This window comes from Cydia splendana, chromosome 2 (genome assembly GCF_910591565.1).
Source record: "Cydia splendana chromosome 2, ilCydSple1.2, whole genome shotgun sequence".
NCBI classification, from domain to species: Eukaryota; Metazoa; Arthropoda; class Insecta; order Lepidoptera; family Tortricidae; genus Cydia; species Cydia splendana.
In genome coordinates, this window is record NC_085961.1 from 10282806 (window position 1) to 10508396 (window position 225591).

The following is a 225591-nucleotide window of genomic DNA, read 5'->3' on the forward strand; positions in this document are numbered from 1 at the left end:
CCTCTGCCGAGGTACAAGATTAGCGCGTCAATCTAATCTAGCGCGGGTAATAAAACTAGTTGCACTTGGATTTTTCACTAGATCGAGTCCAGACGCGCGCGTGAACACTGCTGCACAAAAATGCCTGTTTGCTCGGTTTTTTGTTATAAAAAGAGGTCGGGGACATCAAATTTACAAAAAGAAAGTGTTACATTTCACATGTAATATTTTTTTTTACATATCATACGTTTAATTACATTCAAACACAATTATTATATTTTAGTCTCATGTAATTGTTGGATTTATCGATTTTGCTCGCTCAGTACAAATTGCGGATCGGTCGAGCGACAAATCCGACTTCTCATCTCTCAGAATACAATAACATACTTCAACGAAAATGTGTTAGTGTGCGTGTTGTGACACTTGTCACTCGTCCGTACACAAAAAGAGATCGAGGTTTGCAAGATTTGTCTTTGACGTGTGTCATTTTCTATGTATTTGTGTCGTGATTACAGATTGGATTTTGTATGTAAGTGTGTGAGAAGTGCGACTGTGTGCACCTTTCCCCCCGCGAAAAATGGCAGAAAGATTTGTACGGTGAGGTATCGCTTGGGCCCCTCCCTTCCGATGTGTCGGAAGCCGGTGTTGCTCGAAGCCTAGCTATCACGGTTCATGAGATACAGCCTGGTCACAGACGGACGGACGGACTACGGGGTCTTAGTAATAGGGTCCCGTTTTTACCCTTTGGGTACGGAACCCTAAAAACATGTTCTTATAAATGTTGATAGACGGCCTCACCGGACTGCAACCTTGGTGCGGTCCGGCGCACGTTCGATTGTGTGTATGGCAGCTTGCCGTACATAATTTATAGTCTGTCAAACTCAAGGTCAAACTGTTCAAAAACTTTGTTCGTAGAAGGCGCGAAATTCAAATTTTCTATGGGACGCTAAACCCAAAGAGTAAGGCCTCATTCGCACGACAGCTTAAAAAGCGTTGCGTTAAAACCCGACGTTGGCGCTTTTTTACCGTTTCCAATATTTGTGTTCATATGAACGCTTAAAAATCACTTGTGAGTCGTACTGCCACGTACGCATCTCAGCAAAGCCATACTTTATTTGCTATTACGACGTATTATTTGAATATAGCTTGAATATTTCAGGAATTTGTAAGCATAAGTTGATATTTTTAAGGTGAAACTAATAATAATCTTGACGATTGACACCAAAAATTTACACTTGACAGCCAACTGACAGCAGCGCCGGCGCTTTTTTAACGCTTGTGAGAACAGATACACGGAGTTCCGTATGCTCTATTCAATTTGACGCCAACGCTCAACGCCGAAAATCGAACAGTGCTCGATAAAAAAGCGCCGCGCTTAAAAACCGCCTTCGTGTGAATACATACATGGTTATCCATTTGCGTCATTCAAACGCTTTTTTAACGCGCGTTGAAAAAGCTGCCGTGCGAACGGGGCCTTAAGGTGTTTATAACCCTTCGCGCCAACTTCGTGCCTATTTTCTATAAAAAACCGGGCAAGTGCGAGTCGGACTCGCGCACGAAGGTGGTCCGTACCATAATGCAAAAAAAAAAAACAAAAAAAAAAACGGTCACCCATCCAAATACTGACCACTCCCGACGTTGCTTAACTTTGGTCAAAAATCACGTTTGTTGTATGGGAGCCCCATTTAAATCTTTATTTTATTCTGTTTTTAGTATTTGTTGTTATAGCGGCAACAGAAATATATCATCTGTGAAAATTTCAACTGTCTAGCTATCACGGTTCGTGAGATACAGCCTGGTGACAGACGGACGGACGGACGGACGGACGGACGGACGGACGGACGGACGGACAGCGAAGTCTTAGTAATAGGGTCCCGTTTTACCCTTTGGGTACGGAACCCTAAAAAAACAACAACGGGTTGCACTCCGGGAGTGCCGGCAGAAGTGAAAACTCAACGACATTTTAACTCAAAATATTAATAACATATAGTGCAAAATGTCTGCAGCACTATGTGTAATTGATGTTAACGCCATCTAGCGTTGTATCGTCGCATTACTTGAAACCCCTAAGCACATCACTGTAAGTACTACTGGTACTACAGTTAGGTATATTAATACCAGTTTGAGGGAATCTCACTAGATGGCATTTAAATAAAAAAACAATGACATTGTCCGTCACACATCACGCAAGCGCACTGCGCCGCCTAAATGAAACAGCAGGCTCAGGCATACATTTTCGCCGCGCGGTAGAAAGAGAGGAGAGACGCCTTACGCGTTACGCCTTACGCTGTCTCGAGTTTATCATTTTTTCCCCACTTCAAAAAGTGCACAGCGCCGCTAAAGAAGTTTTCACTTCAAAAAAGTGAGACTGTGACAAGGGGTCATCCATTAATTACGTCACACGAATTTCTAGGTTTTTTGACCCCTCCCCCCCTCCTTGTCACACTTGGTCACTTTTGGCAAACCCCTCCCCCCTAGTGTGACGTCACATTTCTTCAACGAAATCGGCAATTACTTATTTAATATTTTATCAAAATATTTTTGACAAAAGAAATATTAGTAATTTTATAACCCAACACTGATTAAGAAATAAAATTAAACTAATTAAAACGATTATCGTTTCAAAAACTTGTTATTTAACTGTATAGCGAATAAAATAATTTAAATAAATTTTCGGTTACTAATTAAAACGATTATCGTTTCAAAAACTTGTTATTTAACTGTATAGCGAATAAAATAATTTAAATAAATTTTCGGTTACTGATGTTAAAAGTGACGTCACAAAGTTTGTGACTCCCCCCTACCCCTTGTCACAATATGTCACATTTTCTTGACCCCTTCCCCCCCCCCCCCCTAAACGTGTGATGTAATTAATGGATGACCCCCAAGGACAAACAATAATAACGCTTACGTTAAATAGTTTTTTCATTTCTCATGCTCTGAAAGAGGATCATTATTGTTCTAAAAGGTGTGCAGAAAATGACACGTTTCTGCACTAGAGCATTTTAGGTTCCAATCCAAGTAAGATTTTATATTTTTTTTACGATAAGCAATTGAAATTTGGGTATTAAATTTGGGATTTGTTATACAATTTCCATTCTGATATTTGACTCCCCATTCCATAAATAACGATACTTTTGCCTAAATAATTAATTGAAAGTACCCTCAAAAAATACTATAAAACTGTATACTTAGTCATGTTTTTAAAAAAACACATGCATTTTACTTTCCTCGTATTCGAAATGAAAAGTAGAGTGTTTAACTCGGGTGAAAGGCATCATTTCAGCCTCGGCCAAACTACCTCGGCAGAAATGAGTGCTTTTATCCCTTGGTTAACAATCTACTATTAACTATAACATTTTATTTGTTGGAGTAAATGTCACGCAAGATTACACGAATTACACGACACTTTTGGAGGAGCCCAACACCTAGATCAAACTTATAGCCGTAATAGACTACCGCACGTATAGAAGTACCCTGTCTCTCCCTGCTCCGCCGTACTTGTTTGCTTTTAATTATTGCTTATACAATAAAGATTATGATTATGATACATACGGAGTTTCCATTGGTCTTCCGTATGAAATGACATGTGCAAACGAGACAGCTCCACGAATGTGTATAGCGACGTCCCACGTCCCGTTCACACAGGTCATTTCGTAAAGCCCCCTCCAGACTATGTGACGCGAGTGTGGATCCGATTTCGCTGTTTGCGAAAACCGATACCACACTCGCGTTCGCGGCTTCGCGCCGCGATTCGCGCACGAGTGTGGAGGGGGCTTAAGGAAACCGGGTAAAAATTCCGTATTGTGGCCGGCCTAACACCTCCCGACCCGACAAGGGGGCCCGACCAAAAGTATGGTCTAAATTCTAAACCGCCTTTAAAGCGACGAAAGATCATACAACCACGTTACAAATCACTGTGTAGCGTAAATCCGAACGTTCAGCCGTGTATTTCCTTCTCAGTCGAACTTGCGAATTCAAGCAACACAGAGTGGTATACACTATGCCCTATGGTATCGATAACGTTCCTTTCCCAGTATAGTATGTAGCTTCTCACATCGTGAACACTTTTTCCATATCACAAACATGGTATAGAAAAATCCCTAAAAAAACCACTAAAAATCTTTAGCCCCTAAAAAAACCCCTAGCTGGTTTATTTCCCCCTAGTAAAACCACTAAGTTGGCATCCCTGCGTTGCGTTAAAACCCGACGTTGGCGCTTTTTTACCGTTTCCAATATTTGTGTTCATACGTATTATTTGAATATAGCTTGAATATTTCAGGAATTTGTAAGCATAAGTTGACATTTTTAAGGTGAAACTAATAATAATCTTGACGATTGACACCAAAAATTGACACTTGACAGCCAACTGACAGCAGCGCCGGCGCTTTTTTAACGCTTGTGAGAACAGATACACGGAGATCCGTATGCTCTATTCAATTTGACGCCAACGCTCAACGCCGAAAATCGAACAGTGCTCGATAAAAAAGCGCCGCGCTTAAAAACCGCCTTCGTGTGAATACATACATGGTTATCCATTTGCGTCATTCAAACGCTTTTTTAACGCGCGTTAAAAAAGCTGCCGTGCGTACGGGGCCTTAGGCCAAGCGCGCACCACGATTTTAATTTTTGCGACACGATTTTAGAATCGCGCTGTAATATATCGCAGAAAATTCACTGCGCGCACTGCGATGAAAAAGTCGCCGATTTGTTCACTCTCAACATGGATTTCGTACCAGTCGCTTGTCGTGAAACGTGTCTTTTTATAGACACAAAGGTGATCTCCTTCTATTTCCATAATTAAGGCCCCGTTCGCACGGCAGCTTTTTCAACGCGCGTTGAAAAAGCGTTTGAATGACGCAAATGGATAACCATGTATGTATTCACACGAAGGCGGTTTTTAAGCGCGGCGCTTTTTTATCGAGCACTGTTCGATTTTCGGCGTTGAGCGTTGGCGTCAAATTGAATAGAGCATACGGAACTCCGTGTATCTGTTCTCACAAGCGTTAAAAAAGCGCCGGCGCTGCTGTCAGTTGGCTGTCAAGTGTCAATTTGTGGTGTCAATCGTCAAGATTATTATTAGTTTCACCTTGAAAATGTCAACTTATGCTTACAAATTCCTGAAATATTCAAGCTATATTCAAATAATACGTCGTAATAGCAAATAAAGTATGGCTTTGCTGAGATGCGTACGTGGCAGTACGACTCACAAGTGATTTTTAAGCGTTCATATGAACACAAATATTGGAAACGGTAAAAAAGCGCCAACGTCGGGTTTTAACGCAACGCTTTTTAAGCTTTTTAAACGGTTAACATCAAGCGTCTCATCTTGTGGTTCCATTGGAGAAGCAGGTTCCGATATGTTGACGCTTGGAGAGCCAAATGCCGACTGAGGTCCGGGGTGCGATTTTATAATCGCAGTGCGCGCGGGGCCATACAGCTCCGTATGCTGCAATTCACTTTGCGACAATCGCGTCGCGAGCAGTCGCGGAAAAATGTGACAAATCACAATTTTAAAATCGCTGCGATTTTTTTGTCGCATATGCGCGCACTGCCATATAAACACATACGTTACATTTCTGCGACTAAATTATCGCGCGACAAAAAGTCGTGGTGCGAGCTTGGCCTTACTGAAAGATAAATAAAGACGCCATTTCCCCTACCGCTCTACTTTTTGAACCGTTCTATTCCAAGGTCGTGGTCTGGTGCGCCCGTCTGTTATTTGAGTAAATCGTTACGTTTGAGGGGGGCTTAAAGCCAGTCCGATTTGACCAAAGAATATAATACTCACTAGGAGAAGAACGGTAACTCCATACAAAAAAATGTCCCCAACCGTTTATACGTTTATACTAGTGGCGCCGTCTTTGTGTACCAATGGAACTAAAGTTGACAACCTGGCGGGTATTGGTAGGTAGTAATTCTGTTGATAAACATATTTGTTATCTTCATATCACGAAATATATGCAAGATGCAAATATTACCCCTTGTTTGTGGTATTATCAATTGATTTAAATAAAAGGCATGTTTATGTTTATAACATTATATATATTATTTATTAAAAAATGTTTTACACATAAAAATATACACTGAAAACTGGCAACTGGCAACTTAATAAAAAAATAGACATTAATAAAGCGCATTCACAAAGTTTTCAGTACCTTTTATACAAATAACATTAGGCATGCCTACCTATTACACTTTACACACAGATACACTACACTTTACATACGGCATTTTACACAGATTTCCAACTTGTATTCATACATTTCTTCACGGTTAATTAATACGCTTTCCAGATGCGTTATGACTCGGTTCCTTCTGAACCCACTAAAGTTGTAAATTTCACTCTGGCTGCTTCCACAGCCGTTGCTCCGCATTTAGCACATTTTCTATGTGCATTGCTGTAATCCATGTAGGTACAGACTTACAGTCTTAAGTGGTACGTAGCGGTACACGTTGTATGTATTATTTAAAGAGTTAATAAATAAAATTTTCGTTATGAACTTTAACCACAGCAGTTGCACAGAGTCATTGACAAATATATTTTTTATTATGGTGGGTAGACGTACCTACCCTCCATATATTTTATGAACATTGATAAAGACAGTTGGAAGCAAATATTCATTATAAAACTTAATCGCATGTAATTAAGTTTTAAGCGTTTTAAGTCCCGTTTTATGATTAATATTGTATAAAATTCGTGATAATTTAAATCAGAGTTGGGAGCAATGTTGCTGTAGAAAAATGTTTTTATTTTTATTACTCGCAACTTTTTCCCGGAGGCCAACGCACACATAGAAGATTAAGGCGCACACATGCGCAATTATTTGGGGACATAACTTTCTTAGGAAGTGAACAGGCCTTGGATTTGACGCCAATTTATTGTCCGATCAAATCGGTGGATTCGATCATCCCGTCTGGATTGGCCTTTAAAAATTAAGGTGTTGCTATGCTTTTTCAAAACGAGGTTTAGTTTTCAAATCAATTAATCACTCTTTCCTACTACAATACCTATTATTTATTAAGCAAAATTTTATCGGTCTTTTATTAGTTTTTAATTTATTTATTATTTTAATTCTTATTTCCTTTTTTTTACATAGTAACTCAAATTATTATGTGACAGCTGGTCTGATCGTTGCTCATCGTATCAGGTCGCATTCACATTCACAGTTGACTTTATTGTATTTTATTTTAAGGATATACTGTAAACCTTCTCATTTGTCGTTGTCATATTGATAACGCTGATCTGATGATACGGTTTTTAGTTGTTGGTGGTGCTTTATATGTGTATAGAGAGAGAGCAATCATCAGCACAATGGGAATGGGACCTTAGTGCAGCTTCGGGAGTGCATCTGCGTGGAGCACGGTCGCGGCACGTACGATCCGTTTGACCGCCGGTACTTTCTCTCGCTGATGTTTTGCGAGTCGATTACTCAACAAGCAGTCGCGCTGTCTAATCGTCGATGTTCGCTAGCGGATGCCTATGAGAGCGGTCGTGTAAACGGGATCGAAGGACTAGTGTCAAAACATTGTCCTGTTTGTGTAATGAGTGTTGGTGTGTTGTGACGCGGTGGTGGCGGGCCCAGGCGAGATGCGGCGCGGCAGCGGCGGCGGCGGCTGCGGCTGGGGCGGCGGTGGCGGCGTGTTTGGGCGCTGGTCGCTGCGCCGCCTGCTGCTGGACAGCCCACTTGTGGGCAGGCGACTGGCTCATACAGGTATATTCCATCACTCTTAAATCTTAACATGATTGAAACGAAGTAACTTATAAACCAGTATGTAATTTTATTGTCAACATATGATTGAGGTACAGTATGAGCCATTTCAGGCAGGCTTTAGGTGTTGAAAATGTATTATAATTTTACTCAGAATTGTATAATTCAAAAGTTGACCAAAGTTGAGTTTTATTGTATACGAAAGAAAAAAGACAGAAATCCTACAATGGAACGGCATTCTATTGTTGTAATAATTATTTTTACCTATCTTACCTTATCTCCAGTATACAACTTAGATTGAAATATTGTTGATAAAACATGAAGCAAACAATGTATCAAAATAAAATAAGAAGTTTCATGGCATTACCTAAGCTCTGTTTGATAACATGGTACCTACTACCATGGTACCATGGCACTTTGTTGGTAAACAAGCATAAGGACCATCTAATGGTAGAGGTGTCCTTTACAAACCTGTATACTGCCCAATTTATTACTCCACTAACAGTTGAATTGGGAAGGTTGGGTGGTTACCCCTTGGCAAATCAAACCATTATTTTAGTAGTTGGAATATAGGGTCATTGGATCAGTTCACCATCCAGTGCCTGCTTCCATCCACTGGGCGTAGTTACCACAAAGAATTGTGTATAATTTGAATATATGCCTATATAATTTGAATATAATGACATTAATGACTTAATGTTAAATATTAACATGTTGCAATATGTGAGATCCTATAATTGGCTCTGTGTCACTATTGATGGTGTTATTAGCATAGTTATAGCTGTTGGTTCTCCATGCAAATAAATAAAGAAATATTCAAGAATTACATATAATTTGAATATATACATATAATATATTTATTACAGCTTCGTGTGGACTCTGTTAAATAGTATGTATAAGATTTCATAAGATGCCGTATCTTATGGTATCTGCCGATATATTCTTGCTCTGTCTGTGACGGGCTTAAGCAAGAGGTTTGGTTGAAATATTTGCATATTCTTTCGTAGGTTGCATTACAGCTTGTGTTATATACCTACATACTAATGTTTCACCAAATCAACTATGTAACAATATCAAAACACGCAAAAGGCATTTTTTTTTCAAAAATTAGGAACATATCAACAATATGACTAAATTTAAAATTACACTTACCTTACTTAATTCAACATTTCCAAGTACTAAAATATAACCTTAAAATTCTAATATTTCTAATTACCAACAGCAAAATTCTTAAGCTGCAGGCACAAATGGGATGGGAATGGGAATAGATGTATATGGAATTTAAATCTTTCCCATTTGTCCCTGCTTCATGTATGGCTTATTTTTTTTTTTTTTTTTTTTTTTATGAAATAGGAGGCAAACGAGCAGACGGATCACCTGATGGTAAGCGATTACCGCCGCCCATGGACACCCGCAACACCAGACGGGTTGCAAGCGCGTTGCCGGCCTTTAAGATGGGAGTACGCTCTTTTCTTGAAGGTTTGTAGGTCGTATCGGTCCGGAAATACTGCTGGCGACTATTGTGCCTCCCTTATTGTGAGAGTGAATAAACGTGTTTATCACACATTTCAATTTAGGCTTTTTAGACATACTTATTTTACTTACCAAATAACAAAAGCTTTACGAAATATTCTATGTAATTAATATAATTACACCCTACAGTAAGCAATAAAAACAACAAAAAAATACTAAATTTTTAGAAAATTTTATTCATTATGTGCATTTTAGTTTATTGGGGACTCAAGGTTGTTTCTAATAAAACTTCAAACTTTTGAGCAATCAATTAGTCATTGGCATCATTAATTTTTTATGACCACAACCAATTGTCAGACATTGAAGCAATAATGCCGGCGATCAAAGGGGTCAATGTTACAACTATCTGTAAATCAAGCAAATATGACCTTTCACTACTTACCTTTAAGATTTGTTTGTCTCTGTTAAGGCTATAAATACAAGAGCAAGATTAACCTACACGTAGGCACAAATGTGTAGGTGTAAATGATAATCTTTAATGCACATTTCCTCTTTTCATAGGGCAGTATCTAATCTTTTCCATGCGTAATAATGCTCTCCATACCTATCGTTATATTATTGTGTGATATTCTTACAATCGCAAAAATGCGTAATGGGTTGCCTGTTCAAAGATTATGTGCATAATAATAAACAAATGGAGTACTTACAGTCAAAATGTCTGTCTGAAAATCCGATTACGTGAAGTAATTACGTCGCTCTTGTGTACTCGCATACCAGTGAGATGTACATCGATACTTTGACCGTGTGCCTTCGCAAAATAGCGCGTGAGTTGGTTCAAGATCAGCTACTATTTTATTCTGAGAGAATACGTACATTACAATACTATGCTGCGTGTGAGTACCTACAGTCAGTGGGGAGACACTCCTGACTTCGGTCGAACTCGGCTCCGTTCGGCTCAGCATTGCTCCGAGCAATTATTAGGGTTGGCACCACTTGACTTCCTTGTGCGTGTACGACCACAGATAAGATAATCACTTGAATTTTGACAACCGTAAATAGCCGAAAGGGATAGTGCTATATATTAGAAAGGAATAGCATGATTCGACCCTGAATCGCTGTCAAACTTCGGGTTTGTAGGAAGTGTCCTTTCTGTACGGTAGTACTATTATTTCTTCTGTGCTACAGTGTACATTTACCGCGTAGCCACTGAACACAACAGACAGTTTTTACCATTCTGGGTTTTAGAAATAAAAAAATGACCTAGGTACGTCCGATTTATTTATCCTTACCCATTACTGAATTGACCTCTTGCAGCTTACAGCCGTATTCGAACAATGAGATACGTCAAATACTAGATATTGAAACGATATGGATTGGATATTTCAGTGTCGAACAAGTGTCAAAATTGACGTTTCTTCAAACAAAAACGTCACTTTTGACACTTGTTTGACACTGACATATCCAATCCATATCGTTTCAATATCTAGTATTTGACGTATCTCATTGTTCGAATACGGCTGTTAGATACTGAAATAATAGAACAATATTAAGATAAGATAAAGTTTATTAAGCTCAAAAGGTTACATTCATACGTAATTTCATAAGTTATGTTACATAGGTATATCTGTCTAAGATCTTTCGTTGGTACTTAAATTAGGTATAAACCTGTGCTATAAGTACCAGCTACCTTCCATTTGTCTCTATGTACTTTACATGTATATTGTACAGGCGAGTATTATTTATAATTAGCTACATACTGTTAAGAAAGTTATGCAAAATCTATAACAAAATCTATAACAATGAGGAAATATTAGAAGTTATCTATAAAGATAGCAAAAAGAATTATTAAAAAAAAAAAGTTTTTTCAAGAGCTCCAAAATGTGTGTGTGTGTATGTGTGTGTGTATGCGTGTGTGTGTGTGTGTATGTGTGCGTGCGTGCGTGTATGTGTGTGCGCGTCTTTTTTAAAGTACACTAAATTGAAACAGTAATAGTTATGTCATAGGATGCAAAAGAATTTCAGTGTCTATGTATGATTTGTTCAATAAATATTCTGTCAATGTCTGTTTGCAGGTGTATTTATTAAGGCCATAAATGTTTAGGAACGAATTAAACTTATTATACAAGAAGCTACCTAGAAAATAATAAAATCTCTTACTAAATGCTGTTCTACAAATAGCATGTCGTGGAATCATTTTTTTTCGCCTACCTCGATGTGTTCTGTGGATATTAGTAACTGTGGAAGAAAAGGATTCGGAGTGTTTCTTCAATACTATTTGGAGTACAAATAGTTGCCGGACTGTGAGTACCTCACATGTTTTATACAGTTCCACGGTGGAATAACGAAAAGGTTTACAATAAGCTACCTTTAACAAGGCTCTTTGAGCACGCTCCAGTTTGATAAGGTGGCTCTTGGCAGCACCTCCCCACGTGAGTATGCAGTATCCTATCAATGATTGTGCTAAGGCAAAATAGAGCATTTTTATAATTTTGGGGCCAGCAACATGTCGTAGGTGTTTAAAAATGAAAATTAATTTTCGTACTCTGCCAGATAGGACGTCTATGTGCGGTTTAAAGTTTAATCTATCATCTAATATTATGCCTAAGTACTTCACAGTATCAGTTCGGCTGAGCGTAGGACAGTTGCATTTCTGTTCAATGTCCGTTTGGTGATTATGTGCGGTAATAGTATGGTCATTAAGGCATTTGACACCACTTGCCGTTATAGAAAAAGCCAGGTATTTTGTTTTGTCAATATTGAGAGATAACGAATTATTTAAGAGCCAAGAGTTCACTCTATCAAAGCCTGACTGTGCTTTGCGGAATGTATCTTCCCATGAATGACTTGAAAAAACAAGTGCCGTGTCATCTGCAAAAGCCACTATTTTTCCGTTAGGTAGATCGATATTACACATATCATTAACATACAACAAAAAGAGAGTCGGTCCAAGAATACTCCCTTGAGGTACCCCGTATTCGATTACCAGCTCACTACTTGTGCGATCACCTATCTTAACACATTGTTTCCGGTTTGTCAAGTAGCTCTGGAATAGCTGAAGTTGGGGACCTCGTACTCCTATTGATTCAAGCTTGTACAGTAGTCTAGGAATCGACACCGTGTCGAAAGCCTTAGCTAGGTCGATAAAAATGGCTACACACTTTTTACTAGCGTCCAATTCTTCCACTATGTGGTTAGTGAGGTCTTGAACGGCGTCGTTTGTGGATCTCGAATTCCGAAAGCCATATTGTCTGTCGGACAATAATTGATTGTGTTCTAGGAAGTTTTTAAGACGCTTATTCATGATTTTTTCCAGTATCTTAGACAGTGAAGAAAGTATTGAGATTGGACGGTAGTTATTCACAAGTTTTCGGCTCTATTTTACGTTCGGATTTGTTATAGCCGAGTGCACTGTCTGTTGACAGTTAGCATTGTGGCTAGGGTTTGCAATCCGGATCCGAAATGTATGAAATTATCCGGATCTGGATCCGGATCCGCGGATATTCCCATACATTTCGGATCCGTCGTGCAAACCCTAATTGTGGCTAATAAACGTAAACTATCCGACTGACTTGTAACATGCAGACTGTCTGTAAGCCAGGAGTAGCCAGTGAAGGTTAGTCCAGTGACTCCATGCAATCGGTTGGATACACACTGCTGAGCACAGACTCCAGAAAACTCCATTCGGCCGAGTAAGGCGAGAGGCCAAAGTTATTTATTAGTTTAATTACCTTATGAATACACATAAGATACAAGTAACTTCGAACACTTGATAACTCCATTTGATTGGCAGACATCACAGGAGCGCAATAATACGATACGCAGCATCTTCCATTAAGAGCGCTCTTACAAGAAAAGTCGAAATAATGCAAAATTGATGATACTAGTCGACGAAATTCAGGACTTTGCGCTCATTATTAGAAACAATGAGTACGTGTTCCAGTAAAAGCGTCTTCTTATCTTTATAAATATCGTTGTAAATATTAGAAAAAGGACTTATTAAATTAGTAATGATTTTTTTTCTGATGGTCGTTTCCGAAAAACCCCGTGAAGCACTGAATGGCGAGCTCTTATTTGGAAATGTTGAGAATTTTACTCTGCTAAACCTGGCTATTTTGTATTACTAATACCCTGTACTTTAGGCATATCAAACTATATTTTTCCTACGTACCTTTGAGAAAGAGAAAATCAAAGTAAAACGAACTCGATTTTCTCTCCGAAACAAGTGTCAATTCCTACGAAAATCTACTTAATATCGAAGTCATTTTCATACTCAAGCAATCTGCAACGTTTGCTTATACTGTTGGTATACATTAGTGTTTATGAAATTGTACTATAATTTTTTGGCAATTTTTTGAAAACTACTCTATATTACCGATGACGCGCGCTGCGCCAGCTCAGTGCCGCGGCAGAGCTTGTAGAGGCAGGAGGGCAGGACGTGTGTCGGTCGGCTCCGCACATTTTCAACGGCAACGACGAGGTTTTTTATCATTGTGTGCGGCGGGCGCCGTGTAAAACGCTATACTGTGTGCGTGTAAACCGCAACGAGAGACTTTGATCCTAGCACCGTTTTTATAGTATTATAATTTATAATGGTACAGTTTAATAAACTACCCGACAGGATTAAAAATATTTGAAACGACCTGACATTCTATATGTATTTATTTGACTCAAGATAGTTTGACTCAGGGTCTGATGATGGAGCCGGAAGGTGGTCACCGGTATCAATCAACCATGCAACTAAACCACTTCGTGTTTAGGCTCGTTTTATTCATCTCAACAAGATCTTTGACACAAGATAGTACTCAGGGTCTGATGATGGAGCCGGAAGGTGGTCACCGGTACCAATCAACCATGCAACTAAACCACTTCGTGTTTGGGCTCGTTTGATTCGGCTCAACAAGATCTTTGACTTAAGATAGTACTCAGGGCCTGATGATGGAGCCGGAAGGTGGTCACCAGTACCAATCAACAATGCAACTAAACCACTTCGTGTTTAGGCTCGTTTTATTCGTCTCAACAAGATCTTTGACTTAAGATAGTACTCAGGGTCTGATGATGGAGCCGGAAGGTGGTCACCGGTACCAATCAACCATACAACTAAACCACTTCGTGTTTGGACTCGTTTGATTCGTCTCAACAAGATCTTTGGCACAAGATAATACTCAGGGTCTGATGATGGAGCCGGAAGGTGGTCACCGGTACCAATCAACCATGCAACTAAACCACTTCGTGTTTAGGCTCGTTTGATTCGTCTCAACAAGATCTTTGACACAAGATAGTACTCAGGGTCTGATGATGGAGCCGGCAGGTGGTCACCGGTACCAATCAACCATGCCACTAAACCACTTCGTGTTTAGGCTCGTTTTATTCGTTTCTATAAGATCTTTGACACAAGATAGTACTCAGGGTCTGATGTTGGAGCCGGAAGGTGGTCACGGGTACCAATCAACCATGCAACTAAACCACTTCGTGTTTAGGCTCGTTTGATTCGTCTCAACAAGATCTTTGACACAAGTTAGTACTCAGGGTCTGATGATGGAGCTCGACTGTGGCCACGGGTACCAGTCTACCATGTAACTGAACCACTTCGTGTTTGGGCTCGTTTGATTTGTCGCAACAAGATCTTTGACACAAGGTAGTACTGAGGGTCTGATGATGGATCCGGAAGGTGGTCACCGGTACCAATCAACCATGCAACTAAACCACTTCGTGTTTGGCTTCGTTCGATTCGTCGCAACAAGATCTTTGACACAAGTTAGTACTCAGGGTCTGATGATGGAGCTGGACTGTGGCCACGGGTACCAGTCTACCATGTAACTGAACCACTTCGTGTTTGGGCTCGTTTGATTCGTCGCAATAAGATGTTTGACACAAGATACTACTCAGGGTCTGATGATGGAGCTGATGATGATAGACAGGTACCCGTCGCCACCTTCGCGCTCCATCATCAGACCCTGAGTACTACCTTGTGTCAAAGATCTTGTTGAGATGAATAAAACGTGCCTAAACACGAAATGGTTTAGTTGCATGGTTGATTGGTACCGGTGACCACCTTCCGGCTCCAACATCAGACCTTGAGTACTATCTTGTGTCAAAGATCTTGTTGAAACGAATAAAACGAGCCTAAACACGAAGTGGTTTAGTTGCATGGTTGATTGGTAATGGTACCTTCCAGCTCCATCATCAGACCCTGAGTACTGTCTTGTGTCAAAGATCTTGTTGAGACGAATCAAACGAGCCCAAACACGAAGTTGTTTAGTTACATGATAGACTGGTACCCGTGGCCACCTTCCAGCTCCATCATCAGACCCTGTGTATCTTCGTCAAAGATCTTGTTGAGACGAATCAAACGAGCCTAATCATGTTACTACTATTGGAGGTTGCATATGTACTGGACTGGCACAATATACTGTAAACATATTACGTCTAAAGTAATGTCAATGTTTGAATATGTTTGAATAGAAATTATATTGATTCTACCCAAAACTAGCGTTTACTATCAGCTCCACTTATTCTGCTGGAGACCAGGACCCTGGTTCTTTAAATAGGTCATGTGCCTCACGCACTGATAGTGCTAGTTTAGTAAAAGAGTGGTAGAAATATTTGAGTAGTAGTGAAACTTGCGTAAATGTAAATAATGTCTGAAGACAAAGAAAACGGCATATGTGGTATAAAAAAGCTGAAGGGATCGTCGGACTACCCTAACTGGAAGTTCCTGGTACGTAATTACCTTGAAAATAAAAACTGGTGGGAGGTAATATCGAAAGATGTAGTAAATGCTGACATAGACCGGAAAGCACGAACAACTATTTGCCTGTTGTTAGAGCCAGAGTGCTTTACCCACGTCTACAATGCGAAGACTGCCAAAGAAGCCTGGAACAACCTGAAGAACGCCTATGAAGATAAAGGTTGGGGCAGACGTATCCACATACAGCGAGAGCTCTTTAACTGTAAGTTGGAGAATTTCAATTCTATGGAGAGCTACATATCCAAAGTGACGTACCTTGCACAGCAATTGGATGATATTGACGCAAAAATCCAAGAAAATTGGTTGATATCGATTTTGCTCGGTGGTTTGACGGCGGAGTACAGCCCCCTCATAATGGCTGTAGATAATAGTGGCCAACCAATCACGTTAGAGCAAATTAAGACGAAATTGTTGCAAGAAGGAGGTCGTCAAAGCAAGTTGAACACGGACTACGAGCAAGCGTTAGTGACACGTAAAGCACGAAACGATGCCAGATCTACACCTAAACCTAACGATCGTAAGCAGAAGTTTGTTTATAAGTGCTACAGGTGTCACCAGGAAGGACATAAGGCGTCCGAATGCAAGGAGCGTACCAAGACCGCGAATGTCTGCCTGAACACTAAGGAGGCGATTGACAAAGATAAGTGGTATCTTGACAGTGGATGCTCTAACCACCTTACCCACGACAAGAGTAAGTTGTTGTCTTATAAACCTGAAAGAGACAGCATGAAAATATCGGTAGCAAACGGTGAGAAATTACCAGTAAAAGGACGGGGGAACGCTGAGCCCCAAGTAAGCGAGAACGAAAAATTAAACTTAGAAAACGTTATGCATGTTCCCGATTTGTCCATGAATTTAATTTCGGTAAGCGACTTAACCAAGAAGAAATGTAAAGTTATATTCGACGAAAAAGGTTGCGTAATTCAAAAGAAGAACCGAACTATTGCAAGTTGTAAAGAGGTCGATGGCATTTACGAGTTGACAGAAAAGAAAAACAACGTCGTGTATTTGACACTGTCAAAACAAAATGAAAACATTTCTAACGTTTGGCATAAGCGCTTGGCCCATTTATCCCGAAATTATATGTTGAAAATGAAAAACATCAGAAATCAGAAATCAGAAATCAGAAATTTATTTGCTAAAAACATGGTCATTACAAAGGTATTTACAACAGAGGTATTGAGTCTCACATGCTTTGTCAGTAAAGACATGCAAATATAAACACTTATTCTAATCGTGACTGGTATGCAATTTAAGAGCACAGATTTGTGCGAACCATGTATTCCCTGCATTGAAGGAAAGACGTGCAAGAGTCCCTTTAAAAACAAAGATACGAGAGCCACGGATGTTCTGCAAATCGTTCATACTGATTTATGCGGACCCATGGAAGAGCCGTCGTTCGGAGGTTCGAGGTATGTTCTGCTTTTTATCGACGATTATACTCGAAAGACTCATGTTTATTTTTTGAAAAATAAAAGTCAAACTTTCGATAAGTTCCGTGAATATAAGGCGGAAGTAGAGAATGAGACGAGTAAATCGATTAAAATCTTAAGATCGGATGGAGGTGGAGAGTACTGTAATGCAATATTTAATGCTTTTTTGAAGTCTGCAGGAATAAAACACCAGACGACTGTACCCTACACGCCTGAGCAGAATTCTGTTGTTGAGAGAGCCAATCGTACGATCATCGAAAAAGCAAGAACACTACTGTCAGAATCGAACTTGAGCAAAAAATATTGGGCGGAGGCTGTAAATACTGTTGTTTATTTGAAGAACAGGAGCCCCACGAAAGCTTTGAATAATGCAGTGCCTGAAAAGCTTTGGACTGGAAAAGACGTGGATGTCAGTCATCTGAGAATATTTGGTTGTTTGGCTTATAGACTTATACCAAAACAAAAGAGACGTAAATTGGATATGAAGACAGAACCAATGATTTTCGTAGGATATCCAGACAATCAGAAAGGTTATCGTCTGATGAATCCAAAGACGGGTGAAGTGACAACTGCGAGAGACGTCAAATTTTTAGAAAATGTGTTTCTTCAAAAAGAGAACGTCAAGAAGTCGTCAGAAGTTGTCATTAACCTGGATACGGACTCTGATAGTCAGCCCTATTTATTAAATGGATCCACGAGTGTTCCTGAAGTATCGGAAGTGCACGAGAATGAGTTTCTTGACGCTGTAGACGAGAACATAGAAGGACCTGAACCTGAAATACCTGAGCATGAGCACGTACCTGATGAGGTGGTCACCAATGGCGAAGTGATAATACCTGGCCTATCAGACAGGAGGTATCCTCAGAGAGAACGCAGACAAGTTGATCGGTACGGTTGCAATGTTATGTATGCCAAAGAGAGCAATCTTGATGGAGATCCTGTCACCATAGAGGAAGCATTGGCGAGACCGGACAGCGAATTATGGCAGAAAGCTATAGATGATGAACTTACGTCACTGAAGGAGAACCAGACCTGGACGTTAGTGGATCTACCAGCTGATAAGAAGCCAATCCAATGCAAATGGGTGTTCAAGATCAAGAAAGATAGCGACGGCAAGGTAACGAAGTACAAGGCTAGACTCGTAGCGAAAGGGTTCACACAGGTATGTGGTGTAGATTATACGGAGACCTACTCTCCGGTAGTTAGAAGCTCTACTCTACGATTATTGTTCTCGCTAGCTGCTGAATACGATTGGTTTATTGACCAATGGGATGTCACGACTGCATTTTTATACGGGAAGATAAAAGAGGATATTTACATGCTTCAGCCGAAAGGAGCAGTCGCCAAAGGTCAAGAAACCAAGGTATGTAAGCTGCAGCGATCTCTGTATGGTTTGAAACAAGCGTCTAATGCTTGGTTCAAAGAGTTGGACAGTGAAATGTTAAATTTAGGCTTTGTACAATCAAAAATAGAACCGTGTTTGTATCAAAAACAGCTTAAAGGTAACAAGGAGTTAATTGTCGTGATCTATGTTGATGATCTTTTTATATTTGGCGATTGTGAACAGGAAAAGCAAAGATTAAAATCAGGTTTGCTTGACAAGTTTAAAGTGAAGGACTTAGGCGCGGCTAGACATGTTTTAGGCATGAGACTGAGACGAGAGAAGGGACTTATCCATCTCGATCAGGAACAGTTTATTTTGGACTGCTTGAGGGACTTTAACATGACAGAAGCTAAGCCGGTAACTACTCCAATGGAAGTAGGAATGAAATTAGAGAGATCGACTGATTCCCAATGCCACCTACCATACCAAAATTTGATAGGATGCCTAAATTATTTAGCCTGTAATACGCGACCAGACATTGCACACGCCGTAAGTGTACTTTCTCAATTTAATTCATGTTATGATGAAATACACTTTAAGTGCGCGAAACGGGTCCTAAGGTATTTAAAAGGTACGTCTAACGTGTGTCTCACTTTTCGAAAAACAGGTGATTTAGACTTACGTGGCTATGTAGACGCAGATTGGGGTAGCGCGCTCGATCGCAAATCCTTCACGGGGTTAATTTTCAAGTTAGGCTACAATATTGTTTCTTGGGAAAGCAAAAAAACAGGCGACAGTATCATTGAGCTCTACAGAGGCAGAGTACGTAGGGCTGAGCCAAGCTTCAAAGGAAGCATTATATTTGCGTAGTTTACTGAACAGTTTGACTACTGGAGGGAGTAAACCTGTAGTCATTTTTAACGACAATCAGTCGGCACATAAAATTGCAGCCAACAAAATGATGCATAATAGGACAAAACACATTGACATTAAGTATCATTTTATCCGTGAGTGTGTACTAGCTAATAAGGTTGAAATAAGGTATATGTCAACAGATAAAATGATAGCGGACATTTTAACTAAAAGTGTTTCTGGCCCGAAGTTAAAAGGTTTTTTGAAGGATTTATCCCTGTCAAATTATCCTATTAAGAGGGCGGATTAGAGTAGTTAGGTGTTTGATATTATTATGTGTTATATGTTTTTTAAATGTTTTGTGTCAAGTAATAGAATAATTTTCTAGTTTTTGCTTTTTATGCGATTTAATTTGTTGGCGGATTTCTATGTTTGTGTAAAGTCAGTCACGATAGTTTAGCATATAAATTTTATTTTATGTACCGAGTACAGACGAGTACAAAAGTAAATTATGTATGTCCGTAATAGTTTAAGAGGGCGTATTGGAGGTTGCATATGTACTGGACTGGCACAATATACTGTAAACATATTACGTCTAAAGTAATGTCAATGTTTGAATATGTTTGAATAGAAATTATATTGATTCTACCCAAAACTAGCGTTTACTATCAGCTCCACTTATTCTGCTGGAGACCAGGACCCTGGTTCTTCTAATAACTACATGGTTGATTGGTATCCGTGACCACCTTAATCATCATCAGATCCTCAGTACCAGTTCGTTTTTAAACCCTCGTTGATACAAACTTTACAACCTATAGGTACCAAATGCAATGACGAAACATGTAAATAAGCGAGTAGGTACCTATAATTTCTTTCGAGTAATATACCTTCATAAGTACAAGTATGGGGCTATTCATAAATTACGTCGTTTCAAATGGGAGGAGTGGGGGGGGGGGGGGGTCTGGACATCGGATGGTGGTAACATGACGTAGGAGGAAACAGATTCATCCGAAGCTTGATTTTTGGATGATTTGAGGGGTGGGGGGGGGGGGGGGGGGTCAAAAATCGTCAAAAATAGATGACGTAATTTATGAACAGCCCCTATGTACATTTGCACTGCATTTAGTATTTTCGTACTTACCAAATAACAGTTTTAGAACTTTAAAAGTTAAGTACAGTTAGTGTTGTTATGGTTGATTTCAATATGCTTCGCGAAGGATCAAGAATGTTTAATCCATCATTGTAGTGCGAGTGTGGTAGAAGGGATCGGCGTACTGAGCTCGCACGGCCTGCCGCAGCGCGTAAAATACCTAAACTCGCTCAACGCCGAAATGTAATAGCGCTCTTAAGTTGTTTCTTTACTCAAGAGTTGGCAATCAGATGTTCAAATATTTTTATGGATGGGTCTTTCTCTGAATGCATTTGTCTTTGTGCTATCTTTGTAACCTTTTTTAAAAGTACCTAGATGATTTAACTATATCGCCTAGCGTGGTACGGGCATGTGATGCGGAGGGATGAAAGTCATGTGACGAAAAAGGTATTACGAATGAATGTGGAGGGAAGTACGAGAAGAGGAAAACCGAGGAAAAGGTGGATGGACTGTGTGAGAGATGATATGAAACGAACGCAAGTGAATGATGAAATGACGGGCGACAGAGAGGTGTGGAAGAGAAAGACATGCTGCGCCGACCCCAAGTGAATGGGACAAGGGCATGAGAATGATGATGATGATTTAACTATAAAGTCCGAGGAAGTGAAATAGTGCCTAGTGTCTCTAAAATAGTGTCGTATGCATAATTATTAGAATTATTACAGACTTCTGATTATTATAATTAGAAATATCAGCCTTCAAGAAACCTGATATTTCTAACTGTGGTCTAATAATTATGCATACGACACTGTTCCAGGCGTGGCTCACTCCGCGATTTCGTCGCTTTGCAACAGGTAGCTAAAAGTACATCCGTTCCACACCAATTTTGGTGGCTAGCCATAAGCCGCGCGTGGCGCTGTCGCCACCTAGCGGCCATATCTGTCCTGATCGTAACAGACGCGTTATCTTAGAGAGTGAGTCTTCTGTACCTAGTACTATTATTTATTCTGTGACTGTTCTAGAGAACCTGCACTAAAATGTCACCCACCCTGCTTTCCCCCACGCCCACGCGCGAGATAGCCAAGCGCAGCGCACACGCTCCCGAAGCCAGTTTCGTGCTGTAACTTTATTACCACTCGATAGCATACCATTTGATTTATCATGTTCCCTATAAAGGTGCATTAATCTGTATTATATACCATTCGTGCCGGTAAATTCGGGGAAACTGGTAATTGTAATAGGGACTCGTACTGCCTACCTACCTACACTGTAGAGTAGGGGAGCAAACATCAATATCGCATTGATGGATTGCGGTATGCAGCAATCTAAGCCAGGCTAGACTACCCGTTAAAACGACGAGGACGACGACGTCACAATTAAAACTCTTGATAAATTGATAGGGTTTGATAACAGAAAGAGGAAAAACCGCATATACATTATCAATTGTGCAAGCACTGATTAGCTCTGTGTTGGTAATTTCTTATGTTGTGTTGTGTATAGGGTTTGCACGACGGATCCGAAATGTATGGGAATATCCGCGGATCCGGATCCAGATCCGGATAATTTCATACATTTCGGATCCGGATTGCAAACCCTAGTTGTGTAACAACCTGATTTCAAATATTACGAAGGACCTCAATTCTTCCACACCCACCCGTAAGACCGCTGTGCATAGAGATGGGTAACTACCCGGGTAAATACCCGAGAGCGGGTATTTACCCGGTAAATACCCGATATTTACCTACCCGCGGGTAAATACGCGGGTATTTTCGTTTTTCTTCTAAATTTGATGTGTTTAATGGTATGTGAGTATAAATAAGATTAATTTAAGTATTTTTTTATAATGTTACATAAAATGTATGTTCAAACTAATTACGAAAAGGTTGCTATGAGGTGAAGTTCGATTTTAACATATCAGTCCAATTAGAAAAATCGTGTAAAATCATTCCCGGAAGCCAGGGAAATGTTTTAAAATGCTTTTAATATACATTAGAAAGATGAAAATAAAGAATACTTATGAATGATAATAAAAAAAAATTGTGCAGTATCCCAACTTGGGAAGCTTATAAGTCAAACACATTTAGTTTTAGGACAAAAATGTATATAACCTTTTTTGTAGAAAATTATGTCTACTTTAGTTTGTACATACAACACTTTTCGATATTAATGACAGATTCCAAGAAATATGAAAAAGTTCACTTTTGCCCCCCTCCCCCCAACCACACCCCCCGCCGACCGAAGTTGGAATGTGTATTATCAACGTATAAGTACGATAATTTACTCAAGTCTAAAAAAAATACTCTTATGACGGCGTTTTTTTAATATTTATCAAAATTGTACTAAAAATTCCTTAGTTACAACTGCAACTGCAACTAAACCATTTCATTTTAAATGACACACAATAATTACAGCCATTAACTCGGTTTATATCTCCACTTTAACACAAATCGACATGTGCAACAAGAAATGAATCTACCCGTCCATTTGGGTAGATACGGGTAAATACCGGGTAGATGGGTATTTACCGGGTATTTACCTGGGTGGGTAAATTGGGTAAATACCCGCGACCCATCTCTAGCTGTGCATGTGCATTCTTTCTCCTCAACTGTTACTTTTTACGCTCTTGTATTGTAACGAGTATATTCTACTATTTTATTGCAATGCATTAGAACAGAATAAACATTAGTAGGTACAGGCAATACCTCGGTCATTCTCAGAATGGCCCTGCCTTAAGGAAAATGACGTTCTATGTCTTTGACATCAGCAACTAGGGTTTGCAATATCCGCCCAGTTTTCGTATCCGGATATTTCGGATATTAATTATTTTATCATCCGGATATCCGGATAAAACGGATAATTCGAATACTTACTTTTTATTTAAGAAATCTCTCATGAACTCAATAAAAAGTGTAATATAATACAATTTTACGTTTACAAGGCTATGTAACAGCAAGTATTTAAGCTATTTTTGGAGTTCTACCTTTTCGCCGATGCTTTTAAGTTGATGTGCAAATGCAAACATACAGCTGGTGTAACCGTGAGGTTAGGTTAGTTGTTACGAGTAATTTGTGTTAAGTTGCCACGTGACGTGATAATGGCAAAATGCCATTAGGCAAAAAAATATACTCACCAAGAACTAAAATAATTTTCGGCAAAGATTTCTTACAAAAGCTTTGATTGCTTGATTAGATATGGTCGAACGGGCACAAACTATATTTGCAATAATTTACTATGTTATGGCGATACTTCAACCCTCCATTAAATATTGGCAGTCTGCGCTGCGAAATTCATTTCTTGGTAGAGTGTTTGATAATATTTAGAGAATCGAATATTTTCTAACTGTTAGAACAGTCTCTTATTGTTGAGATTTTACATTGCATTTAAAGTCAATCAAGGTTTCCATTACAGATTTATTCAAATCATCATCATTCAATTTAAGAGCTGGGCTCTTGTCGGTGCAGCGTGATGAAGTTGTCTCCACCTTAGTCAATCCGAAGCCAGCCCCTTAGTGTCCTGGTATGACACGGCCCCTACATGCTCCTTTACTTGGCTCATATAACTCTTTCTTGGTCTTCCCCTCCCACTCCTTCCATTTATTTTCCCTTCTATTATGTTTCTGACGAAGTGGTCGTGTCGTAGCAGGTGGCCGATCATTTTTCCTCTTCTATTTATTCAAAAACATAATGCTAAAACATTCTTCATCATTCTGCTAAACCCTACTGCATTTCGATCGGCAGTTCAATATCAACCGAAGTCTTCCTCCGTGACTCATTTTAGTTCTGTTCGCACTTTGTTAATAATGTATTCGGACGCTAACGATAATGACAGCGCATCACGTCACGTAATGTTTGACAGGAACACGGTACTCGTACACTCAAAGTTACTTTTACGGAGCTAGGTCGATCTGCATACGATTGTGGAAATAAGGGAGTAGACGGCAATCAAGGACAAATAAATAAACGTTTTATAACGTAAAAAATGTATAAATAAAATCAACCGACAACGTGATTTACATTATAACACGCAACGTTTTTAAAATAGTGTTCTTAAAAATTGTATTATTCTAATTATTCGTTTTATCCGGATATCAACTTAATATAAATCCGGATTAGACGTGCGCGCCGGTCGAAAAAAATCACGCGGCGGCACGCCACGAAAAAATCCACGGCGGCGGCGTAACGCCGGCGGCGTGGGATTTTTCAACTTTTCAACATTAAGACGTATAATGAAAAGTTATGCTTAACCCTTAAGGGGCTACCCCACGCCAATGACCTTCGATCTGTATCCCTTAGTTTTCTAATGTTTTTTGTACCTTATTATATTAACAGCAAGGCTTTAAGCAATATAGTATCCCATATTTACTTCAAAGTTCATTGTCTTCGAGATATTTGGCATCTAAGTTGAACAATTTTAGGCTAAAAAACTGGTTTGCTGGCCATAACTTTTGTGTTAATTAGTTTAAAATTAAAACCTGGGGCATCTTTTTCGAGACGTCAAAGACGAACCCAAATATGTGACGTTCCACGGGAAAAGGTACCTTATGAGGGTTTCTAGTTTCGGAGATATGAAATGTTTTGTAAAGAGGTGAAAAAATGCTCAATTTTTTTTTATTGTGTGATCTGAAACCTTAATGCGTAACGTTTGTTTACCTGTTTTTATTTTTGTTATAAGTTAGTTATAAGCCTAGTAATGTCGTCTCAGAGTTTAGTAGAAAAGGTACCTTATGGAAAAAAGATTGAAAATTCCCAAAAAAACTAGTCAATACGGGAAAAGAAGTTTGGTAGATTGGTAACTGTATTAGCATTCTGCAAAACTAATTTGATAATTTCAGTTCTGGTTGGGGCGCCTCGCAAATATTATAACCGTACATAGACCGACATCACAAATCCAAGTAGATTGCTATTAATACCAAAGTTACTCTCGTCAAGTCTTTCTTAACTAGAATAATCTTCATTTGGTTTGGTCGCATGCAGTAAATCAGCCTTTGGTTTGCTGAAAAATGCCAATACCCGACGCATTACCTTATGGAATATCTGAGGTCATTGAACCTCAATGCCGCTTATCTTCAATAGCAACCGAAATATATTATTGATAAGAAATAGACGATTTATACCATCTTAACCCCAAAATATTATTAGTTTATCCTAACTGTTCCATCATCATCATGCCTCATCATGTAACTTGACCACAAGGTACCTTTTCATTACATACAAATTATTGGTCTTTTTTAAGATTATTATGACGAAGAACTAATTAAATTTGGGGCAGTTTAATGTAAATTAATATTTTCTATTCATAAAAGATAAACTGTAATATGATTGATATTTTGTAGTGATGTATTATTAGATTTATTTCCATAAGGTACCTTTTCGTAAATGTATGGAGCAAATACTGTTATTGTTATGTAAGTTTAAAGTGGCATAAGGGGTTAAATATAGTATTTAGTTGGGGTTTTAGGATTTATTTCATTTGAATGACAGAATTTCTTTCATATGTGCTCAGAAAAATTGATTGTGTGTCACATTAAAAGTAAAAATATTCAATTTTGTGATTTTATATGAAAAAGTCAGAAAATACATTTTCACCTCTAAATCGGTATTGTTTTTTGCTTAAACTGTCTGTCAGTGTCGTTTTCTAATAGATAAAATTTAAATCTTGAGAGCTCATTGCAATCAATCGTAAAAATGAAATAAAACTTTATTTTCAAGAGATTGGTTAGTATACACATAAATCAGTCGATATCAAAAGTTTCTATTTGCATTACAGAACAAGTCGCAATATTTTTTTAATCTCAGATATATAAGGTATTATTATTTGTAGTCAACTATGTAACTTACTTCAGGAACATAGTTTTTTAGGCGGCTAAACTTAAAACTTCTCTATCGTAAAGTTGCTCATTTCACAACATTATTTTCAAAAAATCATATCTCTGTAACTACGCAACCTAGAAGGTTGATCTTTTGTGTTATCGATAGCTTATTTATTGTAGATTACTGGGGTATGCATAACTCCATACCCGCCATAAGGTACCTTTGACCGTGGGACGTCACATATGTAGATTTCGTACATGTAAGATCACCGCAAACTAGATACGAAAAAAGTGTTTTTTAGACAATGTTTAAAAAATTCATAAAAAAATAAGTACTTATTCATTTTTTTTCATAATCCGGTGGACAAAACTGGAGATAAAAGATTGAAAAACCGATAACCGTTTGTCTTATAATTCTATCTGTAGTGCAAAAAAAGGAGATACGATTCAAAACTTGTCAAAAATCGATGAAAACCTCGGGTAGCCCCTCGACAAGGGAAAAAATCTCAAAAAACTGTGTTAGTATAATTTTTTTGGTGTTATTATCTTATTATGTGGTTGTTTATTGTAGAAAAATCATGAAAAAAATATATTTATAATAGTTCCGAAAAAAACATATGTATGTTAAATATGTTGGATGTTGCCAGGTTCGGTGTAAATAAAAAGATACGCCGCATAATGAAAAGACGTCCAGTATTTTGGATACATACAGTACTTTATGTGCATAAGGTTTTTTTTTGTCAAATTCATGTTTTTAATAAATATAGAATAATTGCATTTTTTAATTACAAATACACTTACTGATAATGTCAACTTATGTTATGAATTAAAGTCAAACCTATTATTTTTATATTTTTCCAAAAACTTTATAGCTTGTAGGTGGTAAAATTTTACTGTCATTTATCAAACTTAGCGGGGTATCGTAGGAGGACTAGGAGGCAGTCTGAGCAATGGTTTTTACAATAATGCATGCAATTTTATCAATATTTTCGTAAGAAATTCCTCAAATGAAATCGGGTCTGTCTTTTGATGTCTTGATGAACGCACAGGAAAAAAAATCTGTAAAAATATTTTTTTATCTATTTGGTTCATTCGTTCATTACGTTGTAAACCGACAAGTAATGAATTTTTAAAACATTTTGAAACACCTAACATACCTCTGTTTAATTTATTTACCATAAAAACTACCAGAAAATTTGATAATTTTACTCTTCGCATACTTGGCAATGTCCAACATACTGGACTTAGCAAAAGTGCCGTGTTATCGAGAACGGTTAAAACACTGGACATTATACTTTGTAAATGTGTTTTACCCATACATACAACACATTTTTATGTAAATCATACTGACACATAAGAAATAGTTAGTATTGTGTTGGTGCGACATAAAATTGTAGAAAATAAATTATACAATAATCAAAAAAATTCCGTACTAAATTATTGCCAAGTAAGTAAGTATTTTCATCAAAAATGTGAGAGTTACGTAGGAAGTGGCGCCCGCAATAATTTTCAACTATTTCTTATCGGTCTATAACCTATTACATATTTTAACGCTGCATAATACTGTCTTATAAAAAAATATTCGGCGCGAATTTTAGACTACCGGCGGCGGCGGCGGCGCGCTGACTCTCTATGGCGGCGGCGCGCCGCGGCGGCGCGCACGTCTAATCCGGATACTACATTTTACGGATATCCGGATAAAATGGATATCCGGATATCCGGATTGCAAGCCCTATCAGCAACTATAACTCTCGAATCTCGACTTCCTCATTGAATTTAAAGAGTCGAAGTCATTTAAAAAATATATAATCACGTGTATCTCAATCATGTAGTTTTACAGTTGCATGCGATTATATCACTGCGACTGCCTAATCGCAGTGCGCGCGCGCGCCGCCGCCGCTAACGCAACGAACGAGCGTGCGTTTATGTAATGCCTTAACCCAATTATTAAGGCTGCGCGGACTACTACCATCACAATTACTGATTTGTGATGATTACAATCGTAACGCAATTGCTATCACGCTTTAATGAAGGGTAGGAAGCGGCTTTATTGACCCAGTTTTTTTAATGTATACATTTATTTTTAATTTAATATGTTAATGACAAATTGTTTTTACAAATTTGTAATTTAAATCGATTTGTGTTTAAGTAAAATTAATTTGCCATAATTGCAATCTGCATGACCTGATTTTTGCTGTAGGTGAAATAAAATTGTTCTGACGTTTTGTTCTGGTTAGCGCTAAAATGCTCGCTTGCATTCTACTTGTCACAGCTTCAAATTACCGATTCTGCTAATGTATCTGATACTAGATGTAATATGTTATTAATGTTGATGACATAAGGCGTAAATACCGATTGATTTCGTTCTGTATTCATTTGCAAAATCAAGATGTTAAGTAATAGCTGTATTTGAATATTATTAATTTAATTTGTGGGTTAATTTTCAATTTGTGTATTATGCTGACTTAATTCAGGATTTCGCTTATTTTAAATTTAATCCGTAATTCGTATAATTTGAAATCAGCGGAGGCAGAACACGAGATCCTTGATATCTCTTGAATGTGTGTATCCGTTAACAGGAAGCGTCTAATTCAGATTTTCTCTAATGTAGGCACAGCACACTCTAGTCACATCCATAAATACGTATACACATTCTCATATTATGTCGTTGGAATAGGCTGAGAATGATGAGATTGTGCTTGACTATTTATGACCGTGAATATAATAATATATACATATTTACAGTCTCTATAGTCTGAGAACTTTCCAGACTGTTCTTCATTTGTTGTTTACGTTATTACGATATCGACCTCACAAGATTAATATTGAATAGGCGAATAATCTTATTCAGCTACTAATGATGCCTAAATGTAGTTTTATCTTTTCACACGTCGAAAACTCGAGAAATCAGATTACCTATAACTAGAGATGGGTAACTACCCGGGTAAATACCCGAGAGCGGGTATTTACCCGGTAAATACCCGATATTTACCTACCCGCGGGTAAATACGCGGGTATTTTCGTTTTTCTTCTAAATTTGATGTGTTTAATGGTATGTGAGTATAAATAAGATTAATTTAAGTATTTTTTTTATAATGTTACATAAAATGTATGTTCAAACTAATTACGAAAAGGTTGCTATGAGGTGAAGTTCGATTTTAACATATCAGTCCAATTAGAAAAATCGTGTAAAATCATTCCCTGGCTTCCGGAAATGTTTTAAAATGCTTTTAATATACATTAGAAAGATGAAAATAAAGAATACTTATGAATGATAATAAAAAAAAATTGTGCAGTATCCCAACTTGGGAAGCTTATAAGTCAAACACATTTAGTTTTAGGACAAAAATGTATATAACCTTTTTTGTGGAAAATTATGTCTACTTTAGTTTGTACATACAACACTTTTCGATATTAATGACAGATTCCAAGAAATATGAAAAAGTTCACTTTTGCCCCCCTCCCCCCAACCACACCCCCCGCCGACCGAAGTTGGAATGTGTATTATCAACGTATAAGTACGATAATTTACTCAAGTCTAAAAAAAATACTCTTATGACGGCGTTTTTTTAATATTTATCAAAATTGTACTAAAAATTCCTTAGTTACAACTGCAACTGCAACTAAACCATTTCATTTTAAATGACACACAATAATTACAGCCATTAACTCGGTTTATATCTCCACTTTAACACAAATCGACATGTGCAACAAGAAATGAATCTACCCGTCCATTTGGGTAGATACGGGTAAATACCGGGTAGATGGGTATTTACCGGGTATTTACCTGGGTGGGTAAATTGGGTAAATACCCGCGACCCATCTCTACCTATAACCACCAGATGTACAGACAGTTATGTATATGTATGAGTAACAAGTAGTTGTTACTGGAATAAAGTATAATTCGACAACTTACATAGACGTTTGCTGTGCTATGTTGTGATAAAAGTGTTGCATGTAAACTTCCGGTGGTCTTTATCGGCTGCAGCAGTTGTTACAACATAATTCCGTATCCGTTCTAACTAACGACATTAGGTTTCCGGGGTTTACGTTACAGAAATTGACTGAAGGTATGTACGCAGCTTAAAGTTATCGGTCCCAACTAAGACAGCAACAACTTTGTATGATGAGCGACAGTAAAAAGTGGTCGAATCGAGGAGGGCCCCTTACAAAGTCGCCCCGGCCCGCAAGTTAAGAATCACGTTGCATAAGCAGCGACCTTAAAATAGCTGCAACCTTGCCTGAAAACTCCGTTAACCCTCTACGAAATCTGATAATGAAAGTCGGTTTCTATTCCACTCAACGCCTCGCTTAGTGAGTCTTGACTTGAATAAACTAGAATGTTTATTTGAAAATTAGCACCACGTCATGGCTTTTACAGTAAACTGTTATTCGTACACGTTTGTCACAAAATTTAGGATGCTGGTGAAAGTGTAGGATCATCGGTTTGCATCTCGACTGGGTAGGTAACCTTAATTTCGTTTGTGACTAAGTAGAGTTCCGTGTCGTGACTTGTCATAAATAACTGCATCAGTGCCACGGCCTTAGTCATCTTGAAGACGATATTATCAAGAGGCACTTAGACGAAGGCGCGTCAGCAGGGGTGTTATTTCGATCGGTTACAGAGTGCAGGCGAGTCAAACGCTCAAATCCTTCGAATATACAAACTAATGTAATATTGATTCAACAATCTGCATGGCTGTACGATTTGGAGCACTATTTTCGGCACTAGTTTATCACCTGACTAGGACATTATTATCGTAATCCGAGAAAAAAAAATGTGAGCGTTGAGTGAACTCCATGTAAACCTGTGTAAACAAAGGAGATCGTCGATTTTGGGCCCAGAGTAAACCATCACGTATATGGTACAGACTATTACAGTAATTATATACGCATTTTATTACTGAAAAGATATAATATTGGGTAAAAATGAAACGGGAATTAGAAATATATAATTAAAAGACATTATATTATTCATTTCCTTAAATCAATGTATTATTAACAAAAGCCTTGCCGTCGTCAACATCTTTATTTGCATTGACATAACGCTCAAATTCACACAAACCGTGAGGTTTTTTCACTAAGGAGTTATAAAATCTCATTGCATTAAACTATAAGGTAGCCATAACTCATAGTTGACATAAGTGCGTTTCGATACTATTCAACATATCAGTAGTGTCATTCATTATTTATTTAATACATACCTACTTTTAAATTCTAAATCGACTGTAAAATGCCTAAAATATGTAAGTAGTTAAGAAATATAGTAATTTGACTTTTTATTTGGAGATTTAAACGAGTTCAGAATACGACGATATCATGCTACTTTTATTTAACTAAACGCAACCATTTTTATCAACATGACAAATATTTTCAAGTAACGCCAACCTTAAATAAACCTTACTTCATTGAAAGAAGATTTAAAATGAATCTGTTCACTCTCCGTAGAAGTAACAATGAACTTCCGAATAAGATCAAAATATAACTTTTTATTGAACGCGGATACGATTTCAGTTTCATTTACATGTCAGACTTTGTCTATTTTCTTTTTAAAAGTCAAAACACTTTTACAGAATAGTGTGAGTAGAGTTACAGAATAGTATACGCTTTTGTATATAAAAGTTTTTCTTGTCATGTTCAAGTTTTTATTGCAGTATTTCTCAAATTTCCCGTTATATTTTTTTATTCTGTTTTTATCATCATGATCTAGCAATTATAACGATTTATTTCCTATATATATTACATGTATACGTTCAATTTGCGAGTGGGCCCAAACGCCTAAGAAAATTGACGATCTCCTTTAAATGTGAGAATCGTATATAACACTCCTAAGAGTGTTTGTGTGTTGAACTTTAGTCACTAGTAAACTTTTTTGCATTAGTGTAAGCAAGTGTAAGTAAACAAAACACTGTTGAGTGTAATCGTCCCATGTTTTACACTGGTTAGTGGTTAGCTTGAACTTCCAACTCGCCTACGGTGGGCGAACGGTGGGAACAGCAGCCTGGAGCTAGTTAATTGTGTCTGGTCTAGCTGTGTGTGACGGTAGTTGTTACAAACGGAGAGATTATCCAAATGATCCATTATGCAATTGAGTTGCCATTGATTATGGTTTAGCTTACAATGTATAATACTGGTTGTACTTGATATCTCTATGTACTATTTTACTTAACCCGCTTCATTAAGAGCAGGAAGTTGTCGATTCGTATACATAGGTACATTTTGTTTTTTTGGGTTCCTTTTTACTTACATGGTTCTAATTCTTAGAGTAAAGCTCTTCAAACGATTTCGATTTTGAACTCTGTTCTGTCACATCTGTCACCAGGGTAAAGCTGTCTCACAAATCAGACAATTGAGATACCTAAGTCTTCACAGACAGTGGAGGTTAAAAAACGCTAAAGGTTGATGTCGGTGAATAAACTAAGTATTTGATATAATAATAGAAACAGAACTGGAAGCAGACAAACTAATAACAAATTTAAAAGTGGAAAAATTACTGTCTTGTTTGAGACTTGAACTCACGGCCTCTGGACAGAACAGACAGACAGTAATTTTTCCACTTTTAAATTTAGTCTAAGCTTAATGGCATCGTTCGCAGACGTTCCTGCTTGTTAAAAATTAAAACTAATAACAAGTTTAAAAATGGCAACGGGTAAAGTAAAGTAGTCGAGCAAGCTAACATAACAATTCGAACAGTTCCTCCTACGTGTTTGTTCACGGCGTGGTTATTCAGGTTGGCCGACTTTTGGTGACTCGTTGTTTTTAAATACCTACTCGAATGTTTGCGATTTCGCTTACCGGTCGTGTTTCGACTGTTTCGGTATTAAAAGTATGTATTTGTTTAATGCGAAATTAACAAAACGGATATTCAGCCCCGCATTCTCTTGTGCTTGGTCACCTGCGTTGCGGTTACAGTTTAATTTGTATGTACTGTTATTATGTGAATATGTTCACAATCACATAATTAGGTACTTATGTGGTTATATCCATACCTGTCCTATCGGTCAAGTTTCTCGGAAATTACGGAATATTATTAGTTATTTACGACTATAGTTTATTGTTTGAGGAAAACAACGAAAGGAAACCAACCTAATCTTAAGAGAACATCTAGTTTGGTCTCCGAGTTGTAATATCAGAATTAGTCCCTTTCGTAAAATAAGGTATAGCTGGATATAGTAAGTGCCTCAACTTGAGTACAGAAAAGCTGTATCTTATAGAGAAGTGGATATTTATGTTAGGGCACCGTCTGCACACCAAATCCTGGTAAAAAGATTAAGCTTACCGCGTGTATACAGTGCTTCTTTATGATGCAAAATGAAGAGAACATGGATCATCAGACATATCAGAAATCGTTTGGAATGCAACGCGGAAAACGCTAAGAAGAGGAGGAAGAAGGCATGCAGATATATTTATGTTATGATAGGTACAATAATAATCCGTTTAGCGCGATGTCATCCGCCTATGCCATTGATGAACATAAGTTAGCATCTTGTTAACGCTATTGTGTTCTAGGTCTGTCGAAGGTTGCATGTGCAATTGTGATGAATTGTGCGTACATGCGACATTAATTATTGTATTTAATTAAATGGTATGTTCCTTTGTTCAACTGTAATTTAAATATAGGTGATAATCAACCATTTTCATGACATGACGCAACCACCTTAGTAGGAAAAAACTCGCGTCTGTTCCCTTCATTATTTGTGACGGCTTCAGAACCTCTTGCGATCCCTGTATAGAAGCTTCCATCCATACATTGAATAATATTGAGACAAGCGTTAAGTTAGTGAAAATTATGGCAAATAAGCAAATAGGGCATGCTCCCGGCGTAAAATTTACGAAATTTTCTATCTGAGTTCTGTCTAAGTTACAAATGGCTTGAAAGGTTCCGGTGCTCCCAACGTCCAGGGCCACAGAGCCAATGCCAATAAGCAACCCGAACGAAGTGTTGAACATGATTTATATACCTATACCTACACAAGCACTTAATCCTGAACAGCTATAGCTACTAGAGACCTTATTTATTTAATCGTATGGCATGCTTTTACAAAATAGGCATAGATACAATTTTACAGTTTTATCGCGAAATAATAAAACGGGTCCAGAGGAATACTATTCTAAAAGTTTATAAGTCAACATTTAAACAGTTGAGCCACGCTGTTGCATCGGGTGTGAGTTGCAGCAGGTCTTCTCTAGCTCCAGTGTATGAGTGCAGAGGGCAGCGTTCGATGATGTGTTCTATTGTTTGGATGTCCTCGCCGCATTCACACAAGGCTGAATCTTTCCATCCCCACTTGTTTAGGAAATAATTACAGCGCCCATGCCCCGTTCTGAGTCTGTTAAGGCGACACCATAGTTTTCGGGGAAGATCGAACCCTGGAAGCTGGCGTGACTAGAGACCTTATAATAAATCTACTATAAAAAGATAGTCAGAATACTTTGCCTAAGCAGATTTTGATTGTTAGTGTCACCTGCGTCGGCGATATGCCGTCACCGGGACCAATTTCCGACCGAACTGATTTTAATCGGAATGAAACCATTAACACCGGTGTGAACTGTATCGGTAATAAAACTCCATTAGGGCAATGTGACCGCGCCAATAATGTGCCGCTGAAGTGGCACTCAATAAAATGTGGACAAGGACGTTTCAGGCGGTGTGAAACCAATTCTTGCCTATAGGCTATACTGTACAGGGTGCGTACTTGCGTAGCCAATATGCCAATCGTTTACGCTCCGTAGCGAATATTTAATTATGTAACTGTCGCACTAATATGGAAGAGTGATAGAGAGGCACAAAGCGTCACATAGAAAACCGTTTGATGTGAGATGTGAGAGTGCATCGTGTCAAAATAATTTCATATCAATTATGCCAGCATCCCAAAACAAGAAACTAAAGTAATATTTTTGACGAAGGGTAATTTTACAAGCTTATGTGTAACACATTTGGCATAATTTTCCTGTTGACAAATGATATTATGTTTGAATTAAATTCATCGCGTCATTTGTTTCCTGTAGTTTTGTTGACTTGGATAATCCCCATCCTATGCATAAGTGTATAAAGTCAGAAGAGCACGTTAAAAATCTGTATTCTGGGCATAGTTGGGTCAAACAGAAAACTGTGTTCGCGTCTTTCCTGTAGACATACACAAGAGTTAAGGGCTATAAAGGTTAATTTTCTTATTTAACCCTTATCCACGTGAAAAGGTCCTCCTTTTATTTAGAGAACTATGATAAAATCATTACTTACATGCCCACAAGCTGTTAACTATTGCCCACAGGAGAGAAAAATGTACAGTTCGCGCACGCTAGTTTTCTCTCCTGTGGGTAATAGTTAACAGCTTGTGGGCATGTAAGTAATGATTTTATCATAGTTCTCTAAATAAAAGGAGGACCTTTTCACGTGGATAAGGGTTAAATAAGAAAATTAACCTTTATAGCCCTTAACTCTTGTGTATGTCTACAGGAAAGACGCGAACACAGTTTTCTGCTTGACCCAGTTAAGCCAGTATTTATGATAAAGCTCAAACATGTGAGCGTTTAAATTTGAAGGCGCACTCGCGGCCTATTATATGAAGGGCCCTCCAAGGAACGACCTCGCCGTTCTGTATGCAGCGGCGGAAGTATGTTTACCGTGTACTTCGTTCTTGATTAATATTTGCTGCTCAATAGAGATTTTAAAATGTTACGTAGGTAGGCCTTGTGTATTCTCCGGTTACCTGTCTCGTTCTCGTCATAAATTGACTCCCACGGCTTTTTTCTCGTAATTAGTTACGTGAATTATTGTTATCGAACGTTCCTGTCGTGGGCCTACGCGATGTATGTTAAAGTTGTATAATTTTGTACGTACCTATAATGTGGTGACGGAAATACTCAAGCTCTTTGTTACTTGTCAACCTACCAAGTAAATACAAGTAATTTCTCATACATAGTCGAATGCATGTTGCATTACCGAATAAACCTGACACTCTTATAAATGAACTGATGTTGTAGGTAAGTATGTGTATTGATAAGGTACCTACGCCTCTCTCAGATATTGTTCTGAGGCCTTATTCTGTATCCGTGGAAGGATGCCCGCATGCAGGAGCATGCTTGGTGAAATGTGCAATGTGCATGGTTGCACTGCAAGGTCTACTTGGCCTTGGCACGTAAATATATCGATCTATTTAACTATGTTCTTGTACAATATACATACTACATTGCAACTTCATACATTTAATTGTGTAGGTATGTTATGTAGGTATATTGTTAACGCATCACCTTTTTTCTAAATTTCAGTTTCATAACTGCGTTGTCTCGTAGATAGTGGGTGCCTAACCGGAAAACCGTGAGAATCCACAGTCAGACGAACTCGCTTTTATACGTTTATTATTCATCGCGTAATGCTTCCTAGGTAATCAAGCCTTGACTATCTCTAATACCGATTCCATAAATGTATTTTCGTTTCTTCAAGTCACATCAGCTTTAATGTTAAGTAAACGACATTGGATGCCGGTTGAGGGACGTGGACGGGGCAGGCCCAAACAAAGATGGCGGGATGACCTGGACAGCTTCCTGAACAACTGGCCGGAGGAAACACCAAACCGGGAGTCGTGGAAATCAAGGGGAGAGGCGTTTGCCCAGCAATGAGACACTCAGGCCAGAAACATGCTGAGCTGGCGTTGCGTTCAATCCGCTCGTAGTCATACAAATACTAATCTTTTCCCTTACACTTTTTGCTTTTATTGATAATTTATTGAAAAATAAATATACATAATAAGTATATGATTAACTTTGCATTTTATATTCAGAAAGCAAACATATATTACCTATACCTGTGAAAATTACAATTTTTTTTCGTACTGTATAAAAAGGCGTGTTAGAGAGTTGTAGCCTTTATCACAGAATAAATAATAGTACTAGGTACAGAAGACTCACTCTCTAACAAAACGCGTCTGTTACGATCAGGACAGATATGGCCGCTCCTAGTAGTCCGGTGGCCGGCTGCATGAAACAAACCTCATCAAAAAATAGAATATACCTACCCTGTAGAGGTACCTGACATTTAGTAGCTTCCAACGCACTTGGTCGGCCTAGGCTTAACCTGGCAGATTTTGTACAAATGGCAAAAACGTTGGACAAAAATTCATCAAAAAAAACCTCATCGAAAAATAGAATGAAACTTGTATGGTAGGATACCTGACCTTGAGGACAGTAAAAAAAAAGTGGTCGGCCTCACCTTAGCCTGGCAGTTTTTGCAGTCCGACCAGATTTATTGGGTCACGTGAGAGCTACAATTTACCTCATCGAAAAATAGAATGAAACAAACGGATTATAATAGCTAAAATAAGCCTGTTGACGTATGTCTTGGTCGGCCTCACCTTAACCTGGCAGTTTTTGCAGTCCGACCAAATTTATAAAAAAATCATCAAAATTTTTTTATCGAAAAATCGTAAGAAACTTGTATGGTACGATAGCTGCCTTTGAGGACAGTAAAAAAAAAGTGATCGGCCAAATCCTGTATTGGCAGGTTCCTGTGTCCGACCAAATTTGTGGTACCACGTGAGAGCTACAATTTACCTCATCGAAAAATAGAATGAAACAAACGGATTATAATAGCTAAAATAAGCCTGTTGACGTATGTCTTGGTCGGCCTCACCTTAACCTGGCAGTTTTTGCAGTCCGACCAAATTTATAAAAAAATCATCAAACATTTTTTTATCGAAAAATCGTATGAAACTTGTATGGTACGATAGCTGCCTTTGAGGACAGTAAAAAAAAAAGTGGTCGGCCAAATCCTGTGTTGGCAGGTTCCTGTGTCCGACCAATTTTGTGGTACCACGTGAGAGCTACAATTTACCTCATCGAAAAATAGAATGAAACAAACGGATTATAATACCTAAAATAAACCTGTTGACGTATGGCTTGGTCGGCCTCACCGTAGCCTGGCAGTTTTTGCAGTCCGACCAAATTTGTGGTACCACGTGACAGCTACAATTTACCTCATCGAAAATAGGATGAAAAAAAAACGGATTATAATAGCTAAAATAAACCTGTTGACGTATGGCTTGTTACGGACGGCTTTCATAAATTCAATGTCGCAGTGTGCGGCAGAATCCACTTGCATCAAATTTGATGCAACACATTGTGGCTGGACATTAAGAGATGAAATGTATAAGATCAAATGGTTTGAAGGACACATAACGCCTTTGCGAGTCGAAGAAATAACAATAGATAAGTCGGAGTCTGGGGAAAGTTCGTCAGACTTCGACTCCGAAGATGATTATGATTAACAGTAATTATTAACAATAAAAGGGTTATTCCCACTAGTTGCCACCAAGTTCTTATCAGTGGTAACTACTGGGAATTATTTTCCCACCTTTTACCACTGGTAACTACTGGGAAAAAAATCCTAGTAGTTACCACCAACTCGGTTTGGTGGTACCAACTGGGAATTTTTATTTCCAGTAGTTACCACTGGTAAACGGTGGGAATTTCTTTTCTACAAACCGAGCTTCGAAGGAGAAATACAGTTGATGGAAAAAGGGCTGATTTGATGCATAGGCAATCACTTAATATATGTGAGGTTATCTTGTGTATTTTACCGTTTATTAAAATTTTGGAAGGCTCACGTGCAGTTTTTCCTCTTATATTACAAGTGTTCGATTGAAAACTAAGCTTTGGTGTATACCTGGATCACCTGCATGTACAAGAAGGCGTTTCATATACGCCCGCCCATCAGATAGATACACAAAGTCATGATGCGTATGGAATACAGCATGTGTGGCCAAGCCATTATGCCCTAAATTATGTACTACTTCGTTAAAACTTAGCTTACCTCTGTATTTACTGTTTCCAAAATATTTATCTTCCTTAAAATGCAGCCTACACAAACGGTCTTTGTCATTTGCCTTAGTTTTTGGTACTCAAAGCTTTTTCTCACCGATTTATGCATATCGGGTCCTTGGGAAAAAAGAGAGATCCTATAGGTATATTTCCACAATTTGTCGCACACTATTGCAGTATTGTGGAGAACCTCCTCCTTTGGGATTTGGAAGTCGGTTAAAAAAGGAGAATGTTTACAATTTATTGGAAACAATGTATGTGATTTGACAGTGACAGCAACTCCACTATGGAGGCGCCACCTGGCGTGATAAAATGTCAGTTATGCCTCCTCATTCTATCTGTAGTGGAAAAGTAGGATATACGATTCAAAACTTGTCAAAAATCGATGAAATCCTTTTTATTTTTGACATCTGTGAGACATCATCTCAACGTAAGTGTTACTCTGAAACCACGTCGGTAGTTAGAAAACGTTATTTAGATATTAGATAGATTTATGAATAAAATTTGAACTGAAAGTTTTCTTTTTTTTAAAACCCTCTAAGACCTCCATGGACTCATTTACTTATGACTTTTTTCAGTTAGCATTATTAAGTTCAAGCTGCGAAGAAACCATATTTTCAATATATAAATTATTATTCTTTATAAATGTGGTCGGACTGCAAAAACTGCCTGGCTAAGGTGAGGCCGACCAAGCCATACGTCAACAGGTTTATTTTGCAATTATAATCCGTTTTTTATTAATCCTATTTTTCGATGAGGCAAATTGTAGCTGTCACGTGGTACCACAAATTTTTTTTTCGTCCTATTTTTCGATGAGGTAAATTGTAGCTGTCACGTGGTACCACAAATTTGGTCGGACTGCAAAAACTGCCAGGCTACGGTGAGGCCGACCAAGCCATACGTCAACAGGTTTATTTTAGCTATTATAATCTATTTGTTTCATTCTATTTTTCGATGAGGTAAATTGTAGCTGTCACGTGGTACCACAAATTTGGTCGGACTGCAAAAACTGCCAGGCTAAGGGGAGGCCGACCAAGCCATACATGAACAGGTTTATCTTAGCTATTATAATCTGTTTGTTTCATTCTATTTTTCCATGAGGTAAATTGTAGCTGTCACGTGGTAACACAAATTTGGTCGGACTGCAAAAACTGCCAGGCTAAGGTAAGGCCGACCAAGCCATACGTCAACAGGTTTATCTTAGCTATTATAATCCGTTTTTTTTTCATCCTATTTTTCGATGAGGTAAATTGTAGCTATCACGTGGTACCACAAATTTGGTCGGACTGCAAAAACTGCCAGGCTACGGTGAGCTCGACTAAGCCATACGTCAACAGGGTTATTTTAGCTATTATAATCCGTTTGTTTCATTCTATTTTTCGATGAGGTAAATTGTAGCTCTCACGTGGTACCACAAAATTGGTCATACACAGGAACCTGCCAACACAGGATTTGGCCGACCACTTTTTTTTTTACTGTCCTCAAAGGCAGCTATCGTACCATACAAGTTTCATTCGATTATTCGATAAACATTTTTTTGATGTTTTTTTTATAAATTTGGTCGGACTGCAAAAACTGCGAGGTTAAGGTGAGGCCGACCAAGACATACGTCAACAGGCTTATTTTAGCTATTATAATCCGTTTGTTTCATTCTATTTTTCGATGAGGTAAATTGTAGCTCTCACGTGGTACCACAAAATTGGTCGGACACAGGAACCTGCCAACACAGGATTTGACTGACCGCTTTTTTTTTACTGTCCTCAAAGGCAGCTATCGTACCATACAAGTTTCTTACGATTTTTCGATAAAAAAATTTTGATGATTATTTTATAAATTTGGTCGGACTGCAAAAACTGCCAGGTTAAGGTGAGGCCGACCAAGACATACGTCAACAGGCTTATTTTAGCTATTATAATCCGTTTGTTTCATTCTATTTTTCGATGAGGTAAATTGTAGCTCTCACGTGACCCAATAAATCTGGTCGGACTGCAAAAACTGCCAGGCTAAGGTGAGGCCGACCACTTTTTTTTTACTGTCCTCAAGGTCAGGTATCCTACCATACAAGTTTCATTCTATTTTTCGATGAGGTTTTTTTTGATGAATTTTTGTCCAACGTTTTTGCCATTTGTACAAAATCTGCCAGGTTAAGCCTAGGCCGACCAAGTGCGTTGGAAGCTACTAAATGTCAGGTACCTCTACAGGGTAGGTATATTCTATTTTTTGATGAGGTTTGTTTCATGCAGCCGGCCACCGGACTATAGCGACAGCGCCACGCGCGGCTTATGGCTAGCCACCAAAATTGGTGTGGAACGGATGTACTTTTAACTACCTGTAGCAAAGCGACGAAATCGCGGAGTGAGCCACGCCTGCCTTTATCCCGCCATTACCATTATCGGTGCTTAATCTACCGAATGAAGATGAGGATAGACGACGGGCCAGCTCCCATTCAAATACCTACTTCTAATTCTAAAAAGTTAATTCACGCTGCATTATTTCCTCGTTTGACGTCGACTTGCGTGCGTTATGATTCAGAAAACGACGGTTTTACGAGTCGCGACTCAAGGCAGAACTGGTAGGAGTCACTTGCAAATGAGTTTTATTACTAGTCTAGACGTTTATACATTCAAAATTTCGTCAAAATTATATGAAGTGAACAAGAAGCAGAATTGCGAAGAATGGAGCTGATATTTATGGCTATGTATATCGTGTTTCAGTCAGATTGATTAAATGTCACACTCACACTTGGCTCCTAAATATTATAATAGCGAGTAACTTTATAACATATTTAATGAGCTATGGTTTATGAAAACTACAGAGGAAAGTGGCCGACAGCGCGCAAATAGCTAAATACATTAAAAATTGGAAAAAAAGTTGAACGAAATGGCATAGCTATGGTTAACATACATTTAATTATGTAATAGTAGTACTCTTTATTATATTGTGGTAATAGTAATTATTTTCACCACACCAGCTCGGAAAGGCTTACTTTGCACTTCAAAAGCTCGCTCGAAAAATGGAAGCTTGAGCGTTGCAAGGGTTTCAAAGCACGAGGCTTAAACAAAATTTGCCCCCGAGTGAAACACAAAATTTTTCACCACACCAACCCGAAGCAAATATTAAATGTAAAATATCAAACAAGATCAAACCAAATCAAATTCAAATGAATGTTATTAAATATTTATCATCCAAAATCATCATTTAAAAGTCAATTCTACCAGCAAACATAAGAAAACAACTCAAAATTTGCATTTGATTACTTTGCCTCACATGTGAATTACTGATAGCAAAGTGCAACTTTGCTATCCGTTTTTGAAGTGCAAAGTAAGCCTTTCCGAGCTGGTGTGGTGAAAATAACTATTTCCATAGTGTGAATAAGCAGACGGAAATTGAGACAACATTTATATAGAGAAGCGGTCGTCCACCATCCTCAAGATAAATTATTAATTACAAACCGAAATAAATGTTATTATTAATGTACTGCATATTTGTTGTTATCAAGTTTAATACTTAGTTAATAATAACAATAGTTAATGTGATAATTGCTCATCTTAAAGCTTTTGTGTACTTACACTATATAAAGCGGCACCCTTTATCTTCATGAGCGAGCGGTCCACAAAACGGGATGAAGAGCCGTTATCATTATCACTAGTTTTGGCTTTGTTTATCGACATTAAGAGAAGTCAATAAAGATTTGGCGGCGTTTTTTGTTAAGTAGGTATTTGTTCAGTGGACGGTTGTTAATTATACGTAGTTTTGGTACGCTTTTAATGTAATAATCTGGTAAAAATAAAACCGTTTCGGAACATGTATTGTATTATCTTATACCTTTAAACGAGCAATTCTTGTTTGTTTATTTATTTATATATTTCGGGGATCTCGGAAACGGCTCTAACGATTTCGATGAAATTTGCGATATGGGGGTTTTCGGGGGCAATAAATCGATCTAGCTAGGTGTTATCCCTGGGAAAACGAGCATTTTTGAGTTTTTATATGTTTTCCGAGCAAAGCTCGGTCTCCCAGATATAAGTAGTTTATGTGACTGCTACATAATCAAAGGCATTAAAACTCGAGTGTGGGTTTATGAAACGAACGCAGTAAGTTTCATAATAGAATCACACGAATGTTTTAATGCCTAATTATGCACAGTTACATACACTACTTTATCTACACACATATTATAAAGCCTCCATGATATATTCACTAACCTCATATAACTCATATTACAGCCGACATTGGGGCACTTTGCACTCTGGCGGAACTCGCGGATACGAGGTGGCGTCTCCGAAATATCTTTATCGCACATTTTACACGAAACTCTTGCTATAGTTACTTTAAAAACTATAAAACAAATTATTTTTTTACTTATATGTATATATGTATAGTCCTCCATGTCGTGTCCGACAACGGCGACCTTCACAATTTCCTCTGATGAGCACGTATATGGCTCGCAAAACCGACCTTAGTTTTAAATGTCCGATCGCACTGTGCATAGTAAAGCTGCCCTAATTAAAAGATAAACTGTGCGTCAAATGGCGGTAAACCAAATTTCTTTGTTTTTCAAAGATGTTCGTAATTTGAATGAAATAATATTATCGAAATTATTATTTAGCAATAATAACATTTTTACAGATAAGGAATTTGTTCCAACAAAACAGTCTTTTTTATGGTGGTCATAATGTGCGGTTCTTGAACGCATCATGGAGGATTTATGATATCTGGGTAGATAAAATACATAATATATGGGGCTTTCCATCAGGGAAGCGTCCTTATGATCATGTCATGTAGTTAAGGATTAAGGAGGACCATTCTCTGATGGATAGCCCCATATATTAGATTGCATTTAATGGCTGTATTGTATCGCATAATAATTCGTTATACCGTAAGAAATTAGGTTGCATATACTTAAAATGTGCACTTGGAATAAATCAGATTAATGATTATTTATTTGACTTGGGTGTTAATTATTTTTGTAAACAAACTAAACAATCTGATTTAATAAACACCTATGAGGGATGAATGCCATATAGGCAAAAGAATATTAGGGATGAATGTTGATGGACGGAGAGCGTATGGTAGACCCAAAAAACGATGGATGGATTGTGTGAAAGAGGATATGAGAAAGAAAGGAGTGAGTGCTGAGGAGACGAAAGACAGAGGAGAATGGAAGAGAAAAACATGTTGTGCCGACCCCACATAACGTGGGATAAGGGCAGGGGAAAGAAAAAGAAGAGAAAATTAACACCTATTCAATGCATAAGTATTTACGTAAAAATGGTTGAATTACATTTTGCTATTCTGACTTCTTAATTCATCTCATCACAAGCAAGCATTATTCTGCGTTTTATTTTTTTACCTATGCGGATTGCATATCATTGTATTTGATGGTTTTGCTATCCTTCACTTCCCGGAATCTTCCTGTCGTGACGGTGCAAATTGTAACTGGAGGCTGCCAAACGGGATTCCCATGTTGTTAGAAGTGCTGCGTAACGCGCAAAAAATCTCCACGGGGGAAACCCAACCCAAACAGAATATATAAGCACCTACCTACAATACAAAACTATCATGTGCATAGCGAGAAAATTTAGCAGTGTTTTTTAAATTTTCCGTTGCCATTATAATATCATTTGGTTGCGGTTACGATTTATATATTACTAGACGGGCCCGCAGCTCCGCTCGCGTAAATGAAATAAAGAGTGTGTCAACCCTGCCAGGGTTCATAACGGTGATAGGGATTTCTTATTTGTACCCGTTATTTGGATAAAAAAATTATGTGATTTGATAAAAGACAAAATTATACTTTTTCATCTACGTAGTTATTTATTTAAAACTCGTTTCAACATAAAATTATTATTTATTGTTATAAGCCTAATTGCAAAAACGTTCATTAGATTAATTTCCGCCTTAAGACGAATATGGACGACCACCGCCCATAAATCGCCTTTTGGTACAAACGTACGTACTCCCCATTTCCCTTTCTGAATACTAACATTACTTACTACGGTTATGTGAATCCTGGCCTCCGAGAAAAGACAAAACAAAACACACCATGTTTCTCGGTCTTGCGATAGCTCTCGCCAGTCCCCATGGCCGAGGATAAGCAGATCTCGAGCAACTACGTCGTTCCAGCGGTAGGTACCTATGACGTCCAATTGGGCGTCTCCCATTTCGTTGTCCCAAGTACGCTCTCGTCACGGCACGATCCTCTCCCATTCTCTCTAAATGTCCGAGCCAATGTAAGCTTAGCCACTTTTGTCTCTCAGTATTCCGCCAGTATATCGCAACACATCCTTATTTCTATAGCAACAGAGTTATATTACGATATTTGGCCGACTGCTGACTGTACATTTGCTTATTTTCACCAGGTCGTTTCGCTCAAAAATATCTGAACATGCACTTAAATTTTATCTACCTACATTATAACTTGCTATCAACTTTGTATTTTTGGCCCATCTCGGCAGCCCGGTCCCCGGACGAATTTGTTTGCCGAAGCTGTGAAAGTAAATCTGAATAACATAACTCAAAAAGAAATTTAAAACAACAAAATACAAATTACTATTGATATTGATAAGTCATTATCAGTCATTATATGGCATGTCACTCGTATGGGCATAAACTAAGGTAAAAGGTTGAGGTTGACAGCACTTTTTATTTTACTTCGAGTAAAAAAGGCCGAAATCACTACATACCACCATAACAAACATAATTTTGGTTATTTGAAGTTCGAAACGAAACCAACCGAGAGTTTCCGAAGATAGCCGATAGTCGTAAAATGAAGAATGTTATGAAAATTTCTTTTGCTTATTGTAAATTAAGTACGCATCGAAAGCGATAGTTTTTATGCTCTAGTTATATTCTCATACTTAGATAATAGATTAGAACAGTTTTTTCTTATCATACGTGCGTCGTATTTGAGAAACGTGTCAAAAACTTTTTTAGAAATTTGTAAGGCACCATCTCGCTTCTTCCCTCGTTTTTTATCCCGTTCTGGTTTTTCAATTTTATATATATGATACTACTCTGGTGAATAGGGATGGCGGGGTGAATAGGGATAAACAGAAACGAGAGCATTTACCTTTCTTCTAAATTCTAACGAGATGGTATGGAAATTTTAACGAACTTCAATTATACAGTTCAAAACTTTTAATGAGAGTTCAGAATTGCTAATAGTTAGTAGGTATGTTGCAGATGATTAAAAATAGAAATATGATCGTGATGGATTTGAATGTATGTCCCTTTAATATTATTTTTAACACCCGACGCAATAAGAGGGGTGTTATATGTTGGACGCCAATGTCTTGTCTGTAGCATCGTAGCTCTCCAACGGATCCGATTTCGATGCGGTTTTTTTTTACGTGAAAGCGACTTTTCTTGTGAAAGCGAGTAGTTCTTAGCTATGTTTCATTAGATGTCGGTCCAGCAGTTTAAAGAGTACAACTTATCAGTTGTTTTCCAAAATGATGTACTGTAAGGCATTTTTGGCATAAAATAGATTTTCTTGGCATATAGCGTAGGCTTTTTTTTAAATTTTTAGTTTAATAGTTATATCTCATGCAGTGAGTATTAACATCGAATATTTCTTACTGTTTTTGAACAGCGAAGCACCCTCCTTCGAGCGGCTGAGGCTGAGGGGAAAATAATATAGAGTAGGTACCTCATGTAGCATGTTCGCCACGACCAATTATTTAAAATTATAAAAATAGAAATAAACGATGAGTGATCATGATAAGATCATGCTTAGTGTAATAATGTAGCCATGGGCATACTAACTCACCGCCGGTTAAACTACGGTTTTCCTCAAAGGATAGCTAATATGCTTCGGGTCACGTTGTTATTTCCTAGAAATGTTGTTTTCAAATGCGCATTGTTTATTTAAAAATGAGGATGTTCTAAGTCAATTTAAGACGAAACAGGAGCCGAGTTTTAAATATTTTAGGTAAATATACCTGTCTGGCTAACGGAAGCGGCACCTAAAAGTAGTGCGATAAGGACAAGGCGAAAAATCCTGCGTAAAAATCTCAAAAATCGAGGTTTCGTACTCCTCTGTTTCCTCCTCCAAAACTTAACCAATCGTAACCAAATTTGGAAATCTAAATGATTATGAAATTATCTGTGTCGGACCGTTTTGCTTTTTTGGCTAATTGATATCAGTTTTGAATGCCACGCCTCTCATTGCGGCATAGTCAATTAGGCCATTTTGGCCATTTTTGAAGGGCTCTAGCGCCTTAAAAAACAAAAATATAAAAAAAGCAAAACGGTCCGACACAGATATTGACAATATTAATCTGTGTTGAAAAAATCATTGCTCTAGCTTCAAAAACCACGGAGGAAAACGAGGAGTACGTTTGTATGGAGAAATGACCACTCCCGTTGGCTCTTAAGGAGTGGTCCGGAAAAAAAGTAGCAGCACATTATGGGGATTTTTCATTTTATTTTGTAATAATTTGTAAGCAGTTCATTTCTATAGTGATCTGTAGATACTATTCTTTACAATTAAATACACTCGTATTTAATATAAAAGGGTGAATATAGAGTTTTCGCGTTTTATATTACATCTCTCATGACACTTTTTGAACAGTGTCTTTTGAAGGAAATTATAAGGTATTTCTCATACACTACGTTTTTTCTATAAGTTTGATAAGCGAATTAATACATTATTAAATAATTTTTCGTTCTATATAAAACTTTTTTGATTTGACTTCACTTTGAGGTAGTTTCATGGAATTTCTACTTTTGTATATTTGCCATTTTTAGGGTTCCGTACCCAAAGGGTAAAACGGGACCCTATTACTAAGACTTCGTCCGTCCGTCCGTCCGTCCGTCCGTCCGTCCGTCCGTCCGTCCGTCCGTCCGTCCGTCCGTCTGTCACCAGGCTGTATCTCACGAACCGTGATAGCTAGACAGTTGAAATTTTCACAGATGATGTATTTCTGTTGCCGCTATAACAACAAATACTAAAAACAGAATAAAATAAAGATTTAAATGGGGCTCCCATACAACAAACGTGATTTTTGACCAAAGTTAAGCAACGTCGGGAGTGGTCAGTACTTGGATGGGTGACCGTTTTTTTTTGCTTTTTTTTTTTCGTTTTTTTTTTTGCATTATGGTACGGAACCCTTCGTGCGCGAGTCCGACTCGCACTTGCCCGGTTTTTACAGAGATTTGTCTTCCATAGAAAAACCACTGTCATAGGTTAGATTGGAGAGACTTCCTAACTACCCAAGATAAATTCCAGTTTATTGGAATAGTTTATTCGTTAGAGTTAGATGATGTTCTTAAAAGCATAAAAAAAGTTATGAAACTGGAACTTCATTTGTGGCGTTGTAGAAAACGGCCAACAAATATGTATTATCAAATTGTACTGTTCAAAAAGTTACAAAGTACATTGCAATAAAAATGAAAAAACTCAAACAATCTCATATTTATCGATATTATTTTATTTTATATTTTTATTTTATAGTACTTATATTAACTAAATTACAAAAAAAATAAACTGCTTCATAATTAGCAAAAAAATATACCATATACTCACACCTACTTTATTACTGGACCACTTCTTAGTCGATGAATGTACTTAGTCATATATGTACCTATATTATATTTGTCTTTCCTGTTTTTTTAACCCGTCCCGATGTCCTTATAAAAGGACAAATTGAAATCGAAATTTGTTTCTAAATACGATAAAATTACAAAAATGACTGACAAAATAAATAATGACTGTACTGTGCGATGAACCGGCAATTTGTTGCTAAAAACAAACGATGATTATCAAACGGGTCGAATGTTTGAACATCGTTCACAGATCACTTAACCGTTACAATTGGTATTAACTGTAGTAGTTTTTGCCAACCGTACACGGATCAATGACTTGTCTGTCAAGTGTTCTACTATGTGCATACTCGTGTCATGATTTGAGCCGATGTACTTACATATTGGCAAGGATTGACCAGTGGCCTATTCAACACGGTTGCATCAACACAATTTAGCGGACATAATAACGTGAATTATAGCGTTCGTGGGCTTAATTGTAATCATTACCTTCTTTTAATTGTGTACGATGTACGATCGTTTGGTAATTTACTGATAGGTTTTTGGTGAAGATAAACATCGTGGTGAACCGCTATCACCCCAAAAACATCTCGCTTTTTGTTTTAACCCTTTGAGCCAGAGTGTTTATCTCAATTTTACTGTTTATTGGAGAGCTAAGAGCAAATGTATGTACTTACGTTTTTCCTACTCCGCAGTTGATGTTCTTGAATAACTCGTACCTACTTTAATTTAATTCATAAAGTTAAACGCTTTGACTTTCTTTCCTCTCAACGAAACTCTCAAGGAAACTTTGAATGCACTTACGGCTACTGCATTCGCCTTGGGCACTGCAATTAAAAATATTAAAATTTAAAAATAAATTTGTAAAAGTCTCGCTTCTGCCAAGGTTACTCGGAGCCCCTTTGCCCGCTTACATTCGTGCTCTAGCTGTAGCTCAGGAACATATGCGCAGGATTCGCTTATTTATTACTTTTATTTGGATGTCTACAAAAATTGCCTAAAATATAATAACATGCAATATCTAAATCGAAACATGAGCAAAAAACATTTAAAATACGAAGCGTTGCACTAGCGTAGTATTGCTAAAGTGTAAAGTGCTTCTGGTTTTATAAATATTTGCCATTTTCAAAATTATCCCGCTTTGGAAGTTATCCCGATGCACCTTACTAATAACATAAATAAAACACCACACGTGCTGACCGAATCAGATCTATTACTAGTGTTCTACTGAAGTCTTACAAGGATTAGTGATATCAGTTTCACTAGTTTTTTGTTACATGATAGTGTTAACACAGGACCATGTAATTTGTGGTGCTTAGATTGTTGTTGACGTTTGATAACACAACTCAATACCTATTTAACTGTAAAAGGCCTATTTCCCTTGTCACTGTATGTAGGTACATATAACGAGGTTAACACTTAGCAACCGTCCAAATTAATGATGAAGTGTTATCGAGTGGTGTTCGCCGGTTGATATTTTTCGCTCCACCGGACATGGGCGTATTATTCACAACGATTTACGGGCTCATCGCCATTGTTTAACCAGAATAATTGTGGTTGTCGATTACTGGCCGTCCAGGGAGCAGGGACGTCATTTATGCATGCCCCTTGCTGAGGTTCCCGCCAGAAACGGTTTCAGGGCGGCATCGGCAAAGGTCAGAGAGCGTCAGAACCAGCGGCACGAGCGTTTAACATTCCGTAACACACGGAGAAAAAAATCTAGTGTTCTTTACCAGAATATTGTAAATTTAACTTGATTTTATTGTATTATATGTGACAACTAGACTTTTTTTACACATTAACAGAAAATTCTAGTTCTTTACAACATCATTTCTAGTTCCTATTACCCACATACCTAGTATCGTAGAAAATAAATTTTGTGTAGTATACAAAACCTATCTGTAGCCATCATTATAGGACAGGGTAGAGTTTATCAGATATTTCATTAGTGTTCACCAGATTTTTTATTAGTTTTAAGTATAATTTTAGCTGACTGAAATAATCAACAATTTCTGTTTACTATATGCAGTATTGGAGAATACCAGATTTATGTTTGTGTTAAATATAATTGTTGTGGCATGAAATAAACAGTATGTTCTGTTTACTATATATATTGTAGAGTTTAACGGGTTTTATATTTGTGTTCAGTAAATCATTATTGCGGACTGAAATTGTAATATACTGTCGAGTGAAACAGAGTTAGGTTAAATATCTTAGGTGAGTCTTCGCTTTAACATGCTTTTGTTGCGACGAAGACTTACCTTAGGTGTTTAACATTATTCTGTTTAACTCGGCAGTAAGTACCTACATTGGCTTAGTCCGCAATAATGATGTTTGTGGTATAGGTGTGGTGGCCTGAAACATAAACAGAAAAATCTCAATCCTAAATAATTACTATGAGTAAAGTAAAAACAAACATTTTTTTTTTAATTCGTTTTAATTTTAGTAGTACATAACATAAATTATCGGCCGCAATTTTAGTGAGCGTATGGCAAATATAACACAGAGATAATTTTGGTAGCAAACACAACACACAAACAGAACACTCCAATATAACCTTATCACTATTAGCAACATATGTATAAATTTTCAATTAAACTGCTATCCGCTTCGTCCGCCTTTGTTCACTACACACAGACACTTTTATTTGCTAAAACCGGTGATCTAAACAGGAATGCAACCTGATTCATTTATTATTGGCGACACTTGAAATGAACTCTGTCCGGACTTCGGTGAAAATGACAGAATGTTCTGGGCGCTGCGGGCGGCGGCGCAGGGGTGCGGGGGGCCGCAGTTAGCTCATATCGTGGACTGAACAGTTTTTCGTTACAGGCAAATAATATTTTGTTTAGTGTGCAATAATATTGTAATGCCAACAATTTTTATTGTTGCTGGAACCACTCTTTATTGTTATCATTAAAAAGAGTATGTTAGACAACAGAGAACGTATCTAGTTATGTGTAAAAATATTCATAGTAATCAAGAAATTTCGAGTAAGTAATAGGTATTAAAAATCCGCTAACAGGTACGAGAAAATCTAGTACCTATAAATGAATTACATAAGGTGGACCCTAAACAAAGATTTTGTAATACACACTTTTATTATTGGTGTGTTAAACTAGATGATGGTGAACCGAATTAATAAATATTGTAAACATCGCAATTATTGTAAAGTGTTGTATGCTAAATGCATATTTTACTCTGTTGCTATTAGATTGTTACCAAAACGATATCAGAGTTTTAGTGTACTAGAATATTTTAACTAGAATATTCTAATATTGTCCAAAATACGAGTCTATTAAACATGGCTGAAGTCTGTTCTCCTACACTAGAATCATAACTACTATACAATCTGGTAATATTGTAAAATATTTTTTTCTCCGTGCAGCATGTTTGTTCTCAGATCATTCTGTGGTAATATGCGGTAGTATGCGGCAGGGACAGTAGCATGTCGACAGCGGCATATGTTGCTGGGATTGTTGCCGATGTGCCATGTGCATGCTGAACCTAAACAAGATGAGCAAAGATTAAGTGGCAAGCAAAATGTTTAGATCTCGAGAGCATGTTCCCTGCCATTACTACTAGTTTTGGTACCTACCAATTCAGGTATTCGAAACAACACTTTTAGTGAATTACTGGGTACCTATTATCGGTAGCAATCTGTGAACACGAATTGTTCCGAAATTCGAGCTCCTGTCTTCCCGGAACAATCCAGTGTAACGTCCCGTCCACTGTCCATTCATAATTACCCATAAAGTATTCGACATTCGTAGATTGCTCTTAAACTGGTTCGCCGGTGGGGTTCAGTGCCAGCGACTCGCCGACTCGATTGAAATGTTGCCTCAGTTTGTTGCTGTATACGGTATTGTGATTTGTGATCATCACCGTGCCAGCAACGGACCGCTTCCGCGGGCGCCGGATACGGGAGGATTCGCCACACCTGTCCGAGTGTCCGCGGCACGACTAATCGATGTTCACACCTATTTCCTCAGACCGCAATATTATCTGGACCATTGGGGCTAATATTCATTTTTACCAACACACATCCCATGCAATGCAACAAGTTTTCTCAGAAAACATAAAGATATGTTATGTAGGTACTATAAAATTCATCACATGTTGGAATGGGAATGAAATGGCAGATTGAGAATAACTCGCTTTCAAGTTTCAACTCGCTTTGGATGTCTTATGAAAGTATTGAATACAAACATCGTGCCAGCTGTGGTAAATTAACCCAAATATTGTCCGAAAAGTGTCGCATTTGACTGTTTCTATTTTAACTTCCTAAACTACGAACTTCATGAAACTCTTGGGCGATACAGTCAATATTTGTGTATAAATAGTCAAGGTTGTGTAATGTTTGCATTTCCAAACACGTTTGTAGATCGGGCATTATGAGCCCCGGGTGTGGCGGTTCCCTTTTACTAAACGCGCGAAGGCTGCAACAGTCCCGCTCCCGACTCGACTGTCTACATCTAAGTCGCCTACTCGTTTTAAACAAGCTAATAATAATCAATCTATAAAAAAAAGTTATTAAATCGTGGTATTTTAGTTATGTATAATAATAATATACGATTACTTATCTCATTTAAATAAAGATTTCTAAGCAGATTATATCGCGTATATATTGTGTAAATTACTATAATGCATTTCCTGCAATGTCGACGTCTGAAGACTTATCTAGAAATCGTAGTCACGGGATAGGGTAATAGTAATTTTTAGACATTATCGATTACTTACTATAATACGTATATTAACCTACGCGATTTATTGTTTTTTAATTGTTTCATTTATGAGTGCTAATCGCGGCAATCACGAAGCCAATCTAATACATCTTATGATCAAAGTATTTACATGTACTATAAAAACATGTATCTAACAGTTGTGAGTGATCTCTGCTACATAAATATATTTTTCCCTTATTTATATATTCGTAAGTTATGATGTGAATATTAAACATTACGATCTCTTGTTACAGTATTGGATCAAGCAGACACTCGGCCGGTGAAGCTGAGCGCCGTAGAGCAGTCGCAGAACAGGCAGCAGACCACCATAGAGTTCATCGCTGAGGACGAAGAGGTAAACTGAACCCACCAATCAAAACATTCGGATCACGTGTCTAAAACAAAGTGTGCGTCGAAACCACAAATACCACTTTTTTTCTCAATCACGTACCGCTTGAAGGATTTTGATTAGGTAAAAGCGCGCCTCTAATCCTCCGCGGCGACCTTTGATTTGCGTCTCGCTCGCGCTGAACAAATGTAATTGTGCATACCTGCGAGCACGTCGGCCCTGGGCTTGCACCAACTGTTGAAGTCGAATCACTTGTGCTGTCCCCTTCACTACATATCGCCTTATCTCAAAACAAAGAAGGATAGTAGAGCAAAAACTTGCGGACTCCTGACCGCTAATATTCCTATGTATTTCGATTTGCTCGCGAGTCTATCGCTCAGGCGAAACAGAACTGTTGAGTAAACTGGTAATCGGATAGTGCATTTATTTATTAGTTGTGTGTATGACAGTGGCTCCGTCCTGGCGGCTATAGGATATATTTGCTACTTGACAGTGACATCGAATAGAATGAAAATATAGTTTCACAAAGGTTCACATTACTCCCTCGTTGTCTAGAGTTGTCACCGCTTTTAGCATGTCACACAAAGACAATCCTGGTTTTCCTGAGCGTACGACTTGCCGGTTGCTAAGTGATTGAAATGACACCCCTGCATCAGCATGCCAGCCTCGCATAGTTTAAAAAGACGTCACTTTCTACCAAGTGTCGGCGCATGCTGAGCGAAATGAAATTGCTTAAGTTACGACACAGCAGTGCCGATTATCGAGTCGATTTCGTTTTCGAATTGCCGATTCCCTCTCGATATGTGCGGACTCGCATGGACAAAATCAATTTAGTGATTAGAGACAGTGCTTTCGCCGCACAGCGTCACGTAGAGTAAAATGGCACTACAAAGTTACTATTAGTTTTACTACTAATAATCTGTTGACAAAAACAATTGTATTTGTTTTGTTTAGATCTAATGGCTTTGTTTAGTAAATAATCCTATGTTTATTCTATTTTACTCATTCCTTTTCTTCGCGGACTCTGCGATTATTTATACAATATGTCTACTTGTCTAGTAAAATAATAACAACATACAGTTTAGGCTCATTAGAAAGGTCACGAGAAGTACTTGCTAGACATGCATATGAGAAGAAGCAAAAGAAATTGTCACAACACACACAATTTCTTTATCCTGTTCGAATACATCTTTAAATAGCATGAAATATTTATTATGTTGCTGTTTCACAAGAACATATATAATACGACCGACCTGTGACTCAAATTGACGGAAACAGTTAAAGTACATAAAGTGTAAGTATATAAACTTGTCTAAAAATAAACTTGTCTGAGATCCCTGAAACCAAATAATTCAAATTGATGGAACCTAGTTACGTTGCGTATTTAATCTGTGAAACTTCTATAATATTTTAAAGCCACGATCGCTATTGAACGACCAGACAAGCGCGTCGAAACGGCTGCAAGGCTTGCTAGTGATTTCATTAGCCGACTAGCAGCTGTAAATCAACCAGAACGAACTAGAGATGCCAAGGACTCAATTTTATTTGTCTAAAACGGAAGATCTCGGCTTAACTAGTTTTAAGAGACTGCGCTTACTAAATACAAAATTAAATACTCTTAATTGCACACCCACCTCAAAAGAAAAATAATAGGTATACAGAAAAAAACACCACCCACCTTTTTACCGAAATACCTTTTTGACCTACTCCTGAAATGTTGAAATCTTGACAAAAAATTAATAACAGGTACCTCACCAAAAAAAATGAAAATCTTTGCTATTGTAGTAATTCTTGTACCTATGTCATGAAATGTACGTGAAATCAACACTTTTTTTTATTTTTGATAAGTATTTATTAGTTTGATAGTCAAGGTCTCGAATTATACGTAAGAAGTATTTATTAAGTACTTGACCTTAGACTAAATGACTGGGATTTAGAAATCCGAGTAATATCAAAAGCTGCGGAGTCTAGAAAGTTAAGACTGTATTTATCAACACTAACAAAACGGAGATGCATGACGTCACGTATGTTACCGCATCGTAAACTTGGGTCTGATGACACTCACGACTATGGGTACACCCACATTAAGAATTCGGCACACAAACAACAAGACAAGGTCTTCAAAGATCAAATACGAATCGTCAATTCGTCATTGCTAAGTCCTTGCTTTTGTTTCATGCTAAATTGCTATTCTGCCAAAAAGTGAAATATAGTTGGCACCCATAGAAGGTATAGGATCCTATAGAAGTGGTATACGCGTGCCTCCGTGAGGGACAAAACATACGCAATGCGACACTATGACTGGTCGAATTTATTTGTTGCCCACCATAATACATACTAAATTTACGGTGGGGAATACAAAAATGTGAGACTGTGACAAGGACAAACAATAATAGCGCTTTCGCTGCTACTCCTACTGAAAGATACATAAGACTAGAGTCGTGAAATGTATTATGGCTCCTCTACACGATGGGCCAACGCCGGCCACTCCAAGGGACGCATTTATGCGTTAGAGGGAGCAAGTGATAATGCTATCTCATTCTACCGCATGGCTGCGTCCCTTGGAGTGGCCGGCGTTGGCCCATCGTGTAGAGGAGCCATTAGGCCCCATACATTCCACGTCTCTTCTTTTTTCCGCACAGACTATCCCGTTCGGTCATTTCCCCCCACCCCTCATGCCAGATCCAGTTATATACTAGATTCATGTCGGCAGCGTAAATAATGGGGTTGGCCGGTGGAAGTTTTTAGCAGATGGCGCCATCATAGCTTGCCCCGTCAATCCCTAGAATTGTGTCAAATTTTTGTTTTTTTAATACCCTGGATGCCAGCTCTTTAAGCCAAATCTCATAGAAAAAGGGGCAAGCTATGATGGCGCCATCTAGGCAAACCTTTGACAGTTGCCAACCCCATTAGCAATGGTAAAAATGGCATTACAATCACTGTCACAATTAGGGTTACCAGATCCAAATTTGGGATTTCCTGACAAAATTCCTGATTTGCGAATATTTTTCCCGACTTTCATATCGGTGACGGGGGGTGCTAACAGTAAGCGATAAAGTTAGACCAAGAAAGGTCTACATTTAGCCCACGCAGTGCAAGTGTTATTTTAAACGTCAAAATTCTATGAAATTATGACGTACAAATAACACTCTGTTCATTCATTAAAATTCCTGACATTTTCTTATTCCGGTCGCATTCCTGACAAACGGCCAAAATTCCTGACATGTCAGGAAAATTCCTGTCATCTGGTAACCCTAGTCACAATCCATAGAATTGTTATACTTTAGTAACGATGGTATCAGATAGCCTTTTGAGCTGCAGAGCAAGGCATAGAAATAGACATAATGCCATGGTGTTGGTGGACACAGTAATATACTGACAATTCGTAAAGCTTATTGATACTCGTATTGCTAGTTACGAGATACGTTCAAGCAATGGTAAGTTAGCAGTAGCACATTACGTAACTACCTACGTCGAAAATGTAAAGGGTCATATGTACTGTAAAACGTATACGATACACGTGCGAATAGGTAATTCGCAACTCGTGTCGATCTGTCGATTTAAAACACTCGTTGCGAATTTCGTACTTGTATCGTAAATAACTACATTATAGTTATAAATCAATTTGTATTCCTTTAATTCCAGTTCTATTTATTACACCTACTACTAAGTTCTAAGTCGACTTGTAAAACATGTAAGCCTACACAAATCTGGTGCTTAGAAGTAAGTTATATTTTAAGAAGAGAATTTTTCATGTTGACAATGATAAGCCAAGAAAAGCCCCGTTAATCAGACCGTGCACTCACGCGAGCATGTAAGAATCGCATTCTTGTACTGATGTAACATGACCTCCAGATCTGAAACTACTATGCATAATGAGAAAGAGTTCTTATACTGGTTCGAATAAGTCAACTCGTTTGCTAGGTGGACAATTGGAGTAACAACCCAGAGGCTAAAGGCAGCCTGTGTTCCGCGTCGCTCGCGCTCGTGCCGCTTATTGCACTCGTAATGCTCGGTGAACTAAATCAGGGGCGTAATTTCTTAGATTTTTGATTATCATGACATGGCTAGTCAACATTGTAAGATTTAGACTCGATTTGATAAAACTAGAATTGACGTGACAATACATTTTTTTTTTCACAAAAGGTCTTGCTATATTAATATCATATATATCATTTGATATTTGCCAGTCGCTTTTCGGTGAAGGAAAACATCGTGAGGAAACCGGACTAATCCCAATAAGGCCTAGTTTCCCCTCTGGGTTGAAAGGTCAGATGGCAGTCGCTTTCGTAAAAACGAGTGCCTACGTCAAATCATGGGATTAGTTGTCAAGCGGACTGCGGACCCCAGGCTCTCAAGAGCCGTGACAAAATGCACCGGGATAACGCGAGGAAGAAGAAGAGTCTACTCGTATGTTCAGTAATGCTTTTTTCATTTAAAATGTATCCAAGAGGCTAAAATTAACAAAACGGACGGGACATCATTAATAGTTTTGTTAATGTAATTCCGTTGATAAACATATTGAAATTACCTATGTTATGTAAAGGAATGTTTAAATTGGTATCACAGAAAAAAAAATAGTAAAAGTAAGAGTAATTTAGGGATCAATTTATTTATGGTGACCTGTAAAGAGGTTTTGTTTCGTTAGGTAACTGTTTGACCTGTATTTTTGTAAGAGCACCTTCAGATAGGCTAAAGGTCAAAAACTAGTGGGACGTTACTAAAATATTAAGGGCAGCATTACGACTATCCGTGTGGCATGACAGAGTTCAACCAGAAAAGAGAGAAATGGTCGTTGTTTGCGTACAATTCGAACTTTAATTCAGTTTCTATAAATGTACCTACGTAAAGTATTCATACGATAAAGGTTATTTTAAACAACGTCGTCCCATGTGTCTGGTTAGTTTCACAACCCGACTGGGTTGCCAGCGTGTTGTAACTGTCGTTACTGGCAACCAGTTGCCTTTCCCCATATTCGGCATTGGAAGGTGGTGTAGAAGGTGTAAATTAATATTTTGTATTAATTATAGCATATCGTTTTGGCTTTTGTTTGTGAGAATCCGCTACGACAATTTTTTCTCTATTTATTTTGTATTAAATGGTGCATTAAAATGTTAAAAAAGCGTCATGTAGGCTACCGGTTTGGACGTTCAACTTTAAACCCGGAGGTCCCTGGACTCGCTGGTTCAAACCCCGGCTCGTACCAATGAGTTTTTCGGAAGTTTATAGCAGCCTCGACCGTTAGCGGACGATTTTCAAATTTTCTTTAAGTTTGTCGATGCATTCTTTAATCATGTGATTTGTAGTTACTAAAAGAGCCCTAATGCCTCTATAGCGATAAGTATAAGAAGAAGTATGTAATTAAAAATCTCTGGGTAGATATATTTCAAGGCAGGAAACTCATATCCGGGCCGGCAATGGCGTCGTGACCGGGTTTTCTTTACCTCTCTGTTTTCAGTCTGCGAGTCTCGCGACACCGTTACCCCCGCGCGTGCTCGTTGCCCTTTGAACTTTATTGTTCTCAGCACATGGCAAAAACTCTAGGTACCTATCTGTTTATCATGTGTCACTTTTGAATTTAGCCATTTTCCATATTTTTACTAGCTGACCCATTTGTTTATAAACTTGTTACCACACTATTAATAACTTATGAAAACTTGTTTTGAACACAACATATTTTATATTATTAAGGTATACTCTTTGTCCCGTTACTTAAATACTAACAGAGAACGCACATCCCGAAGGGATGAAAGTAAATCCTTGACACTTGAAACATATATTCTTCAAAAGTTGAATTTCTCTAGAGCTCCTCTCCACTAAAACATTATTTTTTTATTATTAGGGTTGAGAGTTGCTATAAGTAAAAACAAAGTTTGCTGACACGGAAGTGGCAAGATCTTTTGAAGTTTCAATTAAGAATTAAGTAAACACCCGGGCTCGATTAATTATCTATCATGCATATCGGTATCGCTGGATTTCATGCAAGAAATAGATATGGATGCATATTTCCAATCTCCAACACTGTCTCCAAGGAAAACTGGGTTTGCATATTGATGTTTTCTTAACGGTTGTTGAACTCAGTCGGAAACGTGTCAGCGGCGTGTCAGCTGGCCGCGGTCAGGGCACTCGCTCCCACTGCGCGCCCAGCGCATCGTCTATCATACCAACCACCGATAAACCGTGCTTGTTACGAATATACATATCATGGGTCTCTATTGTTTCCCAAATAGTTTTAAGTCATAATGTATGGTTTGTCCGAATTTTCGTTAGTCATAATTGGTTTTTCTCAGAAACGCGTAACTTTTCAGGACTGCCATAAAACAAACCTAACCTAACCTTACCTATTTATAAAATATCCTTACGAAAATCCTGAAAAGTTAACGGTTTCAGTTTTATGACTAACGAGTAACGATAATATGACAAACAATACATTATGACTTAAAACTTTATGGGAAACAAAGGGACCCCACATATCATACTTACAATGTCACAGGCTATTTGCTCGGCAAGCGGTGAGAATGAAACTGCAGGTGCTAATGCAATTTGCGCTCTTAATCCAGACCCGGCTGCGAATGCGAGCAAACAATACAATTATGTATCTTTCATAATCTGTACTAAGTGAATGGGCGAGGATAGAATCACGGGATTCTCGGCATAAAGCGATCTCGTGCAATACATTGTTAGGTATAGTACGTTACAAAACCGTACAAATCTATACTCGGACCAGGACGTTTTTTACAGGTTTGAAAGTTAGCGTCGAGCAAAGTAAGACAAAAGATTGAATAGATGTTTAGCAAAATGAAACGCTTCGACTGTCGAGACGAATTTCAAAGATTGACAAATTGCATATTTTAAATTTGTTCAAAGCATCAACAAAATACGGGCGACTGAGCAAATAATAATTTTAAGCTACGATGTTTCTGTAAAATCAGTCACCCACGATATCACAGAAAGACTTTGACTTTGATTCGACGACATCGACTGTTGATGAAAGCGAAAGTTATATAGGCTATTTAGAATTCAAATCATACGTCATAGCACGTAGTACTCAATGTTTAAGTCTTAAGAAGTTAAGACTTACATATTGTTTTTGAAGTTTTGCCTAGACCGAAAAGTCGTCGTGTACTTATATAATAGTAACGGAGTGATTGAGACACTGTCTCGCCACTAGTCTAGCCACTTCTATGTTTATTCCGTTAGGTGACTGGCCTTATTTTATCTACTTTTTGGCTACCAGATTCGAGCCTTGATAAATACCTCAAATATGTGGATTTGACGTCCCGACTTTTTTCGATAAAAGAACTGATAATAGAAATAGAATGACGTTTTTAGCATTGGTATTTCTTTAAATAATTATAGGGCTTTAATTGCGTTAAGTCAAAGGTTAAATTTTGAACACTACATATACTTTAACTACCTACCTATTAATGAACATACTATGTATACGTATACCCATTTAGTCATCTCATGTTCTATAGGGTGATACATTACTGTCATACGTGTTCGTTCATTGTCACAATAGGTGAGGCTCCTAGCCTAGCCTATACGCCAGTGATCAATAAATAAGTCCAATTGTGGCTCCGTACGCAGGAGTTCCATATTTATCTCGTTATCTATTCTTAATGAACAAATATATGGGATAATGGAATTAGTGTACTTCACTGGCTTTTCGAATAACGCTACATTATAAGATCCTAACTCATCATTTTGAGCCTTTTGCAGTCCAGTGAGTTGAATGGGCGCGATCCAGGCGTCAGTGGTAACGTTATCGAAACACTACTATTAGGAGTTCTAAGGGTTCTGTGAACTCCCGCAAACCCCCATAGCTCCGCTATTTTGTATAAATCCAAAAGTGAGTCGACAAAAAATTATCAATAGACAGAGCGAGTAGAAGTTATGTATGTAAAAAGCGATAAAAACTTGTACCAAAAATTTTTTTTTTTGCCTATAACTTTTTGTTTAAGAGTTAGTTTAAGTAAAAATCTTAGCTGTTATCTGATAAATCACAATGTCATCATCATCTCCAGCCTTTTATCTGATCGCCCGCATATAGCGAATGTTACTTTATATGTAGGAATCTACTTTGCAAATATTTTGACATTTAATACTTAAGTACAAATACAACAATGCGGTAGATCGCCATATTTAATTTGTAACTTGCTAATTAGGCAGGGAATTGTTTTGGTACCAACGATTTGTATTAAATTAAACTGAAGCCGCGGACAGGTGTCGACAGCGGCAGCCGCCCATAATTACGGAGTGAAAGGTCGCCAACCGAACAAACGTGCACCATCCTTTTAACAAGTTAAGACGACCGCTTCTCCCTACATACGTCGTCCCCATTTTCCTCTGACGTAATATCGTCTGAGGAAAATATTTATTTTATGCAAATTGGTGTAAAGTATCCACATCAGCTAAATATGCTCCTTCGTTTGACTTTTTAGATTTTTTTTACTAAAGATAAAGATTTATATTTCAAATAGACATTACAATGCGCTTATGAACGTCAAATAAAGCTGCGCGGGCCCTACACCTCTGATCCGAGAAAGTTTAAATCCCTCCTTAATTGTAGGGGTGTATCCCAGAATATGTGACCGGCAAGAAACTCGGCAGACATTATAACATTTTTAAAAGGTCCTAGTTATTATACCTAATAATTAAAAAAATCGAAAAAAGAAAACAAACAGAAGCATAAGTATACTTGTGGTTAATACATATACATCAAATTGCATTTTTTCTATAATGTTAATATCCAGAGAGGAAAATAGGGACTACTTTTGTATGGAAAGGCGGTTTCGCGCGGTCGTCCACTTTCGTCTTAATGTCACTGGATTTGACGGAGTCCATTACTCTTCATTTAGTCACTTAATTACGAGGGCGGAGGACGGAGCGACAGGGCGCGACTACGAAATTATACATCGAAGGGGTCGCGCAGGACCCGAACTCAATTTATATACGTACTCGATATAGACATGGCTTTCTGCTTTCAAACATAATTCGTTTCACCTATTACATCGTACTAATTGAAATAGCAAATCATGTGATACTTATATCAGCCATAGTAATATCAATATCACGAATTAAGCCGTAATAAGTATATTCACTTTATATGTACATATAAGTTAATTAATTTTGTAATGAAAGCTTGAGAGTTGATTGGGTGGGGTTACATAAATAACTTGTTAATATAATAAAGCACCAAGCAAGGTCATGTCGGGAGTTATTAAAGAAATGTCGACTATCTAGGTACTGTTGATATTTTACTTCAATTTATTTCAATGTTAATATACAACAACAGAAATGAGGGAAGATCAGTATATGATCGCTAGCGGCATTTTCATTACGTCTGAAACTTCTTAAGTCGGCTCCTTTTCAATCAAAGTTCTTGACTTAATTTAGTCAATTCTTAGAAGTGTAGTCCTTAATTTTGTTTTGTAAAGTAGATCGAGGACAAAGCCGTTCAGGGCGCGGGTAACGAACTTGCTTAGAACAAGTCTTGCCACTTGCTTTTATTGCAGCAATTGTTTTGAGTTACGAACCGCAATAATTGATTCGATCCAATTCGTACAGCTCGAATCGTTGGCAACGCGCGATTTTTTGTCATTAGATAAATAGATCGGCTCGGCGTACAGATCGGCGTATACATCAGGTCATCTTCATTCTTCACCTTAAACATAGCACTCTATTAGTAACTCGGTAGATTAGTGTTAATTCCATCCACTTTTTAAAGTACATCGCCATTCTTTAGTCCCAATTTGTAACCGGTAAAAAAAAATCCTAATTCGTATAACCACTAATTACCTGATGATTCACATTTACCAGATGAAGATGAGTTATTTAAGTAACAAGTTCTCATTGGGTGACGATAATCACTCCACAATGATAAATAGGTCTATGTTGTAAAATTTGCCTGTAACCTGTATATTGTTTCAGGGCGATGTATTGGAATGTCCGCTATGCCTGCTGGTGTTCAGCGCCAACAACATGGTACGGCTGGCGTGGTGCGCGCACCGCTGCTGCGAGCCCTGCATGCGGCAGTACCTCGCCATCGAGATCTTCGAGGCGCGCGTGCCCGTCAGCTGCCCCGCCTGCCAGGAGAACATCCACCCGCTAGGTGAGCTCACACTAGCTAATAGTGTCCACGCATTACTGACGCAAGCCTTGCATGCGGCAGTACCTCGCCATTGAGATCTTCCAAACGCGTGTGCCTGTGTCAGCTTCCACGTCTGCCAGGAGAAAATCCATCTGCTAAGTGCTCAGTCGCACGGTGTGTGCACACTTGCTAATGTCCACACTGTAATACTCGTGCCTCGTCATCGATACCTACTACATACCTCGCTTGCCACTCTTGCCAGCTCCTGGATGCCATGAGTTGTTGATGTGTCCTTCGGGCGTTAGGAACCTTCGGCTAACGGTTGCATCCTAAATATTAATTAGAGAAAAGGACGGTATTAGCATAACATGAATAAGTACTCCTGCTGTCGTGCTATTTTATTAAACCTTTTAGGTTTCATCACACAGGCGCGTTTTCCGGGCAGGGCGTGAGCGTTTTATATGTAAAACGATCACGCTTGTTACGGGTTGACAAGGGGAACAGAAAAATAAGGTCACAATAATAACTAACTGTGTTTATTACAAAAACTAATCCTACTTAATAAACTAACTAATCTAAGTTTGGACGCCAGGTGAGTTTCCGTCTGGTGTAAAAGCTAGCTCAATCAGATTTACTTTATTATACGATATTACATTAGCCGTACACCAAAAGGGCATGACGATAAGCTAAAACAAGACATAAATCTACTTTATTTCCCGCTACTAGATAGTCTAAGTAACGTCAACGACTAATTATACAAAGCTAGGATTTCCTTAATACTAAGACTTACCCCTTTGGTGTAGATGATTTAACACTCACACAACAACAAAATTAATGTCACATCCACTGGTAGGATTGCCCAGATTTAAATTCCAAATTATTTCCATAAATTCCTTTATACAATATACAATCTTAAATCACAGCACCAGTGGAGAATATATGTCTATTACATGACTTGCTATTCCAAGTTCAAGTGTCGGTTACAGAGCGCGGCGCGCTCATTCTTTCTTCCGTGGTTACAATTTTTCTCGACATGACCGCAAATACTATCGCAATTTATTCAAATACACAAATTAAACATACAAAATGTTAACCCGTTTCGGGGATCGATCCTCGGTCCTCCAACTTACAAGTCTAGCCCGCACGCCACTGGGCCACAGCCTGAGTCATGGCTAGCGATATGTGCGTAGATAAAACATATTTTTCATCACACTTGCTCGGAAAAGATGTATTTACACGTAGGGCTTGCGGGCGGGAAATTGAACTTTTCGCCCTAGGGCGGAAAAAATCTTTTCCGAGCAAGTGTGATGAAAAACACTTATTTACACGTAGGGCTTGCGGGCGGGAAATTGAAATTTTCGCCCTAGGGCGGAAAAGTGTTTTATACAGAAGTTTGTTTTTATTAATTCTCCTTTTTTTCCTTACAAGTGTGATGAAAAACATTGTGTGTGCCACGGGCGGTAAAGAAATTCCGAACTCGTGAACATTTTAAGCCCTCGCTTCGCGTCGGGCTTAAAATTGACACTCGTTCGTAATTTCTTATTTCCCGCCCTTAATACACAATGTACTATTCATATCTCATGCTCTGAAAGTGGGTCGTTGTTGTTCTAAAAAGTGCGCAGAAAGTGATACGTTTCTGCTCTAGCGCAGAAAAGCGGTGTACTCCTCTGCGTCCCCGTCCCACGAGCAACTGGGTGGAAACAAAATGGAAAAGTAGTGTCTTTATTTCCCCGCTTGAAATAATTGGTAATTATAAAATTTTACTTATCCCGTATTTATTTTTTTTCCTCGAAACGATGTAAGTAAAATATTAAAATAAATTATTCTTGATTTCTTATGTTGAATTGTATTTACTCGATTACAAAGGCGGGAACCAAAAGGAATACACCAAAAATATTTTTTTAACCTTACACTTGCGTAAATGAGCAAACGCAGAATCTTATACAGCCACAGTTAAATGTTAATTGTACGTTATTAAATGGGTTTTTAATGTTATTTAGCACTATATTCATGAAAATAAAATAAAATACAAGATAAAAATTGCTTATTTCATTCATCAATTGTTATTTAAAAAATATTTAAATTCTTAAAATATTTTAGTGCGGTAGTCTGTTATGGCTTTTAGAACGAAAAAGTAAAAAATTAAAAAGTAAGAGGCAATCCCGCCGATTTTCATACTACATTATTAATAATGAACAAAGCATTTTAAAATACTGCAGTTTGTTAAAATATGTGTTTTTTCGTAAATATTGCAATCTAAATGTTTTTCGCTAGGGGTTATTTATCTTCACACATGTAAAGTCTCCGATTGCAAGTAAGTCCTAAAGAAAAAAATCATGGCCGTAAGTCTATTAGGTAAGTAGTTGAATTAGTTACTGATTTTGCAAAATTGTCCTGTCTTGTTTGGTTTCCTCGCATTCGATATGAAAAGTAGAGTGTTTAACTCGGGTGAAAGGCACCATTTCCGTCTCGGACTATTGGCGCTCTCACTGCGTTCGAGCGCCAAACTACCTCGACAGAAATGGGTGCCTTTCAACCCTTGGTTAACAATCTACTATTCTTCTATTATTTTTTTCATTAAGCTCGTGTTAGGCTCAACCAAAAGATACTTGAAGGATGTTCATATAGGAACCATTATTCGACGCGAGATGTGCCTATAGGTAAGTAGTTAATAAATAATGATTTATATATGCTCATCATAAAAAAACTGTTGATTTTACAAGGAAATTTACCTTTGCTTGCCATTGTGAGTAGGGCGGGTTGCGCGCGCACTCTGTACGAATATGAGGGTCGGACTTCCCAAGTAGCATGGAAGTGTCGGCAACATCAATATAGCAGCCAATTAAGAACTTAGAGTGATTTAAGGGACGTATAAGAGTGTCAGAAAAGATTTAAGCTGTATAAAAGGTACTTTACAGACATTATACAGCTCTAGCTGTATAAAATCATTATAAAGGATTCTGCGGAAGCATGGGGTGCTTTATCAGAATATAAAAAATCTACTATAAAACTAAAAGTGTTGTGAGAGACTACAAGCTAATTCTATCGTAAAAGCTGTATACAGGCTGTTGGGGGCCTAGCCAAAAAACAACACTTACAATGTTAAAAATCAACAAAAATTAAACCTTAACTAACTTCAGCATTATCGCTAAATTATAAACAAATGAATAAAACAGTTTACCTAACTGTAATCTATTGGTAAGGGACACACCTTGGTAACACTCGTTTTAACAATGAAACCTTTTGCTGTTTTTACATGCAAGGCTCGAACCTTACCATCTTTACCAGGTTTAACATCAACAATTCGACCTACTGGCCAACACAACGGAGAGATGTTATCTTCCCTCAACAAAACTAAAGTGCCTATTTCTAGGTTGGGAGACTCATTTCTCCACTTTGGCCTACTCTGCAGCATAACCAAGTATTGCTTATGCCATTGCCGCCAAAAATGTTGCTGCAATTGAACACATTGTTTCCAAAAACTTAATCTACCTATATTTACATCTGTAATATCCGTTTCTGGATAAGAAGTCAGTGAACTACCAGTGAGAAAATGTCCAGGAGTTAAATAGGTCATATCGCTAGGATCCCTAGACATAGGGGTCAACGGCCTAGAATTCAAAATGGCTTCGAATTGAACCAAAATCGTGTACATTTGCTCATAGGTAAACACCGTGTTACCAATTACACGTTTCATGTGATATTTAACACTTTTAATACAAGCTTCCCACAAACCACCAAACATTGGGGAATAAGAAGGAATGAAATGAAAGGATATTCTTTCAGAACTAGAAAAGTCAACCACAGCTGATTGGTGATTAGCGGAATTTTGAAGGTCATACAATTCCTTAAGAACATTTTCCGCGCCCTTATAATAGGCTGCATTGTCACAATATATTTTAGTAGGTTTGTTTCTACGAGATATAAATCTTTAAAGACACCCTAAAAAAGTATCAGTTGTCATATCAGATGCCAATTCAATATGAATGGCTTTTGTAACAAAGCATACAAAAATCACAACATAAGCCTTTGTGATCACAGGTTTCCTAATTCTAGTCTGCTTTACATAAAAAGGACCGGCATAGTCCGTGCCCACTATTTGAAATGGACGAGTCATATTTACACGATCAAGTGGTAGAGAACCCATTAATTGAGTAGCATTTTTTGCCTTAAGTCGAAAACATTTTATACATTTATACAAAACGGACTTTAGTTCTCTGTTGGCATTCAAAATCCAATATTTTTCATTTAGGGTACTCAATAACAAAGTGGCACCAGCATGTTTTAACCTCAAGTGTTCATTATGAATTATTATTTTTGTGACATGAGAACCTTTGGGCAATATAATCGGGTGCTTTTGGTCATAGGACAATCCTGCATTTTGCAATCAACCACCTACACGTAACAATCCCTCAGAATCAAGAAAAGGATGCAAACTGTTTAAGCCAGACTTTAATGGCAACTTATTATTTAAGTCTTCAATATCATTACAAAAGAACTTTCATTGCTCACATTTAATTATCATGCGCAACGCAGAGTCTAATTCTTGGGGAGATAAATATCCCTGACGTTTGTTAATATTTACATTTTTGCAGTGAAATACAAATCTAAGGAGATAACCTACAATCCTTGTCAATTTGTTTATATTTGAATATTTATGTATCAAAGCATCAATCGAGCTAGAACTTACATCTACACAAGTATGACAGGTTTCAGTTGTAGGTTTTAGCTCTGGTACATCAGATTTTAAAATGTCATGTTCTACAGGTTTATGATGGTAAGTAGGGTCAGACAAAAACTTTGGCCCATGCCACAAAATGTCACATTTTTCCAATAATTGGGGCTCTACACCACGAGATAATATATCTGCGGCATTATCATGCGTATTTACATAATGCCATTCAAAGTCGGAGGATAGCTTATTAATCTTATCAACTCTGTTACCTACATACACGTTAAGCTTTACTGGTAATGTTTTTAACCAAGCTAGTAAAATCATGGAGTCACTATAAAGGTGAGCACTCACTGAGTATTTTAAGGACAGAGCATTGTACACCTTCCGAACTAGAATAGCAAGTAACAGGGCAACATTCAGTTCCAATTTTGGGATGGTTTGGGAAGGATTTAGCCTTAGGATTGATGCGCGTCTTCGAGCACAAAAGATTCACCGAAACCTTGTCAGCATCAATGACACGTAAGTACAAACAACATCCATGAGCAGCATTAGAAGCATCAGAAAATCCCACTAATTCTAACGATTGCGCTCCTTGAACATTGATATTCCTAGCGATCGAGATGCTGGACATTTGAACTAAGCTATTGGCAAAGTCAACCCATTTTTTGTTAAGACCTTGAGGTAAAACCTCATCCCATTTCAACGATTCAAACCAAACCTGTTGCATCAATATCTTTGCCTGCACTGACACAGGGCCACATAATCCTAAAGGATCAAAAAATTTACTTATGAAGCTAAGCATCTGACGCTTCGTGTACTTTTCTTGAACCTCTTTAACAGGACACTTCATGTCGAGAGTATCAGTAATGACGTCATATGTCAATCCAAGAGTTTTAACATATTCATTATTTTTATCAAAGCTCCTACTATCGAGTTGATGCAATTCAACCGGTATGTCGCTTAAAATTTCTTGGTTATTAGAACACCATTTGTGTAGAGACAGACTAGCGAACTTCATTAGCCCTATCAACTCCTTTTTTATCTGCGCAAGTTCATTCAAATCATTAGAACCACACTGAATATCATCTACATAACACGTGTGCTTCAACACGAACGAAGCCAAGGGATATTGACTTTCATACCTTCGGGCTAATTCTAACAAACACCTACATGCTAAGAACGCAGAATTCTTTAAACCATATGTAACTGTCTGCAACTGTACACATTTGACTGACTCGTCAGGAGAATCGCGCCACAAGATATTTTGCAAACAACGATACTTATCCTCAATCAAAATTTGGCGATACATAGCCTTTATATCACACAATAATACATACTTGAAAGTTCTGAACAAAATCAGAATTTCAAAGAGATCCTTTTGAACCACCGGACCATTTAGCAAAATGTCATTTAAACATATACCATTTTTTGTGACAGCACCAGCGTCAAACACAGCCCTAACTGGTGTCGTTTTACTGGAACTAATCACAGGGTGGTGGGACAGAAACATGACATTACCCAAGTCATAATTAGACATGTCAAAATATTTAGCATGACCTTGGTCAATGTAATCCTGTATGAATTTTTTATACTTTTTACCCAACTCCAGATCGCGTGAAAACCGCTTTTCTAAATTGAAAAGTCGTTGCAAGGCGCTACTAAAAGAATCACCTAAGTCAAAGTTGTCCAACTCAACCTTCACCGGCATGGCTACAGTAAACTTGTCGTTTTCTAATTTAACTGACTCCTGAAAAATCTGTTCCGCCTGCTCAACCTCTGTACCGGTTTCCCTAATGATGTCAGGTACTTTTTCACAATCCCAAAATTTGGACATTATATCAACAATGTCTTCAGAAGGTTGACAATCGTTTGACAGCAAGCAAACCTCACTTTGTTTAACACATGGGAAAGGTGGTTGCAAATCATCCCTAGCTACATTAAAATCAACAGGATTACCTTTAGATGTAACACAATAGTTACTTATAGACTTCTTGCCAGCAGGGAAGGGCAGCGCCCCGCCTACAATATGACCGAACCCCGTCTTCACCAAATATGGACCCACAGGTGTCAGCTGCCGGCACACATACTGGAACGCCTGAAAAAAGACGTCGGCACCTAATAATAGTGAATTCTCATTTGATTCATTGAACTTCTCATCAGCCAACTGGGCATAGGATGGAATATCAAACTGAGACGTGTCAAATGTTTGCTGCGGAAGGGTACAAGTAATCTTCCTTGTCACACAGCATGACACATCAACTTTAAAATCACCCACGGTAGAGTAAATAACTAAATCAGCCTTTTGCGCAATATTATTGTCTCTTTCACACACACCAGTCACTACCTCATCAGTATCATATGTAGAAATACCTACTTCCTCAATCAGTTTTTCAGTGGCAAAATGTATCTGCGAGCAAGAGTCTAGAAGTGCTCTAGCATGAGTAAAGGTACCATCCTTTTTCTTCAACTTCACAATTATAGACGGAAGCAATACACTTGCATTCCGAGGTCTAGCAGACAAACTCACATTTATGGATGAGTCGGTAGGCAAGCAACCATCATTTGATTTGCTTTTATTATTTACATTCTGAGAGGGTTCATCAGCCAAGGAAACATTAGCTACCTTACCTTTGTTTGGCGAATGCAACAGAGTGTTGTGTAATTCATGACAAGTTGCACATTTCAATCTCATTAAACATCTACCTCGATGACCATTGAGACACAATTTACACAAATTGTTTGCATCAACAAACTCACATCGCTCCTTATAAGGGAGCAACTTAAACTTGGCGCATTCATATATTTTATGAGAATCTTGGCAATACTTACATGAGACTCCAGTGCCAGCCGCTGCACTCACAACAGATTTCACCGGTTTCTTCGGCTCTTCCGTCATTGTGGCTTCCAACGCAATTGCTCTTTTTTCTAAGAAAGTAAGCAATTCACACAAGTTAGGAACCTCTTTTATATCACGCTCAAGATGAAATCCACGATAAGTGTAGGAATCAATCTTCCTAGACAAAATATTGACCAATATAGTATCCCAGAACTCAACTTTTTCATTCAAGTTTTTTAATGCTGCAAGATGCATATTTACAGTTGACACTATGGAACGCAGCCCAGAAGCTGTACATTTTGTCAAAACTGGCATGTCAATGATACTATTGACATGAAAATTTATAATTGTTGTACCTATCGTCAATGAGTTTTAAGGCTACCTCATAGTTTCCATTTGTAAGCATTAAATGCTTTATCAAATCTAAAGCTCCTCCTGCCAAAAACGACCGTAAATAGTACAGTTTTTCGCAGGAGCTCAATTTTGCATCCATATCAATGACAGCTTTGAACATACGAGGGGCGTTCAAAATATTCTCGGTATTGATATCTTACAACCTCTTCTAAAATTTCTTTCGTTACTGGCCGCTAAGGTTTATTCGTTGACATTAAAAAAAAGTATAATTCGAACCGAGATGTTCTTTTGTTTTTCTGCAATTGCTGAACAAACACGGACATCATGTGCGAATTGACAATGTTAACAAAATTAGAACATCGATGCGTCATAAAATTCTTGACAAAACAGGGTAAAAATCAAAAAACCATAAAAGAGGAAATGGATTGTGTTTACCGCGAGTCTGCTCCTTCTTTATCTACCATTCAAAAGTGGTCAAGCGAGTTTAAACGTGGAAGGGAGAGTATTGAAGATGACCCTAGACCTGGCCGGCCTGTAGTAGCTACTTCACAAGAAAATATAGATAAAGTGGAAAAACTTATATTAGAAGATGGTCGAGTGAAAGTAAAATCTATAGCTCAAGTAACCAATCTCTCTATTGGTACCGTACATGATATTATCCATGACCATCTTAATATGTCAAAAGTAAGTGCAAGATGGGTTCCGCGAATGCTGACTCGGCTTCAAAAAGACATGCGTGTTGCTTGTTGTTCCGATTTTATTGACCTGTGCGGTGAAAATCCTGATGAGGTGCTGCAAAGAATAGTTACTGGAGATGAAACCTGGGTTCATCATTATGACCCAGAGAGTAAACAAGAGTCCATGCAGTGGCACATTAAGGGTTCAGCTCATCCCAAGAAATTCAAGGTCATGCCTTCAGCTGGCAAGGTCATGGCCACGATATTTTGGGATTGTGAAGGAGTATTACTAATCGACTATAAAGAAAAAGGTGTCAGTATCACAGGACAGTACTACGCTAATATTCTACGTCAGTTAAAGGATGCAATCAAAGAAAAGAGGCGAGGAAAGTTAACCAAAGGTGTTCTGCTTCTGCATGATAACGCCCCCGTCCATACTGCTCATATTGCCAAGGCAGCTATTGTTGAATGTGGGTTTGAAACTGTTACTCACCCACCGTATAGCCCGGACTTAGCCCCCAGCGACTTCTTTTTGTTCCCCAATCTTAAAAAGGATCTGCGTGGAAATAAATTTTCTGACGATGAAGCATTGAAGGCGGCAGTGGAGGAGCATTTTTACACCAAAGATAAAAAATATTTTTATGAGGGATTAAAAAAAATAATTGATCGATCTCTTAAGTGTATGAACATAGGGGGGGAGTATATTGAAAAATAAAAATATCAAACTTTTCGTACTTGTTTGTTTTCATTCTCATACCGAGAATATTTTGAACACCCCTCGTATTTATAAATGGGTGATAGTCCATCACACTCTGGCCATCAAAAGTTTTAATATTAATACAAGGAAGTTTTTTAAATTTACCTACTTCTAGTCCGGAAGATGTCGATGCAGTAGTCTGTGCCGCAGGTGATACTGCAGGATGTAATCGCGTATTTAACGTGGCGATACACAAATCGCATTTAGATTCGTACAATTCATACGACTCACCATCCTCAGGCTCAATCGCAAGGATTGCTCTATTGTACGCTTCGTAATCATTAAATGCTTTAATCACCCTTTCTTTTTTTTGAGCAAGCACTTCAAGTGTCGCTGTCGCGAATTCGCTTGAGGTACAAAATGTTTCTAACCTACTAATCGCCCCTTTTACATATCCCCGACCTTTAATTCCTTTAACTGAGCCATTTTGAACCTAAATAAGTTTGCGAACTTGTGCAGAACACTTGTATGACAATCTTCCAGCTTTCTATTGTTATACTAACTATTAACTATATTAAATAAACAAGATTTACGTCCACCACAACACAACAAACAACACAAGGCGCCGGCACAGATTAATAAATAGTTACTACGTAACAGATACTTCATTCCCAAACAAAAGCAAAAATACCTACGCTATAATAGCCTACAAAACCTTAATAATAATACCTGCTGCTCAGGACAAGAAGAAATGTACCATAAGTACGCGCACAAAGAGTCGAGACTGTGTTGCCCGCCGTGTGAGTCACGTGCCAACGCGTCATCGTAAGAATGCGCTAGGGTTGTAGCTACCCTACCTATGATGATTATTGTAATAAAACGAATGTTGCGAATCAAATATGTTTTAGTTTTAATATAATGATTTATAATTTTTTCACTTCTCGGAATTCTCTGTTATTAAAATTTAATAAGTAGTTGAAAATATCCTAAATCGTGTAAATAATTTTAATAAATATTCAGGAGCAAAGCAACGGACAATCAACGGTTTTTAAAAGTTGTAATACGGTGCTACCAGGCCGATTAATTATTACGTCGTCAAAGTTATTTAAAAATACTTTTTCTAACCCTTCAATATAATTATTAAACTTTCAGGTGGGACCTTTAGCCCGCCATAAAAAGACGAATTTTTATTATAGGCTTTTTCCTTTGTTTTTTTGACTTTTTCACCCATCTACTGCACAATAATTACGTGGTTTCGGCATTTCGAAGCATAAGCGCGGGAAACGCGCGGTGCAATGCGGTGCGAGCGCTGAGGCGGGCGTTCGGCGGCCCTCTGTCGGTTGTATCGTCGACGATACGCCGAGCGGTAGGCATATAGCGCGTGGCCTTGAGCGTGTGACGGAGGCCTGGCGCCGGTGACCGGTGACAGTTCTGCGGTCGTTGACCCGTCGCGTTCAGATACTAGCAGGTGCTAGCAGCTCGTCCGAAGACTGTTCGCCGCAGGTCGCCTCACCACGACGGAAACTATTAGAAACTATACACCAACACAGAAACCGCCTGATGTCGCCGCACGAACTGGCTCTGTTGAAAATCACGACGTTCCGAACAGACGAAATGCTCGTTCTTGTCTTGTTTAAGAATGAAGTCGTTCTCTTGAGAAGAAGAACAGCTACTAAAAATTCATCATCGTTGATGTAGCTCTTGACTTCAAACTTTCCATCTTTATTTGCAAAATGCAATCTTCTTAAAACAGCTCGAAGGACCAATTTTATGTGCGAGACAATTTAAAAGGGCCCTGGTTCTGACGGTGTCTCCACATTAAAACAACTTACTGCAACTTGTATTAAAATAAATTTATTTCAGCTCCACCAAAACATACATTTTTATATCATGACAACTCAATCTCTTCTACTGTTTCTATTCCATTGTTTCCTATCATAGACAAGAGTACAGTAAAAAAACCAAAAGAGTTTTAATATAAATATAACTTGTGTTCGGTTATGAACACAGGCTGTATTGTAGTAACACTTGGCACTTTTAGCTGTACAAAAGTATCTGTCAACTCCGTTTTAAAACATTAAGTGTTGTGAAACACTACAAGCTAATTTTATCGTAAAAGCTGTATAAAGGCTGTATTGTAGTATCACTTGGCACTTGTAGCTGTACAAATGTATCTGTCAACCCCGTTTTAAAGCTATTTCTTATGGCGTAATCTTACTCTCCTATAAGAATAGTAGTTGTATAACTTCTGTCTGTAAGGGTATTATAAAACCAAATGAATAAATGGCAGCTATAGTACAGCTTTTTTCTGTATTACTGATAGAGTCGCTTATAACAATCTTTTGGCGTAATTTTACACTCGTATAAGTATAGTAGTGTAATGATTTCTGAAAATAAGTGTATTATAAAACTAAAGGAATATATGACAGTTACAGTACAGGTTTTTTATTTGTTATACGGATCTCTAAAGAGAATTATAACTTATGTACGGAGAACCGAAATACAGCCAAACGAATACAAATATTCTATTACATATAAAGCTGTTTTAATTACAAACGCTGTAAAAGACACTCCATTTATTACACAGCACAGCTACTAAGATTATAATGCTCTTCAACTATCCTGTAGGCTGTTTAAAAATTGTCGCCATTTTACAATAAAAAAAAAGTATTTGTAAATATAATTAAAGAAATACTTGCAAATATTTAGCAGACTAACGCCGTGTTAGGATTACCAGCTAAAATAAATTGTTTAACCTTAGAATTAATATTTATAAATATTTTTGATACTCTAACCTTAAAAACAAACAGTAACTTTACCGATTTTTGATATTTTCCTTAGGGTTTCTCTTTGTTACTTTGCAGGCGCGTAAATATTTTGCCAGAAAAGATACACAGGTTCACAATAAATAATAATCCGCACTTACCAATAATGTAATATTCCATTCAAGTCCTGTTAATATTATACATAATATTTACTTTTACCATCCACTATAACACTTTATTGTCGCCATTACTATATTACGAATGAACAAGATTAAGACATTTTAGTTTCTTAAATGATTATTATTCTCTTGTAATTCTTTCTTATAACTCATTTAAAACTTATATTCTTATATCGTACTTATAAGAGATTATCTGTAGTGTTAAGGTTTCCTGTTACACCGAAATATAGCTGTAATGCAGCTATTATGCAGCTTATGTATTGCTTATACAGCTACTCTACAGCTCTAATAACGCCAAAGGCTGTATAATTTGGGGCCCTTTTTTTACTTATAAGGGCTGTATAAGCGCTTATACAGCCTTTGTACAGCTTATAGTATACAAATAAACTTTAATACAGCTTATATAGAGCTTGCAATGCTACTTGGGTTGTTAACGTGACACCATGATAAGGATAATGTCTGTCTCTTTCTAATGCGCCATGTTAAAAAGTGACGGTTATGCATACTTACTCAATAACAAATCGGTGTTACCTGTCATGAAAAGTGATTTTGGTTTTAAACAAGCAACAAGTGGTTGCGCAAATTTGCTCTTGCCCACTTTGGAATTTGTCCAAAGGTAAATATAATACGAATTGGGATTGGCGGTAGAGTGTCGATAGCGGGCGGTCGTTTTTAAAATTTATTTTCGTTTTTGTGAGATTTTGTAAGAAATATAGGTTGAATCTTAGTAATTATAGTTGCTAATCCATTTTAAAGTGTGAGGCGTAGTGGTAAGTAGTTTTGTGGTTGTGAATAGAAGTAGTTTAGATATATTTGTGTAAGAGGGTAGTTTAAGGTTCCCAAATCAGCATCCTCATGAGTGAGGATGCTGGTTTGGATGATACCGGAGATGATAACTGCAGCTTTTTAAAGTTTAGTTTGGCTCAACACGAGGATTTTGAGAGATCGCAGTCACAAGCTGGAGTTTTCACCTCAGTCATGGGGCGGAATAAGAAACGAGACTTAGAAAAACGTAAAGAACGGGAACGGGGGGTAAATCGTAATGAAAAGCAAGCATCTCGCTCACGGTCGATCAGTCCCTCTGGTTGTCGGTCAGATTTATCTAGCCGCCATGAGAATCCAGATACCCAGATCCCTCCAGGACAACAATCGCAGGCCCAGTTTTTGGCTGAGTCTCCGCCGGCACACCTCATAATTGGCTCGCAGGAAAATACGACAGAGACACCGACTCAGACTCCTAGTACTCCATTTACGCAAATAGGGCGCGATAAATATACAAATAAGGATCAGGGTCCATACGTAGTTCACGTTCAAAAAATAGAACAGGCCCCAGACTCGGGAATCACTTTACACCCTGTGGCTTTCGGACGTTTCGTGCAAGATAGGAAAAGAGAGTTCCCGAACATAGTAGAGGGTTCTATAAAGAAAATTGGTCGTAACAGGGCAGCTCTTAGTTTTCACTCAGCAGAAGATGCTAACCTGTTCTTAGAGTCTCCCACATTGACCCAAAACAAATACAAAGCGTTTGTACCAACCTTTAATGTAACGAGAATGGGGTTAGTACGGGGAGTCCCGGCCGACTGGACACCTGAAGAGGTTTTGGAGAACATTCAGGTTCCAGTCAATTCGGGGGGTGCTACCCCCATAAAAATTAGACGATTAAATTTCAAAAAAACTAAGCCAGATGGCACATATATGTGGTTGCCGTCGGAAACAGTCATTATAACCTTCGATGGGCAAACTTTACCAAAAAGGGTCTACCTCTGTTTAAATTCCTTGGTGGTAGAGCAGTATTTGTATCCAACAATACAATGTTTCAGGTGCTGTCGCTTTGGACACACTAAAGAAAAATGTAGGTCTCTCCCCCGTTGTTTTCGTTGCGCAGGCGCCCATACGGGTGATACATGTAATGTTGATGAAGAATCTGGGGCTTTTTGCGTTAATTGTCCGCAGGGATTAGGAGCAGGACACAGGGCAAACAGCAAGTCGTGTCCCGAATACATCAGACAGCTAAACATAAAGAAGACTATGGCTGATGAAAATATTTCGTATAGTGAGGCATCCAATCATCATTCCAAAGTCAGCCATAAGTCTTACGCGAATATAACGGCTTCCTCCCCCCAAACTCACCAAACCCATTCGTATGTAAAAACTGTATTTCGGCAACCTCGCTCACCCCCCCAACTGGCTAAAGGTTACGACAGAAAGGCCCACGAGGCTTTAACAAGGGACCCAGTGATTGAGTCCAGGCCAGTTTATCCCGATCAACATCAACCCAATGAATATAATAAAATTTCAGAAATAATTAATTTGATCACTGCTTTTGTAAAAGTATTTTCCCCGGCCACCCCTTTAAGCCCATCTCTGATATCCCACGTTGCGCCATTTATTTCATCCTTGCTCACATCATATAATGGATCAAGTAGTTCTACAGTGGAATTGCCGCAGCATTTCCAATAAAAAACCTGAGTTACTCTTCCTGGTCAATAAATTCAATCCCGTGATTTTAGCCATATCGGAGATATGGTTAAAAGACAACACTAATTTTAAAATTCCAAGCTTCTGTTCTCTAATGGACTGCCGGGCAGATGGTCGAGCTGGATGTGCCCTGTTCATTAGAGACCACATCCCTTTCCAGCAAATACCTTTACCTAATAACAGTCCTAACTTCCATGCAACTTGTGCTCGCGTGGAAGGTATTACCTTTTTATCTCTCTATATTCCCGATCCTTCCTCTCATATTTTAAAGTTAATCAGGAAGCTAATAGAATCTCTTCCACAGCCTCTTATGGTTCTTGGGGATCTTAATATTCATCATACATTGTGGGGTTGTGATAAGAAAGATGACGGTCTAGGTGATCAATTTTTATGGGAAATCATGGACGAATGCAACCTATGTCTACTGAATACAGGAGCACCTACTCTGCGCTCGCTCCCTAACCAAGCAACTAGTGCCGTAGATTTATATTTTTCATCTCCAATCCTCGCTACTCGAATAACCTGGTCAGTTTTAGATAGTACACATGGAAGCGATCATTTCCCAATTTTATTAAGTATCCCTCTCGCATCCGCAAAAAGACCGGCAGAAAATAGACCATTATTAAGGTACAATATTAACGGGGCAGATTGGGATACTTATAAAAACATTCTAGATTCTGAAACTAGTCTTTTACCTCCTATAACTCTAGATTCCATTGATATCTGTTCCGATGCTTTGGTTCAAGCTATAAAGGCATCCGCTGATAAAGTTTTCCCTCTAAAAAATACAGTCGTGGGTAAATTAGCTTCCCCTCCATGGTGGGACAAGGATTGTACTAGAGCCATTAAGAGTAGAAAGGAAGCAGAACGGTCATATGCTTTGAATATGTCGACCGAGAATTTTGAGGCTTTGACTAAGTCTATGGCAGATACGAGAAAATTACTTAATAATAAGAAGGCGGAAGGATGGAAATCATTTTGTTCGACATTAAGCCCCTCTACTCCTGATAGAATAGTTTGGAACAACATTCGGAAATTTAGAAGGTCGTATAACCCTAATAACTGTCCTTTCCCTAATTCGTTACAATGGGCTGAATCTTTCATAGATAGAATTGCACCTCCTTATGTCCCAGGGGTCCTTGATTCTTCCATTGGACTGCTAAACAACCATTCTACTGACGCTCTGGATCAACTTTTTACCATGTTGGAGCTCAGAAATGTTCTCAAAGCGGTTAAAGACTCCGCCCCTGGACATGACGGAATCCCATATTCTTTTATAGTTAAAGCCGGGGATAAATTCCTTAAATATTTTCTAGACTTGATTAACTGCATCTTGCTTTCGGGCCATCCACCCTCATGCTGGAAATCGCAACTGATTATGCCTATACTAAAGCCAGGTAAGGACCCTAAGGACCCTCGATCGTACCGCCCCATTGCTTTATCCTCAGTCTTAACGAAGATTCTTGAACACTTGATAAAGAATAGACTTGAGTGGTATGTGGAAAGCCATAATTTGTTAGGAAGATCTCAATTTGGGTTCAGAAAGGGAAAAAGTACCATGGATAGTTTAGCCATTTTTACCTCTGATATCCGGCTTGCTTTCACTAAACGGGCTTCGGTGGTTGCCGTTTTCCTAGATGTCGAGGCTGCCTACGATAATGTCCAGCTCCCTATTCTCAGGGAAAAATTCCGCAAGCTGAGAATACCGGTGAGGCTGGCCTGCCTTGTGGGTAACCTCCTTTCTGAAAGGCAAATCTCTTTCCGGGGTAAAGATCCCCAAATTAGCCCTACAAGATTGATCTGGCATGGACTACCCCAGGGCTCCGTGTTGAGCCCCCTGCTCTATAATATATACACGCATGATTTAGAAGAGTCTGTTTCTGATTGCCAGGTGCTTCAATACGCTGATGACTTATTAGTTTACTCCTCAAATAAGGATATCATTTCGGCCTGTGCGTCTGTCAATAGCTCCCTTCAATCTTTAAATATTTGGCTTACTACTAATGGTTTGTCTCTTTCTCCATCGAAAAGCTGTGCCGTGATTTATAGTCGTAAATTAGTCTTGCCTAATATTAACATAGCAATCAGGGAAGCTAGAATTCTTGTCCGTCTCTCATTTAAATTTTTAGGGGTCATTCTTGATTCAAAATTAAATGGGTCTTTGCACTTTGAATACGTTATAAAAAAATGTGAACGTGGGCTCAATACTCTAAGGTGCCTTTCAGGAGTTTGGTGGGGTGCTCACCCTATTTCCCTGAGATTAGTTTACAACGCCACAGTTCGTAGTATTTTGGATTACGGTACTCACTTGTTGGTACCGGGCAACAAAGCCGGATTAACTCAGTTAGATCGAATACAATCTAGAGCTTTAAGAATTATCCTAGGTGCAATGAGAACTAGCCCTATAAAAGCCATGCAGGTTGAATGCGCCGAACCACCTCTTAATTTGCGCCGCCAATTTTTAGCCGACAGTTACCTTTTTAGATCGCTGCAATTTTCATATCATCCCATCATCCACCGGTTATATGACCTAAAATCAAATTCTGCCTTAAGCTATAATGAACAGCCATGTCTCGTGAACAGTCTAAGAAAATTCCAATCTTTAAAAGACCCAGTATTTCATTCCCCTCGGCTTCCTCTTTTTGAATTTGATTATGAGATTATCATACATCAACCTCGTGTTATCTTAAATTTCGATATAAGTCACAACGATCCGCATGCTAACGAATACATGCGTCAGATCCTTTCCCGTGAATGGCATGGTTGGAACACAATATATTGCGATGCGTCCAAATTGACCCCGACAGGATGTGTGGGAGTAGGTATTTACCACTCTCAGTATGAGATTGTTCAAAAAGTTAAATGCCCTCCTGAATCATCAGTTTTCACTGGCGAATGTATTGGTGTATTGGAGAGCGTTAAATATATTTTAATCTTCAAGTTAAGAAAAAGTATAATTTTTTCGGATTCCCGTAGTTGCTTACAGGCGTTATTATCAAATCCATTCGCGGTTCGGTGCCATAACCCTATCGTGTACGAAATAAAGAAGAATCTTTTATGCTGCAGGGAAAGAGGACTTGAGGTTGTCTTGGCTTGGGTTCCTGGCCACTCGGGGGTCTCAGGAAATGAGCGGGCCGACCGAGTCGCCAAGGACGCCGTTGTATGTGGTGACAAGGTCCCGTTTAGAAACTACTGTCATGATTTAGTCCCTCTTGCGGCCAGGATGCTGACCCGGACTTGGGCTGCCGATTGGTCTACCTCCAACCGTGGCAAGTCTAAACCTTATTACCTTGTACAACCTTCTGTGTCGCGAAAACCATGGTTCTCAAAAATATTTATTGAAAAACAGTTTTGTTCTGTTATCATCAGAATGAGGTTGGGACATTGCAGTACCCCTGCCCACTTAAAGAAAATTCATATTCGGGACTCTTCTTTATGTGAGTGCGGACTGGACGAAGGAGACCTAAATCATATTTTCTTTGTGTGTCCGTTATATAATCACGATGGCCTATACGCAGATCTCGTAAGTCTTAAAGTCCCTTTCCCCACTCACATTTTAGAGTTGTTACAAGTTAAAGATAGGGACATCTTAGTGGCCCTGATCTCTTTTTGCAAGCTTAATAATTTAAAGTCTTAATGATTTGATTGTTTATCAATTTAATAATAATATTGTCTCTCATTTTTCTTCATGTCTAATATTACTAACCTAGTAGTTGTGAATCGTTTTCTCAAACCCATACTAACCCTTTTGATTTTTTAGAAGTATTCATAATATGGATTAGCAACTGTGGCTTCGGTAAGATTTCGCGTTCCGAATTATTTGATTATTGTTAACGCAAATCGACATGACACTGGCAAATTAATAGAAGGCCACAAAAAAAAAAAAAAAACGAATTGCTTGATAATATCATTGCCTCGGCGCCAGGAAGTGATGGGCGGCCGTGTTAGAATTTCAATACAACTTTATGGATGCACTTATAGTCTGTACGAGGGTTCTTCAATATACAATTCTTAGTACGAAGTCACGAACCTATTCTAACTTCGCGAATAATGTAAATCGCAAACATACCATTCTACTTATGTGTGATTAGATACTGGATACAGTTTGTGACAATCGAGTGTTTCCCGGCATGTGTCCGAGGCAACATTGGTGTATGTACACAGACCATCTGCCTAAACTTTTCTACGTCTTAGGGTTTTAAAAAAGAAGACACAGGACATTTATTCCTATCAGGATCCAAAGAGCTCGTGATTCTCAGTAAAACATAAAATTTACAGAAATGCTAAGTGGCTTCTCGCGCGTCGCACTCACGCTGGTTTTGTGACTGTGTGCGGCTTTTTGGACCAAATCGCACTGCGCTGCGTGCAATCTGATCTTGTTTGAATCTTAGTAAAGAAGATGTGCTATAATTACAGACGTCCGGCGCATCGTGGACAACCCGGTGTTATACGACAAGTACGAGGAGTTCTCGGTGCGGCGCGCGCTGGCGGCCGATCCCGACACGCGGTGGTGCCCCGCGCCCGACTGCAGGTGGGTGGCTCAACTGGTTTCTACCAGGAAATGTAAATTGTTAACCAAGGGATGAAAGGCCACCCATTTCGGCCGAGATATTTAGCGACAATAGTTTGAGTGAGAATACCATGTCATGTATACACATGACTTGTAGCATTTCTTGAGGTAACTTTTATGTACAATTGAGGTTCCTAAAAGGATAGTTACTTATTTATGGAATCGGAAGTTCAATGTCAGAATGGAAATTATACGACAAAACCATTTTGAACTAAATTTTAATTTCTAATAATAAAAAAAATATTGGAAAGTATAACTCCCTTGGGCCGAAACTTACCTATAATTTTCAATCCCCTTCATAAAATAATGAAATGAAAAGGAACAATCTTACACGAACCGAACCGAAGTCCTACAATAAGCGAGGCTTGTTGAATCGCTACAGACTCTTAATGTTGTTATCGTTTAGTTTCGCGGTGGTGGCGACGGGGTGCGCGTCGTGCCCGAAGCTGACGTGCCTGGCGCCGGGCTGCGGCGCGTCCTTCTGCTACCACTGCAAGGCGGCGTGGCACCCCACGCAGACCTGCGACGCCGCGCGCCGCTCGCGCGCGCCGCCGCCGAGGACGCCGCAGCCGCAGCACCAAGACTCGGACACGGGTAACTGAACACGACTTTCTTCAGAATATGTCTGATTCCTGCGACCCCTCCGGATGCTGACTTGCATGAGTCATTTTCCTCTTATTATTCGTCGTTATTCTTAACAGAATTGTTTTCCTACCGCTACCTCTTTCGCTCGTTTTGTAATAATGAGAAAGAGGAAGAAATATTTACTTATAGGTATTTATAGGTAGTGATCGTCTGACAGGGGCATGCAGTAAGATAAGGATGCCATCAATTGTAGGTATAACGACGATGTTTGCAGGTGAAGTGAAGCCGTGCCCGCGCTGCGCCGTGCTGATCGTGAAGGTGGAAGATGGCTCCTGCAACCACATGGTGTGCTGCGTGTGCGGCGCTGAGTTCTGTTGGCTGTGCATGAAGGAAGTCTCCGACCTACATTACCTCAGGTTTGCTTTACTGTTTTACTTACCGCTAGACTTATGTTGGTTATGACGACGATAATATGGTTATTAATTTATTGACATACAACACCCTTTCATTTATGCATATTAGGTACAAAAATAACCTTTTCACTTCTCATGCTCAAAAAGTGCACCTTTATGTCGTGCGTAGACGACAAAAAATCACATTTTATGCTCTAGAGCATAAAGTAAAATCATCTATTACGACCCTTATTGACTTAGCAATAAAGTCCAAATTCTGCCATACAAACTGCCAGCCCTGCCGGCGCGCCCCCGACCGGCGCTCTCCCGATCGGCGTGCCCCGCGCCTCCGACCGGCCCAAGAACAATTTTCTTTAGTCTTGAATAAATACGTTAAAATAACCTAAAATATTTGATTTTTTGTATATTTTCCTCGCAATCGAAGTGAAAAGCAGAGTGTACAACAAGCTTCGCTCAGACCAAAAAATTGCCTCGGGTAAAACTCTTCAACTGATCTGAATCTGACCCACCACGCGAATCGCCGCAACAGTCGACTGAAATGAATCCCAAATACAAACTGGCTTTCCAATTTCTGTCTGGGGCAGACTGTGTGGGGCAGAGTTGTGATTTGTCACTGATTTCCTCTAGAGCTGGTAGATAAAATACCGAATTTGCTCAAATACTTGTTCGTCAATATTTTAGTCGATGTATAACTAGATCGGGTCGCCACTTTCCCGAATGAAGGTTGAGCGATGGGGCTGAGATACGCGTCATACTCGTGAACGGGTGCTGTTTGTGGAGACTGGTCTGTTTAAGCTTACACGAGTTATTATACTTAGTAACTTTATTTTTATTAATTAATTACAGTGAGACGCCTCATTCTGCTCTCGTATGTTTCTTTTCTCTTAATGAATGTGTTAATTATACAGGATATTGACTCTTGGAGACCCTATACATCTCTAAGGATTGATAAACTATATAATCTTATAGTTCTGACATTTACAGAGACATTTACACCTCTAAATATTATAGATTTTTTTGTGTTTTGTTTCTGTATTTTTTATGTAATTCGACATTAAGAGACCGTATACATTTCTAAGTAATTCAAGGGATGTTTACAAAAACAACATAACTGACTACACTGGTTGACACTTGAAACGATTAACAATGTTCTTAAAAAAGTGTCAACCGCTCTAAGCAGTTATGTTGTTTTTGAAAACATCCCTTCAATTGTAATACGTTAGTTTGAATCGTTAGTTGTATTTTATAAAATTGTTGATGTATTGTTATTATTTTTGCTTGTATGTAAATTCAATGTTGACGTGTAAAAGTGCCCTTGTGGCCCATTTGCTGAATAAATGTTGATGTTTGATGTTCGATATTGTATGGTGCAGTCCGAGCGGCTGTACATTCTGGGGCAAGAAGCCTTGGTCGCGCAAGAAGAAGCTGCTGTGGCAGCTGGGCACGCTGGCGGGCGCGCCGCTGGGCATCGCCGTGGTGGCGGGCGTGGCGCTGCCCGCGCTGCTGGTGGGGCTGCCGCTGTGGGCCGGCCGCCGGGCGCACCGCCGCCTGCGCCGCGCCACCGTCGCGCGCCGCACCGCCGCCGTCGCCGCCGCCGTCGCCGCTGCGGTACCTCATCTATACCAATATACCGAGTTCTTTATAGGGACTGGCCTGTGTTCCCTGGCCTGCAACCTTGTGGTAAAATGGGAATTAATAACTTAACACTGACGCTTACTATAGCTGGCCCGATCACGTGATAATCTGTCAGTATTTTCATAAACGTACTTCCAGCTAGTTTGTGCATTAAATCATGGGCTAAATCTTAATTTTTACGGGTGCGCGCACAATTTTAGGAATAAATTATGTTCAGAGCAAAACTTTCTCAAGTCCTTAATGTTTTTGGGGACTGTAAAGTTCTTAATTACTTCCAACTTCAGTAACGTTTGTTAATTAACGGAAATCTACTTGACCCGTCGCCAAATGAAAGTAATTTGTGGAGTAACGAATTATTCCATATATCCATTATTATTATGCCGCATTTTCATTGACTATCAATTTCAATTCATTTATTTAAAAGACAACAATGGCCCGTAATAATACGAGACTGTTTGTTTCTAAATTCTAAATAAATATAATAATAATAATGGTTAGTAACAATACACACACGACGACACAGGATTATGACAGAATTTCCGATTTCTTCGAATGCGGCTTCTTTTTAAAGAAAGGAAGCTTAATAGGGGCTGGAAATGTTACGTTATTCTATCTTCACATTGTCTGGATTTTGCGACTGATCTTAGCATAGGAACTGTTAACCGATTATGCGCCTTGCGCGCGTGCAGACCTAGGGTTGGTGTCGGAGATGGTCACCGCACTAAGGCGTCGCCCTGACTATTAGATGAGCGTCGCCCGCTATTACGGGCGTCGTAGTATAATTCACCCAAGCTATGTCTGTTTTTCGTGTTACAATGAATTACATCCATTGTTTTCTCCTTTAACAGTAATTAAATGTATTGAAGGATGCGGTATTAAAACATAATATTTCAGCTGCTTGTGTCGCCGATCGTGGCGGGGCTGGCGGTGGGCATCGGCGTGCCCATCCTGCTGTTCTACGTGTACGGCGTCGTGCCCGTGTCGCTGTGCCGCGCCGGCGGCTGCGCGCGCCGCCCCGAGCCCGACGCCGTGTCGCGCCACATCGACCCCAGCATCGGTCAGTACACTTACACTTTGTTACTGGCTTTACTACACATTCGAGTACTTTGTGTTGACGAAAAAAGACTTGCTTGTTTACTACAATTTGACATTCGGTTCGTTACAGGCGACGCATCGCTGTCGGCCGGGTCGGCGGCGGTCGAGCTGCGCGCGCCGTCGCTGGCCGCGCTCGCGGGCTCGCTGGCGCACGAGCCCCACGAGCCGGAGCCGGAGCCCGAGCCGCAGAGGCTCGAGGTGACGGCCGACGTGACGGCCGACGTCGCCAGCGCTAGCTGGCCCGACGACCTGCCCTCCACGTCGTCGCGCTCGGCGCGCCTCAAGAGCCTGTTCCTGTACGGGTCGGCGGCGCCGCCCGACCCCGAGGCGCCGCCGCCGCCGCCGCCGGGCGCCGCCGCGCCGGCCGAGCTGAGCGCCGCCTGCGAGACGCGGCTGGTGCGCGCGGCTGGCGTGCCGGCGCAGCACTCGTAACGAACGCGCGCCACGCACTGATCCTCACGCGACCGACCCCTGCGGCGCATCCGTGCTAGTGCGCCCCGAGAGACCCGTGCTCCTCGCGACCGAATATCTCATTTGATTTAATACAGCATACCCTATCGCGTTACTGTGTAGAGGAATTGGCGCTCGGATAAAGGGACTCGTACGTAAAGTAGACTTAAGTGAAATGAAGTGTAAGTGGTAACGAGACAGACTCGTAGTGTGAGTGGAGCGAAGTGCGTGGAGTTGCCGAGTCCGGGATTGTTGTGATTCGCTACAATTGCTATTTTTATCGACGCGTATTAAATACGTTTTGTCCTGACAACGAATAGCAGAGGAATATGTTATGGTGCTTTACACGCCACTCTGTTATACAACTGGAATGACTAGATAATACTTAGATCCGCCGGAAAGCATCCCATTTTGATGTGGAAACCCTATTGGAGCTTTGTTTCACGTCCCGTCTTAGATATCGCGTTGGTAAAAATTGGCATTTCACGGGTCATCAATGGTTCAGCGAAAGATACTTTTGAGGTACATGGCACAACTGATTTATCAATGTACCTCGTCAGATATTGTGCTCGTGAGCCTAAAGGCGGCTCGACCGAGCCGGTCCAGCAATCATCCTATCGGCTGTATTGTCTGTCTATTCTACCTTAAGCTTCCGGTTTGCAGTAGTTGCATTGTTTGAAAATATCAAATATCTAGACGCGAGTCAGATTGTTAAATTTCTTTGTAAAATAAGTGCGTGTTGTCTTCGAAAACAACGTCTCCTCTGTAATCACAAAGTCTGTGGCACAGCTCACGTAAACTGTACTTTTCTTTTTTCAAAATCTGGGTAATCTACCTCCGCCAGACAATAAGACGACTTGTATTTGTGGTTTTTGTAGAACAAAAATCGTTAATTCCCGTCCCGCGCATGCGATTAATAGTTATATGTAGGTCAGTAGAATGTTTCATGTGTGCCAGTTATGACTTTATGAGCTTGTGTGTGTGTTTCGAAGACAACTTACATTTTTTTTTTACTAATTCGCATTGCATCTGGTATTTGTTGATTGTTCTCTCTCGTGTAAACAGTGATAATTAGGAATTATTTAATTGCCTACCCCTGTTGCATGTTATGTTGTGTTTATTTTATGAATGTAATGAGTCATGGCTGAGAGCAGTCGCTATTTTAAGAGCAAACGCATTTCAGGCTGTCCAGTAGGTATTAATAATTTAAAACGGAGACGTTGCAAATGTAAATTCGCAGCGACTGCCCTGCCGTGGGAACATCATTACATTATTAAAATAAACAATGTTTAGGCAGGGCCTCGGGCGCCGGTCCCGGGAGTCCCGGCGGCGTAGGTTAAGTGAGCTATTCCCGGAAGCTCCCACCGCCAGCCGACTGTGAACCTTATGCTAATGGCATAGAGTTCACCGTCGACTGTATGGAATCGCGGTGGTAAAGGTATTAAATACCGACACGGACAAAGTGCCAAAAATATGTAGGTACACGCTACCTTAATGTATGTACAATATGTAGGTACACGCTACCTTAAGCTTGTACAATAAGGGCGAGTATACATAATTTAGCACTTTGTCCGTGTTGATATTGAATATATATGTACCTTGAGTGTAAACACCCGGAGCAGCCGGCACAGTCAGACAGAGAAGGGAAGGGAGGAGCTGCGGGCGCGCCCGCTCTGATAGATGCTTGCGCTTCTAAAGCAGTGTTACTCTATCCGATATTTGTGATACTTTGAATAATTACTATTAACGATCTAAATTATTTAATTTTTCACGTTTGTAGGCGAAAAGTAATTCTAAGCTATAATTATTATGTTATGTGAATCATATACCTACAGTAAACGATTAAAATGTGATTAAACTTACTACTTGTTTTATTACAATGAAACACAGTTGATATTTCAATTTGGTAATCTTTTAATTCATATATTTTATCTACAGGGGTTCATTAATTCACAATACAGAGGTACAGTTTAAGTCACTCGTTGCTTCGTTATTACGGATCCTCAAAAGGAGTTTTCGAGCACCATGTGCATTATTCCTTAGTAACACAGAGTCCGTTTCGAGTAACATAACAATCTACTGCTGAGGACTGCGTTCGTGACACTTCGTTACTAAACCACAATGTTGTATTATTGCGACATTCGGATTGTTTTTATCCGGCATTCAATATTAGAAGGGGTTTGAATACTATTGCCGACCCCGATTGACCCGACTGTCGCCTAGATATCATGAGGACATACGGACGGATCAGAGTACGGATAGGAAGATGAATCTTTGTAAACATTGGATTTTATTGTCGTAGCCTCCTTCCGCCGCGTGTAGTGTGTCTTGCCTTCGAACGTAATCATCTACATAGTAGTCTGTTCGGAAAGAGAAGAGTCGTGTAATGTATTGGGCCCCATACATTCCATGACTCTTCTCTTTCCGCACAGACTCTATTCATATTTACAATACGGCACTCCTCTACTTTAAACTGTGCTTTGGATCATTCCGAAAATAGTAAAAATCCTGAATAAAAACTGATGATGATGATCCAATGTACTTACGGCGTGCTGCAAATTTACATGGACACATTATGAATGGAATTCAATCATAAAGTGGGTGTGTACTTTTGCAGCTCGCTGGACATTACTTTTCCTTTCATACTTTATTTCGAAGAACAGTTTCGGAATTAACCCTTTATTCGGAAATATCTCTAAGCACCGTACTTAAATTCCTGGAAACAACAAATTTGTATACGCACATAAAGTTAGATTATATAACATTAGAACACCTTGTAGGTAATTAACTTATAGATAAATGGAATGTTCATGACATGTCGTAAATAAGTACACCTTGGTTACCCCTAGTTTCTGATAGCAAATTGTTTTTATACATTTCATTTTCTACCTTATTCTCATAATCATAAAGTCTATAGTACACGCATAATATAATTAGGCGAAGTGATTTAAATATTGTTGTTTTTCTGTATACGTTAACACTTTTCCAGGCCGCACCAATCTACAAGGTTTTCCCACAAAATCCAAATATATATTCCAATTAATCCAGCTTTAATGATTCATTTGAAGACAAGTCACATTTCCCGAAAGTGCAATCTAATTTGAACCTTAAATCCGAATGCTAAAGTTGAAATTCTATTGCGCGTCGCGTATGTGGTCGATAAATGATTCTATGCCTGGAAAAGGATTAAAGTATAAAAACAATGTCAATCACAAACTAGTGGTAAATGCGAAACAATATTCAAATGCCGCCTTACAATATCTGAGAGTAGAGGAAAATTAGGTTTATTTCTGAATGATTACTGTTTATGCAAACTGATTCCATTTCCATCGCTTTTGTAATGTCTGTTTATCTCAAATATGGATAGTACCTACATACGTAATAGAAGCAAAGGTAAAGTTTGGCAATCTGACTAGGCAAATGGTTATAAACTCAAAACACGAGATGATGACGCGACGTGTACTTCGTATGGAGAATCAACATAAATATGTACATCTTGATTTGTGCAAGTGTGCTTATAATAATTACTAATAGAGCAATGATTCATAATTAAATATAAAATAAATAACACGATTCATGATTTTTATCACAATGTCCTTATATATAAGTATTTAAATAATTTACATGTTGTTTTAAGTTGTGGCAAACACCGCAACGCGAAACTTTTCAGGGTTCCTAGTTGACTACGGAAGTACGGAACCCTAATAACGGGCGTTAATTAGTGAATTTGTATACTTAATGAAACTGCAATACAGCTATAGTCTGTGCGGAGAGAAGAATCGTGAAATGTATGGGCTCCCTTACATTCCACGACTCTTCTCTTTCCGCACAAACTCTTAAGTATTCGTAAGCTCTATGGTAGGTACAAAATTATGAAGATCGTTTTAGGTTTAAGCGAGAACATTAAAACTTTAATGATGTTTTGTAAATTACGTTTGTCAAACCCATGAACCCATATTAATAACAGGTACACCCACTGTGTACCTGTTATTAATATATGTATTCAAAATGTAATGAAAGGTCTAGCGAAACACTATTCCATGTTACTAGAAATCTTAAAAATAATAAAATCATTTATCCATATATTTAAATTTTTTCGATAGTTTTATACGTTTTCATTTTGAGTTTTAGTCGTGTGTCGATAGATGGCAGTAAATTTACTGTGACTACAAAATTTACTATGACAGGACCCCTCTACACTATCTATTCTCTTTGGTTCCAACAAGTATGTCACCAACGCAAGCGATTTTCAGATCTATGACATTGTTCACTTTTGAATGGGCAAGTTACTATTGTTGTGGCGCGGAATTTATGGAAATTAGGAAATTTAATTATTCTATAATGTAATCATTAATACATATATTTGTTTTGGCATTTTTTGGATCATCAACCTAAAAACTAATCTATATTACTAAAATTGAGCCGAAAACTATAACTTAAATGCGATTAAAATCATATTTTTGTCTTCAAAATCAGTTCTTTTCATAGGAATTAAATCAGGAGTCGTTACTTTATGTTTTGTGAAATCTTCAATAATATTTCATATTAAAGTGTAACTACATTTCATGATACCACATTTAACAGTCAGAGGTATGTGAATTATTCAAATAAATTAAGAATAGACGGGGATTATAATGAAAATTATCAAAATAAAATAGATAAAAAGCATTGCTTAACATCACTACGATTTACACAAGACAGAGAGATAATGGATGGTTAATAACCAAAATTGATATATGTATTTAAAAAATAAAATAAAATAGGGTAAAAAATAAAAGAGTATGGTTTCTCATCCATACTACATAATCTAGTAATCTTATTGTCAATTTAACTTGGGTCCTTGGCTGTACAGGATTTTATGAATTTGAGGGTGTAAAGAATCAACAGTCTACGCGGATTTAGGCCGTAGGAACCTAGAAACACTGTACTGCACAGTGAACTGATCATTTTTAAATCTTATCAGAAAGGCATTAAGGCTACCATATCATTATCACTAGTAGTATGCGGAGGCGCAAATTGGGCGCCAAGCTATTGGCTATGTGCGAAATTGGTGGTGGAGGAAATACAAGCGACGCCAACGCACGATGTGGAGAATAATATGAAGTTTCCTAGGGCGACATGTTCATGCTATTTGTCAGCTGCCAACTGTCAAATGAACAATATATATGTCCCACGCCCACTAGGGCGGCGCCACAGCCATGCACGGAGTGAATAACCTCCAATATTAACTTGCATCGCAGTCGCACAGGCCACTGAACATCGCCATTCTATAAGCGTATTTTAGTCAACCTTATTCCTCAGTGATAAGGTCTAATTCTATTTGAATGCTAATATGTAAATACCTCGCATATATTGAATTTTAATCTTAATAAATTATAAGAATTATTGAAAAAAAAAAAACGTTTATCACTGCCGCACAAAGTGGGAAATTCTTCAGAAACCAATCATTTTAGAGTAGCTATGTGGCAAGCAAGAATCTCCAAAAACCGCCTTGTAATTTCAGAATGCTGTTTTAATAATTCAAGTATCTAGCAGTGATGTACACTGTATCATACAGTACTAAAACTGTACTAGTTACAACCAAGTAGGTGAAAAAAAAACCCAGTTGTTACCACTGGTGACAACTCGCTGGTAAGTAGTAAGAATAACCCTAATTTTTTTTGAACATTTTTATCGACCTACCTTAATGGTTTATAGGGAACAATAATTTGGACACATTCGTGGTTCAAATCTATCCTACTTTGCTGTCTGTGCCCATAGATTACGTAATACCAGAGAAGACACTCCACGAATTATTACTGCTCTCGGTAGTTATCATTATTATGATCAGTTCAGTTTATTCCTCGTCATTAAAAAGGAACGGTAATCCCACCGCGTGACAAATATAAAATGTTTTTAAAGACTAACGTTTCTTCTGTAATATCACGTAATCTGTGTTATAGACACGACGCCGCTACTGTATGTACAACAAGGATAGTAAGAAAATATAGCTTTAAACACTATCTACACTGACCAATATAATATCACGGTTGCGGTAAGGTTGCCGGCCGGGACACTGACGGACCTAGCGCTTGCATTCAGCCACAAACATATCTAACATAATATACAGGTAAATATACCTCAATATATATCAGTAAACAAGGAGAGAAGGCCTATAGACGTAAAATTATCACAAAAATAGGTTATTGAAGCCGAATACATAGATTAAATAACGAACTGACACAAAAAGCCTTCTACAAGACAATATTTAAATAATATTTTCGCTAATGGACGCCCGCTTGAACTCAGAGATAGTTAACTTGTAGGCCAATCTTCGCCGGCGTGACGAACTTAGATCCGTGTAAGTAGGCTTTGAATTCTAATATTAATCAAAACTCCACGGATCTATCCACGGTCTGGTGTAGGTGCGAAAGGATAAAGAGCATTTTATATAACTTGTAATATTAAACCTTTTTGGGATGCATGAAAGTTATTTCGCCTATCCAATTTCTTTGTCCAATGTGTATTTTGTCTCACATTTTGCTTAATGAGAGAGTGAGACGCAATGACATTGGACCAAGATATTGGACAGATGGAATACCACCCTGAGCTACGCGACCGCCTCCACGCAAGAGGCAAACGTAAGACATGAATTCTCTCGCTCCCGACTGTCACACCGGCTTGGCATTCCGCTTAATTAACCAAAGCTTAACCTAAACAAGAATCACGCTAAAGCTCATTTAGAACACCAAAGTGCTTTTACCGTCCATACCATGCAGTCCACTGCATTCGATTAGATGGCTTGTCGAGCCTTCACGTCAAGACTTAACTTGAACTTAAAGGTTCGACCGAGCCCTAACTCGCCACACTATTCCGCTGAGCGTTCACACTAGTACAGCTGGAAGTCGAAGGTCGTGGAACCGTTCCGCCACGCATGGCCGTCCTCGACGGAGGCGCGACAGAGCGGACACGTGTGCTCTCTGTCGAACCACTCGGAGATGCAGGGCTCGCAGAAGATGTGAGAGCAGGACAGCCGCACGGGCGTCTTGAAGTCGTCGTGGCAGATAGAGCACGCATCACCCGCGGCGAGGACTTGCTCGCTCGTTGGCTTCGTGCCGAAATTCTGGGGGTTAAATGTATAAACATTAAGGCCCGCTTGTACCATTCCACTAACCCGGGGTCAACCGGTTAAACCTGGAGTTACCATGGTTACCAGTCCAATTTGACACCTGTATGTTTTTTTTTTTTAAGTTACTTTTATGGGTGTGTAAATCTTTCGTAGTTTTTAGGAAAAGCAGAATGTAATTATAAAAAAAAATGATACTGGGTTAACGGTTTAACCGCTTAACCCCGGGTTAGGGGGACCATGCAAGTTGCCCTAAGTAGAGATATATGCAATGGAATCCTGGTTTTCCAATATGCAATTACGAAGGTTAACTAGTGTCCGACCAAAGGTTCGGTTTCGGTTTCGGCCAGTTTCGGCCAAAAAATCATGGTTCGGCCGTAGTTTCGGTTTCGGCCAAAAAACGGCCGAACCTTTCGGCCGGGCCGAAACTTGCGAAATAGTACTTCGTACTATGAAACTAAACATGTGACAAAGATTAAAAGCTGGGGAACAAGTAGGACAACAATATTAACTAATGTACTGATTTATGAATAGGTACTTACATAAATTAATTGGTTTATTAGAAAACACAATTCCCCTAATCAAGGCGCCACCGGACGGTCGACGCAATCGTAATGTGTATAAATAGTGGAGTGGCCAAGTTGAAGAATAGCAACTTTTGTAGGACTAAAAAGGTTTATACCGACAAGTGGTATTGTTGGAATCAGCATGGTCTACTGATTATCAAAATGCATGTTGTCGCTTCATAAAGTGGTGGAATGTGTTTCTATGACGTCAAACGTAAAGCCGGCAGTAAGTACAAAGTTGTAAATATTTTCTTTTAAACATACCATGTGGGGTACCAAATGAAAGGGCTTTGTGAGTAGATTACACATATACAACATAGTCTAACATGTTCACCACTTGGTCTAACAAATTATTAGAAAACTTTCAAAAATTAGACAATCCAGAGTTGAATTTGAACTGCTCTAAATTGAGAATGGCTTAATGGATTAGTCCAAATTTTATACAAAATGACTGTGAATATTCTCTATACTATGTCTATAAATAATTAAGTAAATTATCTAAAAATAAGAAAAGTACATCAAATTTGCTATTTGATAAACTTCATGGAGGAACTGGGGTGTTTAGAGTTGCGCTACCTTGTTTCACGCAAAATAGGCACCAATGGTTGTCGATTTGCGGAAAATGCCCAGAAGCACTAACTAACACTAACTAACTAGTACATCAAGTCGAATAACAGTATAAATTTCTGTTACAGTAGACTGTAGACCATCAAACACTATTTTTTTTATTGAAAACAGACCATGTGGGGTATGAAAAGAAAGAGCTTTGTCAGTAGATTACAAATATATTTAAACGCCCAAATAAGTGAAATGGTATAGTATGTTATATATTTGTAATTTACTCATAAATCGCTTTCATTTTAATACCTCACATCACATGATATGTTTTCAGTGATAATAATAGTATTTTAGAAGTTTCCCATAACAAATTATTATATACGTTTATTCAAATTGATGTACCTATTTCTCTTATTTTTTAATATTTCTGGCTAATTATTTTTGAACATTATATAGAGAATATTCACAGTCACTAGGTATCTATTTTAGAATAATCCATTCAGTAGTTTTCAATGTAGAGCAGTTCAAAAACAATTCTGCATTGTGTAATTTTAGAACGTTTTCTTCTAATTTGTTACACCAAGTAGTGAAAATGTTATAGTATGTTACATCTTGTAATCTTCTCACAAAGCACTTTCATACCCCACATGGTATGTTTATAAGAAGAAAGTTAAAAACTTAGTACTGCCGACTTTATGGCGTCATAAAAACTCATTCCACTACTTTATGAAGCGACAACATGCATTTTGATAATCAGTAGACCATGCTGATCCCAACAATACTTACCACTTGTCAGTATAAACCTTTTCGGTCCTACGAAAATCGTGAATAAGGTAATTTCTACGAATTGGCCTCTCCTCTAAAAAGCGGTTTTATGACATATTTTCAACGATTGTAACAAGTCTACAAAAGGTTCGGTTTCGGTTTCGGTTTCGGCCGAAACTGGGGCCAAAGCCGAACCTTCGGTTTCGGTTTCGGTTTCGGCAAAAAAACATGTTTCGGTCGGACACTAAGGTTAACGCGCGTCTACTCGAGCGACATCACAAGCAATAAGCTGGTTAACATTGTAATAAGGTTTGAAATATCTTACCACACTCTGCAGCATGGTCCACGTAGCGTTCTTGAAGAGCCGTATCCTCATGAGCAGCTCAATCAGCTGTAAAAAAGAAATTGTATTTTTTTAATTTGGTACACTTAGCTGACATGAAAGGCTTAAGCCCCCGCTCCATATCGCGCGGCATATTTCGTACATTGACTCGCGCGGCAGCCGCGCGCAATGGATACCGGGCTGCCGCGCGAGCCAACTCGATCATTGGCGCGCTCGAACCATTCATTGTCGGTTTTTCGACGCGCGGCAAAGGAATGTTCGCGCGCAGTTGGGACGGGTGTGTATATAGGGTAGACCGAGGCGATTCGGATCACTGGGGAAATCGGATCAAATTAAGCATTTCTGTAAAATTTGAAAAAGATCGCGGTTAGTTACAGCCAGTCAATCAGCGTCCCGCGTTCACTCTGTTCCTAACGCATGTCGCCAGTTACTGCCATTGGAAAAGACTCACGCGTCGGTCACGGTGATACTTCCCGATGAGTCGCTCGTACAGGTGTATTGTGATTTTACCGCCGATGTAAAAAATGTGCAAATACAGTCCGTGATAAAAGTAAACGCAAAAGGCTAAAGGTTTGTAATTGTTGTTACTTATTGTTAATGGCGCATAGTGTTTCCTGATTTGATTTTGTTTTTATTGTATTTAAAGGTATATTTCCGTTACGCGAAAATAATTCAAACATATGATATTATGGGGTTATTCGGATCATCTGATTGGGGGCGATTAGGATCACATTATAAAACAAGGTTTTCGGACGTTTTTTTTTGGCTTATTTAATGTTCGCATGTTTTAGATGGTGCGTACATATAAAAAGAAGAGGTATCAGGGGGAATGGTCGGGAGAAAATATGACTACAGCTGCTAATAAGGTTTTAACGAAATCGCTGTCCCTACGTAGAGTCTTTTGTTACCAACAACTAATTTTCTCATATGGGGTGAATCGGATATGTGTGATTATTCATGTTTTGGTTTGCAAAAGTTTACAGTTTTTGTTTATTTTCATTTAAGTTATTCGATTTTGTTGCTAAATGGTCATTAGCATGTTTTGGATTTATTGTTAAAATATACAATGTGTCCGGTCAACCATGTCGGAGCCGTTAAGGGCGTGTAGTACAATCGATTTCATCGATAAATAACCACGTGTTTTTTTTTTAAGTCAACGGTAATGAAATGGCGGCATTTTTAATTTTTCAAACACCTGAGCACGGGTGCACGTGGTATTTTTGGCATTATCTGTAAATTTTTCGTCCTACGAATACAAAAAATATCTCATTGGATAGCTAAACATGTAAGCAATCGATTAAAGCTAATAATTGTATGCAAACATTTCAATAGCAAGGCAAAAGAAAATATTAAAAGTAAATAATTAGGACAGAAACGCATTACTTTTTCAGTTTTTATTTTTTTATGTATAAACTGGGTCGTTACCTACATTTTTTTTGCTCTGCATTTGTAGTACAGGATATTGGATAGACATCAATACCAAAATTACGTATCTGACATAATAACTTTAGAAGTTACAGAGGTTCCAAGATGTACCTAAAAATGTTGTTTTTTTACAAAAGGAGAAAAAATAAAACAAAGCGCTAATAATAATTTAAATTTTAATAAAAATCATAACAAAAGTATCTTAAGGCTAAAGATGACTAACTAGTTGAGTAACTGCTCAAAATAGCCCCCTCGATTTTGTAGACAAGCAGTTGCTCTTATCGCAATATGCTGCGTAGACCGCCGAATCATCTCCTTATCTTCTCTTAACATGTTTGCATGTTCAATTATTCTTTGCACTAAATCTTCCCTTGTTCCCGGTATGTCGACGTACACTCTTTGTTTCAAGGTGCCCCATAGAAAATAATCGAGTGGAGTTAAGTCCGGTGATCGAGGTGGCCGAGCGACATGTCCGTCACGTCCAACCCACGGGACATAATGATCATTCAAATAATTTCGCACATCTCTTGCAAAATGTGGAGGAGCACCATCCAGCTGCAAAATCATCCTCCTCCTGTATGCTACAGGCAGCTCCATTAATGCGTCATGGAACTGTGTTTGGAGAAATTCTAAAAATCGTGGGCCATTCATTGTCCCAGGTAGAATAATTGGCCCAACTAAAATATCGTCAAACATTTACTGAGAATTGGTGCTGGAATGAACTTGGTCTCACAGCATGAGGATTCTCCAACTGCCACAGATGCTCGTTGCGGTGGTTTACGTATCCCAAACGCGTGAAAGTGGCCTCGTCGGTCCACATAATACGTTTCAAAAACGTTTGATCCATTCGTGCTCTTCTTGTTATCCAGGAACAAAAAACTGATCTTGCAGCGTAATCTGGTCCAATAATGTCTTGTACTCGTCTGAAATGGTAAGGGTGTAATCCTTCTCTTTTTAATACTCTCCAGACTGTCCACTTGCATAAATTCATCCTGTTGGCTATTCTTCTAATGCTCAGTCTCGGGTCGTGTGTGACTAATCTTAAGATCTCTTCTTCGTCCTGGGGTGCTACAAGTCGAACACGTTCATCGGCGGGTCTTCTTATGCCGTTCTCAGCGAGCCGTGCATGAATTCTTATGAATGTGCGAGCATTCGGAATGGGTCTGTTAGGAAACCTCCTTGCGTACTCTCGAACAGCAGCATTAGCGTTCCCGTTGCAAAACCCATAAACGAAATGTATGTCAGCAGTGTGCTGACTAGAATAGTGGCCGTCTTCCATTTTAACAAAAACGGAAAATAAACAGCAGGTCCAACAACTAACAAAAGTTTCAACAATAACACAATCGAACTGAAGTAAGCCGAAGATAGCAGAAGTTTGTTATCACAACGCAGAGCGAGGGATGACTGATTGACCTGGCAGCACCCCTTGACTTATCTACCTGCTTGTAAAAGAAAAACTGGGAGTGGGGATGATAATTCTTGGGATTATCTCAAGTTATTAATAAAGGTAATTAACAGGGTCATATTTGAACACGTGTTATTTTTTGAAGTATCAAAGATAGAGCTATGATTTTGGTATGCATTTCTAGCTAATATCCTGTACTACAAATGCAGTACGAAAAAAATGTAGGTAAATGACCTAGTTTTTACATAAAAAAATAAAAACTGAAAAAGTAATGCATTTCTGTCCTAATTATTTACTTTCAATATTTTTTTTTGCCCTGTTATTGAAATGTTTGCGTACAATTATTAGCTTTAATCGATTGCTTACATGTTTAGCTATCCAATAAGATATTTTTTGTATTCGTAGGACGAAAAATTTACAGATAATGTCAAAAATACCACGTGCACCCGTGCTCAATTGTTTGAAAAATTAAAAATGCCGCCATTTCATTACCGTTGACTTAAAAGAAAAAACACGTGGTGATTTATCGATGAAATCGATTGTACTACACGCCCTTAACGGCTCCGACATCGTTGACCAGACACATTGTATAGGAGTGATATTATGTTGCGCTTTCTGTAGGTGGCGTGATAAAAAATTGAACTAGAAAGGAGGAATAAAAATAATGCTCAAATGCAACATTAAAGACACCATGCAATGATAGTTGATCTCAATTATTTGACCTTTGTGATTCTTAATCATATGATTAACATTGTTAACCATTATTAATTAAGATTTTATGGCAGAGTTTTTTTGATCCGTTTTACCCCTTAAAATGGGGCGAATCGAATTTTTTAAGAGGTTTTGTATTTTATTTTTCATAAATCATATTTAAGTATTTATTCAGAGACCATAATTTTCAGGCTTCGTCAGGTAAACACAAATTTACAATCAGCTACAGGCATCATCACAAAAAACTACAGCGATAAAATCCGCAACAGGCTTCGTCAACTCACTTATATACTCTAAAAATACACATTAATAAAAAAACAAAAAAAAACCTACAAATAAAATACACCCTCCAACTCACCGCCCGCAGGCAGTGTACCCAACAGGCTGGCCGCATTTCCCCGTTGAATAGCGATGCTAATTCTCTGGGCAAAATACTGGTCAGCCCTTTGGTCACCCGTGGCAGGGTGGATTTCAGCACAAAAAATTTCACCATACAAAAAATTAATTTTTTTCAATGTTTAATTTAACACGATTCTAGCTGGGTAAAGTAATGGGGGGTTGTATATTGAGGATATGTATGGTATTTATACAATCATTTGTGGCTTATATTTGAAGTTATCGCTTTCGGAAAATAAAAACGCAAGATGGTGATGACAACCATGGTATGGTAATGACTCTTTTATAGACGGTAATGACACTGCATGTACGGTAATGACGATTTGGGAACTAATTTACATATGTATTAAAAACGTATTAAAAAAACAAAAACTTTTTTTAATTGTAAGACTTTAGAACTTTAATAAACATTACAAATAACATGTTTTTGAACATAAGACTAGCTACATAAATTATTTTTAGAAAATTATAAAAAATACATTTTATTCAAATAAATAAATATATAACAAGTATTTTTATTGTATAATTTTAAATAATTTATGTTCCGAAATAGGCAATTTATGTATTCATTTATTTTTTTGGGTCTTTTCAATGTTAAATCATATTAACAATATTGTACTCTTATTATCAGTTTAAACCCGCATCTTCTTTTATCTACTGCATAACTTGGTATTTATGTCATATTATAAAATTACTGGCTTACCAATGAGCTTAATTTTTATGATATATTACTTTTTTTTGATAGTTTGATTCATTGCACAAGTTTGTATTTTTGTTGTTTTATTAATTAACTTTAAAAATAGCTATAATGATTTAAATCCATATATATGTTGTTTAATAGCTAAACATTAATATATAATCAGTGTTTTATAAGTTGCAAGACCCCTACTTGTAATGCATGTCATAAGTTACAAAATGTTAGGTATTGGGTCCGGTGACTACCCAATGGTATAATTATTAATTGCTGTAATTATATACATCAATTAATATAATATTATCAAAAAACATAAAGCCATCACGATAGTGAGCCAGTACCGTAGCCTATGGTCGCTTAAAACTTAATATATGTTGCTTGTTTAAATACTTTGTTTTAACACGACTAACATACAATTACAGACTCTAAGTTGCACGATTTACATTATTAGATTATAAAAAAAAAACATTTGTATGTTCTAAGTTCTAAATGACCTAAATTTTGCCTACTTCAGTCAAAATGTTAAATAAAAACTAAGCATCCTCTAGTGTGAAAAAAATAGTTATATCTTCTTCTACATTTATTCTACATTTATAAGGTAGACATTATATAGTGTTAGAAGACATAGAGAACGTTTTTCAAACATACAGCTTAATTTCATAATGAATTATAGCAAAATAACTAGAAAAGTTTCTGAGAACCGTCATCACCATACACATGAAATCATCACCGGTCGTCATTTTTTCCCGGTGATGACGGGTATGGTGTTGACGATTTGAGAGTTTCTTGTTTTTATTTCTAGAATACGAATAATAGTAGTTAATGTCTATGCTACACAATAAACTTCATGTAGTTTGCCATTCATTTCAGTAATTACTTCTAATATATCATTTGTAACTTTTTTAAACCAAAGCATAACGGTGATGATGCTCTGTTGTGACAAACTACGTTTTACAAATTTGTTCGTAATATTTCTCACGATTCAGTGATGTGACTTTATAGTGAAATCATTTTTGGCATTCTATACTAAAGTGAAAAATAGGGCAAGGACCTTTGGCGGTATTTCGTTGTTCATACACCGAGATAAGTTCACATTGACATTACCATGACGGTGTTGACGAATATTCGTGACAAAATTTTAAATATTTTTAAATGTACTTTCTCGGTGAAGGAATTATTGCATATTTTTTCATGTGTTAAACAACAACATGGAAAAGATATAAGTAAAAGAAAAATCGCAATCGTACGATAGGTATGCTATAATTTTCACTGCAAACAAAAAGGTTCAGATTTTTCCGGTCGACGGTGATGATTTTAGACACATAAAACATTTTATATAAAAAAAACTATTAAGTTATTGGAGATGGTAATTGAAGGAACATGAAGATAATAGTTCTTAAAAACATATAAAAAAGTTGCAACTCGCACAACCTACTAGTTTTTTTTATAAAGACCGAACCATAAGTTTTCGCTGGATTTTGAAATCCACCCGGCATCGACCAAACGCGACGCCAAATCCTTATATAAGCGCCGGGCGCTGGGCCCCCACGACCCTAACGGTTCGACCCCAAAAGGCTCAAATATGTAGCCACTGCCGAGCGTGCTGTACTTGCGCCGTTTGCTGTCCTCGGCCGTCGTGGCCGCATGACCAGCACCAGAGCTAGTGCCTGGTAAGTGGGACACGGCAAAAGTGTCTACACACGTTGCGTCCCAAACCAGAGGCCGCCCCATACTCCAAGGCACCAGCGTCATACCGTCGGGCCTCTTGCCGTCATCCGTCGCTAAACCTCCAAGATAAGATAAGGCTCCAGTATAGCAGGCACCTTTACGCTGACAAGAGCCCTTCGGATGACATCGTTCAAGCTGGCGTGACGAGGAATCCGACCAGCACTCCTGCTACAAGAGAGGCCATGATGACCCAAGCTGTCTACCATAGAGCCACATTGGCAGCGATGCGGGACATTAGTCACTCGCAAACTAGCAGCCAGACGAAAAGTGACGTTATCTAGAAGTGTTCCTATCGACGGAGAAGGTAAGGCTAGTAACCACTGACCAGACTCCCATTCCGCAGCAGCAAGAAGACGAGCACGCTCCGCCAAGCCAGTTGACGTATCAAAAAGATTATTCCGTACTAGTTGACAGAGTGGCTCGTCCCACTGCCTCTGCGAGCAAAGGTTGGTAGGCAGGTCGGTGTTCGGACAAGACAATGACCATACATTTTTAGCCTCAGTGCAGTGCGCCAGCTCTAGATTCCCGAATGATGAAGCTAAAATACACCCTATCAATCCCTGCGCGCTATGCACCGAAGCCAAAAACGCAGGCAACGCCACACTGGAGATATTTCGGATCCCCAAGCCACCGAACTTAATAGGCAGAGTAGCCTGGCTCCAGCACCTCGAATCAAAAGAAATGTTAAAAATCGACGCCAGGGAATCCTTTACCAACTCGTCCAGCTTCAAAAGAAGATTAGGAAACTTCCAGAAGTGACTACAACGAAGAACGTACGTAAACTTAGGTACAAAAAAGCAATGTCGCATGATGGTGTAAGCCGTGTGAACGTTAATCTCCAATAGGCGTTCCGAAACTGACTTGATATTCTGAATTTTGTTCTCAACATAATCATCAAAAGATTGGTCCAAAACGGGAGACCCAAGGAGGTTAAGCGAAGTCTCATCCACAATCTTTATTCCAGGAGCAACCTCTCTGAACTTGTTGACTATACTTTCCCTTTCCAGGTTAGTGCTGGAAATGAAAAGTTCACACTTCGAAAAATTCAGAGAAAGGCCAATGGAACCAAAATCTGTCGATAACCTTTGTAAGTCACACAAAACGGTATCTACGTCGCCCCCAAGCGTGCCATCATCCAAGTACCAAACATTCAATCTAGATTTGAGGTCCTTTATAATGGGATGGATGGCGAGACTAAAGATTGCTGGACCCAAGGGATCACCCTGCTGACAGCCAACAGACGAGGACAAAATATTTGACTTAAATAACAGCTTAGTTGGGGAGCTGTAACATTGCCAGACAAATTTGTACGACGCCGGAATTTTCTCTCGGACCTGCGTTAGGAGGGTGCCTCTATCAACGGAATTAAAAGCATTCGCAACATCGACCTTCAAAAGCACCTCCCCCCCCAAACGCTCCAAATATTTAAGTTTGATTTTATGTCTGAACCTTGGGTTCTGTTCATTAATTAATAATTTATCCAACTGAATATTAATAAAAACAGTATCACCTTAAAAATTGTATTTATTGACCGTCAAACAAAAAATGACCCAATTCGCCTCGGTCTACCCTATTTCAGTTGGCAGGCGCGGCCGCATACATGGATAATGAAAAGTGTCGTACTTTAATTAAATTATACGGCACTAAACAGTTTCTATGGAACAGTAAATGTAGTGATTATCGCAACAGAACGTTTTTCTATTTGGCTATACTTCGTTCCGAATAATAAATTTTTGTGATATAATGTGGTCGATCGTCGGATCGGCGGCCGCGCTATAGTTCAAGATTATCAAGATGGTGCCAAAATTGGCTCGCGAGCCAAAATACAGGTTTGCCGCGGTCGAACAATACTCGCGCGGCCGCCGCGCGATATCGAGCCGCGGCTTTATACAGCATCGCGCGTCCACGGTCCAATGATGATCACTATGACAGTGTTTGGATGTATAGCGTATAGCACATTAATTTATTTAGAAATGTAACATTTCAGTAATAAAAATACTGTAAAAACATATTTTTTAAATTAAGCCGATCCAAAAGCGACTTGGAAGAACTACATATTTTACTGACTACCATCAAAATAGGCGTTTCTTACGAGAAGCAATCCGTCCTGCCACAAATAAAAGCCGGGTATATCAAATAATTTTTGTATAATAGCCCACCTTAGCCACCACGTATATGGAGACGAGGAACATGCCGACCATCTTCTCGGAGCCCTCGTAGGACTGCATGAGGTAGAACAGCCAGGGCTGGATGGTCAGCAGGCAGCGGTACAGCTGCGACACCGACTCGACGAACAGGTACACTTTACCCTGTCAACAAAGTTATTGTAAAACATCCTCCAGGAATTTCATTCTTCAGTATGATTATTGCGGCCAGATGTTTTTGCTTAAGAGCGCTATTACATTTCGGCGTTGAGCGAGTTTAGGTATTTTACGCGCTGCGGCAGGCCGTGCGAGCTCAGTATGCCGATCCCTTCTACCACACTCGCACTACAATGATGGATTAAACATTCTTGATCCTTCGCGAAGCATATTGAAATCAACCATAACAACACTAACTGTACTTAACTTTTAAAGTTCTAAAACTGTTATTTGGTAAGTACGAAAATACTAAATGCAGTGCAAATGTACATAGGGGCTGTTCATAAATTACGTCATCTATTTTTGACGATTTTTGACCTTCCCCACCCCTCAAATCATCCAAAAATCAAGCTTCGGATGAATCTGTTTCCTCCTACGTCATGTTACCATCATCCGATGTCCAGACCCCCCCCCCCCCACTCCTCCCATTTGAAACGACGTAATTTATGAATAGCCCCATACTCGTACTTATGAAGGTATATTACTCGAAAGAAATTATAGGTACCTACTCGCTTATTTACATGTTTCGTCATTGCATTTGGTACCTATAGGTTGTAAAGTTTGTATCAACGAGGGTTTAAAAACGAACTGGTACTGAGGATCTGATGATGATTAAGGTGGTCACGGATACCAATCAACCATGTAGTAACATGATTAGGCTCGTTTGATTCGTCTCAACAAGATCTTTGACACTGAAGATACACAGGGTCTGATGATGGAGCTGGAAGGTGGCCACGGGTACCAGTCTATCATGTAACTAAACAACTTCGTGTTTGGGCTCGTTTGATTCGTCTCAACAAGATCTTTGACACTAGGTGATACTCAGAGTCTGATGATGGAGCTGGAAGGTGGTCACCGGTACCAATCAACCATGCAACTAAACCACTTCGTGTTTAGGCTCGTTTTATTCGTTTCAACAAGATCTTTGACACAAGATAGTACTCAGGGTCTGATGTTGGAGCCGGAAGGTGGTCACCGGTACCAATCAACCATGCAACTAAACCACTTCGTGTTTAGGCACGTTTTATTCATCTCAACAAGATCTTTGACACAAGGTAGTACTCAGGGTCTGATGATGGAGCGCGAAGGTGGCGACGGGTACCTGTCTATCATCATCAGCTCCATCATCAGACCCTGAGTAGTATCTTGTGTCAAACATCTTATTGCGACGAATCAAACGAGCCCAAACACGAAGTAGTTCAGTTACATGGTAGACTGGTACCCGTGGCCACAGTCCAGCTCCATCATCAGACTCTGAGTACTAACTTGTGTCAAAGATCTTGTTGCGACGAATCGAACGAAGCCAAACACGAAGTGGTTTAGTTGCATGGTTGATTGGTACCGGTGACCACCTTCCGGATCCATCATCAGACCCTCAGTACTACCTTGTGTCAAACATCTTGTTGCGACAAATCGAACGAAGCCAAACACGAAGTGGTTTAGTTGCATGGTTGATTGGTACCGGTCACCACCTTCCGGATCCATCATCAGACCCTCAGTACTACCTTGTGTCAAAGATCTTGTTGCGACAAATCAAACGAGCCCAAACACGAAGTGGTTCAGTTACATGGTAGACTGGTACCCGTGGCCACCTTCCAGCTCCATCATCAGATCCTGAGTACTATCTTGTGTCCAAGGTCTTGTTGAGACGAATCAAACGAGCCTAAACACGAAGTGGTTTAGTTGCATGGTTGATTGGTACCGGTGACCACCTTCCGGCTCCAACATCAGACCCTGAGTACTATCTTGTGTCAAAGATCTTATAGAAACGAATAAAACGAGCCTAAACACGAAGTGGTTTAGTGGCATGGTTGATTGGTACCGGTGACCACCTGCCGGCTCCATCATCAGACCCTGAGTACTATCTTGTGTCAAAGATCTTGTTGAGACGAATCAAACGAGCCTAAACACGAAGTGGTTTAGTTGCATGGTTGATTGGTACCGGTGACCACCTTCCGGCTCCATCATCAGACCCTGAGTATTATCTTGTGCCAAAGATCTTGTTGAGACGAATCAAACGAGCCCAAACACGAAGTGGTTTAGTTGCATGGTTGATTGGTACCGGTGACCACCTTCCGGCTCCATCATCAGACCCTGAGTACTATCTTAAGTCAAAGATCTTGTTGAGACGAATAAAACGAGCCTAAACACGAAGTGGTTTAGTTGCATTGTTGATTGGTACTGGTGACCACCTTCCGGCTCCATCATCAGACCCTGAGTACTATCTTAAGTCAAAGATCTTGTTGAGCCGAATCAAACGAGCCCAAACACGAAGTGGTTTAGTTGCATGGTTGATTGGTACCGGTGACCACCTTCCGGCTCCATCATCAGACCCTGAGTACTATCTTGTGTCAAAGATCTTGTTGAGATGAATAAAACGAGCCTAAACACGAAGTGGTTTAGTTGCATGGTTGATTGGTACCGGTGACCACCTTCCGGCTCCATCATCAGACCCTGAGTACTATCTTGAGTCAAATAAATACATATAGAATGTCAGGTCGTTTCAATAGTTATTTGTACAACAAGAGATCAAAGTTTGATATTTCTTCGAGTGCTTAGTTTGAGTCCCGTGCAAGCGAAAGATTCTATAATAGATTCACGAGCGTAGCGAGTGAATCTAATTTAGAATCTTGAGCGTAGTAAGGGATTCAAAAGCGCACGAGATGTAAATAACTTTGATCTCGTGTAGTACACAAAATTTTTCACCCTAAGCAGTGAGAACATACCTAGAGGGACAGAGATAATAGAACCCAAGTATCGAACTTGTATTAGACCCCGCATGTTGAAATGACATTTGACTATAAAGGTCACTTGAATGTCATTTTGTCTCACTCAGTGAGCAAAATCGCATTTTGCTCACTGAATGAGACAACTCAGTGAGCAAAATGCGATTTTGCTCACTGAGTGAGACAAAATGACTCAGTGAGCAAAATCGCATTTTGCTCACTGTTTTTAAGAAGCAAAGTACCCTTGTTCGAGCTGCTGAGGTGAAAATATTTTTAATCCTGTCCGGTAGTTTATTAAACTGTACCATTATAAATTATAATACTATAAAAACAGTGCTAGGATCAAAGTCTCTCGTTGCGGTTTACACGCACACAGTATAGCGTTTTACACGGCGCCCGCCGCACACAATGATAAAAATCTCGTCGTCGCCGTTGAAAATGTGCGGAGCCGACCGACACACGTCCTGCCTCTACAAGCTCTGCCGCGGCACTGAGCTGGCGCAGCGCGCGTCATCGGTAATATAGAGTAGTTTTCAAAAAATTGCCAAAAAATTATAGTAGAATTTCATAAACACTAATGTATACCAACAGTATAAGCAAACGTTGCAGATTGCTTGAGTATGAAAATGACTTCGATATTAAGTAGATTTTCGTAGGAATTGACACTTGTTTCGGAGAGAAAATCGAGTTCGTTTTACTTTGATTTTCTCTTTCTCAAAGGTATGTAGGAAAAATATAGTTTGATATGCCTAAAGTACAGGGTATTAGTAATACAAAATAGCCAGGTTTAGCAGAGTAAAATTCTCAACATTTCCAAATAAGAGCTCGCCATTCAGTGCTTCACGGGGTTTTTCGGAAACGACCATCAGAAAAAAAATCATTACTAATTTAATAAGTCCTTTTTCTAATATTTACAACGATATTTATAAAGATAAGAAGACGCTTTTACTGGAACAAGTACTCATTGTTTCTAATAATGAGCGCAAAGTCCTGAATTTCGTCGACTAGTATCATCAATTTTGCATTATTTCGACTTTTCTTGTAAGAGCGCTCTTAAGGTGCCATGAGTTCGGCCAGCATAGTTTTTGAAAAATCGTAGCGCTTTTTGAGATCATAATATTACATAATATATCCGTCCAACTGTCATTTACCGTCGTTTTAGACATTACCGCATAGTAACTCCTTCTTCTTCTTCTTCCTCGCGTTGTCCCGGCATTTTGCCATGGCTCCTGGGAGCCTGGGGTCCGCTTAGCAACTAATCCCAAGAATTGGCGTAGGCACTAGTTTATACGAAAGCGACTGCCATCTGACCTTCCAACCCAGAGGGTAAACTCGGCCTTATTGGGATTAGTCCGGTTTCCTCACGATGTTTTCCTTCACCGAAAAGCGACTGGTAAATATCAAATGATATTTCGTGCATAAGTTCCGAAAAACTCATTGGTACGAGCCGGGGTTTGAACCCGCGACCTCAGGATTGAAAGTCGCACGCTCTTACCGCTAGGCTACCAGCGCTTCATTACCGAATAGTCACATAAGCATAAAACTCACCCTTTTCTGAAAGGGCAGCAAGCACGCAGGCATCATAGTGAGCAGTATCTTGACATCCACCGTGATGATCTTGACGATGAGGTCGGTGAGCACGACCAGCCACAGCAGCTCCCACACGTCGATGGGGCCGGCGTAGGCGGGGAACATCACCACGTTGGGCAGCAGCTTGCCGTCGCCGAACACGTAGTGCACCACGGCCACGAAGCCGGCCGTCCACGCCAGCTCGAAGCCGAGCCCTAATATGCTGCGGTTCAGTTGCGCGGCGTGCTCTCTGCATAATCCAATCATACTCTAATAAACTACGGTGGTACGGTGGATACTGTGTGAGAGGTTATATGAAACGAACGCAAGTGAATGATGAGATGACGGGCGACAGAGAGGTATGGAAGAGAAAGACATGCTGCGCCGCCGACCCCAAGTGAATGGGACAAGGGCAAAAGAATGATGATGACTTTAATAAATAAACTACGGCAATCAAATCCTTCTAAAATGCTAACGCTTTAGATTATTTGAATGTTCAGGTCTCTCGAATTTAACAAGTGAAGTATTTTTAATGCATCGTGGTCGGCCAGATTTATTACACCTCCGTGAAAATGTACCTAACTAAAGCAAACGCTCAACGTAAAAGAAACCTTCAAAATTCTTTTTTTTTCTCATTAAGATGTATTCGGGTAATTCAGATAGGAGAATACACTGAAAATGTGGCGGATAATTCCGAAAAGAGCATCTTATCACAAGGGAATATGAGTGATTTTGAAATGATTATCGGGATTGACCCAATTTCTGAAATTACCCAAATACACCTTATGTAAAAAAGTCAATAAATGTAAATTGTATGCTTTCCACCATTCACAATTCCTGCAATGCTTAGGTAGTATTATTTTTATTTATTATTAAAAAAAAAAAACAATTTTATTATGGTTTTTTGTCACTACTGTACATTGCGTAACTATTGAATTTAAAGCTAAGATATCAAATGTTATCATGCCAAAAATTGACATCTTCTAGCTTTATCAGAAGTATTATAAAAGAATAGTGCCACATTCACAACACTTTTCTTATTTTTCACTGGTTAATGTAGATTGTAGATTTCATGACTCTGCATCAACTTTAATTTTATTGTATTATGTGGCTTTAGTTCTATAGAAAGTCAACTGAACTCACCGCTTAACAGCAGTATTTCCATGTGAGAACGTGAAGAAGAGCAGGAAAAAGGCAAAGAGCCCTGCGCGCGCGTCATACAGGAACTTGATGAACAGGATAAAGTAGAATGGCGCGTAGCGGATCAGTAGGTTCAGTGTTCCACGCACATCTACTACCTGCAATCAGTTACAGATTTGACCCATCCTCCTAAATCCCTACAATCAAAATTTTCAAAAACAAAACTAATGCTTCTGGGTCTCAGAGGGCTATACTAAAGGGTAATTCGCAACTTGTGTCGATTTAAAAGACTCCCTTTGGTCATGTTTCAATTTATCGCCACTTGTTGCGAAATCCCTACTTTTTGCACTTGAATCGTAATGTACTATTATTGGTTGCATCCTTAATAAAATCATTAATATAGTAAATATATTGGAGTATATCCATATTTCTATGGTAACAATGGTGTGTTATGAATTATTCGGCCGTCACTATCTATCTGATGCTGACTGTATCTAATATAAATTTTTATTTGAGTTTAATTATCCTATAGATATTTTTTTAGTTATTTTACATAGGTTTAAATTTCATTTGATTTTTCTGCTGTAGACCCCTTCAGGGTAAAAGCCTCCTCCAGCTATCTGATGCTGACTGTACCTAATACTAATACATTGCAGGGATGTTGCGAACATCCGCATCCGCATCCGCAACCGCGGAACTTACGCATTATTTTCAACATCCGCATCTGCATAAAATCGATGCGGAGCTTATGCAGATGCGGATGTCAAACAAGTCGGGTACAGGAACGTCTCAGCGGCGGCGTAAGTGCTAGGTAATTTCGTCATTATCTATAACGAAATCGTCTAGATCCAGAAAAGTCGGGCAAGTTACTGTTTATTAAATATAACGCACCTATATATTCTTGCTCAAATACTAAACGTTTCATTTTTTTTTAATGAAAAAATACTAAAAATGTAATATTGTTTGCTAAGTACCTAATCTTGACATCCGCATCCGCCGCGGATGTGAGCCTTTAAATATCCGCATCCGCGGATGTCAAAAAATCTGGATCTGCAACATCCCTGATACATTGTTATATTTTAGGCTTACCTGTTGCGTGCCATCTTCACTTTGGCTATCATTATCCACATTGTCATGTATATTGTTATTGTTAGATGGGTTGACAGACACATTGATGTCCTGGAGGTCTGTAGCAGGCTCAGGGGCCTCAGGCTCCCCAACGGCCACATTACTCATTCCATGTGTCGGGGACAACGGCAGGGACCCCAGCACTACCCGCTCATTCACTATGTAAGTCTGGGCGTTGGGGCCCAAGTTCACATGTGCTATAGAACTCTGTGGTCTTTGAACTTCTGTTGCTTGATGTGTGCCAGGTGGGTTCCGAGGAAGCCATGTGGGAAGGGATAACCTTGCATTATTACCCTGAAAGTATTATTGCAAAAAATATTTTATTTATTTAAGTTAATTATAGTTATTTTAAATTGATATTATATAATTTAATGTGATTGTGTGTGTCATCCTGAAATGTATTGTATGCCTGAAAAGGTAGAGTCTGGTGAGACTACTAGAGTAGCAATTAATTTAAGCTTATATAACTCATTCTCAACATAGGTACATTAATACATTTCATTTCATTTCATTCATTTCAAAACAACAATTATAAACTGGTCTAGAATAAATTTTATGGTTTTAGTACTTGTACTCAATTGTACCCTGACTGTAAAGAAAATTTCTGGTCTAATAAAATATCATCACTTTATATAGCAATTTAACAGTGTCAAACCACAAGAAAGGTTCTAGCATTCAATGAAACTTAAAGTATAATTCACTTTAATTCCATATTCTCATATTTTTGAAGCGCAATTATGTGACTGTTGCATAATGAAAGGCATTTATATCAGTGTGGGTTTATGGAACAAACTAACAGCGAGTTTCATAAAAACATCACATGGCTATAAGAAATTTGTTCTACAAAATTTGTTTATCTTTATGCTGGTTGTATTTGCGGTTCTTGCAAATTTAAACACTTATGATATGTGTGTAGAGAAACAATATTATGATCATTATAATAAGATATAAAACCATAACTAATGCAGCATAAATGTCAGAGAAATCACAAGGTTTTTTTTTTAATTTTCTATAGGTACATAAAGTCATTAATTGTAATGTTTACATATCTGAACAGCCAATAAAAGATTTCTGCTCTATGACTAATCATTGTTTATTACATCATTATCAATAATCATTGCAAATTAAATATAATAGTTTACCATTCGGGCATGCTCAACGAGTGGTCTAATCTCCCTGAAGACACTGCTAAGGCGGTCTCCGAGCCCCACATTGTTCCTGTTTGCTGGCGAAGGCCTAGAAATAGAGTCCAATCTGACCAAAACATTATTCCGAGGCGATACTTCGGATGGAGGAACATTTTCAATGTCTACGTTTACTTGGTTCGGCTGTGTCATAGCTGCACATTTGATTGATATTCTATAACTGTATAGCTGCTATTTTCATTTGTGTTATTAAGCGATAGTGCGTGAAAAAGAAAACTATTTTTTGTGATATTTTGCGAATGCGAACATTGATGGATAGATGACGGCCAGGCACTTTGACATTTACGACTACGTTCAGAAAGTTATATTAAATCTAAAAGCACTAACAGACGGATATACCGGACCGCAATCTTGCCGCAACCCACAAACTACCTAAGAAGATACTACCAAGATACTACGTAGAACGGTTTGATAGTAAGTGTATATTGTGTAGTCGCTTCGTCCGGTACGCTCGTCTGTTACAGCTGTGACTCAGAACCATAGTCACTATAGTTTGGCCAGGGCACTCATTTAAAACAGAGACAAAGGGAATCATATTGTCTTTGTCTTACGCTTGTACGAGACTTGTACCCAAAAGAAAGGAATGACTATAGTTTTTTTGTTCTTATTTACTGACGAGTTTGGTTTGCCAGACTATAACATTATAAATCTATTGAATTTCCTACCTACATCTATGGTTTTGTCGACTGCCGATTCTCACTGTCAGTGTCATGTCATATCTGTCAGCTGCGTTGGTTGTTCGTTGTTCGCATGTTGTTCGTAAAATCGTAAACAAATTGCATAGAATTACATCAGGAATATTATTTATTTACCAAACGGCAATTCCTAAAACCTGAGCCTAAAACAGCGTGTTATTGTAGAATATTTCGCGTAACCTTATTGTGTTGTGATATCTAGCACCGGTGTAGATAAGCCCTATGTTTGTTTCTGGCACAATAACATGAAAATAATTGGCTTTAAATAAATATACAATGTCTGAATTTAGAGACTGGTATTATGGAATACCTCTCTTCACCCGTTACTGGTTATCTTTAACTGTTGGACTCAGTATATTAGCCAAATTTAATCTTATTGACTTCAATTATTTTATTTTGGACATTGGCGCCTTCATCAATAGATTCCACGTAAGTATTGTAAAATTGGTTTATATTTATTAAATATCATATGTAAATTTACACCGGTTTTACATGGCATTTTCATAGGTCACAAGTATAACTAACTAAAATATTGCCAAACTATCATTGGTTTTAGTCATGGTCAGGTCAAAATGCATCAATGACCAAAATGTATTGAATGTGTTTACCTTATAGTTACTACCTACTAGTTAGTATGTCAGAGGTTTAGGAACTTAACATAGATCTAAGCCCCCATTCGCACGGGAGCTTTATCAACGCGCGTTAAAAAAGCGTTTGAATGACACAAATGGATAACCATGTATGTATTCACACGACAGCGGTGACGCTTTTTATCAAGCGTTGTTGGATTTTCGACTTTAAGCCTTGGTCGTTAAATCGAATTTAGAGTGCAGACAGATTCAAGCGCTTTTTTAACGCGCGTTGAAAAAGCTCTCGTGCTAATGGGGGCTAACTTTGGCATTACATTGAATATTTTTTACTAGTAAAGCAGCAATGCAGGAGGTCCCGGGTTCGAATCCTGGTAAGGGCATTTATTTGTTTGTTCCTGAATTATGGATGTTTTCTATGTATATAAGTATTTAACTTGAGTTTCCCCTCTATACATGTTTGCTTTTTATAATGGGGCACTGAGAGCAGTTACCTGGCATAGTGCAGCTACGCGATGGCTTTCAGAGACCATCCTTATATAATTAAATAAGATTGCCATTTACAAATTTGACAATAAAAATTACAGTCAATAACCAAATTGCAACTTCAAATATTCCGCGACCCATTAATTTTTACTCACTTCTCACTCTAATGGACCCGCCCCTAACTTCTATCCTTATTAAGTATGTACAGGGACATAATATAAAACTTTTAATTCTTACTGCTCGTCTTACTATTATTTCTATCTATCTATATTTAATTTCTACGTTTTTACCTCCATTTCATCTGCTATGTTGCTTGCCTTAACAATCTGTCATCTGCTTTCCGCTCTTTTTCACTAATGTTTTGTGTTTGTGGTGTTTTAGGTTCCCAGTCTATCCTTCCACAAAAATCAAAATTTAACCGAACATTCTCGTCTCACAAGTCAAAAGTCTACACCTCGACATTGGCAGAATCCACCTTGCTAAATTTAGCGAGAATTAAAAGCCATAAAAAAAAATCCAAATTGCAAATTGTCACAATTAATTTTGTTTTGACAATTTTATTTAGGCCATTCAAATCCATTTATGCAGGAAAAGCTACTAAGAGAGCAACCTAGGTTTGAAACAGAAGTTAGGGAAGTTAGGGAAGGTCTCCCAAGACCATTGTCACGTTGAGTTGAAGTAGCTGCCCTCAGCGCCCCATTTAAAAATTGCACCCTGTGTATTCTTTCTTCCTCGATTCCTCATGACTGAGGGTCGCGACCACATGAGGTCGTTATTTTGTGCACCAAGGCTCTCTATTCTGCACGATTTTCCGCCTTCCTAATAATAGGCACCTGTGTAGATCCCTGGCAGGCCTTCTTTAAAGTTGCGGATTGGTGGATGTCCACTACCCCGTCCTCCATCCACCATGCCAACCATAATACTACTGTGTATGTGTATACTTTACTTAAAACAAAAAAAATGTTACTAGTTATGGCGGCCAGCAACAGCACTATTCTACTATCCCATCACCCAATCAACCGGGTTCCACTTCCTCGTGAACTGTTACTTCCTGTACAGTTATTCCGAGCGTCTGGAGGATGGGATCTTCGCTGGCAAGCCAGCTGACTACTTTACTATGCTGATCTTTAATTGGCTTGTCTGCATTGGGATTGGAGTTCTGATTGGATTAAGTGTGAGTACATGTTTTGAACTATTTTCTGTATTAAAATAAAGTATATACTTACAAAAAAATTCCAAAAAAAGTGAAAAATATTTTTTTAGTCTTCTAGCATTGCCCTTCCATACCTACTTATTAGCTTGATATTTGTCCCAGCAGTGGGACGTATATAGGCTAAATTATTATTATTGTTAAATTAGGTGGTTCCACACAGCACAAATCGCAGCAGAAATTGGTGTAGAAACAGCTTATTCTGTATAGACGTGCCTCGCAACAAGCAATCGCCCCCGCGGCGATGAGGCACCTTTACGCCTCGGCCACGATATTGAGCGTATGCGACGGCGGCAGCGATAACCATAGGTTGGAGCGCGACACAGCGATCGGTCCTTTCGTTCCCACCTATGGTTGTCGTTGTCGCCAGTCACGTAATTTCGTGGCCGAGCCGTTACACAACTGCATCACGCTTCAATTTCCTTGCAGTGGCTCATTCTGTCCAGTCAGTGGCGAATTTACAGTCTTGGCCGCCCTATGCCCTGTAATTACTAGCCGCCGGCCCTTTCTCAGCACCCATTATACAGACTGCCGCTCTTAATATCTGGCCGCCCTAGGCCAGGGATTAATGGGCCTTAGGGCAACCCGCCTGCCTATTATATTTAAGTTTGTTCCTCAGTACGTAATGGATCCGATGGTGATCTCGGTGCTGTACGTGTGGTGCCAGCTGAACAAGGACGTGACCGTGTCCTTCTGGTTCGGGATGCGGTTCCGCGCCATGCTGCTGCCGTGGGTGCTGCTCGCGTTCAACGTCATTGTCAATGGAGGGTGAGTTTTTGATATGTTTAACATACGAGTATACACTTAGCAAAGCAGGTTGTACTGGCAGTGAGCTGTTAAAATCTGCCGAAACTTGCACAACCCATTTTTTCCCCTAATCTGTTACCATTTTTTATGTGCTTTAAAAATGCATGCATACAGTCAGAAATGAGAAAGCAGGCGAGCTAATTAAAATGATCTGCACACACATAATAAAGTTATGTTTCATTTTAGTACTTATTTCTTTTTTATTTAGGATTACCAACAGAAATTACCAATTTGCACAACATTTGATAAAAGGTTATCGAGCCATTAGAGCCAAGATTCTTTTAACATAACAATGATGCTTGTACTAAATGTGACTTTCCATCAGAGAAGGGTACTTGTGCTTTATCTGCAATAAGGACCATTCTATCAGAATTTCTGTTGAAATTTAAGATGAAAAGGTCCTTATTGCACTTGTAGCAAATAAGGACCCTTCTGTAATGGAAAGCCACAAATATAGGTTCACCTCTATATTTAGTTCGTTTATTTTAGCATTAGAAAAAAGCGACCAAGTGCGAGTCGGACTCGCACACGAAGGGTTCCGTACCATTATCTATAAAAACGGCCACCCATCCAAGTATCAGTACTTTTTAGGGTTCCGTACCCAAAGGGTAAAACGGGACCCTATTACTAAGACTTCGCTGTCCGTCCGTCCGTCCGTCCGTCCGTCCGTCCGTCCGTCTGTCACCAGGCTGTATCTCACGAACCGTGATAGCTAGACAGTTGAAATTTTCACAGATGATGTATTTCTGTTGCCGCTATAACAACAAATACTAAAAACAGAATAAAATAAAGATTTAAATGGGGCTCCCATACAACAAACGTGATTTTTGACCAAAGTTAAGCAACGTCGGGAGTGGTCAGTATTTGGATGGGTGACCTTTTTTTTTTTGCTTTTTTTTTGTTTTTTTTTTGCATTATGGTACGGAACCCTTCGTGCGCGAGTCCGACTCGCACTTGCCCGGTTTTTTAGTATTTGTTGTTATAGCGGCAACAGAAATACATCATCTGTGAAAATTTCAGCTGTCTAGCTATCACAGATCACGAGATACAGCCTGGTGACAGACGGACGGACGGACGGACGGACAGCGGAGTCTTAGTAATAGGGTCCCGTTTTACCCTTTGGGTACGGAACCCTAAAATAACGGACTATACTGCTACTCAATGGTCTATTTATAATGGTTTTTTAATTAAACATTTTGTTTCCAGTGGCGTTGAAGAGTTCCTGGGCATCCTGGTGGGCCACCTGGCCGTCTTCCTGAACTTCAAGTACCCGCAGGAGTTCGGCGGGCCCGCCTTACTGACACCACCTGCTATCCTGTAAGTATATCCAGTGGCTACAATTAAGTCTATGCTTCATCATCATCATATCAGCTAGAGGACATCCAGTGCTGGACATAGGCCTCCCCCAAAGAGTGCCACAATGTCCGTCTATGCTTGGTTATAAGTAACTACATGAAAGGAAGGAATATTTAAAGACAATATTGTAATTTTTATATTGACATTTTACACGTTTTAATGAAAGCCAAATGCCATGAAAAAAATCACCCAGAAACTAGATATTTGCAAGGGCAGACTCCACCCAAAATCTTAAAAGTTGGCTCGAGATAAAAATATTCACGAAAACATGTCTAATTTTAAGTTGTATATCGTTACCCTGCATACCATAGAAGTATAATTTTTAGTATAAAATAGCTAGTGATATAGGTAGCCGAGGGATCTGACAAGCAAAATATTAATCGGAAGTATATTTTTAGAGTAATTGAGATCAAAGGTGACATTCGCGATGACGACCATATTTTCCGTCGCAAGTTAGGCGCGGCGATTGATATCTTTTGTTTCCTTCTAATTTCCTGGCTTTACGCCCCCTCTTAAGATATGTGTCAGGGCAGCACGGACGTTAGAAGCCCTGATGCAGTTACTACGAAATGCTTAACACCATCTAGTTCAGCAGTTATAATACTTATAATTACTATAAGTTAATAATAATATTTTGGACTTCATTGTGCAATTGTGCATCGATAATTTCACTTTATTTTATTTATAGAAAGAAATATTTCCCTGAGTTCCGTCGTCCGAACAACTTCGGTCCTGCACCCGGAACGAGAACCCCCGCTCCTGAAGGACACGAGTGGGGCCGCGGACAAGCTCTAGGCGGCCTCTGAATCCATCTTCGATCTTCCTCTCCATCCTTTTACTTAACAACCTTGTACCGTGAGTATTAGTACTCATATTAGTATGACAGGCTATATTTGGGCCAAGCTATAGTTCGTTTTTTTAGCATTAGAAAAAAGGTAAGCGATCTTGATATGTCTTGAAACACGGTTTTTAAAAATCTGTAACTATTACTTAAGAAATCAGAAGAATATAAATCGTCGGGTGGTAAGCAAAAGTCACTAACTAACAACATTGAAATTATTGGACAATAAACCGTGTTACAAGTGTAATACAGTGCATTGTTACTTTAATTTTTTGATAGTACTTAGTGAGTTTTGCTTGTCACCCGACGTAATGATCGTATTAGATTCATAATTGTTACATATTTGCCGTGACTTATTTTACGTATATAATACGTGTTTTTCAATTAAAAGACACATCAAGATTGTTTACCTTTTTTCTAATTCTAAATAAAACGAAATATGTACATATATATCTACAGTCAATGTTTGACAATATGTCAACCCAAAACGTATGATGCTTTAAGGATGAACAATATGTGATATTCGGCTGTTATGTCTTAAATAACTTTTATTAGACAGTGGATCTTCAGTACGATGTACTACCTATATTTTTAACCCATTGTGTGATGAATATATGTGTTGCCTAAAACTTACACTTATGGCGACAAATCGACAATTCACTTCGTAGTTTGTTATCGAGTCGCGCTAATAGGCTAGTGACTACTCCCCATTAAAAGTACAAAAAACACAAATATTTTTTCGTTTTAAGGTTAAAATAAGGTAGGTAATCAATCGAGTTTTCATATACTTATTAAAAAAGATAGTTACAATAACGAAAGATTATTAACCACAAGCCACAAAGAAAATATATTATTTTTTAAATCTTGTAAAAAATAATTTAACTGCTCACTATTGCGAATTTTAGTTCTAACGGTATCTAGTTAGGCACACGGAGGGGCGTATAAGCGACCACTTCTGTACAAGTAATACATATTAGCAAAGTTGATCCACTGTTACCCTTGATGGTTGATGGATCTATACCCCACTCTCCCCTACTCTGAGCAGACTCAAAGCAGACATGTTGGCTTTGATAGACTTGCTCGGCAAATATGTCAGCATCCGGGACCAGAGTCAGCACGTTTTTATGAGACTAATAGGGAGTATTGCTGCAATGTTCTGCCGCCAGAGTGCAGCACTAATTTGTTTAGTAAACCATAGAGACCATAGATTAACTTATACATACTAGGCCTTAAACAGTTTTTTGACAAGTTTTTACTATGACATTGATGCATCAAGGCGGTTTGTTTACAGGTGGCCTACCGAGAAACGCGAAAATCGAAATTTCTTTATCTGCCTCTCTATCGATCGAATAAGCAAAAGTGATAGAGAGGCAGAAACCGACTTGCGACTGTCGTGTTTCACGGTAGGCCATGTGATTGAGTTAGTGACGCCCTCTACGCAGAGTTTTGCGTAATATTCCCTATTGCAACGCAATAATAAACCACTAAATCAGTTGTCGACATTCTAGGTGCCACCTTCTTTAATATATTTTTATATTAAAGTCCATAGAATCTTGTCGGACTTCAATTAATAATATGTGATCATGTCATAAGTCGAATAACAACTAAAGATACAGTTTTAATATATTAACTAGGGATGTACCGACTGGTCGCCGACTAGTCGGGAAAGCCGACTATCCGGCCACATTTGTAGTCGGCGATTAGTCGGCGACTAGTCGGCAAAAATAGCCGATTAGTCGGCACTTTATCAGTGAAAGAAAAACAGAAAAAATAGAAATCAACGGTCAATATTTACCATGCGTTTTATGTTTATTTTACTAAAATACCTATTCAGGGTTGCATACGAAAACTTTTGTTCATATAATTGACCGTTTGATCGTTATCGTATGTTAATCCAGTAACTTTGTCGAATTTTGTAACCTGGCTCTTGCATCAAATCCGGTAGTTCTGATTTTTTGCAGAATTATTTATGATGTTGGCCCAATGAATAATACAAGTTTGTGACTTCGAGCGCCGAACGCAACTTTGTCAAATATCGAAAAACCCGCGAAAATTTCTGTTTTCTTTTATATTTGGGCGATTATAAACCTAAAGGACTAGTTTATGATAGTGCCTTCTTAGGGCGTTTTTAAAGTGGACTAGATTGGCTACAGTACGAAACTAGAATTGTCTCTGTACATTTAATAGTTTCCGAGACAAAGCCTTTCAAAGTTTATAATTTTTTTCGAACTTGTATTTGTAGGCCAAGTAAGTGCAGTGAGTATGCACTTTTGTCTCAGGCAATGCCGCTTGGCACAATTGTTTCTAAGGTAAAACAAAGCTGATTTGAGCCGGTAGACACGAGATCGTACCGTGCCTACCCCCCAAAAAAGGGGGGGAAATGGTCGGCTCCCCAGGTGCAATCTATGCTATATTTCTTCCTGCTCTTTGCAACTAGGGCAAGTTATATATCATTTTCATATAATATAAGGACGAGCACATTATATTCATACTTTTAAAACGCCAAATTAAGTGTTTTTTTTACATTTTTAACCTTTGACTTTGGCCATAATTACATTTCTATGGAAATCGTCACTCAATCCGCTACATATTTTTCCAAAAAAATGTATAACTGCCTGCTTTGAAGTGATACTTTATAGAATAAGGAATCCCTCAATTATATGAAAATAATATTTATTTTCATATAATTTTTATTTATTTTTATATATATTTTTATTTCTTCCTGCTCTTAAGCAGGAAGAAATATAGCATAGATTGGACTGGTGATCCGACCCTTGCGCCTCCCTTTTTGGGGGGTAGGCACGGTACGATCTCAAGCTACCTGGTCAAATCAGCTTTGTTTGACCTTAGGAACAATCGTGCCAAGCTGCATCGCTTGAGACAAATGTGCATACTCACTGCACTTACCCTACGAAAACAATTTCAAAAAATTATAAATTTTGAAAGGTTTATTTTGTAAACTACTAGATGTACAGAGACGATTCTAGTCTCGTATTGTAGCAAATTAAGTCCACTTTAAAAACGTTCTGAGAAGGCACTATCAAAAACTAGTCCTTTAGGGTTGTAATCGCCCAAATCTAAAATAAAACCGAAATTATCGCGGATTTTTCGATATTTGACAAAGTTGCGTTCGGCGCTCGAAGTCACAAACTTGTATTATTCATTGGGCCAACATCATAAACAAAGTCTGCAAAAAATCAGAACTACCGGATTTAACGCAAACGCGAAATGTACAAATTTACTGTATTATATCTGGGGGCTGGTTTTTTCCTCTACAGGTCGATCTCAACTGATTCTCGTGTAATTTCATGTGCAAGTTCTATAGTTAATTTTTTATTATCATTATTCAGTTTTTGTTTTTTTTTTTTTTTAATGGTGGAGCCACGAGGAACTATAACTGGCGACTACGTGCGGAAAATAGAGCCTTGGAAATACCTCCTATACAAGCTGTACTGACGGTCTGCTCAGGATCGCAAAATAAAAGAACTAAAGACAGAAATTGAACGAGGATTCTTGTGATAGGTCTTTGAACCTGTAGAGAACACCTTTTAGCCAAGCTAATATGATGAATAGCGCAACCAAAGGAGCAAAAATATTGTTTTTCACCTGACCTTATACGAAACTAATGATCTGGCCGACTAGCCGACTAATCGGCCATTCGAGCGCCGATTAGTCGGCTAGTCGGCCAAATCAATAGTCGGTTCATCACTAATATTAACGTTATTTTTATAGCTAAGTACCTATAGTGCTGTTGTTGTGTGATAGTCTTGCTGTATTATATACATATATGTAATATGTTTATGTATTAGATATTGTGATTGCTGATTACTTGTACAATTTGTAAAAAAAAAAAAAATAACCACACCAGCTGATGGAGGCTCTCTTCATTGTTCAAAAACTGTTGAGAAAGTTGCAGTTTATCCACAGTTTTGGCAAAGTAATCTGATGCAAATTTTGAATCGTTTCTTTATGTTGGCTGGTAGGATTGACTTTTGAATGATAAATATGTAATAACGTTCGTTTGGATTTAATTTGGTTTGATTTTGTATGATATTTTACAGTTAGTATTATCCATGCGTTGGTGTGGTGAAAAATGTTGTGTTTCACTCGGTGGCAAAATTTGTTTAACCCTCGTGCCTTGAACCCTCGCAACGCTCAAGATTCCACTTTTCGTTCTAACCACGAGCATAGCGAGTGGTTCAATTTTGGAATCTTTCGCTTGCTCGGGTATCGATATTAGCACGAGCGCTTAAACAACAACTTTGCCCACTTTTAAAACAAATAACTATTGTTATTGATATGGAGATGAGTTTTCATGTCAAATAATGTATTTAATGTATGTACTTACATAATACGTGTCGTGTGTACCACAGTGGGCATCAGTGTACCTATTTGTTAACGCCGCGCGCTGAGGATGTGATACACGCGGTTAAAAATTTCGCATTTACACAAAACGTGGATGTTTCATTAATATCATATAGGTACAATGTTTCAAAGAAAAATGTAATTAGGTATCTAATGTCAAACCAAAAATAAAAATATTTTTACTTATCCTATACTTTAAATTATCTACCTTTTCACAAACATACACAAATAACTTTCATTGCGTACAGTCGACGTCAAACATGTGTTTACACTTTTGCACCTTACTTCCTTTGTAATAAGGCGAAAAATGTAAATATGTATTTGACATCGACTGTACGATACGAGACCAACCCCGAAATCGCAAAAGAATACATTTACCTCTAATTTAGGTCTATCTATTATTTACCTCTAGTGTAGCTAGTATTGGGTCCTTACCTATGAAATTGGCGTTTTTGTTCATAGATATAAGTCTGATCCTAGTTTTTTTTTTTTTTTACAAAAGTACATACACAATTACAATAAAACTACAATATGATTTCGCCAAACTGCTTGACAGCAATTAATTGTTATTTTTTATTGTTAAGTGTTCAGAATTAAGCCTTGAAAATAGGTCTTTTCATGTGCTGTCGGTTCGAGTATTAAAATTACTTATATTTTTCTAATGGTACCAATTTTCAAGAAATGGAGATATTGAAAACATACCTTAAAGGTGTCAAAAATTACTGGAAAAATTTTGTTTGGTTTGAATTAGCCATCAAAAAAATATCCGCAAAATTAATTGTATGGAAATTCGTGTTTCGTTGAAATTCTCCGAACAAAACGCCAATTTCATAGGTAATGACCTAATATAATAAAACTTTTTTCTAAATATTGATAATTTATTCTGTATGTTCTTTAGTTTAAATAATAGTCAATAGACCGCAATGCATTCTAGCCTTCAATACAATGAGCAATAATATCCCCCTACAACCTACAACACGTAACATCGAAGCACAACGTAGACACTTATAATTACGTAAATTCAGTCTTTAAGTAGGCTTTGCACCGTCTGCATTGTAAACGAGGCCGGGTGCTACTTGGCGACCCGGCTGTTCTAGATAAATTAAGACGAACCTTTGTCACAACACACAACACGTCGCTAATTGTAATTTGTGCTTCAATTAACTCGACATTAAAAACGATACCCGACTGAATGTTAATTAAAGTAATAAATATAAATTGCGGTCAATTTGTAGGTATCTCTCTCGTTCTCCGCCGGAAACTCGGCACGGCATTGCGTCTCAATACTTTCAATGTTCGGTGTCAGGCTTCAGCGCCAGCACGCCTTGCGCGTGCAGGTCGCGCACGGCCTCGAGCAGGCGGCGCTCGGCGCGTGGCTCGCCCAGCGCCACGTCTACACTGCCGGCGCACAGCAGCAGCGCACGCAGCGCAGCGCGCGGCCAGTCCGCCGCCAGCGCGCGCCTCACCACCACTCCCGACCCGCCGGCGCCCAGCCGCCTGCACTCTGCCTCCAGCCGCTCGCCGTACTCCTCTATCAGCTCCGACCCCACTTCGCGACGCAGCTCCGGCGTCAAGGACGAAAGCAGCAGAAGCGCTACGTCGTCCATCGGTCGCCCTAGCGACACCATCTGCCAGTCCAGGGCAATACACTCGCATTCGCCGTCCCGCTCCCTGAACAGGAGATTGCCGCTCCAGAAGTCCGCGTGGGCGAGGGGCGCAGGTTCGGCGGGCCGAAGGAGCGTGCCGAGCAGCGAAGGCGCGCGCTCGCTTAAGGCGGAGACGGCGGCGGCCTCCTCGGCACAGTCGGGGCGCGCGCGGAGGAATGCCTCGAGCTGCGGTAGGCCGCGGCGCACGAGGCGCAGGTAGCCGGCTGCGGCGCGTTCGCAAGGGAACAGGAAGTCGAACCGGGAATCGAGCGGGCCCTCGCGCTCACGCAATGCAAGCGCCAGCGCGTGCAAGCGCGCGGCCGCGTGCAGTGCTGCGCGCGCTCGCCTCACGCTCAACCCCTCTGCAAACTGCGCAGCCTCGTAGCCCGCCGACGTAACGTCCTCCAGCACCAGCTCGCTGTCGCCGCCAATTTCATCTACCACATAAGAGGGTATCTTTAGTCTTTACTTATGGTAATGAGAAGGTATTTGGTTTTCTTTTATTTATTGTACCTAGGTACAATAAAGAGGATTGACAACACGCCTTTGCGAAAGTACTATTTTTCACGTCCTCGTGTTTACCTAACTGCCTAAAATAATGAAAATAAAAGGGAAATTATCATGAATACCTAAGGTCACTTGCGCCATCCAGGGTCATCACTAACTCGGAGCTAACCGGTTAAACCCGCAGTTACCAGTACAATTTAACTCTGTGTTACTTATGTGTTAATGCTATCTCTCTTCTTCTTCTCAAATTAAATTTGAATAGGGTACTTTTTTCTGTTTTGTTAGTAGCTAACTTACGTAGGTATCTATACTGAACATAGCATTATATTATATAGAACAATTTGTATGCCTAACTTTATCGATAGAGAGATAGATATAAAGTATACTCAACATCGAGAGCGGGTAAATAACTGAAAAATAAACAATGAAGAATCAAAAAGAAAAAAATAGCTAAATAGGTCATGAGTGTCGGGTGCTGAAAGTGGGACGCCGCAGCGAGCTGAGAGCGATCGACGTGTTAAGTAGTGACGTCACAATGAGCTCAGCTATCTCAAATCTCAACATTCAACAATCAATTATTTTAGCCGGTTCATAAACTCTGTGAGGTCATCTAGGTACCTAGGTACCTATGTTTTTATTTTCTGAAGATCGACTCACGCTTGGCTGTAATTTCCTAGGTTTTCCTCATCTACTTATAGGTTATAGGTAAATTAATAAGAACTATTTTGTGTATTTTTTACATTTTAATGTAGTTTCGGGAATAGGCTGTGAATACCTCATTGAAAAGTATAAAAGTGCGAAACTTTTATGCGCGGTTGGCATTTATTTCATCTTGCCAAGATGCATTTTTCTTTCATATGTCAATCGTATCGTATTGAAGGATCGATATAGAAGGGTTTGAGGCAAATATTATTTGAACCGTCGCGGTTATATATCTGCATACATCTCTGCATGTCTACACAGACAGCAGACTACAGAGGGCGTCAGCGTCTGAGTAGGTATAGTAACATGTTTATATGAGAAACACACTAACCTGGTAATCTAGCCTTCATACATTTAGGTATCGGCAAGCCCATGCCGGGTCCCAGCGCTTCTTCGGCCAGCTTATTCAGCGCCGGCGCGAGTTCAGTATAGAAGAGTATCTCGCGGGTATCAAACTGTGCTTCGGCCACGAAGAGTCGGCCGAAGGGATCGCGCGGAGGCAGCTTGACCACCAGGGGGAGAGAGCGCCGTTCGCCACCGCTCTCGTAACAGATGGTGACGGCCAGCACGCGGGACAGCGCCCCGGCGACGCCCGCTCGGGACTCCACATGAACCTAAGGGCGGGTAATACAGGTTACCTATAAGCCTGAGTTTTTTTTATTCACATGATATGAATCATGTCGTATTGTCAATACTTAAATCGGAACTCGGGCGTAAAATAAAATACTTACTGGTCTGTCTGTAGCCAGATAGTAGGTTAGCATTATGAATAACAGCAGGTCAGGAAGGTAATATTTATTGCCCTGTGATTGCACTATGTATATATACAAATTTTCCTCATTTCTGAATGAGGACTTCTAGTCTCAAAAATACAAATCTTCATTGAATTGAAACTCGACTTCACCCAAACCAACTGGTAAAGAGTTAATAATAAAAACCGGGCAAGTGCGAGTCGGACTCGCGCACGAAGGGTTCCGTACCATAATGCAAAAAAAAAAAACAAAAAAAAAGCAAAAAAAAACGGTCACCCATCCAAGTACTGACCACTCCCGACGTTGCTTAACTTTGGTCAAAAATCACGTTTGTTGTATGGGAGCCCCATTTAAATCTTTATTTTATTCTGTTTTTAGTATTTGTTGTTATAGCGGCAACAGAAATACATCATCTGTGAAAATTTCAACTGTCTAGCTATCACGGTTCGTGAGATACAGCCTGGTGACAGACGGACGGACGGACGGACGGACGGACGGACGGACGGACGGACGGACAGCGAAGTCTTAGTAATAGGGTCCCGTTTTACCCTTTGGGTACGGAACCCTAAAAATTGGCAAAATGTACCTCGTTGGCGTGGTTGACCCCAGCAGCGGCGAGCAGCTCGCGTGCCCACTCCTCGGTGAGCGCGGCGTCCTGCTCTGCCTCCGGGCCCCCCTCACAGTCCGAGCCCTCACTGTCGCTGCTCGGCGCCTCCGACACCGCCACGCTGTCCCCGCCCCCCGCCAACATCTTAACTCCTACACAGCTAACCCTCAAAACATCACTTGCGTATTTTTTTAATTATTTTGTAGAGCACGTTTGTCAGTGGAGGTCCGATGGTGTGTGTGTAGCGCGGCTCGCGGGCGCGGCGCGGACGCGCATGCGCGTTTCGCCTCCAAGCCTATCTGCCGCAACTACATTCAAGAACTTAATCAATTATATGTTTTATTCTCATGACATAAGGTTTACAAGTCAATGATTTTTCAAGTGCTGATGTTCCAGATTTCCTTTACGCGATAGCGCATCTCCCTCAATTATTCATCGGTCTCCTATGACGTGTCGCCGCTCAATCGCGACATGAAGGTATCTGGGTTGCGTAGGGATTTTTTCCATTTGTAAATGCACCAGGAGGAACAATTTGTGATTGCACTCTGTCTGTGTCGGGGACGATGGAATGCTGATGTAGGTCATGCGAATGATTTTGGTTAGTGTAGGACTGTAGGTACAAAAGTTGAACTTTACTTCCACATCTACGTTCATACGTAGGTATATTCATATATACAGGTGGCCCATTTAGATCGGACAGTATTGAAAAATCTGAAACTATAAGACATACGATGATCTCTTCTTGTGTTGTGTTGCGACACTAGCAAAGAGCTACAAACAACCACAAATGACAATTTTACTACCTAAACGGGTCGAATATTGTATTGATTTATTTTCTTCTTCTTCTTGGTGAAAATAATGGTGGTCATTTTGAAAACTTACTAAAATATATGAAAACAATTCATTATATTCATTTCAGACATCATGTTTCATTAGTAATATTTACTGCTTAAGACCTACACAATCGATATCCAAATAGAAATAGGTAGTGTTAGTTTAATTTTCCAAAACGTCCGGGTTCGATTCCCGAGCTGAGTACACATTTATTTTAAATGTATGAATGCAGTTTTTCCTGTTACTAATATCGTTTCAGATTGTCCCATACTGACCGATCTAAATGGGCCACCCTGTATAAGTAATAACTGTAATAAGTATCTACGCTCAATTATAGCAGCAATACAGTCCTAGCATTAGGAATGTATGTCAGTATGCTCTTCTTTTATTTAATGTCTTGGTTCTAGAATATTAAAAAAAAATACTATGTAGGTATTAATATTCCTATAAGTAAGTAAGTACTTAAGTTTGGTGATGAGTCTTATTTTTCTAAAATCTAATTTAATTTGAACCTTAAATCGAAACTCTAAGGTTGAAATTCTATTAAAACATGTGCGGTCGATAAATCGTCCTTATGCGGAAAAGGGTTTTGATAAAAGTTAGACCAAGAAAAGTCTGCAGTGATTTTGATAGCGCACGCCGTGCAAGTGTTATTTACACTTTATACGTCATAATTGCATAGAAGTTGACGTTTAAAATAACACTTGCACTGCGTGGGCTATCAAAATCGCTGCAGACTTTTCTTGGTCTAACTAACTTATGCAATAATATATATATACGTGAAATGTTAAAAGGTACGGCATTTTTACATTATAATTAAATTATCTATCTATTTAATATAGGTCAAGATCTAACTAAAATATCGACACGGACAAACCGATGGGACCGACCCTAGTCACAGGTGTCATCACTCATCTCCATACAATTTATAACCTTAAAACGCAAAATTGTATTGAGATGACATCCGTCAGCGTACCCTTCCTGTTTGAAAAATACTATAACTGTAAGTACCTTCGAGCAACACCGGCTTCCGACACATCGGAAGGGAGGGGCCCAAGCGATATCTCACCGTACTGTTATTGTATTCTGAGAGATGAGAAGTCGGATTTGTCGCTCGACCGATACGCAATTTGTACTGAGCGAGCAAAATCGATAAATCCAACAATTACATGAGACTATAATATAATAATTGTGTTTGAATGTAATTAAACGTATGATATGTAAAAAAAATATTACATGTGAAATGTAACACTTTCTTTTTGTAAATTTGATGTCCCCGACCATTATATAACAAAAAACCGAGCAAACAGGCATTTTTGTGCAGCAGTGTTCACGCGCGCGTCTGGACTCGGTCTAGTGAAAAATCCAAGTGCAACTAGTTTTATTACCCGCGCTAGATTAGATTGACGCGCTAATCTTGTACCTCGGCAGAGGGGAAATAGTGCGAATGCCGCCTCCCTTCCGTGTTGCTCGAAGCCTATTACTCCAAGTTACTGACCATAGATTTATTAGGCATAGATCACTAGTCCGTACTCCGTAAGTACATCCCTAGTGAAGCCATTTCAAGTGCGACGTCACATCGCACTCGTGTCATCGTATTCGAAGGGCCCCCACGCAGCAACGCAAAGTCGAATCGTTTTGTGTACAGTTGTACACCTCCCGATTAAAAAACTAAAACACAGGAAAGATGGTTGTTTGTGCAGTAAATGGGTGTCACAACGCATCATATGATAAAAACAAACCGACTGACATTACATTTCACGCGTAAGTATCGAGTTTAATGCTTAGTTTAATGTGATATTTTTATGTAATCGTAAATACAAAAAATCCAAATTTTCGTCAGCCGCATGAATCTGGTAAATAACTGGATCTGGCATGAAAGGTGGGGGGAGGGGAAGTGACCGAACAGGATAGTGATATCTTTCAGTAGGAGTGGCAGCGAAAGAGCTATTATTGTTTGTCCTTGTCACAGCCTCACATTTTATTTGGTCTGCACCGTAAATTTAGTACGGATTATGGTGGGCAACAAATAAATTCGACCAATCATAGTGTCGCATTGCGTATGTTTTGTCCCTCACGGAGGCACGAGTATACCACTATAGGATCCTATGGTCAGCGTCAGCCGCCATTTCTTATAAATGTTGCCAGTGTAGTGAATATTGTTTCCTCAAATGGGACATGACGTTTACATTCAACTAAAATAAATACGCTTAATTAAAGTTCCTTGTATAATAGGGAGTATTACTGCAATGTTCTGCCGCCAGAGTGCAGCACTAATTTGTTTAGTAAACCATAGAGTAACTTATACATACTACGCCTTAAACAGTTTTTTGACAAGTTTTTACTATGGCATTGGTGCATTTACAGGTGGCAGACCGCGAAACGCGAAAATCGAAATTTCGTTATCTGCCTCTCTATCGATCGAATAAGCAAGAGTGATAGAGAGGCAGAACCCGAACTTTCGACTGTCGTGTTTCACGGTAGGACATGTGATTGAGTTAGTGACGCCCTCTACGCAGAGTTTTGCGTAATATTCCCTATTATAGAAAATTATATATTTAATAATTTTTCATTATTTCATTTCAAATTATGTTTTTTATCAAATAAGATTAATTATTTATTTAGTTTTGTTCTTATATTTATTTGGTGTAATGTTCGTTTTAGATTTCCGACTGATCCGCTTCTGTCTGCGACGTGGACGGGAAAAATTAGGCAAAATCGAAATGACGCCACATGGAAACCGACTAAACATAGTCGAATATGCTCGGTCCATTTTGATGAGCAAAATAAGTACACTAGTAAAACCGGCTTGCGCAAATTACGACATGGCACGGTCCCGACTAAAGTAAGTACTTTTTTGAACAGGTAACTGTGTTTTTAAAATAGCAACAAACCCCATCAAATACACATCATCGGGAGAAGAAAAGTAAGATGTCCCTTGTAATATGAATTGCAAATATTGGCCGCCATCTTGAACTTTTTAGGCTCGCACATACCTAGTAGGAGGCGCGAAGGGTTGAAAGTGAGAGTGCCAGATTATAGTTTGTGTCCGATTGTGTTGAAAATGTATAACTGCGGATCCGAAGGAATCCTCCTAAATGTGGATCTCTGGTCAGAAATTTTATAAAGCGAAGATTATGTATTTGTAAGGGATAAAACATAATTTAAGTAAATTAGGCCCATAAAGTGTTACGAACAACGGGTTAACCCATTCATGGCCACGAACCGCTGAGCGTACACAATACGCCGGGCCACCATACAAACCGTTTTTAGCTAAAACGTATGACTCAGCTTATGGGTCTCGAGCCTGGCGCGTACGGTAAATAAATCGCCGCTTATGAAGCCGGCCAGTTGAACAGCATTATGCAACATTTTTACTAACCACCGTTTTTCTGTGCCTATCAAAAAAAAACTAATTACTTATTGCAGTTTGGTTAGGCGGGTTCAAATTCCGGTAATCCATAGCCATGGTCACAAAATACGAAATCACTAAACAGCACAGGAGGAGTATAAAGTCGCCCACGAATAAATCGTGACTAAATAATATTTCCCGTGTTACTCCAAAATACATCTCTAATAGGGGGGATGGGATGAATCACTTCTTGAACTCTTGTGACAAATACCACATGAAAGATAATACCGCCGCCGCCGCTCGGATGCATTCCTTGTTTATTGTCCAAGTGTGTCCGATAAGCTTACACCTGGTCGGTCATTTATCTTTGTTTTGGTAAACGCCATTATATTAGTAACAATAGAGAACTTTAAAATGTGTTATAGTACTTACTTTCTAATCTGCCGTAAAAACCATGATGTTTTAAAGAACTTGTAAATATTTGTCACAAACTATTTGTAATACAATACATATTAGTTAGTGATGACTGTTTCAACGGCCTTGTTTTATATTGAAACTAAAAAAAATTAACCTTAACATCATTGTTAGTAGGTAATTGCCTAAGATACAATACAACGATCAGCAAATATTATGACATAAAAGTACAGTGGGAGAAAATCCTAGTTGCCTTACCCCTCATACAAAACAAAATATTATTATACTACGGTTTGGTTCCTACAAAATGTGGCTTACCATCATCCAAACAGTAATCGGTTGTAAAATGGTACAATATCAAACAGCTTCAACATGAAATAAGCTTTAAAACCAGCCAATAAAGTTTATTTTAGCCTGCTACGGAAACATTAGTAGTTTTTACAAGTAGCGCCAGGCCACGGTGACCCAGACCTTGAGCCATGTCAATAACTTCTGAAATATATATATTTCTTGTATTTTTTAAATATGTATTTTTCTGTTTGCTTGCATCGCATATGTATCTAGAATTTCAGTATATTTACTATATTGCACTGATAGTAAACCAAACTTGAATATTCTAGACCCTGTTTTCATTAAAAAATACGTGTTTATAATTTTTTAACCTAATATACCTTATAGAAATGGTTGTTAGCTTATATGATACTTATGTTATTACATCAAATTACGTTTCGTTTAAGTTTAAATCAGAATTTATTCAAGACTCACATGTGAGTCACTGGCCCTGCGGAACTGTTTGAGCATGACCCATACGCTGAGTCGCTGGCCCTGAATGGGTTAATGTTTAAGTTGATGATATTAAAGTATAGATTAGTTAAATCATGGTATAATTTGGTTTATTTGTTTTTTCATTTCAGGATGTACCTGTTTTTATCAGCGACAATTGTAATTACTTGAAACAGCGCAACCCAAGTTCACCACAACCGGTATGCTTTAAAATAAACGTTTGAATGTTTTTGATCTTATTTATTTCGTATGTATATAGTAATTATACCTAAGTATATTTTTCAGGGTACCTCACGAGACGACACTAATAAAACACACCTCAAATCACCATCTTTGTCTTCGACTTCTATAATACTGTCAACAATTATCGATTCTCAGGAAAAGGATTCACTGCGACAAAAATTGAAGAAGAAAGTGATTCTGCAACGCAAACTGACTAAAAAAATCAAACTCCTTCAACAAAAAACACGCCGCTTAAAGAAACAAAATGAATCACTAAAAATTATTTTAAAAAAATTACGCAACGAGAGATAGGTACTTATATCAATACTTAACGATTTGTGCAACATACTGTCTGAAAATGTTTTTGCTGCAGAGCTATACAACAGCATAGCTTTTAAAATACAGGAAAACACGGCCAATACCAAAATATACTCCAGAATTTAGGAAATTTTGCCTCACATTACACTTCTACTCGCCTCGAGCATATACTTATGTCAGAAAAACATTTAACACGTGTCTCCCGCACCCGAAAACAATTTATAATTGGTATAATAATCTACAAGAAAAAGAAGGTTTACACATCGCCATTCGCCAACAAACTGACTCGTAGACATCTGCAGTTTAGAAACACAATCATGAAAGTAAAATAAGCCGCTCAACTACTGAGCAGAAGTGTGGCAGTCGCGTTGAAATTTTGTCGCGATTTGTAGATTTTATTATTTATTTTTATTTATTATCCTATCCCCTCTCAAACTCTAACAAAGAAGTGGTATTTGATTTTTTAGATAAAGCCAAGAAATATATACTTGACCTAAAAGTGAAAAATATCAGAAATGCTACTCCCTTCAAGCTCAAAACTAAGACCTTTGAATCGGCCCTGACTGTGAAGTGCTGTCCTGGCTTTAAAGGATTACTGGTATGCATAGAAAGTTTTAAACTATTCTCACGTTGATCGAAGGCACGAATCAACTAAGACACATTACTACATACTGGGCCCAGTTTTATAAAGTTACAAGTTACAGGACTTACAGGTTACAAGAGTACAGGCTACAGGCACCTGTAATGCACTGTGAACGGCTACAGGTGTTTTATAAATACACATAGATAATTACAGTTGTAAAGAACCACGGTCAATCTCGATTACATGTGAAATCTAAAGGTGTGAAGGACATCACTACTTTAAAAAAAAACGTCTGTCATAGATACTCTGTTCTGTACTAAATGCTGTGTTATTGTTTGCTGTAAAATATTAATTATTGGAAAAATGGCCAGAAATGAAGGAAAAATCGAGTGGTTGAGAGCGGTATTCGATGCCAAGGATATACTTTTCGGGCCGTTTTCAGATTCAGACAAGTTAGATTAATGAAATATTTACCTAATAAGTAAATAAGTACTGTTTCACATTTCATTAAAATGTATCGTTTCGGAAGCGGCTCAAAGATAAGTACGCTGTGTATCGAAAATTATGAATACACTTTACCATAATGTGAATGCACTATACTTAAATAAAGAGACGAATGCTAATAAATCAACGACAAATATCGGCACCAATCCTTTTCCGTTTCCTATTAGATAAAATAAAACGAATCATCAACAAAATCAATATCAAACATATTGTCACTTTATTTCCTATTTAGGTACTATATATTTCAGATACATTAACAAAAACTGATAAGGTCAGTGCATGGAAAAGTATGCATGCCCTGGCACAATCGTTGGCGTTGGTGCCTAACAATAAAGAGTAAAGTTTAAAATCTCTCAGAAAACGAATAAATTTAATTAAAATTAAGAATTACGAGCGAAAGAGCGAATCACTGAGACACTACAAGCAGGGACCGGAACCGGTTACCTTAACCGGGGTTTTTCATAGGGTTATTTTAGAAGTGGTTATAAAAACCCCTACCATAACGGTAACCGTCTGATAAGGTAACACTTTGATTCGGTAACCGTATCAGATCGAGTTAACCTCGGTTACCGGTAACCGAAATAAAAACCCAGTCGATTCAGTTACCTCATAATAAGGTTTTGAACCAGTTCAAACGATTGTAATCTTTACGCACACTTAAACTGAACTTATTATTGAATAACCTTGGTTGGCATGGGCGGTCTATTAAGTCTCCAGCACAAACACGTTTTTTGTCGGTAACTTCGCTTATTGTCAATTCAAACAATATTGTACTTTGAGTCCTTAAGCTAAAATTGAAAACATTATTGAGCGATTACAGTATTATTTTGGAGCGACAGCCGCAGCGCGGCCATTCCTTTGTTTATCTTTATACCTGTGTGTGTTCTTATTGTTTTTGTTCATTTCGGAGCAATTCTAGTTTGGAATTTTTAGAAAAGGGCTTGCTGCAAGTATACACCATCCTATCCTAGCAATATCTGCTATTATTTAGTTATATTTTTAATGCTACTTAGATATTATTTTTCTATTTTTGGGTTCAAACTTGGTATGTACCTACAGATTAAAGACTGATTTAAGGAAAAATTTTAACCTAACTAGTAATTTTACTGGTAGGTATAGTTTATCTTTAGATAGAGTGATTAAAAAAAAACACTTTGTGATAAAGATACATGCGTTAGCGGATTGTGGTAGTGTGGTAGATATTTAACCATTGTTGACAAATGACATTATAGTTATTATGAGCTTATTTTATAATAAGCAATTACTTTTAAACGTTTTCAGATGCGGTGCGTTGTGACAGCTAAAAGTCGTAATTTACCTTGTTTTGCTTAATGCAGCGAGCAGAAAAATATATATATATATTATCTATAGCAGTGATAACCTTATTTTAATACTTCAAATCTTTCATTAATACCAGAATTCATTATATTTATTAAGTATCTGTAACATTGGTAGGTGAAATAATTTTGATTAAATTAAATAGATACATACTTAGTAAGCAGTGTTGGGCATTCAAGAATAAAATCATTATTTGAATAAGAATTCCTAAGAATAAAATCATGTTGATTTTATACCCGTCAAAATTATTCAAATAAAAAAATTAATAAGAATTATCTCATTCTTAATCAAGTAAATGTAATCATGATTTTATATTCTTAATAATATTCCTGGATTAAAACGTAGTCTGGGTGCCGTATAGATAGAAGTAAATAATAATAGTTTCTTGTCTAATTTATACCTAATTTTATTCAATAAAATCTTAAGAATTTAATTTACTGCCGCATAGTCTTTGTATTGGTCGATACCCGTATTGCTTTTAATGTGATAACTAAATCATCAGGTACAATTCAGCTCATCTGATCGGATGGTGGATAGCGAAACACTTCAATGGCTCACTGTGCCTAATTTAATGTAAAAAATAAAATACCGGCCAAGTGCGAGTCGGACTCGCGCAGGAAGGGTTCTGTACCATTACGCAAAAAACAGCAAAGAAATCACGTTTGTTGTATGGGAGCCCAACTTATATATTTATAACATTCTGTTTTTAGTATTTGTTGTAATAGCGGCAACAGCAATACATAATCTGTGAAAATGTCAACTGCCTAGCTATCACGGTTCATGAGATACAGCCTAGTGACAGGCAGACGGACAGCCGAGTCTTAGTAATAGGATCCCGTTTTTACCCTTCGGGTACGGAACCCTAAAAAAGATGTTTTTAAAGGTATGATAAGGAATAGCTCGATATGGTGTATTCCTATTTCTCTCCGCCGGGCACAGATGGGAATAGGCACTTCATTTAAATCATTCCCATATATAATGTGTGTGTGTAAAATGTGTGTAATCTATTTTTCGGTTTATTTTATGTTTCTTTACTTATTTTTTTGTCTGTTACCTTCCGTGATTATTTCTCACTTGATGGTCTAATCGGAAGATCAGCGCTGGAAGTCGCCAGCAACATGCTGAGATGGGACCATTTCGTGACACTTTATTTTTCACTATGTTTTTTCAATGTATGTCTGTTGTCTGTGTGTTTACGAATAAAAAACTATTCTATTCTATTCTATTCTATATATGTCCCCACCTCATGTATCGCGGCGGTCACGTTGGGCAGGAACAAATGGGGAAAGTATTCATGATTTTTTCTGTTTTCGAATTATGTTTAGTATGTAGTTTCAGTGTTCGAGTTACTACCGAGACTCATTGTGTTTTTAAAAGTTCAACTGATATTTAAAATTTGCATTCATTATTAGACGGAAATGAATAGATATTAATATCGTTTGACACACCGCCTACCACACGTGTTTTACAAATGCTGACAAAAAATTCACCACGCCACGACTTAATCTTATTGTTATTGCCAATGAGTAATAAATGACGGTCTCAAGTGGAAACACGCCAAATAATACAATACAATTCATGCTGCGATCTGCGACTTTCTGCAAATCTAGTGATAAGCGTAGGACTATTTTCTTACCTGCTGTAATTTGCTATCTCATTCACTTTCCGTAGGTGTGAAAGCGATAGCATACGCAAGACCTCAAGGCTGATAAGAATAATAAACAAAATACATACTTAATTGGCAAAGGAATATACATTCAACCATCATAATTATAATTTCGCAGTTTACTTTATATGTAGTTTCATTATCAAATTATCATCGCCACAAAATAAACAAAATAAACAAAATAAAAAAAATAATTTAAATAATCAAAATAAACAAAATAAACAAAATAAAAAAAATAATCAAAATAATCAAAATAAACAAAATAAACAAAATAAAAAAAATAATCAAAATAAACAAAATAAACAAAATAAACAAAATAAACAAAATAAACAAAATAAACAAAATAAACAAAATAAACAAAATAAACAAAATAAACAAAATAAACAAAATAAACAAAATAAACAAAATAAACAAAATAAACAAAATAAACAAAATAAACAAAATAAACAAAATAAACAAAATAAACAAAATAAACAAAATAAACAAAATAAACAAAATAAACAAAATAAACAAAATAAACAAAATAAACAAAATAAACAAAATAAACAAAATAAACAAAATAAACAAAATAAACAAAATAAACAAAATAAACAAAATAAACAAAATAAACAAAATAAACAAAATAAACAAAATAAACAAAATAAACAAAATAAACAAAATAAACAAAATAAACAAAATAAACAAAATAAACAAAATAAACAAAATAAACAAAATAAACAAAATAAACAAAATAATATAAATAACATTAATAAAATGAATAATATTAATAAAATAAACTACATTAATAAAATGAATATTATTGATAAAATATTAATAAAATAATTATTATTAATAAAATAAATATCATTAACAAAATAAATGAATGATAGTAAATAAATAAACAAAAAAGTCAAAACAAAATTAAGAAAATTAACAATTAATAAATTCACTATTTTTTTTAGTATATCACTGACCGCACATCACTAAATACGGATGTAGCAAACCTATAAGCAACCGATAATAAAGGTTACCATAACTGAATAAAAACCTGTTAAAAACCCCTAACAAAAACCCTATCGCGATTGGGTTTTGAGATTAACTCGGTTAAAGGTTAAGGTTACCGTTTCAATAAGCTTACCATTACAATCAGGTAACAGTATGATAGGGTTACCGAATGATACGGTAACCGAATCGATTGGGTTACCGAATGGATAGGATTAAGCGTAAAGAGGGGTTTTCCGGTCCTTGACTACAAGTAGCTGCTGTTGTGCTGTTACAGGACTCAAGACGTATGTCAGTTTTTGTTACAAGTGTACCAATCTACACTTGTAATATACAATATTTTTATAAAACGCTTGTTCGATTATGAGTTTAAAACTATGAAACTCCCATATTTTCGTCTATGGTTGAGCTACAGGCACTTGTACCTGTAACCTGTAAAATTGTAACACAGTACTTTTATAAAACGCAAATTGTAAACCACGGAGCAACTGTTGCCACTAAACGCCTGTAAACTTGTAACTTTATAAAACTGGGCCCAGGTGGACATAACGATAATCCAAACGCGCTGGAGTTCAAGGGCAGCTACCCGAAATGAATGTGCCACACAGTGCATTAAAGTGCATCAATTCGACATCACTTTCAGAAAGATTTGATGATGCTGATGAACAAAGCAATAACCAGCCGGTGCAAGTGCAAACGCAAGATGACATCGATATGATGTCATATTTATATGACGACCCAGCCTACAAAAATTACATAGTTGGGTACTTAGCGGGATATGTCGTACGGCACATAATCACTCGGTTAAAATGTGATTTTTGCACTGATAACATGTTGGCGAAAGAAAAATTGTGGTTTTACAAATTAGTGGCCTTAAGGGATAAAGGCGGGTTACTTTACGTAACGAAAGAAGTATATTATATTTGCTGTGTTGCCGAATCTTGTCTCCGGAATCACATTAAGGAAAATCCTGGCCAATTCAATGTTGAGAAACAATTAGCGCTTCAGACATTGACAAAACTTATTGGTCATCATCTATTTCCAGCGACAGGGGAGCATGTAAATTCGCGGCATAATGATAATAATTTGGCGAAACGTATAACCTAAAAGGTACATCATGTACCTATAATGTTTATAGCTGTACCTGTGATAGGAAACGAAATAATCGGCATTGAAAGTGGCCACACAGTACTCATAGATAGAAATGATATTTGCTATTTTTTTCTTATGTAAATTTATGTACTAATGCTGTTTATTACGTACCTATTGAAAAAGTTTTTTTTTTTTGCATTGATTTGTGATTTTATTTACATTTTGATAGCGCAGGAAGAATTTCTATCTCCATCCCGCTCACCCGCGTGCTTCTCTTACAACTCATACCGTTTAGGCGGAACGCATGATATGAAGTGTAAGCATGTTGTTAAATTCCCCCTACTTTGAGGGAAGTAAATGAATACTGGCAACATAGTTTTGTTTATATAATATGTGTGTGCGTTGCTTTGGTTGCTGGTTGCCATGAATCTAGTATATAAATGGATCTGGCATGAGGGTGGGGGGGAAATGACCGAACGGGATTTAGTCTTAAGGCCCCAGTACACAACGGGCCATCGCCGGCCATTCCAAGGGACGCATTTATGCGTTAGAGGGAGCAAGTGATATTGCTATCTCATTCTACCGCATGGCTGCGTCCCTTGGAGTGGCCGGCAATAGCCCATTGTGTACTGGGGCCTTTATGTATCTTTCAGTAGGAGTAGCAGCGAAAACGCTATTATTGTTTGTCCTTGTCCGTCTCACTTTTTTTTTGTTCCCCACAGTAAATTTAGTATGGATTATGGTGGGCAACAAATAAATTCGACCAATCATGTCGCAATGCGTATGTTTTGTCCCTCACGGTGGCACGCGTATAGCACATCTATAGGATCCTAACATCTATGCTTGTTGCTGAGCGTTGGTGACAGACTATGGCACCGGACCGCGACCTTGGTGCGGTGCGGAACATTTATCGATAGTGTGTAAGCTTCCATCGCACATAATTTTATTATTATTAATAGCGGTGCGGTGGGCATGCACGTTGCACCAACTGACAGGTAATAATAATACTGGTGCGCTCCGCACCAATTTCCCTAGTGTGTAAGCTGCATCGCACCGTTTGACAGCTGTCATTTTCAAATTATGACAGTGGACGGCAATGTAGCCAGTCGATGAAATAACAAAAATGCCGGAAGCAGTGCTTTAAAAAGACAGATTTTTTAAGATTTTAATGGAAAAAGGTGCATTATATATTACCTCACGCACTTCATCTACCTCTAAAAAAGCGGAACCACATTAATAGTGGTAACACACTATCGCACCGCACCAAGGTCATTGTGCGACGCAAGCGATATCTCTTTCTCCCTCTTACTTATGGGTGCGTCCCACAATGACCTTGGTGCGGTGCGATAGTGTGTTAGCTACTTTATTATTACCTGTCAGTTGGTGCGACGTGCATGCCCACCGCACCGCTATAAAGGCCGTAACAGACTATCGCACCGCACCGCGACCTTGGACCGGTTCTAGGAATAGCTCGTACTGGCGTGGACTTCCACACTATCGCACCGAACCGTCAAAACGGTGCGATCCTAGCTTACAGACTGCCGCACTCGTGCGCCAGTGTTGCCAAGTGTCCCATATTTCCGTGCTTTTCAACGAATTTTTGCAATGGAATCCTTTAAGATTGAATTTAAATTAATGTGGTTCCGCTTTTTTAGAGGTAGATGAAGGGCGTGAGGTAATATAATGCACCTTTTTCCATGAAAATCTTAAAAAATCTGTGTCTTTTTAAAGCACTGCTTCCGCATTTTTGTTATTGCATCGACTGGCTACATTGCCGTCCACTGTCATATTTTGAAAATGACAGCTGTCAATCGGTGCGATGGAGCTTACACACTAGGGAAATTGGTACGTAGCGCACCAGTATTATTATTCCGTCATAATTTGAAAATGACAGCTGTCAAACGGTGCGATGCAGCTTACACCATAGATATATGATATACTTAGATGACGCCTCAGCGAGACTTTTGTTTAGTGTACGATTAACAATTTAACACCACCTTGCTGTAGCCATGTCGACAAAGTCATATCGATAAACTATCGACATTTCTTGCAATTTTAATTTTACTTCAAAGGTTTAACGATACCTAAAATGAACTAAAACGCTTTTATTCTTTATTGTGATTATTAGATCACAATTTTATCGACATGCCCCAGCAGGGAACCAAGGGAAAGTTCAGATATTTAATTAAAATACATACCTAACCTACTAAAATATGTGTTCAGCAATAATTGAATTATTTTATTAAGTATATTCTAATATATTTATTATTCATTAGCATTTCAATTATGTTTATGTTTAACGAAGATATTGAAGCTTCAATTAATAGCTATTTCGTTCCGATGTGTAGCGTTTGTCGATATATAACATGATTAAAATCGACTTTTCACATCCCTAAAAGAGCACACATACACGTTTTTACGCACAAATACACAGCCTTGATTCACCAAAAAAGGCAACACTTGGATTTGAAGTTCATCTTGTCAACAGTGTGGTTGTCCTTTTTTGACAAATGGCATTTTTAAAAGAGCGAGGAGAGAGAAATTATACTATAGTGTAAATAACATTATTTGCGGTATTTGACACATTATGACTGACGTATATAGAGATGTAACTAACGCAAATCGATTGTCACAGCAAGCGATTACGATTGGATGGCACGTAGACTGAGGTATCGAATTGTGACGTATAATGAATTTTTATTTGAGATTTAAATAAAGCTAGAATTATATGGTTTTCCCGCAAGCTACCGGTCGGTCGGTGTATTTAATACACCTACCGAGTAGGTCGCACCCATTGTCAAAATTGAAACTAACTGGGGATCTATTTTAAAGTTTATTTATGTTATTTCTGTGTCAAATTTGTTGTCTGTTAAGTGACGATAAATATATCCATATTTACAATTAATTATCCACCTTTTCCTTATTTTTATTAAAAGAAAAATGAAAAATTCATATCGATTTACTTAGACGACTACCGATTCATAACGGTGGTATCCGGCCAACCCTAAAATAATAAAAAAAAAAGACATAGAACGTAAACGTTCGCAGTGCAGTTGTTTTCCTTTGTGATTTCGATGTGCAAAACATTTTACGTAGTATTGCTGTTGTGAGTGACAGACGTCAAATACCGCAAATAATGTTATTTACACTATAGTTGCTGCGCCGTCAAAGAGAACAGAAAACTTTGGGGCCTTGGCTTACACACTAGGGAAATTGGTGCGGAGCGCAACAGTATTATTATTACCTGTCAGTTGGTGCGACGTGCATGCCCACCGCACCGCTATTAATAATAATTATGTGCGATGGAAGCTTACACACTATCGATAAATGCTCCGCACCGCACCAAGGTCGCGGTCCGGTGCGATAGTCTGTTACTACTTTTAATAATAAGGCCCCGTTCGCACGGCAGCTTTTTCAACGCGCGTTAAAAAAGCGTTTGAATGACGCAAATGGATAACCATGTATGTATTCACACGAAGGCGGTTTTTAAGCGCGGCGCTTTTTTATCGAGCACTGTTCGATTTTCGGCGTTGAGCGTTGGCGTCAAATTGAATAGAGCATACGGAACTCCGTGTATCTGTTCTCACAAGCGTTAAAAAAGCGCCGGCGCTGCTGTCAGTTGGCTGTCAAATGTCAATTTTTGGTGTCAATCGTCAAGATTATTATTAGTTTCACCTTAAAAATGACAACTTTTGCTTACAAATTCCTGAAATATTCAAGCTATATTCAAATAATACGTCGTAATAGCAAATAAAGTATGGCTTTGCTGAGATGCGTACGTGGCAGTACGACTCACAAGTGATTTTTAAGCGTTCATATGAACACAAATATTGGAAACGGTAAAAAAGCGCCAACGTCGGGTTTTAACGCAACGCTTTTTAAGCTGTCGTGCGAATGGGGCCTAATTATGTGCGATGGAAGCTTAAGCACCCTGCAGACTATGCGCGTGAATCGCGGGCGAAGCTGCGAACGCAAGTGTGTAGTCGATTTTCGCAGACAGCGAAATCGACTACACACTCGCGTTCGCGGCTTCGCCCGCGATTCACGCGCATAGTCTGGAGGGGGCTTAACACACTATCGATAAATGCTCTGCACCGCACCAAGGTCGCGGTCCGGTGCGATAGTCTGTTACTACTTTTGACTTACTACGTTTTAAGGCCGTAACACACTATAACACAGCTCCAAGGTCATTGTGCGACGCACCGATAAGTAAGAGCGAGAAAGAGATATCGCTTTCTCGCTCTTACTTATGGGTGCGTCGCACAATGACCTTGGTGCGGTGCGATAGTGTGTTACCACTATTATATCAATCAGGCCATACACTTGGTTGCCACCATCGAGGTAATAAAAACGTAACTTAAATGTAAGCATAGGGCCTACCGCGAACCACGTTCGACGTGTTGGCTCCCTGTCACACTTACGTACTAATTTACAAGTGCGACGGCGAGGCAACACGTCGAACGTGGTTCGCGGTAGGCCCCACTGAAATACGAAATAGGTCCATGGTAGACCCTCATACCTCATCTCTGTTAAATTACCAAGCAAAAACGAAACGAATCTAAATGTCAGTGTCAAAATAATCCGAGTTTTGAGTTTGACAACTGGTTTTTCAATTTTCTTTCAGTTCACTCGGTCGTCAGTAGTTTCAGTAAAAAGCGTGATAATAAATCAGCTTTCTTTTAGTATATTATTATAAATAATTAGCTATGGGAAAAAAGAAGTCAAAAAAACGTCGACGATCCTCGTCGTCCAGTTCAAGTTCGAGCAGTTCGGATTCCTCACAAGAGAAAAAGAAACTTCGCAAGTTAAAGAAAAAATTGAAGAAAGAGCAAAAGAAGACAGAGAAAATTCTTAAAAAGAAGTTAAAGGAGGAAAAGAAAAAGTTGAAGAAGAAACAGCGCAGCAAGAGCCGGAGCCGCGAAACGTCGACCAGTAAGCAAGATGCGGCCGCTGATATACCCATAGGTAATGTTTGATTGATAAGTAGTTTTTATTCCCTGCTGAATTGCCAAAGTGAATAAACTTGTTGCGGTTATAAGATTCTTCTGCTAATACGCTTATTTTTTGTGCTAATAAGTACTGTGGTTTGAAAAAAATTGAAATTTTAGCCTCTTTGCAGATTTTCAATGAAAAATATTTTTATCATTATTAATAATTACATAAACAATCATTATTTCTCCACTACCTGAAGGTTGTCTGGAAGAGATTACTCGTTAGCGATAAGGCTGCCTGTTATTTACCTCTGTCTAACTTTATGTAAATTACGTGTGTTTCCTTCTAAATTTATTTTGAGGTTGTGCAATTAAGAGGTTTTGTATAGTATTGTGTATTGGTTTGAACACATAGAACGTATAAACATTGTTGATTCATCTATTCTGCTTTCTAATTTTAGAGTTAATGGAGAAGTCCAAAGCGATGGCACCAATGACAAAAGAGGAATGGGAACAGAAGCAAAGTGTGGTCCGCCGGGTGCTGGACGAGGACTCTGGCCGATACAGGTTATCCTATCATTCCAGTTCCATAACTTTATTACTACCTTTACTTTTAAAGGCTTATAATATCTGATGTTGATAACATTTTTCCTTGTAATCTCATTGGAGGTTGTATCAAAGGTTTTATGGACTTAAACAAATCTAGCCCCAGTCATTGATATAAATTGTCTAGTCAATTCCTGTTGCATGGTAGATATTAAGATCATATATTGCTGTCTCTCAGTTGTATCCTGTTTTCAGGTTAATAAAAGGTGATGGTGAGGTGTTAGAGGAGATTGTGTCCCGAGACCGCCACCGGCAGATCAACCGGCAGGCCACACAGGCAGACGGTGCTTACTTCCAAGCAAACACTGTTGACAGGAAGATTTAGCCATATATATACCTTTTCTTCTTTTTCAGTAACTTTGTCCAATTTAGTTCTTTTCTGTAGTATCACCAATATCACCATAGTTGTGCTAGCTAGAAAAAGAGAAGCAGCAGTTTTAGCCACAACTATTTTTATGGTCAGATATTTTATTATTATACATGGTTATTTGGGGTTGTTCTTGATAAGAACATTATACCATATGAAATTAGTCTGGCATGGAGAAGCCCAGAGCAAATCCTGCAACGAAATCGGGGTTTATTCTTCAGTTAATACAGTAGATAGGTAACATAAGGAAAGGTCACCCTGGGCTATTGAAGCTATATATTATACAATATACAAAGTGCTGCACTGCAATATACTTTTCATTAATCATTATTTATTAAGTATAGCAGGTACTTAGGTATTTCGTAATGCAGTTACCTTTTCCTATACTCCTAACAAATGTTGTAAAAATCACAATCATTCCATAAGCACTCTTCTATCTTCTAACATTAAATAAATATATATTAAGTTACGAATTTAATTACTTCCTTTTATATCCCAACCCACAGTTGGTAAATGTAAATAAAAATCCGTCTACAATCTCGAATAACTTGTCCACTTATGTACAGTCAAAGGGTGGGGAGAGGGGGCAGTACTGGTTATTAAATACAAATAGATTTGGATGAAATAATTTAATATATCACTTAGGTACATCTTTCGCTTTTAGAACACATCATTAATGTTACGTAAAACTCACAATTCAAGAGTAAAAACGAGATGCGTGCCATTCCCGAGAGATGCGTACGATTTTCAATAATATCGCTAACGGCCCGTGTGCATTTCGTGCACTGCACGAGGCGAGTGTAAAGCGCGCGTGCAGAGCGCGAGTGCTTTGCCAAAGTTTTGCCAGATCTGGACGCACCTTAACCCCTCCAGTCCCGAAGTTACGATATCACGTCGGCAAAATCCCTTGGACGCGATATCGCACACGCGATTTAATACAAAATATATGTGAGGATGGTTTTCCACCTGTCCACTGTGTATTTGCATCTTACATTTTGCCTAGTGAGAGAGTGAGACGCAATGCAGCAATGTGACCAAGATATTGGACAGGTGGAATACCAACCTAAAGAACAGTCGGTCAAAAACTATTTTGACATTGTCTATGGCTGGGACTTCAGGGGTTGATAGTAAATCCACTCGCGATAGTCTCGTAACATAAATTTTACATAACAATAATGTTGTTGAGTGAATATTAGCTACAACTCGTCTTTGGGCGGGGGCTCGCTGGGCGCGGCGAGGTGCTCCGCGACGAGCCCCACGAGGCTCTCGAGCGGCCGCGCGCCGTGCTCCACGTGCGCTATCTTTTTGTGCTTGTACAGGATCAGCGTCGGCAGTCCGTTTATCTACAACATACAATGACATAGTTTTTTATTTAGATATAATTTTTAGGGTTCCGTACCCAAAGGGTAAAACGGGACCCTATTACTAAGACTCCGCTGTCCGTCCGTCCGTCTGTCACAAGGCTGTATCTCACGAACCGTGATAGCTAGACAGTTGAAATTTTCACAGATGATGTATTTCTGTTGCCGCTATAACAACAAATACTAAAAAGTACGGAACCCTCGGTGAGCGAGTCCGACTCGCACTTGTCCGGTTTTTTTAAACGTATAGTTCTATAAGTGAAATGCAGCAGTTTTTTATAGAGTAGCAGAGTAACTTCAGAGAGTCAGATTTTTAGCCTAGTTGGTAAAAAAATCAGTTCCGAGTCAAGCGGCAATATCCAACTTTTACAATAGCAGGTACTATTTCTCTAATCGCTTATGCAAATGTCTGCGTCTGAGATTTCAGCGCCGCACTTCAGTCCCAAACTAAAGGTGCGTTTCGACCAGAGATGTGCGAGTATGTGTAGCGAGGGGTGTGTTTTTAAGAACCAATAGAGTCACTGCACGCTGAGCGAGGAAAACATATAAAGTCTCGCACATCTCTGGTGGAAACGCAGCCTTAAGCTAGCTTTAAGAAACCTAAACCGAGAAAAACCCGTTTACCAACTTCTGCCACTGACTGTACCTACTAAAATAAAAATTAATAATAATTAAACGATCGCATCGCTGCGAACCTTAGAGCATTTAATAACTGGCGTCGCCTTTAAGAGCTTACCCCTCTGCCGAAAACCTTGCACAATTGTGCAAGCTTTTGTATAGACTGACATGGCTATTTTGTACATTACCTAGAAATCATGTAGAAATAGCATTACTTTTGACGTCCCCTCCCCCGCAAAAATCGGCAGACTGTTTTGTACAGAAAATGACAGCCATGACGTCTCCAGTTACTAAATGCTCTAAGCTGAGAACTCATCATAAAAGGGCTGTATACGAAGATTGCTAATAGGGACAGCGAAATAACTTATACCTTTGTCTGTCCTTCTTTGTAGAAAGTATTCTGAATAAGGATAGATGTAAAAACAAAATAACCCCGTAAGCCTTTATAAGAATTATAAGGCAGAGGGAATATATTTCCCACAATGATTTTGGAACTTTGTCTAAGTCAGGGTTCAATTTTAGCGTAATTACTGACAACTTAAAGGGAGACCCACTTTTCACAATAAGGGCCCTGTTAAAATTCAGAATTCTGGCATACACTCAGTAAATGAACTAAGGTAATTCGTCAGTAACTGGCCGTCCTAAACTAAAAATGAATTTTATTCTCCTATAAATAGAATTCATTTTAGTATAAGGTGGCCAGTTATTGAAAGCTGGTCAGTTATTGAAACCTTATACTAAAATGAATTCTGTTTATAGGTGAATAGAATTCATTTTTAGTTTAGGGCGGCCAGATGCTAAATCCGGCCAGTTACCCTATAATTTTTAGGTATAACTTAATACAATTGGCCTTTAACCTTTTCGACGCCGTGTCAAACACACAAGCTGTCACTCGGACGCCACGTCACCGAAGTGTCATAATTGAAATTAAACTTTATGCATATGCACGTAGGGTCTATGTTGCTCTGTGGTCTGTGACGGATTAATCCATCCTTGGCGTTGGACCTGCGGTGCGGATATACCGGTCATTGGCGTCCAAAAGGTTAAAAAGTTGAACTTATAAAGGGTATTGTACCATTTCCGTCTCGCAGATGGGCTTGGAGCGCACGCAGTCGACGTCTGCGATGAGCACGCGGCTCTCGTTCTGGAAACGCTCGCCCAGCTTCAGCCACAGCGGGCTTAGCTGCATACAGTGCGCACACCTGCAACACACACATACAAGATTACATTTGGCATCCGCTTTTGAAACTGACTAAACACTCTTGGGATCTCGAAAGGGCTAGCCAGGAAACGGGCGTTTGCTAGCTGGTGTGGATGCACGGAGCGGGCGCACGCTCCCGCGCCAGTCAGCGTTGCTCATCATACCCACCCGTTCCGTGCAACTGCGCCAGCTAGCGGACGCCCAAAGGGTATGACGAACACGAGGTTGCATGAAATCTCGAAAGGTTTCTTGGAGATAAGAGCGCCTTCTTCTATTTATCCTGTTTTAGTCAGTGTAATAACACGGTAGTTAGTCCACAGTGCTTCTTCATAAAAATCTCCACGGTCTCGAGATCTCATAGAAAGTATACCATCCTCTTCTATTATTTATCACTGTAAAAAAGACCAATCACTCACCAGGGAGCGAAGTAGTTGACGAACACCAGGTCCTTCTCCATGAAGATTTCGAAGGTCTCCTCGGAGATGCGCGCGACGGGCAGCGCCTTCTTCTTCTTCATGAACTTCTCCGGGTCGTGGTTCTCCGCCAGCAGCATCTTCTCCACGTAGGCCTTTAGGTCTTCCAGCGTCTCAGCGTTGGCTACTCCCATCTAAGAAAATTCATTTATTAACGCCTGTTCTATAGAAAATTTGCTGCCTTCACGCGCAATGTCACACAGGACTACCTATTCCACCTGTCCAATTTCTTTGTCCAATGTCCAAAGTTTTTGGAAATATCCTTTTATTTTCCTGATAAATAATCCAAAAGTTTTCGAGAACATTTCCAAATTTTTGAAAACTTTCTGCAACTTACACAGCTGAACGCAATGTACATAGGTACGTCAAAGATAGACCAAATTAATTTTGTATCAAGCAGAAACGTGCGAACGATGCTATACATATATTAAGCTTAGAAACAAATTAAAAGTGGAAAAATTCACTGTCTTGGATGGGACTTGAACCCACGTTTGAGCGTTGGCGTCTACACTGCGCAGTTGCGCCAACGTTGCGTCGAGCAGCAGCCATAGAGTTGGCTAGACGCCGACGCTCGGGAGACGCTATTTTGGCGGCCACCACACACACACACACACAGCCCTTAGTGTAGAGTGTACTCACAATTCGTCCGTGCACGATCCACAGCAGGTAGGGGTACTGTTTGATGTCAAAGGTGGCGCAGGTCAGCTCGTTGTCCATGCAGTTCACTTTGCCGATCTGGATGTACTCATTGTGCGCATAATGCGCACCCAACTCCGCCCACACTGGAGCCAATCTCTGAGAAATGATTTGAAATAAGTTGAAATTTTACTAAAGTATATACTTAGGTGTATTCGTAGTTATATCTTGTAATTATAGACAACCAGTGACCGTAACATATTACGTACCTACCTAAGTATTAAGTTAAAATTATTTTAATATATCGAGTCTCACGGGAGTATTATAATTAAAATTGAAATTAGTTAAAGGGAATTCTTATATTCCACTGCATTACTTATGGCAAAGATTAATAAAATTGATGGTGTAAGATGTGATTGTGTAAAGACTAAGATGAAATTGTGACCATTAGTTTGACAGCTGAAATAAATACTTGTTAGCTAATTTTTCAATAAAAATGAAATTATATTAATACCACTATACCTGACAAGCCTGGCACCATGGCGCGTAGAACATAATGAAGTGCTGCCCTTTGGCTACAAACTTCTCAATATTGTGATCTGTAAGATGTGCCATACCGCTGTAGAATTTAACTTCACTACTCTGGCTTTTCTTGGCATTAGACTCCTAAAACAAGCAACAGAAAGTTATTTTTTAATATCATTTTTTTAATTGCATATGTGTGTTTCTTTCTACTTATTCATTGTAATCTACAGACAAAATAATTTAGTCTGTTGTGTCTGAGTTACCTGTACGTACTTACCTCAGTTTTAGCATTGAAGACCTCGCTGAGAAAGAGAGTGAGGGAGGGCAGGTCACGCGTGCCCTTGTATTCCACTGGCAGGAATGAGTTCTTGTGGTAGTACAAAAGCGTTGGGTAGCCTGTACATGGTGTTTCTTTCGTTAATTAAGACAATATGGTCAAACATCTTATATATTTTGAATTATAATACCTAAGTTTAATTGTCATACTTTGATTCTAATGACATAATTATAATGTTGATGATTAAAAAAGTTCATAAATTATTTATGAGCTTACAGCCTTTGTGTTTACATATTTAACAACATTTGTAGACCTGCTGATGCTGGAGCAAACATGGCTTTTGTTTCCTTCTTGATCCGCAGGATACTAACAAACAAGAATTAAAATCATTGACACCTTATTTTGAAAGTAATTTGCCACTTTGGCCTGACCAGGGGGACCAACACAAGAGCCAACCACAGACCACATACACCACAGTAGTCAATTTTATGATATGAATGTCAAAGAGCCACTTTTTGCAGCGATTCAGCAATCAATACAGATGCCCATGATAGAGTACCTCTCCACTGTAACTATACTAGATGTAGCGCGAAACAACCGCGAGTTAGTATTAATGCTGAAGCACTAGTCGCGCGTTTGCAACAATGCAGAAGCGATGCTGAATCGCGACAGTCGCGCGTTTGTATGGCTACTACACCTTACTACTTCTGTCTCGTGAGCCAGCGCCAGTGGTCAAACTATACTTACCAGTGATGCCATTGTCTTGGCACAACCCGGCATGTCTAGTGCAGTCGACCTGGGCAATGGCAAACTCGGATTCCTTGGTGTTTACCAGCTCTGCCAACTCAGCCCACATTGGCTGGAAGTCCGTGCAATGTCGACACCTATAACATCAAAATAAAGGTGATTCATTAACTTTCACAATCTTACGTCTAGTCATCCAAGTTATGCATGTCTCTCAGGGAAGCATGAGAAGAAAAAAAGTTATATACATACTCACAGATTTGGATTACAGTAACTGTTATTTGTCAAGAGTTGTTTGTCAGTGGATCATAGGCAGCGAGAATCATACTGTCTTTTTAGGGTTCCGTACACAAAGGGTAAAACGGGACCCTATTACTAAGACTTCGCTGTCCGTCCGTCCGTCTGTCTGTCACCAGGCTGTATCTCACGAACCGTGATAGCTAGACAGTTGAAATTTTCACAGATGATGTATTTCTGTTGCCGCTATAACAACAAATACTAAAAACAGAATAAAATAAAGATTTAAATGGGGCTCCCATACAACAAACGTGATTTTTGACCAAAGTTAAGCAACGTCGGGAGTGGTCAGTACTTGGATGGGTGACCGTATTTTTTTTTGTTTTTTTTTTTTGCATTATGGTACGGAACCCTTCGTGCGCGAGTCCGACTCGCACTTGCCCGGTTTTTTTAGGATAGTATTATAACCACAAGAGAGGGGTGACTAGTGAGTATAGTATTTTAACCAACTTCAAGATTATTTTGAAAAGGAGGAGGGTCTCAATTTGTTAGTATGTTTTTTTAATGTTTGTTAACTCTGTCATTTCTTGACTGATATTGAAAATTTATGTTTTGATTGAAAGTATATACATCCAGATTGGTCCCATGCCAAAATTTAGTTTTGATGATGGGATTGATGAGGTATGGAGGGAACTACCTACTCAAATCTTATGAGGAATTGAGAAAACTCCTGAACTCTTATGTATACAGAAACTTATAGCGATTTTTTAGTATATCTAAAATCCAAGCATTTGCATATAAATAGTGCTATTTGGTGAAATGGAACTACTCATGAGTAGTTCCATTTCATCTGGTATACATGTATACCAGAATGAAATAACTCTACCACATAAGATTGTAAAAATTTGGAGGCTAATTATAATTGTTAATGGGATGCACTATGTTTTGTGAAGTCTGTCTTTTTCTATAAAAGATTATTTATTCTGCTGTTACTGACAAGACTTGCTTGCTAGGCATATAATTATATTCAAAGTATATGCTATAAAATAAAGAATGAAAAAAGAACATTGAATTTGAATTTATGTTGTAAAGCTGACAGTACTGTATCCATCCAGGTATTTGACCTGCGATAAGACTTTTAGAAAACCATTTAGTTTCCTCCAATAATCACTTACCAAGGTGCGTAAAACATAATAAAGTTTCCATTCATATCTTCAATCTGCCGCTGGAAGCTTTCGGGATCGTATTCGTACACCGTGCCATCTTCAGGTGCTACGAAATTAGGAACGACCACTAAATAGACTAGAAGTAAAGAAGCGAAGTTCTTAAGCCGGAACATTATTTTTATTACGACGTTAAATGTTTACGATTAAATAATGAACATGACAGAGCTACATTTTCACTTCACACGTACAATGATGGTATTCGATTGAACTATATAATTAAATTAAATATATCTATTTATAAATGTACACATTGCACGCATTCATTGGCAAAGAATCGGGATTAGATAGATTCACAATGTTCACAGTATTTGACACAACAGTAGGGCTACCGCCAATACCGAAAATCGTCAATTGCGGGCATTTTTCTCTGTCACTCTAATTACGCCTTCATTGGAGTAAAAGAGTAAGATCCCCGCAATTTGCGAATTTCGGTTTTCGCGGTAGCCCCTCAGTGTGAAAAAATATTGAAAATGGTATCAAATGTCAATCCATTTGACAATGTTGGGCAGATATGACATTTGATACCCTGAAACCAACATTTTTAGCACTATCTCAAACAGTCACTAGTTAGTTTCCATTTATCTTAATTATTCACTACCTTGCTGGATAGTGATTGGCTTCTTTAAATGAGTACAACTTCTTCGATTGGCTTTCTTTTTTAAAGCTTTCCTATGATTCGATTTTTGTAGTAGTAGTTTGTTTTTGTAGGCTTGAACTTTATGAGTGCATAAAAAAATGTAAAAAGCTCGTAAATAGAAATACAATAAATTCATTATTATTGTAATGGAGTTTATAAATAATTGTGAATTTTATATTTATTTTCTTCATTCTTGATTTTTTACTCTTAGATAGTCTTATTCTATAATCTTATTCATTAGATATTATTAAAATTAAAGTTTTTATTCTTCAAACATCAAATAATATTATAAAAAATTATAATTTTGGTAATTATTTCTGTTATTCAGATTTTTTGCCCAAACAATACGGAATAGTAGTCTCCTTAGTACTTTCATTGAATATAAGAATTGAATAATTAGTAGCAACTCTGAACGTCAAGATAGCGTAGCTTTTACGAACATACGAAAGAATGTGGTAATTCTTCAAAATGGTCGCTTTGTATGGTTTGCCAACTTGCATGTCTGTGTTTTAGAGTTCTTTGTTTTCATAATTCCTCAGCTGTAGTAAAAGTGCGTGCAATATTTGTCTGATATTGAAAACGTGTGTTATGAAAATATTGTGAATAATATACGTGGCGTACCAGAAAGATGTCATCGGTAATGTGAGAGCTCTCGACTATCGTTTTTATTTTACGGGATTATGACGTCTATGATTCTCATTTGGATTTGCAGAAACTAAAAAGACGCCAGGTAATTATTTTCTCTCAAATAATGCTTGCGTTCATATGTAGTTTATTGATATATAAGTGTCTCTAATTTTGGAATTCCTAAGCTCTGTCAAGAATGATTAGTGTTGAGCATTCTTGTAGTTTCGCATCCTCGAACAGGTACTGGGTGATTACTAGGGCTTGTTTATTTACAGTCGCCTTCTAATGAGGATTTATCCCATCACAATTCAACTTAATTTGTGTTGGTGAAGTAATACTTATAAGATATTTATTGTGATGAACTACATCATTACATTGCATTAGTCTTTTGGTCTTTGTAAAATCGGACTCAAATATATCTAAATAAACAGCTAAGAGCAGTAGTCACTGTAAAATATTTTTTAATTTATTTTCAGCTTCATACACGGCTTCTAGATTGAATACAAAGACTGTCAACAAAGTTAATAGAAAGTAATAAACAAACAAGACTGCTTTGTTTGAGTTTTGTGAACGGATATCAGCCTAAAGAATAAACAGCCCTGGTAATGAGAACTGTATCCGGTGATCCATGGTGCAGGGTGGAGATGTGATGGGTGGGGTGGGGTGAGAGCCTCGGGGCTCGGGCGCCATGAACCCACCGGCGCCCGGCAAGACGGCCACGCGCTCCTCCGGGTATCACCAGAAGGCGCTCGCCGAGATTAGAAATTCACTATTACCTTTTGCTAATATTGGAAGCTCGGAGCCACCTGGTTCTTCTGCAGCAAGCACTGTCAGTTCGGGTGTCAGTTCCGGTTTCAGTTCCTCTTCTGGCAATGGACTTGACAAGGAACTCAATGTACACCCACAAACACTCAGCCAGCTTATTGCTTCTGGGTATGAAGAGGTAAGGCTACATGTTGTTTACATTATTAATGTTTTTTTGTAATGCCATGAATTGATGTCTTAAAGTTTAAGGAGCAAAATAGTTAAATGGCCCATAGAAATATGGCTTGGCATTTGGTATGGATGTACTTGGTGCCTAGCTGTATTCAATAGGTATTTAATTTCATCAATAAGGTCATTTAAAAGGTGACTTATCTTATACCTTTAAACAAGCAATTCTTGTATATAGTGCTAGGGGTTGACCAAAATCACCTGCAACAGGTGTTAAAGATATGAAAATCGGCACAATTAATCTTTAGGCCATTTGAATCTATTTGACCCGTAGCACCAAAAAAAAAAACAGACGGAAAGGAGTTATGACGTCATCTTTTTTTTTGTATGGAAAATAAAAAAAAAATTGTTCAGAAACCTATCATGTGTGATATTAAATGAAAGGGCATTTTGAGCCGGTTCTAAAAATATATCACATTATTATATTTCCGTCACTTGCATTCAATTAAAATAAAAATAATTTTCAAAACATACCAAGTTTGGGCTCCTCCAGATACGAAACCGTTGAATTATTTTTTGTAAAATATACCTCAAGTAATACCCAATATCCTCATATCTAACCCCAAGAAATTAATTTCGAAAATATTTAGTTTTAGTATTTTTCTTAAATGTTTTATTATTACAAAATGTGATCTATCAATCTATCAATGAAACGGCCTCCTAGCCTAGTCGATATTGACCCTGCCTATGAAGCAGGAGGTCCCAGGTTCGAATCCTGGTAAGGGCATTTATTTGTGTGTTCATCATCATCATCACACAAATAAATGCCCTTACCAGGGCTTGTATATATGTGTATATTATATATATCGTCGTCTAGTACCCACAACACAAGCCTTATTGAGCTGTAGGACTAGGCCGATCTGTGAAAACTTGTCCTTTAATATTATGACCTGGGACCTCCTGCTTCATAGGCAAGGTCACTATCGACTCGGCTAGGAGGCCGTTTCATTGATAGATTGATAGTAGTGTCCGACCGAAGGTTCGGTTTCGGTTTCGGCCAGTTTCGGCCAAAAAATCATGTTTCGGCTTTAGTTTCGGTTTCGGCAAAAAACGGCCGAACCTTTCGGCCGGGCCGAAACTTACCAAATGGTACTTCGGAATAAGACCATAAGTTGGGGAATAAGTAGGACAACAATATTAATACCTACATATACTGATTCAGGTACAGAAATTAATTGATTTATTGTAAAACACAAACACTGGACGGTCGACGCAGTCTTAATAGGCTGTCAATACCTATAACGCGCACACTGTCTAATTGTTTCGGAGTGAATGAGTGATTTTACCTCAATTTACCATTGGTTTGTGTTCCACATGTCCTCTACTTCAGCTTAGGCTTTGGCCTCGCTGCGCCAAGCTCGGCCTGTGGTCTCGCTTTTTAATACAATGGACATTGGTTGGAGTCTGTGCTCAACTACTTATCCTGAAGCCTGAAGCACGGCTTTGACTTCGCATGAAAGTTACTTTTAGGCCCAGGTGAAGATCGGTACCCGGCCTTGCGATATACTCAACAAAAAATTTCGGGCTCGCTGCGCTCGCGTTTTTGGTTGACCCTGTGTCTACATGTTAGCTTGACTGGTGAATGAATAGAGTTAGACCAAGAAAATTCTGCAATGATTTTGATAGCATACGCAGTGCAACTAGTGCAAATGTTATTTATACGTCATAATTTCATAGAAGTTTTGACGTTTAAAATAACACTTGCACTGCCTGTGTTATCAAAATCGTTGCAGAATGATCTTGGTCTAACTCTAGTAATTTTCTTAAAAAACTGCTTAAGTAACATCAATTTCAAGGACATTGGGTGTTGACAGTCCCATAATATGTGTGTAAAAGGGGCATTCCACGAGACTGTCGCTTACATAACGCAATTCTTGTAATACTTCTGGAAATGCTGAGTAAGCGATATTGGGTCAGGTAATATTTCATGACTTGGCTAACAAATTGGCAGTATATTCTCGAGATTCACGTATTTTATTGAGGTAGCTGCCATACAAGGCAAAAGCGTTATGTAAGCGACAGTCTCGTGGAATGCCCCAAAAGCGGTTTATGACATTTTTTCAACGATTTTAACAAGTCTACAAAAGTTTCGGTTTCGGCCGAAACTAGAGCCAAAGCCGAACATTCGGCTTCGGTTTCGGCAAAAAAACATGTTTCGGTCTGTGAGAACTTCTCCTCTCACACTAAACTAATCACTGAAAACACTGTGTATAACGAAATACTTTAATATCAAATACAACACAATAAAATAATACAATTACAATAAAAACAGCCTCCGCTGACAATATTATTTTCTCGAACAGAGAACCGTCATAACATTCTATTCAAACATCCTTCAAGATTCAAACCAGCCAGTCTGTCAACAATTGCCTAGGACTCTTTGCTCTAACACTCCTCCTCAATTGTTTTCCCTCAGACATCCTTTCCTCATCCAAACTCTCCTGGTTCCTTTCACTCTGACTAACGAACAACCTTTAACACACACCCATCTCTCTACGACAAAAATCATGCTTCTCTCTAACAACGGCTTTTGTCAAGACATCAGCAACCATTCGCTTTGTTTCTAAGTACGCCAGCGAAATTGCACCATTTTCGATTGCTTCTCTAATAAAATGGTAGCGAACATCAACATGCTTAGTCTGCTGATGTTGCACTGGGTTTTGTGCAATTGCCATAGCGGATTGGCTGTCCGTATGTATTGTTATGGGCGACTCCTCTTTTCCCATAATTTCTGTAAGGAACCTTTGAAGGAATATGGCTTCTTTGGCAGCTTCGGATAGGCTCATATATTCAGCCTCAGCTGTTGATAAAGCTATACTCCTTTGTTTGGTACTTTGCCATGAAATGGCTCCCTTTGCCATCATGAAGACATTGCCGGAATATGACTTTCTGTCAACAAGGTTTCCACCATGATCTGCATCGGCAAATCCTCGTATATATCCGTATGTCATGTCCTTGGAGTACTTGAGTCCCATGCTTTTCGTACCTTTAAGATACCTCAGTATTCTCTTTGTAGCAGTCCAGTGAACTTCCTCATAGTAGTTACAAAACTGACTCATAAAATTTACTGAATGTGCTATATCAGGTCTAGAACACACAGCTATATACATCAGTGATCCTATCAGCTCTCTGTAGGGTATACTCTCATCAGGTGTATATGGCTCTTGTGGTTTCTGAAAACGTTGGCCTGGAACTCCTGGTGTACTAACTGGCTTGCAGTTTTCCATTTTAAACCTACGAAGGACTTTGTCTATGTATTCCTCTTGGTCGATTTGGATATTTCCGTTTTCTTGTTTAATTCGCATTCCAAGAAACAGTTCGGCCTTTCCCAAATCCTTCATCTCAAATTTTGCCTTCAGTCCATCTTTAACATTTTCCATCTCAATCTTGTTGTTATATAGTATCAAGATGTCATCTACATATACAGCTAGGATTATCGTGTCCTTTTCTGTTTTTCTTATATAAACACATGACTCATTTTTACATCGTTTGAACTTAAGGCTCTCCAGCTCAACGTGTAACTTCAAATTCCAAGATCTTGGTGCTTGCTTAAGTCCATATAGGGATTTCTGGATAAGACACACGTAGTCTTCCTTCCCTTCCTCTTCGAAATGTGGTGGTTGACGCATGAAGACTCTCTCATTAAGACTTCCATTTAGAAACGCGGTTTTTACGTCCATGTGATCAATTTGTAGACCGAGATTAGCCGCTAAAGCTAGAAGAAGTCTCATTGAACTGTGTCGCACTACCGGTGAGAAAGTCTCGTCGTAATCTATGCCTTTTCTCTGGCTAAAGCCGCGTGCAACCAAGCGAGCTTTGTAACGAGTTTTATTCCCCGCCTCCTTTTTGATTCTAAATATCCATTTGGAATCAACAACGTTGCTTGCTTGTTCAGGCTTTACTAGAATCCACGTTCCGTTTGTCTTCAGTGCGTCAAGCTCCTCCTTAATCGCATCTCTCCATTGTTGAGCATCCTTTCTGGATAATGCCTCTTGCACTGTAAGCGGATCATCCACCTCTGATGTCGCTTGGTAGGTTACATAATCAGGTAACTGAACAGGTTTTCTGTGTCTGAGTGGATATCTCCTTTCCTCCACTAAAGGTTCAACTGGTGTATCTCTATTCTCTTCAGCTGGTAAAAGTTCTACTGATATATCTCTATTTTCTTCATCTGATCTCTCTTCAGACGAAGCGCAGTTTTCTTCACAATCAGATATTTCAATATGAGCATCATGACCTCCATCATTTAACTCCAGGTTCTCTACCTGAACCCTTTGCTCTTGCTGAATATTTTGCTGTAGAGTTTCCCGTTGCTGAACATTATCTCTTTGCTGTGGAGTTACCGGTTGCTGTACATGATCTTCTAGGTTAATTGTAACGTGCTGCTTCTTCTCAGGATCATGAGCCCTTGCACCTCCTTCATATTTTTGGCTCTCGAAAAATAATACATATCGGGCTCTATGCAGCTCTCCATTTGAAGGATCTATCAGCCGGTACCCTTTTGACTCTTCGCAATATCCTACAAATACCAGCTCTTTACTCTTCGGATCCCACTTGGTTCTCTTTCGATCTGGTATGTGCATATATGCCTTGCATCCGAAGACCTTGAGATGACTTAGATCTGTCTTTCGTCCAGTCCACATCTCTTCTGGCGTCATCTCCTTTACCGCTATAGTAGGACTTCTATTTTTTAAGTATACAGCAGTGTTTACTGCTTCGGCCCAAAAACTGACGGGAAGTCCTGCCTCTTGTAACATTGCTCGGCTCTTATCCGCAATCGTCCGATTTGCACGTTCGGCTACACCATTTTGTTCAGGCGTGTATGTAATGGTTAGCTGATGCCTTATGCCATGTTCTTTGAGGTAGGCATCCACTCTCTTGTTTACGTATTCAGTTCCATTGTCAGTTCTTATTACTTTCACTTTCTTTCCTGTTTGCCTCTCTGCTAAATTTATAAACTCTTTTATTTTTTCAAACGCTTCACTTTTAGCTTCAAGAAAATATACGAAAGTTTTTCGCGAGTAGTCATCGATAAAAGTTATATAGTACCTATGACCCCCAATAGACTTAGCACTCATTGGCCCGCTAATATCCGAATGAATTAGCTCGAGGAGCTCTCCAGCTCTCGTAGCCTGGTTACGTTTAAATGGTTGCCTAGTCTGCTTGCCCATCAGGCAGGCTACGCAGTCCATTTTGGAGTTAGTAATGTTTGAAAAACTCACCCCTGTTGCCATTTTGTCTCTCAATAAAGTCAGGTTACGTACACTCAAGTGCGCCATCCTTTTATGCCAAAGCTCCATCTCGTTTCCAATTGTAGACGCCAGTGCAACTGCCTGTGAGGAACATGTCAGTTTATAAATGCCCCTATCATGCTTTCCGGTTACACATGGGTTCCCTTTTATAGAACATTCATCAGCATTATAAATTTGGCAACCTTTTTTATTAAAAACCACAACCTTATTTTTAGTATTGACCATATTGCTCACACTAAGTAAATTTGAAGACAAGTCTGGTACATACATCACATTACTGATACTAATATCAAGTGAACCATCCTCTACAATACCAAAACCTTCTCCAAAAACCTTACCTCCATTCGCGCAACTCACTTCTACCTCTTTGTCAAAGTTCACAAACTTATCCATCCAGTCCTTCCTGAAACTCATATGTCCTGACGCTCCTGAATCTATTATCCACTCGTCTTGATGAGTCTTCTCTCGATCTACACTGCTTAGTGCCGTCGCCATATGATTCCTCTTCGATTGACGTGGATTGTGTGGACAGTCACAAGCTTTATGCGGTCCCTCGCAAATGAAGCATTTGACAGTCCTCTTCTCTTTGGACTCTTTGTTCCTCTGAACAAATTTCTTATGAGTGTTGTGATGCTTTGATGAAGTGAGCGCTGAGCTCGAACTAGGCTTGTTACTTGGGCCTGCACTCATTTTGTTCTCATCGAGTTGCAGCAGTTTTGTTTTAACATAGTCCGAAGTTAAGGTTATGTTCGCGCTCTCCAGCGCCAACCTCATAGGCGCATATTCCTCAGGTAGGCCTTGTAGCATGAGTGCTGCTAGTAATTCGTCATCGATTTCTTTATCTAAGTCTGCTAGTTGGTTGCTAACTTGCATCAGTTCAGTTATATATTCAGTTATTGAATTAAACATGTTCAATTTTAGGCTCACTAGCCTTGACAATAATCTACATCTATTGTTGATACCTTTATCTTCGTAAGCTGCTTTCAGATTATTCCACGTCTCGTACGCCGTAGTAGCTTTACGCACGTGCACCTTGCACTGACTCTCGATCAGTAAACATATTTTGGTTCGCGCTCTCTGATCGTTTCTCTTTGCCGTAGTATTTGTCGTGTCAGCAACTGCCTCAATATACTGCCACAAATCATCGTGCACCAATATGCACTCCATGTCAAACTTCCAGGTATTCCAGTTATTGTTACCTTGCAATTTCTCTATGCTCGGGAGCCCCGGTCCCGCATTCGACATGTTGGTACTCATTGTGTTGTTACTCGAACGAACGTAGGACGTTTTAGGTAGGTAGTTCTTACCGCCGTATTCCTCTAGATCCAACATAAAATATTTCTCTCTGAGCTTTACACTAGTGTTGTACCTTGTTCATGATTAGATCGATCAGATTTTTGGAAATCGTGCTTCCCATAACCTGTGAGAACTTCTCCTCTCACACTAAACTAATCACTGAAAACACTGTGTATAACGAAATACTTTAATATCAAATACAACACAATAAAATAATACAATTACAATAAAAACAGCCTCCGCTGACAATATTATTTTCTCGAACAGAGAACCGTCATAACATTCTATTCAAACATCCTTCAAGATTCAAACCAGCCAGTCTGTCAACAATTGCCTAGGACTCTTTGCTCTAACACGGTCGGACACTAATTGATAGATCACAATTTGTAATAATATTTTTTTTTTAAATACTAAAACTAAATATTTCCGAAATTAATTTCTTGGGGTTAGATATGAGGATATTGGGTATTACTTGTGGTATATTTTACAAAAAATAATTCAACGGTTTCGTATCTGGAGAAGCCCAAACTTGGTATGTTTTGAAAATTATTTTTATTTTAATTGAATGCAAGTGACGGAAATATAATAATGTGATATATTTTTAGAACCGGCTCAAAATGCCCTTTCATTTAATACCACACACGATAGGTTTCTGAACACTTTTATTTATTTTCCAAACAAAAAAAAGATGACGTCATAACTCCTTTCCGTTTGTTTTTTTTTTTTGGTGCTACGGGTCAAATTGATTTAAATGGCCTAAAGATTAATCGTGCCGATTTTCATACCTTTAAGAGCCAACGGGAGTGGTCATTTCTCCATACAAACGTACTCCTCGTTTTCCTCCGTGGTTTTTGAAGTTAGAGCAATGATTTTTTCAACACAGATTAATATTGTCAATATCTGTGTCGGACCGTTTTGCTTTTTTTGATATATTTGTTTTTTAAGGCGCTAGAGCCCTTCAAAAATGGCCAAAATGGCCTAATTGACTATGCCGCAATGAGAGGCGTGGCATTCAAAACTGATATCAATTAGCCAAAAAAGCAAAACGGTCCGACACAGATAATTTCATAATCATTTAGATTTCCAAATTTGGTTACGATTGGTTAAGTTTTGGAGGAGGAAACAGAGGAGTACGAAACCTCGATTTTTGAGATTTTTACGCAGGATTTTTCGCCTTGTCCTTATCGCACTACTTTTAGGTGCCGCTTCCGTTAGCGAGACGGGCATATTTACCTAAAATATTTAAAACTCAGCTCCTGTTTCGTCTTAACACCTGTTGCAGCTGATTCCCGAATTTCAGGCTGTACCGCTATCACTAATATTTATTTATTTATATATATATATTTCGGGGATCTCGGAAACGGCTCTAACGATTTCGATGATATTTGCTATATGGGGGTTTTGGGGGGCGAAAAAACGATCTTGAGTTTTTATATGTTTTCCGAGCAAAGCTTGGTATCCCAGATATTGGTGTGTTTAAGGCACATCTAACTGTCACTTTTCTGAGAAAATGTATGTGGTTTGACATTAGTTAGTCAAATAATAAAATATTTTTTCTCAGGGATTGGGGTATTTGGGGTACAGAGTAATTATTCATCAATCAAATTTCACCAGTCAGTCTTCCCAAGTACATCCACTTGGCAGCCCGATTCTCTCCCATTTTTAGTAGTCTCTCTTGATGGGTCCCAGGATCTTTTTTCCGCTAAAGATAGTTCTTTCCGCTACCAGGAGCCGACTTTCCTCTTTTTGTGTCCAGGCCTCACATTACGACCATTACATAAGGATTGGTTGAATGGCGGTCTTATAAATCCGTACCTTAGTATTCCTGCTGAGAAGCCTAGACACAGTAGACACCAACCCTTTATGGAGGGTTTTAGATGCGAATATTGATTTCCTCCACCACCACCACCTCCCTGGTGTTTGTATCCGTAATGGTGCATCCAAGGTGCCGAAAGGCCGTGCCAGGATAAGCTATGACACATCTGCCCCCAATGAGTTTCAGCTTGTGATTTTTATGGGTCACACCACTCTTTACATTAGTAACCAAAATACAAAATTTCAGCACCCTAAACTTTATAGTTATTAGTGAAAAAAAAAAACTAAATAAATAATTCGTCAATATTTTTTTCTAGCCAATCGATTTTAGCGTGCGTCACATATATTGTACATGTACTAAAGATGAATACATGACATAAATTACATTTTCATTATGTCATAGAAAAAAATGCTAACTAAACTTTTAAAAATTTTTTTTTGCTCTTCCACATTAGAGACGGATTCAATTTATTTTCGTGTTTCAGGATCCAGCGGGCCGCCCCCTCAAATATTCCGGCGGCCGCATTGACTCCGCCATCGATTACCTATCGAAGCAGCAGGAGCCTCTCAATGGAGTCCTCAAGGGCAATAATCTCAGCGCACTCGGCACCAAGCTCATTCGCAAGCCGAGCTTGGAGCGCGAGATCAGCCTGCACCGCGGGAGCCCCGCCATGGACTCGGGCGCCGGCTCCTCGCGCTCGGGCAGCCCGCGGCAGAGCGACGCGCCTCCGCTCCCGCACGAGAAGCTGTCCCGGCAGTACTCGCCCTCCGGTTTCTCGGAGCCTCCGCCGCCGCCTCCTCCGCGCTGCCCCTCCACGCCGCCCGTGCCGCCCTCGGTGCAGCAGCTCATGAAGCGCATGTCCCCCGCACCGCCTCTCCCGCCCGCGCGCGGCACGAGCCCCGTCCAGCCGCGCCAGCCCATGGTCGTGCAGAACGGTCCCCAGGCCCAGCAACAGCTCACGCAACAAATACAGGCACTCAGTATTTATCAGACCGGTGCAGAACTGCCGCCCCCGTACCCGTTAGCCGGCGTGCCGCCGCCGCCCTCCTATTCTGTGTCGATGCAGAACCGGCAGAGTCCCACGCAGTCGCAGGATTACCGCAAGAGCCCCTCCTCCGGCATCTACTCGGGCGGTACGTCGGCCGGATCGCCGTCGCCCGTCACCGTATCGCCGGCCACGGGCGCCGGCGGCATGACGCGGCCCACGCCCGTGCAGCCGTGGACGGCGCGCCACGCCGTGCAACCGCCCATTATAATGCAGTCCGTCAAGAGCACGCAGGTGCAGAAGCCCGTTCTGCAGACCGCCATCGCGCCAGTGGCGCCGCCGACTGTCGCTCTGGCCGCGCCGCCGCCCCCGCCGCCCTCCTACGCCTCCTCCATCCAGCAGAAGGCCTCGCAGACGCCGCCCAGCTACCCGCTAGCGCCCAAGCCGCCGTCGCCGGGCGCTGTGCCGACGACGGAGCCGCCCAGCTATGCCATCACCATGCAGGCGTTGGCGGCGCAGCGCGGCCTGCAGCCGCCGCCGCCGCCTCCTTACGGCGCGGCGGAACCCGACTCTCCCTCCGCGCCCGCGGGCCATGCGGCGCTAGTCAAGAAGTTCTCCGATTGTGACGCAAAAGGCGAGCCGTCGCAGGCGGCGGAAGGCAAATGCCCCAATCAGAATTGTACCAATAACTTACTGAAGGAGGGCACTCACGCGTCGGGATCCGATAAGGGTTCGAACGGATCGACGGAGAGACGTCCAGCGGCGCCCCCGAAGAAGATTCGGCACCAGTCTCCTATCCCGGAGCGGCGGAATATCAGCAAAGAAAAAGAAGACGAGCGCCGCGATTGCAAGGTGCGGAACTACTCTCCGCAAGCTTTTAAGTTCTTCATGGAGCAGCACGTCGAGAACATCGTCAAGTCCTACAAACAGCGCCAGTTCCGCCGGCTGCAGCTCGAGAAGGAGATGAACAAAATCGGCCTCAGCGTCGAAGCGCAGTATCAGATGCGAAAGATGCTGAGCCAGAAGGAGTCCAACTACATCCGGCTGAAGCGAGCTAAAATGGACAAGTCTATGTTTACTAAGATCAAGCCTATAGGCGTGGGGGCGTTCGGCGAGGTGGCGCTAGTGCGGAAAATAGATACGAGCCACCTGTACGCGATGAAAACGCTGCGGAAGGCGGACGTGCTAAAGCGAAATCAGGTGGCTCACGTCAAAGCCGAGCGGGATATCCTGGCCGAGGCCGACAATGAGTGGGTCGTGAAACTGTACTACAGCTTCCAGGACAAGGACAACTTGTACTTCGTGATGGACTATATCCCGGGCGGGGACCTGATGTCGTTGCTCATCAAGCTGGGCATCTTCGAGGAGCAGCTGGCGCGGTTTTATATCGCGGAGCTGACGTGCGCGGTGGAGAGCGTGCACCGCATGGGCTTCATCCACCGCGACATCAAGCCGGACAACATCCTCATCGACCGCGACGGCCACATCAAGCTCACGGACTTCGGCCTCTGCACTGGCTTCCGCTGGACGCACAACTCCAAGTACTACCAGAGGAATGGTAAGGAATTTACCTTGTTTAACATACAGTACTACAAGTTTAGGGTTGTCATATAAAAAAATGTAATATGCGGACAAAAATCCAGACATTACTCTAATTTACTGGATGGTCATTTCTACAATCCCCACTGTAATAAAATTATACTGCCTTGTGAACATGCAAATAATTTATTGTCATTAAACAGATTTCCAGACAGGGTTCGATTCTCAGTTGTTGTGTTGTGTATAAGTATTTTTCTAAATCTTTGCTGGATGCGGTATTTGTTACAAATCTTTAGTTAGGGCTTGACAGGTGGTATTTGTGCATATTAATATCCACCTTGTTTTAATAGTCATAAAGTCAATATTACTAGCAACATACGATTGGGCGGTGTGTTTTTAATCATTTGGGTGGTCCAAGAAATACTAAACTAACTCTTTGTTTATTGTACGTATCTGTTCAGTGCACGTCCAAAGTGATAGAGCCAAAATCATATTTGTAGAAAATATGCAACACTTTTATCTAGAACAGACATTGGTATTTAATAATTTTAGTTTAGGTTCAAATTAACGGTTGATACTGTATCTAATAGAGTTATAGTTTAGGTCGATGTATGTAAGATTGTTGTCTAAAAATGTAATAATTACGTTTGCAGAGCACGGGCGGCAAGACTCGATGGACCCGGTGGACGGCGAGTGGAGCAACCTGAGCGAGTGCCGCTGCCACCAGCTGAAGCCGCTGGAGCGGCGGCGCAAGCGCGAGCACCAGCGCTGCCTGGCGCACTCGCTCGTGGGCACGCCCAACTACATCGCGCCCGAGGTGCTGACGCGCGCCGGCTACACGCAGCTGTGCGACTGGTGGTCGGTGGGCGTCATCCTCTACGAGATGCTGGTCGGCTCGCCGCCCTTCCTCGCGGCCACGCCCGCTGAGACGCAGCTAAAGGTTCGCACCTATACTTCGTTTTAATACCTACCCATTATTAAGTAGAGTTAGATCAAGACAAGTCTGCAACGATTTTGATAGCACGCGCAGTGCAAGTGTTATTTTAAACGTCAAACTTCTATGAAATTATGACGTACTAGCTGTGCCCGCGGCTCCGCCCGCGTGGAATTCGGTCTGTGTCAGTAAGCGGCTAATTTCTAATCCTAATTTCTCTCCCTCTCCCCTGGAGGCGGAACTTGAAGTAAAGTTGACAGATGGATATGCTAGAGGACTGTAGTCCAGGTAAAATATTTTACAGTTAGGTAGCACTAAATAAAACTACACTCCAATATCAATAGTGTTTTTCGCCCTTATTAAAATTTTACACGTGATTTTAACGACAGAGTAGTAGGTGTATACTGTATATCGGACGATACAGTAAGGTATACGCGCGCGAGCGAAAGCGAAGCGCCCTGCCTGGCTAGAGCGCCACTCACCGTGGTCTTCTTCAGACTCCTGAGGAAGACCGCGTGCCGTTTGTAACCTCAAAGCGTTGCGAGACTTTCGCGAATGATTCGATTTTTTTCGGAAAGGCATGGAAATGCGTATAAAATGCGAGTCCCAAATCGTTTGACTCCGCACCGCAAACGACCAGTGCCGGATTAAGTTATTTTGATGCCCTAAGCATTTCTAGACCATGGTGCCCCCTCTCCCTAGGGTCATCAAGATTACGTTGATTTTTCTTGGTAAATTGAGTGACGTTCATTGCCGCATTACAGCTGAGAATGGAAATCAGTCACATCATTTTATCACGAAAATTGACAGTGCCGCAGCAGTAACGTTGCAACAGAGTACCTACCTAATGCTGCTGCAGTCGCCATATCTTAGAATGTTAGTGAAAACGCGAGCGAAGCGACCGCGAAAATTTTTCGATATAAAAACGCAATTTGATAGACAGTTGTACATTTTTACTTTTAGTATGGAAATCAGGCACATAATTTTATCACGAAAATTGACAGTGCTGCAGCAGTAACGTAGCAACAGAGTAATGCTGCTGCAGTCGCCACCCAAATGTCACCTTTGACATATCTTAGAAAGTAATTGAAAATGCGAGCGAAGCGAGCGCGAAAATTTTTCGATATAAAAAACGCAATTTGATAGACAGTTGTACATTTTTACTTTTAGTATGGAAATGAGTCACATAATTTTATCACGAAAATTGACAGTGCTGCAGCAGTAACGTAGCAACAGAGTAATGCTGCTGCAGTCGCCACCCGAATGTCACCTTTGTCATATCTTATAAAGTAATTGAAAACGCAAGCGAAGCGAGCGCGAAAATTTATCGATATAAAAAACGCAATTTGATAGACAGTTGTACATTTTTACTTTTAGTATGGAAATCAGACACATCATTTTATCACGAAAATTGACAGTGCTGCAGCAGTAACGTTGCAACAGAATAATGCTGCTGCAGTCGCCACCCGAATGTTACCTTTATCATATCTTAGAAAGTGATTGAAAACGCGAGCGAAGCGAGCGCGAAAATTTTTCGATATAAAAAACGCAATTTGATAGATAGTTGTACATTTTTACTTTTAGTATGGAAATCAGTTACATCATTTTATCACGAAAATTAACAGTGCTGCAGCAGTAACGTTGCAACAGAGTAATGCTGCTACAGTTGCCACCTGAATGTCACCTTATTCATATCTTAGAAAGTTATTAAAACGCGAGCGACGCGAGCGCGAAAATTTTTCGATATAAAAAACACAATTTGATAGACAGTTGTACATTTTTACTTTTAGTCCCAACCAGGCGCGAATCCAGGATTTCATACAGAGAAGGGATGGGACAGTTTTTTATCAGCCTAGCTTCGCATAGGGCTCGATATTTAAGGGTCTCAGCAAGGTTGTTTGATGCAAGAGAGGTGAAAAGATGCAAGAAAGCAGACCTTGGATTTGGATCCACACCCAAGTGTAATTAAGGCAGAGATCAACTTTGCCGTAAGGCAGAAGGCCTCGCATAAGACCTAACGCCGAACTGCAAAAGAGTGGCTTGAAATCGAATCTTTGGTTTCACTCGAAAGCGCTACTTGATAGGATGTTTTTAGTTTTCGGCTTTCATGGGGCCCCTTATAACACTTTGACAGTTAGGTCTCAGGATCGCGGCTAAGGATCAACTCGGCTTGGCCCGAAAGCAAGATTTTTTTCCATGACTTTAAGGGCCTCCGCGTAAGGTCAAATCGAAAGCCTACGTTGGAGATGTTCTTACGTACTCTCACTCTCTTACTTGATCCCTACGACCCTTCGTTATTAGATGGGTACTTGTACACGTATAAAAGTTTCATGTAGGTACCAACTCCACGACGACTGCAATGCTGATGCAGCCTGCGCTTTTTTTTTGCTTACGGTTTTGGTGCCCCCTAGACGTAGTGCCCTAAGCAAGTGCTTATTTTGCTTAAAAGGGTTAATCCGGCACTGCGAATGACAGAGGTCAATGTTTTTTTTTTCAAAGTACCCACCTTCGTGGCCATTATTAAGTGCTGTATATGTATGAATATGGATTTGATATGGATGCGATATAATTACGATTAGGTATAATTCATGACGGAGAAAATTAATAACTTTAAATAATTATGCAATAATACGCGTGTTGATATGTGTGTTTATTTTACCACTACGTAACTATGTAAACTCATTTGTGACGTCCCACGGTCAAAGGTACCTTATGGCGGGTATGGAGTTATGCATACCCCAGTAATCTACAATAAATAAGCTATCGATAACACAAAAGATCAACCTTCTAGGTTGCGTAGTTACAGAGATATGATTTTTTGAAAATAATGTTGTGAAATGAGCAACTTTACGATAGAGAGGTTTTATGTTTAGCCGCCTAAAAAAACTATGCTCCTGAAGTAAGTTACATAGTTGACTACAAATAATAATACCTTATATATCTGAGATTAAAAAAATATTGCGATTTGTTCTGTAATGCAAATAGAAACTTTTGATATCGACTGATTTATGTGTATACTAACCAATCTCTTGAAAATAAAGTTTTATTTCATTTTCACGATTGATTGCAATGAGCTCTCAAGATTTAAATTTTATCTATTAGAAAACGACACTGACAGACAGTTTAAGCAAAAAACAATACCGATTTAGAGGTGAAAATGTATTTTCTGACTTTTTCATATAAAATCACAAAATTGAATATTTTTACTTTTAATGTGACACACAATCAATTTTTCTGAGCACATATGAAAGAAATTTTGTCATTCAAATGAAATAAATCCTAAAACCCCAACTAAATACTATATTTAACCCCTTATGCCACTTTAAACTTACATAACAATAACAGTATTTGCTCCATACATTTACGAAAAGGTGCCTTATGGAAATAAATCTAATAATACATCACTACAAAATATCAATCATATTACAGTTTATCTTTTATGAATAGAAAATATTAATTTACATTAAACTGCCCCAAATTTAATTAGTTCTTCGTCATAACAATCTCAAAAAAGACCAATAATTTGTATGTAATGAAAAGGTACCTTGTGATTAAGTTACATAATGAGACATGATGATGATGGAACAGTTAGGATAAACTAATAATATTTTGGTAATGGTATAAATCGTCTATTTCTTATCAATAATATATTTCGGTTGCTATTGAAGATAAGCGGCATTGAGGTTCAATGACCTCGATATTCCATAAGGTAATGCGTCGGGTATTGGCATTTTTCAGCAAACCAATGGCTGATTTACTGCATGCGACCAAACCAAATGAAGATTATTCTAGTTAAGAAAGACTTGACGAGAGTAACTTTGGTATAATAGCAGGCTACTTGCATTTGTGATGTCGGTCTATGTACGGTTATAATATTTGCGAGGCGCCCCAACCAGAACTGAAATGATCAAATTAGTTTTGCAGAATGCTAATACAGTTCTCTACCAAACTTCTTTTCCCGTATTGACTAGTTTTTTTGGGAATTTTCAATCTTTTTTCCATAAGGTACCTTTTCTACTAAACTCTGAGACGACATTACTAGGCTTATAACTAACTTATAACAAAAATAAAAACAGGTAAACAAACGTTACGCATTAAGGTTTCAGATCACACAATAAAAAAAATTGAGCATTTTTTCACCTCTTTACAAAACATTTCATATCTCCGAAACTAGAAACCCTCATAAGGTACCTTTTCCCGTGGAACGTCACATTTTTAGTTTTCTTGATTACTTGATGTCTACTCAGTTCCCCAAAAGATGGCACTGTGCAATAAGGGGCAATTAATTAACTGTCGTTTAATTTTGTTGTATTATTAAATAAACATAATTATTCAATTAAATTTGTTGATATCCGTACCCTCTCTTCTAAACTTAGAGTTAATTTGGCAAAATCCTTCCTCGGTGGCTTATTCATGTCACAACGTATCAAATTCAGCGCCATCTGTTAGTTTAGCACGGTACTCTATAGTGCTAGAACATATTTGGAAAAAGTTTGCCCCTCATTCCTAAGTAGCGCCATAAGATTCAGGGGCAAACTAAAGTCAAGCGAGTGTTGTGGCTACCCTTCTTTTAGGGGTTGAATTTTTATAGCCTATAACCTGGCCGGGGATGTTCTCGACAGATTAGTAAAGTTTCCATCAAAATCCGTTCAGCCGTTTTCACGTGATGCGCGTTCAAATAAACAGACAAACAGACAAAAATTCTAAAAACTGTTGGAACGTGTTCTGTTGTCGATTCTAAGTATCCCCAGCGAACTTTTTTTCGAATATCTTCCATGTACAGACTTTCGACCCTCTTCAGCTTTATTATATGTATAGATAAATGGCACTTGCACTGCGTGTGCTATCAAAAGCGTTGCAGACTTCTCTTGGTCTAACTCTAGAGGTAAAACCAGGCGTGGCTCACTCCGCAATTTCGTCGCTTTGCTACAGGTAGCTAAAAGTACATCCGTTCCACACCAATTTTGGGGAAAGCCATAAGCCGCGCGTGGCGCTGTCGCCACCTAGCGGCCATATCTGTGCTGATAGTAACAGACGCGTTTTGTTAGAGAGTGGGTCTTCTGTACCTAGTACTATTATTTATTCTGTGGCAAAACTAAGATATATTTTATTTTCAACACTCTTGCGCTTAATATTGTTGTCTGTGTTTCTTTGTGATACTTTAGCGAACTAAGTGCCGCATGTACGAGACAAGATGGAAGTTCAAAATTAAACGTGTATATTTGTTATTAGGGGAACCAAATGGCATAATGGCGAAAGTAAAACAACGGTTCTTTACACAACTTTAGGAACAAATCAACATATTTTTATAAAATATTCGGTTCGGCTCGAATCCGGATTTCGCCAACGGGGGGCTTTGTCATTTTTAGGGTTCCGTACCCAAAGGGTAAAAACGGGACCCTATTACTAAGACTCCGCTGTCCGCCCGTCCGTCCGTCTGTCCGTCTGTCACCAGGCTGTATCTCATGAACCCTGATAGCTAGGCAGTTGAAATTTTCACAGATGATGTATTCCTGTTGCCGCTATAACAACAAATACTAAAAAGTACGGAACCCTCGGTGGGCGAGTCCGACTCGCACTTGTCCGGTTTTTTTTAATATAATATATTATGACATCTCTTTCAGTTTATAACGGTTCTTTGTCCGTTTGCAGGTGATAAACTGGGAGAGCACGCTGCACATTCCGGAGGCGGCGAACCTGAGCCCCGAGAGCGCGGACCTGATCCTGCAGCTGTGCTCGGGGCAGGACACGCGGCTCGGCAAGGACGCGTCCGAGGTGAAGAACCACCCCTTCCTGCAGTCCATCGACTTCGACAAGGGGCTGCGGCGGCAGGTGGCGCCCTACATCCCGCGCATCGAGTTCCCCACCGACACGTCCAACTTCGACCCGGTGGACCCCGACAAGCTGCGGCCCACGTCGTCGGCCGACTCCAGCAAGTCGGACAGCGAGCTGCTGGACAACGGCAAGACGTTCCACGGGTTCTTCGAGTTCACGTTCCGGCGCTTCTTCGACGACGGTGGGCCCTACACGAACCGCATCAACCTTGACGACGACGCGCAGGGCCCCGTCTACGTCTGACCGTGCAGTGATACAGAGACGCTGAGACTAACTTGTACGATATTTTTATAAAAGTGTGTGCCTTTGACTCTCTCTATTAAAACGATAGTTTTTGTAACGTAATGAATGTAACGTATTTAAAATTTAAAACCGTATTGTTAATAATCCCGGTGATAATGTTGTAATATTGTATCGTTATGTATTTGTAAGAGTAATCTAATTTCTGTATTATATGTAACGGACGGACGGCGGGGCGGGCCCGATTCGACTCGCGCCGTTCCTTTCGATGTATACTATTTTTGTAACTAGAGCAATTATTTATGAGATAAGAACAAGCTTACTTGAATTAGCGAATGATTTGACATTGACATATTTTCTTATGTATTTATGGAAGTATATATTTAGGTCGCTTAAAGATGAGTGTCTGTTTATATAATTGTAAACTGCCACCCGGCAAAGTCATACATGTGGAACCGAGTCGAATGTTAATGCTGGTATACAAGAAGTGCTTCCAGTCTAGCCTACGGGACAGCTCATATAATGTGCCTTCATAACTGAATGTGATTTTTACATACAAGATATTTAGGTGTGCATACTTTTGATAGAATTTCATAACAAACTAAGCTGCGAATTCAGTTCTGTGACCGCGTCGCTCGGAGAGTGCAATACGTATTTATTACTGAAGCTGTGTGCTCGTACACGTACAGCAGGCGGCGCAAGTCGCGATGCACTATCGGTTTTCAGTCAAACTGTAAAACATTCAATGTATAAGTAAGGATTTCGTTTTCACTAACAATATCCCAATTTTAACTAGTAGTCGCAAATAATAACATAAAAATAGAACAAAACGAAGTGTGATTAGCAATACAATAATATAATGCTTGTTTCGAGTCTATGTAGACATGTTCATGTACAGTACGGTATAAACCAGCAAGTCACGTCAACTTAAATTATGTGTTATTGAATGTAAATTGTTTTATTCTGAAATGAAACATGCTTATAAGTAAATGAAAATAAAGTATGGGAACTTTGTTAAATCTTTTTCTGGTATGCATATAATCTAATCGACCCTTTTACAAAATTCCTTAATTTAACAAAACTTATTAATTTAGGGCAGACTAGGCAGTTTATTCGGTGGTATAGGTCTATAAGTAGGTGTTACAATGGTAAAATGAGATCCTCAGTTTAATTTTAATTATCAATAAAATATTTATTTCATTATGATTAGCATAAATTAACTTTTTTACAGCAGTTTCTTAATGTATTTACGCTTAAATAATAAACATTAAAAATTATAGGCACTCTAGTACGAGGGAAGAATATACCTAAGTGTGTATATTATTTTCACTTTGTAACCTTTTCGACGCCGTGTCAAACACAATTGCAGTCACTCGGACGCCACGTCACCGAAGTGTCAAAACTGAAATTGAACTTTATGCATATGCACGTAGGTCTATGTTGCTCTGTGGTCTGTGACCAATTAATCCGTCTGATATATGCGCACCGCAGGTCCAACGCCAAGGACCTGCGGTGCGCATATATCGGTCATTGGCGTTCAAAAGGTTAAATGCGTAATTCTACATAAGTTTTCGCCAGCTTGATAATTATGCTGTAAGTTCAAGTTCTTGACTGGGTGTAGTAGTATACTTAGAACAACAAAATCAGCTTAACCCTTTTCCAGGCCGCACCAATCTACAAGGGTTTTCCCGAAAAATCCAAATATATTCCGATTAATCCAGCTTTGATGATTCATTTGAAGACAAGTCAAATTTCCCGAAAGTGCAATCTAATTTGAATCTTAAATCGGAATGCTAAAGTTGAAATTCTAGTGGCGCGTATGTGGTCGATAAATCGTACTATGCCTGGAAAACGGTTAAACTATTATTTTTCAACCGACTTGTTTTAGTTACCTACCCCAGGTACTTAATAATTAAAACTTAGGCATAATCAACTTATAGAAGTTCGATAATACAATATTATATACGAAATGCATTACGCGGGAGGTAGTAGTAAGAAATCTTGAACTCGCCGGTTGAAATCTTCCGCGTATCGAAGATGGATGTTGTGCTTGCCGTCCGGGTACAAGTGAATTCTGAAAGCAAGAAAAGTTTGCAATTGATTTTTTTTTCACAAACTAATTGAACAAATACTAAATCGTATATTAGCTTCGTGCACGATTGTGGCGCCGCCTTATTGGATTTGAGACATATACGAGTAGCTTATTTGACAGTTAGCAGTGTGTCAAATACCGTAAATAAAGTTGTTTACACTATAGCAGTCCCATGAAAGTAAATATACTTGGTCAAGCAAATCTTGTCAGTAGAAAAAGGCGCCAAATTCAAATTTTCTATACGACGATAACCCTACATTTTTTAAATTTGCCGCCTTTTTCTACTGACAAGATTTGCTTGACCAAGTATATTATCAATTTATCACCACGTCGTGCGTTGACATCGCTTGTATTTCCCCCACAACATAACTTCGGACATAGCCAATAGTCCCTGATAATTGACTATTATAAATAGTGAAATCCACGTTGGAATCAATCAGGGAAAGCATGTTACTTTTACTATGGAATGACTGAATTATTTTCTTACTTTCGACATCACGACATACTGGTCGTGTCACTGGGTCGTGTACAATCATCAGACCTTACAAAGTTTCATAAAACAAGCACAGGGTAGAAACTTTCTAGAACAATTATGCTAGGTGCTGTAATAAGTTTCAGTTACTTGAATGATTAAAAAATCATGACGATAAATGTAATTTTGTTCACTTTTCTATTGTGAATTGCTTAATTCATATTTAATTTACCTTGAACCTTTTATATGAGTATGTAAATGCGACACATGCATATTATCCACCATAGGATCTTTTTCGCCATAAAGTATCAAGGTTGGAGCCACAATATCTTTGAGAAGCTGTGAGCAGATGTCCCCATTGTTAGCTTTGAAGACGGCTGACATGGCATCGACCCATTCCGCCCAGTACTTGGCAAACAGCTCTTCACCATATGCTTCTATCATTGGCTTCCTCATTCTCTCTGACCATGTTTTGATGTCTCTGGTTTCTGTAAAGTTGGCCATAAAAATAATTAAACTTGTCACCTCATTTATCAAAATTGGCTAAGTAGTTTCAAAGCCAAGATGACTTTGTGCATTTGGGCAAAACAGGCCTTAAGGCTCCATCACTCAGGCGCGTGAGAGGGGCGCGCCGCTTTTACATATAAAACGCTCACGCCCCGCCCGGAAAACGCGCCTGTGTGACAGAACCTTTAATGCATATGGGCCATATGGCACAGTGCTATAATTTGATTTAATTTGGAATAGAAAAAAACTATATTAGCCAAGCAAGGGAGCAAGATTCAAAGTCAGACACTTTTATCTCTATGGGACTTTAAAATATAAAGTAAATATAAATAGATAGTACTAATCATGCTTGTTACGTTTATTTTATCAATTTTGTCACTATACTTAAGGTCTAGTCTATGTGGCTAATTCTGTCAAAGGGCCTATTCCGTCCACTAGCGTTTTTCTCGATAATTTCATCAACAAAACATCAATTGCTTTTAGTTTCAGCAATCAAAAGCAAATGGTTTGTTCCTATGATTCAAAATCAAAGAAATATATGCTTGATAAAGTGCCCAATACAAGTCCTCATGGTTATAGTAAGAGTTTTTTAAGATGTCTTGTAGGAAATGCGGTTAAAAAAACATAGTGGTTAATGGGGCTCAGGAAACATTCAGGAAAACTGTCATCTTTTCTCTGGACATTATGAAAGTTAATGATTTGCGTACATTTTGGTAAGGCTATTATTATACAATTTTTAAGAAGGCCTATATTTGGGTCCAGCCATAAAATTAGGCTTCTAAGTCCATTTATTTTTAAATGTCTACCAGAAAGTACTTATATTAAATAGTAACTTATAAAAGAAGTTTGTGACCTAATGTCTCTTGAAATGAAATAATAGGACTTTAATTATTTCAACTATTTATGGCCTTCCTTTCTTTGAGGTTAAACTTACTCTTATACAGTTCTAGCTCATGGGGCAGGATGAGTGAGTTGGTGCCCCACACTACCAGCTTCTGCACTGCCTCTGGGTATTTTGCAGCATGGATCATGCTTACAATGCCTCCGTCACTCCAGCCCAACAAGGAATACTTTGATATATTCAATGCCTAAAATGTTATGAGCTTATAATATGCTATCAATAAGCTTTTGTCAAGTTTCAAATAATTGAGAACTTTGAGAAGGAGAATAGAAGATAATTATTACTTACTTTCATAAATTCATAAGTATAATCAGCGTCTTTTTCATAGAAATCAACTGGGAAATCTCTGACTGGTGGCCTGCTCTTCCCGTAGCCGGGCGGGTCCCAGACTACGACCGTGAACTTCTCGCGGTTGAAGCCTTCGACTTGCGGTTTAAAGTCCGTCCATATTGTGCCAAGCGCGCCGGGAGCCAGAAGTATGGTGTGTGGACCATTACCAACTATTAAATAATTTATATCCCAATTTCTGACTTTGACGGTGTTTTCCTAAAAATTTTAATTTTTTTTTTTTCCATTATTATTGCTAACAACTTTATTAAACAAAGCAAACATTACATTCAAAACTTACTTTAGGAACCGCTGTAGATAGTTTAACGCTACTTGCCATTTTTTGATTATTCAATCGAATAAAAGGGAATAAAAACCTGTTTAATTTTATTAACATTTCGGATTATTATACCTATAATAGTATTTTTTTCACTTTTATCTTTATTTATTACTAATTATTACCTATTCCTTGTTTGTGCCACTTTGAACGTCAAATTTTGACAAGCTTATCAGAAGTACGTTCCGTTATAGACCGGGAGACAGTGACACATTTTACTGGGTCATTTGTACCAGTATGGCGGTTCGTCAGGGGTCTAAGCAGGGCCGGATTAAGCATGTCGGGGCCCCTAGGCAGTGCAAGGCTCGGGGCCCCCTACAGTCAATTCTGTATACAGCATGTTCAGTTGTTCAGTACCTACAGGGAAATAAGTTTGCGTTTTTAATTTCAATCTTCAGCCGAGACGATCCGAGTCTAGTCAGAACGATGTCTTTTTCGCTCTTATTGCTTGGACATAAAGATTTTTTCTATCAATTTTTGCCAATTCCGCGTTGCGTCAAGTGTAGGAAGAGCCCTTTAGGCTTAAGGCCAATCCCCAGTGGAATACCAAAGCTGTGAGCTTGAGCGTCACTTTCCTATCTAACAATGGCAAATTTTAAGCGAGGCTACGCTTAATTTTGCGAGACTGAACAACGATTGTCCGACCATAAGACAAAACGCCGAGCCACATGATTAGAATCAACCTAGTAATAAATAATTTCCATATATTAAAATGATTAGAGTTAGACTAAGATAAGTCTGCAACGATTTTGATAGCACACGCAGTGCAAGTGTTATTTTAAACGTCAAACTGCTATGAAATTATGACGTATAAATAACACTTGCACTGCGTATCCTATCAAAATCATTGCAGACTTTTCGTGGTCTAATTGTATTCATTTACCAGTCAAGCTAACATGTAGATAAAGGGTCAACCAAAAAACCTACCAAAAACGCGAGCGAAGCGAACGCGAAATTTTTATTAACAATCGCAAATTGTGAAAGCCTCTTAAAGGGCCAGGCCGGGTACCGATCTTCACCTGGGCCTAAAAGTCCGAAGTGAGGCGAGCTTTCATGCCGCGAAGTCAAAGCCGTGCTTCAGGCTTCAGGATAAGTACATAGTTGAGCAAAGACACGAACCAAATTCCATTGTATTAAAAAGCGAGACTGCAGGCCCAGCTAGGCGCAGCGAGGCCAAAGCCTAAGCTGAAGTAGAGGAGATGAGGAACACAAACCAATGGTAAATTGAGGTAAAAAGTGAGGCTGAAGTGAAGATCGAGCTCAGCAATCTCCGCATTGCTTGACAAGCCCGAAGCGTCTTTTAGCGAAGTGAGCTTTCATGCGAGGCCAAGCTACTGAAATCAATATTGATATTTCTTAAAAAGCGACGCCGAAGGCTGAGCTGTAAGGAAGCAGCGCTCTGACATGAACCAATCGTCGAAAAAAGGTCACTTTTGTGACGCAGTTTTACATACATACATTTTGTATGGATCGTCACTAAACTGACACCCCAAATTCGTCTAAAAAACTGGAGACGCTTTTTTTCTTTGTTTTCATCAATAGTCCTCGTGATTCTGAGTCGAAATAACCCAGAAGTTGTTGGTTGTTCAAAAAAAAGGATATGTTAACATTTTTTCAGAAAACCTTTCTAACAGGGGTCCGTTTCTCAAAAGCTTGTAACTTGTAATACAAGCGGATGTCACTTTTTGACAGCTTTTGTTAGAAAGGGACTTCCACTTGTATTACAAGTTACAAGCATTTGAGAAACGGGCCCCAGGTACGCATATACGCCCCGTAAACTGTAACGTATTGCTTCAATTTTATTCCAGTTACATTAAATTCAACAATGGATCTAAAGAAAAACAATAACAAAAGCATACTCATTCTTATTAAGCAACTATTGTTACTCGTGAATTTTGACCCTATGAAACATAATTTTATTTGGTGCGAGCTGAGCCGCCGGGGCCCCCTAGCCGAGGCGGGGCCCCTAGGCAGTTGCCTACTTTGACTTAGGGTTAATCCGGCCCTGGGTCTAAGTAAGTACGTAATGAAGGAAAGAAAAATGATGGTCATAGCGCTGGTACCGGCGGCCCAATCGCGTGGGCGTTAGTCGAACGTGTCGGATAAAATACGAGTGTCGAACGATTTGTTCCACAAAAATCCTCGTATTTTCCGATAGTCCATAAAAAAGAAGTAGGCGGTAGCGTAATGCCATACTTCTCCGGTGTGACTTACAGCCCGCCATACTGAGGCGAACACATTAATTAAAAAAAAAACAATTCAACCATTTGTGCCAAGCTAATTTTTGCACAGGTGATCATCGTCGAGCAGCCATTCATGGACATCACCATGCCATACTCTTCGGACGGTTCCAAATGGCCGCCATACCGCCGCAAGGGAGTTAATTTTTTTTTTGCTAAACGATTTGTACTAGTATTGCATTTAAATTTTTGGAAAGTATTTGATAAAATGTAACCGTTATTATAATTGCCATACTTATAGTAGGGGGAAAAGTGCTGCCATACTAGAAAACTTATTTAATCGACGTTTCAAAAATACGACTATACAATACGTAAAAGAATTTTTTACAGCATGGCATCATCATATTCTGTTTGTTTGGATACAATTATACCTAAAAAAAAATATTCCAGATTATAACTACGGGGCGGACGACTGTGAGACTTAAGCCAAGACTTAAGAAATAAAAATTTTTTTTGACGATTTGTACCAGTATGGCATTTGGATTTTTGGAAATTATATGATGCAATGTGACCATTATTATATTTGCCATACTTCTAATAGGGGGAAAAATGGGCACCATACTTAATATAAAAAAAAAAATTGTACACATTTGCCACCTCCTACAGGTATGGCATTATGAGATTTCCATTTATGATCACACAGAAAGTGTTGAAAAAAAAAAATTCAAGATGGTACAAATCGTTGAGCAAAAAAAAAACTTAACTCCCTTGCGACGGTATGGCGGCCATTTGGAACCATCCGAAAAGTATGGCATGGTGATGTCCATGAATGGCTGCTCGACGATGATCACCTGTGCAAAAATTAGCTTGGCACAAATGATTGAATTGTTTTTTTTTTAATTAATGTGTTCGCCTCAGTATGGCGGGCTGTAAGTCACACCGGAGTAGTATGGCATTACGCTACCGCCTACTTCTTTTTTATGGACTATCGGAAAATACGAGGATTTTTGTGGAACAAATCGTTCGACACTCGTATTTTATCCGACACGTTCGACTAACGCCCCCGCGATTGGGCCGCCGGTACCAGCGCTATGACCATCATTTTTATTTCCTTCATTACGTACTTAGACCCCTGACGAACCGCCATACTGGTACAAATTACCCAGTAAAATGTGTCACTGTCTCCCGGTCTATTACTATCATAGATTTAATATATAGAGATCCCGTCTCAGCGAGCTGTCACTGTTGCCACTTTTGTTTATAGTAGAAGATCTGGCCGCAAATTTTCTAACCGACTTGATACCACGATGAAATGCACAATGGTTTCCCATAAAAGTGATGCTAAGACCGAATTCGATAGTCTGCCACGGCGGAACTTGCCGAAAGTACGAAAAAGAAGGCCACTTCCGGTGCGAAAAAAGGGGGCTGATTTTACCCATCTGATACCGAAATAATAGTAATGGCAGCAGTTAGAAATTTACATGTAGACACAGAAAAGCGAAGTCTGCCATTATTTTTTTTGCCGGAAGTGCTTGGCAGACGCTCTCAAAGGTGGCCACCAGGACCCCTAATTTAACCCATCTGATACCACCATGAAACCTATTCCAGTCGGTAGGTATGAACCCCCATTTTAGGAATACATAAGTCTGCCATGGTTTTTCCTGCCGAAACACCTTGGCAGACGAGATTATAAGCAAGATGACCATCGGTTACCGTACACTAACCCATCTGATACCGCGATGAAACCAATTCCAGTCGGTAGGTATGAACCCTCATTTCAGGAATATATAAGTCTGCCAGGGCTTTTCCTGCCGAAACACCTTGGCAGACGAGATTATGTTAGCAAGGTGTACATCAGTTACCCTACATCAACCTATCTGATACCACCATGAAACCAATTCCTGTCGGTAGGTATGAACCCCCATTTCAGGAATATATAAGTCTGCCAAGGCTTTTCCTGCCGAAACACCTTGGCAGACGAGATTATAAGCAAGATGACCATCGGTTACCGTATACTAACCCATCTGATACCACCATGAAACCAATTCCAGTCGGTAGGTATGAACCCTTATTTCAGGAATATATTAGTCTGCCAAGGCCTTTCCTGCCGAAACACCTTGGCAGACGAGATTATGTTAGCAAGATGTACATCAGTTACATGAAACCAATTCCAGTCAGTAGGTATGAACCCGCATTTCAGGAATATATAAGTATGCCAAGGCCTTGGCAGACTTGACTTGGCAGACTGGACTTGTCAAACAAGGTATCAGATGGGTAAGACCTAGCCAGGGCTTTTCCTGCCAGGGCTTTTCCTGCCGAAACACCTTGGCAGACGAGATTATGTTAGCAAGGTGTACATCAGTTACCCTACATCAACCTATCTGATACCACCATGAAACCAATTCCTGTCGGTAGGTATGAACCCCCATTTCAGGAATATATAAGTCTGCCAAGGCTTTTCCTGCCGAAACACCTTGGCAGACGAGATTATAAGCAAGATGACCATCGGTTACCGTATACTAACCCATCTGATACCACCATGAAACCAATTCCAGTCGGTAGGTATGAACCCTCATTTCAGGAATATATTAGTCTGCCAAGGCCTTTCCTGCCGAAACACCTTGGCAGACGAGATTATGTTAGCAAGATGTACATCAGTTACATGAAACCAATTCCAGACAGTAGGTATGAACCCGCATTTCAGGAATATATAAGTATGCCAAGGCCTTGGCAGACTTGACTTGGCAGACTGGACTTGTCAAACAAGGTATCAGATGGGTAAGACCTAGCCTTGGCAGACTTATATATTCCTGAAATGCGGGTTCATACCTACTGACTGGAATTGGTTTCATGTAACTGATGTACATCTTGCTAACATAATCTCGTCTGCCAAGGTGTTTCGGCAGGAAAAGCCTTGGCAGACTTATATATTCCTGAAATGAGGGTTCATACCTACCGAATGGAATTGGTTTCATGGTGGTATCAGATGGGTTAATGTACGGTAACCGGTAGTCATCTTGCTTATAATTTCGTCTGCCAAGGTGTTTCGGCAGGAAAAGCCTTGGCAGACTTATATATTCCTGAAATGGGGGTTCATACCTACCGACAGGAATTTGTTTCATGGTGGTATCAGATGGGTTGATGTAGGGTAACTGATGTACACCTTGCTAACATAATCTCGTCTGCCAAGGTGTTTCGGCAGGAAAAGCCTTGGCAGACTTATATATTCCTGAAATGAGGGTTCATACCTACCGACTGGAATTGGTTTCATGGTGGTATCAGATGGGTTAATGTACGGTAACCGATAGTCATCTTGCTTATAATCTCGTCTGCCAAGGTGTTTCGGCAGGAAAAGCCTTGGCAGACTTATATATTCCTGAAATGGGGGTTCATACCTACCGACAGGAATTGGTTTCATGGTGGTATCAGACGGGTTGATGTAGGGTAACTGATGTACACCTTGCTAACATAATCTAGTCTGCCAAGGTGTTTCGGCAGGAAAAGCCCTGGCAAACTTATATATTCCTGAAATGAGGGTTCATACCTACCGACTGGAATTGGTTTCATCGCGGTATCAGATGGGTTAGTGTACGGTAACCGATGGTCATCTTGCTTATAATCTCGTCTGCCAAGGTGTTTCGGCAGGAAAAACCTTGGCAGACTTATATATTCCTAAAATGGGGGTTCATACCTACCTACTGGAATTGGTTTCATGGTGGTATCAGATGGGTTAGTGTAGGGTAACCGATGGTTACCTTGCTCACATAATCTCGTCTGCCAAGGTGTTTCGGCAGGAAAAGCCTTGGCAGACTTATATATTCCTGAAATGGGGGTTCATACCTACCGACAGGAATTGGTTTCATGGTGGTATCAGATGGGTTGATGTAGGGTAACTGATGTACACCTTGCTAACATAATCTCGTCTGCCAAGGTGTTTCGGCAGGAAAAGCCCTGGCAGACTTATATATTCCTGACATGAGGGTTCATACCTACTGACTGGAATTGGTTTCATGGTGGTATCAGATGGGTTAAATTAGGGGTCCTGGTGGCCACCTTTGAGAGCGTCTGCCAAGCACTTCCGGCAAAAAAAATACTGGCAGACTTCGCTTTTCTGTGTCTACATGTAAATTTCTAACTGCTGCCATTACTATTATTTCGGTATCAGATGGGTTAAATCAGCCCCCTTTTTTCGCACCGGAAGTGGCCTTCTTTTTCGTACTTTCGGCAAGTTCCGCCGTGGCAGACTATCGAATTCGGTCTTAGCATCACTTTTATGGGAAACCATTGTGCATTTCATCGTGGTATCAAGTCGGTTAGAAAATTTGCGGCCGGCTCTTCTACTATTAGTGTACGATTAACAATTTAACACCACCTTACTGTAGCCATGTCGATAAACTATCGACATTTCTTGCAATGTTAATTTTACTTCAAAGGTTTAACGATACCTAAAATGAACAAAAACGCTTTTATTCTTTATTGTGGTTATCAGATCACAATTTCATCGTCACGCCCCAGCAGGGAACGAAGGGAAAGTTCAGATATTTAATTAAAATACATAAATACGTACTAGCTTATGTGTTCCGCAATAATTGAATTATTTTATTATATTCTAATATATTTATTATTCATTAGCATTTCAATTATGTTTATGTTTAACGAAGATATTTAAAGCTTCAATTAATAGCTATTTCGTTCCACTGTGTAGCGTTTATCGATATGTAACATGATTAAAATCGACTTTTCACATCCCTAAAAGAGCACACATACACGTTTTTACGCACACATACACAGCCTCGATGCACCAAAAAAGGCAACACTTGGATTTGAAGTTCATCTTGTCAACAGTATGGTTGTCCTTTTTTGACAAATGGCATTTTTAAAAGAGCGAGGAGAGAGAAGTGATACTAGTTGCTACGCCGTCAAAGTGAACAGAAAACGTTGGGGCCTTGGTTACTATGCTGGTTATTTGAACAGACAAAAAGAAAATTTAATAGAGAAATAGCTTTACAAGGGCTTAATATTATATATTGAATTATATAAATTAAATTAATAAACGTAAGAAATAGAAGGTATTACTGCAATTTTCTGCCGCTAGAGAGCAGCACTAGCACATATTAATAGGCCTTAAACAGAATAAACATTTTTTTATATAAATTAAATTAATAATCGTAAGAAATAGAATGTATTACTGCAATTTTCTGCCGCTAGAGAGCAGCACTAGCACATATTAATAGGTCTTAAACAGAATAAACATTTTTTTGAGAAGTACAAGTTTTTTTGTACTTCTTGTAATCAAGACGACAACGGAAAACTACCCTTGCTCGGATCCGACATCGGGCCCGTTCGCAAGTGTGGATCTAATTGGCCCAGGCTAGGTAATACTATAGTGTAAATAACATTATTTGCGGTATTTGACACATTATGACTGACGTATATAGAGATGTAACTAACGCAAATCGATTGTCACAGCAAGCGATTACGATTGGATGGCACGTAGACTGAGGTATCGAATTGTGACGTATAATGAATTTTTATTTGAGATTTAAATAAAGCTAGAATTATATGGTTTTCCCGCAAGCTACCGGTCGGTCGGTGTATTTAATACACCGACCGAGTAGGTCGCACCCATTGTCAAAATTGAAACTAACTGAGGATCTATTTTAAAGTTTATTTATGTTATTTCTGTGTCAAATTTGTTGTCTGTTAAGTGACGATAAATATATCCATATTTACAGTTAATTATCCACCTTTTCCTTATTTTTATTAAAAGAAAAATGAAAAATTCATATCGATTTACTTAGACGACTACCGATTCATAACGGTGGTGTCCGGCCAACCCTAAAATTAAAAAAAAAGACGTAGAACGTAAACGTTCGCAGTGCAGTTGTTTTCCTTTGTGATTTCGATGTGCAAAACATTTTACGTAGTATTGCTGTTGTGAGTGACAGACGTCAAATACCGCAAATAATGTTATTTACACTTTAGGTAGCTTACTAGGATAAGCGTTACAAAGGTGTTAAAATGAAAATCTTAGTTTCATTTAAATTTAATTTAATGATAGCTTATATACGTCCCACTGCTGGGCACAGGCCTCCTCTCGAGCACGAGAGGGTTTAGTTTAGGCTATAGTCCCCACGCTGGCCCAATGTGGCTTGGGGACTTCATATACACCTTTGAGTTTCTTCGCGGATGTATGCAGGTTTCCTCACGATGTTTTCCTTCACGCAAAAGCTAGTGGTAAGTATCAAATGATATTCCGTATATAAATTCCAAAAAACTCATTGGTACGAGCCAGCATTTGAACCCGCGACCTCCGGATTGAAAGTCGGCCATCACTGCTTAGTGTAGGATACTTAAGTAAGTAGTACAACTAAATTAGCTTAAACGATTGTTTACAAGGCTGCCTTTGTAGTAGGTACCTACTTTCATTAGTTACCCCAGTTAAGAATTTAAACTTAGGCATAATCAACCTGCAGAAGTTAGATAATACAAAAATATACAAAATCCGTTACTCGGGAGGTAGTAGTAAGAACTCCTGAACTCGCCGGTTGAAATCTTCCGCGTAGCGAAGATGGATGTTGTGCTTGCCGTCCGGGTACAAGTGAATTCTAAAAACAATAATAAATAGTTTGTTGACGGTTTTTTTCGCAAACTAAATAATACATACTAAATCGTAGGTACATCCGTGCAGGTGCAAACTGTAACGCTGTGTAAATATATTGTAAAAACCGGCCAAGTGCGTTCCAAGGGTTCCGTACATTACCCAATTTTTAACAATGTATTTTTTATATGTGAAACGCGAGTGAATTGCCTTTTAAAAACCCGTAGGTAGGGGTCGGATCAAAAACTAAGTAATTAGCCCGACTCGCGCTTGACTGCACATTTCTAATAGGTTTTCCTGTCATCTATAGGTAAAGAACTATATTTAGTATATTTTTTTCAAAATTTTAGACCCAGTAGTTTCGGAGATTAAAGGGGGGAATGGTAATTTTTTGGCTATTTTCTTAAATATCAATAAAAGATATTTGAGATTTTCAAAATGAGCTCTTTCATTTGATATGTAAAGGCCCCTGTACACAATGGGCCAGCGTCGGCCACTCCAAGGGACGCATTTATGTTATACAAGTGATATTGCTATCTCATTCTACCGCATGGCTGCGTCCCTCGGAGAGGCCGGCGCTGGCCCATTGTGTACAGGGGCCTTAACACGATATAGTTTAAAAAACATTATTTTTTAATTTACTCATTTACCCCCCAAAAGTGGCCTCCATGATTAAAATTAATTTGTTTAATACGTAAGATATCCTGTCTTTGGGTCACGAATTTACATATGTATGTGTACCAAATTTTAACTTAAGTATTGGTCCAATACTTTTGGAGAAAATGGGCTGTGACAGACGGACAGACAGACAGACGCACGAGTGATCCTATCAGGGTTCCGTTTATTCAGCGATTTTGATAGCCCAGACTGTACAAGCGTTATTTTAACGTTTACTTTTATGAAATTATGACCTACCTAGTACCTACGAGCCCCGGTGCAAATTAGTTCGTCTAGTTCCACGCAAAAATTTTGTTTATTCTAATAAATTTTACACATGAACATAATATTACCCAGTAATGGGAACCATAATAGTAATGTTTAATGTAGTTTATTTTGATCGTATAATAAAATTGCATGAGACTTTTATTGCTGAAAAAAACGTACTTTTCTAAAACGTTGTCCAAATCATATTGTCCTCTCCTACAGCACTGCTGCATGCATGGGCTCGAAACAAAATTGTTAGTACATTGGCAGAGCCCTGTTGCTTTCCCAAGTAATAGCCCTTTTCACATCATTATTTTAAAAAAATAAAAAATCATTATTTTTTTCCTTTCAGTAGAAACGGTATTTCTTGTATTCGGATTTGGTTATTGTACAATATTACCATATAAAATTAAATTACATTAGTATAAGCATTAAATATTAGTAATTTTAGGGTTCCGTACCTCAAAAGGAAAAAAACGGAACCCTTACGCTACGTCTTACGTAGGCGAACAACGCGCGAACGCGGCGCGGCGCGGCGCGGCGAAATCAATCCTTTGATGCCCATAGAAGTGTCCTACGTAAGCGATCTCGTTGCGAACGCGGTGCGGCGCGATTTGCACGCGAATGTCAGGCGGCGCGGCGCGGCGCGGCGCGGCGGCGGCCGCTTTCGCCGCGCCGCGCCGCGCCGCGTTCGCGCGTTGTTCGCCTACGTAAGACGTAGCGTTATAGGGTCACTCGTGCGTCTGTCTCTCTGTCCGTCTGTCACAGCCTATTTTCTCGGAAACTACTGGACCAATTAAGTTGAAATTCGGTACACATATGTAAATTAGTGACCCAAAGATGGACATATTTTTTTTTTATAAATTTAAAATACATAGGTTCGAAGTTATTTAAGAAAATAGCCAAAAAATGACCATTCCCCCCCCCCTTTATCTCCGAAACTACTGGGTCTAAAATTTTGAAAAAAAATACACAAAATAGTTCTTTACCTATAGATGACAGGAAAACCTATTAGAAATGTGCAGTCAAGCGTGAGTCGGAATTATGTACGGAACCCTAGAAAAGCGAGTCCGACTCGCACTTGTCAGTTTTTTTTAAAACTAAAACATTGTTTTTGAATAAACGCGAGGACCTCAAAAAATGGTCTGACTAGACAAAAACATATGCATCGGGGCTCGTATACATAGCACACAGTCTGTGCTGTCAAAATCGTTGCAGAACTATTTTATGGCTTCTTTACACGATGGCACAGCGCTGGGGACCAGCGAGATGGCGATGGCGAAGGCTCCCCAACTGGCCCAGCGCTGGACTAGCGAGATGGCCATGCGATGGTTGAAACGCAGAATTGCTATAATATAATTTACCTTGATCCTTTTATATGAGTATGTAAATGCGACACATGCATATTATCCACCATAGGATCTTTTTCGCCATAAAGTATGAATGTCGGGGCCACAATATCCTTGAGAAGCTGTGAGCAGATCTCCCCACTGTTAGCGTTGAAGACGGCTGACATGGCATCGACCCATTCCGCCCAGTACTTGGCAAACAGCTCTTCACCATATTCTTCTATCATTGGCTTCCTCATTTTCTCTGACCATGTTCTGATGTCTCTGGTTTCTGTAATGTTGGGCATAACAATAATTACCACCTCACCTTGTCACCTCATTTATCAATATTGGCTCAGTATTAGTTTCGATGCTGACTTTGTGCATCTGAGCAAAACAGCCATTAATGCATATGGCTTAGAGCTATACTTTGATTTATTTTGGAATAGAAAGGACTATAATAACCAAGCAAGTGCAAGGTTCTAAATTAGGGTGGTATTCCACCTGTCCAATGTGTATTTTGTCTCACATTTTGCTATATGAGACAGTGAGACGCAATGACATTGGACCAAGGTATTGGACAGATGGAATACTAGAATACCATATTTTGGTATCGTTGTCGTGTGTGGCGCTTAGCTATACTTTAAGATATATTTCGGTATCTCACGGTATATGAATATATATTATCGCTCAGTCTGTGACGGGCTTTAAGACGAAACAGGAGCTGTGTTTTAAATATTTTAGGTAAATATACCCATCTCGCTAACGGAAGCGGCACCTAAAAGTAGTGCGATAAGGACAAGGCGTAAAATCTCAAAAATCGAGGTTTCGTACTCCTCTGTTTCTTCCTCCAAAACTTAACCAATCGTAACCAAATTTGGAAATCTAAATGATTATGAAATTATCTGTGTCGGACCGTTTTGCTTTTTTGGCTAATTGATATCAGTTTTGAATGCCACGCCTCTCATTGCGGCATAGTCAATTAGGCCATTTTGGCCATTTTTGAAGGGCTCTAGCGCCTTAAAAAACAAAAATATCAAAAAAAGCAAAACGGTCCGACACAGATATTGACAATATTAATCTGTGTTGAAAAAATCATTGCTCTAGCTTCAAAAACCACGGAGGAAAACGAGGAGTACGTTTGTATGGAGAAATGACCACTCCCGTTGGCTCTTAAACTTACTCCTGTACAGTTCTAGCTCATGGAGCAGGATGTGTGAGGTGGTGGCCCACACCACCAGCTTCTGCACTGCCTCTGGGTATTTTGCCGCATGGATCATGCTTACTCTGCCTCCGTCACTCCAGCCCAACACAGAATACTTGGGTATATTCAATGCCTAAAATGTTAAAGGAGTCATTTTGAAAGGACCATGGGCAACTTTGTATGGAGCTTGGACCCAACGCCAACAGAAATGAGAGTAAGGTCATTAGATAGGTATTTCTATGTACTTCATTTTCTTCTATGGGCACCAATCGGAATTGCAGAACTGAGATATTGGTATTTCAGCCAAAATGTCGTGACCCTTATTACCTAGGCAACAGAGTCCAAGTAAGTAAATTAATTGATGCAGGGTAGATGTTCGCGCACCGACGGCGAGCACACCGAATGATTTGCCGCGCTCGCCCGGCGGTGGACTCTATTGCCTAGGTAATAAGGGTGACGACATTTTGACTAATACACCAAATTCTCAGTTCTGCAAAGGAATTCCGATTGGTGCCCATAGAACGAAATGAAGTACAGAAAAATACCTATCTAATGACCTAACTCTCAACTCTGTTGGTTTTGGGGCCATTTTGACGCATAGTCCTTTCTTGTACTGGTACGTCACCTGCAGTAATATGTTACACAACGAAGGCCGCAAAAGTATCTGACTCGATCTTATTTATAGAGACATAACAGTGTGTCAAATATTTTTGCGGCCTTCGAAGAGTAACATATTATTGCAGGTGACTGTAGGTACCTAATTAATACGCTATTAATGAGCTTTTGTTAAGTTTTAAACAATCAAAACAATGTAGATGTAAAAAAAGCGATATTTACTTTCATAAATTCGTATATATAATCAGCATCTTTTTCATAGAAATCAACTGGGAAATCTCTGATCGGTGGCCTATTCCTCCCGTAGCCGGGCGGGTCCCAGGCTACGACCGTGAACTTCTCGCGGTTGAAGCCTTCGACTTGCGGTTTGAAGTCCGTCCATATTGTGCCAAGCGCGCCGGGAGCCAGAAGTACGGTGTGTGGACCATTACCAACTATTAAATAATTTATATCCCATTTTCCGACTTTGACGGTGTCTTCCTACAAAACTCAACAGATTTAATTTTTCTGGATTATTGCTAAAAAGTAAAACTTTATAAAATAAAGTAATTGTACACAAAACTTACTTTAGGAACCGCTGCCGCCGCTGTTGATAGTTTAACACAGCTAGCTATTTTTTGACTTTTCAATCGGATAAAAGGACATAATAACCCGTTTAATTTCATTATCATTTCTAATTATAATGGGATGTTTCCTGAATTTAAAATAAATTATTTCACACCATGCACAAAACAACGCACCGGATAATTATTAGAAAAACATAATATTTTAAACACAATTTCTTTTTAATAAATCGGATAGTAAATATAAAAAGTTGGTGAGTGCACCGTGACGTCACTAGATTAGTTAAATCGTTTTGACAGTCTTAAAAAAGAAACTGATTTGACTAGTAGGAGAAGCCCCTATTTGCTTTTATTTGAATTTGTGCACTTTTATCTTTATTGCCTTTACTTTGTTTACTGTGCAACTTCGATAAGGATATTGTACATCAAGTTTTGACAAGCTTATCATGGTCCGAGAGCCGGTAGACATTTTAGAGTAGGTACCTAGGTGTTTGAAATAAGCTACCCTTTTAAGTTCAAGCTACAAAATACCCGAACTCAGAACTTCACGTCTGGCTGCTGCAGGGTAGCGGGGCTAAACAACCCTTACATTTTTAAAGATTTTTGTTTGTCCATAAAATGTTCATGAGGCAATCTGTAAATTTTACAATTACAAATTAAATATGTAATTACTTTAGTCATTAAAAAAATAAGGCATAACATTTAGTCGGGTTTTAAACCTTGCTAGGCGCGTGCTAATAGCTAGTTTGTTAGTGCACGACACCTTGCACTTTGTGACTATGCGCTGAAACTTGGCACAGTTGATTCTTAGCTGGTCATGAGCAGATACAGACCGGGAGACCTCGAGAGCCACGTCTCATTTAGTGGGGGGGAGGGGGGGAAGTTCGACGCCGCCGCGCTTCACTTGGAGCAACATTTCTCTAAAACTATACCTATTAGGGAATGTAATATATCATTTTCGGATAAATTAAGGATGAGGAATCTAGTTTTGGAACAAAAACAATGCACTTTCTAACAAAAAAAAGCATAAAGTAGAAAAGACTAAAAAACGTATTTTTGATTTTTTCATAATTACCAATTTTTTTTTAAAGTATAGCAGGAATCTGAAAACAAAAAATACAGTCGTAAAGCTACACTTATTACGTTTAAGAAAATATATAGTTTAATATACAAAACTGTTGATAAATGGGAGATAAAAAATAATATTAAGCGTGGGCCAGAGTGATCTCAATACAAAATATTATGAATGTGGGAAAGTTACTTATAATTTGTTCTACAATCGTTTATTTTTCTTGTTTTTCGTAAATAACTCGTAAACGGTAGCCCACAGCAAAAAAATATCTTTTACGTAAATAATCTGTTTCAGATTTCTTATAAAATAAGTACTACTGTTTTTCGGTCCATCAATATTAAAAAAAATATTGAAGGGAGAAAATAAATACTTAGGTCCTCTTTTTTAGTCATTCGTAAATAACTCGTAAAGGATGTCCAATAGCAAAAAATATTTTAACACAAGAATAATTAGCATAAAATTTCCTACAAAAAAGGTTATTCAAACTTTTTCGCTAGGATCAATATTTAAAAAGGGGACCTTAGAATTTATTTTCTCTCTTTAATATCGTTTTTAATATTGATCCTAGCGAAAAAGTTCGAATGACCTTTTTTGTAGGAAATTTTATGTAAATTATTCATGTACTAAAAATTGTTTTGCTATTGGCCTTCGTTTACGAGTTATTTACGAATGACTAAAAAAGGGGACCTAAGTATTTATTTTCTCCCTTCAATATTTTTTTTAATATTGATGGTACCGAAAAACAGTAGTACTTATTTTATAAGAAATCTGAAACAGATTATTTACGTAAAAGATATTTTTTTGCTGTGGGCTACCGTTTACGAGTTATTTACGAAAAACAAGAAAAATAAACGATTGTAGAACAAATTATAAGTAACTTTCTTAATTAATTAAGGTATACAAATTCAGTATAATTGTAAATTGAACTTATTACAAATTTTCGGCTTGCCTCAAATACCTACCCTAAAATGTCTACCAGTAGTCCGGTAGCAATAACTTTTGAAGTTATAAGATTATTAATGTTGCTTATTTTTTACATATAGTTTCCAGACCACATACCAAACCTAATAATAATAATTTGTGTCATCCTAGGTATTTGCTTAGGTAGAAATTTAGGTATTTCTTTTTTTAAACAGCATTTGGTAAAAAAAAAATTGGAGATGAAATTCTTTGTTTCCCTGTAAAAGCAAAGTGGCTTCCGACGTACACACGCATTTTGTGTCATTATTATCCACGGGTATAATGACATTTAATAAATACCTAATAGTGACCCGAAAATGCCTAAAATAAAATTATAGTCGGTAATTGAAGTGTTGTACTTCACAGGATATTATAATATGTTATTCCATCAAATGTGTGTCAAATTCATCCACCGCTTTTATTTTTAATATTTTTTTTTCTTATAAACATCATGTATCTGCCACAAAAAAAAATTCATGTTATTAAGTTTACGTCTACATTATTATAACGCCACATCAAGACAACATTCATAATTTGGGTCATTTTCAACAACGGTTTTTGACTATTTGGCAAAATAAAACTTTGCATGAACGGCGTACGCGGGGAAGGCTACCTACGCGGGTAAGGTGCTTGTTAGATGAACATTATGGCCCCTTTACACGATGGGCCAACGCCGGCCACTCCAAGGGACGCAACCATGCGGTAGAATGAGATAGCAATATCACTTGCTCCCTCTAACGCATAAATGCGTCCCTTGGAGTGGCCGGCGTTAGCCCATCGTGTAGAGGAGCCATTACAGTGTATTTATTTGATTCGGAGGCATAATTACATTAAATCTTTTCATAGTGTGGGAGTAAGTATGTCGTAAGTATATTTAAAAATAAAATGTAGGCTCCTCATACTGACCAACATTCGTGACGTTCGCAATCAAAATGTAGCACTTTATCCTTGCCATAAGAACTCTCTGACAGGCTATTTGTATAAAGATACAATAAAATTTCGTCTTTATGGTAAACGACAAAGTGGTCCCTACCTTTTGAATGAGAATGTCACATCAGCGACTTTTAAAAATAACTTATATTCGATATTTAGTACCGTTTTTAAGATTATTTTAAGATGCAATGTATTGCTAATTTTGTGATGTATGAAGCGTGGCAAGCAACGTCAATTACAATGATGATGGTGTACATTGAATAGGTACAAGACTTCATAAATTAAAAAAAGTTATTGAAAAAATATATGTTCGTTTGAGGAGCAGAATAATTGTTTTAATTATTTTGCTGATACGGCCTCCACCGGGTTGGTATAATCATGAGAAAAAATGTTGGCTTGCGATTATCGTTAGCTACGCCCCCCACAACATAGCATGAATTGAATGCAATGAAAATATTTGCACTTACATGTGCAACTATAATATGTACCTTGTTGATACACAATACAAAGACTGATTTTATTAATTTTAGTAATATATATTATTACGATTATACGATACCTTTTGGTTCAATTGGCGTAAAGGACAAAATGCTACTTTTCAGAAGACGCGAAAAACTGATTTTTTTTTAAATGTTTATAATATATTATTGTTGTTTATCGAGCAATGTTTTTGATGTGTATTGGAAAAGTACTCAAAATTTTAGTCTCTTTAACCTGTTTTCGCCTCTTTACGCCCATGAAATTATTGATAATTTAGTGAATCTTGTTTATTAGGGGGTCGTAAGTTACGTTATCAGACTATTTTATACCACATTCGGGGTGTATTAGTTACCAGTCACGGTACACATGTTAACTCTTCTCAGCATAATTTACTGTTACGAAGCTTAAAAATGTATCAAACGGTAGTTGATTATGCCAGGTATATCCCGATTAGAGCTATAATTCATTTTTTTTGATAATATAGTAAATAAATAAATAAATGTTATGGGACATTTTTTACACAAATTGACTAAGCCCCACGGTAAGCTCAAGAAGGCTTGTGTTGTGGGTACTCGGACAACGATATATATAATATATAAATACTTAAATACATAGAAAAACAACCATGACTCAGGAACAAATATCTGTGTCATCACACAAATAAATGCCCTTACCGGGATTCGAACCCGGGACCATCGGCTTCATAGGCAAGGTCACTACCCACTAGGCCAGACCGGTCGTCAATAATAAAGAAAACACAGGCATATTATTTCCGGTTGTTTTCATCTTGCTAACGGCGAGTACTTGCACAGACATAATCTCGTAGCCAGAATTATTCACCAGCAGCTTGCCTTGGCCATACGGCCTTGTGGACCGCGAAGTTCTCAGCTGCGCCAGTTCTCGAAAATGGCCGTACCACGCTCTATTGGGATCGATCTATCATCACTGACAGAACTATTGTAGCCAATAAGCCTGAAATCGTGCTGATAGATCGATCGCAGCGCCGGGCCGTGCTCGTCGACGTCACCATCCCCCATGATGAGAATCTCGTGAAGGCCGAGAAGGACATGTCCAGTAAGTACCTCGACTTAGCTCATGAGATAACCGCCGTGTGGGATGTTGATTCTACGATGATTGTTCCTATAATCGTGTTGGTGAATGGCCTCATAGCGAAGAGTCTCGACCAACACCTAGAGAGACTCTTGCTGGGTGGTTGGATCAAGGGTCAGATGCAGAAGGCAGTAATTTTGGACACGGCGCGTATAGTACGTCAGTTCCTCACTCTGCGGCCCTGACTACCGGCAGCTTGGGCCCTGCCCCGCTGCCGGCGGCACCCTAGGTTAGGTTTTGATAATGTTTAACTGTTTATATATTTTTTGTAATGATTTGTAAGTGTTTTTATATTGTACTTTTATACTCACATTGTAAAACCCTAACTTAAGACCTAAATTAAATAAAGAAGAAAACACAAATAATACAAAATAATTACATGTTCAAAAAGTACCTAATTTTCGGGAATGAAGGTAAAGTAAATGTCCCACTGCCTTATAACAATCATAACATAACAGCTTTTAATCATAACAAGGGAAGTAATAGATCGCCTAGCGATGATTACAATGAGCGTATTATTATCAAGCATTTGGACGTTTACTTAATTAACAAAAGACTATAATTCTATACAGTATGTTATAATAGGTAATAATTGGTTCACTATTTCAAGTGGTCTTATTTTAAAATACGGTTTGAAAATTCCTATTTAAGTAGTAATTTCTGTGTTATTTAGACCCCGTTACCTTTAGCTGCAATAATTTATTGTTTTAATTAATTTAATTGAAAAACACCGAGCTGAGGTTTTTAATTTGAAGAGCAAACATTACATTTTAGTAATAAAAGACCCATAAAACTATTTATTTATTAGGCATTCTAGACCTTTACGCCCATGAACAAAGATAACTGCCGAAAAAACTTTTAGCGTAAGTAAATGCTTTGAAAGCAAAAGCTAACAATATTTATATATTTGAAATGTGCTAATTGAGCTCTTTCAAACGATATACAACACATCATCATTACTTATTATTATTTTTTTGGTTCGTGGCTTTATGACCTCTAGAGGGCGCAGTGTTCATTTTTTGTGACTAGGGCTTGCAATTCGAATATTCGAATATTCGAATTTGTCGAATATTCGACCTGTTTTGATATTCGAATATTCGGCCGCTCAGGTTTCGAATATTCGAATATTTTTTATTACTATAAAAATCTATTTCATCCGCTGTAGTTACAGTTTCTGTGTGTTTTCCGGGTATTTACTATTTACAGTGAATGAGGAACGGTAGGGTACCCAAATAGAAGGAAATAATATTTTTACTGTATTCCTCTCGATAGACTTCGTGAATACAGTGAAACCTAACTCAATTCGAAAGAAAACGAAATCAAAAAGTATGTTATTTTTACGGTGCGTAAGTTTTAAGTAAAAGGGTCATTCTGTTTATTCAGTGCAAGCGTACGTTAAGTGATTTTTTGAAGACTAAACCTTGCCCGCACTTATCGCAATTCTCAAATTTGATCATAACAAACCTGCCTAACTAGGTAATCTAACTATGCACCTTTAGCTGACGAATAATCCACCCAGTAGTCAACTAACTTTTTCCCTTAAATATTCCAATATTATATAATGCCTAATGGTCGCATTAGGAATAAAAACTTGCCAAAACAAATAAAGTCAATAGAGATTCAAAACACAATGGAATTAAAGGCCTTTTTACAGGCCTCTGAGTGACTACAAGTTAATTTAAATCAAAAAATAATTACCTACCTACTAAAAAAAATATCTTACATACCCAGGTGTTTGAATGGTTAAAGTTATATTATTTCACGCAACGACGCATTAATAATAAAAGTTTTATCTAGAAATATTGAATACGTCTTATTTTGGCGTTTTACTTGTTTTTATAAATGTGGGCACCTCATAGTAGGATGATAAAATGTAGCCAATTAAGTGGATTTCTGCAAAATATCATTAGTTTTAGCAATACGTGAAAAAAGCTTTTGAATAAAACGATAATAAACCGATTTCTCGTTCTTTTTCGTATTTTCTATAATATTCGAATAATTATTCGAATATTCGAATATGTCGTCAGAAAAAGTCGAATATTCGAATACCTGAAAGTTTCGAATATTTGCAATCCCTATTTGTGACGTCATATAGCCTATAACCAGCGGACGATTAAGACGATTCGAATGACATATCGTTTATCAAATTATAATGAGTACTTTAGAAGTTATGAGCGAACAGATGAACATACATACATACCCACATCCCACATACATGCCGGTCAAAATCATAACCCTCCTTTTGCGTTGCCGTAGTCGGACGACAAAAGACATGTAAGTCATTTACAACAATATTTATATTTAGCGGTAACCTTTACGATAATATCTATGAATTTCTAATTTATACCTGGTCATTTACGCCCCTTGTGATAAGCTGTTGTTGCAAGCTCATAGTGCAAAAATTGGGTCGTAAAGGCAAATTTTTAAGAGATATCGAAATTTTCAAAATACAGAACGAAAGCGCTTGGAATTCTGAACAAAACTCTATATAACGACTACCGTAGGCTCAAAGGGCGTAAGGGTCAAAATTGCGAAAATGCAGTTATACTCAGTATTTTTTTTCTCTATCGAATAATATATTTAAAATCTCGATAACTTGAAAAAAATATCCGTTAAGCCCTATGAAAAATCAATGCTTGAACACAATTTTCCAACGCATTTGGCCGGATCTGCGAATACAACTGCGTAACTCCCAACTTTGCGTGCGATACGCCCTTTTGCATCGGAAATTTTATTAAATATGTGGTAATTTTTTGTACGTTACGCCTCTTTGCAGTAGCTTTTTGAGTGCTAAATGTACGTTACGCCCACAACTAATGGATATTTATACGAGTGTTAGATAATTCAATGTAAGAGATACGGCTCCATACTATGTATAATTTCGGGTTTGTAATTGTTCCTTTTTTGTGTTTAAGTGGGATGACCTCGTAAATTTTTTTCATTAAGTAGGTACTTGCATTACCTGCTCATGTGCTCATTGCTTTATTTATAGGGTTACTAAATTTTGATAATTTAAACTGAACTAGTGGGTACTTTTTCATCAGTTTTAGGAAAATGATTAAACATGACTATATTCAAATGATAATTATGGCTAATACTATTAGTTTTGTTTGGGACTGGATTATTGGTAAGGGGCTGTCCATAAATTACGTCATCGATTTTTGACCCCCCCTCCCCTATAATCATCCAAAAATCATGCTTCAAATGACCCCATTTCCTCCTACTTCATGCTACCGTCATCCGATGTCCAGACCCCCCCCCCCCTAATTTGAAATGACGTAATTTATGAATAGCCCCTAATATTGATTATAATATTAATACTTTTTTGTTTATAAACAGGATTAACCTTATGAAAGTTAATGTCTAGGTATAACGTTTGCTTTTAAATCCATAGAAGTACGCAAGCCTGGCCGTATGCCTTTTTCTACTCTAATGTAATGTCATAAATATGCGATCATATTCATTAAGTTTTACTGAATAGACATACGAAATTTCAAAACTACTATTGTACCTAATAATATGTTAGTATGTAAGAGTAAAATTTATAATCCAATTAACATTACAAACAGAAATAACGCGTAATACTTTCTATAGTAAAATTAATTTGTTACAAATTGTTGTAAGTATATCAATATACATAAATGGTGGGACAGCAGTGATTATATTGAAATAATATCATCATCATCATCATCATTTCGGCCTATATACGTCCCACTGCTGAGTACAGGCTTCCTCTCATGCGCGAGAGGCCCCTCGCCCATGAAATAATATAAACAAATGAAAAAAAAACCATTGTTTTTGTGGCTAAGAAAACGACCTTTTCGACGTTTAAGTATCCAAAATAACAAAAATGGGGAAAACTTAACAGTGAATACATCTCTATAATTTTTCGGAAAAAAATGTAAATTATAGTACTTAGAAGTATAGTGTTCCCTAAATGCAAGTTGTCAATATTGCAACAAAATTGTTGGATTTACGCCAAATGGTACTAAAACAGTTTAATTTTTAGAACATTACGCCCTTTTTCTAATAAGATAAACAAACATGCTATTTTCGTAAATAAGCATTGTATTATAAGTTCAAGAAATCAGTTTAAAACACCTCAAAAAGTTAGGAATAAGCCGCATACAGGCATCAGTTATACCCAAATAGGTTAAGTTACTTGCATAAAAAAGAGCGTATCTCGCCATCAAACTTCACAGTTTGGCGAGTTTTATGTTATTTATAAAATGTATTTTAGTGTATCATGAATAAAAAAAAAAAAAAAAAAAAAAAAAAAAGTTAATTCAAGCAAACAAAAAAGGTCTGATTTCGTTTCTCAAACCAAAACTGTTTGTTGGCTCTCCTGAAAAATTGCGTTTTGTCAGTTAAGCCCTTTGAGCCTACGGTAGTGGATATAACTCATTTTCGCCAAAACGTCCTTTTCGCCAATTGAACCCAAAGGTAAATTATTATCCAAGAAGCTTGAACTATCAAAAGTGTTGGTAATTATTATTTAAGGTAAATGACTAAATGTATTCAAAACATCAGAATAAACAGGCATTAAATAACCTCAATACGTGAAATTAATAATACCTATTATAAAAAAATGCTCCATTAGTCCATATAATTAAGACATATTGAAGTTAGACTTGATTAGATATTAGATATAGAAATAAAAATATTAATAACATTAATATAAATTAAGTTCAAGAAGTAATATTCATTTGGCGCACAGGCGAAGTAAACATGCGCTGCGTACGCAACGTGTGGTTTTTAGAGAGAGACCCTTACCCGCTGCCACGCCAAGGTCGCGCCGCGCCCGCCGCTCCCGCCCCCCCTGCACGGCCCGCGTTGCCCGTTTAGAGCCACCCACTAGCGTCGTATGAACGCAAACATTATTTTTGTATTATTTGTTTATGCAATGGATGAAACTGACACAAATTCATATTTCTTATTTATCCCGCCTTTTAAATTAATAAGATGTGAACTCTAGTAACTTTAATATTCTTTTGTTATGGTAATAGCCTATTAGAACAAAATTATCAAAAATCTTATGAAGCTATGCCTTAATAAGACACAAAAACATGTAATGTACATTTTGACACGATTAAATGCGATGTCAGCATTTTTTTTTTACTTTAATTATTTTTTGAGTCATTTTGAATAGTATGGCATAGTATCCGATTGCTATGGACGTAATGGACACAAACTATGTTTTCACATTAAAAAAACTATCCTAAATGCGATACAGTTACATGTTTTCTCTAGAATATTCTTTTCTTCAAAATAATTCAAAATAAAAATAATTACCACAAATTGTTAAATTACTTAAAAAGCAAATAATATCTGTGACACAAAACAAAATGTAAGATTAACATCTTAAAACACTATTCGTAAGCGAAAAAATAATTGACTTTAATATTACTTTAAGTTAGGGCTCAAAATATAGCCAGCGGTACAGGACTACAGCTCTCGGACCAATAGGTATCAATGACATACATTTTCATTGATCCGTTCAACCGATATGAGCGCAGACCGTCTAGACCTTTTGGCTACGTGCGAAGTGCATGGTGGGGATCTATAGAAAGCGATCGCAGCGCATGCCGTGGTAAAAATTGGCACAACGACCGCAACGTGCATACCTACAACTACGAGTTCAACGACCGCACCGAGCATACCTACAACTATGAGTTCAAAGTTCAACGACCGCAAACGGCAGAGTTAGACCAAGAAAAGCCTTTTTTGATAGCCCACGCAATGCAAGTATTATTAATTTTATACGTCATAATTTCATAGACGTTTGACGCTATCAAAATCGATGCAGACTTTTCACGTCATGCTCCCTGGAAACCCCACTGTCTGTTTTGTGATTTATTGAAACGTAATGCTGATATACGCAATATGTACTGAATTAGTACATACTTAAAAAAAATTGTACCTCAATAGATCGAGAGTACAATTAACTCAATTCGGACTTGCTGTAGAGCATCTCCCCAGCAACCCCAAAATTTAATTAAAGAAAATTCACGTAAATACTTACTTTTTAGCAAAAAAGACGCCTAAAAAAAATTGTACTGCAGTTTTTAACGTTGATCGAGTTAGCCATGGCTAGTTAAATTACCTAATTGTCGCCAGGACGCAAGCGCCTCCAGCCGACTTCTCAAACGTACGAAACTTTGTATTTTTATATGGGTACAATGAGATACACACATTTTATTTATATTCTGAACTTGGTTTCTGGTGAGAATTCCAATGTTTTCTTGTCAACCAGCAATGGTGTAGTTACATTGATCATAAACGCAGGGCCGGATTAACCCTAAGTCAAAGTAGGCAACTGCCTAGGGGCCCCGCCTCGGCTAGGGGGCCCCGGCGGCTCAGCTCGCACCAAATAAAATTATGTTTCATAGGGTCAAAATTCACGAGTAACAATAGTTGCTTAATAAGAATGAGTATGCTTTTGTTATTGTTTTTCTTTAGATCCATTGTTGAATTTAATGTAACTGGAATAAAATTGAAGCAATACGTTACAGTTTACGGGGCGTATATGCGTACCTGGGGCCCGTTTCTCAAATGCTTGTAACTTGTAATACAAGTGGAAGTCCCTTTCTAACAAAAGCTGTCAAAAAGTGACATCCGCTTGTATTACAAGTTACAAGCTTTTGAGAAACGGACCCCTGTTAGAAAGGTTTTCTGAAAAAATGTTAACATATCCTTTTTTTTGAACAACCAACAACTTCTGGGTTATTTCGACTCAGAATCACGAGGACTATTGATGAAAACAAAGAAAAAAAGCGTCTCCAGTTTTTTAGACGAATTTGGGGTGTCAGTTTAGTGACGATCCATACAAAATGTATGTATGTAAAACTGCGTCACAAAAGTGACCTTTTTTCGACGATTGGTTCATGTCAGAGCGCTGCTTCCTTACAGCTCAGCCTTCGGCGTCGCTTTTTAAGAAATATCAATATTGATTTCAGTAGCTTGGCCTCGCATGAAAGCTCACTTCGCTAAAAGACGCTTCGGGCTTGTCAAGCAATGCGGAGATTGCTGAGCTCGATCTTCACTTCAGCCTCACTTTTTACCTCAATTTACCATTGGTTTGTGTTCCTCATCTCCTCTACTTCAGCTTAGGCTTTGGCCTCGCTGCGCCTAGCTGGGCCTGCAGTCTCGCTTTTTAATACAATGGAATTTGGTTCGTGTCTTTGCTCAACTATGTACTTATCCTGAAGCCTGAAGCACGGCTTTGACTTCGCGGCATGAAAGCTCGCCTCACTTCGGACTTTTAGGCCCAGGTGAAGATCGGTACCCGGCCTGGCCCTTTAAGAGGCTTTCACAATTTGCGATTGTTAATAAAAATTTCGCGTTCGCTTCGCTCGCGTTTTTGGTAGGTTTTTTGGTTGACCCTTTATCTACATGTTAGCTTGACTGGTAAATGAATACAATTAGACCACGAAAAGTCTGCAATGATTTTGATAGGATACGCAGTGCAAGTGTTATTTATACGTCATAATTTCATAGCAGTTTGACGTTTAAAATAACACTTGCACTGCGTGTGCTATCAAAATCGTTGCAGACTTATCTTAGTCTAACTCTAATCATTTTAATATATGGAAATTATTTATTACTAGGTTGATTCTAATCATGTGGCTCGGCGTTTTGTCTTATGGTCGGACAATCGTTGTTCAGTCTCGCAAAATTAAGCGTAGCCTCGCTTAAAATTTGCCATTGTTAGATAGGAAAGTGACGCTCAAGCTCACAGCTTTGGTATTCCACTGGGGATTGGCCTTAAGCCTAAAGGGCTCTTCCTACACTTGACGCAACGCGGAATTGGCAAAAATTGATAGAAAAAATCTTTATGTCCAAGCAATAAGAGCGAAAAAGACATCGTTCTGACTAGACTCGGATCGTCTCGGCTGAAGATTGAAATTAAAAACGCAAACTTATTTCCCTGTAGGTACTGAACAACTGAACATGCTGTATACAGAATTGACTGTAGGGGGCCCCGAGCCTTGCACTGCCTAGGGGCCCCGACATGCTTAATCCGGCCCTGCATAAACGTATGTACTTATTTTTAGTCGTACCTACGTGTTTTTTACATGACATTATTGAAGTATCTTGATAACGTTAAAACGAAGATTAGGTACTTTTATTTTTATTGCTAGGTAGATACTTATAGGAGTTATAATTCATAAAACCATATTTTTTATCTCATTTTTAATTGTTTAACGTAAAATATCACATACGACAAGAAAACATAATAAACAATTCGATTGAAAACTATTTTTAAGTTATCTTTGACAAAATATCATCATCTAAACATAATATAAACCCATATAAACATTATCACCTGAACATATATAAAACTCGATTGACTTTTTGCATTTTTAATAAAATTAAATATTGATGTAAGTAAATAAGTATGTTTGGTTGAAATGGTTTACCAAAATTTGTTTTATGTATCTTTGTCTTGAGATCATCATAGCAGTACCAGTAAGGTCCTGTTTTACAATGAGCTGTAAAATGACCAAGTCCTGTTGCAACTGTTGGAGGTACAAACTCAATAATTGACGCTAGGTCGTACTATCGTCTGTTGCTTTGCAGAACTAATGTTTTTGGCACTTCTTTTATAGTCACTATATTAACGACTTCAGTGTTGTCGTATGTGATATTTTACGTTAAACAATTAAAAATGAGATAAAAAATATGGTTTTATATGTCATGTAAAACCATATTTTTTATCTCATCATGGTCATGGTCGTGTAAAAACACGTAGGTACGGCTAAAAATAAGTACATACGTTTATGATCAATGCAACTACACCATTGCTGGTTGACAAGAAAACATTGGAACTCTCACCAGAAACCAAGTTCATAAAATAAATAAAATGTGTGTATCTCATTGTACCTATATAAAAATACAAAGTTTCGTACGTTTGAGAAGTCGGCTGGAGGCTCTTGCGTCCTGGCGACAATTATCTTGGTCTAACTCTACCTACAACTACGAGTTCAACGACCGCGATGAACATACCTACAGTCCTACAATTACGAGTTCAACGACCGCGACGATCATACCTACATGCAACTACGAGTGCAACGACCGCGACGATCATACCTACATGCAACTACGAGTGTAACGACCGCGACGATCATACCTACATGCAACTACGAGTTCAACGACCGCGACGATCATACCTACATGCAACTACGAGTGTAACGACCGCGACGATCATACCTACATGCAACTACGAGTGCAACGACCGCGACGATCATACCTACATGCAACTACGAGTGTAACGACCGCGACGAGCACACCTACATGCAACTACGAGTGCAACGACCGCGACGATCATACCTACATGCAACTACGAGTTCAACGACCGCGACGATCATACCTACATGCAACTACGAGTTCAACGACCGCGACGATCATACCTACATGCAGGGCCGGATTAACCCTAAGTCAAAGTAGGCAACTGCCTAGGGGCCCCGCCTCGGCTAGGGGGCCCCGGCGGCTCAGCTCGCACCAAATAAAATTATGTTTCATAGGGTCAAAATTCACGAGTAACAATAGTTGCTTAATAAGAATGAGTATGCTTTTGTTATTGTTTTTCTTTAGATCCATTGTTGAATTTAATGTAACTGGAATAAAATTGAAGCAATACGTTACAGTTTACGGGGCGTATATGCGTACCTGGGGCCCGTTTCTCAAATGCTTGTAACTTGTAATACAAGTGGAAGTCCCTTTCTAACAAAAGCTGTCAAAAAGTGACATCCGCTTGTATTACAAGTTACAAGCTTTTGAGAAACGGACCCCTGTTAGAAAGGTTTTCTGAAAAAATGTTAACATATCCTTTTTTTTGAACAACCAACAACTTCTGGGTTATTTCGACTCAGAATCACGAGGACTATTGATGAAAACAAAGAAAAAAAGCGTCTCCAGTTTTTTAGACGAATTTGGGGTGTCAGTTTAGTGACGATCCATACAAAATGTATGTATGTAAAACTGCGTCACAAAAGTGACCTTTTTTCGACGATTGGTTCATGTCAGAGCGCTGCTTCCTTACAGCTCAGCCTTCGGCGTCGCTTTTTAAGAAATATCAATATTGATTTCAGTAGCTTGGCCTCGCATGAAAGCTCACTTCGCTAAAAGACGCTTCGGGCTTGTCAAGCAATGCGGAGATTGCTGAGCTCGATCTTCACTTCAGCCTCACTTTTTACCTCAATTTACCATTGGTTTGTGTTCCTCATCTCCTCTACTTCAGCTTAGGCTTTGGCCTCGCTGCGCCTAGCTGGGCCTGCAGTCTCGCTTTTTAATACAATGGAATTTGGTTCGTGTCTTTGCTCAACTATGTACTTATCCTGAAGCCTGAAGCACGGCTTTGACTTCGCGGCATGAAAGCTCGCCTCACTTCGGACTTTTAGGCCCAGGTGAAGATCGGTACCCGGCCTGGCCCTTTAAGAGGCTTTCACAATTTGCGATTGTTAATAAAAATTTCGCGTTCGCTTCGCTCGCGTTTTTGGTAGGTTTTTTGGTTGACCCTTTATCTACATGTTAGCTTGACTGGTAAATGAATACAATTAGACCACGAAAAGTCTGCAATGATTTTGATAGGATACGCAGTGCAAGTGTTATTTATACGTCATAATTTCATAGCAGTTTGACGTTTAAAATAACACTTGCACTGCGTGTGCTATCAAAATCGTTGCAGACTTATCTTAGTCTAACTCTAATCATTTTAATATATGGAAATTATTTATTACTAGGTTGATTCTAATCATGTGGCTCGGCGTTTTGTCTTATGGTCGGACAATCGTTGTTCAGTCTCGCAAAATTAAGCGTAGCCTCGCTTAAAATTTGCCATTGTTAGATAGGAAAGTGACGCTCAAGCTCACAGCTTTGGTATTCCACTGGGGATTGGCCTTAAGCCTAAAGGGCTCTTCCTACACTTGACGCAACGCGGAATTGGCAAAAATTGATAGAAAAAATCTTTATGTCCAAGCAATAAGAGCGAAAAAGACATCGTTCTGACTAGACTCGGATCGTCTCGGCTGAAGATTGAAATTAAAAACGCAAACTTATTTCCCTGTAGGTACTGAACAACTGAACATGCTGTATACAGAATTGACTGTAGGGGGCCCCGAGCCTTGCACTGCCTAGGGGCCCCGACATGCTTAATCCGGCCCTGCCTACATGCAACTACGAGTGTAACGACCGCGACGAGCACACCTACATGCAACTACGAGTGCAACGACCGCGACGATCATACCTACATGCAACTACGAGTGCAACGACCGCGACGATCATACCTACATGCAACTACGAGTGCAACGACCGCGACGATCATACCTACATGCAACTACGAGTGCAACGACCGCGATGAGCACACCTACATGCAACTACGAGTGCAACGACCGCGACGATCATACCTACATGCAACTACGAGTGCAACGACCGCGACGATCATACCTACATGCAACTACGAGTGCAACGACCGCGACGATCATACCTACATGCAACTACGAGTTCAACGACCGCGACGATCATACCTACATGCAACTACGAGTTCAACGACCGCGACGATCATACCTACAACTACGAGTTCAACGACCGCGACGATCATACCTACATGCAACAACGAGTTCAACGACCGCGGCGATCATACCTACAACTACGAGTGCAACGACCGCGACGATCATACCTACAACTACGAGTGCAACGACCGCGACGATCATACCTACAACTACGAGTGCAACGACCGCGACAAGCATACCTACATGCAACTGCGAGTTCAACGACCGCGACGATCATACCTACAACTACGAGTTCAACGACCGCGACGAGCACACCTACATGCAACTACGAGTGCAACGACCGCGACGAACATACCTACAACTACGAGTGCAACGACCGCGACGAACATACCTACAACTACGAGTGCAACGACCTCGACGAGCATACCTACAACTACGAGTGCAACGACTGCGACGAACATACCTACAACTACGAGTGCAACGACCGCGACAAGCATACCTACATGCAACTACGAGTTCAACGACCGCGACGATTATACCTACAACTACGAGTGCAATTAACGACCGCGACAAGCATACCTACATGCAACTGCGAGTTCAACGACCGCGACGATCATACCTACAACTACGAGTTCAACGACCGCGACGAGCACACCTACATGCAACTACGAGTGCAACGACCGCGACGAACATACCTACAACTACGAGTGCAACGACCGCGACGAACATACCTACAACTACGAGTGCAACGACCTCGACGAGCATACATACAACTACGAGTGCAACGACTGCGACGAACATACCTACAACTACGAGTGCAACGACCGCGACGAACATACCTACAACTACGAGTGCAACGACCGCGACGAACATACCTACAACTACGAGTGCAACGACCGCGACGAACATACCTACAACTACGAGTGCAACGACCGCGACGATCATACCTACAACTACGAGTTCAACGACCTCGATGAGCATACCTACAACTTCAACATCATAAGTATCACGGAGTTCACCGACATCAAGACCATCCCCTTCCACGGGTTCCACGAATTTCAAAATTGTCTCCTCTCCATTTTTATCGGGCTGATAGTATTGGAGTGACTGAGATGATGCAAAGAAACAATTTTGGAAGTTTGGTAGGCCTCCAGGTCCAGTATCTTCAGATATAAGGGTGCCAAAGATTGCCACAAAGAAAAAGAAATGCTAGGTAGTGTAGGTATTGTGTGTGGTCTTAGTTTTAAGTAAAAAAATAAAAACGAAATTATAAATAACTAGTATTAAAATTATTTTTATTGTTTAAGTAGTACATAAGACACTTCTAGCAACATTATCTAGCATTAAGTGAAAGCAATAAAACCATAAACTGGTTGACATAAATAAAACTGGTGTTAATACCTTCAGATACACAACCTGAACATATGTGGTTGTGATTGTGACTCAATGACAAATAAATACTTGTCTGATAATATTTAATTTCATTTTTAACACAATTGACGTTGTCAATACAACAATAAGATGATGCTGCAATAAATATATTCATACATGGTCCTGCCTTATTTTATTATTATTGAATATAAATTTAGTACTTTTCAGTATTTTCAAATCCTGGGTAGTGTCAAATTAAAATACATGAAGTGAAAAGGAATCAAGGATATTTTAACGTAAACCCTATCAGGGTATCTGCATCCTCAAATTCGAATAACATGTGAAGTTTACACGTTTAAACAACACAAACCCAACACATTCAGGCATCTTACTCATTCAAGCACATTCTGTAATCAATATTCACATAATGATCTCAGTAATTTTTTGTACAAAAATACTTCTGATTTTATTTCAAACTTCCTGTATCTAGTTGAGATAGTTGAGATGCTGAACTTATAAAAGAAAGATAATTAAAGTAGGAGTCTACTGCAATTTAATTGTTAGGAAAGCAACATTGATATATCTAAAATGCACGCTAGAGAAAATTGTGACATGATGCCCATGTAATGCCCGATATAAAATTTGAGGGCTAACATAAAGCTCAACTTTAACTGGCTCTGAATGAACAAAACATAATACTAGCAGATGATAACATCTGCCATTTGAAGTACTGCCGCCATCAAGAAATATATGAATTCTACGTTCATGACGTAGAAAATATACCGTAAATATATCTGATGACGGCAGTACAATACAACTTATGCAAAAAATCCCTTGTAATTAAGAGTGACCGAGACAATACACTGAGAGCACCGTTAGAGGTCTTTCCCACTGACGTCCAGTGTTTTGCAGGTAAGGTTTTCTGCAGGATTCAGGTTTCTGTAGTACGCGTGCAGTATCCACAAACAAAATGCTCGTGTGAACGTTACTATATTAGGACGTAACATACTACTAAAAGGATCTTGCAGAAACCCGTACTCGCAAAAAACGGGATGGTCATCGGGAAAGAGCCCTTAGCGTGTGGTTTAGTCGAGTTCGCCGGCGTTGCAGGCGTCCTGGTAGGACTTGCCGGAGGACTGCTCGGGGTCGAGCTTGATCATGTCGTCGATGCGCAGGATGGTGATGGCGGCCTCGGTGGCGAACTTCAGCGACTTGACCTTGGAGATGGCGGGCTCCAGCACGCCGGCCGCCAGGTTGTCGCGCAGCGTGCCCTCCGTCAGGTCCAGACCCACCCATTTCAGGTTCGCGTGTTCCACCTGACGATCATACTTTTATTTAGTAAGGGTTAAAAATTTAGGGCTCTGTATTTCGTTTTATACAGGTCTACCGATCAGATACACATCTGTACAGTTTGAGAATTTAACTAATTTAAGACATATTTTTGTTTCGGTTTGGAAGACCACAGGTAAGTCACTAGCAATAGTCTCAAATAGCTAGGATCGAGTATCCAAGTGGAACCCATACAAATGTCGGTAGCAATAAAACTATATTTTAAGGTTATGTAGAGTACCTTGGTCTGCGAGGAGTTGTGGTAGGCGCGCAGCTTGGCCACGAGGTCGGTGGCGTCACGCGCCGCGTTGACGGCGAGCGTCTTGGGGATCACCAGCAACGACTGCGCGAACGCCGCTATCGCCAGCTGCTCGCGGGAACTCTGCGGAAATATATCGAAACTAAGAAGAGTAGGGTAAAAATACGGTTTATCTTCATTAAATCAAAACTTAAAAACCTACCACGTACTTAAATGTTTCATATTATTCATTTTTATTTAATGATCATATGAGTTCAGGCTTTGTTCAACACATAAAATAATTAAGATTTAACATAAATATAGGTAAAAGAAAAGCGCATCAAGTCAGGTGCGGATAAATCCCCACCACTCCATATATTTTTAAAGCATGAGCGGGTGTCGCCCTAACGGCTCGGCCACGACATCGAGCGACTTGCGACGGCGGCAGCGATAACCATAGGTTGGAGCGAAAGGTCCGATCGCTGTGTCACGCTCCAACCTATTGCCCCGTCTCCATATCGATCTGATCGAGTTGGCTCGCGCGGCAGCCCGGTATCCATTGCACGCGGCTGCCTCGCGAGCCAATGTTCGATAGTTTGCCGCGCGATATGGAGACGGGGCTTATGGTTATCGCTGCCGCTGTCGCAAGTCGCTCGATGTCGTGGCCGAGCGGTAAGGCTGAAAATAATATACTTAAGGCGTTTTACACACAGCATTTTTCTTTAAAGAGCTCGGTGACACACCACAACGATGGCGTTTAACGGACAGGTCGGGCACTCACCAGCGTGGTGGCGAAGTTCTCCAGGTAGATGGAGAGCGCGGCCTCGACGGCGCCGCCGCCGGGCACGAGGCGGCCGGACTCCAGCACGCGGCGCACGCAGCACAGCGCGTCGTGCGCCGACCGCTCCATCTCGTCGCAGTACGCGTCCGTCGGCCCGCGCAGGATGATGGACGCCGCTGTGCGCGCCGTCGGACTAACATACAATATTTATTTATATAAATTTAATTGCACAAAGAAAAATGTAAAAATGGCGGACATAATGCCAAAAGACATTTTCTACAGGTCAAACAGAGACATATAATGTTGGTGCAGGAGAAATTCATAAATAAGCTAATAGGTATACAGAGAAATTTAACCGTAAAGGGGTCCACTGATTAACAGTCCGCCGGACGGAATCGGCCTGTCAGAACAAAAAGTTGACAGTTCCGAACAACTGACAGGCAGATACCATCCGGCGGACTGTTAATCAGTGGGCCTCTTAAAGGCAAATATTACACATAAGGCGGCCCTTGATTCGCGTTTTTAGAAAACTGTTTTTTACGCGATTTGAAGCTGGCTAAAATTACAATTTGGTCGCATATAAGCACTAAGATACGTTTGCCGCTCCAATAGTATAATTTGCCTGTGCATTCACACGACGACACGACACACAGCTCGTAGTTGATTGAGTACATTTTGTAAAGTCAATATGTTATTCAATCAGAGAAACCTAATTACATTAGTGAAACCCAGTTACAATGTATAATAGAAAATTTAACAAAAATCGAATATACAATCAAAGTCGAAAGTATAATTATAATTACCCCTTGATAAGAATGAGCTGATCGTCGCAAATCTGTTCCTGTACGACTTCGGCAGCTTCTCCGATCATGCTGGGCTCGAAGACCTCGTCGCCTGAAAGTTTTACAGTAATCAATACAAAAATATGCTATTGTATCCTACCCATTACAAATATGCGAAATTCAAAAGTAAATACAGATCACGACGCAGCACAGATCACTATTGTGCGATGAAATTTTAAAAATAGTGCACTAAAACTTACAGACAAGTTATTTTGCCCCAGTGGAACTTGGAAATATATTTGCTTGATTTCATAATTATTACTAACCATCCATATTGGTGAGTGAAGTGAGGAAGGTGGCGCCAGTGGCCTTGGCGATCCGCTTGAGGTCGGTCTTCTTGCAGCGGCGCACGCCCATGGCGCCGGCCTCCACGAAGTACTTGAGGCACAGGTCGTCGATGCCGCCCGTGCACAGGATCACGTTCACGCCCGTCGCCAGGATCTTCTGGAGCCGCTCCTTGGTGATGTCCAGCTCGCGGGCTCGGATGGCTTCAAGTTTTTCCGGGTCTGATACTAGCACCTGGAGTTAATAATAATTAGAGGACAATCTTATACAGAGATAAATGCTCATACCAGGGAGGTTGTTACATATCACAGTTATTGCAGGTACATTCCTAATACACAATAGTATATCATAAAAAGTCTGTGTCAAATTGTGATACAGACTTTTTATGATATACTATGACTTATTGATCAATGTTAAAGTTTTGGTGTAACTAGTTTTGAAATTAAATTCTTACGCTCTTACCCTCTTCAAGGGGAGGTTCTTAGTTAAGTTAATAGAATTTCAACCTTAGTAATCCGATTTAAAAGGTACAAAATTAGATTGGACTTTCGGTAAATGTGACTTGTCTTCAAAGCTAAATTAATTGGAATATATTTATTTTTTATTGGGAAAACCATGTATATTGGTGCAACCGGCAGCAGCAGGGTTAAGCAAGGCGGAAAACCAACACAAATATGTGACTTTAGTTGCGGCTACTCAAACTAGACAACTGACCTGGACACCCATCTTCATCTTCGTCTTCTGCAGCGAAAAGTCTAAGCAGGCGATCTTGGCATTAACTATCTTTTTCGGCATGGCCTGCGATGCGACAGTGCAGTTAAGGGCATAGCCCTTGATTAGCACGCTCTCGCGGGCGCTGCGCCCGTGCGCCTTCAGTATGTTCACGGCCTTGATGGGGTACGCGGCGTTGCCTTTGGGGTCGGTGATCTTGATGGCCATTGCCGCGTCCACTACTATTTCTGAGAAGAAATCTGCGTCACTGGTGTAGTGGTTAAGGTATTCATTCAGTTATGAAGAAAATTCTGTTACATACATAAGGGAAACTTGTCATAAAACAGAATACTTTATGACATGTCAACATGCTTCATATTGAGTTACTATGATTTGCATTTAGTGTTTATATCTTTTAACCCTTGAGAATCGATGAAAGTTCAACACTCAAATCTTGTTTTTTACAGAACAAGTTAAAGCAAGTTTGTACGCAAATGGCGTAGTCGTCGGATTATTTAAATATTCTAAATTGGCTACATGAAGATTTTGATGATTTTGAATTTCAATAGGGTTTATAAAGGCGAAAAATCTATCTGCAATGTCTTGTTTCTAATTGACAAAACTATTGACCATAGTTTACACCATAACTCAGTGGACTTGGTCGCTTTTCACATTGAAAAAAAAATTGACTTTGTCGTTTTCTGCATAACTATGGTCAATTGAGCTTTTAATAATAAAAATTCAGGGAAGTGGATGCAACATTCCAAATCTATTGTTAAAAAAGGATACGCTCCAATAAGCTTGGAGGACATAGTGGTCTTGGCAGCGTTAATGATGGAGGCGCGGCCCAGCGACTCCAAAGTGATTGTGAGGTTGTCCTGAATGTACTTCACTGCCTCCTTGCACGCTAGCCGGTAGCCTGAGATGATGCTTGTAGGGTGGATCTTGTTCTTGACCAGTTCATCTGCATTCTGGTTTCAATCATAGGATAAGTTGAAATATTTACATATTTAAATACTTTTGTGGAGACAATCATTAAGATGTTTACCAAATCTCTAAAAAATGGAACCGCATTAAGCAATACAAAAGCCCGAAATGAGAGAAAACACAAATTACAGAAAACAACTTTGAAAAATAGTACTAAAAAATAATGTCAAGGTGGTGGTCTATAACTGTTGGTATACCTTCACTACACTGTTAACTGTACATCAGTGGATCTTATGCCTTTGGTAATAAGGTCCTATGATGTACAGTTAGGAGTGCTGCTGATTGTACAGCCAGATAGTGTCCAGTGTTAGATTCTAATTAAATGAAATTTAATAGAACAAGTGGCATGTTTACAGATAAACAAATGTTACCTTTAATAGTTCAGCAGCAATAATAACAACAGATGTGGTGCCGTCTCCAACTTCCTCGTCTTGCAGCTGTGCCAGTTCTACCAGCACTTTAGCTGCAGGGTGCTCCACCTCCAACATCCTAACACACATTAATTTAAGTATTAATCCTACATTGATCAACTGAGTACAAAGACAGACAGGCATATTATAAGTACTATACAAGATCAATTAAATTTCTTTTATTTTTATAGTACCATCGCCCACACTCTTAACTGTCCAAAGATGGACCTTATGCCTTTTGTAATAAGGTCCACCGATGGACAGTTAAGGGTGTTGCCGTTTGTACAACTATAGTGGTATTTTTCTTTTTTGAATGCAGAGCAATAGAACATGACAATAGGACACTTTCAGTTGCTCCGTAATGGCAGGTAGGGCCAACAGATACCACAACAGAAGGCATTCTACTATCACATTAAATTGTTTCATATACAATAAAGCAAAACTACCACCACAGTGTAAAAAAGCCTTTGACATGTACCGAGCTACTGACAATGGTGATGACAGCAATGTATGCAGCTTGGGTGTGCGCGACCCCCATCTCCCCTCGTCAAATGACTGTATAGACTATGCTACCACTTAAAAAAATATCAAAATAATACTCATTCAGAATTTAGACAGCAAAATCTCCAACTTAAATAGCTATAATGCTATGAGTAAGTTGTCACTGTTATAAATATGCAATTACTTCTTTTGGACACCTATGAAATAATATACTACAATCAAGCATAGGTAAAATAATATGGAACTTTATCACCTATGAAGCATTTCAACAATAATGTCCAATTGCCTTCTCCAAATTGTATTATAAAATGTAGTTCTCACTTCAGAATAGTTGCACCATCATTTGTGACTGTGACATCTCCAATGTCGTCCACCAGCATCTTGTCAAGACCCACGGGACCCAACGAACTCTTCACTATGTTTGCTATCGCGGCTGCGGCGTTTACTGAAAATAAGAAGTATTTGACTCTTGAATGTTTATCATTGTTTTTTTACTTCTGCAAATGTAAACATTGGAAAACAAGATTCGTGTCTAATTGTCAATAAAAGGCAGTTGTAAAATATAATCATATTTAAAGCACAAATTAAATGACTTTTCTTCGTTTTACATAGAATAGGTTATTTCTTTGCGAGTGAATAAAAACTCATAATATACAAGCTACTTTAGAATTATCGTAATCTTTTTCAAGTTTTTGAATTAAAATTATGTGTTTTCTAAAATAAATTACAACAGTTAAAAAGAAAATCACAAAATTAAAACCATAATGCAGCATTGCATGTGATCTACCGGATACCTCGTGTGCTTTGTGTTTGCACATATTCTACATTAAATATTACCATTTTGTGTTCTGACCGGAGCTCCAGAGCTTCTGGTCCCTGCGACAGATAAAGGAGCAGCAATTGTGGACATTTTTATTGAAATTTAACACAAAATTCACTAAAACAATTCGCCCGTCACACAGTTCAATTCTGGAAGAGTGAGCAATGTTACCAACGTAAAAAAATATCGATGACACATGAGTTGTTCATTGCCAAATGCAAAAAAGGGGAGTTTCATCTAAAGGCCCCTCCTGTACACAATGGGCCAGCGCCGGCCACTCATGCGTTAGAGGGAGCAAGTGTTATTGCTATCTCATTCTGCACTGCGTGGGCTATCAAAATCGCTGCAGACTTTTTACTTGCTTTTTACGGTCTGACTATACCAATGAAAAAATCGTGAGATTTTTACATAACATAAATATAGTTGGTCAAGCAAGTCTTGCCAGTAGAAAAACGCGGCAAATTTAAAAAATGTAGGCGCGAAGGGTTATCGTCCCATAGAAAATTTGAATTTCGCGTTTTTTTCTACTGACAAGATTTGTTTGACCAGCTATAATGTGGAGCACCTGCATCACGCAGGCCCACATATCCCTAGATTGTTGGCTATGCTGTTTTCATTGTGTATAAGTCATTCGTACCTACCAGAAGACCTTATAAAAACAGTAGTTGTGCCTATAGTCAAGAACAGGACCGGTGACGTGTCGGAAATAAACAACTATAGGCCAATATCCCTAGCCACAATTATAGCGAAAGTGTTGGACGGTGTGCTTGAGCGGCATCTCAGTGGTTATGCCAAGGTACATGACGGTCAATTTGGGTTCAGGTCTGGGCTCTCTACTGAGAGTGCGATTCTAGTCCTCAAGCACACCATCCGATACTACACGGACAGGAAGACGCCAGTATACGCTGCCTTTCTCGACTTATCCAAGGCATTCGATCTTGTGTCTTACGATACACTGTGGAGTAAGTTAAGGCAAACAGGTATACCTTGCGAGTTGATAGAGGTTTTTAAGTTTTGGTACAATAACCAAAACAATTATGTAAGGTGGTCAGATTCCTTTTCAGATGGTTATAGGGCAGAGTGTGGAGTTATGCAAGGGGGGCTGACCTCACCATTACTGTTTAACATCTACGTTAATCAGCTGATCGTGGAGCTCAGTGGCACCAGAGTCGGCTGCTCCATAGGAGGACAAATGGTCAATAATATCAGCTACGCCGACGATATGGTGCTACTGGGACCCACGGCTGGTGCCGTTAACGAGTTGTTGGGGATGTGCGAGTCATATGCAGAAACCCACGGGCTCTGCTATAATGTTAAAAAAAGTGAACTCCTCGTGTTCAGAGCTAACCGCAGGAGCCCGTCAGTTACACCACCGGTGACTCTTTGTGGCACCCCTCTGAATAGGGTCTCGAGTTTTAAGTACTTGGGGCATGTAGTGACAGAAGACCTAAACGATGATGCCGATATTGAGAGGGAACGCAGGGCACTGGCAGTTAGAACAAACATGTTGATCCGTAGGTTCGCTCGTTGTACGGCTGAGGTTAAACTAAGAACTATTATATAATCTGTGGTTAAACAGACACTTTTTAGAGCTTATTGCCAGTCGTTCTATACGAGCAGCCTATGGATTAACTATACCAAAAAAGCTTACAGTGCCTTGCGTGTCCAATTCAATAACGGGTATAGAATGCTATTGGGGTTGCCGCGTTTTTGTAGCGCATCCGGCATGTTTGCTGAGGCACGCATGGATGATTTTTATGCAATAATGCGCAAACGAGTGGCCTCTCAAATGTGTCGCGTGCGGGGCAGCGCCAATAGCTTCTTAGCGGCAATAGGAGAGAGGCTAGATAACCCTTTTAAAAGATATTGGGTGTCGCTGCATGCTCCTAAGTACCAGGACTGTAAATAGTAATTTTTAAGTTTTTATTAGGATAGGACTAGGATAAACTAACATAGATATAAGTAAATAGTATTGTACATAACTAACAGATATGGACTGTAATTTTGGTCTGAAATAAATATATATTGATTGATATTGATTGATTGATATAATTATAATCACGCCTCTATCTTGAATTTTTTTTTATTTATCAAAAAACTTTTCCGATACGAATTTGCAATTTTGCCACCTTTGTGGGTGTATATTTTATTAAAATTTCTATCAAATTACAATAGGGGATATTACTGCAATGTTCTGCCGCCAGAGTGCAGCACTACCGACTCAGTAAATTCATAGACTAACTTATACATACTGTGCCTTAAACTGTTTTTGACAAGTTTTCACAGACAATAAAATATGACATTGATGCATCAAGGCGGTTTGTTAACAAGGGCCTACCGGTAAATGCGAAAATCGAAATTTGGTTATTTGCCTCTTTATCGCTCGAATATGCAAGAGTGATAGAGAGGTTAGATAACAGAATTTCGATTTTCTTGTTTCGCGGTAGGCCATGTGTCAATGTGGGTTGTTTACTGTATGTGCCACAAAGGTGCCATCTACGCAGAGCTTTGCCTAATATTCCCTATTAACCCACCTTCTTTTAAATAAAATAAAAATTGTTGATATCGTTTTACATGATAAAGAATTATATTATCCCTGAATAACCAACATACCTACATACTACCGGTCGCGCAAATTAGTTAGCCGATTTGCCGTTAGATGGCACTGTACCATCACGCTCCGCGATCGTTGCACCAGGGTCCTAGCTATAGCTTGCTATAGCCAATAGCTATAGGTTGCGGAAGAGTACTTCGGCGTTCTTGGGACCTCGCTGTATAGCAGCGAGGCGGCAACAGAGGGGTTTTAGTGGGTAAACCTGGGGTCTCATTAGCCCACAACAGGGAGTCCCACATAACCATTCCGGTCCGTCCCCGCGCGATGCGTAAAGCATTACCCATCTTAAAAAAAAAGGGTCCTAGCTATTGGTTGTTTAAGAGCGCTATTACATTTCGGCGTTGAGCGAGTTTAGGTATTTTACGCGCTGCGGCAGGCCGTGCGAGCTCAGTACGCCGATCCCTTCTACCACACTCGCACTACAATGATGGATTAAACATTCTTGATCCTTCGCGAAGCATATTGAAATCAACCATAACAACACTAACTGTACTTAACTTTTAAAGTTCTAAAACTGTTATTTGGTAAGTACGAAAATACTAAATGCAGTGCAAATGTACATAGGGGCTGTTCATAAATTACGTCATCTATTTTTGACGATTTTTGACCCCCCCCCCCCGCCAGATCTAAAGGCGCTATTATCGGGAAAAAATATCATTTTTTCGGGATTTTGGGACTTAAGTCGGGACAAAGACATATTTAACTTCGTATAAGACGAATAAAGTCTAAGGAAAAAACGTGCCTCGGAATTGAAGCAAAAGTCATTCTCGAATAGATGGCGCACACACCTTTAGCCTATCCTCGGCTAGATGGCGTGACGACACCGTTTCATATTTAACAATTTTAACACATAGATATCAGTGAATGAACATGGATCAAAATGATATAAAAATAATAAAATCATTTATCCATATATATACATGTTTTGATAACTCTATACGTTTTCATTTTGAGTTTTAGTCGTGTGTCGATAGATGGCAGTAAATTTACAGTGACTACAAAATTTACAATGACAGGACCCCTCTATACTATCTATTCTTTTTGGTCGGGATAAAAAAAAAACATTCAAATTAAAGTAATTTTATTAAAAACAACGATATTTTACATTATTGGCACTACGTCAGCTGCTCTGCCCATAGACGTTTTTTATATAAAAATATACTTGGTCAAGCAGATCTTGTCAGTAGAAAAAGGCGGCAAATTTGAAAAATGTAGGCGCGAAGGGATATCGTCCCATAGAAAATTTGAATTTCGCGTTTTTTTTTACTGACAAGATTTGCTTGACCGTCTATAGTATGATTTCTTTGAGATCTTGAACAAACAAACAAAAATTCGCTGCGGCAAGCGGCTCGACGCGGGTCGCTCGCTCGCTCGACGACAGTTCGGAACTTGAAATTATTGTTTTATAACGTGAAGCTGTTTTTCGGGACAATTTTCGCTTCGTCGGGAATCGGGAACACATGCTAAAAATCGGGAGAATCCCGCCAAATCCCGACCATCTGGCAACCCTACCCCCCCCCTCAAATCATCCAAAAATCAAGCTTCGGATGAATCTGTTTCCTCCTACGTCATGTTACCATCATCCGATGTCCAGACCCCCCCCCCCCCCCACTCCTCCCATTTGAAACGACGTAATTTATGAATAGCCCCATACTCGTACTTATGAAGGTATATTACTCGAAAGAAATTATAGGTACCTACTCGCTTATTTACATGTTTCGTCATTGCATTTGGTACCTATAGGTTGTAAAGTTTGTATCAACGAGGGTTTAAAAACGAACTGGTACTGAGGATCTGATGATGATTAAGGTGGTCACGGATAGTAGTAACATGATTAGGCTCGTTTGATTCGTCTCAACAAGATCTTTGACACTGAAGATACACAGGGTCTGATGATGGAGCTGGAAGGTGGCCACGGGTACCAGTCTATCATGTAACTAAACAACTTCGTGTTTGGGCTCGTTTGATTCGTCTCAACAAGATCTTTGACACAAGACAGTACTCAGGGTCTGATGATGGAGCTGGAAGGTACCATTACCAATCAACCATGCAACTAAACCACATCGTGTTTAGGATCGTTTGATTCGTCTCAACAAGATCTTTGACACTAGGTGATACTCAGAGTCTGATGATGGAGCTGGAAGGTGGTCACCGGTATCAATCAACCATGCAACTAAACCACTTCGTGTTTAGGCTCGTTTTATTCGTTTCAACAAGATCTTTGACACAAGGTAGTACTCAGAGTCTGATGATGGAGCGCGAAGGTGGCGACGGGTACCTGTCTATCATCATCAGCTCCATCATCAGACCCTGAGTAGTATCTTGTGTCAAACATCTTATTGCGACGAATCAAACGAGCCCAAACACGAAGTGGTTCAGTTACATGGTAGACTGGTACCCGTGGCCACAGTCCAGCTCCATCATCAGACCCTGAGTACTAACTTGTGTCAAAGATCTTGTTGCGACGAATCGAACGAAGCCAAACACGAAGTGGTGTAGTTGCATGGTTGATTGGTACCGGTGACCACCTTCCGGATCCATCATCAGACCCTCAGTACTACCTTGTGTCAAAGATCTTGTTGCGACAAATCAAACGAGCCCAAACACGAAGTGGTTCAGTTACATGGTAGACTGGTACCCGTGGCCACAGTCCAGCTCCATCATCAGACCCTGAGTACTAACTTGTGTCAAAGATCTTGTTGCGACAAATCGAACGAAGCCAAACACGAAGTGGTTTAGTTGCATCCCAAGTAGCACAGATAGCTCTATAACTACTCACTTTTAGTTCTATCTAACGCTCTGTGCGTATTAAGACACTTATAAGAGCACACTCGTGGTCCTACAGCTGTATAATAGATCTCTGTGATATTTATATAGCTTAGGGCTGATTAAAAGCTGCATTACGGCTCTGAAAACTACCATTAATACGCAAAGAGTGATATAAAGGTATATTTGCTACGACCCTATACAGCTTTAAGGGTTATCAAATGCTTTAACCGTTATAAGGTCTGTTTAGTGGATAAAATTACGCCATGTGCTGTATAAGGAGGTAATTGTGGACTTTTATTACGTTGACTTATTAAGGGAACACAAGTGAACTATTATGAAGCTAATAGACGTATAATGGAACACATGTGGCACATAATACAGCTTGTCGCTTAACATGTTTACCGCTATTTAAGCAGCTTTTATTACACTGACTTTTAAGGGAGCACGAGTGAACTAATATGAAGCCAATAGACGTATAATGGAACACATGTGGCACATAATACAGCTTATCGCTGAACGTGTTTACCGCTAAGCAGCTTTTATTACGCTGACTTTTTAAGGAAGCACGAATGAACTATTATGAAGCCAATAGACGTATAATGGAACACACTTGGCACATAATACAGCTTATCGCTGAACATGTTTACCGCTATTTATTCATAAATTACGTCATTTCAAATTAGGGGGGGGGGTCTGGACATCGGATGACGGTAGCATGAAGTAGGAGGAAATGGGGTCATTTGATGCATGATTTTTGGATGATTCTAGGGGGGGGGGGGGGTCCAAAATCGTCAAAAATCGATGACGTAATTTATGGACAGCCCCTAAGCAGCTTTTATTACGCTGACTTTTAAGGGAGCACGAGTGAACTAATATGAAGCCAATAGACGTATAAATGGAACACATGGGGCGCATAATACAGCTTATAGCTGAACATGTTTACCGCTAAGTAGCTTTTATTATTCTGACTTTTTGAGGAAGCACGAATGAACTATTATGAAGCCAATAGACGTATAATGGAACACATGGGGCGCATAATAAAGCTTATCGCTGAACATGTTTACCGCTATAGCAGCTTTTATGTCGCTGACTTATTATAAGGGAGAACGAGTGAACTATTATGAAACCAATAGACGTATAATCGAACACATGTGGCGCATAATACGGCTTAGCGCTGAACATGTTTACCGCTAAGCAGCCTATTATACTGCCATTGGGACTGTCTGCATAGCGGCTGTTAAAACGTTCACAAGATGTCTTATAACTGTTTAGAGGTTCACTAGTGTATCGAAATAACGACTTGGACTTTATAGTGGTTCACTTAAGTATCTTTATCAGATATATAACAGTCGTATGCTGCATATAAGAATTTTAACGGTTCACGTTGCTTTTTAACATTGACCGCCATTTTATTGTATATAACCTATAAAATTGAAATTGCTTTTCCAACTTTTAAGGGTAACAATAAGGTTTTGTGCCTGAGTTCTTAACCTAAATCATTAGTTTAGTACTTCCTATAACGTATTATTAACTTTTTATCTCATAATTCTGTCCAAACCACTGAAATAGTTTTTACACATGGCTTATTTATATCATTAATTTAAATAAATACTGATTATTTTCATGGCGCACTGAAATTTTCTTAGATAATGTATATATATAATGTCAATAAACTTGCATTCCCAAACATCTTTCTCGCATTAATATATAAAACATAACATTTAACTAAACACTTTAACAAAATGACTTATGGTGTCGTTGCGCTTAACGTTTTTGCTTCAATATAAATATGTTCACCTCTGCGTTCGTCGTCACTATACAAAATTTAATAGCTGATTTTTAAGGCAGAGGTGTAAAAGTATGTTATTAATTATCTTTTATTCAGCCCAACGTCAATCTTTCCCGGTATTAGGGCGCACATGTGACATATTAGCTGAATAAAGGGTAACTGGTGGTCTCTTACCCAGTCAATATACACCTCTTATAATTCCTGTTACCCCTTATAATTCCGTTAAATTGCTGCTACAGCGCTCTTAAGTAGCTATGTGAACTTAAGGCTGCCTAATTTGTGCCCATTTAAGAGTTATAAAAGCTGAAAAGACGCTTATACAGCTCTTATGCAGCTTTTATATTCCAGCTTCAAGCGTATTCGTACCTCATTATGCGGCTGCTATACAGCTAATCTGTGCTACTTGGGATGGTTGATTGGTACCGGTCACCACCTTCCGGATCCATCATCAGACCCTCAGTACTACCTTGTGTCAAAGATCTTGTTGCGACAAATCAAACGAGCCCAAACACGAAGTGGTTCAGTTACATGGTAGACTGGTACCCGTGGCCACCTTCCAGCTCCATCATCAGATCCTGAGTACTATCTTGTGTCCAAGGTCTTGTTGAGACGAATCAAACGAGCCTAAACACGAAGTGGTTTAGTTGCATGGTTGATTGGTACCGGTGACCACCTTCCGGCTCCAACATCAGACCCTGAGTACTATCTTGTGTCAAAGATCTTATAGAAACGAATAAAACGAGCCTAAACACGAAGTGGTTTAGTGGCATGGTTGATTGGTACCGGTGACCACCTGCCGGCTCCATCATCAGACCCTGAGTACTATCTTGTGTCAAAGATCTTGTTGAGACGAATCAAACGAGCCTAAACACGAAGTGGTTTAGTTGCATAGTTGATTGGTACCGGTGACCACCTTCCGGCTCCATCATCAGACCCTGAGTATTATCTTGTGCCAAAGATCTTGTTGAGACGAATCAAACGAGCCCAAACACGAAGTGGTTTAGTTGCATGGTTGATTGGTACCGGTGACCACCTTCCGGCTCCATCATCAGACCCTGAGTACTATCTTAAGTCAAAGATCTTGTTGAGACGAATAAAAGGAGCCTAAACACGAAGTGGTTTAGTTGCATTGTTGATTGGTACTGGTGACCACCTTCCGGCTCCATCATCAGACCCTGAGTACTATCTTAAGTCAAAGATCTTGTTGAGCCGAATCAAACGAACCCAAACACGAAGTGGTTTAGTTGCATGGTTGATTGGTACCGGTGACCACCTTCCGGCTCCATCATCAGACCCTGAGTACTATCTTGTGTCAAAGATCTTGTTGAGAAGAATAAAACGAGCCTAAACACGAAGTGGTTTAGTTGCATGGTTGATTGGTACCGGTGACCACCTTCCGGCTCCATCATCAGACCCTGAGTACTATCTTGAGTCAAATAAATACATATAGAATGTCAGGCGTTTCAAATATTTTTAATCCTGTCCGGTAGTTTATTAAACTGTACCATTATAAATTATAATACTATAAAAACAGTGCTAGGATCAAAGTCTCTCGTTGCGGTTTACACGCACACAGTATAGCGTTTTACACGGCGCCCGCCGCACACAATGATAAAAAACCTCGTCGTCGCCGTTGAAAATGTGCGGAGCCGACCGACACACGTCCTGCCTCTACAAGCTCTGCCGCGGCACTGAGCTGGCGCAGCGCGCGTCATCGGTAATATAGAGTAGTTTTCAAAAAATTGCCAAAAAATTATAGTAGAATTTCATAAACACTAATGTATACCAACAGTATAAGCAAACGTTGCAGATTGCTTGAGTATGAAAATGACTTCGATATTAAGTAGATTTTCGTAGGAATTGACACTTGTTTCGGAGAGAAAATCGAGTTCGTTTTACTTTGATTTTCTCTTTCTCAAAGGTATGTAGGAAAAATATAGTTTGATATGCCTAAAGTACAGGGTATTAGTAATACAAAATAGCCAGGTTTAGCAGAGTAAAATTCTCAACATTTCCAAATAAGAGCTCGCCATTCAGTGCTTCACGGGGTTTTTCGGAAACGACCATCAGAAAAAAAATCATTACTAATTTAATAAGTCCTTTTTCTAATATTTACAACGATATTTATAAAGATAAGTAGACGCTTTTACTGGAACAAGTACTCATTGTTTCTAATGATGAGCGCAAAGTCCTGAATTTCGTCGACTAGTATCATCAATTTTGCATTATTTCGACTTTTCTTGTAAGAGCGCTCTTAAGGCGATATGATTCGACTCATCAACGAATCTGAGGGGGTGAGGTGCGCGGCAAACCGTGAAGCCCCGCCCGCGCGTCCCGCGACCCGCTCGCCGAGATCGTGAGCGCGCGCCGCGCACGGTAAACATAGCAGACGGGTCACAGTATAATGATCTTATGATGGCAGTATTTTAACTAGACCGGGAAATGGTCACGTTTTAGTTTTTATTGTATATGTACGTATGTATTTTTTGCATTACGTATTTCTGATCATTTCATGTAGAATTATTATTTTTATATAGACATGTGTACTTATTATTGATCAGTAAAGAACGTTTTAATTTCATGGCAGCGTGTTCGAGTTAACGTACCTAAAGGAAAGTAACAATTTTAAAGGAGACGGTCAATTAAGGGTTCTATTTATAAAGGTTATTAACCTTAATCAATAATTTTACTTTACAGATTCCTTTAACTCAATAACGCTGCCGTGAAATTAAAACGTTGTTACTGATCAGTAGTACTTATTTATAAGCTCTAAAAATAAAAAAAAACAGTTTCAAAGTAAATTTCTGATAACTTTTTGTCAGTGCAAGCCTTATGGTTTCGTC

General features: G+C 39.0%; 10 protein-coding genes and 2 long non-coding RNA genes across 12 annotated transcripts; 5 read left to right on the forward strand and 7 right to left on the reverse strand.

The window, feature by feature from the left end:
• The first annotated feature begins 7133 nt into the window (after window positions 1-7133).
• LOC134803706 (E3 ubiquitin-protein ligase RNF19B-like) lies at window positions 7134-89219 on the forward strand. Its single transcript, XM_063776511.1, has 9 exons — window positions 7134-7694; window positions 53761-53861; window positions 63789-63969; window positions 83026-83140; window positions 83586-83773; window positions 84039-84180; window positions 85551-85785; window positions 86707-86869; window positions 86978-89219. The coding sequence occupies exons 1-9, from the start codon at window positions 7571-7573 to the stop codon at window positions 87337-87339; spliced, it is 1611 nt and encodes a 536-aa protein (XP_063632581.1). The 5' UTR covers window positions 7134-7570; the 3' UTR covers window positions 87340-89219.
• A 28-nt stretch (window positions 89220-89247) lies between these two features.
• Window positions 89248-113441, reverse strand: LOC134803722 (E3 ubiquitin-protein ligase RNFT2). Its single transcript, XM_063776536.1, has 7 exons — window positions 113119-113441; window positions 111938-112270; window positions 110852-111006; window positions 109688-109958; window positions 105213-105362; window positions 96677-96742; window positions 89248-94459 (listed from the first exon to the last, which is right to left on the reverse strand). Exons 1-7 carry the CDS (start codon window positions 113311-113313, stop codon window positions 94226-94228), a joined length of 1404 nt encoding a protein of 467 aa, XP_063632606.1. The 5' UTR covers window positions 113314-113441; the 3' UTR covers window positions 89248-94225.
• LOC134803772 (uncharacterized) lies at window positions 89248-166624 on the reverse strand. The gene is made up of 2 exons (XR_010146017.1): window positions 166514-166624; window positions 89248-90252 (listed from the first exon to the last, which is right to left on the reverse strand). It is a non-coding gene; the product is annotated as an uncharacterized LOC134803772 (long non-coding RNA).
• On the forward strand, window positions 113967-119178 carry LOC134803749 (derlin-1-like). Its single transcript, XM_063776586.1, has 5 exons — window positions 113967-114305; window positions 115920-116123; window positions 116779-116927; window positions 118173-118283; window positions 119011-119178. The coding sequence occupies exons 1-5, from the start codon at window positions 114153-114155 to the stop codon at window positions 119126-119128; spliced, it is 735 nt and encodes a 244-aa protein (XP_063632656.1). The 5' UTR covers window positions 113967-114152; the 3' UTR covers window positions 119129-119178.
• LOC134803561 (uncharacterized) lies at window positions 124386-128258 on the reverse strand. The gene is made up of 3 exons (XM_063776363.1): window positions 127722-128258; window positions 126715-126997; window positions 124386-125611 (listed from the first exon to the last, which is right to left on the reverse strand). The coding sequence occupies exons 1-3, from the start codon at window positions 127884-127886 to the stop codon at window positions 124818-124820; spliced, it is 1242 nt and encodes a 413-aa protein (XP_063632433.1). The 5' UTR covers window positions 127887-128258; the 3' UTR covers window positions 124386-124817.
• On the forward strand, window positions 131213-133870 carry LOC134803766 (uncharacterized). Its single transcript, XR_010146016.1, has 3 exons — window positions 131213-131421; window positions 133257-133325; window positions 133411-133870. It is a non-coding gene; the product is annotated as an uncharacterized LOC134803766 (long non-coding RNA).
• On the forward strand, window positions 144450-145974 carry LOC134799223 (ADP-ribosylation factor-like protein 6-interacting protein 4). The gene is made up of 3 exons (XM_063771609.1): window positions 144450-144794; window positions 145222-145327; window positions 145562-145974. The coding sequence occupies exons 1-3, from the start codon at window positions 144536-144538 to the stop codon at window positions 145689-145691; spliced, it is 495 nt and encodes a 164-aa protein (XP_063627679.1). The 5' UTR covers window positions 144450-144535; the 3' UTR covers window positions 145692-145974.
• Window positions 146348-153347, reverse strand: LOC134803730 (thioredoxin domain-containing protein 5 homolog). The gene is made up of 8 exons (XM_063776549.1): window positions 152981-153347; window positions 151572-151708; window positions 150825-150943; window positions 150545-150688; window positions 150026-150181; window positions 149330-149520; window positions 148788-148914; window positions 146348-147076 (listed from the first exon to the last, which is right to left on the reverse strand). The coding sequence occupies exons 1-8, from the start codon at window positions 153142-153144 to the stop codon at window positions 146930-146932; spliced, it is 1185 nt and encodes a 394-aa protein (XP_063632619.1). The 5' UTR covers window positions 153145-153347; the 3' UTR covers window positions 146348-146929.
• LOC134803588 (serine/threonine-protein kinase Warts-like) lies at window positions 154055-174198 on the forward strand. Its single transcript, XM_063776391.1, has 5 exons — window positions 154055-154398; window positions 154772-155238; window positions 164137-166195; window positions 166830-167116; window positions 172763-174198. Exons 2-5 carry the CDS (start codon window positions 154984-154986, stop codon window positions 173186-173188), a joined length of 3027 nt encoding a protein of 1008 aa, XP_063632461.1. The 5' UTR covers window positions 154055-154398; window positions 154772-154983; the 3' UTR covers window positions 173189-174198.
• Window positions 174199-175089: 891 nt separating this feature from the next.
• On the reverse strand, window positions 175090-177942 carry LOC134803744 (valacyclovir hydrolase-like). Its single transcript, XM_063776573.1, has 5 exons — window positions 177786-177942; window positions 177446-177703; window positions 177191-177344; window positions 175982-176237; window positions 175090-175259 (listed from the first exon to the last, which is right to left on the reverse strand). The coding sequence occupies exons 1-5, from the start codon at window positions 177879-177881 to the stop codon at window positions 175160-175162; spliced, it is 864 nt and encodes a 287-aa protein (XP_063632643.1). The 5' UTR covers window positions 177882-177942; the 3' UTR covers window positions 175090-175159.
• Window positions 177943-186435: 8493 nt separating this feature from the next.
• Window positions 186436-198183, reverse strand: LOC134800188 (valacyclovir hydrolase-like). Its single transcript, XM_063772680.1, has 5 exons — window positions 198139-198183; window positions 190896-191153; window positions 190038-190191; window positions 188891-189146; window positions 186436-186609 (listed from the first exon to the last, which is right to left on the reverse strand). Exons 1-5 carry the CDS (start codon window positions 198181-198183, stop codon window positions 186510-186512), a joined length of 813 nt encoding a protein of 270 aa, XP_063628750.1. The 3' UTR covers window positions 186436-186509.
• A 10385-nt stretch (window positions 198184-208568) lies between these two features.
• On the reverse strand, window positions 208569-215751 carry LOC134803700 (T-complex protein 1 subunit alpha). The gene is made up of 10 exons (XM_063776498.1): window positions 215594-215751; window positions 215078-215201; window positions 214217-214334; window positions 213648-213829; window positions 212862-213126; window positions 212129-212381; window positions 211824-211914; window positions 211021-211213; window positions 210243-210383; window positions 208569-209988 (listed from the first exon to the last, which is right to left on the reverse strand). The coding sequence occupies exons 1-10, from the start codon at window positions 215664-215666 to the stop codon at window positions 209758-209760; spliced, it is 1671 nt and encodes a 556-aa protein (XP_063632568.1). The 5' UTR covers window positions 215667-215751; the 3' UTR covers window positions 208569-209757.
• Window positions 215752-225591: the final 9840 nt, after the last annotated feature.

What these genes read in the sequence shown, in the direction of transcription:
- LOC134803706 (XM_063776511.1), top strand. Translation starts at nt 7,571, where the DNA reads ATGCGGCGCGGCAGCGGCGGCGGCGGCTGCGGCTGGGGCGGCGGTGGC. An exon ending in TCATCGCTGAGGACGAAGAG is followed by an intron (nt 53,862 to 63,788) that starts GTAAACTGAACC and finishes ATATTGTTTCAG; the next exon opens with GGCGATGTATTGGAATGTCC. An exon ending in TCCGACCTACATTACCTCAG is followed by an intron (nt 84,181 to 85,550) that starts GTTTGCTTTACT and finishes TGTATGGTGCAG; the next exon opens with TCCGAGCGGCTGTACATTCT.
- LOC134803722 (XM_063776536.1), bottom strand. Translation starts at nt 113,313, where the DNA reads ATGACACAGCCGAACCAAGTAAACGTAGACATTGAAAATGTTCCTCCA. An exon ending in GGAAATACTGCTGTTAAGCG is followed by an intron (nt 109,959 to 110,851) that starts GTGAGTTCAGTT and finishes TGGATTATGCAG; the next exon opens with AGAGCACGCCGCGCAACTGA. An exon ending in CCATATACGTGGTGGCTAAG is followed by an intron (nt 96,743 to 105,212) that starts GTGGGCTATTAT and finishes TCTTTTTTACAG; the next exon opens with CTGATTGAGCTGCTCATGAG.
- LOC134803749 (XM_063776586.1), top strand. Translation starts at nt 114,153, where the DNA reads ATGTCTGAATTTAGAGACTGGTATTATGGAATACCTCTCTTCACCCGT. An exon ending in AACGTCATTGTCAATGGAGG is followed by an intron (nt 116,928 to 118,172) that starts GTGAGTTTTTGA and finishes TTTTGTTTCCAG; the next exon opens with TGGCGTTGAAGAGTTCCTGG. An exon ending in CTGACACCACCTGCTATCCT is followed by an intron (nt 118,284 to 119,010) that starts GTAAGTATATCC and finishes TTTTATTTATAG; the next exon opens with AAAGAAATATTTCCCTGAGT.
- LOC134803561 (XM_063776363.1), bottom strand. Translation starts at nt 127,886, where the DNA reads ATGTTGGCGGGGGGCGGGGACAGCGTGGCGGTGTCGGAGGCGCCGAGC. An exon ending in GGGTCAACCACGCCAACGAG is followed by an intron (nt 126,998 to 127,721) that starts GTACATTTTGCC and finishes ACCCGCCCTTAG; the next exon opens with GTTCATGTGGAGTCCCGAGC. An exon ending in TATGAAGGCTAGATTACCAG is followed by an intron (nt 125,612 to 126,714) that starts GTTAGTGTGTTT and finishes CTTATGTGGTAG; the next exon opens with ATGAAATTGGCGGCGACAGC.
- LOC134799223 (XM_063771609.1), top strand. Translation starts at nt 144,536, where the DNA reads ATGGGAAAAAAGAAGTCAAAAAAACGTCGACGATCCTCGTCGTCCAGT. An exon ending in GGCCGCTGATATACCCATAG is followed by an intron (nt 144,795 to 145,221) that starts GTAATGTTTGAT and finishes TTCTAATTTTAG; the next exon opens with AGTTAATGGAGAAGTCCAAA. An exon ending in GAGGACTCTGGCCGATACAG is followed by an intron (nt 145,328 to 145,561) that starts GTTATCCTATCA and finishes TCCTGTTTTCAG; the next exon opens with GTTAATAAAAGGTGATGGTG.
- LOC134803730 (XM_063776549.1), bottom strand. Translation starts at nt 153,144, where the DNA reads ATGTTCCGGCTTAAGAACTTCGCTTCTTTACTTCTAGTCTATTTAGTG. An exon ending in GGATCGTGCACGGACGAATT is followed by an intron (nt 149,521 to 150,025) that starts GTGAGTACACTC and finishes GAATTTTCTTAG; the next exon opens with ATGGGAGTAGCCAACGCTGA. An exon ending in CCATCTGCGAGACGGAAATG is followed by an intron (nt 147,077 to 148,787) that starts GTACAATACCCT and finishes TGTATGTTGTAG; the next exon opens with ATAAACGGACTGCCGACGCT.
- LOC134803588 (XM_063776391.1), top strand. Translation starts at nt 154,984, where the DNA reads ATGAACCCACCGGCGCCCGGCAAGACGGCCACGCGCTCCTCCGGGTAT. An exon ending in TTGCTTCTGGGTATGAAGAG is followed by an intron (nt 155,239 to 164,136) that starts GTAAGGCTACAT and finishes TTCGTGTTTCAG; the next exon opens with GATCCAGCGGGCCGCCCCCT. An exon ending in CCGCTGAGACGCAGCTAAAG is followed by an intron (nt 167,117 to 172,762) that starts GTTCGCACCTAT and finishes GTCCGTTTGCAG; the next exon opens with GTGATAAACTGGGAGAGCAC.
- LOC134803744 (XM_063776573.1), bottom strand. Translation starts at nt 177,881, where the DNA reads ATGTTAATAAAATTAAACAGGTTTTTATTCCCTTTTATTCGATTGAAT. An exon ending in ATACTTATGAATTTATGAAA is followed by an intron (nt 177,345 to 177,445) that starts GTAAGTAATAAT and finishes ATAACATTTTAG; the next exon opens with GCATTGAATATATCAAAGTA. An exon ending in TGAGCTAGAACTGTATAAGA is followed by an intron (nt 176,238 to 177,190) that starts GTAAGTTTAACC and finishes CCAACTTTACAG; the next exon opens with AAACCAGAGACATCAAAACA.
- LOC134800188 (XM_063772680.1), bottom strand. Translation starts at nt 198,183, where the DNA reads ATGAGCTTGCAACAACAGCTTATCACAAGGGGCGTAAATGACCAG. An exon ending in CAAGGGGCGTAAATGACCAG is followed by an intron (nt 191,154 to 198,138) that starts GTATAAATTAGA and finishes TGAGTTTTGTAG; the next exon opens with GAAGACACCGTCAAAGTCGG. An exon ending in ACTCATATAAAAGGATCAAG is followed by an intron (nt 186,610 to 188,890) that starts GTAAATTATATT and finishes TATTGTTTTTAG; the next exon opens with AATTCACTTGTACCCGGACG.
- LOC134803700 (XM_063776498.1), bottom strand. Translation starts at nt 215,666, where the DNA reads ATGTCCACAATTGCTGCTCCTTTATCTGTCGCAGGGACCAGAAGCTCT. An exon ending in CAGCTCATTCTTATCAAGGG is followed by an intron (nt 211,214 to 211,823) that starts GTAATTATAATT and finishes ATTGTATGTTAG; the next exon opens with TCCGACGGCGCGCACAGCGG. An exon ending in AGAACTTCGCCACCACGCTG is followed by an intron (nt 210,384 to 211,020) that starts GTGAGTGCCCGA and finishes ATATTTCCGCAG; the next exon opens with AGTTCCCGCGAGCAGCTGGC.